Source organism: Pristis pectinata, chromosome 5, assembly GCF_009764475.1.
Source record: "Pristis pectinata isolate sPriPec2 chromosome 5, sPriPec2.1.pri, whole genome shotgun sequence".
NCBI classification, from domain to species: domain Eukaryota; kingdom Metazoa; phylum Chordata; class Chondrichthyes; order Rhinopristiformes; family Pristidae; genus Pristis; species Pristis pectinata.
This window is the reverse complement of record NC_067409.1, coordinates 48,336,756-48,625,113: the sequence shown is the minus strand read 5'-3', so window position 1 is coordinate 48,625,113 and position 288,358 is coordinate 48,336,756. Positions and strand designations below refer to the sequence as shown.

Here is a 288,358-nt window from a genome sequence, read left to right as displayed (position 1 = left end):
CAAAGTGGGTTGATGTAGTACAGGTAAAAACAGTAACAGTACAGAGTAAAGTGTCACAGCTACAGAGAAAGTGCAGTGCAATAAGGTGCAAGGTCACAACAAGTGACATGAGGTCATAGTCCATCTCATCGTATAAGGGAACCGTTCAATAGTCTTATCACAGTGGGGTAGAAGCTGTCCTTAAGTCTGGTGGTATGTGCCCTCAGGCACCTGTATCTTCTACCTGATGGAAGAGGAGAGAAGAGAGAATGTTCCAGGTGGGTGGGGTCTTTGATTATGCTGGCTGCTACACCAAGACAATGAGAGGTAAAGACAGAGTCCAAGGAGGGCAGGCTGGTGTCCGTGATGTGCTGGGCTGTGTCCACAGCTCTCTGCAGCTTCTTGTGGTCCTGGGCAGAGCAGTTGCCATACCAAGCCGTGATACATCCAGATCGGGTGCTTTCTATGGTGCACCAGTAAAAGTTAGTGAGAGTCAAAGGGGACAAACCAAATTTCTTTAGCCTCCTGAGGAAGTAGAGGTGCTGGTGAGCTTTCTTGGCTATGGCATCTATGTGATTTGACCAGGACAAGCTGTTGGTGATGTCCACTCCCAGGAACTTGAAGCTCTCAACCCTCTCGACCTCAGCACCATTGATGTAGACAGGTGCATGTACACTGCCCCCTTTCCTGAAGTCAATGACCAGCTCTTTTGTTTTGTTGACATTGAGGGCAAGGTTGTTGTCATGACACTATTCCACTAAGCTCTCTATCTCCTTCCTGTACTCCGACTCATCGCTGTTTAAGATACGGCCTACAACGGTGGTATCATCTGCAAACTTGTAGATGGAGTTAGGGCAGAATCTGGCCACACAGTCGTGAGTGTATAGGGAGTAGAGTAGAGGGCTGAGGACACAGCCTTGTGGGGCACCAGTGTTGAGAATAATCGTGCCAGAGGTATTGCTGCCTATCCTCACGATTGCGGTCTGTTTGTTAGAAAGTCAAGGATCCAGTTACAGAGTCCTAGGTCTCGGAGTTTGGTGACAAGCTTGCTTGGAATTATTGTATTGAAGGCAGAGCTGTAGTCAATAAACAATAGTCTAACATATGTGTCTTTACTGTCCAGATGCTCCAGAGCTGAGTGTAGGGCCAGGGCGATGGCATCTGCTGTAGACCTGTTTCACTGATAGGCGAATTGCAATGGGTCCAGGTTGTCTGGTAGGCTGGAGTTGATGCGTGCCATGACCAACCTCTCAAAGCATGTACAAGTGCAAGTTACTTTGACTAATTTTTAAGTCATGTGACCTTGCATCAGCCTTTATGCTTTGGCTCTCTGACACACAAGCATTTCTGGAGTTAAGTATCTGGTACAACTCCCAGAGACCTCTTCAATATGTTTTGGCTGCATTTCAGCCTCTATTATGCTCACAGCTTACAGGATATGACAAATTCACTTTGAAGTTAACAGTCTTCACCACCATATAAAGCAATTTACAAGATCATTAACTCAGTTGCCAGACTGCATCTTGCAAAAAACATCTTCCAAACTTTTAAAAGTAGATATTGATATATTAGGAATAGGAAGTGTTAACTGTTTGGGTTGGACTATCATATAGTTCTAGGGGGAAGTTGACACAATTTTTCCCTAGGAATATAGATTTGATTATTCCAGGCTAAAATATAACAGGCATATCGAGAGAACAATCCTTCCAGAAGTAGAAGAAAAACATTAATTATTTTTTTAAAAAGGCCTTGAATGTAATTATCATTTAGACTAGTATCAATACTTCTTACTGACAAAGGGTCTAAATTGGATAATGCTGGAAAATATGCACTGGGATTGTTATGCACAATTAATTCACATCTGCTTGATCCAGTGCAGGACAGACTTGAAATCAGTGCTCATTATCATGATTACACTGTTAATTGCCTTAGTGTATTGCCATAGGGTTCAATTTCACTAGTTTGAGCATTGGCTGTTCTGATTAAAGCTCATCTGCACCTTTCAAGGGGAGCAGAATTATGGTTGAAGTTACTCCAGAGGTCTTTGCAGATTCCTGGAAGTAACTACAGAATGTGAATGAGAGGGGGCACCCTAATTTTGTGACCAAGAGACAAAGGTGAAGGGAAGGTGTGATGTCCTCCTCTATTTGGAGGAGGGCAGGAGGTTATCAAGAATGGCTGTGGGAGGAGAACAGTTGTGGTGTGTAAGGGTGCATCCCCAAGCACCTGGATACAGAGCTGCAAAAGATTCAACTAATTGAAACTCATGGCCAAAATCAGTGAATACAGCTTCAAGTGCCATATCTCAACAACTGCATTACTAGATTCAACAATGCACAAATCCCTTATCCGCCAACAATCCCCATCACTCAAGACTCATATCTTGCATGAAAATCAAAATAACTACAGATACTGGAAGTCTAAAATAACAACAGAAAATGTGGGGAAAAACGCAGCAGGTCAGGCAGTATCTGTGGAAAGAGTAAAGGTAAATGTTTCAGGTCAAAGACCCTACATCAGACCCTCACATCCAACATGCTCCACCACATCCTCACATTCATACTGACAGCTCACATCTTACTCACATACAACCAGGACAATTATAATACCCAAGCTAATGTCCGACCCTGAATGGCACATTACCCCTCTCTTGCAGGGTAATGCGGGGTTCGGCCAAGCTCCAAACCTTTTTGTCCTTCTTTTACATGTTGCAAAGTTCAATATTTCTCTGGATCCTTCTTCACCTTCACTTAGCTTTGACCCCATTGCATTCTCCCATGATCACCTCTGGCCTTCCTCTGCCTGACTCTGAACCATGAGAACTCAGCAAACACTTCAGCTTCACGCTCTTAAAGCCTTCATCTCAATGATATTTTTGCAGCTCTATTCTTCATTGCCTTTATCATCACCTTCAGAAGTGTTCAGAATCTTACCCATGGCCTCTTATCCTCTCCAACTCTTTTCCTTGGGAACTCCCATCATGACATCAACCACACCAGTTTTTCTTAATCTACCTCCATCTATTGGTATTGGTATTGGTTTATTATTGTCATTTGTACCGAGGTACAGTGAACAACTTGTCTTACAAACTGATCTTACAGGTCAATTCATTACACAGTGCAGTTACATCAAGTTAGTACAGAGTGCATTGATGTAGTACAGGTAAAAAAAAAACAATAACAGTACAGAGTAAAGTGTCACAGCTGCAGAGAAAGTGCAGTGTGATAAGGTGCAATGTAACAACAAGGTAGATCGTGAGGTCATGAGGTCATAGGTAATATAAGTTATTAATATTGAGGTCATATAAATCTATAGAATTTCATTCCCATAGACCAACTTGAATTTCGTCATTAGAATTTCTGAACATGCTGGTGTTATTGTTTGACAAATAGTTGGCTGAACACCAATTCCTCCTGCCTCAATCTGGACCATGGCCCCACCATTGTAAATCAAACTGCCTTATGTAGATCAAAATGACCTTATCTCTTCTGGAGGTCTTCCCTCCAAGGCCAATAATATCAAAGATTCTCAACTCTGTAAAGCTTGCCTATCTAATTCCTAAAATCCACACATTGAACTGCCTCAGTAGATCCATTATTTTATTTAGTTCTTAGCGCATGGCACAATTTTTTTCCCTTCTCAATAATTTTTCTTCCTTTCTCTACCTATCTATATTTGCAAAGAGTCGCAACTCTTCTACTGCCAGGTTTAATTTAACAAGCTTTCAACCAGCATCCACTATAATCTCTGCAATTCCCATAGCTAGCTTGATTATACTTTCTCATGCTTTCTGCAGGGATTTCATTCTATTCTCTCAACTTCTCTGTCACATATATTTTGGGGATGCCATATCAACGCTTCTGATAGAACCTAAGAAATAGAGGAATATGCCATCTGACTCCTTGCGTTTGCTCCATCATTCATAAAGTTCAGGACTTCTGCACCATTTTCCAGCACTATTACTGTATCCCTTGGTTCTTTTAATATCCGTAAATCTCTGTTTTGAATTAACTCAGTGACTGAGTCTCTACAACACTCTAGGATAGAAAATTCTAAAGGTTCATCACCTTACGAGTGAAAAAAAATGTTTTCTCATCTTACTCTTAAACAGCCCATCTCTTATTCACAAACTGTTCGACATGGTCCCATATCAGAATAATATTTATTATCACTTACTTAAATGATGTGAAATTTGTTGTTTTACATCAGGGGTACAGTGCAAAGATATAAAATAACTTTAAATTACAAAAATAAATAAGTAGTGGAAAAAATGGGGAATAACAATGTAGTGTTCATGGGGTTCATGGATCGTCCAGATAGCCGATGACAGAAGGGAAAAAGCTACTCCTTCTCCAATACTCCTAAATCAAGGGAAGTATCCTTCCTGCATCTCTGTCAAGCCCTTTAACAACTTTGTAACTTTCAATGCCATCTCCAAACATTCTTCTAAACACAGGAATTCAGTGCCTGTCTGCTTAGTTTCTCCTTACCTGCTATCTCTGGAACCAATCTAGTAAATCTTTGCTGCATTATGCCAAGTACATGATTCCTTAGGTAAGGGGAACAAAACTATGCACAATAGTCTAGGTGTCATTTCACCAACACTACACAATTGCAATAAGACTTCCTTATTTCTGTAATCAAACCTTCTTGTTATAAAGGCTAACAAACAACTTGCCCTCCTGATCACTTGTTGCAACAGCATGTTGGCCTTCAGTGGTTTGTGTACCAGAACACCCAGGTCCCTTTAACATGACGACCCAATCTCTTACCGGTTAACAAATACTCCACATTTCGGTTACGTACACCAACTTGTGTAGGGAGCCTGAGGATATAGATGGGGTCATAAATGAGTACTTCTCATCTGTATTCACAAAGGAAAAGGACATTGCAGCTGGAGAATTCAGAAAGGTGAAATCGAGGAATTCTAGAATGTGGAAATCAAAGAAAAATACTGCAGATGCTAGAAATCTAAACCAAAAATAGAAAATACTGGAAATACTAAGCAAGTCAAGCAGCATCTGTGGTGCGAGAAACAGAGTCAAAGGAGGAGATATGAGATGTCTCAGTGGACTTAAAATTGGATAAATCCCCAGGGATTAATGTTTCCCAGGCTGCATTAGGAGGCAAAGGAGGAGATTGCTGGAACCCTGACAGAGATTTTTCAATCTTTGCTGGCCACAAGTGAGGTGCCAGATGACTGGAGGACAGCAAATGTGGCACATTTATTCAAGAAGGGCAGCAGGATAAGCCAAGTGAGTCTAACGTCAATGATAGGGAAGTTATTGGTACAAATTCTGAAGGACAATAGTAATCAGCACTTGGAAAGGCAGGGATTAATCAAAGATAGTCAGCAAAGCTTTGTTAGGGGGAGATCCTGTCTGACAATTGATTGAATTTTTCAAAGAGGTAGAGTAATATATTGATAAGGGCAATATCATTGACAGACTTTGACAAGATCCCACATGGGAGACTGGTCCAAAAGGTTAGACCTCATAGGATCCAGGGCAAGTTGGCAAATTGGATCCAAAACTGGCTTGTTAGTAGAAGTCAGAGTGGAGGGTTGTTTTTGTGATTGGAAGCCTGTGACCAGCAGTATATCAAAAGGGATGTTGCTGGGACCCCTACTGTTTGTCATATACATTAACAATTTGGATATGAATGTAGGAAGTGTTATGAAGTCAAAGTCATGTTTATTGACATATGCACAAATACATGTATGCACAGGTGCAATGAAAAACTTGCAGCAGCATCACAGGCATATGGCATCAGATAAGCAGCATTCCCAAGAAAAACTATAGAAAAATTATAGACAATTTTTACAAGAAAGAACACAATTAGTGAGTTTGCAATGACATGAAAATTGTTGGGTGTTGATGCTAAGGAGGATTGTCATAGGCTACAGGATGATCCTGATCAGTTGATAAGATGGAAAGAGCAATGGCGAATGGAATTTAATCCTGATAGTTGCAGAGTGATGTACTTTAGGAAGACTACACAGTGAATGATTGGGCCCTAGGGAGTATTAAGGAACAGAGAGACCTTGGTCTACATGTCCAAGGATTCCTGAAGGTGGTTGCACAGATAGATAAGATGGTGAAGCAGGCATATAGGATACTTGCCTTCATTAACCAGGACATAGTATATAAGAGCACAGAAGTTATGATACAACTTTATGAAACACTTTTTAGATCACAGCTGGAGTATTGTCTACAGTTCTGGTTACCACACTATAGCAAAGATGTGAGTGCACTGGAGAGGGTTCAGAGGAGATTTATCAGTATGTCGCCTGGGGTAGAACATTTCAGTTAGATTGGAGAGATTGGGTAGGCTGGTTTGATTTCCTAGGAGTGGAAGATGCTGAGGGGCACCTGACTAGACGAAATAATAGAGAAGTTTTCTCTGTAGCAGAGGTGTGTAAAACTCATAGATATAGGGTAAGAGCTAAGGGGGTTAGAAGGAATCTATGGAACATTTTTTTCATTCAGAGGGTGGTTGAAATATGGAACACGCCCTGAGTAGATAGTGGAGGTAGAAGTGGCAGATGGAGTTCAACTCATAAAATTGTGAAGTGATACCCTTTGGAAGGTCAAATTTGAAGGCAGAGTACAGGGTTAATGGCAGGATTCTTAGCAGTGTGGAGGAACAGAAGGATCTTGGGGTCCAAGTCCATAGATAACTCAAAGTTGCCATGCATGTTGATAGGGTTGTTAAGAAGACGTATGGTGAGTTGGCCTTCATTAGTCAGAGGATTGAGTTCAAGAGCTGCGGGTAATGTTGCAGCTCTATAAAACCCTGGTTAGACCACACTTAGAATATTGTGTTCAGTTCTGGTTGCCTCACTACAGGAAGGATGTGGAAGCTTTAGAGAGGGTGCAGAGGAGATTTACTAGGATGCAATCTGGATTGGAGAGCATGTCCTCTGAGGATAGGTTGAGAGAGCTAAGGCTTTTCTCTTTGGAGTGAAGGAGAATGAGATGTGACCTGATAAAGGTGTACAAGATGATAAGAGGCATAGATTGAGTGGACAGCCAGAGACATTTTCAAAAGGTGGAAGTGACTATCAGAAGGGGGCATAATTTTAAGAGATTGGAGGGAAGTACAGGGGGGATATCAGAGGTAATTTTTTTTTACACAGATAATGGTGGGTGCGTGGAATGGTGGGTGCCGAGGTGCTGGTAGAGGCAGATACATTGGGGACATTTAAGAGACTCTTAGATAGGCACATGGATGATATAAAAAAATGGAGGGCTATGTGGGAGGGAATGGTTAGATTGATTTTAGAGTAGGTTAAAAGGTTGGCACAACATTGTGGGCTTAAGGCCCTGTATTGTGCTGTAATGTTCTATGTTCTATGAAATGTTATCCCACATCTACCCTGTCAAGCCCCATTAGAATTTTCTATATTTCAATGAAATCACATCCCAGATTTCTAAACTCAAGAGACTATAAGAGAGATACTGCTTAATGACCTCTCATAGGACAAGAACCCATCCCAGGAATCAATCAAGTGAACCTTTATTGCAATTCCTTTATCATATCTATTCTTAGGTGGGGAAAACATATCTGTCCACAATATTCTAGATGCAGCCTCACCATGGCAGTACGTAATTGCTGTAAGACATCCTTACTCTTACATGCAAATTCTCTTGCAATAGATACCAACATATCATTTGCTTTCCTAGTTATTGGCAATGCCTGCATGTTAGCTTTCAGTGATATGTGTGCAAGGACACCCCAGATCCTCTGAACACCAAGACCTTTCAATCTCTCACCATTTAATACATGCACCACCTTACTAATTTTTTTCTGCCGAAGTAAATAACTTCTCCTTTTTCCACAATGTATTCTATTTGTCATGTTTATGCCTATTCATGAAATCTGTCTGTATCCCCTGAAACATCTCTGCATTCTCCTCACAACTCTCACTGCTATCTAGCCTTTTATCAGCTGCAAACTTTGATAAGTTATGTTTGATCCCTTCAAACATTCATTGATATGGATTGCGAAAAGCTGGGGCCAAGTACTGATCCCTGCAACACCCCATTAGTGACGCCTCTTGAACAACAAAAACAGCTAGTTTATTCTTGCTTTCTGTTTTCAAAGCATTAACCAATCCTCAGTCTACATCCATACCTTACCTCCAATCCCATGTGCTCTGATTTTGTTTAATAAGTGCCACCTTATCAAAGCCTTCTAAAAGTCTAAATTGGCCATTTATCTTCTCTGTTAGTCGCAGCTTCAAAAAACTCATCATAATTATTAAAATTGATCTCCCTTTTATAAATCAAGTTGACTGTCCAATCTTATTGATATTATATAAGTGCCTTGCTACCACATTCAAAGCTTAATACTAGATTCCAGTATTTATCTCTACTATGGGTGTTAGGCTAACTGGAATGCAGTTTCTCATTTTCTCTCTGCCTTTTCATAAATAACTGGGTTACCTTTGTTACATTTGTGGGAAATGATACAGAATCTATAAAAAATTAAGTTCAAATCATAATCGCTGACGTCTATAATTTCCATGTTGCTTACTCTTCTTGGACTCAGAGATCTATCCAGAATAATTGATTACTTTGCTGCTTTTAGTTTATGAGCTATCATCATTTATCACTCTATTAAACCTGTGCTGGAATTTCCAAACTAGTGTTAGCGCCAGACACACTGCATGCTCTGATTTTAATGTAATTTTCTTGCTGATTAGTGAAACATCTGAACATTTATCCTAATAGGCCAGTCTTTTTTTAGGCAGGAACAATGGGAGCTCAATGTCCTTGAGGTGCTTGTAATATAGCTCAACTTCAACCATGCCTGCTTGCGTCCTTTGGAGCCCATCCTGCTGGAACTCTCATGTTAACTGATTGTGGATTCTCTTTCATGGGGTATATAGATGCAGATGGCATGATGGCTGCAAATGAGTCCACACAATGGGCACTTAACGCCTCTGGGACTCAGTAACACCTAGCTTTATTCTGCTGAGTAAACCAATGATCTACCATATGACTTTTTTTTTTAACTGTCTTTTTTCCAAGTTACGTCTTTGGCTTGGAAATCGCTGGTGGGACCCAGATTTTCTCATGCATAAATATATGCCTCAACTGATGCATTCCGATATACTGGTCTCCAGGATGCATTGCTGAAATAGAGTCAGAGAGATGTAGTGCAATACAGCACAGAATACCTTCGGCCTAACAAGTCCATGCTGACCATGGTGCCCACCCACCTATCCAAGTGCTTCTTAAATTATACTATTGTACCTGCCTCAACCACTTCCTCTGGCAGCTCGTTCCATATACTCACTACCCTCTGCATGAAAAAGTTGACCTTCAAGTCCCTTTTAAATCTTTCCCCTCTCACCGTAAATCTATGCCCCCTAGTTTTGGACTCCCCCACCTTGGGGAAAAGATTGCTACCATTCACCTTATCTATGCCCCTCATGATTTTTGAACCTCTGTAAGATCACCCCTCATTCTCCTACGTTCCGAGGAATAAAGTCCTAGCTTGGCCAACTTCTCCCTATAACTCAGGCCCTCCAGTCCTGGCAACATCCTCATAAATCTTTCCTGCACTCTTTCCAGTTTAACCTCATCTTTCCTATAACAGGGTGACCAAAACTGTACACAGTACTCCAACTGAGGCCTCACCAATGACTTATACAACTGCAATATACTGTCTTAACTCTTATACTTAATACTTGACTGATGAAGGCCAGCATGCTAAATGCCTTTTACACCACCCTGTCTACTTGTGACGCTGCTTCAAAAGAACTATGCACTTGTACTCTTAGGTCCCTCTGTTCCATTACACTCCTCTGTGCCCTACCATTCATAGTATAAGTCCTTCACTGGTTTGACATTCAAAAATGCATCACTTCACACTTAGCTGTATTGAAATCCATTTGCCACTCCTTGGCCCACTTCCCTAACTGATCAAGATTCCCCTGTATTCTACGATAACCTTCTTCACTATCAACAACACCTCCTAATTTCGTATCATCCGCAAACTTACTGATCAAATCTTGTGCATTTGCATCCAAATCATTTATATAAATAACAAATAACAAGGGTCCCGACACCACTCCAGTAGTCACCGGCCTCCATTCTGAGAAACAACCTTCAACCACCACCCTCTGCTTCCTACCTCCGAGCCAATATTGAATCCATCTAACTTGCTCTCCCTGGATTCCATGGGACCTCACCTTCCAGAATAGCCTACAATGTAGGACCTTGTCGAAGGCCTTGCTAAGGTCTAAACAGACAACATTCACTGCCCTACCTTCATCTACCTTTTTGGTTACCTCTTCAAAATACTCTAAAAGGTTCTGCAAGCATGACTTTCCACACACTAAGCCATGCTGACTTCTCCTAATCAGACTCTGTCTATCTAAATGCTGGTAGATCCTGTCCCTCAGAATTCCCTCCGGTAACTTCCCCACTACTGATGTCAGGCTGACCAGCCTGTAGTTCCCTGACTTGTCCTTGCCACCCTTCTTAAACAACTGAACAACATTAGCCACCTTCCAGCCTTTGAGAACTCCATCAGTGGCTAATGACGAAACAAATATCTCCGCAAGGCCCTCTGCAATTTCTTCTCTAGCCTCCCACAAAGTCTAAGGATGCACTTGGTCAGGCCTTGTGGATTTATCCAACTTAATGTGTTGTAAGGCTGCAAATACCTCCTTCCTAGTAATATGAATGTTCTCTAAAACATCTCCACTTGTTTCCCTTAGCTCTTGAGCAACCATGATTTTCTCCAAATATTTGATAAAAATCCTACCTATCTCCTGAGGCTCGAGACATAGGCGGCCCTCTGATCTCTGAGGGGATCTACTCTCTCCCTAGCCACCCTTTTACTGTTAATATAGCTATAGAACCTCCTGGGATTTTCCTTGACCTTATCTGCCAGATCCATCTCATACTCTTTCTTTGCCGTCATGATTTCCCTCTTAAGAGTATTCTTAATCTTTTTATAGTCATTAAGGGATTCACTCGTCCCTGACCTCCTAAACCCAATGTGTGCTTCCTTCTTTTTTCTTGACAAGAGCCTCAATATCTCTCATCAGCCAAGGTCCCCTAAACTTGCCAGGATTAACCTTCACCCTAATAAGAACATGCTGCTCCTGAACCCTTAATATCACACTCTTGATTGTAGAAATTCCCAGCAGAGTCCATGTCTTTGTTACACTCCATTGATGATCATCAGGGATTAGGCCATTAAGTCAAAGTCGAGTTTATTGTCATATGCACAAGTACAGGTATGCACAGGTGCAGTGAAAAACTTACTTGCATCAGCATCACAGGCACATAGCATTATATGAGCAGCATTCACAAGGAAAATATAAATTAAACATAAATTATATACAACTTTTACAAGCAAGAACACAATTAGAACAGAAAAAAAGCAAAGTCCATTTTAGTGCAAAGTGATCAAAGTGGTCATAGTGTTGCTAAACTGTAGTGATTAGGGTTTCGCTGGTTGGTTCAAGAACTGAATGGTTGAAGGGAAGTAGCTGTTCTTGAACCAAGCAGCAAAACCCTAATCACTACAGTTTAGCAACGGAGAGTATGAGATGGCATGGGACTTCAGGCTTCTGTACCTCCTACCTGATGGTAGCTGCGAAAAGATGGCATGGCCCGGATGGTGGGGATCTTTGATGATGGATTACAAAACATCTGCTTCTATTACTGTCCTAAGAAATGAAGTTTTAATGGACCCAAGGATTTTCAAACCTACATGCAATTTTGGACTGAATTGCTCAAAGGTATGTATTGGTGGAGGGAGCAGGAACTGGTGGTTGTGGCATAGTGGGGGTGGGGGTGGGATGGGAGTGGGGATAGTGGGTTGGGATTAATTCATAGAACAGATGATGAATAAATTACAACATTTCTATGTAGAGAAAAGTTCTGGAAACAAAATAATTCAGGCTTGTGTCTGTGGAAGTTCAATGGACACTAGATAGTTGTGCCCTCACTGATATTAATGAAATCAGGAGATATGGGATTATAGTGCAGGAAAGTGACCCTAAAGTAAAAGATCAGCTTGATTTTATTGAATGGCACAGCAGGCACAAGTGCTTCTAGTATTCTTATACTTTTATTAAAACCATGTTTAGCTTTGAGAAAAATATAATGTTTTACTTGAAATTAACTCCAAAGCGATTGTTGTATGAAGTACGCCAGAATTAATTAAATGAAGCTGGAAGAAGAAGGAGGTCATTGTACCCACATGGGAACTGGACACTGGCTTGCAGAACTTATAGTAATTCAATAGCTCGAAACTCACATGGAAGGGTCCTATACCCCCTACTACTTTTCAATGGTTCTCTCAAACTATATCATGTTTAAACTTGGAAAAAATTAGGAGCGGTACTATTGATCCTTTGCTTAAATTTGAAGATATTTGGAGTCCATTTATCCAATATTTTCACATGATATAGATCCCCTTTTAATAACTTTCTAATTTAAAGGAACGGAGTTCATGACATAATATTGCTCTGTTTTTACTGAGAAATTTCAGTGCAGTCTTTTTTTTCTTTTTTTTTCTTTTTTTTGAAATTTTTCTGTTTAGTTTGGTTTGATATATTGTTTACAATTTTTCTTATTGATTTGGGGATTTTATTTTTTCTCTCTTTTATATATATAATAAATCTTTTTCTTTCCTTTCTTTTATATTCATTTACTAAGAGATCGTGGGATCTACAGTTTTCTTTTATATTTTATTGTTCTTTATGATTACCTATGCCATGATTGTTCTCCTGATCTCTTTGTATTACATGTACAAACATTGATTTTATATATTAATCTGTATTAATTTGAAAACTAATAAAAAGATTGAAAAAGAAAGAAGAAACTCACATGAGAGGACACGGTCCCTCAGTGTCCCTTAGTGTTTGCTTATACTAGCTTGCAATCTCTTATTGCTAAACCTATGTCTGATTTTGGCTTTTACATAACTTAAAATACTGGGCAAATTTCCTCCTGGCAGTAACAGAACAGTAAAATAGCTAACAGCCTGAAATCATGGCATATAATTTATCATTTGTTATTATATTTTTTCTCAAATATTTCTTCTGACCTTCTGAGATTCAAGAAATTATTGGCTGGACAAACACATCACCATTGACTTCCTGGAAATTTCCCAATTTCTTCTTCATAGAAGAAACCTCTCAGCTTCATACACACAGGCAAGAAAATGAAGTTTTTGGTTTGGGGAGGCTTGTTCTTTACTAAGTATCCTGCCTTCGGTCCTTTCCACTATCTGGGACAATAAAGAGCTCCCAGGTGCTTTTTCCACACACATATTTAAAGTCTTGCATACAAATGGCACTGTAGCTCTGAGCCAGTAGAACTTTGTTACTTTCAGATCAACCACCTGCTTTGTAACACTGCCCACACTAGGGAATGATAACATTCATGAGACTCCACCTCCTTCCCTTCATAGTATAATGGCACATGTTATAGCCTGTATAATCAGTGACTCCAGAGAGTAGAAATTAAAGGAGAGACAGAGAAACTTATCATATAATTTAGTTATAGCACTGTATAGATCTAGAACAAATTATCAAGACTTAACCTGAATAACAGATGTGTTGTGAAGCAGCTCTTACACTGCTAAACAATATAGATGGTTAAGTCACATTACTTAAGTTCATTCAGGTTATTTTGCTCAAGGATGCCCAACAGCTATTCTTGCATTCCTCTGTTATCTCGGACTCAGACATCATTTTTTTTCAACATCTGTTTACATACATTTCCCTGTGAATGCAAACTTAGTTGCAATTTCCCACAAAGGCCATTTGTTTCACAGACCACCTCTATGCAGTTAAGGCATATTTGATCTCATCAATCAGTTTACATTGAATCAACACAATTAACAATGCTGGTATTGATACACAGAGGTGTATTGTAAGCCAGGTAGTTATCTTACACAAGCATAACCTAAGGTAATTGTAGGAAAGGTTCAGAAGTTCAGTAGTCTCTACATTGGACAGGACATGCAAAACAGCACAACTGCACAATTGCATAATTGCCCAGTTGACAAAATCTCACTCACTTGCACAATTCATTTTCAAGTTATGCAAAAGCAAAAGGGAACATGGGACCAAGACCATGTTTGCCACGTATTTAAGATAGTCATAGAGCTGTACAGCACAGAAACAGGCCCTTCAGCACAACTTGTCCATGGTAACCATGATGCCTATCTATGCTAATCCCATTTGTCTGCACTATACCCACATCCCTCTACTCCCTTCCCATCTAAGTACCTGTCTGAATGTCTTTTAAACATTGTAATTGTATCTGTCTCCATCACCTCCTCTGGCAGCTCGTTCCATATAACCATCACCCTCAGTGTGAAAAACTTGCCCTTCAGATCTCCTTTAAATGTCTTGTCTCTTAAACCTATGCCCTCTAGTTTTAGACTCCCCTGGGAAAAAAACTGTGACTATCTATCCTATCCATGTCCCTCACAATTTCATAAACCTCTATAAAATCAGCACTAAACCTCCTCCATTCCAGTGAGAATAAACCCATTTTATCTAATTTCTCCACATAGCTGAGCTCTCTATTCCAGACAACATCCTCGTGAATCTCTTCTGCACTCTGTCAATTGTTACCATATCCTTCCTGCAGTGTGACAACCAGAACTGCATACAATGCTCCAAGTGCAATCTAACCAATGTTTTGTACACTGCAATATGGCATCCCAACTCTTATACTCAATGCCATACACTATGAAGGAAAGCATGCCATAAGCCTTCTTCAATAGCCTATCAAATTGTGCTGCATTTTCAGGGAGCTATGGAATTGCACCCCAATGTGTCTCTGTACATCAACACTCATAAGGTCCTTGCCATTTACTCCATATGTCCTACCAGAATTCCATCTTTCACATTCCGTCCAACTTTCCAGCTCATCTACATCCCTCTGATTCCTTTAACAACCTTCTTTGCTGTCCATGCTTCCACCAATTTTTGTGTGTCAGCAAATTTACTAATCAGACCATGTACATTCTCATCCAAGTCATTTATATATGTGACAAACAGAAACCTGAGCACTGATTCCTGTGGTGCAGACTGCTTACAGATTTCCAGTCAGAGAAACAGCCCTTCACTACCACCCTCTGCCTCCTATCACCAAGCCAATGTTGGATCCAGTTCGCCAACACACCTTGGATCCTATGTGTTTTAACTTTCTGGACCAGCCTACCATGTGGGACCTTGTCCAAAGCCGTACCTGTCCACCATCCTGTCTTTATCAATTTTCTTAGTTACTTCCTCAAAAAATAGATTTGTGAGACAGGATAATCCATGGCAGAGCATCTGGAAAGGAAAAGAGATGTTCTTCATCCAAAGCAGACCAGGAGGCTCCCCAGATGCAGAAGGCAGTGAGAACAGGAATCCCAGGAGTTCAATCCCAAGAGACCAGCCTAAAGACATGGATGCAGTGCTGCAATATTTTTAATAACCTGAATGTACTCTCCAATGCCTTATCCCATGAACTAGACCACAAGCCTCAGACTGTGCTAAAAATGCCATAATCCTCAATCATCACCCCTGAGCAATTTCTATTAAACAGGAATCATACCATAGTACATGGGTCAAATTGCTTCTTGTACAGCCCAAGCACGTTGCCGCTGTCCAGAGTAATGCTTTGCTTTCTCTATTGCCTCCACTTGTTCCTCCCCCTCATGCTTCTGGCAGGGTCCTTCCGCTCATGATGCTAAAGTTGTTGTGTGCTCCCAGGAATATTAAGACCAATTAAGTTGAGCAGTTCAGAAAGGGCTTCTGAAATGGTTCATGCAGTTGAAGTATTGCTTCTGCATGGCAATGATATATCACATAATTCATTCTTTACATGGCGTCATAGAGTTGTACAGCATAGATGCAGGCCCTTCAGCCCACCATGTCCATTTTGACCATTAAGTACCCATCTGTACTAATCAAATTTACCAACATTTGATCTGCAGCTTTCTATGTCTTGACGATTCAACTTCTTGTCTACATACTTCTGAAATATTCAAAGACCCCACCCCAGCATAATCAAAGACCTCACCCACCCAGGTCAGTCTCTCTTCTCTCCTCTCCCATCAGGCAGAAGATACAGGAACCTGAGTGCACATACCACCAGGCTCAAGGACAGTTTCTATCCCACAGTGATAAGACTATTGAATGGTCTCTAATACGATGAGATGGACTCTTGACCTCACAATCTACCTTGTTTGACCTTGCACCGTATTGTCTACCTGCAATGCACTTCCCTGTAGCTGTGACACTTTACTCTGTATTCTGTTATTGTTTTTACCCTGTACTACCTCAATGCACTCTGTACTACCTCAATGCACTGTGTAATGAATTGATCTGTACAAACGGTATGTAAGACAAGCTTTTCACTGTACCTCGGTACAAGTGACAATAATAAAGCAATACCAATACCAATACCGATACCAATATTGTGAATCTTTACCACCACGCCTTCAGGTATTCCAGATTCCAACCTCTGGTTAATTCTTCTGCGGATCTCCTTTAAACCTTCTAGTCCTTACCTTAAACCTATGCCCTCTGATTTTCGACATCTCTGTTATGAGGTAAAGTTTCTTATTATATGCCCAATCGATGCCCCTCATAATTTTGCATACCTCAGTCAGATTCCCCCTCATCCCCCTTTGTTCTAACAAACACAAATTCAGCTTATCCAGTCTCTCCTCATAACTGAAACAATCCATATCAGCCAACATGCTAGTAAATCTCCTCTATACTCTTTCCAGTGCAATCATGTCCTTCTTATAGCATGGCAATCAGAACTATATAGAGTATTCCAGCTGTGGCCTAACCAATGTTTTATAAAGTTGTACAAGGACCTCCCTGCTCTTATGTTTTATGTCCTGGCAAGTATCCCGTATACCTTTGCCACCACCCTATCTACCTGTGCTGCCACCTTCAGAGATCCTTGGACTTGAATACAAATGTCCCTCTGGAACAAACTACATACTGCTGGAATTCAATGGATCAGGCAGCATCTTTGGAGGCAAAGGTGTTGATGTTTTGAACTTGGAGTGTAGAGGGGAGATAGCCAGTATATAGAAGTGAGAGGGAGGGGTGAGTCACAGGCTGGTAGGTAATAGGTGGAACCAGATGAGGAGGGGACGACGGGAGATGGAGCTAACTGGGGGAGGGGTGGAGGGTAGCGTTGAGACAGAGGCTGGTAGGTGATAGGTAAATGGGAACATCCCCTCCATGTCCAGTCTAGCCAGACCTTTCAGTATTTGGTAAATTTTAATGACTCCCCCCCACTCATCCTTCTGAACTCCATCGAGTACAGGCCCAGAGCCATCAAATGCTCCTCATACATTAAGCCTTTCATTCCCGGGGTCATTCTTGTGAACGTCCTCTGGACCCTCTCTAGAGTCAGCACATTGTTCCTTAGATACGAGGCCCAAAATTGCTCGCAATGTTCTAAATGCAATCTCACCAATGCCTTATAAATCTTCAGCTGTACATCCTTGCTTTTATATTCTAGTCCTCTCACATTGAATGCTAACATTACATTTGCCTTCCTTACTAGCAATTCAACCTGCAAGTTAACCTTAAGGAAATGCTGAACTGGGACTCCCATGTCACTTTTCACCTAAATTCTCTCCCCACTTAGAAGATAGTCTACACCTTAATGCCTTTAACCAAAGTGCATAAGCCAACACTTCCCTATACTGTATTCATTCTACTACTTCTTTCCCCACTCTCCTAACCTGTCCAAGTCCTTCTGCAGACTCCCTGTCTCTGCAACACTACCTGTCACTCCACCTATCTTGGTATCATCTGCAAACTTGGCCACAATGCCATCAGTTCCTGGGAGGGATGATGGGCAGGTGGAACAAGGTGAGGGAGGGTGACAAGGGGTAGGGGGATGGAAAAGGTGAACAAAAGGAGATAGAACCAGGGTGGACAGGTCGGAGTGGGAAAGGAACAGAGGGGGAGTGGGTTACCTGAAATCTGTCCTGAAGCAGATTCACACCCCCTTTGCTTCCACAGATGCTGCTGAGATTTTTCCAGCAGTTTGTTTTTTGCTCCAGATTCCAGCATCTGCAGTCTTTTGTGTCACCAAGGTCCTGCTGTTCCTCTCTACTAATTAGGGCCTTATTTTTTATTGTGTATATCCTACCCTCATCAGTCCTCCCAAAATATATTACCACTCATTTTTTCAGCATGAAATTCCATCTGCTGTGGCTCTGCACATCTTACCAACTCATCAGTTTCATCCTGAACCCTGAACCCTGAGACTACTCTCCTCTGTCTCCTATTACTGAGCCAATTTTGGATTGAATTTATCAGCTTTCCTTGGATCCCTTGGATCCCAATCTTTTGGGCCAGTCTCACATGTGGGACCTTGTCAAAGGACTCATTGAAATCAGTGTAGACTACATCAGTCACACTGTCCTCAATACTTTATTACTTCTTCAAAAAGTTCAACCAAATTGGTCAGACAGGATCTCCTCCAAAAAAAGTTATGCTTTGATTAATCCCTGCCTTTCCAAGTGTAAATTAATCCAATCCCTCAGATTTTTTCCCAATAATTCCCTACCTGTGATGTTAGATTCCCTTGCCTGTATTTACCTGCTGCCTTCTTGAACAAATATACCACATTTACTGTCCTCCTGTCATCTGGCATCTTACCTGCGGCCAAGAAAGATTTAACAATCTTTGTCAGGGCTCCGGCAATCTGCTCTCTTGCCTCCCATTGCAGCCTGGGATATATCTCATCTGGCCCTGGGGACTTATTCAACTTTAATTGTTCTAAGACATTGAATATTTCCTCCTTTTCAAAGTCAATTTGTTCCAGAACCTCCCTTCGTGAATTCTCCAACTACAATGTCCTTCTCTTCAGTAAATACAAATGGAAAGTATTCATTTATCACCTCGCCTACATCTTTAGGCTCAATGTATATATTATCCCTTCTGTTTTCCAATAGGCCCTTCTCTTTCCCTGGTTAATGCTTTGCCATTACATGTATATGTGGATATTGAACCAGGATGATGAGTCATGTAGATCTACATATTCAACCTCAAAGCTAAAGTAATCCTTTAATTTTGAGGTCAAGTAGCCTTCTTTTTAGTTTTCCTTTCTAGCTAACAGGCAGCTGGATCAGTGAACTGCCTATGAATGAGAGATACCGGCCACTGCCTTGTTTGATATATTAACCATGGTCACACACAAGCTGGATGTCAAGAAAATGGAAAACCTTTCAATTTCCTTCATTGCTCATGTTGGCCTACATTGCATTTTTTGTCTGTGGGCAGTGGTACTATGAAAATGCCTGATACCTAAACAATCCTTCAATCCCTCTGGTTGCTTCTCTCTGACTAGGTAGAACACAGTGTTGTTGGGTTTTCTTTGAAGACAAAATCTTAGTGACCTCCTTTATGCAATGGCGAATGGCATTTACAAGATGTTAATGTCTCTAATCCAGCCAGGAAAATAAATATAGACATAGAAAAATGTCATCACTTTGGTCACCTTCACAGGCACTGGTAAAGCAGTCCTGGCTCTTCTCTGTGATTGGAGCAGTTTAGACATTTCAGTGAAGGTCTCCTTAGGGAAATACAGACATTTCAAATACTGTGAAAATCAAAGCAAAACAGTATATACAAGAAATCTGAATTGAAAACAGAAAATGTTGGAAACACTCAACAGGTCAGGCAACATCTATGGAAAGAGAAACAGAGTTAATATTGCATGTTGAAGATGCTTGGCGTTCTGATGTAAGGTCTTCGAACTGATATGTTCACGCTGTTAATTCTGTTTCTCCTTCCACAGATGCTGTCTGATCTGCTGAGTGTTTCCATCTTTTTCTGCTTTTATTCAAACATTGTTCCTCGCTGAACTTCAGGTAGAATTATTCTCTGAATAGACTGGATGGATATGACCCTTGCAGATAACCTTTTGCTCTTTTTCTTCCTTACAGATTTCCATTGCTCTATGTCTTTTGCTCATGGTACGTTCTAAGAAAAATGCCTGCTTTTTCATCCACGTCTGTGAGCAAACAATTTGTGCGCTAACTTTGAGTCAAGATCAATTACATCCATACTTCCTGTCAGATGACTGGAAACAACAATGGGAAACACCAGAGATATCTAGGATTGTCAAAGCAACAACTGACCTGCTAGTATTTGATGATCTGTTTAAATGATAATCTGCTTAAATGCTGGTTGGAGTAGCCTTCATGCTACTTAGCCCATGTTCAGCTGTATGAGATTAAGACAAGGTGTTGGCTAGAAAGCTAAGCAGCCAAGTAAGAGCTGATTGATGTTGTGATTTGCCTCTTCTGCATGAATTCATTGATGGATCCTCATTGTGCTTGTGCTATTGCTGGCACCAAGATGGTGTTTTCTCTATTTTGCACATTTTGCTCATTTGCACTGCTGTACACTTATGATGCAGCTGCCACTTTAGTTTTTTGGAGAGATAAAGTGTATCGGGGGAGATATCCATTGGGAGGGCAGAATGGATGTCACTTTAATGCCTAGATTCTGTGTTCAGATCTCCGGCAGCTGATTCAAAACTGTAACTTACTGACTCAGAATGATTGCACTACTTAGCATCATGAACAACCATATGGATGCATGGAATTAAGTTAACCTTGTGTGCTGGATTAACATCAACATAACTAGATTGGGCCAAATGACTTGTTCCTGTGTTGTACTTTCTATGTCATTTTATGTATGGGTAATTGAGTTAATTGTTGTGTTTTCAATTAACCACCACATGTGCACAGTTCAAACACAGTTGCTGGATACCATTTAAGAAAAGGAACTATGTCCAATTGTTCCCTTTGTAGCGGCCTGGACTCACAGAACTCGAACCGCCATCAGCGGCCGCGGGCACATGCGCTGGAACGCGGTGTAGACTAACCGCGGGGTGGGCCTTCCGGCAGGGACCTTACATCACATCTGCCGGAGAGGCTCTGGGGTACTTTTGCGAGCGCGCGTGTTTTGTTTCTCTCAGTAAAGTGTGCTCTGGTCCAGCCTCCATGTCTCTGCGTTTTCTTTTCTGCCATGCACCGCGTTTCGGCTATATTTGGTGACCCCGACGCTCCCAGATGGCATCTGGAACCTGCGACATGAATCCCAACAACTCGCACAACGCAGTCTCGCTCAAGCTCCTGACTTTCTGGGCCGCTCAGCCCCACGTTTGGTTCGAGAAGGCTGAGGCCCACTTCAGTATCAGAGGCATTACAGCTGACGCCACGCAGTACTACTAACGTGGTCAGCGTGCTCGATCAGGACATGGCAGGCCAGATCATCGACTTCCTGCACCATCCACCTATGGAGGACAGGTACACTAAGATCAAGGCGCTCCTCCTCCGCACTTTTGGAATCTCCTGCCGCGAACGAGCCGCGCAGCTTCTGTGCATGGACGGCCTGGGCAACTGCAAGCCATCCGAGCTGATGGACGACACGCTGGCGCTCATGGGTGACCATTAGCCCTGCATCCTATTCGAGCGGCTGTTCCTCAAGCAACTGCCAGAGGACATACGGCTCCTCCTTGCGGGTGAAGATTTCAGCGACCCGCGCAGCCTCACGGCCAGGGCAGACATTTTGTGGCAGAGTAAGCAGCAGGGAGCGTCTTTCCATCTGCCTAACCACGACCGCGCAGCCTAAGGCCAAGACCCCACAACCAAAACCGCCAAGACCCACAGGGGACAAGGATGAGGGTTCGGATCAATGGTGCTTTTACCATCAAAGATGGGGGTCAAACACGTGCCGCTGCTGTCCACCGTGTGCCTTTCCGGGAAATGCTGGAGCTGGCCGTCGCTAGTAGCTTCGACGGCTGGCCGTCGCGAAAGCCTCCTGTTCCTCTGGCACTGACACTCCGGACGACGTTTCCTGGTGGACACCGGGGCCGAGATCAACGTCCTTCCCCCCTCAAACATGGACACCCGTACCGTGGCCCCAGGCCCCGACCTCACCACCGCAAATGGCACCACCATCCGGACATACGGCTCGTGTACGATCCCGCTGCGTTTCGGCCCCAGCTCTTTTACCTGGACCTTCACGGTAGCAGTGGTGTCGCGGCCATTACTAGGGGTGGATTTCCTATGGGCCAACCGTCTTCTGGTCAACCTGAAGGGCTGGCGTTTTGTCCACGCCGAGACTTTCCAAACCTTCCAGCTCGGGGAAGCCCAGTTCCCAGCCCTCCACCTGGACTCCATCACACTCTTGGGTGACAAGTTCGCCAGGGTGCTGGCGGATTTCTCCTCCATCATCACCCCACAGTTCTCCACTACCGGTCCCAAGCACAGCGTGCAGCACCACATTCCCACGCAAGGACCACCGCTGCACGCCTGGGCCCGTAGGCTTCCACCCGACAAGCTCCGCCTCGCCAAGGAGGAGTTGCAGAAGATGAAGGAGATGGGGATAATCTGCGGCTCGGACAGCCCTTGGGCATCTCCGCTGCACATGGTGCCCAATTCCGCAGGAGGTTGGAGGCCCTGCGGGGACTACAGGAGACTCAATGATGCCACAACTGTTGACCGATACCCGGTGCCCCACATCCAGGATTCACGGCCAACCTCCATGGGGTGACCATCTTTTCAAAAATAGACTTGGTACGGGGGTACCATCAGATCACCGTGCATCCCGACGATGTGCCCAAGACAGCCCTCATCACCCCCTTTGGGTTGTTCAAATTCCTAAGGATGCCCTTTGGCCTCAAGAACGCTGCTCAGACTTTCCAGAGGCTAATGGACTCGGTGGGGCGAGGCCTGGATCTCGTCTTCATCTACCTAGACGATATCCTGGTGGCCAGCAAGTCACGCAAAGAGCATGTGGCACATTTGCGTCAGCTCTGCCAGCACCTGTGCGACAACGGACTGGCAATCAACCTGACGAAGTGCCAGTTAGGGCTGATGGAAATCGACTTCTTGGGCCACAGGGTCAACCAGCATGGAGCCGCCACTCTGCCAGACAAGGTCCAGGCCATCTGCCAGTTTCCCAAACCCAGCACGGTCAAGGGCCTGCAAGAGTTCATGGGGATGGTAAATTTCTACCATCGGTTCGTGCCGGCAGCGGCTCACGTCATGAGACCCTTGTTCGGTCTGATGGCCGACAAGGCCAAGGAGGTGGAATGGGATGCGGAGTCCACGGAAGCCTTCGAGCAGACCAAAGAGGCGTTGGCGAAGGCGGCCCTCCTAGTACACCCGAGATTCAATGTACCCACAGCGCTCACAGTCGATGCTTCCAACACGGCGGTTGGCGGAGTCCTGGAGCAGCTCATTGAGGGCCAGTGGCAACCGCTCGCCTTTTTCGGCCGACACCTGCGACCACCGGAGGTGAAGTACAGTGCTTTCAACAGGGAGCTGCTAGCGCTCTACCTAGCTATCCGGCACTTCTGGTATTTCCTCGAAGGAAGGGATTTCATGACGTTTACGGACCACAAGCCCCTCACCTTCTCCCTTGTAAAGGTATCAGACCCATGGTCGGCTCAGCAGCAGAGGCACCTCTCATGTATTTCAGAGTTCACCACCGACATCCGCCACATCGCAGGGAAGAACAACGTGGTCATCGTCACGCTGTCTCGTCCCCACATCCACTCAGTGACCACCTCAGCCCCAGGGATTGACTACACGGCGCTGGGGCAGGCACAACAAGCGGACACCAAGATCCCAGCCTATTGCACCGCCGTTTCAGGACTCCAGTTGGAGGACGTCCCCGTTGGCCCAACAGCGGTTCAGCTCCTGTGTGACATGTCAACTGGCAGACCTCGGCCCATGGTACCAGCAACATGGAGGCGGCGGGTGTTTGACACGCTACACGGTCTGGCCCACCTGTCCATCTGGGCATCTGTCAAAGTGGTAACAGACAAATTCATTTGGCACAGTTTGCGCAAGCAGGTCGGACATTGGGCCAGGACCTGCATACACTGCCAGACCACCAAGGTCCAGTGGCGTGTGAAGGCCACTGTTCCAACTGATGCTCGGCAGGTTTCAGCACATCCATGTCGACATCGTCAGCCCCCTGCCCGTCTCCCGGGGCACCAGGTATAGCTTCACCATGGTCGACAGGTTCACCAGATGGCCGGAGGCCGTGCTGCTAGCGGACACGTCCACTGAGTTCAGCGCCAGGATGCTCATCGCAAACTGGATCGCCAGGTTCGGACTCCCAGTGGACATCACCTCCGACAGAGGGGCACAATTCACATCAGGGTTGTGGACAGCACTGGCGCAGCTCCTGGGCACCCAGTTACACCACACCACTGCGTACCACCCACAGGCCAACGGCTTGGTCGAGCGGTTCCACAGGCATCTCAAGTCAGCCCTGATGGCACACCTCACAGGGCCCAACTGGGCAGATGAACTTCCCTGGGTTCTACTGGGCATTCGCATGGCCCCCAAGGAGGACCTGGGCACCTCCTCGGTGGAGTTGGTTTACGGCACCCCCCTAACGATCCCAGGCATGTTCGTGCCAGAGGCCCAAAGTCCAGCAGGGATGCCGGCGGAAGTGCTCATGAAGCTGCAGGACAAGGTGGGGAGCCTGGCACCGGTTCCGACCTCCAGACATGGCACTACACCGTCCTTTATCCCTAAGGATCTCCGGGACTGTGAGTACATTTTCATTCGCAGGGGCATGCACAAGTCACCTCTGGAGAGGCCATACGAAGGACCCTACAAGGTGATCCGGCACAATGGATCTACGTGTGTCGTGGAGGTGGGTGGCCGTGAGGAGACCTTCACAGTGGACCGCCTCAAACCGGCGCATTTGGACATCAGGCAGCCCGTGAAGGTGCCCTCACTGCGCCGGCGGGTCAGGCCACCCAAGAGGGACACACAGACTGGGGGTCCTATGCCCCCGATGGATGATTCTGGGGGTGGTGGTGTAGCGGCCCAGACTCGCAGAACTTGAACCGCCATCAGCGGCTGTGGGTGCATGCGCGGGAGTGCGGCGTAGACTAACTGCGGGGCGGGCCTTCCGGCAGGGACCTTATGTCACGTCCGCTGGAGAGGCTCTGGGGCACTTTTGCGAGCGCGCACATTCTGTTTCTCTCAGTAAAGTGTGCTCCGGTCCAGCCTCCACGTCTCTGCATTTTCTTTTCCGCCATGCGCCGCGTTTCGGCTACACCTTCTTAATTTAGGTATTCCAGTGGCAACTGTTGAAGAACAATCTAGAACTTGTTGTTTACTTTTAGTGAAATATGAATGAAAATCAAATGCTTCCAGAGTACAATGTGATTGAGTATATTTCCAAATCAAATCACCCTACTCCATATAGTTTTAAGTTGTACCTGCAACAATTATGCAATATCTATGTCTGGAATGATACGATTCCTCCCTGAATTGCTGCCCAGGAAATTAGGTGCATTGCTGTTTGATGCCCCTGTCAGGGTCCACACATAGAATAACCTTTGTTTTAATAACCCAATCCATGATGTTTATTATATTTATTATTATCCATGATGTAACATATGAGGAACATTTGATGTCTCTGGGCCTGTACTTGATGGAGTTCAGAAGAATGAGGGGGAACCTCATTGAAACCAGATACTGAAAGGCCTGGATAGAGTGGATGTGGAGAGGATGTTTCCATTAGTAGGAGAGTCGAGGATCTGAGGGCACAGCCTCAGAATAAAGGGATGTCCCTTTAGAATTGAGATGAGAAAGTATTTCTTCAGCAAGAGGGTGATGAGTCTGTGGAATTTGTTGCCACAGAGGGCTGTGGAGGCCAAGTCATTGGGTGTATTTAAGGCACAGATTGATTGGTAAGGTGGTTAAGAGTGATGGGGAGAAGGTGGGAGAATGAGGTTGAAAAAAAATCAGCCATGATTGAATGGCAGAACAGACTCAATGGGCCAAATGGCCTAATTCTGCTTCTATATGTTATGGTCTAATGGTCTATTTTAAGGAAGTTACCTTATTTTCTGCCTCTTTTGTGGGCCCTCCAATCACAAACCGATCTTAACCCTCTGACATAAAAATAGAAAACGCTGGAAAAACTGGGCAGGTCAGGCAGCATCTGTGCAGAAAGAAACAGTTCATGTTTCAGAACTGAGGCCCTTATTTACCCTTGCCCACATGTCCCATTTGCTCTCTATGGGCCCTGACTCTTAGTTCCAACTCCTATCTCTAACATAGGTTACAAAGCCAGTCCTAACCTCCATACAATAACCTAATCGATCTCTGGCTGAGGCCCTAATTGATCCACTCGACCCAAGGCCACTGGCCCCCTCTTTCTTATGGCACCATCCCCTCCCAAACTAGGCCCAGGTGCAAGCCTAAATACTAACCAACATGTCTACTTCAGTGCAGTGAAGACCAGTGTCCGACAAGGATGCGTCATTCCCTTAACACCTCTCTCAATCTTTCTCACTGCAATGTTATATCTCACTTCTAACAAAACTCCCCCCAGAGTCGACCTGATCTTCAGATCTCAGGAAATTGTTCAGCCAAACTCCAGAACCAAGGTGACCCAAACCTCAGTAACCGAGCTTCAGTATGCAGATGACACTTGAAGCCAAGCTCCAAGACATCATTGTTCTCTGAAACATATGAGAGGATGGGCCTTACAATATTTGTAGGACCAAGGTCCTCTATCAACTTGCCCCTGCTGTACCACACTCCCCTTCAACCATAAAGGTTTACAGAGGCTCCAGAAACATAGACTACTTCCCATATCTCAGGACCAACCTCCCATGAAGTCAGACATAGATGATGAAATTCATCACCACTTTTAATGCACCAATACAGAATTTGGTTCATTGAGGAAAAGTGTATTTGAAAATCAAGGTCTCAGACCCAATTCATCATCTGCTAGGCAGTGAGTAATCCCTGCCATCTTACGTACTTTTAAGACCTGGACTACCTACAACAGGCAACTCAAGGCACTGGATAAATATCACTAATTCTGTCTTTCCAAAAGATGGTTAACTAGAATTAAGCGGAAGGATGTCCATGTCTGGTCCCAGCCAACACCTCCAGCACCAGGCCTGAGTTACTTTGAGTTCACTACATTGAGCTGGTCATATCATTCACATGCCTGATATCAGACTTCTGATACAGATATTCTATTCCAAGATCTGCAGTAAGAGGGGATTATCAGGTGGACAAGAAAAGAAAAGTTGAGGATGTTCTGAAAACTCCCATGAAGAAGTGAAATATCCCCACTAACTCTTGGGAACTTCTGGCCCTTGACTGCTCAAAGTGGAAAGGGAGAATTCATGATGATATGGAGATCCTCAAGGCCATACATCAGGACTACACTAGAGCCTTGTGTAAGCGGTGGAAAAAATGTAGCACCACAGTCTGTCCAGCCCCTGTCCACCCCTCCTGCCCCACCTGTTCACACAATGTGTGATCCCAGGATCCAAAAACCAGAGTAGAAGCAGGTCCTCCTCGACCCCAGGGTGTTGTCTCAGAAGAAGAAGAAAAAGCCTTTCATCTTGATATTTTGGGCTACAATCAGAATTGTAATTTTTGTCCTGCATGTCAACCGTTCAAATTATCTCTCCAGCACCAGATGATTTACGGGCTTTTCTCTCTTCACTAGCATAGCCATCTTAGCTATAAGCAGTGATGTAGATCTTGCTCAAATTTGTCCTAGTAAAACTTTGATTGTGAACCAAAGTATCACATGTCATGAACAACATGAATGACATGTGTGGTTGATATGGTGAAACTGTACTCATGGTCTCAATAGTGGCTTTTCCTTTGTGTGTGCTGTAACTCAAAAGGTTTGGAGGTCCAGAGATCACTAGATTTCTGAATTAATTCATAGGCTATCAGTAAAGAAATGTTTGGGCTGCTGACCTTCATGCTTAACACTAATTTGGCTGACTTGCTATGGAAAAGTTGATTGTTTGACTCAATGAATTTTAAGCCAATTTTAAGTTCTCCTTTTAATTTTTGAGCCAAAAGTAATTGTGGATCACTGGACACCTCTGCTGAGCCAGGCCACAAGTAATTGATTCTGCTTTGTTATGTGCCAGTATTGTAATACTTTAAGGCAGAAACAGATGAAGAAACAAGAGCTGTTTCTGTTCAAAAGTACTTTCACACAATGCCAATGTTTCAAGTAGCTGAAATAAAAATATTACATCCTTGTTTGTGGATATTTTCTTGTAGTTATTCCCCCAATATCCACCTGTTGATGTCAAATGTTGCATCACAATCTTCTGTGCTGCCCCTACTGAGTGCTGGTCTTGTCAGCCTAAGTATTAATCCTGACTAGAATCTTCTAGATTCAGATTCAGATTAGTTTATTGTCATATACACCAGGGTGCAATGAAATTCCTTGTTCTCATGAAGCTCAAAGAGTAAACAGTAATAATAAGGACAACAATATATCCCGTGACAAGCACAAACAAACAACAAAACAACAGGCCCAATTACTGGTCTTGCTTTCAGCTGTTTCTTTTGAGCCATTTGTTGAAGTGCTCCACTTTACTTCATCACCCTGGCTGATGTAGTAAGAACAAAATAAGCAGTTTTGTTCTTGATTTATATTGAGTGACTTTTATGGGAAAACATGCATGGACGCTTACGAGTATTAGTTTGAGTGAGGATGTTTGTTCTGGAAAAAGAGTTTACTAACATTTGGACATGAACCATGACAATCTGGGTGAGGTTCCAGAGGCCTGCTTTTGCCACATCTCTAATCAGTGCTCTAAAGAGAGAAGGGATAAACTGGGACATAAGAACAATCCACAAGTAAAATGCTGTCAATGCTGCAAATCTGGGAAAGTAAAACATAAAATGCTGGAACTAGTCAGCAGGTCAGGAAACATCTGTGGAGAGAGAAACAGTCAATGATTCAGGTCAATGACCTTTCATGATGTAGGATCATCAACTTGAAATTCTAGCTCAATTTCGCTCTCCACAGAAAACAGTAATTCTTCTTGTTCACCATACAAAAGGGTCCTCTGCAAAAAATATCTTTTGAATCTGGCCATTTATCTGCTTCCGCTAACCGTATGATTGCCTTTGTTACATTAATGGCCAAACGATCCATTTTGCTTAAATGGAAGGATCCAATACCCCCTACTACTTTTCAATGGTTCTCTCAGACTATATCATGTTTAAACTTGGAAAAAATTAGGAGTAGTACTGTTGATCCTTCGCTTAAATTTGAAGATATTTGGAGTCCATTTATCCAATATTTTCACATGATATAGATCTAGATCCCCTTTCAATAACTTTCTAATTTAAAGGAACGGAGTTGACGACATTATATTCCTCTGTTTTTACTGAGAAATTTCAGTCCAGTCTTTTTTTTGTTCTTTTTTGACATTTTTCTGTTTAGTTTGGTTTAATATATTGTTTATAATTTTTCTTATTGATTTGGGGATTTTATTTTTTCTTTCTTTTATATATATATAATAAATCTTTTTCTTTCCTTTCTTTTATATTATATTCATTTACTAAGAGATCGTGGGATCTACAGATTTTTAAAATATTTTATTGTTCTTTATGATTACCTATGCCGTGATTGTTCTCCTGATCTCTTTGTACTACATGTACAAACACTGATGTTATATATTAATCTGTATTAATTTGAAAACTAATAAAAAGATTGAAAAAGAAAGAAAATATCTTTTGATTTTTGATGAATTCTCATTCTGATCAAAATGAAATTGTCTCTGTTACTATCCAAAGGAATGGTTTACTTTAGTTGCTTGGAGACACTAGAGACCGCAGATGCTATCATCTGGAACAAAAAAACAAACTGCTGGAGGAACTCAGTGGTTCGAGCAGCATCTGTGGAGTGAAAGAAATTGTTAAGATATTTAAGATATTTTAAGATATTTTTAATTTATTAGTCACATGTACATCGAAACACACAGTGAAATGCGTCTTTTTGCGTTACTGAGAATATGCTGGGGGCAGCCCACAATAGTTGCCACTCTTCCTACGCCAACATAGCATGCCCACAGCTCCTAACCTGTACCTCTTTGGAATGTGGGAGGAAACCGGAGTGCCCAGAGGAGACCCACGCAGACACGGGGAGAACATACAAACTCCTTACAGACAGCAGTGGCAATTGAACCCGGGTCACTGGTGCTGTAATAGCGTTATGCTAACCACTACACTACCGTCCCGCATTGACATTTTAGGTTAAAAGTCATTGAGCGGAGAGTGCATTAGGTAAAGAAAAAATCACAATGATCTGCTGTAATGCTATTAACATTATTAAAAACAACACTATGAAACAATGTGTCCAACTATACTTATGTTTTGTTTAGTTTTTCTTCACTGGCCACCTTATAGTTTTTCTTAGTAATATTGTTAATTTGGTATCAAATTATGTACAGTTTTAATAGGTGGCTTCATCCTTCCTGTGAACTGCATGGAAAGTTTCCAAATGCTCTTCTGGAAGATTTTTTTTTCCATACTGAACTCTCTTTGGATTCCCCAAGATATTAAACTATGCTCCATTTAAAGGAACTGTATTCTAACTATTGTTTCTACTTTAATAGTCAAGTGATGTCCAGACTATTATCACACTAGTGCAGAATCTCATAAGTACACAGGAACATTGTTGTGACTCATTTTCAGAACTTCCAGCTCTGCAGAATAACTCAGAAAAATGAGAGGGAAATGATTATTGAGTAGAAAGTTATAGGCAATTAATAGTTATGAACTGCATCTTGTAGCAAAAGATTTTAATTTCAATGAAAAATCAAACCTAAAGGAAAATTAGGGACTTACTGTAAGCTGCATGAGGTCTGTGATTTTCCTTCAAGATCCTTTATGTGCTTATGTCTTTTAACACATTGAGGAGTCCGGATATATGCAGTGTCATCCAATAATATGCAATGCACCCCATGGAAAACCATTTCCAGGACTTTTGTTCACATGTGTTGTGAAGATCTTGCACAAGGAAGCTATCACAAAGGTTGTGATGCATCATCCAACATTGCTGAAAGGGGAACTGCATGCCTAAAGTAGTGCACCTACTCTGTTCTCCCTGGACACCCAGACATCCCCATCCTGGTCATGACCCCCAACTACCCCCACTGATCAGCAACTCTCATCCAGTTCACTTCTCTTGATTACCAGCCTCCTGGCCTGATCTCCTTACTGAGCTCCTCATCCAAACTACCCCACCCTACTCCATCCTATATCCTGCTTCTGGCTGATAATTCCATCCCCACTCACTCCCAGCACCTTCTGCCCCTGATCCAATGATTCACCCACTCACCTCCCCACCCTTCTGCTTCTGGCCTGACAGCCCCTTTTTCATTCCTAGCCCAATAACCTCTCTTCCTATTCTGGTTTGACAACTCTGCTTCCAACCTGGCTCAAGTTCAAGTTCAAGTTTATTGTCATAGGCATACATACCTAGTGTATAAATGCCATGAAAATTAGCTTCTGATTCTGGCCAAAAATGCACCCTTTTTGATCCAAAATCCTTCCCCATTTTGCTGGGCTTCCTCCCTTTGAGCTCTTCACTCCAGCACCCACACACCTCATGCTGCACATTACCACACACAAAAAAAATTAAGACTGAGTTTCATCCTTTAGCAAGTTCATTTATTTTCTTCAAACCTGCTGAGTGCATGTCTGTAAAACATAATCCTTACAAAGGTCAACAAAAATATTATCTGTCAAAGATCAAACAGTGACCAAAACCACCATGAACCCTGCCAGGTGGAAGAAAACAACTATAAACTTTATATATACAATTATCTATATTACTACAGAAGTTATATGCATTACTATACACCCACTTACTTACAACTTGGTCCTGAAATGACCTGATTTTCTTTGTGTGCTTTGCAACAGAAGGGCACCTGAAGATTTCAATACTACATGATACCTTGGGCCACGTGTGTAATGAAATTTGACAGCAACAGACCTTAATTCAAAGCATACTTTAGTTTGCCACATAGCCACAATGCACCTAAATGAATACAAATCAACTAATGCCTTCAGTTAGATTCTTGCTTCATCAGTCATTCATTTCCTCTTTGTGATTATTTAGCAACTTACATTGAACTTTCCAAGAAATGTTGCTGTCATTATATGAAAATTTAACAAAGTCTTATCCACCCACAGCAGCTGTTGTTATAGGAGATATAAGGACTGTTTTTTTCATATGCTAACAGAGGCTAGATTAAAACCAATCAATATAACTAGTGATTTGTGCAAGGTATGTACATTTGCTACAATTGTAAATGATAGAAATTTACAGCACAGAAAGGAGGCCATTTAGCCCATCATGATCATACTGGAAAACATTGTTCTTCTCCTTCATTTTACTTTTTTGGGTGCTAATTATTCCATTGTCCATTTGTAAGAGAGAAAATAAATTGTAAGTAAATTCTAAAAATCTGGTAGAAATGCACAACAACTTAAAAGGGAAAGAATATTTAAACTCTGTCCACATGTAACTGTTTCTAAATGTGACATTAATCCTCTACAGGAACAGTACAGAGTTAGACCAAGAAATTAAGGGATAGAATGCAAAAGTACTTTTTACCTAATGAATTACTTAGATATTAGCTAATTGATTACCTCAAATTCTTTTCCTATACTATTTTGCATAATTCATTGACCTGATAAAATTCCACAGAATACAAGCATGAATTTCAATTTATTCACCTCATCTCCTGCTCCGCTGTCTAACAAAGTTGCAGCAGATTAGAACAGGACAAGAGCTCCACCTCCTAATTTGATACCAATTTGTAAAGTATGTGTGCTTGGTGGGTTCATACCTCTAATGATATCTGTTGGAGATTGTAAAGGCTGATACATGAGAGACATATGGTGCTCAGACAAGACGTATGTAGTTTATTTAAAGGTTCTTATAGAGTGCCTTTGGAACTATCCAAACATTGCTGTAGCTCATAGATCAGTAGTCAAAAGACACAATCTTTAAAAAATGAAAGCCTTAAAGCAACAGTTATTAGTATTAACGTGCTTCCACCATATTAAAACAAAATTGACTTAATACATATAGAAATTTACTAAATGCAACCGAGTTTCAGATTTTGGCACTTTCTCTGAATGTCTCAGCAGTGCTATTACTCTTGAAACTCATAGATTCACTAGATGTTTTGGAGTAATATCCGTCTTAAAGATGTCGTATCATCTTGACTCTTATTAGAAATATTATGTGTTGCTTCTTCTTAAATACTTTGTGATTCATTCAGAAAGATTGCCAATCACAGAGGCTTCCTTGCTACTTTTCTTGGCATCATATGTTAAAACCAAATGGTCTATGTGAATTTTTCTGAAATTATCTGCAATTTTTCTGAAGTAATTCTTACAACTCTATCCCTCCATTGTTTCCTCAATATCCCTTGTTCTCATTTCTGACTTTGCTGGAATCTCTTGGAACATGAACTGTGCCATGCAGACTAAACCTAATCTCCTAATGGCTTGTGCCATGATGCCTACTATGTTTGAAATGGCTTTCTTCCAATTTTCTTTTTCAAATTGGACTAACCAAGTCTGAAAATCACATCCAGAGCCCCCAATGCAATAACATTTCCATTGGAGTGCATCCTATTTTGGAGTGTGATGTTGTTCTGAAGATCAGAAGTGTTGAGGTTTCTTGGAACATTCAACTAATCTTTGATGACCTGTTTCTTCAATGAGTCCTTTACCAAGTGACTTGACCTTTCTGCTTCCCTATTTGAGGTTGGGTGGTAAGGAAAGCTGCAATGGCGCTTTATTCCATTGTTCTTTACAAATTGTTCTAACTGTACAATTTAAACTGTAGATCACTATTTGATGACTTCTTCTGGAAGACTATATGGTAAAAATTGATTTTAATTTCTCTATCATATATTCTGTAATTGAGTATCACCTCTCTTGCTTTACTTTAACCACTATGAATAGCTATCAATTAATACTGAAAAGGTGTTCCTCACCTTTTTCACAATAATTTATATGAATCTACTTGAATAGTCCTGCAGGTCCTCACATTCCCTTTTTCCTAATGTTCTCAAGGTTTAAATATGTTCTTAGCTTTAATGTGCTTTTGCTAATTAGATATTCCAAAATGTCAGGTCAAAATATTGATTTCCATGATGGAGCAGTTGGCAGCTGTATTACTGTTGATGTCTTGAACAGTAATCATTAGTTTGAAATTGCATTTTTTTAAATAAACATTCGTGGTGCATATGCCATATAAAATGTGCATATGCAAAAAGTTGGGTTCAGCAAATAATCAAGAAGGTAAATGGCATATTGGTCTTTATTGCTACCAAGATATTTTTTAAAATAGAGAATAATTATTTCCTCTATACAAGGTGTTGGTGAGGCTGTACCCGGAGTATTATGTATAGTTCTGAACCCTTTTTTTATGAAATGATATACCAGCTTTGGAGGAAGTCTGGGCAGAGGTTCACATGAAAAATTCTTGAGATGAGATGGTTGTCCTATCACAAACTTTGGAGTTTAGAAGAATGTGGGGTGATCTTATTAATACACGTAAAGTCGTAAGGGGGCATCACAGGATAAATGTTGAAATGTTTCTACCAATGGGAGAGTGTCTAACAAGAGGTCATAGTTAAAAGATAAAGAGGTGCATTGGATTTTTTCTCACAGTAGTGAATCTCTGGAATTCTCTACCCCAGCAGGAGATAGATGTTACATCAGTGGAGGTATTTAAAGAGGAGGTAGAGAACTGTGGGCTGTGTAAAACTGACACACAAGAAGAGTTGAGGCCTGGGGCAGATCAGCCATGATCATGTTATTGAGTCAGACTTGAAGAACCAAGTAAACCATTCCTGCTTCTATTCTCTTCTGTTTTTTATGCACTTTTCCACTCACCTACACCTACACACTTGCAATACTCATCTGTTTCAATGTTTGTAAACTTCCCCTTTGTGTTTCTTACTGTAATGTTTTCCCTCCTATTCTCTAACTGCCTATTGGCCACTACTTTGGGCTTGCTATAGTCTATTTAGCCCTACACACAGGGTTAATATCCCTTTGCTTTCAACAATCAACACACTTTGTTGCTCTGAACAGATGCAGTTGTGCTGAATGATTCCCATTGCAACATTGGGCACTTACTTTCCTCCAGTTGCAACAGAGGGGAGGAGCTAGCAGCTTTTATTTAAGCGTTGTGTGATTGGCTGAGTGTGTGGCAACTCAGCCAATAAAAGGAAAGTAGGGTAAAATGGAGTGGCTATTATGAGAGTGTGCTAGTGTAGGAGTGGGAGTCTGAGGCTTTGGTGAGGAGGCACAGGTGAGTAGTAGGTAAGGATTTTCTTAAGACTAGTTAAATGAAAATTAAATAAGTTAGGGATGTAGGATCAGGTGATGTGTTGTAGCTGTATGATATGGGAGCTTATGGACCCCATTGTGGTTCCTGCTGACCACATCTGCAGCAAGTGTTGGTTGCTTGAAGAACTTGGGCTCATATTTGATGATCTGGAATCTGAGCTTCAAACGTTGTGATGCATCAGCAAAGGTGAGAGTTACCTGGATGTTGTGTTTCAGGAGGCAGTCGCACCCATCAGATTAACTACTTCAAATTCAGTCTGTGGTCAGGAACAAGAGGGTGTGCCTGCAAGTGAGGCAGATGGGAGGATCCAAGAGGTAGTGCTGGAGGAGCCTCAGCCCTTGAGCTTGCTCCCTGTATAGCTGAGAGTCTGGGCTGTAGAAAAGATGAGTGACAGTACTGTGGTTCAGGGAGCCATTCAAGAGGGGGTAGAGAAGAGAAATGTAGCTGTAATTAGGGTTAGTATATTCAGGGGAATAGACATATTCTCTGCCACAAGGATTGAGAGACCTGATGGCTGTGTGTCTTGCCTGGGTTTAGGACATCTCATTTGACCTGCAGATGTACTTGGAATGGGAGGGGAAAGATCCAGTTGTTGTAGTCCATGTGGGTACCAATGACTTAGATCAAGGAAAGAGGTTCTGTTATGGGAATTTGAGCAGCTAGGGACTAAACTAAAAAGCAGAACCAAAAAGGTAGTAATCTCCAGATTGCTACCTGAGCCATGTGCAAGTTGACACAGGGTCAATAAGATCAGAGTTAAATGTGTGGCTCAAAGATTAGTGTGGGAGAATTGGGTTTGAATTCATGGGATATTCCCACCAGCATTGGGGAAGGAGGGAGCTGTTCTGATGGGATGGGCTTCACCTGAACCATGCTGGAACCAAGGTCCTGGTGAATTGCATAAACTAGGACTGTGGATAGGGCTTTAAACTGAATAGTAGGGGTGTGGGTTCAACAGATTGGAAAAGTATGGATAAAGTAAAAGGGAAGGAGAGTGAAGGAGAGGTTACTGAGGTCTCCAGAACAAAGAACAAGACAAAGTTTGGGAAGGGATAAGGATGTAACTTCAAGCAACATGGAGACAAATTTGAGAAGGGTGGTGAATATGGGACTGAAGCTGTTATACTTGAATGCACGCAGTATACGAAATAAGGTAGATGAGCTCAGGGCAGTTAGAAACTGGCAGGTATGATGTGGGCATCAGTTGTTGTTGAAAGAAGATCACAGCTGGGAGCTAAACATCCAAGGATACATATCCTATTGAAAAGACAGGCAGGTGGGCAGAGGGGGTGGAGTGGTTCTGTTAGTAAAAAATGAAATCAAATACTTAGCAAGAAGTGGTGTAGGATCAGAAGATGTAGAATCCTTGTGGGTAGAGTTTTAGAAACTGCAAGGGTGAAAATTCCCTGATAGGAATTGTATACAGGCCTCTGAATAGTAACCAGGATGTGGGCTACAAATTGCAACAGGAGATAAAAAGACATGTAAAAAGGGCAATGTTACAGTGGTCATGGGGGATTTCAATATGTAGGTAGAATGGGGAAAATTAGGTTGGTACTGGATCCCAAGAGAAGGAATTTGTAGAATGCCTACAAGATGGCTTTTTAGAGCAGCTTATGGTCCAGCCCACTAGGGAAAAGGCAATTCTGGATTTGATGTTCTGGAATGAACCAGACTTGATTAGGGAGCTTAAGGTGAAGGAATCCTTAGGAGACAGTGATCATATTATGATAGAATTCACCCTGCAGTTTGAGAGGGGGAAGCTAAAATTGGATGCATTGATATTACAGCTAAGTAAAGGTAACTAGAGGCACAAAAGGAGCTGGCCAAAGTTGAGTGGAAGGGGACCCCAGCAGGGATGATGGAAGAGTAGCAATGGCAGGAGTTTCTGGGAGTTATTTGAAAGATGCAGGATCAGTTCATCCCAAAGAAGCATTCTAAAAGGAGGATGAAGCAACTGTGGCTGACAAGGCAAGTCAGACAGCATAAAAGCAAGAGGGCATATAATATTGCAAAAATTAATGGGAAGCTAGAGGATTGGGAAGCTTTTTTTAAAAAAAACAACAGAAGTCAACTGAAAAAGCAATAAGGGCAGAAAAGATGAAATGTGAAGATAAGCAAGCCAATAATATGAGGATACCAACAGATTTTTCTGATGTATAGAGTAAAAGAGGCAAGGGTGGACATTGTACCACTGGAAAATGATGCTGGAGAGGTAGTAATGAGGAACAAAGATAGCAGACAAACTAAGTATTTTGCATCAGTCTTTACTATGGAAGACACCAGCAACATCTCAGATTTGAGTTGGGGCAGAAGTGAGTGTAGTTGCTATTACTAAGGAGAAGGTACTTGGGGAAACAAGTCTGAAGGTAGATAAGTCACCTGGACTGAGAGGACTACACACCAGTGTTCTGTTGGAGGTAGCTGAAGAGATTGTGGAGGCATTAGTAGTGATCTTTCAAGAATCACGAGTCATGAATGGTTTTGGAGGACTGGAAAATCACAAGTGTCACTTCACCCTTTAAGAAGGGTGGCAAAAGAAAGGAAATCATAGGCCAGTTAGCCTGACTTCAATTGTTGGTAAGGTGTTAGTCCATTAAGAATGAGGTTTTGGGGTACTTGCAAGCACATGATAAAATGGGCTGAAGTCGGCATGGTTTCCTTAAGGGGAGATCTTGCCTGACAAATCTGCTGGAATCCTTTGTGGAAGTAACAGGCAGGATAGGAAGTCAGTGGATGTTGTTTACTTGGATTTTCAGAAGGTCTTTGACAAGGTGCTGCACATGAGGCTGCTAAACAAGATAGGAGCCCATGGTATTACAGGAAAGTTACTAGCATGGATAGAAAATTGGCTGATTGGCAGAAGGCAGAGTGGGAATAAAGGGTCTTTACTAGTTGATTGCCAATGACTAGTGGTGTTCCCCAGAAGTCAGTGTTGGGTCTGCTATTTTTCTCTTGTTAATGATCTGGATGATGGAATTGATGGCTTTGTGGCCAAGTTTGTGGATGATACACAGATAGGTGGAGGGGCAGGTAGTGTTGAGGAAGCAGGGAGTCTGCAGAAGGACTTTGACAGGTTGGGAGAATGAGCAAAGTGGCAGATGGAATACAGTGTAAGGCAATGTATGGTCATGCACTTTGATAGAAGGAAAAAAGGTACATTATTTTCTGAATGTGGAGAGAATTCAGAAATCCAGTGCAAAGGGACTGGGAGTCCTAGTGCAGGATTCCCGAAAGGATAACTTGCAGGTTGAGTCAGTAGTAAGGAAGACAAATGCAATGTTAGCATTCATTTTGAGAGGATGAGAATTCAAAAGCAAGGATGTAATGCTGAGGCTTTATAAGGCATTGGTAGACCACATTTGGAGTATTGTGAGCAGTTTTGGGCCCTATTATCTAAAGAAGGATTTGCTGGCATTGGAGAGGGTTCAGAGGAGGTTTATGAGAATGATCCTGGAGATGAAAAGATTAACATTTGAGAAATGTTTGGCTCTGAGCCTGTACTTGCTGGAGTTTGGAAGGATGGGGGGGGGGGGGGGGGGGGGGATGGTGGAATCTCATTGAAACCTACCAAATCTTGAAAGGCCTGAATAGAGTGGACATGGAGATGTTTCCAGTAGTGGGAGAGTCCAGGACCAGAGGGCACAGCCTCAGAATAGAAGGATGTCCCTTAAAGCAGAGATGAGGAGGAATTTCTTTAACCAGAGGGTGATGAATCTGTGGAATTCATTGCCACAGATGGCTATAGAGGCTAAGTCATTGGGTATATTTAAAGCAGATATTGATAGGTTTTTGATTAGTAAGGGTGTCAAAGGTTATGGGGAGAAGGCAGGAGTATGGGGTTGAGAGGGAAAAATAAATCAGCCATGGTCAAATGGCAGAACAGATTTGAAGGGCTGAATAGACAAATTCTGCTGCTATGTCTTGTGGTCTAATGGCAACAGTATCATGGATCCCTGCCAACCTGCTCCTATCACTCACTCTCATGTGAAACAAATTATGTCAGATTTTGTCCATAAACCACAGATACACTTGTATTTTGTTCCAGCCTCTACCACAGATCCAGCTAACTTGTATCGAAAAGAAAAAAAAAACCAGACACTGGGAGTCAGAAGTAAAATATTGGAAATATTCAGCAGGTCATGTAGGGTTGCCTCGTGTTCTCATATGGCCTCATTCCAAGCATTTTCATCCTTGTCTTCTATTTTGACAACATTATTAACTCTTTCCACCCATTTGTTTGATGTACTCCTGCACTCTGTAACTACTGAGATCTCCAATGTAACAATCTGACTGGATTGCCATTTTATTCTGTCATTCACTCTGACACTTGTAGTCTCATCTTTGTATTCACAACAAATTTTGCTGGTGCTATACTTTTTCCCTTGTAGTCCTGAGTCCACATTTCAGACTTGCTGTGATTTAACCATAAACTTAGTCACCCTACCAATGTAGCCATGTAGTCACTTGATGTCCTCACTGACGTGGCTGTTCTTCAACATCCCATCCTCATTGCAGTGTGTGCTTGTTGCACCCTTAACCAAAATCCATTGCAGAAATGGACAGGCTTGTGCATGATGATACAGAAAGCTCAAGCAAGGTATGTATAATTTATTCAAGGACTTTTTACTCTCCAGAATGTCCTTTTCACACTGTTGCAGCCCAGAGACCAGTTTATTTTAATTATTTTGTAAGGAATGCAAATGTCAATGGCAATAGCATTTATTGTCCATCCTTAATTGCCTCAAACTGAGGAGGAAGTTAAAAGTCAAACATTTTGATGCACTTGAGGTTCATGTATAGGCCACACTGGATACGGACAGCAGATTTCTGAGCCTAAATAGACCAATGGCTTCCTGGTTACCATTATAGAGATGATTTTATTTTTAAAATTCCAGATTTATTCAATTACTAGGAATTAAGTTGTCTAGCTGCCACTGTGGCATTCAAACTGGTGTCCCAAGACCAGTGGTCCAGAACTCTGGTTGCTGATCATTCATATAACCACCTTAAGGGAATGTTACAACTTTAAAGGGGTGACCACCGCATAGCAACAATTTCTGTTCACTACCAATCTTGCATGTACAACAGAAAACTACTGCATTTTCCCAGTAGGACAAGGTGGGGTTAGTTTTCAAATGATTTCCTTGTCCAAAATGGTGTACTGCTGTTGGGAGAAAGGGAGTTGTAATGTTTTTTCAGATTTTGAAAGATTGCAGTGCTTCAAGGGCAAAGTTCTCAGCTGGTGGAAGGAGAAACAGCTACAAGGATGATTGCTTGGCAAGAACCCATTGATTTCTTCAACTTTTGTTGCTGTGGTTGATGGATATAAGAAAGGGATTGGAAGGGTAAGTGCTGACAGGTGGTTTCCTTGAGTGGACCTAAAATTAAGAGACTTATTTGGAGGATAAGGAATAGGCTATTTATGACTGAGTTGAGGTAAATTTTCTGTACTCAGGAGCACTAAATCTCTGGAATTCTCTGCCCAGAACACTGAGAATACACCTTGTATATTTAAAGCTGAGGTTAATTGATTTTTGGACAGCAAAGGAATTGGAGGAAGCAATGATTCAGTTGGAAGGTGGACAAGATACAAAGTAAACCATGATCTTAATAAATGGAAGAGCAGGTTTGAAGGGTGCAGTGTGCTACTCCTGCCACTCTTTGATATGACCTCCTGAGGTGATGACCATTTGGCTAGTGGCAGGAGTAATCCCCTAATAACAGTGGGGTTGTGCAGCAAGCAACAGACTATGATGAACCTTGGAACCCATCTCGCCAACTAAAGGCTCCCTCCAGAGCTGTCTAAGTTGCTTGAGATCTGTGATGCACACAAGCATAGAATGCATTATGCCACAATGTGGTAGACCAGGAAACTGGCATGCTAACAGTGACAGTCATCAATCATGATATCAGTGGAAAGTCTATTTTGATGCAGCCTCCTTTTTTTTTACCATGGTGGCTCTGTCACTGTAGTGGACTGCTGCAAAATAAAGGCCTATTTTCTGCCATGGACATCAAGGGAACCTAATCTGTTTTGAGTCTCACAAGGCAGAGGTGTTGTGTATGCATGCAGTCAATGGAGCAGAAACATTTTTTTTAGAAATCTACAGCTGCTGGAAACTTAAACTGAAGATGCTGTAAATACTTGAAGGTTAGACCACATCCACGAGAAGAGAAACAGAATTAACATTTCAGGTTGAAGATCCTTTGCCAGAACTGGGAAGGAGGCAAAAGAAGCTTAAACTGCAGCAAGGGTGCAGAAGGTTGTTGGGGTAAAACCAGGGTGACCATGGAGATGAGCTGTAAACATGGTTATCTGGAGAATGGGAGTAGTTAGTGAGAACATAGACACAAGAACCTGGACAAAAGAATGTAAGAGTTGTGAAATGAAGAGCAGGAAGAAAAGGGTGAAAAAGAACAGTGAGCTTGTATCATTGATGGATGAATAACACAAACAGAAGTCAAGTTACCTGAAGTCATAGAATTCAATATTGAGTAGTGAAGACAGAAAATGAGGTACTTGGGATTGCTTTAAACCTCATTGTGACAGTACAGGGGGCCAAAGACTGGTGGGTCAGTGTGGGATGGAAAAGCTCAGGGTTGTCCCTGTGGATTGAAGGCACATGCTCTGCAAAGCAGTCACCCAATCTGCATTTGATTTCTCCAATGTAGAGGAGACCACACTGAACACAGAATGCAGTATATTAGAGTTGGGGGGGGGGGGGAAGTGTAGTGAATTATTGCTTCACTTGGGAAGACTGTTTGGGTCCCTGGGTGCTGGGAAGGGAGGAGGTGAAAGGACAAGTGTTGTATCAACTGCGGTTGCAAGGGGAAGTGCTGTAAGAAGATGGGTGGTTGGTAGGAATGGGAGAGTGGACCTCTGAGATCATCTCTGTCTTCTTTGCTCTTGGGAAAACAGTCCCAGCCTATCTAATCTCTCATAATCATAAAGCACTACAGCACAGAAACAGGCCCTTTGGCCCATCTAGTCCATGCTAGCCTGGTTTACTGCCTAGTCCCATCTACCTGGACCATAGCCCTCCATACCTCTCCATGCACCTGAGCAAACTCCTCTTAAATGTTACATTTGAAACCCCATCCACCACTTCTGCTGGCGGGTCATTCCACACTTGCACTGCCCTGAGTGAAGTAGTTCCCCCTCAGATTACCCATAAATATTTCACCTTTCACCCTAGACCCATGACCTCTAGTTCTAGTCTCACCCAACCTGAGAAGAAAAAGCCTACATGCATTCACCCTATCTATACCCTTAATTTTATATACCTCTATAAGATCTCCCCTCATTAACCAGCACTCCAGGGAATAAAGTCCTAACCTATTCAACCTTTCCCTATATCTCCTGTCCTTGTATCTTCCAGTCCAGACAATTTGTGAATATTCTCTGGATCTTCCTGATCTTAATCACATCTTCCTGTAGCATGGTGACTAGAACTGCACACAATATTCCAAGTGCAGCCTAACCAACCATTTGCACAACAGTATCATGATGTCTCAACTCCTACATTCAATGAAGACTCCTATGTATACTATATGCTGCCTTCATCACTGTCTTCTGTGTCACTACTTTCTGGGAAATATGTACTTGTACCTTAAGGTCTTGTTATTCAACAACACTTCCCAGGGCTCTGCCATTCACTATGTCCTGGCCTGGTTTAGCTTCCCAAAATGGGAAAGATAGGAAGAATAAAATGAGTTAGAGTAAGATTGGTGTAAAAATGGGAATGGTGGTCAGTACAGACGGGGTGGGCCAAAGGACCTGTCTCTGCTGTAACCATCTATGGCTCAAATCTTTTGTGCTACTGCTCAATGAAAACTGACAAAGATGAAAAAATTTACTAACTTTTGTGCATTAGAACAGCCTTTGGGGGAAAAGTGTGATTAAAGATCAAGACCTCAAACCTGGCACAAAGCTTATGGGGTACAGAGAAGCTGTGATCTTTACTGTCCTCTGAAACAAGGACTCTGAAACGGGCACATCAATGCTGTCTGTATAAAGTCCTCCAAATACTCCAACAGAAAATGCTGGGAAAATTCAGCAGGTCAAGCAGCATCTATGGAAAGTGAAGCAATTAATGTTTCAAGTCAAAAACACCATCAGAAATCTTTAATCTCCTTCTCAATTCTGATGAAGGGTGTTTGACCTATTGAATTTTTCCAGCATTTTCTGTTTATATTTCAGATATTCAGCATTTGCAGTTTTTTTCCCATTTATCTCCAAATCCTCTGGAAGGATAAGAAAACCATTGTCAGTGTACTCTCCCAAGACAACATCCCCAGTGGTGAGGAGCTATTTATACTCAGAGAGCTCCATCTGCAGACCATGTTATTTACATGTCTGACACCAGACTCCTGAATTACAGCCTCTTCTCCCAGCTTTTCCATAACAGGTTGTTACCATGTGGACAGAGGAAATGATTCAAGGGTGTTCTCAAAGCCTTTCTGAAAGTTTCTTATCCCCACTGACTCCTGGGAATACTTGGGTGACAGCCACTCAATACAGAGAAGGCATGTTTGGGATGGCATTGAGAACCTTGTGTCCCTGCACACAGAAGCCTTCCAAAAATTAGGGAATGATTGCACCACCTCACAAACTTCCCACCTATGTGTTCCATTAAGCAATTACTTCCCTAACTGTGGGAGAGTCTGTCAGTTCCATATTGGCTTCATCAGTCACCTCAGAACTCACACAGAATGAGTGGAAACAAGTCAATCTCGATTCTGAAGAATGCCAAAGAACACGTTGTTCCTGGCTGAGATTTGGATAGAATTGATCCCTGCATAATCTGGTCAAGTGGTCCTTGCTGTGTGCCAGTTATCTATCAACCCCTGTAACCCCTCCCTCTCTACCCTTACTCTTCCAACTTGCCCTGCTTGTGTGTGCTCATCCACAGTGAATGTTTTCTAATGTCACCAAGTCTGGCAGGAACTGGTTTACGCAGAGTTTTTGGAGTCAACTTAAATCCTTCAGTACTTGCTTTACCACACCCTGCAATCTATTGTAACTTTAAACAAATATATCACTAGTCAAAGGCAAGAGGACTCAGCCAGCAAGTAACCTGCAAGTAGTTGATGATCCCTTTGAAAGGGGGGATTAACTATGCTTCTCATGAACCCTGCTTGGTAATTGGTTTATCATTGTCACATGTAGTGAGTTACCGTGGAAAAACTTTGTTTTGCATGCCATCCACACTGATCATTTCACCACATCAGTGCATCAGGGTAGTACAGGGGAAAAGAATAACAGAATACTGAATATAGTGTTCGTTACAGAGAAAGTGCAGGCAGACAAGGTGCAAGGCCATAACAAGTTAGATTGTGAGGTCAAGAGTCCATTTTATCATATAAGAGGTCCGTTCAATAGTCTTACAACAGTGGGACAGAAGCTGTCTTTAAGCCTGCTGGTACATGCTTTCAGGCTTTTGTATCTTCTGCCCAATGGGAGGGGAGAAAAGGTCTGGGGTGGGTCTTTGATTATGTTGGCCTATAATTAGACATAGTAGTCTTGATGTAGTCACTGTATTGGTGACTGTGCCTAATTTGCTTTCTCCAGACCTGTAAGTTGTGCTTCCTAGTTTCCCTGCCGGTCAGAATGTTACACTATTTCAAGGAAACTTAGATCATGGTGTACAATTTTATTCGTTACCTACTAAAACAACTGGCTAAGAATTAGGATGTGGCACTTTAGCCAAGAGCTGGTCACCCACATGAGGGGATGTCATAATAAAAAAAATTGCATTGGGCCAGCTGTTTCAATGGGAATGTTTGGTCTGTGTTTGGCCACATACCTGCTTGGCTACAGAGGCCTCTGTGACTCTGGATCCTTTCACTGACTGGGAGATCCTGATCTTGAAGTGAGACTTTTGAACATCTACCAAGACTTTTGAACTCAGAATTGGACACTTTCATCACAGGCTTGAGATAACAATTACATTGGACACGTGACTTATTCTAAGAACTTGGTTCTTAGATCGGTACTGATGAAGTGTTTTTGCCAATTATGACAATTTAGCCAGAGCTGCCTACTGTGAATTCACAAGTGTGTGTAGGGTGACGAGTTTGTCATGATTATTACCACGTGTGCCATGGGAATGGCAATTTCAACACATCAAATGATAGGAATAATAGTAAAACCACTAACTTGATGTGGTCATCTGGGCTGCTAGCATTATTGGTTTAAGAGCTGTTACTTGAATGTATTGTATCTACCTGCCATCAGGTACCCACATTACAGCTTGACTCTGGCACAGAGGATGATAGTTTTTGAACATAGATGAGCTATGTAAATAGATTGCACTTTACCTTGCAATACATATTTAATTTAATATATCTTGAGTCATACAAGTATAGAGGGGGCCATGGTCTGGAGCAATGAGCTTTAACACAATGACACGGGCATTAAATTTGCCTGCACCATGGTTAGTCACAATTTATCTGTTCCGCATATATGCGGCAATGTTAGGTATGCATGCATTACTACCTTCTCTGATGTGACACCTCATACAATGGATATCAGAAGGATGTACAGAGACAAAACACACCATTTTGATTTGGAAATTGTTCCCATAGAAACTAAAGCTTGGGTGTTACCAAGCCAGATTTCTCACTGCAAAGATTTTGAATTATAGGTCATCACTTTTAAAACAACTGCTAGATTGATTTAAAGATGTTTGAAGTTTTCTCTCAAAATTCTACAATTGTTTGTTAAACAAATACAGAAACATTTACATAAGAGATTTTTTCCATCTGCAGTGACAACACCAGCATGGGTGATAGCAGTGCAAGACAGATACTCTAGAAGACAACTCTCAAATACTGTACTTCAATTTTTGAAGTAAAAGTGAGTGAAATTCTCTGATATCATTTTACACTGCAAATTTAATACAACACACCATAATACATATTTACAAATGCTCTGAGACGAGGAAGAATTTTTAAAATTTTTTTTTACTTTTTCATAAGACCCAAAAGAAATTATAATAGTGCAAACACGTAGTATAAAAAAGTTATAATTAGAAATTTACATTCACATTTAACATTTCCATGAATATTATCCACTTTTAACATAAAAGGTCGGACAAATATTGGATTCTTTAGGTAATTCTTACAGTTCCAAAAGAGACTGAAAGATATTTTACAATATTCAATGTGCACATAAAAATAGACCCGTATTTAAATGTGGAAAATTAGCAAGCTTGTTGCAGTTTTTAAAAAATGAAACTCATAGCAATGTTTTTAGTTGTGTGGCACAGCATAAAACTAATGGTTTGTAAAATATTTGACTTAAATACAGAGGCCACAATGCTCAAAATGTTATAGTCCTCAACCTGCTTCCCCCACCTGCAAAGTTGCTGTCTTCATTATATGATGTCCACACTGTTTAGATTGTGATAATATCAGAGTCAATAGTGCAGAATGAACTTAATAACATCCCCTTCTCTCTACTGAATGCTCAATACATATTCTTACAGCTGAAGTTTATTGCTACTGAGTAATAGTTATGGGGACAAAATGCTAGAGAAAGGCTTTCATCATTCAATAAGTGCTGTAAACTCCTGTAACCTTCTGGCAAAGATTATCTATAATCAGTGGGAGTTCTGTATCTTTGATATTTAATAGGTTTGAGTACGAATTGTGGAGGCCAACAAAAGAAGAATTACCAGTTTTAAAGCATGTCAACAGTCATGCTTACATAAATAAAACTTTGTTATAAAAATTAATTAAATATTCACCTGACATGTGCTTTTTTAAATATCATACACAATCCATACTGTATAATCAATAAATTATTTACAGAGATTACGTACCATAAATTCTTGCAGAGAATGGTATGAAAAAGGCAGACTTTGAAAATGTGAAACAAAGGAAACAAAATAAATAAGGCAATATTAAATGGATATTTTGATAATGTGTGGAAACATCTATTGGCAGCTGAAGTAAAAAGTAGTTATTTTATAACTCAGTCATGTGGTAATGTTTTTTGCACATTTAGAAAACATGCAGAAATGTTATAATATACAAATTCTAGTTATAATTTATTCAGACTTCTAAGATCCTTCATTTTACTTAAAAAGATAATTTTCTATGCCAGAAATGTAGTTCTTTGCTGCTTCTAACAGATAGTTAGCCCTTAATTTGCCAATCCAAGCAATGTTTTTCACAAGACCCAAAGTTTCAGCCTTTGGTTTCAATCGCAGCAATTTTTGTGGCTGATGACCCATATAATCCTGGTGACTGTTCCAGGCAGTCATTCCTCTTTTCCGTGCCTGACTTCCAAATGTCAGAATCTTCTTGCATGATCAGTGAATCCTGTTATCATTAACTGATCTTCTCCCATTGAACAGCTCAAAATGCAGACTTAATTTTTATGCCAACATTCATTATGCTTGTTCAACAACAGGTATGGGTGGAATACAATGCACAGGTTGATTTGTTTGCATTGTGGCAGCCTGGAGTGCCCCAAGTCCAGCCTTTACTGTGAAACTGGCCACTGATGACACTGATGGACAGCTGGTCCCCAGTTTTGCTCTTCCATATGAAAATGCTTTTCTCCCTAAATTCGTTGAGCTCACTTGTGGATTAGTATTCACTTTTCCTTCAAGGAAGTATGTCAACATTTCTCCTTTTCCTTTTACACTGACTTTGCCGCGACAGACAAACTCGTAGTTACACTTATTGAGTATTCGATGGACGTCTTCTGTTACCTGGAGATTGGTTGTTAAAAGGACTCTTAAGACATATCACTCTCACTTAAAGAACTCAAAACATCTATAAGCAGTCAATTTGTCAGAAACACACATGGTGGATGCTGGTCAGGGGGTTATACCAGACATTCGCTGAGGCTTGAACTGAACCCTGCCATATATATGGTTTCAGGTTGTTTGCCCAGATCCAAAATGGAATCCTATCTTTCAGAGAGGCTCATTTCTGAGACACAGGTGCAGAAATCCTACAGGCATGAAAGGTAATGGCTTTATGGCCTTTAGCTGGTATCCACAATCAGAATGCCTCCAGTGACTGGCCCATTGTTCTTGGGGGGGGGGAGGGGGATAAAAAAATGAACCTTCCTTAGTCCATTGGCCTTAGCTGCCTATGTAAGAGGAGTTAACAGCAGGATGTTAATCACATAACTTTTGAATAGCCTTCAAAATGTGTGCCTTTCCAGTGTTTAGGAAGAAAAAGGTAATTCCTTTCCAATAGAAAGCTATGAAAGTTGAATGCTTGAATAAATTCAAAGCTGAGATAGATTTTTAATCTGTAAGGGGATCAGGTTTATGGGGACAGAATGGGAAAATTGGCGAGGGAAGTTTGATCAGTCATGATCTTACTAAATGACAGAGCAGGCTTGTGGATCCAAGTGGCCTACTCCTCTTTCTGTCTCTTATGGTCTTATGATGACCTCAGCGTTCTTGGATCTCCAACCCCAGTCCTCCATGATCTAAGTTTTTCCTTCATAAATGGGAAAAGAAAACTGCGGAAACAGGTCTAGAAGTTCCAGTACATCATAAGAGTGTGCTAGATGGGCACTTTGGGGGGGTGGCATGCAGGGAGTGCAGGCAGGATTTTTAAGCAACAACTCAGCAGATACACACTGTGGTGGCAGTGTGGAGAGCATTGAGCCTAATGCTCATCTCAGAAAGAAATGGATTTTCAATTACATAAATAGAAATAGCAGGAGTAGACCATTCAGCCTATTTTACCTGTTTCACCATTCAATCAGATCATTGCTGATCTTTTACCTAAGTATGTATTTCCTGTACTTACCTTATTATCCCTTCATTCCTTTAATATCCAAAATATGATCAATTTCTGTCTTAAACTCAGCAAATGGGCATCTGAAAAGATTTCTTTCTCAGGTTAGAAATAAATTAATACAGGGAGATACAATATAATGATGATTTGAATTCAGGGAACCTAGGCTTTTGAGATGACTTGGACAAGATAATGAACATCACCACATTGTGGAGTGAATAATTAATGGGATGAGATAGACTTGCATTGGATATTCATTCCTGGTCAGTGGAGGTTAATTTATAATGTAATTGCAACTGTGCCTTGCGTGCCACTTCCAAGATTCAGTTCTGTTGAAGTCAATGATCTTGCTGTTTGCTTGCAACTACTGATTAGCCTGCAGGTATAAGTTCATGTTCTTGTATATATGATAACAAGTTACAACAACCAGCGTACATAGTGCAGAGACACAGAACATATAGTAAGTATATAGTGTGGATATTTCAATAATTAAAACATGATAATAAGCACACAAAATGAAAGTATTCTAGGATGAGGGGGTGGTCCTATGAGGGAGATTTAGTAACCTTGGCTTGCATTTATTGCTGTTTAGATGAGGTGACCTTATTGAGGCAAACAAAACTCTGTGAAAGAGATCAACAGAATGAATCTGAGAGGCTCTTCCTTCAACTCTGAATTCAAGAAATAAGGAGCATATTCTCAGGATCTGAGGTGAGGGGAACTTTTTTTTAAATGTAGAGGGTTGGAACTTGTTACCCTAGGGGACTGTGGATGCTCTGTCATTGCATATGTTCATGGCCGAGGTTGATAGGTATTTTGCACTAAAGGAATCGAGGGGATTGGGTGGGAAAGTGGATGAAGTATGCACTAGCCATGATCCTATTAAATGGCAAAGCAAACTCAAAGTGTCAGAAGACTTGCTTCTGTTCCCATTTTTTTATGTTCTTATGGAACTGGGTAAAAATGAATAATTATCTATTGAGTAAGGAACTAAAAACAATATGTCAATATACTCCAAGTTGTTGAGATCTCTGTTTCCTGTGGTATTGTGAAAGAGCAATTTACTAACTTGTATTTTGCCTTGAACCCCTGTGCTATCCATTCTGCTGGCAACATTAACAGTGTTTCCCCATATGTCGTACTGTGGTCTTCTTGCTCCAATCACACCCGCCACTACAGGTCCAACATTTATTCCTATATAAAGAAAAAAGATGAGGTGATGATCCTTGACCACAGTCTTACAAACCGTAAGAAGAAAATATTTAAATGAAAGGAAAGGAGCAAGTGAAAATAGATCATCCAAAGTCAGATTATTGAACTAATTTCTTTTAACATAATATTATCCTTGGCCAAAGTAATTCACTGCAATATATAATAAAAAAAAACATAAAACTCTACAATGGTAAAAAGCCAACTAGACTTCAAGCCCATTCTTTCCAATTGGCCAGGCGCAATCCATAACATTATGGGATCCGTCCAGACTCTTATTATCACAAAACAGAAACTGGGCAGAAAAAACAGTTAATCACAATTTATCTAGAATAATTCTAATCACACTCTTCAAGATCAACTGACAAAACTATGGCAAGAAAGGATCTGTCTACATTTGTAACTACATTGGTGACGGGAGCAACGGTTTACATGTAGCATAGAGGAGTTGCTTTCAAGAGGCTGGCATTGAAATACACTGGGCACTGATACTTCTCCTTCCCCTTCTACACCTCTTACTTACAGGTGACAGTGTGGGCCCAATCCTTGTGACCTCTTTGCAACTGTGTGGGTTTCCTCTGGGTGCTCCTGTTTCCTCTCTCATTCCAAAGACTTGCAGGTGTTTAGGTTAATTGGCCACTGTAAATTGATCTTAGTGTGAAGATGAGTGATAGAATTTGGGTGGAATTGCAGGGAACGTAGGGAAAATATAATGGGATTAGTGTAGGAATAGTGTAAATAGGTTATTGATGATTGGTATGGACTCAGTAGTCGTTTCTCCTCTGTATGACTCCGTCATCTGAGGCACTTTGCACCCTGGGGAAGACTGCAATATAGGCAAAGCTTTCAGCTCTCTTCTTTGGCTTTAAGGAAAGAAATGCAGGTGCTCTTTTTGGCTTCATTGGTTTACCCCAATACCCAGATGGTGAATCTCCAGATATCACTTTTGGGAGCTTGAAATCTCTGACTTAGTTTGAAGCTAAGATGCAGTCAGCAGCATTGCTCAATGACAGCCTGCCTTGCTTGGGAGAAGATCAGCTCGGAGAAGAACCCACCGAAGGCCCACTCTAGTTATGGTCTCCTGTGCATATCCAACCCTCCTCCCTCAGCTTCTCCTTTCCTATCTTTAATGCTGTTCCAACGGGAGCAAAATAATGCAGCACCGTGAAGGAAGGAAAAGATAAACCATGCTACCCATCAGTCTAAATGGATTTAACGACAATCAATCTGCAGGGAGTGGGTGGGCGTTTTAAAGGGTGTTGTTCGAGGGGGCTTCCTGCCTGTTGTCACCATATGTTGCCAAGCAATTGGTGTCAGGCACTGGGGCACAGTGGTATCACAAATGAATCCTACAATGAGCATAAGCCTTTTATATAAGTAATTTAATCACCAGTTAACATACCATTGGATCACACCTTGTATGTTTAAGGAATGCACCAATCTAATGAAGCAATGTCACACTTTCAACGCAGGATGATGCACTGATTGGTCAATAAGATGCTTATCTTGCACCCACAAAAAGCATCATACTAAGAAATTCCAAGCCATGCTACTTGATCATGGGCTTTAGTTGAGCCTTAAGAGTCTTTACTCAACATACATACACAGACACGTAGATGCACACACACTTTAAAAAAAAATCACACATTCCTTCTATCATTGCTTAGCAATTAGCAGTAAGAATCCTGTTGAAGCAACAACCCTCCACAACTTAATATATTACCGGGGGGGGGGGGGGGGGGGTGGGTTAGATGGACCACTAAATTTCATACAACTTGTGTGCCATTTTATGCTGGATTAAAGGGATGCATTTTCAAAGTCTTTTTGAATATACTGTGTGATTAATAGCCAACATTTCAGATAAACATATTCGAGTTTATATAAACATGCCTTAGGCACAGTCTGTTTTAGGACTTTAGATATATAAAATCATTTGCTTAATTAGAACGTAACATTACCAAAAGTAATAACAAGACAGCTACTTACCAACTCTCAAGACAAAGTCATTGTATGACTGATAGTTGATTTCATCTAGAACATCAAACATTTCTATTGCAAATTCTGCCAGAGTACTTAGATGGGAATAAATTGATCTTTTTGCCTGTGGTTTGAAAAAGATGAAGAAATGTTATCATAAATGGTTAACATCTACTTGTTGGAGTTGGTGCCACCTTATGCCAGTACATTACATGTGATATGAACTGTTATCCTAATATTGGTATTAATTTCCTTTGTTAGATAACTGGGATTGGTAAAAGGGTCCATGCACATAACACAGTCAGTGTAGTTCATTTCTTTGATCACCATGTTGACTTATGGTCTCAGTGAATTTGATAGAAAGATTTTCCTGGGATCAGTACCCAGTATGTCTCTCATTAAGGATTTTGATCTATCTTTTTAAATAGCTTGCCATAGAAAGTCACAAACATAATGCGGTTTTTATTAGTCCAACACAAATGAAAATCAATTATTTATCAGGTGGAATATGATTATGATGATTTTTGGGTCAAATTGGATCACTCCAGAAATTTAACCTGGTACAATCCAGCCACAAATTTCTCATGTGCAAATGCAATGATTTTCATGTCAAATCTATATAGAATTATGTCTTTTTGCATTAAATGGTCCATATGAGGGTTGCTTAAGAAATTAGGTCATATTATTCTGAGGGTATGCCTGTCATTAGATACTCACAGAACAACCAGGTTCTAATTGTGCTGCTCTCTGGGGGAAGCCCCAGAACAGAGACATGTTCAGACAGGTTCACTCACGGACCTCTTCTTCAGTACACTGCTCCATCACCTCTGCTACCATGCTAATTGCCCATACATAAACTGATCTTATGACCTAGCTCTCTGATTTATCCTTAGATCTCTGATTGCCCCTGTTTCCTCTATCTGATGTCTGACCAAAGCTCCAACCTGACTTCCATCTCTGATCCAATCCATGTTTCCTTCATTAACCCCATCTCCCTCCTTTGACCCCTTCCTAAAACCTTAATTCAAAACTGACCCCATCCTCGGTTCTGTCTTGAACCCAGCCTCCAATCCTCTTTCCTCTCCCACTCCCCAGGCCCAATCCAAGTCCAGAACATTCCTGCAACTTTCCTTTGGGCACTTCACCATGCATCAAAGAGTGAAAGACAATGTGGAAGGTGCATCCAGTAGTATCTGATATCTTGGTTCAAATAAATTTTGATGTGACCCATCACTAAAACCATTATTGGCACTTCATACAACAACTGTTCATTTCCCCAATCCTGGTGTCACAGGATTTCTATCCCTTCGTTTTTATGAAACAAAGGAAATACCTTTTTAGGTACTGCCTTGTGTACTATTTAACTATTCATGCTTTGCTATTACATTGATCATAAAGTTGAAGAGGTAAATGTTGGCGTTCCTTCTCAAGGGCTAGAATTAATTTGTGCTCTGTTCAATTGATATTCTTTTACTTTGCTTTCCCTATAGATAAGATATCTTTACTAGTCACATGCACATTGAAACACAGTGAAATACATCTTTTGCGTAGAGTGTTCTGGGGGCAACCCACCAAGTGTCGCCATGTTTACAGCACCAACACAGCATGCCCACAACTTCCTAACCTGTACAGCTTTGGAATGTACAGTTTCCTCCGGAGCGCCCGGAGGAAACCCACGTGGACACAGGGAGAACGTACAAACTCCTTACAGACAACGGCTGGAATTGAACCTGGGTCGCTGGCGCTGTAATAATGTCACGCTAGCCGCTACACTACCGCGCCTGTCTAATAGGACAAAGAGGGCAGAGATTCATTACATCTACCTGTGTCTCTAAGGAGACCAGAATAGTTTTGCCAGAAATTGATTAGTGTCAACATATCCCCTGAATCAATTTTGAGTGCAAGGGCCTTTCAATGTGTGTTCCTGCATGTGAATAAACATTAGACCTCTGGCAATGGCCTGAACTTTCAAATATAGGTGGATTTAGGGTCTTACAGGTGTCCTATGCTTAGCATAGGCTTTAGCAAATGAGAGGTAAGAGGTGGGGCAGTATTATGGTGATACTACCAGATTAGTAGTCCAAAAGTAGTCTGTTTGTATTCTTCAACAATGTCTCCTAAACTTGCAATCTCTACTGCCTTTAAACACAAGGGCATGGGGACATCACCATCTGCAGGTTTCCCTGAAGTTGCACATCATCTTTCATTATTGTGGCTCTAATAAAATCCTGGAACTTCTTTCCCATCAGCATTGTATGAGCACCTTCACCGAAAGATGGCAGTAGTTAATGGCAATGGGTCATTACTAACTTCTCAAAGGAAATTAGAGAGGAACAATAAATATCACTTCCCATAAATGAATAGAAAATACAGACCTGGACACATGGAGATAAGATTGCTATGGGGAAAATAAAAGCTTTTGGCTCACTAATAGGGAAGAAAACCTCCCATCCTTATCTAGTCTGATTTATACACAGTTTTGGTCTGCACCAATATGTCTTACACATAACTGCCCTCCGAAATGGCTTTGAAACCACTTAGTTCAAGGACAATATGGAATGGTCAATAAACTCTTAATTGCCAGCAATGCCTACATGGTGCATATAAGTAACGTGAATGCGTTAAGATAAGAAAGTCTGAAGATTCTCTGATGCTGAATTATTGGGTGACATCTGTGGATTAGAGACAGGCACAGTTTGAAGGACAACTGTTTCTTCTTCAATCTGCCAATTCTTTTGAACCAAAATCCTAATTGAATGTCCCATTTGAAACATTCTATTTAGGTTTATATTATTAATATTTACTTTTTGTTATATTTGAATATTTATTTGTACAAGTTATTAGCAGATTTGCACTATTAACTTCTAACCCGTGTTGTATTTTCCAGACTCATTGGCCTTGTTTTTGCCTTTGTGTCAAAAGGTCATAAACTGAAGCCCCACAGACTCGGGAATAACTATCGACTTTCACTGCACTACTGAGGGAGTGCCTTGAGAAAATTTTTAAAAAAGTTGAGATACTAAAAGTTCTAGCTGTCTAACTTAGCATTATAATTTCCATTGCATTAACTTATAAGTTAGTTGAAGAGCAAAGGCAACTTTCTGATGTCCTGTTTAATATCACCAACAATCAGCACAAGCAAAATAGATCATCTGGTCAGCTAACTGCGATGTGCCTTTAAAAATGAAAGGTTCTTTCTTTGTCTTTAGACTATTTAGTTCATGGAATAAATTATAATGTGGGCTTATTGTATGACTAAAGAAGGGAAAAATGTCAGAAGTTATATCATCTAGGATATGGAAAGAACTTTTATTTTTAAGAATTCCTTTGGTGTCCTCAGGATGTCAAAGGTAATGAATTGTTTTGAAATGCAATCAACACTGCTGAGTGTGCAAACACAAATTGTATTTGCCCCCAGCAAGTGATAACTAACCAGTTAATTTGATTTGATAATATTGACTGAGGGATAAATATTACAACCACTGTTGTTCTTCAATCTACACCATGTCAGCAATCTAACGTCTCATCTGAAAGGCAGTAACTGGCAGTGCAAATAACTTCTTCGGTATTGTACTCAAGTGTAGGTCTCGATAATTAATTCAGTTTGTTAAGCAACACTTGAATCCATTCAATTACAGGAGTGTTACAGCTGAATCAAGTATTCACTTATTAAAACTACTACTATAACTTTGAGAGATAATGCTAACAATAAGGGAGCAAACAACATACTACAAGATACCAGTCCTGCAGTCCACGGGATTCAAATATATTTCCAGCTTTAGTCCAGCAGAGTGCAGCAGAATGTCAGTAATCATCTGGGAACATGAAATACCAGTAAGCATGGAAAGTTTCTAAGGAAGTGTTAGCTGAACCTCAACCTGCCCCATTTTTTTTTTACTGTGTTGGCTATGTGTGTGCATGCAAATGTGTAAGTACTACCTACAAAACGGGGGATCACCAAAGCTTCTTTGACAAGGCCCCTGAAATGCATACCCTCTACTACCTTGAGCATCAGTAGTATGATGATGCCTCCACTTCCAACTTCACCTTCAAGTCACAGATCATCTTGATTTTGAAATACATCACCTTTCTTTATCACTATGTCAAGTTACTGAAGATAGTATTTTCATTAGTATTGTTATGGTTCATTTAGATCAATGACAGATGGATATTAATTACAAAATTACATCCCATAAATGCATAAAATAACTATTGACCCTATCCTGAGGCTAGGCATAATCACTTTAACAAAATCCTCATTTCCATTATAGGATTGACCGCTTATTAAAGTCTGTTTCAAGTGTGGCTATGGGCTTAGGTTTTCAGGACAGAACGTAAATTAATGTTAAGACATGATGGCAAGGGCCACTCCCAGTTTCAGGAAGTTCAAGGAATCTCCTTGGACCTCAGAAACTTTGGCAGGGTTCTCAATTGAAGAGACACTAGACCAGAATTAAATAACCAATGACTTTGAAACCAAATGTTTCTTATTACACTTGTTTTGCTAGCATGGCTCTTGTTAGCGTATAGTTCTGTATACAAAGGCAAATATTCTTGTAAACATAGAATTTTACAGTTCAGAAGCAGACCACATGGCCTAAAAGGTATGTCAAGGCTTATCATCTATAAAACCTTCCTCTCAACCTACCTCCACGTCAACAGTTTTGTTCCACATCATGCATTTAAATAGAGAAACAAAGGATTGCAGATGCTGGTTTTTCATCATGCATTTAAATAGGTCCACCTTAAATGCATCAGTGATAATTACCTCAATTATTCTGTGTGAATGAATTTCACATTCTCACCATCCCTTTAAACCATTTTTCCTGAATACTCAGTGAATTTACTATTACCTCATTTACTTTTATGACTCTTCCCCCAAAATGGAAACATTTTCACCATCTATCCTTTTGAACCCTTCATAATTTTAGAGACTAGTATCAGATTATCTTTTTATTTCCTAGAAAAAGTGCCACAGCCTGTTTGGGCTTTACCAACAGTTATATCCTCATAGTTCTGATAATATCCTGATAAATCTTTTCAGTATTTCTCCATTGCTTCCATCTCTTTCTTATAATATGCAGATGAGAACAATGCACAATCCTTTAAGAGTGATCTAACCAACCTCAGTATACTATTTTATCTCTGTGGGTATCTCAACCAAAACTGAACCTGCCCTTTCTGAACATCTGCACAATCACTGCTACTAAGTCAGGAGATGGAATCTTGGACAGTTTTCCCCTCCTAAACCAAATGGAGACCTATTGTTCCTAATCCATACAGTTTAGTTCCTCATTACCTTGATGATTTATTTTACCATGTTAAGATAACATTTCTCAAAGATTATGGCTAATTAACCAGTTTTAAGCAAATATAGTGTATCATGCTAACCAAATGGGTTTATACCAGCAACATCCATCAGTTGATTACATTAGAACTAAACCCAACAGTGTGATTCATATGATCATTGTTTATGCCAGTTTAGCAACCAGTATAGTAGGGTATGCAATCTATGCATTTGACAAACCCCAATGGTAACATTTATAGCAGCCTTTTAAAGGCTATGACTCAAATCTTTCATCTGATTTCCTGTAGTTATTCGGATTTCCAGTCATGACTACCTTTTAGTATGCCCATGGTTCTAGATTTTCAAAAAGAAATCCCTTTTATTTTGTTTCATCCCAAACTGCTGACCGTCATTGGTTCCTAATTAAACAACAGGTTGCTTGTTAAATAATCTGGACCATTTTCCAAATCCCTTTCTTGGCTTCACCACTCCATATCTCAGTAACATTCGTCAGCCCTGTAGCCCTCGGAGAAACTATGCTCCTCAAATTCTGACTTCTTGATCAACACTGAATTTAATGATTCCATCATTAGTGGCTATGATGTTAGTTGCTCAGAATCTAAGTACTGGCATTGCAGCCCTGAAGTTTCAGAATCTTTACCTTCTTAATATTGAGTTTGCTTTTAATTAAATTCTTTGATCAAGCTTTTGGCAACTGCCCCAATGTCTCGTTATATGGATTGCCACCTTTTATGGTAAATAATGCCCCTATAAAGTAAACAGGAATAATTTTGTTGCGCAAAAGATACCATGTATATGAGTTGTTATTGCTCACAGCAATACAGAAAATAATAGGTGAAAAAAATAAAGTACAACTGATCAGTCTTCTGCCATCAGATGATACGATTTAATGTGTTGTTGACAAATCATAGTAATCAATCTCGAACAATTAGCCTACATCAGAGACGGAAGAGAAAGATAGGAGGACTTTGCGAACCATGATAAAAGTTAATATTTTCCTCACAATTACATTGCATTTGACTAATGCCATGGCTCAATTTACTCATGTACCGTGTCCCAAGGTATTATTTTCTGAAAGAAATCTACCTAATTTGTATTTGAGCAAATTAACCCACTTTCTCGTGAAGGATTCTGTTTCATAAGCCGACCACATACTCACTAAAATATTGTTTGCACGGATTAATGTTGTGTTACTTTTCTTCCAACACTGCCTGCCAAGTTTGCCTCCACCATTTTGAACAAAGAGAAACAACTTGTCACAATCTACATTATATAGCCCTTTTTGGGATGCATGGTGGAAACTATTTTCTGATTGGTTGTTATATAATATGGGTCACCATTTCACAGCTTTGCTGATGGTTCAATCAATTATCCTTGCCATCATGAATTAGTAGGCTGATTTTCCTTGGATTATCTTAGGTGCAAAAGAATCTCTAAGTTGTGGTTTTAAGATGAAATTCCACTTTGGTTCACGTGTTGCATGTTTTGTTAAAATAGTTTAAGCTTGAACTAGAAAAGATCATCCAGAGGATCTGAATGGCAGTTATATTACCTACCACTACTTACGTGAATGGGCAATTTTTATGCTTGTTAATGCTCCCATAAAGTTACTAGGGATAATTTTATTGTGTGAAAGATGCAATATAAATATAAGTTGTTGTTGGTTACGGCTGAATGCCAGTTAAATTACCTGCTGGCACTCATCATGAAGGCATTGGCAATACTTGAGCCAGCACTTTCTGTTACAAAGAACTTGGATCTAGCATCAAAGGTCCTGGTGGAGGAGGTCCATAAGATAAGATATTTATTTATTAGTCACATGTACATTGAAATGTGTCTTTTTTCATTACTGAGAAAGTGCTGGGGGCAGCCCGCAAGTGTTGCCACTCTTCCGACACCAACATAGCATGCCCACAGCTCCTAACCTGTATGTCTTTGGAATGTGGGAGGAAACCAGAGCACCCAGAGGAAACCCATGCAGACAGCGGCAGAATTGAACCTGGGTCACTGGTGCTGTAATAACGTTATGCTAACCGCTACACTACGTGCTGCCAATAGCAATTAAACAAGTCTCTGAAGAAGATTTTGAATGCTATTTAAATGCATTTCATCTTTTGCTGCTTTCAATATGGAGAAGACATTGGACTCCATGGACTCTATCTACACTTCTCGCTGCCTCGGTAAAGCAGCCAACATAATCAAAGACCCCACCCACCCTGGACATTCTCTCTTCTCCCTCCTCCCATCAGGCAAGAGATACAAAAGCCTGAAAGCACGTACCACCAGGCTCAAGGACAGCTTCTATCCCGCTGGTATAAGACTATTGAATGGTCCCCTAGTACAATAAGATGGCCTCTTGATCTCATAATCAACCTCATTATGGCCTTGCACCTTATTGTCTGCCTGTGCTGTATTTCTCTGTAACTGTAACACTTTATTCTGCATTCTGTTATTGCTTTTCCCCTGTATTACCTCAATACACTGATGTGATGAAATGATCTGTATGGATGGCATGTAAAACAAAGTTTTTCACTTTACCTTAGTGCATGTGACAATAATAAACCAATTTACCATTGAAAAAATCATCGGGATACCTTCAGGGCATGATTTCACCTGCACTATCAACATTTGTTCTTAAAATTCTTAGAGAATTTCACCCAAAAGGATTGAATGTTGTGCTATTCTACTTACCTCTGCAATTGAAGAACACTGTGATGCTGGAGGAACTCTGCAGGCCAGGCAGCATCCATGGAGAAAAGCAGGTGGTCAATGTTTCAGGTCAGGACCCTTCCTCAGGACTGAAGATAGGAAAGGGGGAAGCCCAATATATAGGAGGGAAAAGCAGAGCAGTGATAGGTGGACAAAAGACTGGAGGAGGCGTGGGCACAGGGAGGTGATGGGTAGATACAGGTAAGAAATAGTGATAGGCAGGTGCTTGAAGTTCTCCTGGCAGTGGAGGAGGCTGAGGACTGTCATATCAGTGATAGTGTTGGGTGGGGGAGTTTAAATGACTGGTAATGGGAAGATGCAGGTCGCAGTTACGGACAGAGAGCAGGTGTTCTGCGAAACAGTCACCTAGTCTGCATTTGGTCTCACCAATGTAGAGGAGGCCACACTTGGAGCACTGAATGCAGTAGATGATATTAAGGAAGATGCAGGTGAATCTCTGTCTTACCTGAAAGGACTGTTTGGGTCCCTGGATAGAGGTGGTGTAGGGGCAAGTGTTGCACCTATGACAGGGGCAGTGGAAAGTTCCCAGGGCGGGAGCAGGATGGGAGGAGGGGGAAGGAAGAGTGAACGAGGGAGTTGCAGAGAGAGTGGTCCTTGTGAAAGGCAGAAAGGGATGGGGAGGGGAAGATATACTTGGTGGTGGGGTCCCGCTGGAGATGGCGGAAATGCAGAGAATGATGCATTCTCTAGATTCATCTAGATTCTAGCATCTGCAGTCCTTTATTTCTCTACCTCTGCAAATGGATCCTTGACTTCCTCATTGACAGACCTCAATCAGTGAGGATTGGTAAAAACATCTCCTCCTCGCTGACCATCAACTCTGGTGCAGCTCAAGGCTGGGTGCCTAACCCCCCTGCTCTACTCTCTATACACACATGACTGTGTGGCTAAGCACAGCTCCAATGCCATATACAAATTCGCCGATGACACCACTGTTGTTCGATGAAACACAGGTGGTGATGAGTAAGCGTACAGGAGCGAGATAAGACACCTAGTTGAGTGGTGCTCAATGTTAGGAAAACTAAATAACTGATTGTTGACTTCAGGAAGGGGAAGGAGGGTGAACATGCGCCAATCAACATTGGGGGATCGGTGGTGGAGAAAGTCAGCAGCTTTAAATTCCTGGGCGTTAACATAGCAGATGACCTGTCCTGGGCTCAGCACATAGCCGCAATCATAAGGAAGGTGTGTGTCAGCATCTGCTTTCTTAGAAGGTCAAGGAGGTTCAGCATGTCACCGAACACTCTAACAAACTTCTACAGATGTACTGTTGAAAGTATCCTGACTGGTTGCATCATGGTCTGGTAGAGCAATTTGAATTCACAGGAACGTAAGAAGCTGCAGAAAGTAGTGGACTCAGCCCAATACATCACGAGTACATCCCTCCTCACCATCAGAAGGCAACACCTATCATCAAAGATCCCCACCATCCAGGCCATGCCATCTTCTCGCAGCTACCATCGGGCAGGAGGTACAGAAGCCTAAAGTCCCACACCACCAGGTTCATGAACAGCTACTTCCCTTCAACCATTCTGTTCTTGAACCAACTGGCAAAACCCCAATCACTACCTTGGTATTGCAACACCATGACCACTTTGCACGACAATGAACTTTGTTTTTGTTTTGCTCTAATTGTGTTCTTTCTTGTAAAAATTGTGTACAAATTATTTTTAATTTCTGTTTTCCTTCTGACTGTTGTGTACCTGATGCTATGTGCCTTGCTTAAGTTTTTCATTGCATCTATGCATATGTGTACTTGTGTATAGGACAATAAACTTAACTTTGATTTTGACTTTGACAATGGAATCTTCAAAAGAGCCACCAGAAGAAACAGTCTTGTTGTGGGTTGCCTTGGGTCTCCAGGAGGAATGGGGAAGGAGATGAGATCAAACAGAGCAGCCCCAGTTGCTGCAGGAGGGACAGAGTGAGGTGAAATCCTCACCCTGTGCATTTACAAGGCATCTTTTCTGCTCTGCATCTAATCCAACAAGAGCTCCAGAACGACTCCCAAGCTATCTACCTTGATTCCTGAGACACCCTGCTATATGTCACAGCTAGTGCACTCTATACCAGCTGTTGTAGTGGATCCCACATATACTACTCCGTGAAAGTTGCCCTTTCCTGCAAAATCAGCCAATAGTTCTTTCAGAACCATGATGCAGTCAAATTATGATTATTAGCAATTAAGAGCAAAATTGTTAACTGAACCAAATTTTGAATAGACATATCATATGATCACAACATCTGCTTTTATTCTTCCTGCAAAAGTAACTTCTAATAATTCTTCATTTCATGAAACAAACTGTGAAAGCTTAGATTTTTGGAAATACTTTCAAACAATTTCTAACATTCATTGGCTAACGTAATGACTGACTTATAGTTTCTCCACTTTATACACTTGTTGTGGTGGAAGTTCAAGTTAAACAGGACCTGAACCTACGTGTGATGTTGAGCAGCCTGGCCCCACCCCAGTAAGTGTATCAACAAGGGACTTAACTTTTCCAAACCCAGTGCTGTCAATTTTCTCCCCAAACTTAAGTGGCAAGGCCCTGTCTGGGGCCTTGGCTTTGCACAATGTAAAGTTGTCACTTGTGGGAGCTGGTGGCAGGGGGCAATGAGGAGAAGCATTAAGACAAATTCAAAATATCTCAGTCACTTTATATTTTCCCTTTACATTCTAATGAAGGGGAATAGCAATGGCAGTGATTGTTCCTGGGGCCCATTGTTCCAAGACCAGGTCTAACTGTACAGTTTAAATGGGAAGATTCCCTAGCTTTATTGCTGGGGAATTGTAGTGATTTTCTGCTTTGCCACTGTGTTCCCAAACATTTGAACATTGCAAGTGAATATGTGCTGACAGTTGTGTGCAGAAGTGCTCCAGTACAGAATTATGTCATTAACGTCAACTGATGAGTGCTGATGCTTCTCCACTTTGACCTGTACACTAATCTGGGGCACATGCAGAAATAACATCATTTTCCAGAGGACATGATTTAAATAAATTACTTGGTCTTGCAGCAGTTGGTGATAAGCAAATTGAGCTATTTAAAAAGTTGAATTGGGTAACTGATTCTAGCAATTTCTGGCTGTTTATTAATGGAACTGTTTTGCTCCATTTAACGACGAAGATATCAGAAATGTTCAGTTTGGTTAATTTGGAAGATTTGGTTATTCAATTCAATCAAGATTATTCTGCACTAGGTACTTTTGAGCTGGAACATCAGAGGGAGCTATTAAAAACAAAACTTGGTAGTAGACAGATGTATTGATGGGGATTATCATAGAGTCATAGAGAGATACAGCACGGAACAGGCCTTTGGCCCATTGAATCAGTGCCAACCATCCAGCAACCATTTTTACACTAAACTTACCCTAACCCATTCTATTCTCCCTACATTTTCATCAACTGCCCCCTCTAGATTCTGCCACTCATCTACACACTAGGGGCAATTGACAATTAACCTACCAACCTGCATATTTTTAGGATGTGGGAGGAAACTGGAGCACATGGAGGAAACCCACATGCTTATAGGGAGAACATGCAAACTCCATACAGACAGCAGAAAAGGTCAGGATTGAACCGGGATCACCTGCGCTATGAGGCAACACTTCTACTAGCTGTGCCACTGTATGAACTGGAAACAATTTTTTAGACCAAAGTTACAGTAACATTCATACAAATTCCTGCAACTTCGGGTTGAGCAAAATTTAGAGCAGATGTAATCATGATAAGGGTTGAAATTAAAATCAAAGAAAGCCATTTTAACAGCAAATATTCATCAGATAACAAGATTAGTATCAGTAGAATGTAACTATTCAGTTGAGAATTTCATTGAAAAATTCACTGAAAAATTAATAATAAAAGTTTCTCTTAAATAGACTGAGAGCCCCACGCAATAATTCTGGATTTTGTTTTTGATTATTTGCCCCTGAATATTTTTATATATTAGAGAGTATGCATAATGTTTAATCTTTCAGAAGGAATGTATTTGAAGCTCCAAGCGGCTTTTCTTGGTTCATGTTTTCTCCTATTCTTTTTGTCAAAAACCACATTATGCCTTGTGGCTGAAGATGAGTTTATGAATATTGAAGATCTCAGGGTAATATATAAAGAATCTGTTGCCCTTATTATGCAAGTGTATATTAAACTATTAAACTATTTAAAAATATTGAAAACAAATAACTTCTTCAAAAACATTTTATATTTGGACGCACTTTAGACTACCAATTAACTTACTTTTTATACCCCAGCACAAGAGAGTATGAAGATGATTCTTACCTGATCCTTGTAAATTTGGCAAAACTAAAGATTAATTTTCTGAAGTCTGAATCGAAGCAACTGGAAAACTGGCCTTCGAGATGGTTTGCAGCCAATAAAAACAATACCTTTATCCAGAAATAATTAGAACTCATTTCAAGAATTGGTGATGGAGCTCCAAAGCAAAAGGTGAGGTAAGGATTTAAAATTTAAAGAAAGCTTTGTTAGAATTTGTAGAGTAGTAAAAGGAAAATTTAAAGTAAAGCAAATAGGACAGTGAATGGGTGGAAATAAAATGGATAGTTCAGTCAGCCAGGAGCAGAGTAACGTCAAAGAGAGAAACAACATTTGATGGATTGATTAAACGAAAACATGCATAGTCACTGAACAAACTGTTATCAAAATCAATTAAAAAATGATTAATGTGTTTCCACAAAGTAAACTCTTTTTTCTAGTCAGTTTTACAAACCGTATATCAAGAGAAATGTAGCACATTCTTTGGATGATAGAATATCTGCATCACTCTTTGAATCAGAAACAAGAATGTGAAGATTTTGAGTGGAGTTGGCTGTTTACTGTAACTGAACTTCAACTTGTCAAAGTGATAGCCAATAGTGCTCAGTCAGCTGGGCCCTAATCTAGAGATTAAGTCATGGAAAACAAGATATCACTGCTGAAGTGCTATACTGCTCATCACAAAAAAACAAGTAGAAATGATGTACTGTTGCTTCTTTGTGGATGCAACCTGTTCTTTACATTTGAAATCCACACACGAGCTGCTATAAATTTAGTGTATTTAAATTTATGTGGATTTGGATGTATTTACACAATTTATTTCATAAAAAGCAATGCTAGAATAGTGTACCACCCACAACAATCTACATATTGATTGAGTCAAATGTTGGCAATAGTTTATAACTTATGCTAGTAATATACAAGCAGCCATCTATACATTTATACCATTCTACAATTAGGCCCACCCTTCCCATTATCCTGACTATAATTGACTCCTATCAGGGAATGGTTCTTGATCCAGACAGGGAACCGTTCCAAGGAATAGATATATTAACCTTCAAAGGAACATTGAACTGCTTTTTAGTTTCCACCATAGTCAAATTTCAGAATACATGCACTAGTGATTGCTGCTGTAGTATGATGGTCAAGGCAGACTCAGTGGGCTGAAGGGCCTGTTTCTGCACTGTATGACCCTATACAAGAGCAGAACATTAAAGGTTGTAATCTCTGGACTGCTTCCAGTGGCATGAGTGAATATAGGAATAGAAGATGAGTGTGTCAGTGAAAGGATGGTGCGGGGGATGGCATGTTCCTGGATCATTGGGACCATTTCTGGGGAAGATGGGACCTGTACAAGCAGGATAGGTTGTACATTAACCAGAGTGGAACCAATATACTTGCTGGGAGGTTTGCTCACACTGTCGGGAAAGGCTTAAAAAAGGCCACTCTTTAAACAGCTACCTAGCTCCCTAAACTCAAGTTGCAAGACCTCTTGTGTCATTGGTACCTACATGTACCACAACCTCTGACTGTTCACCCTTCCCTTTCAGATTGCCCTGCAGCCACTCTGAGACATCCTTGACCCTAGCACCAGGGAAGCAAAACTGAGTTGGCAGGGGGAAGAGGTTCAGAAGATTAGGGCGCAATGGATCCAGGGCAAATTGACAAACTGGATCCAAAATTGGTTTGGCAATAGGAGGCAGAGAGTGATGATAGAGGGTTGTTTTTGCGATCCGATGCCTGTGACTAGTGGTGTTCCACAATGATTAGTGCTGGGACACTTGCTGGTTATAAAATATGTGAATCGCTTGGATGTGGATGTGGGATACATGATCAGTAAGTTTGCAGATGACACGAAGATTGGTGAAGTTATTGGAAGTATGCAAGGTGGTCTTAGGCTGCAGAGAGATATCCATGTGTTGGGTGAAATGAGCTGAAAAATGGCAGATGTAGTTTAATCCAGACAAATGTGTGGTGATACACTTTGGGAATGCTAGTGAGGTTATGACATACATCATGCAATGGTAGGGTCTTAGGGAGTATTGAGGAACAGAGCGACCTCGGAGTACAAGTCCACAGATACTTGAAGGTGGCAGCACAGATTGGTAATGTGGTTAGGAAGGCGTATGGGCTACTGGCCTTTATTGGTTGGGGCATCGAATACAGAAGTAGGGAGGTTATGCTTCTACTTTATAAAACCTTCATCAGACCTCAGCTGGATACTGAATCCATTTCTGGTCACTATGCTATAGGAAGGATGTGATGGTGCTGGAGAGGGTGCAGAGGAAATTCATCAGGGAGTTGCCTGGGATGGAGTAGCTGAGTTACGAGGAGAGACTGGAGAAACTATACCTGTTCTCCCTGGACCAGAGGAGCTTAAAAGGGGAAATGACTGAGGTATATAAAATTATGGGGTATAGATAGAGTAGACTGTAGGAAACTTTTCCCCATATCAGTGGTAGATAAAACAAGATGTAGCTTTGAGGTAATGGAGAAGAGATTCAGAGGGGATCTGAGGGGTCCTTCCTCACTCAGAGTGCTAAGTACCTGAAATGCACTACCTGAGAGTGTAGTTGAAGCTGAGTTACTGTTAGCATTTAAAAAGCGTCTTGATGAGCAATTGAATCGCTTGGGCATAGAGAGCTATGGACCAAGTGCTGGGAGATGGGATTAATATGGATGGGTCCCCACTGGCTGGCATGGATAAGTTGGGCTGAGTGGCCTGTGGAGCCAATTATTCCAAGGATAACACTTCATATTCCACTAGGGTGCACATTGAATTTTCCAATTCCAGGCAAACAACACCTCATGTTCCTTTCCCACATCTACCAAGAGTCAAAAGTTCTCTCTCCTTTTGTTCACCTTTTCCATTCCACCCTCGCCCACCCATTAGCTAGATTCATCATTCTCCCCTGCCTGGTTCCATCTGTCCCTCACCCACACACCTCTCCACCTGGGTTTCTTCTCCCTTGGTTCACCTTCCCTATCCCCTCCCCCACCTGGTTCCATCTGCCTATCACCAAACCCTCATCTGGTTCCACTTATCACCTTCCAGCCTCTTGTCTCTACCTTGCTACTCACCTCCCCACCTGGCTCTATCTGCTCAATTATTTTTCCTTATCCCTTTCCACCCACCAGCCTCTGTCTCAAAACTCCCCCTTCGCCCTCCCCCACATGCCTCCATCTGCCCATTATCCCCCACCTCACCAGGTTCCACCTATCACCTACCAGTACTTGTCTCACCCCTCTCCCTCACCCTCCTTATACTGGCTATCTCCCTTTTAAACTCTTAGTTAGTCCTGATGCGGGGGTCAAGACCCAAAACGTTGACCATCCCTTTGCCTCCACAGATGCTGCCTGACCTTTTTGCTCCAGATTCCAGTATCTGCAGTCTCGTGTCTCCAATTACTTCAAGTGGCTGCAGTTTGTGGTTTCAGTGGTGTCTGTCATAACAGTGCATCCTCTAACAAAATGGATAATGATCTTTGTTGACACAGCTGCACCTGAAATTTTAATTACTGTGTATTGCTCAGAGCTTCACAATGAGAGAGGTCAAAGGCTCAAATGTGTCAAGAAAGAATACAATCGAAATACTCTAGGTTTACTGCTGGTGCTTATCTTTTTATTCTTAATGGCTCTTATTACTTAAATCTCTCTCTCTCTCTAAAAGATACAACATGAAAGCCACGTGGAATAACAAATGCTGAAAAGAGGAAATTATGGCCAGACTGTGTAAAAGAATTGCTGACCTCAACAGTCTACAAGAAGACATCGTCAGGTTGGCAAACTGGGTTTGATGATGTGGATCAGGATGACATAAGCAGCACAGAGTCAAATACAGACACAACGCAGAAATAGGTTCTCCAGTCAATGAAGTGTGCGTTGACCATCAAATATCCATTTATGCTAATCCCACATTAATCCCATTTATCATTCTCCGTACATTCTCAACAACTCCTCCCCAGACTCTACCGCTCACCCACACATGAGGGACAATTTACAGTGGCAATTTAACCTACCAACCCACGTCTTTTGGATGTGGGAGGAATTGGGAGCACCTGAAGGAAACCTACACGGTCACATGGAGATGGTGCAAACTCCACAAAGACAGCACATGAGATCAAGATTGCACCCGGGTCTTTGGCACTGTGAAGCAGCAGCTCTGCTAGCTGCACCATTGTGCTGCTGTTATGTGGAAGAGTTACTTGAATTGCATAGTGAAAATCTCACAAATAAGGATCTGTTAGAGTTTAAACAACAGAGATTACACAAGGAGAAAGAAATGTAGCACAGAAGCAATACACAAAAAGTGCTGGAGGAACTCAGCAGGTCAGGCAGCATCCATGGAGGGATATAAACAGTCGATGTTTCGGGTCGAGACCCTTCATCAGGACTGCACAGAAGCAGTTCACCATGAAGTAGTTTATGGAGACCTTCTGCTATTAAGGGAGTGATAGCCATCTTCAAAAATATTGTTCCCAACATGAGCACAGCATTAGATGTGGTTGCATGATGGAAAGTGCATTATCAGGTGAAGAAGAGGAGCCTTGATCATCGGCCAACCAAGAACAGAATGTCACTCATCTTCAATATCACAATCGCAGGTTCATCAGTACTACCATCATCCAAATACCACTGCCTTTCACCTCCCCTACCACTACCTCGACATCTGAAGCTACCTCAAATTAAGGCAGGAGTAGACTGCTCCAGTGACCTAATATGTGAATACATGTTGTGGTGTGCAAATGAACCATCCTCCTGGAGACCACCAAAACTTTTCATATTTATTCTGTGCAGAGTCATCTGATTTGACTCCAATACCATCCTGCCTTTTCTCTTTCAGAATTTTTAAAGTTAGTTATTATTTGCTGCAAGTACGATTGTAAGGGAGAATAAAGGTACAAAGGATAGGAGAGACCAACTGCACCGGAACAAAAAAATAAGATTTTGTATGCAGAATGAGAAAGTTTGAACTGTGCTTTCAAGTACATGCACTACAAACTTACAAAGTGTAGTAAACAAGGTTGGTAAGCTGCTGGCACTATTAACCATGTAGAATACCAAAGTCACAGCAATAACTGACACCCAGCTCAAAAGAAGAACAGGAATGGGTGCTAAATATATTCCTGGATATTAGGGTGTTCAAGACATTTAGGAAAAAGACGAAAGCAGGGAAGTGGCAGTGTTGACTAAGGAGAATATTGCCGGCCTGGAGAGTAACGATATACTGGAATGACCAAAGGCAGGGTTATGTCTGTTTAGAATTAAAGATCGATAAAGATGGAATTACATTACAGGCTGCCAACTGGGGGGTGGGGCGATACCAAGGAGCAAATTTTCAGGAAAACTACAGATATGAGAGCAAAACCCCCAGAGGAGTGATAACTTCAACTACACAAATATATACTGGGATAATAATAATGTAAGGGGCAAAGAGGGGGGAGGACTTTCAATAGTGTGTTCAGAAGAACTTTCATCAGTTTGTTTCTAGCCTGGCAAAGAAGGCAGCATTGTTGGACTTGTTTCTGGAAAGTGCGGCAGAACAAATGGAGCAAACATCAGTTGGAGAACATTTAGGAAATAGCATTACTGATATTGTAATATTTAGAGTAGTGATGGGAAAGGAGATGGACCCCTTCCAAGGCAAAAACAATGAATCGAAGGAGGGCCATTTTCAGGGCAGTGAGAACAGATCTGGCCAAGGTAAATTGCAATTGAAGCTCAGAGGCAGAAGAGCAAGTGGGAGAAAAGTTGGCTCCACTTAAACAAATGCCGGAAGTATTCAGCAGGTCAGCTTGTAAAGCAGGATGGGGGGTAGGGATTGGTGAACAACATCTCTGAAATGGTAAAACCAGGGTGATCATGGAGATAAGCTGTGAACAAAGATACCTGGTCATCGGGTGAATGGGAACAGTTAGACGGTGAGAACATAGGCAAAAGAACTCAGACAAAATAAAGTAGGAGACACAAGAGGCTGCAAATGCTGGAATCTGGAGCAACTGGAGAGTGGGAATAGAGCCAGAAGCTGGGAGGTGGTAGGTGGAAATGACAAAGATGATGGAATCTGAAACATTGACTGTATACAGAGAGATGCTGCCTGACCCATCAAGTTCCTCCAGCTTTTTTTTGTGTATCAGTTTCCATCATCTTCAGCCATTTGTCACTTCCACCTAGCTGGGCTTGTCCTCCTGCTCTGCATTTTGCAACTCTCACATTCTTTTGTCAATGTTCTTCTGCCCATGTTCTCACTCTCTAACTGCTCTCATTCACTAACTGACCAGATAACTTTGTTTACAGCTTATCCACATGGTCACCCTGGTTTTACCCTATCAGGGGCATTACTGTTCCCCACCTTCCCTGCAGCTTTACAAACTTCTTTAGTCTCCTTTTCAGTTCTGATATTGCATCTTTGACCTTAAACACTAACTCTTTTTCTCTTCCCACAGATAAGACCCGACTTGCTGAGTAGTTCCAGCACTTTCTGTTTTAGAAGATAGAACATTACAGCACAGGAACAGGCCCTTTGGTCCATGATGTCGTGCTGAACTAATTAAGCAAATGACACCTAATGAAACTAACCACTTCTGCCTGTGCTTGGTATGGCAACTACTCTGCCTGAGACTGCAAGGAACTGCAGAAAGTTGTGGACACAGCTCAGCACATTGTGGAAACCAGCCTCCCCCCCATGGACCCTATCTACATTTCTTGCTGCCTCAGTAAAGCAGGCAATGTAATCAAAAGACCCCACCTGCCCCAGACATTCTCTCTTCTCCTCCCCCGCCCCATCAGGCAGAAGATACAAAAGCCTGAAAGCACGTACCACCAGGCTCAAGGACAGCTTATATCCCGCTGTTATAAGACTATCGAATGATCCCCTAGTACGATAACATGGACTCTTGACTCCACAATTTACCTCGTTATGGCCTTGCACCTTATGGTCTGCCTGCACTGTACTTTCTCTGTAGCTGTAACACTTTACTCTGCATTCTGTTATTGCTTTTCCCCTGTATTACCTCAATGCACTGATGTGATGAAATGATCTGTATGGATGGCATGCAAAACAAAGTTTTTCACTTCACCTTGGTACATGTGACAATAATAAGCCAATAATAATAATAATAATATCCCTCCATTCTCTACATATTCATGTGCCTACCTAAGAGCCTATTAAAGCCTCTATCATATCTACTTCCATGTTATAAGACTATTGAATGGTTTCCTTATACAATGAGATGGACTCTTGACCTCACAATCTACCTTGTTTGACCTTGCATCTTATTATCTACCTGCAATGCACTTCCCTGTAGCTGTGACACTTTACTCTGTATTCTGTCATTGTTTTTCCCCTGTACTACCTCAACACACTGTGTAATTAAATGATCTGTACAAAGGGTATGCAAGACAAGTTTTTCACTGTACCTCGGTACAAGTGACAATAATAAACCAATACCAATACCACCACCCCTGGCAGCACATTCCAGGAACCCAATACTCTCTGTGCAGAAGACTTTTGTTTTAGATTTCCATCATCTACATTTTTTTTGTAAATGTAAGAGGCACCACCTAAGGTGAATAAATCACTTGGTCCAGAGGAAATGCACCCCAGTTTGCTGGAGGGAAGTAAGGGAGAAAATTGCAGAGTCCCTAGCCATAAACTTCCAAATGTCTAGGTTCAGGAGTGGTGCTTGAGGACTGCAAAACTGTAGATGTTACACCCTTGTTCAAAAAGGGTTGAAGGAGAAGTTCCAGAAACAATGATCAGGGATAGAATTAGTAGTCACTTGGGCAAAAATAAAAAAAACACAGTATGGATTTGTTGAAGGCAAATTATGTTAAAGTAATTCAGTAGTTTTTTTGATGAAGGAACAGAAACACATTTCCAAAAGGCATTTGATAAGATACTGCATAACAGGCTTATGATCAGAATTGAAAACCATTAAATAATAGGGGCTGCAGAAGCATGGACAGAAAATTGGCGAAGTAACCAAAGCTAGAGTGTGGTAGTAAAAGGTTTTTTTTAGATTGGAGAAAAGTCTACAGTGGAGTTCCTCAGAGTTTGGTACTAGGACCACTATTTTACTTAAATTATATTAATGAATTGGAGTTGGGTTGACCCAAAACAGATTTACAGATGACACAAAACCTGGAGGTGTACTGAACTGCGAACTGTGAGGAGGATAGTAGAAGACTTCAAGGAGGTACAGGCTGGCTGGCAGAATGGGTGGATAGGTGGCAGATGAAATTTACTGCTGAGAAATCCAAAGCATTACATTTTCATAGGAATATTAAGAACAGTAATAGCAAATATAGGACACTTTTAAAAGGCGTACAAAAATTGAGAGACCTGGGTGTATGTGTTTGTTGAAAGTGACAAGGCATGTTGAGAAAGTGGTTTAAAAAAAAGCACACCGGATCCCAGGTTTTATAAATAGAGACTGAGAGGACATGAGCAAAGGAACCATGATGAACCCACGTGAGGCATGGGATTGGCCACAATATCGTGTCCAGTGCTGGACACCATCCTTTAGAAAAGATGTGAATGTTCTGGAGAGAATGCAGAAGAGATTTACCAAATTAATTCCAGGGATGAGGGCTTTTAGTTATATCAATAAGCTGGTTGTTCTCCTTGGAAGAGGAAAGATTATGAGGTGATGTGATAGAGATATTTAAAATCAGAAAGGGTATAAACAGAATAGATAGCAAGAAACTGCCTGTATCAGCAGAAGAATGGAGAACTAGGGGACAAAGAATGAAGGCAAGTGGCAAAGTTAATACAAGGAAATATTCTTTATACAGTGAGTGGTTAGGGTTGGGAGTACACTGTCAGGTTGTAGTGGAGGCAAATTCAATGGTGGGGTTCAAAAGGGAGCTTGGCAAGTATCGTAAAGGAAAGAATTTACAATGCTATGGGGAAAGGGCAGGGTTGTGGCACCTGCTGCGTTGTTCTTACATAGAGCTGATATGGACTTGGCTCCTTTCCATCCTGTAATCATTCTGTGATTATGAGGTTTAAAAAAAACATTCATTTCAAGAGGTTTATTTTGGAGTCTTTCTTATGTAATGATGAGCTATTTGCTATGAGTTAACTGAAGACCTGATTCTATAGTAAATGGAGCAGCAAAATTATACATTGAATAAATAGAAGTCATAGAACTCATAGAATTATACAGCAAGGAAACAGGACTTTCAGTCCGACTCATCCAAGCCAACCAGTGGGCACTCTTCTGTATCGATCTCATCTCCCAGAACTTCTATGCCGGGCGATTCAAGTGCTCATCCAGACACTTTTTAAGTGTTGTCAGTGACCTAGCTTCAACCACTCTCTCAGGCAGTGCATTCCAGGTACTTACCACTCTCATATACCCTCTAAATCTCTTCCCCTTGCCCTAAATTTATGGCCTCTAGTTTTATCTACCTCTCATATGGGAAAATGTTTCCCGCAGTCTACCCTATCTATACCCCTCATAATTTTATATACTTTAATCATGTCCCCTCTTAACTTTCTCCACTCCAGGGAGAACAGACCAAGCTTCTCCATTCTCTCCTCAGAAATGAACTGCTCCATCCCAGATTACACCATGGTGAATCTCCTCTGGACCCTCTCCAGCATAATCACACCCTTCCTATAGCATGATGACCTGAACTGGACGTAATATTCCAGCTGAGGTCTGATGAAGGTTTTATGAAGTTGGAGCATAACCTCCTTACTTCTATATTCAATGCCCCGACTAATGAAGGCCAGTATCCCATATGCCTTCCTAACCATGTTATCTGTCTGCATCGACACCTTCAAGGATCTATGGACGTTCTCCAAGCTCCCTCTGCTCCTGAATACTCCCCGAGACCCTATCATTCATGGCATATCTCCTGGCCTCATTAGTACTCACAAAATGATTCACCTCATATTTGTCTGGATTAAACTACATCTGCCATTTTTCAGCCCACTTCACCAATACGTCAATATCTCTCTGCAGCCTATAACTACCTTCCACACTATCAACAACTTTGCCACGCTACGTGTTATCTGTGAACTTGCTGATCATGCCTCCCACATCCATATCTATGTTATAATAGCAAAGGTCCCAGCAGCAATCCTTGTGGGACACCACTAGTCACAGGCATTGAATCACAAAAAAATCCTCAGTCTCCTATGCCAAGCCAATTTTGGATCCAGTTTGCTAACTTACCATTGATTTGTTTTGAGCCCTAATCATATGAAGACCTTTACAAGGGCCTTACTGAAGTCCACGTAAATCACATCTACTGCTCTGTCTCATTGATACACTAAATAACGCGGAGTTTCAAAATTCTGATCCACTCTTATGGAACTTGAAGTGGAATTGGGTGCCATCCCATTTCTTCCACTTCCCAATCTGACATGTGGGATGAAAGAACTAGATGGAACATTTCCCTACCAATGCAGAGTTGCTGGCTTACTCTGGGGGATTGCATCTCACAAAAGCATGAATTAGTTTGAGTACCATTACATATGCAGTGAAGACCACCGACCATTGCCAGAGGTAGGTAATTGACCTGAGGGTGACTGATCACCTTACTCAATGGGTTAGTTTTTTTCCCCCCATTGGGAATAAAGATTTTTGGTGGGATCTTTGCAGGCTTCTACTCAAGAACAAATTTCTTGAGAAGGTTGCTGATCATACTTCAATCCAAATTTAAGATTCAGATGGAGATTTTTAATCAGTTAACAGTAACAAGGAATGTGGATCAAAGGTGAATAGAGCGGAGATAGGGATCAGCAATGATCTCAATGAACGGCTGCATAGGCCTTTAGAAAAGGGTGGCCCACTGAGTTCCTCCGCGGGAATGGAACAGTGACACAGTCATTCCATCAGGCAGTTTCAGGTGTGCATCCCTGAAGTCTCCTCCTGTTCCATCATTCCAACCCTCACCACATCAACATAGTTTTAAATGGGATCCAAACTTGCTCAGCCCAGTATGATTAGGACCCACTTTATTACCGTAGCTTTAAATCAAATCTGTATTTTCCATCATCAGTGACATGTGCGATCCAAGTATAAATTTGACCTGAAATGAATTATTCCATTTCAACATCAGCAGAATTAAGCAATTTGGCCTGGACCTACTTTTTTCCCAACCATAATTTGTGTGAACATGGTCAAATAGTACAATGGATTAAGATTTAAAAAAAAACATATTAGCATTACCACAAATCCATCTTCTGCAATCTTTTGTACTGTGCTGGAAGCTGGCATCACCACAAATATGTCCACAAAAGTTAATCATCACAGCAGCTTGTTTACAGGCTTTTGTGAAGAATTTTAAAATTAATTTTTTTTTAAGTGAAAAGGCAGCTTTAGGCACCTTTTAAAAGCTTCTGAATATAATTTTGTTTAACTTTACCAAAGAATTCACTACTATAAACCAATATTATAAACAAATCATTCTGCACAGTTTCTAAAAATGATTTTTGGTTGTTTGAATTTGCACTAGAAGAATGAGGTACTGATTAAAAGAAGCTTATTTGTGCATTAATATACTTTTCAGCTGAAAAACTAAAGCTGCACAGTTATATTTCTTGAATATATCAAGGAATACTTTTGAAGAAACTAAATTAATAACTGTTACCTAAAATGGTGTTCAATTGTACAGATTCTCGGAGATTTGGCAATGGAATCACAGAGCATTGTAATTTTAATCATACAGAAGGAAGCCATGCAGTTTGCGGTTTTAGTGTCAGCCAATAAAGAGATACCCAGTTTAATTCCACCTCCTGGCACTAGGTCCATGGCCTTTCAGGTTATGGCCATTCAAGTACACAGCCATAAGTACTTCATAAGTACTTTTTAAATATGCCAATAGTATACAACACACAAATTATGTCTTTTTTATTTATTCACACCAGCACCTCTAATACTGTCTCCATAAACCTCCCATGCATTCTTTACAGACCACACCCAACGTTATATGGCCCTTAGTTTCCTGCCAGCCAGTCCAATCTCTTTAACCTACTTCACCTCAACTACTTCTTGCAGGATAAAAACGTCAATAAAACCTCCAATCGTTAATGAGACTTTTGATTCCGTGCACTAAATTTCTTCATTTCTTAAGACTGTTGTGACATGTTTCTCAGAATTAGTCTTTTGCCTCAGAGATATAAATTGCATTCATATTTCCTCCAGAAATACAACAGAAGTGTGGTAAATACTCCATAGAAATTTCTGCATGCTATTTCAGATGAATCCTGTTGTTGCCAAAAGTTCTATTTCCAGAATTGCTCTCTCTGATGTGAGAGGCAAAGTTGTAAACTTGGTATATTCATTATGTATGTTTAGGGCACATGTAAAACATGATTTCTAGATATTTGAGCCAGAATTCCCAAAGAGCTACACACCAAGTCCAGACTCACCACTAAGCGTGGATCTTTCAGTATAGTGCAGCCAGGTTAAGAAAGCCAGGTCTTATCCGATCAGCAAGGCTCTGCAGAGTGCATGACCTTCCAGTCATAAATAAAAAACCCTTTACACAAATGATTTGACAGTAGATTAAGAACCAACCCAGGCCTACTTGCTGTCAAAACTGTCCAAGACTTTGAGTGTTTATGAACGTCCTTTACATTCACAGACTCAAAAACATTCATCAAGAATTGAACACTAACATACAATTAGAAAAGGTTATATAATTATTAAAACATTTTTTTTAAACTTAGAAATCCACACAGATTTGCTGAGCGGCTCTCACTAGAACTGCTGGGAGAGCATGAAAAATTGTGTGTTCCATCATTGGACACCACACAGAGAATGGCAAATTGGAATGAAAGTATCTAGAATCTCTCAGGAATTTTGAGACGTCATAATTATGTGTACTTACATGGAAGTCCAGATTTACTGACAGTATGGAGGGAAATTCCAACTGTTCCATACAGAACTATTGGCAGCTTACTAACCACATCTGAGCTATTCCATCTTGAAGTTTCAGGTGTACATCCCTGAAGTCCCCTCCTGGTACATCATGCCAACACTCTTTAGTCTGAATCACCACATCTACATAATTGGAATTGGGATCTGAATTTGTTCACCTTAGTATGATTAGGCCCCATTTTATCTTTATTTTCAATTGTCAATGATATGTGTGACCAGAGTGTAAATTTGACCTGAAATGAATTATCCCACCTCAACATCAGCAGAACAAAATAATTTGGCTTGGACTTGCTTGTTCCAGTACAATTTGCTTGAACAGGGTCAAACAGCACAACAGATTACAGATTTTTAAAGAGCACATTAGCTTCACCACAAATCATCATCTGTGATCTTTTGTAAGGGCTTTATAAAACAAACCTGCTGGAAGCTGACATCACCACAAGTAAGCCTATGACCAATTAATCACCACAGTGACATGTTAACAGGCTTTCATGGAGGATTTTAAAATGAAGATCTTTTTCTCAGGTGCAAAGACTTCTGAATACAATTTCGTTTAATTTTACAAAGAATTCACTGCCATAAACCACTGTTACCAGTAAATAGTTCTGCATAGTTTCTAAAATAAATGTTGTTGTTTAAAATTGCACTCGATAGACCAGATATAATTAAAAAAAACTTATTTGTGTAATAAATTAACTTATCAGCTGAAAACCAATCCACACTGTTACAGTTCTTGAGTATATCAAGGAATACATTTGAAGGAATTAAATTAAAAGCTGTTATCTAAAATGGTGTCCAATTGAACAAGTTTATAAAGATTTGGCAATGGAATCACAGTAGATTGTTATTTTATGATACAAAGGAAGCCACTTAATTTGCCGTTTTTGTGCCAGACATAGAGAGGTACAGCACAGAAACAGTCCCTATGGCCCATCACGCCCAAGTAATTAAAGCTTAATTTCTTGAGCATTGCTTTGAGCCAACTGGGAAGAAATAATGAGGGCAGTAAAAATAGACCATGCACTTTCTTCATTGTCCTTAAGCAATTTTGTTTATTAAACCATAAAGTATTGGAGATGGGAAGGAAGTTTGATGGTCTGTCACCCTATCAGTGAGTCTGCTCAATTCCAAACTAGTATGTCAATGTGTCATGTCATGAGAGTTGGGATGACCAAGGAGGGAACTTGGTGCTCAGGGGGTGTGAGGGCATGAGAGAATGAGTGGAGGTAGATCATGTGGTTAAAATTCCTGGGGATAAGAGCAACCAGAATTGGCAACTCTACCTTATTGTGCCTATTATTTCTTATCACTTCTGAACTGCAGTGGTTTGCTCATATTAAATTGGTATTATATTTTCTTACATTATAGAAAGGGGCTACTTAGCCCATTAAATGTATGTGATCTGTCAAAGCAATCCCATGAATTCCATTTCCCCCATTCACATCCCTGTGACCGATTCTTTCTCACATGTCCATCATCTGCACCCTGATTTTCCTACTAGCCAACGGCAGTAGGATAACCAATTAACCAACCATCCAGCTTATCTTTGGGATGTGAGAAACTGGAGAACCCAGGAGAAGGATATATGGTCACAGGATGACAGTACAAACAACACGCAGGCAGCACCCGAGGTCAGGAATAGACCTGTGCACCACTGTACTATGGTGAATTGACTTGGTGATAGCTCATAATATCATCACACAAACTAAATGATCTTGACTATCACTTGCCCCTCTGATCCCAGCTCTAGTTTATAACTTGTGTGTTGCCTTCTTCATTCTTTCAACTAGTCAATATTCTCCTGCTAGTCAGTCCTATCCCTTTAACCTACTTCACCTATCTACCTCCCTTGCAGGGTTAAAACTTTGCTAAAACCTCCAATCTTTAATGAGGCTTTTGATTACATACAATGAATGTCTTTTCTTAGGACTGCATGCATTTTGTGGCTTTGTTGTGACATGTTCCTCAGGGTTTGCCCTTTGACTCATCGACATAAACTGCTTTCTTATTTCCTCCAAAGACACAGTGATAGTGTAGTAAATATTCCATGGAAACTTCTGCATAATGTTTCAGATGAATCTTTCTGTTGTTGTTAAAAGTTTTATTTCCAAAGTTGCTCTCTCCATTATGAGAAGTAAGTTGTAAACTTATTATATTCATTAAGTACATTTAGGGGCACATATAACATGTGATTTATAGATATTTGGCCAAGAGTTGGTAACAATAATTTCCACTTTATTTCACTCTGGAAATTCAACAGAGTACAAATGATGCGGTTTCTGTGTCTGACCCGGAAATAGTGATATCATTTACTATTAAGGTAAGTCCCATGCTTACTCCCAATCCTTCCCATGTTTTCCTTCTGTCCTTAAGGCACCTACCCTCCCCTCCCCCAACCCCAGAACACTTTCACCCATGAATCATCTCCTGATCCCTACCTCCCCACAATTACCTCACTCCTGACTTCCCACTGATCTCAATGTCCTCCCATGTCTAAATCAGGTCTCCTACTGTTGGTCTTTTCACTCTCCACCCTAGCCTGCAGACCCAGCTTCAGGGTCAGATATCACATCTTGCTTTGTGCATTCTGCAAACAACTGACAACAATCATACATGGGATCGGAAAGGGTTGTCTGGATGGGGGAACAGAATGTCCTCTAAAGGCAACCATTTAAACTATACTCATGTGTATCTGGTCATAGAGTTGTACAGGTTGGAAACAGGCACTTCTACCCACCACATCCATGCTGACCCTTCTTCCCCCACGTACACCAATCCTATTTGCCCACATTCTGTCTGCACCCTTCTATACTCTGCCTACTCAAGCACCTGTCTAAGTCTCTTGCTAGCATAGTGATTGAATCTGATTCCACCACCTCCACTGGCAACAAGTTCTAAATATAAACCACTATGTGTAAACAAAAACTTTCTCTTTAAATCTCCTTCCACTCACTTTAACCTATGCCCTCTTGTTTTAAATACCCTCACCATGGGAAAAAGGTTCTATCTACTCTATGCTTCTTATAATGTTATATATCTTTTTCAGGTCACCCTTCAGCCTCTTTTGCTTGAGGGAAATGAGCTCAGTCTATCCAATCTCTTCCCATAACAAATCTTGGGGAATCACCTTTGTGCTCTTCAGTGCAATCACATCCTTCTTGCAGTGTGGTGACCAGAACTCATACAATTCTCCAAGCTCAAAATTTGATCTCCATTGCTACCAAGTGATGATAATCTTTGTTCCACTTTTAGTGTTCCTTTGCAAATATATTCCAGTCTTGAACAATAATTCCAAATGCAAAAAGAACAGATGTGTTTTCCTGATGAATGTCATGTGAGTGCTTCCACACATTTATTTGGCTTCCTTTGCGGTACACTTCTAACATACCTGAGCAGTAGCTGGATATGTATGATGTTTTACATTCTGAATAACATGCTTATCTTTGTACATATAAATATTCCTTTTCGATTTTATGCTAATAACAATGCAATCTTAAGTAGGAAACTAATAGTGTGATAATAAAGACCATGCAAATTTCAAGCACATTCTCCATTCTAAAGAACCGGCATTTAAAAGCTGAAACATAGATGAAATTGAAACTCAGTAATAATATTTTATCGTTGCATTGGTGGAACATGACAGATAGCTGCTCAGTTGTTTCTTCCTGTACATGTTCTACTTGGGACCTACATCAATGGTAATATCCTCTAGTATAAAAGGAAAGGGTAGTCCATCTTGCTGCATTATAACACTGAAAAATTAGTTCTCCATTGCTACCATAGCATTTTAGTGTTTCCTTGCATTTATGAGACAGAAGCAACTTTTTGATTGGTTAATTTTCCTGTGCATGACTGGCAATAGTGCCTCACCATTTACTGGATAACTAGTAGGCTAATTGCTCACCTTGGTTCCAGTTGTAGGTACGAGTCCAACTGCTCCCATGTAAGTACTGCCAATTGTTTTGATTTTCTCTATGTCCTTGTAGCAGTCTTTGTCCATTAGCTTTAGTACCAAAAGAAAGATGTAAATTAAGTTTATATGAATTACGAGCAAGTGCAGTGTTCAAATGTTTTATAAAATTAAGATATATTATGACTAATAAAGAATTAAATGTACCTCATCAAAGTCAGCTATTATTTCATTCAAGAGGCGCAAACATTCAACTCCCATGTTATTACCATCTAGTTCAATATAAAAGTCATTAAAATTGGGAATTGAGGCAAACATCACACCCACTTGTGAATATGACTGGTAGTAGAGGTCCTGCAATAAACAACACGCGGAGGTTAAGTGTAAGATCACAGAAAAGTAGTTGAGGAGGGAACAACATATGTATCCCCTACTGATCAGATTAAGGTCACATTAAGATTGTCACAGATCTAATTTTATCTGTAAGTCTTTAATGGTCACTTAAGGACCATGCTGTGTGCAATTCCTGCCTATTACTCTTTACTCCTAAGGCAATTGACAGCTAAATATATTTTGAACTGTTGATTCTTCCTTGATTAACTGAGAAGTGCCCTACATTAGCAGCAGAAGGCAATATTCCTCATCGGCCTGGTCTCATCTGTCATCTGCCTTGTGGTTAGGACTCGAAATTCACCACTCGAGAAATATCTGTAAACCTACCGAAGGTGGACAAAGTGCAGCAGGCCAAACCTATGGCATACACTATGCCACTCACAATCATTGGATTGTGAGGAAGGTCATGTGACTTATCCTCACCTTTGCTAAAGATGTCATTTCCTTTGGTTCACATGTGATTGTCATGGAATCCTCTGGGACTTCTCTCAGCAATGTTCTTTCTTGGGTTGGGGAGTGATCTCATATCCATGTACCCACCCCAAAAAAGGACTCTGCAGAGAAGCATCACCGGAGTTTCCATGTCAATCAACTGGAAGAAAGTGGAGGTTGGAAAATTGATAAGAATTTAAAAAAGAAATATTATTACTGTTATGTCTTATTTTCATTTGACTACTTGCTCAAGATACCATTGCATTTTTGGTCCAACCAACCATACCTGTGCCCAAATGAGCCTCAGCCAGAGACCATGGAGACGGTCTGAGTATCACTCAGAGGCCTCAGCCATTCAGGTGTGTTGAAGGGTCTCAGTGGGGTTGGGCGCCACCTGCCAATGTAATGTCTGGGAAATCCCATCTCCCAGTGGCCCAGAAAGGAAGTGGCTTTGCTGGAGAACAGGTGGCTAGAAGGTGCCCAGATCAACAATCGGCAAGCTACTCCTCCAAGCCATTCACCTTCCAACTGGAAACGAAACCTACTGGGATCCTTCAACACAGGTGAATAGCTGAGGCCTCCAATGGAGTGAGACTCAGACCACCTCCAGGGTCTCTGGCTAAGGCTAGGACTAGGGGTGAGTGGTAAGTCAGGCTCGGGTGTGGTTGACTGGGCCATTAAAAAAAAGCAATGGCATTTTCAGTAAACAGTTAAGTGAAAATAAGACTTGTCCCTAATATTTAAAAACAAAATATTCTTAACAATCCAGTTGATTGACATAGAAATTCCAGTGACATTTATCTGTAGAGTCCTTTACTGGGGTGGGTAGGTGAATACGAAACCAGTATTTATGCCAGTTAACAGTTGGTTGGTGAGTCAGACTATCTGATACCATGCCTTTAGTTCCCTCACCACTTCTCCAAAATAAGGAAGATGATAAGGGAGGTAGTTGGTTGGTGCAGTGTGGTTACAGCATTGATCCACTAGAGGTCCCCAAAGTTACAGCAATGCTTCAGATAACAGCAAGAGACTTCAATTGTCATAGAGTTATACAGCACGGAAACAGGCCCTTTGGCTCAACCGGTCCATGCCGACCAAGATGCCCCATCCAGGCTAGTCCCATTTGCCAGTGTTTGGCCCATAACCTTCTAAACCTTTCCAACCCACGTACCTGTCCCAGCTGTCTTTTATAAGTTGTTATTGTACCTGCCTCAAACACTTCCTCTGGCAGCTCATTTCACACAGATACTACTATAAAAAAGTTGCCCCTCATATTCCTCTTATATCTTTCCCCCCTCACCTTAAACCTCTTCCCTCTAGTTCTTGACTCTGGGAAAAAGACAGAGTGCATTCACCCTATCTATGCCCCTCATGATTTTATACACCTCTATAAGATCACCTCTCGGTCTCCCAAGCTTTAAGGAATAAAGTCCTAGCCTGTCCAATCTCTCCCTATAACTCAGTCCCTCAAGTCCTGCCAGCATTCTCGTAAATCTTTTCTGCATTCTTTCCAATTTAATAACATCTTTCCAATAGCAGGCGCCCAAAACTGAACACAATACTCCAAGTGCGGCTTCACCAGTATCCTGTACAACCGCAGCATGACCTCCCAACTTTTATACTCAATGCCCTCACTTATGAATGCCAGTGTGCCAAAAGTCTTCTTCACCATCCTGTGTACCTGTGACTCCACTTTCAGTGAACTGTGCTGGTAATCTGCTGGTAGTGATGTTGTTCGAGGGTTAAATATTGACAAGGGTACCAGGGACTAACTCCCTCTTTGTCCTTGAAATTGTGTCAGGGAACCTTTCCTCCTGCTTAAGAGAGTTAGAGTTTAAAGAGCTTAACAACTTGTCTGAAAGACGCATATTTGATAATATATCATTTCCGCAGCAGTGTGTAGGATTGTCAGCCTACATTTTCTTTATGCTCATGTCTCTGAAGTGGGACTTGAACCACAGTATTTTTCAGTACTAGCCTGGTGGGCCATCTGGTTCTCTTCTCTCCACCTCCTCATCCAAGGTCTCCAGTGCAACATCATGAAACTTCCAGGTCACTCCTCCCTCCTCTTGCGTCATCTCCTCTGGCAGACTGTTTCCCCATGGGCACGGCTCAGACCCACTCACTCACTCCTGCCCTCATCCCCACAACCCAATTATGACCCCAACGCTCCCACCTAATCAGCTTTAACCTGTTTTATGACAGTTGATCAAGTCTCCTCATCCAATGGATTAACTAAATTACAAAGCGCCCATACTTGCAAATAACACCCTGACTACTCACACCTCCATCCCCCACAGGCATGTCTTTCACATAATTCATAAACACGAACCACACCCAACCTTTTCCCTTCACAGGGAAAGCACATGGTGGAAAGACTGCAAAAACTGTGTAAGCTCAAAATTTTACTACAATGGGCTCTCGGATAATGCATTTGCCAATTTAATTTGCTTTCGAGGGGCAAAGAATTTTAGGCCTTATTATTTAAAAAATATCCAAAATAAAGAACAATTGCAGCATTCTCAAATACAACAGTATTGTGATTCAGTTAAATAAAACATTACATGCTAGTAGTTAATATTCTATCTCAGTTTTGTTCAGTGAAAAGAAAAATTGCCTGTATTTTATGGAACAATCATATTACTGAAGTGCCACGTGATTTGTTTTTGTAATACGATTTTTCTCACCATATTCCGTGGATTGGACAACAGAAAGTGTTGTGCAACGTGAGCTGGCAGTAAATTAAAGAGAATCCGTTTGTTATCAAGCTTTACTCGTTCCATGTCATCTCTCTCTTCTTCAGCCTGAAAGAGAAAATAAGCTGACAGCTCCATTAACTTTTAACAATGTGGTGAACAGTGAGACAAATATTGTGTTAAAGAAACACTTGAGAGGAAGAAATTATGTCTTTATTAACTGACTTGCTTAATGTGCTGCAAAAGATGTAGAATTTTCCTGCATTACTTGGGCTCAGGGCTTCATCTAAGCTCTGCCCATCTAATTTTGACAGAAAATCTATCATTGAACACTCTAACAAACTCCTACAGATGTACTGTTGAAAGTATCCTGACTGATTGCATCATGGTCTGGTACGGCAATTTGAATGTGCAGGGACATAAGAAGCTGCAGAGAGAAGTGGACTCTGCACAATAAATCATGGGCACATCCCTCCCGCCATCAGTAGTAGTTACAGGAGGCACTGCCTCAGGAAGGCAACATCCATCATCAAAGATCCTCACCATCCGGGCCATGCCATTTTTTTGCAGCTACATCAGTCAGGAGGTACAGAAGCCTGAAGTCCCACACCACCAGGTTCAAGAACAGCTTTTTCCCTTCAACCATTCGATTCCTGAAACAACCGGCAAAACCCTAATCACTACAGTTTAGCAATACTACGGCCACTTTGGACTAAAATGGACTTTGTTTTTTTGTTCTAATTGTATTTTCTTGTAAAAATTGTGTACAATTTATGTTTTAATTTATGTTTTCTTGTGAATGCTGCTTATATGATGCCATGTGCCTGTGATGCTGCTGCATGTAAGTTTTTCATTGCACCTGTGCATAAATGCACTTGTGCATATGACGATAAACTCGACTTTGACCTTGAACTTTTATAAACGTAAACTTGGATTACTGTGGTACTGATGCCTGGATTATAGAGGCAGAGTGCGGAAAACCACAAAGAAATTCTGAAGCACGTAACTGAGTGGCTTTTTTAACCTCTTCTTCCATTGGGTTTAATCAAAAACTGGTGTAGCCAATATTTCAATTTTGGTGCTCAACCTCCTCATCGAGCACCTTTGCTCCATCCGCCTCAACAGGCAGGACCTCCTGGTGGCCACCCACTTCAATTCCACATCCCACTCCCATACTGACATGTCCATCCATGGCCTCCTCTACTGTCACCTTGAGACCAGACACAGGTCAGAGAAACACCTTGTATTCCACCTTGAGAGTCTCCAACCTGATGGCCTCAACATTGATTTCTCTAACTTCCAGTAACCCCACCCCTCCTTTTTCTTCCCCCACCCCCACTCCTTTGTCTTCCCTTATTTCTGTGGCTCCCTTACCCCGCCTTGATGACCTGCCCATCTCCTCTCTCCTCCTCCATCCTTTATTTCATGGTCCATTGCCCTCTCCAGTCGGACTCCTTCTTCTTCAGCCCTTTGCCTCTTCTACCCATCACCTCTTAGCTTGTTACATCTTCTTCCCCACCCACCTACCTTCCCCCCTCACCTGGACTTGCCTATCACCTGAACTCACCCATCCCCTGCCTGCGTGTGCTCCTCCCCCTCCCCCCCCCCCACCTTCTTATTCTGGCTTCTGCCCCCTTCCTTTTCAGTCCTGATGAAGGGTCTCGGCCCAAAATGTTGACTGTTTATTTCCCTCCATGAATGCTGCCTGACCTGCTGAGTTCCTTAGCACTTTTTGTGTATTGATCCTGATTCCAGCATCTGCAGAATTTCTCGTGTCTCTCTTACGTACCCAATATTTACTTAAATCTTGTTTTCTACGTACAACTTTCACAAAGAATCTCAAATATCTGTGAACAATAATTTGGCGAAATCACAAATAAACTGAAATTAGAACTTCAAGGTTACTGTTGGGGAAATTACTAACCATAATGTTGGTACACAACACTTAAAAGGGACAGTCACAACCTGGTAATATACTAAGTTTTAATGACTCATACAGCATAGATAAAGACCACTTGGCTTATTATACTAGTGAATGACCTTGAAATGAGATATTCAGTTAGACTAGCCCTCTTCTCCTTTCCATGAACCCAGTCATTCTTTCCCTTGTCATGTACTTATCTAATATGCTTCTGTAAGTTTGTGGGCCAGTTCTACTGAGCTCCAGTTGGTAATTCTGCAGAGAGCTATCAGCTAGCTGTAGTACCTTGTCAGTTGGTTCCCAACATCCAAGCCTCCACATCAGTACACTTGACCTGCTCTTCCACTGGACTCAGCACTATCTTGGGTAAGAGCACAAACATACCGTGTTGAGGGAGTGGATGCATTTTGTGTCCAGCCCCACAGCTTTATACCAGCCATGTAGCACAGCCCTCTTCATTTGTATCGGGTCACTGATCTTAACTGAAAAAAAGGGGTGCAAATAAATGGCTTGCTTTACATTCTTGATGTTTTTATTTAATTTTTATCACTTAAGGGTTTTTTAAGTAAATGTTTTTAAAATAATTATTTTAATGACTAAATCCATTTGAATGGGTTGAGATCATTAGTGACATTTAAAAGCAGTTCAGGGAGACTTTGGCAGCAATAAATTGTCAAAAGGCTATTGGCTCAGTCTGGGGCGGATCCTCAGGATCTGCTGCCTGTGGATTGGCCACTTAGGAACATCTTGTTTGGATACCCTTGTATTGATAACAATTTGTTCAAGGAAACTCAAATATGATAGACTGATAGACAAGCTAGACTGTTCCGCTTTGCAGCAGCCTTTCCTCTTGGACATTTGGTCAGGCGGGGCCAATCATCAACAAATACAGAAGCTAAAGGTAATGCTCGTCTTAGGTTTCCTTTTACCCATGTTCATATAAGGTGTCATCTCAGATACTGAAAGACGGGAGGTTAAAGGATTCTGTGCACCCAATAGGAGCCCCCAAGATGGTCATTGTGGGCAATCTCTCAATGCTCAGGCCCAACGTGATCGGGCAACAGCCTTGGCTGGGGCTGTCTGACCAGGTTGGGGTTTCCGGCACTAACACTGGCGCAGGTTTGAGGGGCTATCAAGAAGGCATGCTGTCTATTTGCTCTGAGGCATCCAGGTATCAGTGCCTCTGAACTCCAACCAATGTGGGCGAAAATAAGTTCTGATGCAGGGTTGCAACCTGAAATGTCGACAATTCATTTCATCCTACAGATGCTACTCAACCCACTGAGTTCTTCCAGCAAGTTGTATTCTTTTTAATCCAGCATCTGCAGTCTCTTATGTCCCCATTGTTTATTTGGATGATAATAAGATTTGGAACTCATGACATCTTGTTTTCCTATACCTGGAATAAACTGGAAGATATATGGAGCCTGTGGCCATTGTAGCAGTAGACTGAGGTTCTACTGAACCAGCTACCAAGGGCCTGAAAGTGACAGAGAAGTTGCAGTGTGTGGTGACTTGACACTATGGAGCCTGCTGTGATTCAATACCAAGTACAAGGTCCCCATTTTTCAACATTATGTCTTGGCTAGTGCAATGTGTCAAGTCTTCTATAGGTTGGGTCACATAGGCCAGGAGGTAAGCTCAGTCTCCGGGCCTGCTGCAGTTCCTGTGCTTGGCGATTCCTCCAGTGCTGAACCTCCCACTGACCTTGAATGCTTCAAAGTGGTTAATGTCAGTGGTCGGCAGCTGGTACATCCTGGTACTTAAGCAAAGCCCTGTAGATATTTGCGTCTCTGGTGACATAGTCATTATGCAGCGAGTTTCATGTGAATCTTCTCCCTTGAAATACAGGATGGTTGGTTTCACATTACAATAGCTTTAAACTGCAGAATGGTATACTGAGAGAGTCAAACATTTCAGTTCACATGTTATTCACAGTGCTTGGTCTTCTCTTTTATCTGCCAGCACCTTACCTAACCAGTCCTATTTCTAGATCTGCCAGCATATGCATTTACTATCTCTTCTGAAAATTGTTCCCTTAAGGTTCTCTTTCATTCTTACTAAAACCACCAATGAGTTTTCCAGATGAGCTCTCTAGCTGGAGGTTACATTTAAGAATACAATCATTTTTTTTAACTACTTCTGCTCCAGTTTGATAATCTTTGGATTTGTAGGTTTATTTGCAGAACTGATACAAATGAGCCAAAGAATTGCATTATTGAGTAACTACCTTTGGTCTTTTTGCAAAATATCAAATTTGTTTGGGTGTCTGTATCATATGGGTTTTCCTCCACTGAACCAAATGACAGCACTAAGTTCACTCAAACAGAAAATGAAATTCTGGTATCCATGTAGTATATTATTGAACAAATCGTCTGTCCATAAGGCCTTGAAAAATTAAAGTCCTGTTTCACTAATGACTCCTGAATTTAAAATTGGTTAACAAAACATTTTACCATATTTACAAATCAAAAATTTCAAAGTATTGATCACTCACGGTTGGGATAGATACACGAGTTTATCTGTATACTAAGTCAAAACTGCTCCTCATATAGTGACAATGCAGCCCGAAAAGCAACACAACAGAATTGTAGGAAAAGACTAATGAAATTGAGTCCTTGTCAAAGAATGCCCCAATTCAGACACACGATTGTTTTAGTGACACTTTGGTGTTGTAACTCACTGATACATAAAAATACAAAGTCAACTCCAACTGGTTCAGCTTCTTTCACAATGTCACAGAGATAATCTTCAACAATCTATATTGGTGGATTGTATTAGAATCCAGGATTGTAGGGGCAGCAATAAAATGCATGTCATATTTGAATTTCCTTGAACAAACTGTTATCAATACAAGGGTATCCAAACAAGATGCTCTTAAATAGCTTGGAGTTTTCTTTATGATCGTTCCAGATTCTGAGCCAAAACAGCCATGAGAGCACATTTTTTTCCAAGGACCCTGTCCGCATCTCCTTTCTCTGCCCCTGAAGCTGTGAATTTTATTATCAAGGCAGAGTTTACTGTGTAAGTGATGAGTCCTTCATATAAAGGTCAAGGCCAGTTTAATTTAACCAAGTTGTTAATTAATTTAACCAAGCATGTGTGTGACCTGTGCCTCAGTTGGTACCACTCTCACCTCCCAGTTGAATGGTTGTGGCCTTGTCCCAATTCTGAAACTTAGAGTCATAGAGCTATACAGCACGGAATCAGATCCTTCGGGCCAGCTCTTCCATGCTGACCTAGTTACCTACCTGAGCTTCTCCCATTTGACTGTGTTTGGTCCATATCCCTCTAAACCTTTCCTATCCATGCACACGTCTAAATGTTTTTTAAACATTGTAATTGTACCTACCTCTACCACTTCCTCTGACAGCTCATTCCATATATCCACCACCCTCTGTGTGGAAAAGTTTGCTCCTCAGGTCCCCTCTAATTTTAGACTCCCCTACCCCAAGAAAAAGACTGTGAACATTCACCTTATCTATGCCCCTCATGATTTTATATATCACCATAAGGTCACACCCTCAGCCTCCGACACTCCAGGGAAAAAAAGTCCCAGTCTATCCAACCTCTCCTTTTAACTCAAGCCTCCAGTCCTGGTAACATTCTTGTGAATCTTTTCTGCACTCTTTCCAGCTTAATGACATCCTTCCTATAGCTAGGCGACCAGAACTGTACACAATACAGTGTGGTCTCACCAATGACTTGTTGCAGCGATGTCCCAGCTCTTGCATTCAGTGCTCTGACTGACGAAGGCAAGCAAGCCAAACACCTTCTTCACCACCCTGGCTAAATGTGTCACCACTTCTAGGGAACTATGTACTTGTACCCCTAGGTCTCTCTGTTCTACAACACTCTCCAGGGCTCTGCCATTTACTGTGCAAGTCCTGCCAAAATGCAGCACTTCACACTTCCCCCTACATTCTCATCAAGTTCATTAATACAGATGACAAACAACAGTAGACGCAGCACCGATCCCTATGGCACAACACTGGTCACAGGCCTCCAAATCTGAAAAACAACCTCCACAATCACCCTCTGACTCTTTCCACCAAGCCAATTTTGTATCCAATAGGCTAGAACACCCTGGATCCCATGTGACTTGTGTGCAAATATCTGGGTAGGCACACCAATGTAGTACTGAGGAAATGCCACAGTACTGAGAGTGTGCTGCAGGTCCGAGAATATTTTGCAGTACTGATATTGTACTGCATTACTGAGGAAGTGTTGCTGGACTGAGAGCATGCTGCAGTAGTGACATTGTGCTGTATTACTGGGAGAATGCTGCCATACCTTTGTCCAGTTGGGTGAATCTGTCCTGACCCACCCTTACCACTGCATCACTGAATCTACTTTTGCTCCCTTTCATCCGCCCATGCTGTCCTCAGTAATACTATCTGAGAACAGAATGCCAGGTCCCACATATATGACAACAACACTCAGTTCTGTCTGACTACCACCACTCTCAGTTTCCTGCTCTGTATCTGATTCATCACAGTGCACATAAAACATTCAGTATTGGATGAGCAGAAATAAATATTGGGAAATTCGAACCGAAGTCATTGGTCGCTGCCAAAAACTCTACTCCTTGAATGTTGTTTGATCTCTCTCACTGGTAGCTCTTTGAAGCTGGGCAAGATCATTCACAAACTTCACATTGAGTTTGAAGCCGAAATGAACCATTCCATCACTAAGATCAACTATTTCACCTTGGTTATATTACCGATTCTCTCCTGCTCAAAGCTTTATTCATGCCCTTGTTCCACCTAAACACAGCCATTCCAATGTTGTTCTGACTGCATGGACCAGTTGGGCCGAAGAGCCCATTTCTGTGCTGTATGACTATATGACTGACCTCCCTTCTGTGAAAATGTGGACTTAGCTGAAGCTCTGCAGCTTATACCTTTGGTTCACATCAGCTTTACCTCCCCCAACCTCCCTTTGGCTTCGACACTGTCTCCTGCCCCGACAACCTCTCCAATTTGAAATCTGCCACTACATGGCTTGCTCTAACTTTGTAACCTCCAGCTCCTCAAACATTCAAGACTTTCTTCCTTTTCCAATTCTAACATCTTGCACACCTTCAGTTTGGAATGGTACAGAGGATGCTTGGCCCTTTGTGCCCGTGTCAGCTTTCAAGTACATTCCTCCTCTTCTTTTAGCAGAAACCTGTCATGTTCTTCCCATCAAATAGTTTGGATTTTGAAAGTTACAGCAGAATCTCCTTCTACCATCTCGAGAGGAAATACATTCTGGACCATAACAATTTATTATCTGAAGAAAATGACACCTCTAGGTCTTTTAGTTACTCAACCTAGAATCCACGTCCTCTGGTTATTGAACTTTATGTCAGTCACTTACTCCATTAAAGCAGCCTTTGCAAACCTCTTTAAAATCTCCCCATAACCTTTCTTGCCCTTAGAACAACCCCAGCTTCTTCAGTCTCTCCACATAGCCAGTCTTTCATTCCTGCTGTTTTTTCTTATGTTTTTATCTCTTTTGACAGGACTATAACTTCATACCTCAAATGTAGGAAATAATGGAGAGAACAGCATCTGTTGCATAGACGACTGTGAAATTGGTAGGGATATGACCAATACATTTAATGCAAAGATTAGTATTAATTTTCTCTGTCCATTCTTACTTAAATAGTGAGGTCACATTTGCAGCCCTATAATCCTCAAAACAACTCCAGAATCTACAGACATTTGGAAGATGATAACCAGAGTATCCACTATCTTTAAAACCACTGCTTTCATAACTCTAGGAGGTAGATCATCAGGTCTTTAGGATTTATCAGCTTACAGTCTCACTAAGTTCCCTGGTAATATTTTCTAATACTTATTACCTTCAGATCTTCATTCTTGCTAGATCCTTGGTTCTCTAATATTCTGGCATGTTTTTATGTGCCTTCTTCCATGAAGACAAACACAAAGTAATTGTTTAATTCCTTTGCTAAGTCCTTAATTTTTTATTAATATTGAGCATGATATTTAGTGTAAAAACATAATCAATGGCTGCTTAGAATGCTGGGCTGTCATATCAATTATAGCTGTCATATGCCATGAATGCGATACCCAAAAACACCAGGAGTCTCAATGATATATAATAAAGACGTGATTAAACAGTATGACTGTCTATTAATAACATTTTAATAAAGAAGCTTTAAATCCCTGGTATTTTTGTATTTTATCATCCTGGTATTTTGGATCATATATATCTGTACCTAAATAATGCAAGGTCACTCTTTTCTGTTAGATTCATCAGTGAGATAACATATGATGCTGGTTTTCCATGGTGAATATCCTCAGCACAAATGTTATAGTAGTTCGGATGGTTTTCAACATACGTATACCATTTTATAGTCAGTAGATCAAAATTATAACATTTTAGAATGACATATAGAGAAGCAAATTCACATGAGTGCAAGGGCATATGCCATTATGAAAATTACTGAATAATAAGAAGTACTTAGGAACATGCAGTAGAATGTTTTTGAAATACAAATCTCCCCTGTACCCAATGTACACAACCTACACCACTTATCTACTTACATATATTTTTAACAATTAATGTTTCCTCTTACTTAAAGGAGTTTACTATTTACAAATAACCCTCCTTTTTGACTTCTACAATTACACCCTCCTTTTCCCACAGTTGTAGCCAACCACCTAGGTGTTACATAAATTTCTATATAGTTTTAAGAAAACAAAGTGAAAACAGCAAAAAAAGAAAGCATGTTGGTACTTGCTTAATGTGATAAATGACATTTCACTAAAAAGCAAGTACATGTCATATTTTTACATTCTATCAAATAGATCGACTTCACATTAAGATGTGCTTGCATTGTCTCCTCATCCATTTTTGGTTGAGTCATTTTATTTCTCTCTCTCAGATTAGGAACTAATTTAAGTAAAGCCATAGCGAGTACATCATCTTTCTAAAAAAGATACAGTTTCATGTTATTCTATCTTAATCTTCATTTTACTCTTCATGGAAAATGAACAATGCTTTTTAATTCTAAAGAACTATTTGCAGCTAATTGGCCAACCTATACATGTGGGCATTGGTGAAGGAAATTCATTCAAATGAAACAATGGGCAGCAATAATAAGCCTCAATGGGTCTAACAAATAAAATTAGATCAACATTATTATCTGATGCTTTCTGTAATTTTATGCAACCGAATATGGAGCTGTGAACTTTTTTTTATATAGCATTGAGAATCACTGGAGTTAAATCTCATACAGCAAGCTTGGTACCTCCCAGTTTGCTTCACTTTAACCATATATATTCTGTATTTATAAAAGATTTTAATAAATGTCAATGCAATTGATTTTTTTCTCATCTTTACACAATCAGTGTAATTTCCACTACTTCTACATGCTACCTCGCTGTTTCTCATTGAAACTTTTAAATAGTAATCAACTGGGGGCAGTTTCTTTAGTGGACCTACGCTTTAGAAACCAATTTCATTTATCACCTTTGCACTGAACAGATATGGAAGATGGTGTCGTCTGTGTAGTCTTAATTTGCAGTCAAATGCCAGCAATGATATTGGACAGATGTGAAGCCATAGCATCATGCAATTCCCTGTTTCTAGACAATATAAATTTGCATACAAGATATATTTCACATGTAAATTACATACTTCGTTAATGTTGATAAGCCATTAATTATTGTAACTTGCGTTACCCATATAGTTCGAGCCTGAAAATCCACAATACTATTTACATTGTAGCTTGACAACTGAGACAGGACTTCCTGCAGTTGTGATATGGGGTCAGCTGCTTTAAATGCCCCCTGGTGTTAGCGTGGGTTTACTTTGTTGAGAGTTGATCGGGGCTGATGGAGAGGTGGTTGCTGAGGTTAGAAATATGTTAGGCAGGTCTGGAAAAGTACAAGCAGCCAGGGGGAGCAGCAAAGAGGTGTTCACATAATAGCTAACTGCAAATACATTGCACAGTTCGCTTTCCAGGCACTTTATGGAGCTTTTGGATCTTGTTTTCCAGAAGAAGAATTGACAAAGGCTCCCAAACAAGAGAACAAGAAATAAGGTAGAAAGAAACAAAATGGGATTGACAGCCAGGGAGGGAAAGGGGGGTAGAGGAGGAGAGAGAGACTGGAGAGAGAAAGTAGAGAGAGAGAGAGTGGAGAGAAAGAGGAAAGAGAGTGGAAAGAGAGAGAGTGTGTGGAAAGAGAGGGAGAGTGGAAAATGAGAGAGGAAAGAGAGAGAGAGTGGAAAGAGAGAGAGGAGAGAGAGTGGAGAGAGAGAGAGAGAGAGTGGAGAGAGAGAGAGAGTGGAGAGAGAGAGAGAGAGTGGAGAGAGAGAGAGAGAGTGGAGAGAGATAGGGGCGAGAGGAAGGGGTACCCAATAATAGTACAACAGTGGAAGTGTCAAAAAACTACACGTGCCATGTGTAGAAAGGTGGTGGTGCCATTAATTATGACATCCAGAGGTATGCAATGGGTTGGGGGTGTTGATAGGGGCAAACCAGAACCGGCAGGGCCCCCCACCCACGCCAGGGTCCTGCCCCATAATCATTAACCACATGGCCATATTAAGGACTTAAATGTAAGGGTGCCTTTGTCTACTGTGCACCATTTAAAGTGGTCAGATTTTGATTCCTGTATACACTCTGGTCATCTCAACAATTGGATGGCAAAGTGGATATATTTCTCTCATCCCCTGAGAAGTGTGCCAGTTACTAGACAAATACATTGCTGGCAATCTCCTTGGGTGCCATTTCAGAATTCCCCAGAAATTGCTTGAAATGAGCAAATGACACAAATGCTGAAGTTGGCATCGCTTTTACAGTCATAAGAGGAGGAACCTGGGTAGATAACCCAGCAGCGACTGCCACAGGTTTCCTAGTTTTTCTCTTGAAAATCTTCAAATCTTTAGTTTATTTGAAAAGCATGGAAGTTTTGAATTTCTGTTTATGTAGGTTATGGGAAATATTACAACATCTGGAAATAAACAAGTTTGGTGCTGTCTGTCAGTTCTTGATGGAAGGCTAGGAGGGAGTGGTGTTATACTCTCTGCCTCTCAAAAACTGTATTACTCTTTACTTCATTCTGGGCAGCTTCTTCTACATAAAATAGTGAGGTTACTGTGATTTCAAAACTGTGTGGTTGAACTAAATGACTTCAAAAAGTACCAGATGCCTTATGTAGTGTATTATTTAATGACTGGAAAAGGATTTTTCTGTATTATCAGCTCTGTGTATTCTATTATAATTGGGGGGTAATAAACAAGTGGCCATTTTCATGCTTGATATTCAGACCCTCTTAATGAGAGTAGAAGCAAAGGTATCCCCGTGATCAAAGAGAACCTCAAACCACCTTACACAAGTGAACAGTGACCAATGAGAGGAAAATAAAATGCTGCTAAAACACTCAGTTATCTCCAATAATCAAGGCCAAATTTTCTTCAGTGTCCAGGCTCCAAAGTAAATGATTCCGTCAGTCTCAGTGATTAGAAATAAAAGATACACCTCATTGAATCATTGTATTTTACAGTTATGCATTATTACTAGTATAGAGAGGAGATAAATAATTTCAATATTGTTTTTAAAAGGAAAAAGTGCCTGAAATGTGCTTCTAATTAAACATCACATATTATAAGATAAGATAAGATAAGATATCTTTATTAGTCACATGTACATCGAAACACACAGTGAAATACATCTTTTGCTTAGAGTATTCTGGGGACAGCCCTCAAGTGTCGCCACACTTCCAGCGCCAACATAGCATGCCCACAACTTCCTAACCCGTACATCATTGGAATGTGGGAGGAAACCGGAGCACCTGGAGGAAACCCACACAGACACACGGCGGGAACGTACAAACTCCTTACAGACAGTGGCCGGAATTGAACCTGGGTCGCTGGCACTGTAATAGCGTTACGCTAACCGCTACACCACCGTATTAATGCAACAAGCAATATTTTTCTATTTCAACTTATCAAATATTCATGAATGTCATTATGTTTATAAGACACTATTCTTTCTGCTGGAAGTTTTGAAACCCGTGGATATTTTTATAAAGCTGTGACACTTTACTCTACTGTTATTGTTTTTACCTGTACTACATCAATGCATCAATGTACTAACTCAATGAATCTGCACTGTGTAATGAATTGACCTGTTCGATGGGTTTGTAAGACAAGCTTTTCACTGTACCTCGGTATAAGTGACAATAATAAACCAATACCAATATTTTGTGGTATTTTCAGAGCCTGTTTTCAAATGAATGACTTAAAAATATTAAAAATTCCAAATGTAAATCCCATTTCTTACTTACAGGTGACCCAATTCATTTCCTAATTACCTCAGTGCAAAACTGGTCATGTATTCATAATTGATCAATTCCATTTATACCCCCAAATCAAAATTATTGGTAGTAAATGTGCATGCATTATTGCATGAATATGTTCTTAATCCTACTTACCTATATCAACAGAACACTTCAACTTTGACTTTGCAACTCCTGTATGTTTATTATCTGAAAATGATAGTGTGTGTGTGTGTGTGTGTGTGTCTTATGAAAGAGAAAGAAAATTATTAATTAAAGTAACTTGAGGATGGCTAAAGAAAACACAAATCAAAATTAAATAACCTACCCTAAAGATGATTGGTTTGAGCTGTTTATTTGAATCTGCTGTAGATCTTGTTTTCTTTCAACTTCAGGTTTACAGCGTTAGTGCTTTTCTCTTTATAACTAAGATAAATGTCTTACTCTCATTCCATACTTTGAGCACACAGCCAGTTTTACTTCTTACCTGCACTGCCCAGAGGTAGTCTAATCGCAGCTTCAGGTCTAACTGTCTGGAGTGAAGTCCAAGAGCACAAGCGAAAAGCAGGATTGCCAAAATAGATTCATATCCTCGTATGTAAAATGAGCCACCTCTACAGAAATCATAGAACAAGGAACAAATTCTTGACAACATTTCAGTATTAGTTATTCAGGTGAGAAATATATTAATATATGTATACAAAGCTTAAATAGAATCAATGAATTTAGAAAAGAATTAAGTTTCTTTGATTAAAATAAATCAGAAGATGCTATCTGTCAAATATATAGCTGGATGGTTGATGAAAAATAAACAAACTCTTACTTTAGCTTTACAGATCTTCTAGACATTACAGTCGATGATGTTATGAGGTCTTTTTAAATATGTGGCTGATTGGCTTACACTGAACAACTGAGAATTTTATTTAGGTGGCAAAAAAAAATGGAAATGTACAGATCCTGTTCACTCAAGGCACTTCTTTGATGGTACTTGAAGGGATCACTACTTAAAAGGTAGAAAGATCATGTCTTTTTGACAACTATCCATAAAGAATTCTAACTACCACTGCTGCAAAGCTAGCCTGGACAGTTTGGGCTAGAAATTCCATGTGTAACATAACAACTCCATGCACGACCTGACTGAATTAATTGAAAACCTAATCATTAAATACAATTGGTTACTTCACCTCCACACAACACACTTCTCGATATTCAATAGCATTACTACATATATTTACACACTGAGATCTTTGGGCGCATTTGAGCAAGAATAATCGGCATGGAGAGAACAACTGACATCACTCCTGCTGTTTTCTACTGCAAAAACACAGTGAATGAATGAACAAGGCTTCAAATCTAGAGGCAGACCATCAGCTGGTCTACTTAAAGGGCCTGCCCTTAATTGAGCCACTGCCAGGCAGTTCAACAGTGAAGGTGCTTTCAGGAGGGGTGGATCTTCACTAATCTTGTGGCTTTTCTTCCTGGCATCTGGGGCCACAGGTGGATAGGGTCAACCATTATGATTCTTATCCCAGTGGGAGATTGGTCATCAGGGCCAAAGATGCACCTCTGCACAAAGGGCAGGCCCGCACCTGCCTATCACCATCTCTTGCCTGCATCTACCTATCACCACCTTGCGCCTGCCCCACCTCCCCTCTTTTGTCCACCTATCACTGGTTTGTTTTTCCCTCCTATATATTGGGCTTCCCCTTTTCCTATCTTCAGTCCTGAAGAAGGGTCCTGACCCAAAACGTTGACTGCCTGCTTTTCTCCACGGATGCTGCCTGGCCTGCTGAATTCCTCCAGCATCATCGTGTTTTTCATCTAGATTCCAACATCTGCAGTCCTTTGTTTTTCTCATGCATGTACCCATACTGTACAAAGGCAAATTTCCCTAACAGTGGTCCCAGTAGGGGACCTTCTCTTTAAGGATGTCCATCAATGAAGAAGATCACATTGCTAAACACATGCTTCATTTGCACAAGCCTTGGACTGCCGACGAGAAGCCTCACAGCAAGCGAGTGCAGGGCCCCAAGCAGCACCACTTCTTATTACATGGTGAGGTATTTCTAGCTGACTTAGTCTTAACTTAAAATATTGAATGTTAAATATAATATGCATCTGAATTAAGATACATAAATACTTACCCCATTGCTCTTCTGTATCCACTAATCTCAAAAACTACTATATACAAAATTGTGACGATGAGCAGGAGGATCATTTTTGGTAATGAAGATACACGGAGGAATATTGCAAGACTTAGTGTTCCGACAACACATGCAAGAAAAGCGTAATGAGCTGCATCACAGGGCAATTCAGTCATTGTTTTATTGAGTCCATCAGGAGCAACAATAACAATAGAGGTGCTGGAGTTTGTCGTCCATACCCAAGGCATGCAGCCAACCTGTGTAAAGCACAATAAATTAACAAGCATTGGTGTTCCTTCCTGAAAGATTCCAGGGACAAATTAAAATTGCAATCCTGTAATATTTACCTTGCTTCCTCTAATTAAGTGCACAATCATTGTAATACTTTAGGCAACCTTTATTTTCTATATGCAAGACTGCACTTCTGTTGTTAATTCTCCATAAGTGATAAATTTAGTGGTTAAAAAAAACTTCCAGATTTTTAATATCACTTTTACATTTTGTATGGTAATCAAAAACAATGTGAAGCTGAATATTCCAGATTAACCCAATAAGGCTATCAAAGCTTGCAGCGTGATTTTGACCAGCTAGGAGAAGGGGCTGAAAAATGACAGATGGAATTGCACTTTGGGAGGACAAACCAGGGTAAGACTTCACGGTGAATGGTAGGGCTCTGAGGTGTGCGATAGAATAAAGGGACCTGAGAATACAGATCCATAGTTCCTTGAAAGTGGCATCACAGGTAGATAGGGTCGTAAAGAGAGCTTTTGGTACATTGACCGTCATAAATCAGGGTATTGAGTACAGGAGTTGGGATGTTATGTTGAAGTTGTACAAAACATTGGTGAGGCCAAATTTAGAGTATTGTGTGCAGTTCTGGTCACCTACCTACAGAAAAGATATCAATAAGCTTGAAAGAGTGCAGAGAAAATTTACAAGGATGTTGCCGGGACTTGAAGACCTGGCTTATAGGGAAAGGTTGAATATGTTAGGACTTTATTCTTTGGAGCGCAGGAGAATGAGGGGAGATCTTATAGAGGTATACAAAATTATGAGGCATATAGATAGGTTGAATGTATGCAGGCTTTTTCCCCTCAGATTGGGTAAGACTAGAACTAGAGGTCACAGGTTTAGAGTGAAAGGTGAAATATTTAAGGGAAATCTGAGGGGAAACTTCTTCACTCAAATGGTGGTGCGAGTGTGGAATGAGCTGCCAATGGAAGTGGTAGATGCAGGTTCAATCGTAATATTTGAGAGAAGTTTGGATAGGTACATGGATGGGAGGGGTTTGGAGGGATATGGTCTGGGTGCAGGTAGATGAGACTAGGCAGAAGATCAGGTCGATATGGACTACATGGGCTGAAGGGCCTGTTTCTGTACTGTTGTACTCTATGACTCTAAGTCATCAAGGTAATTGATAAAGTCAAATTGACTGAAGCATTCCTTTTGCCAAGATTTTCATCAATAGATTAGGCAGTTTCATGATTGGCGTGAGTGTGCCTTAATCCATTGATGAGGACCACAGCAAAACAAATGCTTCATGGTAAGCTTCAACTTGAATTGATGGGATTGAATGGGATGAATCATTGATGAGTTCTATAGCTGATGGGTGATCTCTTCTGCTACATACTGCCCACTGGTAAAGTTGAAACATATGCCCATGATAACGGCATCAAGGGTAACTGACTGCAATGTGAAGTCACATTATCCTTCACAGATGTTTTGAAGACAAGCATCGTTTTTTGTACAAGGAGCTGCAGTAATTTTATTTGCACACAAACACTGTAATGAAACTGTTAGTCCACCCCTTTTTCTAGGTAAGGAAGGAATATTGATCCGTTTGTATCTCTTCAAATTCAGCTCTTCTTCAAATACTGCCAAGGCATTGAGTGATGCCTCAACGGATGGGTATCGCCAGCAATTTAATGTTTTATCTGAAGCACACTACTACATTAGCAATGTAATAACTTTCCCCTCATATGCTACTTCTGCTTTCTCTATATATTCCTCTTCCCATGTAGAATGTGACTCTTTAACATTAAGAAATCCATAAATTAAATTTCACAGGTAAATAAGCCACAAAGGAATACAGGCTCAGGATGTACAAACATGGTGGAAAAGGGCAGTTCTCAAATGTGGAAATTGGTGATATATTAGTGCTGCTTTTTTGAGTAATGATGCAGCATATTAAGTCCTGGTTGCTGAACGTCATTCCATTCTATCTGGTTGCTGAATTATCTCAATCACTTAATGGAAAAATCTCAATTTACAGGTCTTCACAAGTGATATAATCCTGTAGTCTTAAAACAAAAAAAGGCCACTAAAACAGGCAGACAAATCTGCAAGTTAGCACCTGCAGAAGTGTCCTGTGTAATGGAGAGTGGAATGGAGTTGGCAACTGCTGGTTCCACACAAACAGCATCAACCCCAACATTATGTACTGGTTGAAATTCTTAAGCAATTTTGATAGCTATCTCCATCGATATGGCATTTTTTTTTTACAAGCATGTCTCAAACGTTAAATCTTATGCATTTAAAAGTTAGGCTGAACTTAAACCACAAACAAACTTGAAATGTCATTGTCAGTTCCGAAAGACATTAAAGCAGTAGAATTAAGATAGATTCTTCAACACAACTATATCATTTACAGTCGTCTCACCTGACCTTTGGTTTCTGGTCCTGAATTTGTAACTTTCTCTGAACTCCAAAGGTGCTGGTTTAAAATGATCCTGCAATCTCTCTATCGAATGGGAGATCTTTTGCCTCGCCTGGTGCTGGGGGCATGTGAAAGTGACACACATATCCAAACCTGTCTCTATCAGCAAGACTGCTTTCCACTTTAACAGTTACCAGTTTTGATGATCCACATCCACTGCTCATTATTTCTCCTGTGTTTGAGTCTGGATTTGAGTCCCATTGCTTCAAATCTGTATGCTGAAGATACTGAGAGTAATTTTGAGTTTTCAAACTAGCCCTTTAATTATATGTATATGTGGGTTCACTGAATTTGACAGCTTTGTTACTTTTCTGACTTCCATTTTGACCTCATTGCCGGTATAATGTATATGCCTCCAGTGGAGAGATTCTAGTCTGTACTAAAGTAACATGCAGAGAGGGCAGGCAGAGAAAAATGGAGAGCCCTAGAATGTGTGCCTGGTTTATTCAAGATTTTTTTTTCAGCTTGTGCAAACAGACACAATGGTACATACTTGATCATATATGTAATACAGTGACATCATTCTTAGTTAGATGTACCACATAATTCACAGGAATTGGTTTTACTGTAGCCTGGGCTCAAATCCATTAATTTAATTCTGAGTAAAAGTTGAACCATGGACCTTCCTGGTCTCTATAAAACTTTGAGCAAGTAGACTGGTCTGGACTCCTATCTACAGGCACATAATAACAATGTGAGTAATGGCAATTCTACTGAAATCTATGTGAATCTAATCCTGAACTGAGCAAAACAAAATTAAACATTCAAAGTTAAAATTACTCAGATTTCAGGATTTGTATTCATTGCCAAAAGCTATACTACATTGATGTAATTTCTACTGCATTTATGTATTTGATGTAGTTAAAAGGTTAAGTAATATGACATTTGCTTACCACACATCCCTGGGCTACGGCATAAGTTAAGACTACTATGAAGATGCAGATAATTGTTCGAATTTGTATTGTCAGGCATCCTGGAAAACACTGAAGAGGTAATGAATTATATTTCTGTAAAATATACTTCTCATATTTTTCCATTCTAATATCTTTAGTTAACATTGGAAATTTATGCCTTATGCTTTGGTTGATATCAATGCAAATGTTTCAGTAACCAGTTAAGTTGTAATTCTGTGCTTCCTAACTCAAGGCATTCTGCACAATACACTGGTGGGAAGTAGTGCATAACATGATATAATGCTGAATATCTAGTCTATGGTCTCGGAAAATCTATAGCTCCCTGTTCATAGCAGATCAGAGAATCACTCCTAAAGGCAATAAAAGCTATTTATTTCAATCCAGAGACCAGCTTCTACAGATTAAGAAAAACTCATTGTAATTGACCTCACAAATCAATGTTTCCCAAAGAGAAATTAACCACTAATGTATCTTGGAATGTTACAGATGTGAAGGAACAGACCAGCTTTGCTAACTGCTGTCACCACAGCTGAATAATATATTGCACATTACCTGATATAATACTTCTAAGTTGAAAAAAAATAACAAAATATCCCTTAGCTCATTATAACTGATAGACAGTAGATACATTACTATTTATTTGAGGGAAATTCCATACTCAGGGCATTAAATGACTTGCACACTCAGAAAAACCCATGTCAGAGCCAAATGCTAGTTTCTAAGTAATCTACTCAGTCAAATAATTTAGTCATATTTTGGACCATCACCAAGTCTGCCTATTTCGAACCTCATGAGCACCCACTCCTGCCTTGCTCATACCCTTCTATACCTTCCTCTTTATGTGCATAACCAGCTTTCTTCTAATTTACCTGAGCTCTTCAGCTCTCATACACATTCTAAATTCCAACCCCTAGGTTATTGTAACTGTATATTGTGATACAAAATTTATTAGAAATGAAATATTGCCTTACTCTTTTAATATCCAATCAGCACATTTCTTATCAGCCATCCAATTTTGGAGGTAGAATCATCCTTAAACCAAACTGGGCAAAAAGTAGGAAAAACACTTGCACAAGGAGCAAAGTCTAGGAGACAAGAACAATCTTTGCATTCAGGCATCATTTGGGAATAGGTAAGGTTATGCTACCAGATGCCACCACCGTAGCTGGGTTGTGAGAGAACAGTTACTGACCACTTATGATACATTCCACCTCCAATTAGATTGGAAATATGTAATTGAATCACAACCTCAATTAATCTATTTAAATAGTCAACTTAATGCAGGCAAATGAATGATTAATGTGCCAAAGAATGTTCCCTTCTCAACAACAATGATTCTTACTTTGATAAGCACATAAGCTTATCAAAAGTTCTAAACTTGAAAACCAATTCCTGATTCAGCAAAATAAGTGACCTGTAAGTTTACCTGACACTACTAACATAGAGTCCTGGGGATAAAAAAGCCCGTTTAACAGCAAATGTTTAAGTTCTAAGATATTCTCTACCAAGAGCTATGAACTAAAGTTATGCGATAATTGTCTACTGTAACAAAATATTTTACCTGTAATCTGAACAATTTAAATCATAAAATGAAAAACAAAATTTATTTCACCTGCACTCGTGTGACATGGAGATACATGATACAAGCAACCAGGAAACAAATGCAGAACACCAGGAGGACAAGGACCACAGTGCTCCTGAAAGAGTAGCATATAAGGAAATATATAAGAACATGAAAAAACAAACAGAATTAGGTCAATTGATTCCTGAGTCTGCTCCGCAATTCAGTAAGGTTGTTGCGGTTGATCCACTCCTGGCCCTATCACTTTCCTGCTCCCTTCCCTTTGACTCCCTTGTGGGTTTAAATATCTGTCAACCTCTGCCTTGAATATTTTCAATTTCACCACATCCACTGCTCTCTGGGGAGGAGAATAATAAAAATTCATGACCATCTGAGAAAATAAACCCCTATTTTCTGTCTGAAGTGGGTGACCTTTATTCTAAAATATGCCCAGAAATTTTTGATACCCCCACTAGGGGAATACTCCTGCCCACTCACTTAATCCATCTCTATTATTTTGCAGGATCTTTGTGCCCTCCTCACAACTTGTTAACTTACTCACCTTTGTATCATCAACAAGGTTGACTGCAGTATACTTGATACTTTCAACAATGCAGATTATAAATTGTTAAGACCTCAGCACTGATCCATATGTCACCGAGCTACGTCATAGATTACCAATCTGAAAGTGAACTATTCACCCCGATTCTCTGTTTTCTATTAGTTTGCCACTCCCCTATTCAATATATTAGCCTCAACCTGTGTTCTCCTATCCTGTGCAATAACCTTTTATGTGGCACCTCAGCAAATGCCTTCTGGAAATCCAAATATTATATCTACTGGTTCCCCTTTATTCACCCTGTTTGTTACATCTCAAAAGAACTCTAACAAATTTTTTGGACAATTTCCTTTTCATAAAACCATACTGACTCTGCTTGATTGTCTCATGGTTTTCTAAACATCCTGCTATTACCTCCTTATTAATGGATTCCTAAATGACATATTAGGCTAACTGTTCTATGGTTTCCTGCTTTCTGTCTCCTCCTTTCTTGAAAAGAAGTGGTACATTTATGGTTTTCCAATCCTCCAGGACCTCTCCAGAATCCAGGGAAATTTGGTAGATTACAACTAATGCATCCATTCCACAACCACTTCCCTAAAGGGTTCAGGAGACAGGTCATATGTTCCAGGGGATTTTAACTATATTACCAAGTCTAATACTTTTTCTGTGCCTAAATAATTACATGTGCTAACTTGTATACAATTGTGGTCATTTTACATTATAAAGATAAAGAAAATAGGGGGTTATATTAAGTATAAATAATACTTACTGTGGTATTATGAGAAGATACAGAAGGCCAAATAAGGCAGCAAGTATCAATGAGAGGATGACTGCACTTGTAAAGTATTCATCATGAAGCTGATGATACTGTGGGTGGAACAGCAAAAGTAAATCTTTTCTGCGGACAAGAGATAAATCGCTATGCACTGCCATAGGTTATTCTGGGTCTGGATTGATCAAAATTTATTGAACACTGATTTAGAAACTGGCTGAATTTTACCAAAAATTATTTCAACATAAGACACAAGCATAGAACTTCATTTGACAGCGTTAAAATTAATGTGAACATTTTGGCCTTGATGTTGTGTTCAGCTGTGAATAAATGGTTCTTGTCATTTATTGCACTCATATTTGCCCACAGACTTCCTGTAGACTTTTACAGTGTGATTTGCCATAATTAGAGAGCTGAGACAGTACTGTGTCCTCTATAGGGGATCTGAGACCGAAGTGAACACAGCAAACATGAACATGTTGCACATTCATGCGTCGAAACCTCCCTGAGATATGGTGCAGAGTTTAGGCAAGAAAGTGCTTAAGTTAGAATATTAAATTAGGAGCAAAGCTATGGAAATAAAGCAAGAACGGGAGAGAGAGATGAGATTAGAAAGAGCCAAGAAGATTGAAGGAAAGATGTGAAGCAAAATACATATATTTCAAACTTTTAAAAATCTCTAACAATAATCACAATATTACAGTGTAAAAATGGGCAGCAAGTAAGGCTCACACTTTGGAAAACATCAACATTTTCTGCTATGTTTATTGGGCATCTAGTGAGTAAATCTTGCAACTTCATACTGTTGCATGTATGTGAATGCTGTTTACCTCAGTGCAGAACCCACGTGGTGCAGTGGAGCAATTTGGAAACATGGATAGCAGCTGCTGATTTCTGTGTTTAATTGTGTATGTGCAGATGTCAGAACTTGCAGTTTGATTTACTGCTTAATAATGTTGAGTGCTGGTAGCTTCAACATTATTTCCAATTACAACTCCAGGCAATTATATGGAGAACAATGAATTATGTATCTGGAGTCCAAGGAAATGCCATGTCAAGCACCACAATCTGAAATTAACTAGACACTGTTAATGTAATCTTAAATCTATTCAATACCAGATTTCTTCCAGTTATACGTAAAGACAGTACAAAATTCAAATCCATTGTGAAATTCAATGCCTTTAGTGGATGGCTATTGCATTTAAAGTGTAGGAAGATAGACACTAATCTCACATAGTCATCAAGAACTATCAGTAATCAAAGAGCAAACAGCTTCAGCCATACTATGATGATATATGACACGTATCAATAGGCACTTGAACACAAAAGGGATACCATCATTGCACAGCAATAATGGATTTGACTGGTGCAAGGCCATGTAATGTAGAGAGTAAAATCACTGGGATAAATTGCCTGCACTTCATCAAGCTGCCCTATCGATCATAAAGGGAAAAAATTGTTCATCCAACTTCAGGCATTGAGAAGCTAATTAATTCCAGCAATGAGCTAGTTATTGTCTAAACAATGGGAAATCTCTCAGCCCTGAGATGCAATGCAACTTAGGGTTTTTAATGACACATATCCTGTCTCTTTAATGCCTCTATCCTTTGCGGCTGAATTTCTGCCCTGTAACATACTAACATCACTCCATGTCCACAATTGTCTATTACCGGAGTACACCAGTTCATAAATCATAGAAAACTTGTGCCACAGTAGGAAGGTATTAAGCCAAGCCTGTCTATTCCAGTCAAAAAAGGCTACTCAATAGCTTTTGGTCCATTGTCCTGCAGCAAATGGCCCTTCAATTACACATCAAGTTTACATAAAATGTGATAGACTTTCTGCCAATCCCTAATTTTCTCTGTGCGAAAACATTTCACTCCTAAACTTTCTTTTACTACAAACCTAGGTCCTTTAGTTTTTAACCTCACTGCAAGGGGTAATAGGCCATTCTTCTTTACTTTAAGCCCCTCAAGTCTTTATATACCTCTGCCTCCTCCGTTCCAAAGAAAACAACCCTAAATTATCCAATATTTTCATCTGTAAAGCTCTTCTGCACCATGTCCAGTGCAATTGCCAGATCTCCCGTAATATGGCGAATAAGCAGTGTGCACTATTGAAGCTGTGGACTAACTAGCATACTCACTGCCTCGGCTAATAAAGAAAAGCATCCTGAATAACTGCATTGAATGATCCTGGCTACCTTTAAGGATCTGTGGACTTACATTCCAAGGTTACTTTATTGTTCCATATTACTTATTTTTTATGTCTGCATTACAATGTTGCACCTCCCCAGATAGATTACTCCACACTTCTTGTCACTTATTCTGTTCGATGGACCAGACTCATCGAACTCTTCCTGCAGTTCAAAGCTTTCCTCCTCACTGTCAACTACATGACCAATTTTTGTATCAATTACAAATACATTCATAATACTATTACTTTTAAATCTCAATCATCAGTATACTACAGGAAGCATGTGACCAAGTATTGAACCCTGTGGAACTCCACTAGTGACAGCACATGGGCCAATAAAGACTCATCAACCATTACTTTATGCTTCCTACCGCTGTACTAATGTTAGATCAAATTTGCCACTCTTCCTTGGATCTTGTGGGCTTTACTTTTTTTGGCCCATCTATCTGTGCACACTAGTCTCAGCAATATTCTAAAATAATGTCATATATTGTGAAATTTATACATTTTAATAAAATGCTCTCCCTCTCTAAGTTGACAGCATCACATATTCCTTTTACTAGCAAAATCTGAGTATCTACCTTTCCAATGAGAGAAAAGAAATGCATGATAAGACTTGAAGAAAGCAATCAGTATATTTATGCTCTTTTCAGGAGGTCTCTAAGTCCTTTTAACATCCAATGAGGCATTTTTGATGTATAGTCACCACTGTAATGTGAGAAACATGATAGCAAGTTTATGGACTGTAAGCTTCTGCAAACTGCAATCCAACAATAACTAGATAGTTGTTCTTTGGATACCAATTGGCTGAAAAATATTGTCCAAAAAATATTGGCCAGAACATTGGAGATAATTCCTCTGAAAACTATTTCTACACAAGACTCCAGACTGAATATTGGGAGGCAGTTGTACAATAAGATGAGACATTTATACACAAGATAAATCTTGCCTTCACTCAATGAGTGCACATAAACTAAGAGCCCAGTTACTGGACTACTGGATGATTTTTCCTCTCTACTCCCCAAGAGACACAGAGACAAGCTGTGGATAAAAATGAATGTTTATAAAGCAATCTTCCCAACTTTATCAAATGTGCAGCACCCAAGCAACTGAATAAAAGCACAGGAGACTTCTCCCTTTGTGCACTATGCAAACCTTAAAAATAAAACCCAAATAGTTATCTGGCTTTATAAACATAACTTACTTTTTTCTCCCTTTCGGTTTGTTTGTATGTTAAAGTAACAAAATGTAAATCTGCCATTTCAGACTCTGTTTGCCGAGCCTCAATTAAACGGCTGATATAGCGATTCACTCGAGTTCCTGGAGTGTTATGTATAATATTTGTAGAAAACGATGATCGATTCCTGACTTTTTCAGATGCTGTCCTCAGTGCTCTTCTCTTTGTAAATAAAACAAAAACATTTTAATTAGTGGTGGGCTGAGAAAGAATTCTTCTGCCACAATTCGTATTTCATTTACAATCCCTATGCAGAATCTCTGAATACAGAAAACAGAAGAGGAGAAAGGCCTTTTCCTTAATCTATTTTGTGGGCCTTAAGATTTTCATATGGCATTTGATGAATATTAAGATAGCTATACAACATCCATTTGAACTAATCCATTATAGTTCCTTTAAGAGCATTCCATGCATACAAAAGCTGATACTGATGTGTGTACGAACTATACATTTTGTAAAGATATTCCTTGGAATAAACACATTTTTAAAAAGAACAAGCATTACAATGGATATCTTCCTATTATAGATAGCTGGGACAGAAAACATAGCAGGAGAAACAACAGGATTCTTTGATTTTACGTAATGAGAAAGAAATAACAATTTTAAATGAACTGGACGATCTTTACTTTAGATGGAGTAAATAGTGTTCAGTCACTGCTCTGTAGCATACACACATAAGATCAGCAAAATTTTCATTGACATTGCTCTGTCTGTAACCATTATGTTCTTTGCAAACATAGGGAAAAAGGCACATAATCACCTCAATTTATGACACGGTATTTTAATATATTTGGAATTCTTTTACTCTTTGATCCAAACTTCAACTCCTCCCATTTGTTGAATCACAACAGAAGGCTTGGAAAAGAAAACCACTCTGAAGTAATGAGGCACTCAATGTACTCAATTTGATGCACATTATTATCCAATTGAGTCAAAGGTAGAACCGTGAATGTTGAAAATTCCACACCTATCTTTCCAATGGTCTTCTTTCCCCAGCCAAAGTTAATTGAAGAAAAGTGATCAAATTTGGAGCATATAATTCTCACATTGATTCATTAAAAATGCTTGCATATTAATCAAAGTGAGCATAATGACTCAGCAAATTTAACACAGAACAATAAAAAAGCTATGAGGAATGCAAAGGGTTACAAGAAATTGGCTTAGCCTGCAGCTCAATGGGGTATTCGCTAAAACTCCAACCAGTGTAAGAGAAACTTCCGAAGGGAACCTATGACGTCACGTTTTAGTAGGTGTGGTTGTGTTCAGTGATTGAAGTTGAAATTTTGGATAATGACAAATCCAGAGTCTGTTTATCATATTCATGTATAAATGGCAGCACTGTTGCTCTTAAAAGAGCTGCAAGTACAAGAATTGTTCATGATCAGTGCCAATAGTGTTCCAGATTATCACAGCTATAGAAGCAGGCTGTGCAATTCTTCCTTGCTGGTTTTCGTTCTCTCTTACAACAGTTGGGCCTCCTCACTCACTTTCCACCGCCATGCACAAACATCCATCAACTCTGTCTTCTTAGCCAGTGCCTCAGGGTCAAAGAAGACTTACTTTCACTCTGGCTTTGTGTGTTGAGGTGACCGTTGAGACCAATGTGGGAACTGCAGACTCTTCCACTGATGGAGCAGATGGTGGCTGATGAGGTGGGAGATAGCTTGTGAAGAAGTGTACTCTGTCCACCATCAATGAAGGGTCTCTGTATGATCCTGATTCATGACCTTGAGGTTCTGGATATCATTCTAAACGCTCCTGCTTTGAGCAGTCATATGCCAGGAATTTCCATAAATCAGAGGTGATATTGTGCTTTCAAGCAGGCTTTGACAACATCTTCAAAACTCTTCTTCTACCCACCTGGTAATCTTTTCCAGTGACAGAGCTCAGAACAGAGTGTTGACAAGAATCTGGAACAAAACACAAGCTGCTGGAGAAACTCATTGGGTCAGGTGAGATTTGCCCCACTGACCCACGAAATTCCTCCAGCAAATTGTTTTTTGCTTCAGTATAAAGTGTCAGTTTTGGATGTCTGTTGTCAGACACATAAACAACGTGGCCAATCAATAGAGCTGACTGAGCATCGTTAAGCCCACAGTGCTGGGAATGTTGCTCTGGGAGACGATGCTGATGTTGGTTCACAAATTCATCCAGGGAATTTTCTGGAAAACATGCTGGTGGAAATTTTCAACTGTTAAGGTGCCTCCTGTAGATAGTCCAGTTCTCAGAGGCATATAGGAGGACAGGGACCACCACCGCATGGCAGATCATGAGTTTTGTGCAAGGTCCAAAGTTCTGATCTTCAAATATCCTTTTTCCTCAATTGATCAAAGTTCTGCTGGAATATTGATGGTTATATTTCCTAACCCCTCCAATACCTGCCTTCACTGAGAAATAGCACCAATCTGAGGGAAGTGGTCCCCATTTAGTAGTGTCCATATTGCCAGATGGCAGAACTGAGCAGCAGGGCAGATAGATAGTGCAGATAGTTAGTGCAGAAGTTCGGCGCAAAGTCCATCATCTTATATGCTTCAGTGAATTAGTTGACAATAGCCATCAAAGAGTTAAATAGCTCTTTGATCTCTCGGTCATATGCACCACCACCCCCTCCCCACACAAACACAAGTGTTGCATTGAATTTCCATTTAAATTTCCTCCCTGCTCAAAATTCACGTCTCCATGATTCTTAGAACTTTAGAATGCCTATCATTTGCTCTTTTCACTGTATTAATTCGAAAACACATAGTAAATTCTAGACAAACAGGCACCTAATGCTCACAAATTAATCTTCACACATTGCTTTCAATTTAAAACCACAAAGGGTGTTTTCTTCTGAAAGTTTCTTTGCCTGAAGTAGAATCCAACATGAATTTGTCTGTGGCTGCCAAGTGTTGGATATTTAAGGTGACGGTGCTTCCTGTACCAGTTTTCTGTACTAAAAGAACAAAGTAAGAAAGCAGGGGAAAAGGATTGGAAATCATAGATGCCAGAGTCTGCTTTTTCTTGTTTCACTGAATTCCATTGAACATCATGTAGAATTTGACCTGGAAATGTAGAATTTTGTTCATAACAGAGATTTGAGGAGTTGGACAACTGAAAATTGCTTTTGTTCACAGAAAAAGTGAACATATTTCTCATCACATGAATAAGAAAGAGACACCAGATACTCTTATTGTGCACATCAAATATTGAGACATGTTTTTTGTAGTTCACCAGTTACCTGTGTGAATATGGCAATATGATTTCAGTAATATTTTGTGTGGAAACAAATGAGACAAAATCTTACACGGTAGTGTAGCGGTTAACATAACACTATTACAGTGCCAGCGACCCGGGTTCAATTCCTGCCGCTGTCTGTAAGAAGTTTGTACATTCTCTCCGTGTCTGCGTGGGTTTCCTCTGGGTTCTCCGGTTTCCTCCTACGTTCCAAAGACGTATGGGTTAGGAGTTGTGGGCATGCTATGTTGGCGCCGGAAGTATGGCAACACTTGCGGGCTGCCCCCAGAAGACTCTACACAAAAGATTTATTTCACCGTGTGTTTCAATGTACATGTGACTAATAGATATCTTATGATGCAGCTTTTAGAAATAGAGTTCAAAATTCATTTATTTAGAAGTCTTATTACCACGCAAGAGTTGATGAAGATCCTATATCAGGTCCCAAAAGATGCTATTGTTGTTCTTGAGGTAAAGGATAAATAAGGAGAGCAGGGAGGAGGTCAGGAGGAATGGACATTTTCAGGCATCGTGAAAAGTAATGCACTTTTAAAGAGTATTGCCAACAGGAAACATATTCCTGGAGGACGACTTGCACATGCAAGATTCTCCATTGAAGATTATCTTTGAAGGATAATAACAGGAAATATTCTGCATGTTAAATATATTTGATATTTGATAATGAGGATCCCAAACGCATACAAATATATTACAAACAGAAAACACTTGCATTGTGCGTTTTTTTAATTGCATCATTAGTTTGTTGAATTTACACCCATTGTTAGTTTGAAAGCATGGACTGTCTTGATCTTCTTCACCTTGTCTGAATGGCCTTTCACCTCTACTGATTAGCCTGTGCTTTGATTCAGTAATCTCACAAGAGTAGATTAACTCCAACACAGTTATTTTCTTACTTCATTCCATTATATGGTCAGAATGAAAAAAATAATGAACATTTTTACATGTTTTGTCAACATACTATCCGGATTTTAATACCAAAGGCAGGCTATAAAGACTACTGTTCTTGTGCACATGAAGATAGAGCTTACACCAACAGCAGACCTGCATTCATCAATAACACACATAGTAACAGACACTTCTGCACTATGAAAAGATCTATTTTCTTCTGCTTAATAATTTTCAAGAAATGGGAAATTTTGTTACAAGCTAGTTATTTGATAATATCATAGGATGGAGGAGAACACAACCATCACATTAATATAAAAATATCTTGAGAAATAAAAATAAAAAAATTCTCATTTATGGGTTGGTCTTATATTATGCCCTCTACAAAGACCAGCACACAGTTTACTTAATTACAGCATTTCATTAGAACTGATGAAAGCAGATGTGACTGAATATGGTGAGTAAAGTAAAATTACAATTAAAATACTACATCAAATTCTAAGACCTACCCATTTCTAGAGCTTCTTTCACTGAAGTGCTATGGTGGTGTTTTAGCCCTACAATGCAGTCAAAAATGAATCATTACATACCTGCATCATCAATGGGTTCTCTTCATTACTTCCCTCTTTATGCTGTCTCATTTGCTGCATGCCAGCATTACACTTTTTACATCATTGGATTTGGAATTGGTTTATTATTGTCACATGCACCGAGATAAAGTGAAAAACTGGTCTTGTATACCATTCATACCGGTCGATTCATTACACAATATATTGAGGTAGTACAAGGTAAAACAATAACAGAATGCAGAATAAAGTGTAACAGCTACAGAGAAAGTGCAGTGCAGTTAGACAGTAAGGTGCAAGGTCATAACAAGGTAGATTGTGAGGACAAGAGTCCATCTTATCATACTAGGGAACTATTGAATAGTCTTATAACAGCAGGATAGAAGCTGTCCTTGAGCCTAGTGATACGTGCTTTCAGGCTTCTGTATCTTCTGCCCAATGGGAGAGGGAAGAAGAGAGAATGTCCGGGGTGGGTGGGGTCTTTGATTATGCTGGCTGCTTTACTGAGGCAATAGGAAGTAAGCAACATGAAGATGAAGGGAATTAGAAGGCAGAGCTCTCCAAAGCCATGATCTTGCCTTCTCATCCACATGATGAGATGAGTTCCGCCAACTTTGCCTTGCCTTGAAATACAATACTTCACTGCTGTCTAGTTTTCAATTTAAATGTGTAAACTTGACTTACTGAAGGCAAGAAAGATAGAATGCCTATCAGATTGGGCTTAGAACTATCAAATCCTTAATAGAAATGACCATGTCCTTTTTTTCAAATTTACTCAGTTTTGGGGATGTGGACATTTATTGGCCATCCCTAACTGCCCTTCTTGAACTGCTGCAGTCTTTCTGAAGAAGATACTCCCACTCTGCTGTTGAGTTCCAAGATTTAGACTCAGTGACAGTGAACGATGGTATATTTCCACATTAGGACAGTGTGCGCCTTACAAGGGAACCAACAGCTAGTGGTGTTCCCAGGTCCCTGCAGTCCCTGTCCTGCTTAGTAGTAGAGGTTTTGGATTTGGGAGGAGCTGTCAGAGTGCCCAGGTGAGTAACTGTACTGCACTTTGAAGATGGTACACATTGCAGCCACCGGGTACCAGCGATGGAGGGAAATGAATATTTAGGTTAGTTAATGTGGTGCCAATCAAATGGGCAGCTTTGTCCTGGATCATGTCATGCTTCTTGAGAGTTGTTAGTGTTGCATTCATCCAGGCAAGTGAAGTGTATCTCATCACACTCCAAAATTGTATCTCATAGATCACGGAAATACCTTGTGGTGCCTTGAGGTATGTCAACCACCAGAGGATATCCAGCACCTTGACCTACTCTTGTAGCCCCTGGTACTTACGTGACAAAGTGTGATCTTTCCTGGATGTTGATGGTGGGGAACTCAGCGATGGTAATACCACTGAAACTTAAAGGTAGGTGGCTAGACTCTGTCATTGCCCAGTACTTCTTTGGTGCAAATATTACTTGCTGCTTATCAGCCCATTGCTGAATGTTGTCCAGGTCTGGTTGCATGCAGGTGTGGACTGGTTCACCGGTTTAAGTGAATAGAATGGGCTGACACTCTGAGCTTAGAATAATGAGAGATGTTCTCATTAAAGCATGCAAAATTCTGAGGGCGCTTGACAATGTTAAGATGTTTCCCCTAGTGGGGTAGTCCAGAACGAGATGACAATCTCAGGAAGAGATATCAGCCACTCACAACTCAAAGAATTGTGAATTTTTGGAATTTGCTTTAGGGTAGAGTTTGGATGCAGAGTCATATATATTCAAAGCCAAGAACGGCAGATTTTTAGACTCCTAGCAAATCAAGGGTTATGGAGATTTGGCAGAAAGTGAACGAGACCAAAGGTCAAAGCAGCTACAATCTCACTGTATGGTGGAGCACCTCACCATTTGTCATATGCCTACTTCTATTTCTTATGTTTGTTTTTCTTATCACTAATTCTATCATTTACATAACTTATTAAAATTACTTTATTTTTGGTCCCTCACAAACTATTAGATTCTTTTACCCTCTTCTGTTGCTATGATTTAAATACAAGAAAGCCATTCTGATCATGCCAATATATACTTAAATATCCTAATTTGCTGCACGAGCCTATATTTAGGTTTGAATTAGTGTCTTCCTTTTGTTGATGTTCATCCACATCTGTGTAACGGTCATTTAGGAAACAAATAACAAAGATTCATCCACTTCATGCCAGCTGGGTAGGGTGATGAGGGCAAAAATAAATAGCAGCTTTTTAATCAGCACAATGGGCATGCTGAGAGACTGTTTCACAAGAGCCTATAGAAGGCAATGACTTTCAAAAGGAGTAAGTATGAATAGAGGAAAATAACACTTCCTCCTCAACACATCTCCTTGTCAACCCAGGATCTCATTAGCTAAAAGCCATTGGACACACCAACAAAAATCAGAATAAAAGTATTCAGATACATTGCTTACCTTGTCGTCATCTTCACATGTCATCACGTTAGAAAAGGGGATTTCAGCTTTGAACATCTTTCGGCAGTGCATGAGTTGAACCAATAAGTAGCACACCGTTTTAAATTTCATCCTCTTTGCTGGCTTTATGTCTGAAAGGATCAACCCTGGAAAAATCTGCCAAAAAGTTAAACAAAAATCAATACATATTTGTAACAGCAATAATAGTGCTATTTTAAGACAATGTTGCATATTAAAAGATTTCCATTCACCTCACACCTGGGCTCAAACCCAATTCAAGCTTCGGAAGTAAGTCTCCAATCTCTTTGCTGGATAGAAAGTTATTTTTGTTAATTACTTAGGAGGACAGTGTTAAAGGGAGATTGATAAGATGGAGGAGAATGGGGTAAAAAGTGGCAGATGAAACTGGATGTCAGTAAGTGCATAATTGCACTTTGCCAAAAGAAATGCTAGCAATCATCACGGTCTGAACAGAAATAGATTAGGTGGAGTGGATAAGCAGAAGATTCGGGGGCACAGGTTTACAGAGCACTGAGGCAAATTTGACAGCATGGGTTTACAGAGGTTTGAGGCAGCATCACTACAAACAGTGTTGAAAAACCTAACTGAATTCTAGATTATACTTCAAGAGATGTTGATAGAAAAAAAACAAAATGATGAGGTATACAAGTTCTCAATAAGCCCACAACTTCAATAGCAAGTTCAATAACATTGAAATGATATGAGGACTTTACTGAGAGTAAATCAGACTTATTAGGATTGTTCTGGTGTTAGGAGTTAACAAGAAATACTTGAACCATTTTTGTTTTATGTTTTAAACATTTAAAATAATTACAGATGGAAATGTAGGTAAAGATTGTTTCTACTGTCTGAGGGAGCAATAATGAGATAGCAGAGCATATGTGAAATTAAATGTAAATGAGACTCAGATGAGGAGGCATCAGAATTATCTTCACATAGGTGTTCTGTGTCCACATAGTTTGTATTAGAGTCAATGGCTGAGATACAAACTCTCAACAATCAAGGACAGATGGATTAGGTGAATGAAATAAAAGGATTTGAAGTATTATGGGAATAGGATGGGTAATTGTGATTGAAGCTGTTTGCTACATGGAAGTAGTTTGTATCTGCATTGTAACATCTACTTATTTCTATGCGTAACAGGAACAGTCTCAACCCATTTCTTAAGGGGTACAAGCCCAAAGCACAAAATGAATCTTCAAGTCACTACTAATTGGGATCAAATTTACAGAGCTATATAAAAATCCCTTAGGTTAGTTGGTAGGTTGGAATGCAAAATGAGAACAGAAATGTCAAATTGGTGCTGGAGGGATTGCTCTCCAAATGCTTGTATTGTTAAAGTAGATTAAAGTAATCTCTGCTATGTGGTAAAAAAAAATGCTATTTTTGGCTTGCACGTGCTTGATGATGAATCAAAGGATTTGAAAATATAAAGATTCTCCATTCCTTAATGCCTACATTCCTCAAGAAGGAAAATCATTCCCTACCTTGAAAGTAAAATGGTTGCTATCGATGACATCGTATCACAAGGAGTGTTACCACTGAAACTAAAAGGTTCGATATGGTGTGAAGTTGCCCAGAGGGAAGGAAAATTGAAAGGGTGTATCATGTTATCCACAATGGTGGAAGTGAATACATTTCACGTCAGTGCACTGAAAGGAAGTTAGTAACCATCCAGTCAGCAACAGGCAAAGGCCACGTGTGCACTTGACTGAGCTTTAGGTCATCAATCCGAATATCATCTTATTTGATTCAATATCAAATTTTAGTTGTGAAGCAACTTGGGGTATTTAATTGCATTAAAGGCCCTATGTACATACAATTTGTTGTTGTTATACCAAATAACTACTCAGATTTAGATCGTTGTGAATTTATTCATCACAGTGATTCTGGTCCATTGTTTGCTTTTGCATCTTATAGAGTGATCATTATTTCATCCTTCTACTATACTATCTCATATGTAAAATCTAATTTATTTGTAAATGCACACACTTCCCCCTGTCATTTTTAGGTTAATTCCACAGTTCAAATCACAGATTTATGTTCTGAAGATTATCTTGAATTCCAGTACTTCAGCGTAAATGTAAATATTCCATTGGAAGCCTGTCACCTCTGAATCAAAGGTGACTTCTCACATCTTCCACAGTGCTTACGAAAACAATTGCATAAGTGGAACGCCCACTTGCATAAGGATTAACTTGCAAATAATTCAAATCAAACTTAACGCACAACATCATTTCACGAATTCTAAATTTTCATCCGAGTATTTTGAACAGCATTTAAATAGTGCTTTGAATAGCATTTAAATAGCACAAACCCATCAACACACTTATAAGGGAACATTTTCCATTGAAATAATAGAAGGAAAAATCAAGTTAGCTCCTTCACAAGCAAGCCTCCAAATGGGTCCTAAATTAGAATGTTTGCTCTGCCCAGGGTGAAGAGTACCCAAACACAAACCAAAGGTAAGCTCCCTTTTAAGAAATTGATTCATTTAATTGTCAGTAAGCTGACCTAACTTTGATTCAGAATAGAACTAAATTTCTGCCCCTCAATGACAATTGGTGGGTGACCTTCACCACAGTTTTATGAGAGCATAACAGTGAAGCTTTACACTTGAGTGCTTATTTTAAGAAATTTCCTTTAATTTATTTTCTTTTGAACCAATTGGTAGACCAGGGAACCATTAAAAAGGGGAAAATGGGGTGGTGGGGAGGGGAGAGGGGCAGTGATAGAGGGATGTTCACTTTTTAAATTGGATTGTCAAACAAAGATTTTGTGGATTTTTGATTATGCTGTATTTGTGGGGAGAATAGACTAATTAATTTTTTGTGCTATCTACATTTGAGCTGGGAACTATGCACAAAAATGTTATTTTTGAGCTCTGCAATATAGTTTGGCATTGAAATGGGTTATTGGTGAGGATGTGGATAATAGTGCAGAAAATCCTGTTGGTTATCATTATTATTCTACATGGTCATCGGGTAGGTTGCAATGTTGATTTTTAAAGAAATAAACATCCAAAGCTCAAATAAACAAAGAGGTAAGATAAACTTTGCTTGCAGGTAACTTTTCACTAGTCTGTTGGGTGATATTGGTGACAGAATATAAAGTCACATTATTTTTCGGACTGGAGAAGACTATAGGACAACATAGCCACTTTTCCAAACCTTTGATTGATTAATTTGGTCTGTAAAGAATTGCTCTAAAACACTATTCCCAAAAGGAATTCATCCACTGCTTAAAATATATTATGCCCATCAGCATTCTATTCCATGATTCTCCTACTAAATATAAAAGTTACCTGAACATTCTAATTTATTTTAATAGTTTTAACTCTGAATTGTTTTTCTTAATTCTCGAATTCTGTAGCTATCAGACATTTCTGAATTCACGTTTGTCTTCTTTGTGAAAATCCAAACACCTTGATCATATTATCCTTACCCTTCTCTTAAGGGAATAAATTATTTTTCTAAGTAACCAGCCTGTAAATTTAGCAATTGCCTGATGTTTCTCTCCTTGGTATTCCTCCATTAATTCTATATTTTCCCTTAATATCAATGCCAGATACAAGTTCAACATTGTCCCCTCTGGTAGAGCCAATTAGTTTTCAGCTATATTCATGAAACAATTTAAAAAGAATTAATGATCCTCAGATCCTAAGGGATCTATTTTGCATAATTCAATAAAATTCAATAACTGCATGGCTCAAACAAACTAATTCTCTGTATTGCTGTATTCTCTCCTTATATTTAGTATAAGAACTATGAATGTATGTGATACTTAACTCTGTCTGTACACACAGGAGTGGCATTATAGGGACAATCTTATCAAAGAAGTGTCTGAAGTCTATCAGTGATATTCTGTGCAGAGGTATTGGAATATTAAAGAATGCTGCTCTAATTATATCTTTGAACAATTAGAAGTTCATCAATTTCCAAAGACGATTGTCTTATCTGAAACTTAACACCAATTTAAATAATCTTCTAAATGGCATCTGAATATTTAAGTGGTGTCAATTTTTCATTTCATAAAATATTAGTATTAAAAGTAGGTGGTGTTGCTCCAATCAGTGGTTTCTTAATGTTAAGAAAGCTACATGCTTGGAAAAAAAACAGATCAACAACAACAATTTGCATTTGTACGGTGCTTTTAATTTGGTAAATATCCCAAGGCAGGGGAATAGAAGCATTTCCAAACAAAAGTTGTCACTGAGTCCTGTGAGACAGGTCTCTATGACAAATTGGTCAAAGGAGTAAGCTTGAAGGGAAATATCTTTTTGAATGAGGGAGAGAGGTAAAAAGGCAGAGATATTTAGAGAAGGATTTCCAGAGTCTAGAACCTAGTTGAAGGCACCATTCCAATGATTAGTTCTACATGCAACAGCTCAACTTAAAGAAATAAAGGACTGCAGATGCTGGAATCTAGATGAAAAACACGATAATGCTGGAGGAACTCAGCAGGCCAGGCAGCATTCAATGCCGCCTGGCTTGCTGAGTTCTTCCAGCATCATCACGTTTCTCAACTCAACTTAAAAATGCATCAAATGACAGCAGAGAAGGGCATCTTGTAATCTCTGTGGTGTGAAGGCAAGCTGTATACTGGCTTTATGAGCTACATCTCCAAATGTTGTTTGTAAGCAAACTATGGCAGGGAAATTGATTATGGCAATCCACATGGCTTCTTATGAAAATACCATCCAGATTACTGTGGTTCCACATTTTGATTTAGGAGTCCCCACTGATGTTACTTCTAGTGTATGTGAAACTCTTGTGCATTGTTTTCTGAAGTTTAAGTGAATGGCATATCCCACTTACCCAAACCTCACAGGCATGGGGCGGTTAATTCAGCCTATTAAGAGCAGTCTTCATCCAAACTATCCAGCATCAGCAAACCTATGCTGCAGAGATTTCCAAAAAGATTCTTCCTTTATACAACATTACCTAATAATTAATCCTCTGTCAGTAGCATTAAACACTCCATACATAATAGCACATTCAGTGTCAAAAATTCATTCCACTGTAGTCAAGGCATGAATTCTGGATACTGAGTGGAATGTACAGGTGTGCAGTGTACTCTTCCATAATGTGCAATTAATGAACATTTATTGCCTCCTTCCTTTACTTCATTGTCAAATATTAAATTGGAAAACTTAGCAAGATCTTGGAATAAATTAAATCCTGAGTTAATTCACAGTCATATTAATAAATAATTCATGAGTGGCTGGAAAACAAAATATAATTGTCAAAAAGAGCTTACAAGTAAAAATACAGTAAACCCCCAAACGAGGAATAATAACATATGAAATTACTACTGCTTAACATACAGTCACATGGATACTCGGTCTGATGCACGCACCAAATTAATGTCTCTAGTGAAAAACATTCAAAATTAACACTGTTTCTATGAACATTAAGAACTGAATAAAAATCCACGATACAAAATTAACATTAAATCCTCCTGAAAGAAGCATTTTGAATCTTTACCAATAATTAAAACCAGCTTCAATGCAATCTGAATTGTGAAAATGTAATAGCATTGTAATCCTACAACAATGGTCTCTGAGAACCCTACCCTAGAGACAGTTTTTTCTGCACTTTGTGCTATCTCAATTCTCTGTGTTTTATATTAATTTAGTTTTTGGACCTTACTGTCCTCATTTGTTTTTTTTCCCCCTTGAATTAAATCCACTTCTAGCAGGAAGTTTAATTAAGTTGAACAGAATCATGTTCCCTGCTGTTAATAACTCACCCAGCATACCCTTAGGAGGGACATGTGACTGCTCAAAAGCTGCTTCTGGAAACTTTATTTTCTTGATGCACCCTGAATAAGGAGAGCTGCTTCTAGGTCGTCACAAAAAAAAACATTGGATTGCTGCAAGCTCATTCAAAGTTCCCACTATGCATCCCTGAGGATCAGTTCCCACTGTCCTCCACTGCACAGCTGCCCCATCACCCTGAAACTGGGGATCTGCAGTGGACCACCTGTTTGGTGCCTGAAAGTCACTGCTAAGCTCTGGTCTCAGAGATCTTGGCCCTCTCCTGGATACCTATAGTATATAGTGTAGTTTGTGCTCTCCAACTTTGAATCTGTTTTGGGCCAAAAATCACAGAATAGTCCCATAAACGAATCAAGGTTTAAAGCTCAGAAACATAAGTACTAATTCTTAAATTCTTGTAATTCCACATAATTCAGAAACTGGAATCTCAGTTGCATCTTGACATTTCAATGTGTTATTTCTGCAGGTAAATCTTAATGAATCCAGAGATTGTTTTTGACTCACTTTCCTTCGATGAGAGGGCACGATGAAGAAGGTTTCAATGTTATGCTTTTTAAGGAAACTGTTTCTCTCATGCCCATATCCTGCTTCAACTTCATAATCTCCATTCAGGCACTCCAAGGTGGTCTTTGTTATATGAACCTTTCTATAACCAAAGTGAAGACATTAAACAAAAGTAACACTGCAGCCAATTACTGAATTGATTATGAACACAAGTTATGAAGGCCCCTAATTATTGCTCTTAAGTCATCTGAGACTTGCAGAAGGTGTTGATGTTTAACCCAAGCCTGTACAAGTAGCCAAAATGGCATCAAACTCCTTTTGGATTATTCCATTTATGTTTCTCGTTTTTTTTTGCCTGAAAACTGAAAACAGCTTGATGTCAAAATAGCAAAGCATTCTAAAAAAGCTATGGCACTGTAGATTTTTATGTGAAACATTGATAAAAATGGTTTCACTAACAGCTAAAATTTCCTTAGTCAGAATGATCAGTAATAGGGCCAGCATCATTCACTTTTGTGCATTACTCATTCATAACAATTTTAATTTAGGTATATTCTCTGTGTAAAATATTTCACAATTATATATATTTTCAGTAAATATATTCTCAAGAGGAAAATAAAAGGCTATTCACTACTTCCAGCTAAGTATCCACTTCGAAGTTGTTTTAATTCTCCTTTGACAGAGGGCAGATGGGCCATTTTATCTTATTTCCACTAACTAACAGATGACCTTACTCTGGTATAGCATCAAGTTCCTGATAGTCTGTATCTTGCTTCATGGAGCAGTTGATAATTACCTGAGGGAGAACACAAGCAAATGGAACAATCCATCTGCACAATATAAAATAATGTAATTTGTGGGAGTTATCATAAGATGAACTGGTTTAGCAAAGAGATCAAGTAGGGCTGTTACTTCAGCACCACATAATTGAAAATGTACTTACCGCAGAACAAGGCATAATAACCATCATTTCCGGGTCATTTCACTTTTAGAAATTCAGCTGGGCATTTTCCTGTATGAGTCATGCTTACACATCCGACATGATGTTGGTGAAATTAGATTGGGTTATCCCCAGAACAATCATCATTGTGCAGCACCAGACTGGAGAACTACCCCACAAGGTCATCCCCTTACTTACTTCTTATTGTTTGGGCACACCCACCCTGCACCTCCAGTACCCATTTGGCCCAGGGCCTGACTCATCGAAACCACCAATCTCCCCACCTGATCCCCTAATCGGTCCAGGTGTTGAACTCCCTCACTCGCCAAGTTGTTCCCCTACCTCGCTGACTGGAAGAGCATCTGACAAGCCCTCACATCCACTGTTTCTAACCCTAATCCTCTGTTTTCCGAAGGCCTTGATCCAGTGATCCCCAAGGCACACAGTGAAGGCACTAATCTCTGCACTCCACACCACCCCTCCTCCATGTCTGAATATTGCTCCCCCACCCACTGGCCACCCATCCATGATCCTCCTTCCTCCCCCGTTGCACCCATCATATTCACTGACCTACATTCTTATCTTGGTTGTTGAGTTGATAATTGTACACCAAGCATCCCAAACCCCATCCCTATACCATCACCAACATGACTGGAGATAGATGAGGAATGGATACTAGGCAGCAGTTTCAGATGGAGAAAGGCAGAATTGGATGTGGAGGATAAGATGTGGAAGGCAGATGCATGAGTTTGGGGCAGGGGAAGCAAAGACTGCAAAAATAGAAACAAAGAATTCAGGAAGTCCAAGAAGCAAATACAATGACTTGAAGGTACAGATGAACATTGGGGTATGATCATGGGTCCCGGCACTCTGGACCTAGCCAAGCCTTGTTTTTGTTTCCCAGGACTGCACATCTTTAGTGGCTATCTGAGCATTTGTACAGTCCGAAGGCCTTTTCACTTTCTCTAAATGATGCAGAGGTATTCAGAAACAATGGAATATGTTATAAATTATACAGAAAATAAATTGGAAAATCTCAAAAATAATGACTTTAAAACACATTCTACTTATCTAAATTAATAGAAAACATTAATTTTAATTTATGTTTTTAAAAAGCTTCATTTTTAATAATGCTCAGCAACCCCATTCAGATGAATAGTGGGTGTCAACTTCCTATCTAGCCCTTATTTCAGCATGGTTAGGATCTACCCTGAACTCCATGCAAACCTCCAGGGTGCTTTGTGTTTCAGTGCTACAGTATGCACATGCAGAGATCCAGATGTATGGAATGAGATAAGCATGTAGAGGACAAACAATACACGATAAATGGTAGGATGTTAAGAAGTGTAGAGGAAGGACCCTGAAGATACATAACTGGTTAAAGAAGCATATAGGCTAATTGTCTTTAGTGTCCAAGACATAGAACATAAAATGAAAGAGGTCATGCAGAAACCATATAAACGTACTTTAATTCACAGCTAGGTTACCATGAGCACTTCTGATAACCTTCTACAGGAACTAGAGAAGGTGCAGACAAGATTTAAAAGGATGTTGCCTGTGCTGAAATCTTAGAGGAAATTCCATAGGGAACCAATGGTTAAATATCGCCAGCCAATTAATTTGTCCCTGACTTCCACACCTGCACACTGAAACACACAAATCAGAGATTTTGTAGAATTCAGCAAATCCTACCTCCCAATAAGTTGCTGGACTCATCCGAGAGCCCAGTGGTAGAGCTCCAACATACCAAAGGGAGGGGCCAGATGAACCACATCTGACCCTCATCCAGTCCCAAACAACATGGTCCCATGCACTTGAAGGTGGTGGCCAACCTCAAGTAAAGTGCAAATGAAGGTAGGTGGCTTACTTATTCTCTTTATTTTAATGTTTTGAAGTAATTTCTGTGACACTAAAGTTTTTTTTTAATTAAATGTATGATTTGAACTGTTTTAAACATCTCAGATTACTAACAGTGGACTTTGTGGACACCTCTCAGGTGCTGAAGGTAAACTCTGCCAATCCTCTGCACCCGGGTCAAATTAGTGTGTATAGGAGGCTATCAGGGCAATAAGTTCATGCACAGGGCTGGATTCAGAAAAATCCTGCTCATTGCCATGAGGAAAAGCTGACGAGGGTGGTGTACATAATTATAAGAGACCTAATTAGGAGAGTCAGGAGGGACACTTTTCCCTTAGCTGAGCCATTGCTAACTGGGAGATATACAGTTAATTACTAAACAAGTGAAAAGTTAGTTAATTGTGAAAGGATTAGAGGAAGGTTGAGGAAAAGTTATTTCAAGCAAAGAGTGGTAGGCTTCTGGGTGTATGGAGAGACAGTCACCATGTTTAAAATGTGCCTGAATGACCACTTAAAAATTTGTAACTTGTGAGATTCCAGATAAGAGCTGGTGTAAATTAACTACTTCAATTTTGGCTGGTGTATACACAATGGACCACTTTGCCTCTGTCAATCCTGATCATCATCTCCACCAATCCCAGGCACTTCTAATTACCACTCTTACCTGTACCCCTTCCAGACAGTTCAGATCGCCATCCCTACCCTTCACCTTTCCCACCCACTCCTCATCGTCATTGTCACCTCCACCCAGCAGTTTCTGATCACTGCTCCCCACCATATGCTTAGCTTATTGGAGATCCACCAGGGAGTCAATCAAGCCAATGACTACTGACTCTTTCCCCCTACAAAACACCTGGACCCATGCTGCATGTTTTCTTCCTGATAACGTGCAATTTGGATCCATTTGGATGCACTGGAATTTCTAGGCAAATATTCTCTACTCATTTTCTCTATTTTGACCATCAACTGATCCATCAACAAATATTGAAATTGCACTTAAAAACTAGATGGAGATTGATTCAATATTCTACCAGTTTTGTCAGCCATCATCCAGTCAGCTTCTCCTATTCAGGTTGGTGTCAAATCACCTGCAAGTATGTCACTGAGATGACTATCTAGAAAGAGGCACATCTAAAGTGGTAGCTACCCACAGGATTTTATTAGGTATTGTTCTCTGCATTATGTTTTGATATATAGCTAAAAGTAAAACTTTGTACTTAAATTCTTCTCCATGTTTATACCCATCACTTTCCTGCATGCAACACATACACTACAGATGCACGGAACTAAAACACAGTTGAACATGATAGCTTGTTACAAAGTGGTCATCAGCTCCCCCTCTTGTCCAGGAAGTTATTATATGTATGGTGAAAAAGGGAATAAAAAAAAGCTGGGAGACAGTGGTGGATGAACACTCAGAGATAAAGGCATTTTTAGACAAACTGTGCATAATCAAATGCATTTGAAATATAGTAGATTCCATGTTTAGTTTTCTCCCCCTGAAGGATATGTGGGTGGACAGATTGTATGGTTGCATTTTTTTGTGATGAAAAATTGTCAAATATTCCATCAATTAGTGTAATTTATTCAACAATCTGTAGTTAATATTTATTATTTAATGGCATGCTCCATAACCAACCATAACATTCACTCGTAAATTATGCAAAATTTCTTCACTTATGAATTATTAGTTCATCTACAGAAATAATAAACTCTGGATTTCACATATGTACTTTGAAGTAAGAAACAGGCTGATCTTTCTCTATCTGTATGTTTGTATTGTGTTTCTCTTAGGTGGGGCAGGGGTTGTCTTATGGTATGTCTGGTTCTTAACAAAGTGTCGTTATCACATTCAATCTGTAGCAGGTCAAAAATTGCCTTTCAGTTTTTGTTCCATCGATTACCTCTACCAGAGAGGGGAAAAAAATCTCCTCCTGTCTCTTACTCCCTGCTACAAATGACAGAAGGAGACTTTTCCCCCTCTCTTTTATATTAACTACCATTCCATTCCGTTCTCAACCTATTGTACTTAGCTGGTTCTCTCTTGAATAATTCACCTGATATGTAACATACTGCATCTTTTTTGTTTTATTATAGTCTTGATCTCCCTCATCATCCAAGGAGCCCTGGCTCTGGGAGGTACATTTCCTTGCCTACCTCCACCAAAAAAAAATCTCCTTCTTAAAGATTACTCATCACTTCATTAACTTTTACTGTCAATCTTTGGCTCTATTTCACCCAGGTTAGATCCACTTTTAACCCATTGAACTTAATTTCTTCAAGTTCTACTGAACGATAATTTCTTGTCCTTCTCCATTACTAATCTGAGCCTAATGATAGGGCAATCACACTTACCCAAGTTCTCCTAAATACATTTCAGAAATTCATCAGCCCTTTGTTCCAACATTACTCAAATTAATATTTGGGTAATTAAAGTCCCCCAATATCGACACTTTTAGATCTTGTGCATCCCTGCAGATTTTCCCTCTCACTGTTTGCAGAGCCATACAGTACCAAGGAAACATGATTATACCTTTTGGTGATGCAAGAGACTGCAGATGCTGTAATCTGGACCAAAAAAATGTCAGTGGAACTCAATGGGACAGGCAATATCTGTGGAGGCAAAGGCTTAGTCGAAATTTTGCGTCAAGGACCTGCATTAGGACGGACGCCCTTGATAACCAGGATAAAGAGGTGAGAGGGTGGGGCAAGGCTTGAAGCTGGCAGGCAATTGGTGGAACCAGGTTAGGAGGGGAATGATGGACTCAGGTAGGGGAGGGGAAGAGGTGGAGTTGGGAGAGAGCAACTGGTGAGTGATAGGTAGAGACAGATGAGAAGAGAGAAAAAAGGGATGGATGGAGATGGGGAGGGTGGTGGTGGTGGAGGAGACAAGAGGCTGGAAGGTGAGAAGTAGAGACACAAGAGCCTGCAGATGTTGGAGTCTGAAATACAAGGAAGTAGATGAGGGATGGATGATGAGCAGATGGAACTAGGTAGGGAGGCTTCTTAACTCTTCTTAACCAAATGCCTTCTTTTCTTGCCCACTTCAACCCCCTCCTCACACACATACACCAGGAAACCCATTCTTTCCCATATTACAATGCCTTCCCTAATCTACATTGCTAACCTAAATCCCATTGTTTTCCTGTTTTATCTGAATGCTCTGCATTTGTGACTGTTGAGTACACATCCCTCACCACTTTTAAGCCACAGTGCCACTGCATCATATTCCCACATGGCTATTTGTACCTGTAGCTCACCTCACTGTGGGATGACATAAATGTTATCTAAACTTGTCTTTGTATTCTTGGGGGTTTTAATATTCTCATATCTAATGTAGCACTACTTCTTTCTCTAGTGTTATCCAAAACTCTATCTTTTATTGCTCTTTTACATTATAAGGTGGGACCCACCATCTGTCAATTTAAGGTCCCCAACCATACCAGGAAACCTTTCTATAAGGAAAATAAGTTCAGCCAAGTGTGTTGGAATAAATTGCTCCTCCATCTAGTGGTAGATGTTTCATCCCAATTGTTTGGTTTGAACAGTTTTGGTGTGGCATTGAGAATACTGGTACAGGAGAGATTACCTACTGGAGTGATGCATTTAATGGCACAATACAGATTTATTCAGGATACAGCTCAATAAGATTGTCATTTGAGTCGCAAAACAGTGCGTACACTGCTTGTAGACAAGTTGCATGGATTGTAATTGATGCTATGTTAGTGACTGTTTGTAACAAAGGCCTACTGGGTGCAGAGAGATAATGAAATCAATCAGCATGGAGCAATAACTTGGTATCATTTCTTTCATTAAGCTACAGTTAATATCTATCTTTTTATTATTTAAATATGGGCAGCTGAACACACACTTTATGACTTGGAAGGGTACCTCCTGGTGGCAGTGTTCCTCTGCTCCTGCTGGCCTTGTTCTTTTGGATGTTAGAGGTCATGCATTTGTAAGTTGCTGTTGGAGCAATTTGGATGAATGACTCCAGTGCATTTTGTTGATGGTACACACTGCAGCCACAGTGCACTAGTGATGGAGAAAATGACTAATGGATAGGATGCCAATCATTTTGGCTGTTTTGCCCTAGAAGGTGTCGAGCTCCTTGAGTTCTATTGTGACAAGCGCAGCAAATTGACAGCACCTGAAAGTTAGTGTTGCAGTTCATAGCATGTAGGATATGATATTTAACTTTGACCACTCACACAAGGTCATTGAACTTCATTTGGCACTGCATACAGGCCCTCAGGGTTATATTTCTATTACTGACCTCTAGGACTAGCTTTCTTAGTGAGGATGTAACTGGAGGGCCTTCTAACTTTCCGTGGATATAGGAGATCTATCCATTTTATCCACCAACACTCTCAATGTAGTGTCCAAAAACAAGAGAATCCTCCTTCTGATGTTGTGTCACTGTCCATCATAATCCAAGTCACCTTCCGTTATTGAAAGCCAATGAGCACGTGCCCTTTTACATAGAATTGGGCTGTCCAGTTTTAAGCAGCACAGGTTAACTTTAACTGATGCTAGATACTCTTCCAACTGGCACTGAACGATGCCATTCAGTGGCTGAATGTTATATAATTAGTAGGTAGCATGAAATTGAACAATTATCTGAATTACACTAAATAAGCAAAGGTTAATCACATATCACTGTCCTTTCACTTCTTTTGGAAGTTATCCAGTTCATCTCCTCACCCCTTCATTAACTCCTAAACTATTTAAATCAATACTGATAATCCGTTTATTGGCAAGATGAGGAATGGTACAATTTTGTCTCTATGCACGGCAACTATCAGTGTTTAGTCCAATGATCAGCATGCTTTGTTATATTTACAAGATGTGATAAAATGAAAGGTACATGTGGGACATTCACATTATCCCCTTGTTCACACTTGTATTTTGGAATTATGCATTTGGGTGGCAAAATTATCATTCAATGCTTTAAGAAAGAAGGGATACACCAGTTAATCAGACATCAGTCTACCATCTATTTTAGTGACGTTACTTGAATCTATCACCGGGAACAGACTGACTGAGCATTTTGACAAATACAAGCTGATGAGAAAGAGTCAGCATGAATTTGTGGGGGGAAAAAGTGCATATTTCAGGCACTTTGGGATCTTTAGAGGAGATCTTAAGCAGATGGATAAGAAAGTGTCTGTGACTATTGTCTGTATACACTTCCAGAAGCAATTTAATATTGTGGGAATCTGATAGGATAAACATAGAGTAACTATTTCCTCTTCTGTGCCGGAGACATAATTGTAAAATTAGTGCTCCAAAGTAATTTATTCTCCAAAGGGGTAATGGATTAATGACACTGACATACTTACCACCTTTAACCTAATTTCATGATGGAACATGCTTGATTGGCTAAATACTCCTGACAAAAATCAAATATTTTTTTAAAGAAAGTATTCCACCACTAATAAGGAAATGGGGTAAAATCCAAAATGCCCTACAAAAAATTATTTTTAAACTGATTCATATGTTGAATTGTGGTTCAGGAGCATTCAACAGCATGGAAGTCCTACAGTTCAACAATGGAACTTGCATCCAAACTCTGATGGTATTCCCGGGTAGAGGGAAGAATAAAAATGGTTTCTTCCTCACACTTTTTTTTTAAGCAATATCATTGTTTCAGAAGTTCACCTCTGCTCAGAGACACAGTACAATGTGCTGGCAGTACTCTCTAGCAGATGCAGTGTTACTGACTGGGGATGAAATTCTATGCATTTAAATCATTCCTTTAAAAGCATGCTAACAACTTTGCTGCAAGAAGGAAGCCTTCTTTCATAGTGGTCTCTGCATTCCGATTTCAATTTGCTTGTAGCATTATAAAAAAAAAAGTGAACAAAATAGAAGGCTAAAAATGCAGAGAATAAGGAAAAGGAAGCAGAAGACAGCTGGATGGAATGATAGGAAAGAGGCAATCCAAATGACACAACTTTTTCCATTAACACCAGAATGAATAAAAATCCTAACAGCAATCACACAGAACATTTATTAAGCAACATGAAAGTGCAAAAAGAATTTCACTGAATATTTCTTCCAATGACATTGCTTTAAACCTATCAGCTATGACTTACCATAAATGGATTTATACTTCAATCTATTAAGTTTTAAATGAAAATATTCCTTACCCAGGTAGACCACCAGTTTCCATTACATTTGCCAGGGTTACATCATTGGACCACACGTCATATTGCCACTTGCGGAGACCAAGGACCCCACACAACACTCTTCCTGTGTGTAGACCCACACGCATATTGAGATCAACTTCAGTGGCTTCAGCCACAGACCTGCAATAGACCTAAGACCGTTAATCATTTACTGACAATACGTTATTTACCAATCTGCAGATTCAACACGGATGAGAAATAGAAATGAGCACATGCAATCCTGGATTTAGGCAACATGAACAAACCAACTGGGTCTGAAACCCAATGGGAGAGAAATTTGTTTTTGTTTACTAGCATTAAACATGTATGATCATATCAACTACCAGTTATACTCATCCTCGCTTACTGGTCCCAATGGGTTTAATTTCTCAAATATGCAGAGTGTACAGTTGGTGGCAAACAACACTTGCAATCAAAGGTGAATTTCTCCCTTTGCCTTCATTGCTCCCTACTGTATGTTTGAGAATATGAATCCAGGAGCGTGTGTGAGCAGAAGACAAAGTGAATAAGTTGTCAGGAGGGGTAACCAAGAAATAGAATGAATGTGAGTGGATCGATACAAAATCAGGTACAGAATGAGAAACAGAAGAAATAACAATTGGATTAAATTGAGAGAAATTTTCAAAAAAATAAAAAAATACAAATAAATTAAAATTAATACTTGTAAAATCTGTTGAACTAAATGATGATTCAATGAAATTGAATGGTTTAAGTTTTATCTCTTCTGCCCCAGAGAGGTTGATTGATAATTTGTTATAGGTTACTACATCACTAGAAAAGTACATCTTTAATGACTTGTTAAGTATGCTCCAGCTCTAACTTTGTGCATTGTTTAATGAGAAAATCTAGCAATTGACAGGAAGTCTAAGGGGAAGATATTATTTGTAGATAGCAAACAGTGGAGTGGTGTTAATTGACTACTGCATTCTGGAGTTTAGCAGCTCATTAATTAATAATATCTGACATTATCAACACACTTTTGTTTTTTCAACAAGATTAAGTTAATTTTCTAACCGTTTTTTGCATACTTTTTTAAAAAGGAGTTTCATTGCTCTTTTTTCCTGAAGTTTATTTCTGAAGGAAAGCAATATCAGGAATATGAAAGTTGGGTGCACATTTAACTCTGCTTAAAGGGAAAATAAGTTCTTTTAACCAACAATGATTAGTTACTTCTGCAGTTCCACACAAGGATATCCTTTAACTATAAATTCCTCATATGATAATTCTGACAACACAGTGTTTTAAAACCCAAATTGATTTATATATAAAAAAACATATTTTAAATGTCAAAGTTAATTTACATTCAATGCAAGAAACGTTTCCTTCCATTGTAATATTCTAGAATCTCTTATGATGGAAATGACTGAGTGAAATGAAGTTGTGAAATATCACAATCAGTGGCAAAAATAAACCTTGGATGTGAATATATACGGGTTGAGTAAGAGGTTAATATTTTGTGGAAATGCACATTCATTTTGTCATAGAAAGGTATATATAAAATGAAAGGATCAAACCAGGCTTAATTTCATGCAACCCACTGTTCCTGGATCTTCCCCAGCTCATGAACTAAATTAAATAACCTAGCAGATGCACTGGCAATCTCCTTTTGAATTCTCTGCAACCTGGCATACTGCAGACAGATTTTCCTTGCGTATATTGAAATAATAGATTTCTATGTACAAAAAGAGGGAAATTTCATTATAAAGAAAATTACAAATGTGCTTCTTCTACATTTAGATGCTCTTATTTCTAATGTATTATTTCCGTTGAGAGTTCAATTGCCTAGAAATTCATTCCCTGCTGTTAGAGCTAAACACGCTGCATATTAGCATCAACATATTCTACTCTGCCCCCAAAGTTCTTTCCACTGATTTCAGACAAATTAATCTGAGGCAGATTAGTATGTGTGGACACTGGTATATGGTGCACTTAGTGCTAATGATGAAGTATAGGTTCCTTTGGGAACATATTTTAAAGAGAGTCCGTTTTGTTAGCTATGTCAGCATCATAAGTAAGTTAATTATGTTCCCACAAGGTTGCCGTAATGCATGTTGGTACATTTAAACCTCTGCCGCTGTGCAGGCTGTATAATACTCAAATATAATATTTTCAATGTGTCTGTTAAAATAAATGACTTGCAGTGATGATGATAATGCTTCAATTATAGTGGCACTGCTGCAGGTTCAGTATTATGCAATTGAATGTCATTTTAGGGTTAGGGCTTGAGGTTAGGGTTAATATTGATAGGATTAAGGGTTATGGTCAGTAATAAAGAGATCAGGTTCAGGAAAGGTTTGCTTCAGTGTGGTAAGGACGGCATCAAGATCAAGGTGTTTAGGTTAGGCTGTATTGTTTGTAGGATAAACTGCAATTGACTCAAGAACTCAGCTCATTACTAGGGGGAAATGTAATGAATATCCTCTTTTAGTGACATTTCACACAAGTTTAATTGTAGAGTTTAGGTAGATGTCTTTTTCTAGGTTAGGATTAAGTAGTGATGATTCTTAACAGTGCACAGTATGGGGCATATTTCAGACTATAGTTTCAATTTATGGAAAACAACCTAGAAGATAAACAAAAATGATAATGAACTTCATCCATTTTCAAGGATGCAATAAATGTCTATTTTACTGGAATTACAATACTAATGTACATACTAATCAATCGTCTTGTTGCACAATCCTTGTTCTTGTATAGATCTAATCCATCAACAATAAAAACATTATATAAATAATACAGTAATAACCTTGATTTAATCAGGTGCAGGAATGACTTGCACCGTAATCTATTTTCATGCTTAATAGCCAGTAAAGTAAGTCTGAGAAGTCCTCTGAGAGTTGCTGCTTGTTCAATGCAGAGTACGCATTTTTTTTTACTGCATCATGACACACAACCCAAGTCCAAAATCCCTAAACACAGATTGGAAATTGACAAAGTGCAAGTGCTGCTAAAACAGCAACAATTACCAGCACTAGCCTCCCATTGCCTGTCCAGTTTATTAGGGCACAGGTGCATAGAATTATCAGGAGTGAAGGACAAGGAACCAAAGCAGTTTCTTCAACTGTTTTGGTGACATTCTGGGTTCTCTGATGAAAGCAAAAATATTTCTTAGATTTTATTTTGTAATCTTATTCCTTTCAATTTCTATTATTTAGCCCAACTCACTTTCACTTTACACTGCCTGTCATGCATAATTTTTTTGATGTAATATATTTTGTAGGTCATCAAGAAGACTAACACTATAAAACCAAGGCAAGTAAGAGAATGTATTTCTTTTAAGTTGGAACATTGTTTTGCATTAACTGCGACCTCAGACATATCATATCAAGCACTAAAACTAAACATATCATCAGTTAATGATCTTCTACTAGGCAAAAAAAATTTACCCTTCACCTTTAGATCATGGAATTATTTTCTATATTTAAATCTAGGCTTTAAGTAGTGTACTAAACACGTTTCAACATCTGTTAATGAGGCCAAGTCTAAGCTATAGCCAAAAACCTGAAATATATTCAAAATTCATTGCACAATATATTTTCAGGCCACATTTTAGTGAAACTTCTGTTTTTTATAAATCATTCTTTAAAACAAGATAGTCTTGGAATATCTTATCAAATATCATTCCTCACAAACCTTAAATTATAGAAACCATTTGATTCAATTCCTTGGTCCTTTATTTCATTCTTTTTACAGAATTGTACACTATGGCTCTGACAACTCTTTTGTAGAACTATTCAACAAAATTTGGTCTCTTGCTCTTCTCTCTGAAATAGCCCAACATATATTTGCCTTTTCAAATATTAATCAATTTTTTTCTGGAAGGTACAAATGGCATCTGCTTCCATCACTCTTTCAGAAAGTTTATTGTAGGGTAAAACAGCTACATGCAAAAAAATTATCTTTCTGATTCGTTTGCCAATCATCCTACAGTTGTATCTTCTGATTACCAACCTTCCTACCAGTGGAAAGAGTTTCTCAGTATTTACATTTAAAAAAAAAGCCTCATAATTATTGATATTTCCATTAAGTCTCTGCTCCAAAATTATTAATTCAACTCTTCTCATCTCTCCACATAACTGGTGTTTCATCTTTGTACCCACTGATAAACTTACTCTGCATCGTCTTCTTAGTTGGAAAATTTGACCCAAAGGCTCTGATAATTTACACACAAACTCTGAATTCAACTTCCCTCTTAACTTACTCCATTTCCACTAAACTCTTCTTCCCTCACAAGCCAAAAGGTCCCAAGGTGGCTCGTACACTGCCTGCTTCAAAGCTGATTGGAAACAAACAGCATATTAGCCAACAGTAAATAAGGTGGCAAACACATCAAAAGCAAGATAAGTGGAGGTCTTCCAAAGTTTCTTCCAGATATTTGGTAAGTACAAAAAAAAACTGTGTTTAAGTGTTGCTATACTTTCATCATTATATCTAAAATAATATTGTTGGGCTATGTTTAAAAAAATTAAGAATACTTAAGAATATGTAAAATAGAAAAAATGATAACTTCAATAAAGCCAAATGCGTGGAGATGATTGCAATTGGCTTCCTGATTCATACATAACCTCTTGTTTATTTATCATGGGGGAATGCAAAGATAAGTAATTTTCATGGGAAAAGACTCAAGTGTTTAAAAAGAAGTGTTTTGTTTGTTTTTGTTTTGTGTCAGCTCTGCCAGATCCAGGTCATTAGCTGTTTCACAAAATTTATTAAGCTAGAACTTTCCAAACTTGTCTCTGAGTTGTTAATGTTGTCAGATAGATTGAAATTGTTGTTATTAAGTAGAGTTATAGAACCTTACAGCACAAAACAGGCCCTTCGGCCCACCACAGTTATAGGGAGGGGAACAGGACAAAACAGACTTATCCAGCTGTAATTTAAAAGCAGCAGAAGTAAGCGGTACTGTTGTCTCATGATAAATTGCATCATGAATTGTTTTACTTTCAGGAGTTTAACTCTTCCTAAATAGCTGAGATAAATATTAGGGAAAATGGCCAATTAAAATTATTAGGTATAAAAGCCAATAATAAAAAAATGAAGTAGAATAACACTACCATGAAGAACCATTATAAAGCAAGTATTTTATCTTGGATCTGGCAGGTATGAAACTACAAAAAGGGAAAATTCTGAAGTATTATTATTGCCATGGTAAAAGTGACTGGTGGAGAGGAGTACAAAGGCACACACCAAGCATGGATGAGCATGATTGTCACAGCCACAGATTTTAAAATGGAACTTAGGAGAAAGGCCCTGTTAATAAAAATAATTGAACTGGCTCAATAACTCCAGCAGGTATTATGTGAGGCAGGAGGACAATTAAAGCACAAACCTTGCAGAATAAATCAGATTAGTTTCAGTAAGACACTACACCATCTGGTCTAAAAGGATCAGCAGGACCTACAGATTAATCACATTGCAATCTCAACAGGAATGAAGACCACCACTGCCCTCCACTTCTAAGCTGCAATGACCATTCATGTTTTCACGGGGGGCACCTCAAGGGTTAGCTACTTTATCATGTTTTTCTCCTTAAGGAGACAACTAAAATTAAAATGTGTTATTGCACAGATATATTACTTCAATGGGCATCAGTAAGGGTAAAATTATTTCCAAGTTGTTTTCCTGAGATATTAAGACAATAAGATGTAAGAGCAGTAATGCACCATTCGACCTATCAAATCTGCTCCACCATTCAATCATGGCTTTTTTTTTCTCAATCCCATTCTCCCACCTTCTCCCCATAATCCTTAACAGCCTTACCAATCAAGAACCTATCAATCTCTGCCTTAAATGCACCCAATGACTTGGCCTCCACAGCCCTCTGCGACAATGAATTCCACACATTCATCACCCTCTGGCTGAAGAAATTCCTCCTCATCTCAGTTTTAAAAGGATGTCCCTTTATTCTGGGGCTATACCCTCTGATCCTGGGCTCTCCTATTAATGGAAACATCCTCTCCACATCCACTCTATCCAGACCTTTCAATATTCAATCATGTTGACAGAAACATCCACATTTACAAGAAAATAGAAGTAGGCCACCCAGCCCCTCAAGCATTTCCCCACCATAAAATATGATCACAGCTGATTGGCTGCAGGCTTTAACTCATCTATACCAGTTGCATATAGCCCTCAATTCTCTAACTTAACTAAGTAGAAAAGATTATTAATGAATCAATATATGTAAATATGTGTTGTTTAATGAGTTAATTAATAATCTCATGATGATAGTCCTCTGGGGAAGACTGATCATAATATGATGCAAATTTTATATTAATTCTGAGAGTGATGTGGCTAAATCTGAAACCAGGGTCTTTAATTTGAACAATGCCGATTGCCTTGATATGAAGAGTAGCGAGGTGAAATAGATTGAAAATTATATTTAAAGGTGTAACAGTATTTAAGCAATGGCAAAAAAAAATCTCTCAGGACATGGACAAAGTACACACATAGAGTAATGTAGCATAGAAACAGGCCCTTTGGCCCAACTTGTCCAAGCTGACCATGGTGCCCACCAAGCTAGTCCCACTTACCCCCATTTGGCCCATATCTGTCTGAACCCCACCTATCCATGTAATTATCTAAATGTCTTTTAAATGTTGTTATTTTACGTGCCTCAACCACTTCCTCTGGCAGTTCATTCCATACACACACTACCTTTGAATGAAGAAGTTGCCCCTCAGGTCCCTTTTAAATTTTTCACCTCTCACCTTAAACCTATGCCCTCTAGTTTTTAGTTTCCCTTCCCTGGGAAAAAGACTTTCTGCGTTCGCCCTATCTAATACCCTTCATGATCTTGTACACCTCTATTAGGTCACTCCTCAATCTCCTATGTTCCAAGGAATATAATCCTAGCCTGCCCAATCTCTCCCTATAACTCAGGCCCTTGAGTCCTGGCAGTGTCCTTGTATATCTTCTCTTCACTCTTTCCAGTTTAATGATGTCTTTCCCATAGTAGGACAACCAAAACTCTACATGATTAAAGTTACTAAACACAGCTTCAAAATGCATCTCCCACCAATTCACAACTCACCTCACTCATTGCACCTTGTAATATATCCCCAAGAGACAACCATAAAAAGTATATACCACTCAGAGACTGGACCTAATATTCAATTGCTCCACAATCGCCTCACATGCTTAGCACTACTTTAGCCATCATGGGAAAATAATCAAAACACATTGCAAGACACTAACATACTTCCTTCTGCCCTGCAGGACAAGGTGCTACAAAATCACTTCAAATAGCAGAGAGCAAGTCTAGCTCCAATGCTCACGCTCTACAGGAAGAAGCATTGGCAATTTCTGAAGCAGCTACCACAATTTGTGGCATGGTGACATTGGAGATAACTATATGTTCAATTCTTCTTCTCACAATATACTTCCCGTTCATCCTGCAGCTTTTCTAATCTATAAACAACAGATGTGCAAAGTTCTGGGTCTTGGCTCACTTACCCCACATCTCTGCCCTTCTCTCACCTTATCCTTGCCTCCCTGCCTTTCACATAGCTAAGAATTCTCACCCGACTAGGTAGACAGCTCAGCAACAAGAGTGATGATGCATGGAGCCTGGAGTCCATCCTTTCCACTATGGATGCAGTGGCCAACTCCATTTCAACAGCTGTGTCCCCAACTACCGTGCAGCTTCTAATAGTTGGTATATCACATCTGCTGCAACACAGCAGGAGCCAGCCAATGTCTGAGTACTGCAGTGGAACCAAGGCCTGTTATGCACATTCTGCAGAGAGAGAACAATTCCCCTTCTTCCCATCTCATAACCAAGGCCGGCAGTGCATGAAGCTCACTTTCATTCATGTGCCACCTCCTATGGTATGTTGCACTCATGTCCAGAGTGGATTCTTCCACCTATTGCAGCCACTAGGCACCTCCTATTTTAATTGTTGCAGGCTGGCTTTAAGCAGGCAAGCAGAAACAGTTGCTATTCTCTCCCAAAGTTGATTCTGTTGTTTTACACTAAGGCAATCAGTGGCACTGTTAGTACTAGCTGGATGCTGAGGTCACATTAGGTACCCAGAGTTGCTTTTGGACACGGCCTACATGAGGTCAAATGGACACAAGTTAATAGTGTATTGCAATCCTAACAATCATAGCTCAGTGCCCATTTCGATCTTGGCAATGTCCCAGCTGTTTTGTGGAGGACCTTCGCATTAGGATTGGTTGGCTTCCCCGGTCAAGATGCTCCAGTGTAGATATAGCACAGGTTCTGCTGGATAGCAGCTGTGTTTTCTTTTCTCCGTGAAGGGAGCAGATGGGACATCATCATTCATCCATTTCGGTACTGAACTTTCATCACATACGCTATTTTGAGCAATGGGAATTCATAAAAACTGGTTTGAACCAGAATACTTTATTCCTAGAATACATTCTTATTTCGTGAGAATCTAGCTGCAGTTCAAGCTAGTTTTTGTTGCTTACAGCCAGTCTGCACCTCTTAAAGAGAAAGGCATATTGACACTTTAGCAGGCATGGTGTGGTCATTGATTATAGCTTGCTAAAAAGAGATGCCACATCCAACATGGAATGCAAAATTAAATCCATATAATCCTTTCATTTTGACTTCTATTACCTTGTATGTTATTTTCTCTGTCAATGCATTCTTTTTTTCTTAAAATTTACGGACAAATCTCTTCATTATACTGATTTCTTTTTTTATTAAAGAAACATTTCCATCCATTGGTGCTTTCTTATTTTCTACCAGATCCATTTTTGTGGTTGCAAAAATTTTCTTCGATATATTGCCATATTTAGCCCTTCCTTTGTACTTATAACCCAGACCACATGTCATGTACAGGTCTAGCAATAGTTCTACACTGTTGAATGTACCATCTTTCAGATGAAGTGGCTGTTCTCTCAAATAGATGTAAAAGATCTTGTGTCACTATTCTAATGGAAAGATGGAGAATCCCTGGTGCCCTGGCCAACATTTATCCTGCATCTAATATCAGTCACTATACAGTGCAGCTGATAATTATTACATTGCTGTTTGTGGAAACTAGTTACTGCTTTATCTATATTTCAACACTGAATACAAGTCAAAAGGTAGTTAATTGGATATGAAGCACTTTGGAATAAATTGAGGCTGAAAAGATGCTGTATAAAAACAGGTTTCCTTCCTACTTGTGTTGCAACTAGCTGCCCGTCTCATTTATCTCACAGGGTTCACAGTATGTGAACTGGATGAGTTGTGAAGGCTCCTTGAATACAATGGATAGAAAATCGATGAGAGGGAAAAAAGCACACATTTGCCAAATATACTCCTAGTCTATCTGTAGTCTTTGTGATTTTCAATTGCTGTTCAATTCATTGCCATTTCTCTTCTAGGAATACTCACCTTAAAGAAATTCTGCTTCTCTCTCTGATAGGACTTCTGACTTACTCTCCAGTTTTGATGAAGGGTCATTGACCTAAAATGTTAACTCTGTTTCTCTCTCCATAGATACTGCCTGACCTGGTAAATGTTTGCTGCATTTTCTGTTTTATTTTACACTTTGCAAAGAAGAAAATAACTCTTTTAGAAGGCCTCACTCTTTGTATTTCTTTTAAGCATGTTTCTGAGAATTAAAAATGATTTTAAAATCATTTATAGGGTGGCACATTAGCATAGCGGTTAGTGTAACGCTGTTACAGGGCCAGCAATCGGGGTTCAATTCCTGCCGCTGTCTGTAAGGTGTTTGTATGTTCTCCCCGTATCTGCGTGGGTTTCCTCTGGGTGCTCCGGTTTCCTCCCACATTCCAAAGATGTACCGTTTATAAGGTTAACATGGGTGTAATTGAGTGGCGCGGGCTCGTTGGGCTGGAAGGGCCTGTTACCGTGTTGTATAAATAAAGTTTTAAAGTATTTTTAAAGTTTATTTTATGTAATTGATGGGAGTGGGGCAGTTGGTAGTCATGAATTGAGGCAGTTATTATGTCTGTTTTGGAAAGGCTAAATTAAAATATTAGATCCTATATTGCCATCGTCAGTTTTGGGTGCCTCATTGATTATTCATTTTACCCAATTAATGTTATATCCTGAACAACCAAGATATGGTGAAACAATCAAAATTCTTTGGTATTTCTTTCAAAAGTGAAAGTTACAATGGTGAGATGCTCTCACAAAGAAAGCAGAACATGAATTGAAATCTATATTTGTGCACAAAATGGATCAGAGGGTTAGGATTAAGGGTACAGGGATCAGTGAAGAAAATGGAATGGTTAAAATGATGTTAAGCAAAACAGATAAAGGTTGTTTTAACCTTTCCAGGCAAGCAAATTAAAGATTGCCTCAACAGAAACGGGAGATTACTTATAATTATTAAGTGATCAAACCTGCTGAAAATCAGTATCTGTTGAGGCTAGAAAGAAGATTTCTTCTATCAGAATACATTTTTACAAGAACAAAATACTTCTGAAAAATGATGACCAGGAACAGAACAGATGCATGGGAGGATTTATCTCATTTTTAATGAGTGACTACCTCATAAGATTTAACAATTCTCCTGTTTAAGGGGAAATAACTTAGAAAGATTTTATTTTGTAAAGAAGTAGCAGAAGGTAAGGAATGAGGAGAAAAGAAGAAAATACATTTCTTGGTGAATGATAACTTTGGGATGATAAGAGGCTATGGTTCGTGAACATGGAATCTCAGAGAAATCAGTTAAAATCTAGTAAATGACTAAATATTGCTACAAAAATCATTATAAACATCATCACCACGATGGGCTGGACATGATTCTTCTCGCTACAATGCTATCCTTTTACCTAATTCCTATCACAGTGCTGACCTCTTAACTCTGTCCTCATAACCTTATTCTAGCTAGAATACATTGTGTTTCCTTTTTATTGTAACAGTTTAGATACTTGCTACACAATTGAAATCTGCACATTATAAAATGCTGCACTACTGCACACAAGCTGCAAAAAGGATGGTTATTCTAATCTATAATGTTTTTATTCAACACTCTTTGCATTCTGCATTCCATAATTTGCTTCTATGTCTTCATCGGTGTTCAATACTTAGCATATTTTTTTTACAGTTTCATGCATGAACATAGACCCCAAGAATCTGCACTCCTCTGGATCTTCATATTCATACATGACCAAGCAAAATATTTTAAGGATGACAGATATGAATTCTTAAAAACACAATTCCAATTCATACAAGTTTGCCAGGACTAGTTCAAATTTGAAGTGGTTTATTAAGACTTGGGTACATGGTGACAGTACAACACTGATTTTTGAGCTAAGGTTTCAGAATTTACAGTTGGAAGGAGAAAGTATAAGTGCGAGAGAGAAGGAGAGAATGAGAGGGAGAAAACGAGGGCACGAATATGTTGACAGAGTGTGGGTGCATCAAACCAAGAGTGAAGACAATGGCTCTAACAAACCGTCAGTGCCTTCAATATACATTAAAATCGATGCGGAAGGCCTTCTGTAAATTTGCTGCAAACAGAGTTGATCAAACAATGTCATAAGACATAATTGGGCTTGTATAGTGGCTTTCCCATTGAAATACCTTTATCCGTAAAAATAAGGAACATATAATTATTTATGTTATGTTTGCAATGTGCAGCTGAATATATTTCAAGATTTTTGCAGCAGAATTTTTGAGAGAACGTCTTTTGATCAACCTAATTCCTGATAATTCGGTCCAAGGTTGTCTAATACAGTCCAAAAGACTGGAGCAACATGGAATTTATGTTCTGAAGTACCCACCATCTACCTCCAGCAGGAGAAAGTGAAAAAGCAAAAGAAAGCTTGCAGAAGAGAGGAAGATTGAACAATAGATATGACTTTTGAAGAGCTTCCTTTTGCAAACAAAGACAAATCTGTCTTCTAAATACTTTTCCCACCACTGGAAGAAAGGGAACTACTAAGGATACTGTCAATAGGTCACAACACTGGGAGTTGGGCTTGAACAAAATGGTCCACTGGGAATAGGATTGCTGTTTCTAACTGATTGAATGGGACAACAGAAATGTTCTTACCGTTGTTCCATGAGGCAACTGGAAGCAGAGAATCGTTGCTTCTGAGGACTCTTCTTAGGACCCACAAACTGCTTAACGGAATGGTCCCTGGATCTGGAGGAGGAGGAGTAAGGAGCTGCTAGCAAGACCAATGACTGACCTGATTCCAAACTCTTGTGCCCAACTCGTATATACTATTGAAGTCAAATGGTTATTATTCCTAAATAATGACGATAAGGCAATTCATAACTGTGAGCAGTCTCGTGAAAATTGTATCTTTAGGCAGATCCTTTTAAGAGTTAAATAACGTATGTGTTTAATAAAGTATGTGTTTATCTAATTCCACATACCACTCTTCATTAAACTATTCTTACAGTTTCCAAGTGAGAGTGTAGCTCTTCCTGTGACGGGGACAACACTATGTTTGCTCAAATATTATTATGCAATCAGAGTGATCCAAGCTTGTTGGCTACTATTCACTACAATGTAATGACCATTATGCTTTATATCTGCTCATTTTCTGATGAGGAATTGCAATATAAAATTAAAAGTTAAGGAAAACTACTGTTGGGCAAGTTTCACATTGATAGGACATGGGCAGTTGTGTCCTCTATGGAGAATTTGAGCTGAATTTTTTAAGAGTTCCAACCCAGAAATTTGCACATTTAACTGCAGCACATTAACTGCAAACAACTCCCTCTGGAGAGGTAGGTTGTCAGCTTCAATATGCTAATGGCTCAATTACGGCAATATTCACATAGCTGTTGTAAGTTAAGCATGGACCCTAGGGTGTTCCAGGCTTCCTGTAATTTGCCAGTGAAATCAAAACAAGAACACAGCAGCGGTTGAGGGGGATGAAGACACGTCAGGGAAATATGCCAACAAGTACTGACACCTTATGGCTGCTTTCTTGCTCGCTTATGTGAAAAGGTTGGTTTGCAGCACTTGTGCTGAGAGGTTGCTTTAAACAACTTGAGATTATTTTGACAATTGAACAGGAGGACTGTGCATATGGTCTATACATTGGAGCTTCGACCTATCATAACACTAATGTTGTGTTACTGCAGACCTTTGCTGAGGAGATGAAGGTGGTCAGCACCAGTGAAACCAGCAGGACTGGGGGGCACAAAAGCAGGTCCAACAGCACAAATACCAGTAGGAACATCAACACTCTGCCACTCAACTGGTGAGAGGGTATCAGTGGTGGGTTGCAACCTATTGGCAGCCACACCCAGCATGCAGTCAAGCCTCCTCAAATCATCAGACTAATAGTGTCAGAGGAAGCTCTGGGTGCACGATCAGGTGCAGCCTTCTGGATGGCGGCTGGTCCTGGCCACTTACCAAAAGATTTCAGAGTAACCTCCATCCTCATTTTCTCTGACTCTGGTTTGCTCCATGGCTCTGTTGGAGTCATTTGCAGGAAATTAGAGTTTTAAGCACACAAATGTATAAGTTAAAATTGTTTCTATTCCCAGGTCAGTAATGGTGTCCACTTTGCCTATGATAATTCCCATTGCAATGAATTGATGTATGCCTTGTGGTTATGGCTAGCTCCCCAGAGAGACAGAGGGGTCAATAATAGTGTGCATGCAGCAAATAATACCCCATCACCACTCATAACTTCACCCAAAAATATTTATCAACTTCAGGGCCTTGCAACCTACAATCATGCAACTTCTGCATGATGACAGAATGATCTTCCAGCAAGTCTGCACAAGATCCCTGGGCAGATGCCTTGATGCCTACATGTCGCACCATTTCCTCCTCCCAAACCTCTAAGCACTTTAAAGCAGACCCACTAGCTGGCTGCTCAGAATCAAGGGAGGACAGAGACTCCAATGAAACTTAGCTGATGAGACTCATGAGAAGTACAACCACTGAGGCACAAGAGTGGTACAATAAAAGCCCTATGACAAACAGATGTGTCACTGAGCAAGTTGTAGGCATGCTGAAGATGTGTTTCCAGCACACACCAGCCAACGTTTCCTGGAAGATAATAGTGTGTTGTGTTCAATACAATATTGTACAGCAGTAAGGTTTGGGTGTGCAGGGCTGAGAAAGTGCAGAGAGCAGAGCTTCTTCTGACAATTCAAGAAGGAAGAGTAGCAGGTAGAATGTGATGGAACCAATGGAGCTGCTGTGGTACTCTAACGTATGGAGCTGCTGCGATGCTCATTACTCACAAGGATGCCCAGGATATCCTCTTTTTTGGGAAACTCTTAGATTTCATTAGTACACCCATCTAAAAACTACATGCAAAAGCTTCTTATTCCCCCACCTTTGATACTACTAGGACAAAATAACCTAACAAATAACAGATAATTTATTGGTTGGCATCTTTTCATGTTTTCATTAATAATCACAGGAGCACCGGTCAACTACCAATCACAGATGTGCAAAATGGGCAAGTGGTAGAAAGAAATAAAATAGAATCTACTAAGCTAATGTCCAGTGACGTACCCATGTGCATTCTCTTGAGCATTTACAAATAGTTACTCTTCCTCTTTCCGACACTTTTATATGATCCAACCCCTGAGGTAGAGGTAGGTTGCTCAGATCCCTGTTGCTCTTGACCAGTGCTCTCTGGACATTGGAGTCTATGAGGGCTCCAGGAAAGGTCGCTTTGGAGGGTTGGATGATGTGAGGAAGATGAGGGGCAATGGGTGAGAAATTGAAGCACTTTGAGCAGAGTTCCCATTGTTACTCTCACAGTGCATCACACTTTTCTGTTAGCAGATAAGCAGGAGAAAGTTGTGTTGTTCTTGGGCAATGAATGGACAAGCTTAAGGTCATATTCACAATGTACAACAACCTTGTGCAAACATTTACACTTTTAGCAGTGCTACATTTAATGCTTAATAGAGATGTCTGGTCTTTCCATAGAAGAAGATCATTGTCATAAATATCTGAGATATCATACCACTTATGCTGAAGATAGTTTTCCAATCACTCTGGCATGGTGCGCAGAGTGAACTGGGACATCTGCCAATAGACTGCATATTTTTTTGTTGCTGGTTTATAAATGTCCTGTTCATTGGAGGTCCTGGAAGTGATGCATCTGTATCCAGATGAAACATCCTGTGTCCTCTACCAAATTTCCTATCTCCACCAACTACTCTCACTCACTTTGAAGTGTGAGTCACAGGTGAAAACCAACTATATATCTTGCAGATCCCTTCCAAGTGAGTATCCATCATCTATACAACCTCAGAGGGAGTAATGTGGACTACCTCCTGAGGGAGATTAAAGACACTTCTGGAAGATTAAAATCATGAACTAGAGCTACTGTATATGAATGTTTTAAGTAATCATTAAGTGCATGATCATATATCACTAATTGTAACACTGTCAATATGAATGTGTCTTGTATGGAATTTGGCTAATTGATATCGCAGCTGGATGGCCCCTATCTTCCTTCTCCTCCAGTAAGGCTATGCTAATGTTTGTCATCCCTATGTTTTGAAGCTATCAATTTTAAGAGGGCTGGAGGGTGATCTCCGGTGCTCTGCTTCTGTCTTGCGGTTCTATCTTCCAAGGAGCAAAACATAACCTTTAAGTGACAGTGTTGGTATGGGTAGAGCAGATGGCTGGAGAGCATTCAGTGATGATGACTAAAGGAGAGCATAACTTAAAGATGGTGAAGAGTGGTGGATGCACAGATAGGAATACAAGTTCATAGACAGAGAGGAATGGATTAGGTCATTAAATCACATTCAGCAAGGAATCCACAAGCTTGCTGTTGATTTCCTGGGCAAGCTCCAGCCATGTCTTCTTTGTTTCACCAGCTGGCTTCTTCCTCCTACAGTGAGGAACAGTAGAACTTACAGCTCCAGCAGCTGAAGATAGAACAAGCTGCAGCCTTGGACCATCTGTATTCCACTCCACAAACCTCCCTCAATGAAAGGTCATTGACATGAAAGGTAATATATGCTTCTCTTTCCACAGATACTGACTTACCAACTCAATGATTTCAGCATTTTCTGTCACATGTCTAGTTTCAATCATCTGCAGTTATTTGTTTTCGTTAATTGCATTTGTCATGTTCCTAAACTCCAAAATCGGTCAAAATACATGTCCAAGATGACCCTTAAGATACTGGAGTTGAAATCACCTTGGGGGTCAATTGGCTATAAAACCCATAATTAAATAAGACTGATTTGTGCCCAGTATCCACACAGGCTTGAAATAGTTCTTCTGAAAAATTTATATGTTTATATTTCGTTTAACCATATTTTCATGTAAACAAGGCACCTTCACATTCATTCACCCCCATTTGATTGTTCAACACTTTGTTTTCTGTGCCTTCCCTGTCCAATACAAATCATGAAACAGACATGTGATTTAACGAGGATGCTTTCACTGTAGCTTAATCAAAAAATTGAACTTAACTTTCAGGTTTCATATTGTTTCACATTACACTGGATAAAAGATTCTGTATTTATTCTGTTGTCTGCATCATTAGGCAAACAGGGCTCTCAGTTGAAGCCAAACTTTGTCATCGCCTAGACTATTTCATGCTTCATCGGACTGTCTGAATTACTATCTTGAAAACGGTATCATATATATTTTTCAATCTAATGCTACATTTTAGCCACTGAAAATTCACTAAAATCATGTATTTTCTAAAATGTATATTTTCTGAACATTTTACAGAACACTATCTCCTGTTACTGTTCAACTAAACATTTTCCAGCTCAATACATATCACTTAAAGTAATAAAGATGATAAAATGAGGAGTTCCTTAGCTTCTGGTTTAATTTGTTACTTTTATCAAGCCACATTCATAGTATTTTGGCACTGTTTTTGGTTCCATGGTTTATTAAATTGTTTTGATATGCTAATTTCAGCTTTTTTTGTTCTGGAAACACTCTTTTGACATCAAGCATCAACCCTATCCAATGCCTTACCCAAGTTGCTATTCATGTGGAAACTTAGTAAGTTACTGTATGTCAGAAAGCTCTTCCAATCAATGAGTGGTAAAGCCATGGTGTCACCTGGAATAAAAATGTCCATTTCTAATATTTTTTTTTGTTTCGTTGGTTGTTTTCACAAATGTGTGGGGGAAGATCATGAGCAGAGGTGTGTATGATGGGGTGAAGGGTTATGGTTAAATCAGGCATGCAACTATTATCCCATAATAATTAAGTACATATGTGCATAATATATGATTAATATCTTCTATAAAAAGTGGTCAAATTTAAATTCCCACACATAACCTGTTAAGGAGACACACATTGCTCACCTTGTTCACAGCATGAAGTTTCACAGAAATATGACATTATAACCATGATAACTATCAAAAAGAACTGTAGTTATTTGAAATGAACACTAGAAAGAGAGACAACAAAGACAATGGAAATGGAAATTTGACTGGCTGTACAGCAAGCAGCCACCATGTGCTCAGTCTACACGTAATTTAACCTCCAGCATTTATTGGTGCCATTAATATTAAATAATAGAAAGCTCTAATTCATGGTTTTCCAAACTGTGGCCCCCAATCCTAAAGTGGTCAGATCATCAACTGACAGCATTGCAATTCATGGGTTATATTTGGCCAGTCTCATTGCCTTAGATGTTGGACACGATACTCAGAAAACTGTTGTTCTGTCCACCCCCACCACTACTCTTACTGTCAGCATATGTGCCCTGCATTTCTAATGCTTTAGTGGCTCTGCATTGATCTTGAGGGATGGGAGACGCCTACCTACCCATTCTGTCAACATCCAGAAACTGTAGGTTACGATGCTCAATCTGAATTTGCTGCCATTGCCATCTACTGGGCAGGCACAGTGCCCTGTGGTAAGGCAGGTGGTGAGAGTAGGAGAAAGAGAGAGGGTGGGAGATAAAGGAGTGAAGGGTTCCCTACCTGTTCAACTGGGCAACAAGAGCCGCTGAGGAAAAGACAGTCTTTGCACTGCCTTCACCTCCTGCCCACTGGCTGGGAGACCAGATTCTCTGGCAGGCTGGAGTATCCATTACTGGGAAATGTGGGACTCTGGGAGTCTCCATGCATGCAGGTCACGAAGTCAGTAAATCAAGTATTACAATGTAAAGGATTCACATCCAACTCCAGAGATTTCAGCACAAAAGTCTAGATTGAGGAAGTCCTGCACTTTCAGAGATCCAGTCTCCTCCCTCAAACAGATATAAAAGATCCCAAAGCACTGTTTGAAGAAGACCTAAATAAGTTGTCCAATTATCTTCACATTGCTATTGGAGTCATAGAGTTGAAAAGCCCTTTAGCCCATATGTATCTGTGCCAACCAAGATGTATAAATTGAAGCTAATCTAATTTCCCAGCACTTGGCCCATATCCATCTAAACCCTTGTCATCCATATGCGTGTCCACATACTTCTTAAATGTATCTAATGTACCTGCCTCAACCACTTCCTCTGTCAGCTGGATCCATATACCTACCAACCGCTGTGTAAAACCTGCCCCTCAGGTTCTTCTTAAACCTTTCACCTCTAACCTTAAAACTATGTCCTCTAGTTTTCGATTCCCCAATCCCGGAAAAAATACCACTCACCCTATCTATGCCCCTCATGATTTTATATGCCTCTATGAGATCACCCCTCAGTCTCCAATGTTTCAAGAAGTAAAGTCCTAACCCGTCTAACCTCCCCCATAACACAGTCCGTCAAGTCCTGGCAATATTCTTGTAAATCTTTTTTGCACTCTTTCCAGTTTAATCACATCCTTCCTATATCAGGGTGACCAAAACTGAACACAATACTCCAAGTGTCGCCTCACCAATGTCTTGTACAATCGCAACATAACCACCCAACTTCTATATTCAGTGCCCTAACTGATGAAGGCCAGCATGCCAAAAGCTGCCTTCACTGTCCTGTCTACCTGTGACTCCACTTTAAGAGAACTAGGCACCTGTATTCCAAGGTCCCGCTGTTCCACAACAGTACCCAGGACCCTTCCGTTCAATGTAAAAGTCCAACCTTGATCTGTCCTTCCAAAATGTAATACTTTGCACTTATCTGAATTAAATTCCATTTGCTATTCCTCAGCCCACCTACCCAGCTGATCAAGATCTCGCTGCAATTCTTGATACTCCAGTTCACTGTCTACGACACCACTTATTTTCGTGTCATCTGCAAATTTACTAAATATTCTTCATTTATTCACATCCAAATGATTAATCTAGATTACAAATAACAATGGGCCCAGCACCAACCCCTGGGGCACACCATTAATCACAGACCTCCTGTCTGAGAAACATCCTTCCACCATTACCATCTGTTTCCTACCATCCAGTCAGTTTTGTATGCAGTTTGCTAGCTCTCCTTGGATTAGTAGAATCTTGATATGTGCCAATTATTATGTTGCTCAATTGTTTTATTTTGTGTTTGACTTCTGAGGCGTCTGAAATTTCAAGTACTGAAATGTGATCATATTACAAAATATTTTGGGAAGCCCTTCTTAACATGCTTAATGTTCATGTTGGCATAAGGAGAAAGTTAGGCACAAACAAATAAAAAGTCTGTTTGGCTATCCTCCAATTAGAGATATTTTATAAAGGAAATGGTTTTATGATTCATTCCTCTGCTTCACCATCACTGTCACCCCTACACCAACCTCAGGCTATAGGAAGGGAACGACAGTCCCAAGGCATTGTTTACTTCTTTTTTCCTCTACCTCCCATGGAAAAATCACTTAACTTTTCCTTTTCTCTGCAGCATCATGCAAACCCCAAGAGTACAGCTGGACATATGCTCCAAACCATCTGTTGATAATTCCCGCAAGATCACAAGACAAGGGAGCAGAAGTAGGCCATTCAGCCCATCGAGTCTGCTCCAAAGAAAAGGAAAAAAGAAAAAGAAATGAGAAATTGGGGGGGGGGGGAAAGCAAAAAAAAATCTAACCCCAATTTCCGGCCTTATCCCCATATCCCTTGATACCCTGACTATTTAGATATCTATCTATCGCTTCCTTAAACACCTCCAATGACCTGGCCTCCACTGCTGTACGTGGCAAGGAATTCCACAAATTCCCCACTATGAATAGTACAAGCTTAAGCCATGTTAACAGATCATTTGATTTTCAGATGCCCCCCAGAAAATGAATTGTAAGAGAATGGTGGCTATTCATTCAGTGCTTATCAACAACATTTCAGGTAAATCAGAAGAGTTAATGTGTGAAGAACCAATGCCTCTGGACTATGGGCTGTTATCTAGTGGTGATCTGTGATGTGGCTCCCCAGCCCTGTGTTGCTGTATCATCGTGTTCCAATGGCAATTAATAATCCTAGGAGTACAAACCACTAGATATCACTTCTTTCATTATTTGAGGATCTTATCATACTTTTTTTTGCCTGCACAACTACAAACATTTGTATTTTATATTTTAGATGACAATACAAGTAAAAAAATCCTTGTGATCAGTCATCTAATACAATTTCAATTTCAAGAGTGAAGCTCAAGGTCACCAATGAATTGTAAACATATCACTCAACTTTGAATGGAGCAGTTTATAGCACACCAACAACCTATTTTGTAGATAAAATACTTTTTGATGCAGATGATGAAATGATAAGTGACAGAGTTATAACTCACACATTTCAGAAGGAATCTTACTTGTTCAACAGTGCCCGGGTATTAACATTGTGGTGGGAATTGCTGCCTTCTTTATTCACTATAAATGACCTGAAGGGTTACTATTCACATTGTAAGTTCTTTTTGTAAGACGGGTATGTTCTGTTGCTTTATCATGTTTTATGTATTGTTTGACAAAAAGGCCTTTTTGGATTTAAACTTTATTAAAATAAAATCAAATTTGGGAGATGCTACTAATACATCTGTGTCTTTTTTTTCCAGTGTCAATTCTATAACTGCACATGAATCCTCAAAAGGTTTGAATGTCAAATAACAGGGCGAGCTTCCAATTCCTGATACCAGTCACACTCACAATTTCCAACCACTTGTAAATTGGTGCTGATGTGCAGTCCTCGCTACTGACAATAAACACAACAAACACAGATATGACCTCTGTTTACAACGTGGCTCCTGTTACAAAGCTGTTTAGATATGGATTTAAATGCTCACTCTAATTAAAACATGCAGAAATTGCCTTAATTCTGAATGGAAGCTTGACAACTTACTCACATTATGTAGTTCTTCCAAATTCTGGTAAAAATTCTGTCAGCCAACTCCATCAACCTGACGTTGTCCAACATTCTGCTACTTATGTTCCATTTGAAAAATGTCCTGTCTCATTCACCCATCGCCCCTGTGATTGCTGATTGACATTGGATCCTAGGTAAACAGTATCTTGATTCTAAAATCCTCAACCATGTCTTCAAATCCCACCATGTACTCACTCCTCCTTGGCTCTCATCTCTTCCAACCCCATAACTTTATAAGCATCAATTCTTTTTTGCTAGTACTCTTGCAATGGGCATTTTACTCAAAGTCCATATAAATGGAAATTGTTGCAACCATAAAGTGCAGAGCAATGCTTTAGTAGTAGACTGATTACTGAAATGAACAGGAGGTTAGCTGCATTTTCCAAACAACCATGAGAAGGCAAATGGAGGAGAAGAAGGCTGCAGTTAGGAAGCTATAATACTGGTGTCCAACCAGTTTGGGAGGTGGCACATTTTTTATTTTGGGGTTGGGGGTTTCTTTGCTTTGCCCCATAATGTATGATAGGTAAGTAGTTAGTGCAGTTGGAACATCTGGAATGCAAACATCAGCAATGTTAATCCTCTGCAAACCAATGTCCATCTTGCTTGCCTATAAAGATTATATTTATAAAAATGTGAAATATGATATGAAATATGGGTATATAAATGTCAATAATAATCTCATAAACAAAATACATTCTTTTTTATTTAAAAGAGATAAATGCAGAGATGCAAAATCAGAGTGAGTCTTGACTTGGGAAATAGAGTGCAAAGGGTAGTGGGGATGTGGGAACTGGATTTTGTGTTTTCCTCTCTGGATTTGCTTCCCTGCTGCTCAGCCTGCCTGCCCCTATATCATCTTTTAATTTTATCCATAACACCCTCCACCGTTCTCTCCCCAGTCATCTCTCCAATAGACTTGTTAACAGGTTTGACAGGATAGATATGGAGTTCATGGTTCCTCTGAGTGGGATGTCTAGCACCAAGTACCACAATCCCAAAATAAGGGACTGGCCATTCTGAATAGTTGAGAAGAAATGCCTTCTTCATCCAATCCTTTACCCAATAAGGGTGTGGAAGTTCAGTAGATTCAAGATGGAAATTGATGGATGTTCAGACTTGAAAGAAGTTGAGTGTTAAGTGTTGAGTGCAGGAAAGCTTGTACCAAGGCTATTTTTCTGTTCTTATATTCTCATTTGAGTAAACACTGCACAAATCCTGTCAACGTGCACCATTATTGTGATGCCCCACTCTGCCAAACTCCCCAAGACCAGCTGCAGAGTGGGTCAACAGCATGCAGACTCAAAGCAGCTGCCTGCACACTTTCAGCTGCTACTCCTTTGCAAGCCTTCCAATACCTGATACAACCGAGATTATGAAGCATGGCACCTTTTAACTGCTGGGCCCCTAAGGCATTCTTTTCTGAAGGTGAGGGAGAACTTCACTCCATAGCAAGCTGTCTTCTGGGCTGTATCCTATTCTTATCCACTGGATGTATCACAAAATGCTGAAGCCCCTCACTCACTCAACTATCCTGGGGGCTAATCTCTCTATTGGGTATTTGGTTGTGATAGAAAGTGTAACGATGTTTCCTACAAAGGAATATCCTTCTTAAAGATAGTTTCTTTCAATTCAAAAGTTCCTTGAAGGGAAAACAAAAGAAGGCCTTAGGATGACATTGCGAGACTGCATAGCGTAGAAGATATGCAAAATGATATTGTCAAGTCTGTATGTTCTGTGCTTTTTAGTATCTATTGAAGGGGTATTTGTTATTTCCCAATGACCTGTTCAGAGAAGCTCTCAGTATCCATAACAAAATGAGAACACAAGAAGTAGAAGCAAGAGTAGGTCATTTGCCCTCTCATTCTTGCTATGTCATTCAATATGACTGGGGCTGATCTTTTGCCTCAGTGGCATTTTCCTTCCTTAACCCAATAACCTTTAATACTTTCCTGATTGATTTCTGCTTTGAATATACTGAGGGACTGAATGTCCAGGGCCTCCTTGGGTGGAGAATTCCTGAGATTCACTACCCTGGATAAAAAAAAAATCTTCTCATCTCAGCTCTGAATGTCCAATCCCTTAATTTGAGTCTGTGACCCCCTGTTATAGACACCCCAGCCAGGGAAAACATCATTCCTCCACCTACTCTGTCAAGTCCCATACAATGTTTGTACATTTCGATGAGATCACCTCAACTCCGGAAAGTACTAGCCCAGTTTGCTTAATCTCTCCTCAAAGGATAAATCCCACTCTTCCAGGAGTCAATCTGATGGATTTTTGCTTAATTTTCTTTATCACAAGTATGTAATCCCTTAGGTTGGGTGATCAGACTTGAACATAATATTCAAGGCACGGTCTCACCACGGTCATGTATAATTTCAGTAAGAACTGATTCTGATGAAAGGTCACTCATTAACTCCATTTATCTCTCCACAGATGCTGCCTGACTTGCTGAGTATCTCCAGCAATTTTTCCTTTTATTCGATCTCCAGCATCAGCAGTTATTTTTCTTGGCTTTTCTATGGGTTGATAAATGACAAGTTACATTAATGTGACCCAAAGGCCAAATAATTATAATCCCTGACAAGAGAATGCTTAAACACCTACTCTTAGCATTGCATTAACATCGCCAAGTCCTCTACCATCAACATCCCAGATTCATGTCTGACCACAAGCTGAACTCCACAAGTCACAGAAATATTGTGGTCGCAAGACCACAAGAGAAGCTGGGTATCACACAACTCACTTTTACATAGAATAGTACAGCACAGGAACAGGCCCTTCAGCCCACAATGTCTGCACTGAATATGATGCCAAATTAAACTAAATCTCTTCTGCCTGTACATGATCCATGTCCCTCCATTCCCTGCATATTCATGCGTCTAACAGCCTCTTAAATGCCACTATCGTATCTGCTTCCACCACTACCCCTGGCAGCTGGCTCCAGCCACCTATCAACCTCTGTGCAAAAAACCTGCCCTGCATATCTCCTTTAAACTTTCCCCTTCTCACAAATGCATGTCCTGTAGTGCCCTTATGGCTCATATCCTGTAATCCAGGCAACATCCTGGTAAACCTCCTCTGCAGCTTTTTCAAAGCTTCCACATCCTTCCTGTGATGGGGTGACCAGAAAGGCATACTATTGACTCCTAAAAGTCCTTATGCCACCTGCAAAGCACAAAACAGGAGTGTGATTAAATATTCTCTACATGCTTAGATAAATGAGGATTCAACAGCACTCATAAACTTTGCTATCATCCAGTTCAAAAATGATACTGCCTCCACCACTGCACACTGTAGCTGGAGTGTGTACCATCTTCAGAGTTCACTGCAGCAGTTTGCTAAGGCTTCTTTTATATCTCTTGCCAAACCTGAAACCATTATCACCTGGAAAAATAAGAGCTGCAGATATATTGATACAAAAGTGGCTTGATTTTTGGAGGCAGAGGGTGGCAGTGCACAGTTTTCTTTTCCAGATTGAAGGCCTGTGACCAGTGGCGTGCCACAGGGATTGATGCTGGGCCCTCTCTTGTTTGTCATATATATTCATGATTTGGATGAGAATGTAGGTGGCATGATTTGTAAATTTGCAAGTAATACCAAAATTGGGGGTGTGGTGGACTGAAGAAGGTTGTCCAATGTTACAACAGGATATAGATCAACTGAGGAAGTAAGCAAGAGAATGACAGATGGAATTTAACTCAGAAAGGTATGGAGCGATGCATTTTGGTAAGTTAAACCAGGGCAGGACTTAACACAGTGAACAGCAAGGCCCTGGGGATTGTTGTTGAACAGAGAGACCTTTAGGGTACACGTACATAGTTCCCTGAAAATGGGAACACAAATAGACAAGTGAGACAGGCCCACGCCTTCATTGGCCGAGGTGCTGAGTATAGGAGTGGGGACATCATGTAACCATTGTACAGAATGTTGAATAGGCTGCACTTGGAGTATTGTGTGTATTCTGGTCACCAGGAAGGACATGGTTAAGCTAAAGACGGTACAGAAAAGATTCACAAGGATGTTACTTGGATTAGAGGGCCTGAATTATCAGGAGGGTTTGGATAGGGTAGGTCCATTTTCCCTGGAGCAAAGGAGTTTGGGAGGTGACATGATAGAGATATATATAATTATAAGAGGCCTATACAGAATAGATAGTCAGTGTCTGTTTCCAGTGGTAGGGGTGTCTAAAACTAGAGGACATGGGTTTAAGGTGATAGGGAAGAGGCTTAAAGGAGATTTGGGGAGTAAATTTTGCACACAAAGAGTAGTCGGGATCTAGGATGAGCTGCCAGAGGAGGTGGTGGAGGTAGGAACAGCAACAACATTAAAGAGGCAACTTGACAGGTACTCCAATGAGCAAGCCTACATGGAGATGGAATTAATGCAGGGAAATGGGATTAGTATAGATAGGCATGATGGTGGGCATTAATGTGGTGGGCCAAAGGGCCTGTTTCTATGGCTGTACAAATCTATGATTCTATTGGAACACAACCACTTGCAAGTTCTCACTGAAGTCAGGCAACAATGTAACTGAGGAATATATCAGTGATACTTCGTTGCCACTGATTTCAAATATGAGAGCTCACTACCCAACTGCTCTGTGAGACATCTTTCACCACAAGGACTGAATAAGTTAAGATGGGGAAAAATGCTTCCTTTACCAGTAATGTCCACATTCTGTAATTTAATTTGTGGGAATTCTTCCAATTCATGACATAAAAGCAATAAAAGAACATAAGAAATAAGAGAAGGGGTACACCAGATGGACCACTTTGCCTTCTATAGCATTCACAATGGAACTTTTACATCCATTCTCATTTTCCACCTTATCACCATATTTTTTTGATACTTTAAGTACCCAAAAAACCACTGAAATGGGGTGACAGCCCTCTGGGTGGAGACTTCCAAAGATTTACACTACTTGGTTGAAGATTCTTTAATCAGTCTAGAAGTGTCAAACCACAAACCACATTGTCGATGACGCGTTGTATTTCTAAAGGGCATATTCAGTATTTCGGTCATTGCTAGCTCTTAGCTATTGCTAGTATATATGTTTAACTTCTAATAAGATCTGACAAACACAGAAAAAACTGTCCAATTTAATAAAGTTTATGAAGAGATAACAATTCCAAGACTGAAACAAGGAAGGTAACAAAATTAAAAGATGCAGAAACATAAACTGCTGGATTGGAAAATCTAATCTCAATTATTATAATCCATAACTGCCAATGCTGTAATCCATTTAAGCATAACTAAAGCAAGAACAGACTGACAGATCTAAATGAATCATATTTGTGCAATTTTCTATTTAGTGGCACAGCTTGCCTCCTTTGCAAAGCAATTAAAGGCATTTATAAACACTGTATTCAACTGTCAAGAGCAGACAACATCATAAATCCGGCACATTATTACCTGCTAAAATTTGCATTGATCTGGTCATGAAAGGAAGGCAAACAAAGGCTGAGGATTTATTTGTTTTCATACTTGGTGGCAATTCTTCTTTTCTATCATATTGCTGAAAAAAATCTAACATTGCTTACTTGACAAAGATTTGCCATTGAATAATTGCATTGAAACGAATTATAACACTTTACAAATTTGTAACTCCAATTCATAAAATAGCTCCTTGGATCTTTTTGCCCAGATTGGGTCTTGCTAAGACAACTCAACTCTGAACAGGCTTGGATCAAACATTGATCAAAGAGCAGAATTCCAAAGTCAGGTGAGAATGACTGCCCTCAAAGTAGCATTTCACCATGTGGGGCACTAAGGAGCCATGGTAAAACAGAACTCCATGGACATCGAGGAAAACTCTCCTCTGAATCAAATCACACCTTCAAGAAGATGGTTGTGGTTGACGGAAGTCCATCATCTCAGTTCCCGCGTATTGCTGCAGGAATTCCTCAGGTCAATGTCCCAGACCCACCCATCTCCAGCTGCTTCATCTTTCATCATAAGATCAAATGCAGAGATGTTTGCTGATGATTAAATAATGCTTATGTTCATCCAAAACTCTTCAAGGATGAAACAATCCATGCTTGCATGCAAGAAGAGCTGGGCAACTTTCAGACATTGGTTCTTAAGTAAAAGGTAACATTCAAGACTCACAAATGTTGGACAAAGACCATCTCCAACAAGAGAGAATGTAACTACCTAACCTTGATATTCAGAAGTATTATCATCACTGAGTCCCCCTTGGGGTTAATATTGACCAGACATTTACTGGATTGGCTGCATAAATACTTTAGTTAATGATCAGGTATCCTGGATGACATCTTTCTACCTATCTACAAGGTACAAGAGACATGATGGAACACTCTTCACTTTTCCTGGATGAGTGCAGCTCCAATACTGCTCAAAAAGTTCAAAGCAGCCATTTGCTTGGTGCCTCATTCACCACCTCAGATGTCATTCCCTTCACCACTCTATGTACTATCTATACAATGTATACAGCAACAGAGCAAGGCTTCTTCAACAGCGTTTCCTAAATGTGAAAGCACAAGGATAGAAGACCTTGGCAATGTCAGCACCAGCAAGTTCTCCTCCAAGTCATAGACTACGCTGATTTGAAAGTATATGACCTTTCTTTCATCATCATTGGATCTAAATGCTAGAACCTCTCACTCAACTGCACTGTGAAAATATCTTCATGACAAGGAGCAGGGATTTAATGGGGGGGGGCGCGGGTTAATTTAGGCATGAGAAATAACCTTGGCTTTTCTAATGACACCACATCTGGTACGAGAATTAAAATAAAAGTTTTATAATCCTCAACTTGCTGAAGATAAAGATTCTTCCAACTTTCTGTTGTTCCGCTGGAAATGATATAACTGTCTGTCTGTATTATCAAAGTAAATGACTTTGTTGGGTTTTTTTCTCATTTCTTTTCATTTTATTCAATGAAAAGGCTACTACCATTTAATTTCCTCAGTAGAATCAATGACAGTACTATTTAGAAAACACATGCACTGATCCAGATTTCTTTTCCTTCAACCTGGCTTCACTTGACAAAAAAAACCCTCAAAGGAATCCTCAACATGAACATTGCTTTGATCTGTGCATGGATTCATCTCTCAAATGCTCTGATCTTGCTCAACTTTCTTTGTAAACAACACTCTAAACAGGATCTTGAGGTTAGACTCCTTTTTCCACAGTAACCTGCAACGTTAGCAATCACCACTCACATCATAGGTTCCAATCAATCAATTTCTAGATCCTTGATCATTTCAGATCTTTCCAAAGGCTTACTCACACTACCTGATCTACCTTGCAACCTTTTTCTAAATCATTCATTTCATTACTGGGCAACAGTATTTTAAACTAATACTTTTTTTTACCCTTTAGATTACCCTCTCAAATTATTCATGTCACCTTCCCACACCTGTTTGATTTTGAAAGGCCTGATATAAAGAGGGCAACATCTTTCAGCAACAAATTTTGTCTCATATTCCAGCTGCCACCACATCCCATTCCTGAAGGAAATAAGATTCATCATCTCTCCATCTCCGGGAATGTTGGGTCCTGCATAGCTAAATTTCCAAATAGGCTTCAATAAAGGCACAAAAGGCTGTATAAGAGTGTATACAATAGTGTATGCAATAAAAGTATATGCAATAGACTGGCTGGGCAGAGTATGTACATGATGGAGAATGAGATACATTCACACTGGCAAAGCATAGTTATTATTGGAAGCACCTCTGCATGGAGTATAGTCTGAAATCAAGTCTCACAGGATTTTTTACTTATTAATTTTTCAGGATCTGAGCATTTATTGCCCAGTTAATTGTCCTCAACATGGTGATGGTGAGATGCCTCCTTGATCCAATACAGTCCTTCTAGTGAATGTAATCCTGCAATGCTTTTGGATAGGGAGTTCCAGGATTTAGACTTGTGACAATGAAGGACAGTTACAGTATATAATTCCAAATAAGGATATTGTGTGACTTGAAGTGGGTCTGCAGACAGTGACATTTTCATACACCTGAAGCCCTTGTCCTTGTTGGTGGTAAAGGTCATGGATTTGGGAGATGCTGCTGGAGCAGTGTATGCGATTAGCTGCAGTGCATTTTGTAGATTTTACATACTGTGCATTAAAGGTAGAAGGAAGGAATATTTAAAGAGGTGATGGCTTGCCATTCAAGTGGGTTCCTTTGTCCCGGACAGTGTCAAGCTTCTTGAATACTGCTGATGGCATTATCAATGTCACCTTCCATCACTTTGTTGATGAGTGACAGAAGACTTATTAGGTGGTAATTAGCTGGATTGGATTTGTTCCGCCTTTTGTGACTAGACACCCCTAACGAGATGGATGATAGCGTTATAACTGTACTGCAACAGTTTGGCGAGAAGTACATCTAGTTCTGGAGCGGAGGTCATCAGTACTACTGTCAGGATGTCGTCTGGTCCCATAGCCTTTGCTGTATCCAGTGCTCTCAGATGCTTCTTGATGACACGTGGAGTGAATCAAGTCAGCTGATGACTGCTTTCTGTGATGGGGAACGCAGAAGAAAGTCAAGGTGGGTCAGCGAGCTGTCACATCTGCCTGAACATGGTTGTGAACCTTGGATCTTACCTTTAGTACTCACATTCTGGGCCCCACCATTGCTGAAATTGGGGACGTCCTTGGAGCCTCCTCCTCCCACTAGCTGTTTAATTTTCTACCACCATCCACGACTCAATGCAGCAGGACTGCAGAACCTTGATCAGGTCCATTGGTTATAAGATCATTTACCTCTGTCTACTGCATGTTGTTTTTGCCATTTATCATGTAGTGTTATGTTACATCTTCACCAAGCTGGCACTTCATTATTTAGGAATGCCTGCTGCTGTTCTTTGCTTCATCACTCATTAATCCACGCTTGATTGCCTGGGCCTGATTTGCATTGGAGTGAAGGATATGCCGGACGATGGGTTTGCAGGTTGTGTTAGTAAACAGTTCTGCTGATGGTGATGGATGCCCAGTCTTGAGCTGCCAGATCTGTTCTGACAATACCCCATTTAAAACAATTATAATGCCACACAGCACAATGGCAATGTGAAGCAATGTAAAGATGGGAACTGTTCCCCTTCACCATCTGCATCAATTATTTAAATAGAAATATCATGGGAATAATTTTTAAACTGATTAGTAAAAGTAAAAAAAAAACTTGTTCTTCAGACTATAAGTAAGTTGGTAGCGTGATGTGGTTGCATTGTGGAAATAGCTAAATATAATTCAATTCAATATGAATAAATGTTCTGGGAAACCTGGAGCTGTGAAAATTCTGAGCATTATATATGATTTAGTGTTCCCCACTTAATCCCATGGAGCAGAAGAGGGGTAGGTAATTATTGCTCACTTAAAGCCTAGAACCAACATCACAAGGGCATTTGGCTATAGCAATTATATAACAGATGAAAAATATGACTCCTACAGTCATTAATACCACAGAATACCAATATGTTATGACAGGCTTAACCTCAGAACTATCATACCACTCCTTTGTCATGAACAAATCAAGAATACTACATTCAGTTTTGATCCTATCACATAATGATAGAAAATCTTTGAAAAAAAAATTAAGGGTGTGCAACCAGCTTAAAACCAAATTTTAGGGAACTATATCATCATGTTAGGGTGAGCATATTGACTGAATAAGTATGGATTTCAAGGTGAATTTCCAATTTACTGTGTTGAAAAGAGTAGTTGAAACACCACCTAAAAATTCTAGTAAAATTGTAGGCACCAGGGACAGCTTCCTTGAGTAGTAGAATTCTCTTTAAATTCTCTCTCAAGCCATAATTGGAGGCCTATCTGTTATTTTAATGCAAGATCTGTGTCTAGGAGTAGTGGCAGCTTCCCTACAAGGCTAGCTTAGCTTAGATTGTCATTTTGTTTTCATGTGGGGCGCAGAGGAGCAGACACCCACCCATTTCATCAGATTGTTTATCTGACTGCTGGGGACTGTTCTATTGCTCCCTTAATGGGTTCCTGCTGTTCATACATTCAGGCACACATCACCCTGCCTTTAATACAGTGTTTGCAATAGACACTCTGTATACTTACTTCACAACTCCCACAGTGCAGTTGCGAGCCTGATCTGAAACTCATGACTGCCATGTATGGTTGCTTGGAGTTGAAAAATCCTGTAGTAAAAGAGAGGCATATCTTGCCACCCTCACAGGGAAGATGCTTTAGTCAGCACCTCTCATGAGCCAAAAATATCAGGCATTCTCCCTGGCCCAAAACACTCCCAATTACTGGAAAATGTTCCCAAGATTCTCCATCCATTTCTACCACCAGTTGCCCCTTCAGGCCGCTAACCAAGCTGTCAATTTGGCAATTAGACGGATAACAGAAAAACATTAACATAACAAGGTTAGGCATTTATCCAACTGAGAGACTTCTGTTACATGGAAACAAAGAAGAGAAATTTAACAGAAAAGTTTAAAATTATGAAGGATTTTAACAGGGCAAATAGGGTTTCCTCTGTCTGTAGAGTAAGCAAGCAAAGGTTAAAAAATAACTGACGAAAAAGAATCAGAGGGGAGATGAGCATAACATTTTAAAGTGAGTTGTTTAGATCTGGAATGTGCTGCCTGAAAGTGCATTAGAAGTAGATTCAACAATAACCTCTGGAAGGAAATTGTATATTAACTGGTAAAGGAAAAATTGCAGGTCTATAGTTAGTATGGGACTAACAGGAATGCTTTTTCAAAAGGCCAGCACAGGTATGAAGAGTTGAAATACCTCCTTTTGTGCGACATGATTCTGTTCCAGCAGGGAATTATGAACAAACAGAATATGAGCAGAAAGAGATAGATCTAAGAAAGGCCAGAAGAATCCATGAAGAGTGCTTGAACAAGAAGAAAGTACACATGGAAGCTTCAACACAGAACCAACTCATTTGACCCAATCAATCTATGTCGGTGTTTACCGCTCATCAGAGCAAAGCATCTTGTTTAAATTACATGCTTCTCAGATCGTTTCATCCACCCATCCAATCTAATCTAGAATGGTGACATGATTTCCATTTCCTCTCCAAAAAAGATTCAACTGACATCAGTTTTGAATTTTTTATATTTAATCTTTGTATGGCCCCTCATCCTCGATCTATGAATTCATCAAATTCAATCCATCCCCTCAACTTCTGAAATCAATGAAGGTCTACAGACTCAATATGACTGAGATACTGATGATAACTAGGTGATAAAGAGTGCGCCGTAACAAAAAGTCAGTGATTTCTTCATCAAAATTTCACCCACTTCTATTTCAAAATGATGACATAAATTTGGATGGTGCTTCACCTTAACAACAAAATAGTAAAGTGTATTATAATTTGCTTTCCTTTAAAAAAGAATCACTAATCTACAATGATCTGTACCACATGAAGTTCATCCAATTTTCTCACAGTTGCACCTTTAAAACCACAACAAATCCTAATTTGAGATTAATTCCAGTTTTTGTGCATGTTAAGAACCACCTTCTTTACATACAGCGGATACCTGCGGGACTGTCTCCATTGTAAGGTTAGTGAACGTCAAGGTCAAGCTTATCTCCCTATAGGGAGCAGTTACATCAAAGCCAGCATCTGGGAAATGCTAATAACCATGACTAATAGCAATGAGTGTGGGCTGAAGTATTTCTGCATTTTCTTTACTTTGAAAAATTGTGAATAAAACTGAGGTGAGGAAATATTGTCCTTCGGAGTTCAATTACTTACGTGATTGTGTCAATCATATCTAATCCCATTTCAACACAGCAATGAGCATGGTCTGTTTTCGGCTGAGTTAGACCTGATACACAATAATAGCAATCTCCAAGGATCTTAATTCTTCGACAGTGATTCTCCTGCCACAAAAGGAAAGAAAAATAAAATGAATTTCAGGAGTTAAATGGTTACTTTCTGAGATTTTTCTAAGTTCTTCAGAAATATATTTGCAAAATTTACTAATGAAATTACAGTTAGCAAGAATTAGTTTATTTGAATCCAAACATAATTAAACTCACTAACTGCATAAGTCACCTAACATTGAATAGCCTTTTTTAAATGATTAACTGTACCCTTTCCATATCAACTATTTGGTAATCAGAACCAAGGTACCTGCCTTAGTGAAATTTTGGGGGATTTTCAATGATCAGACATTTAGCATTATTTAGTTTGGCACCCAGGTTGAGAAAGGTACTTGGGTGGGACAAAGAACGGTCATTGAAGGCCTTGGACACTGCTGTGGTGCAGAGCTGCCCGAAATTGGCAAAGAAATGTTATTTATTTTTTAAATACCATCTTAGCTTGTGCATGAGAATTACCCTTTTATTATTAAATTCATTGAGCATCCAATGCCTTGGCAACTCCAGATGACATCAGTGCACAAGCATGTTCCAAGCGTATATGGTAGCCCATGTGCAAGTGAAGTAAAATACTTTAGGCAATGTGTGACCGCCAATACAGTACGCACTACTGCATATCCAATTTCACTTTCCACTGAAAAGACTCAAAAGTGCTATTGCAAAAGGGATGACTGATAGCCTGATCTTGAAGAATTTCCTGATCTAATCCTCTGGAGGTGTGGTTGGTGTTACGGACTCAGTGAAAGTCCCTTTAAGATAGAGAGTGTGTGTGTATGTGTGTGTGGGGCGTGCTTACGTCAATAGAAGATAAAGGACGTAATGACGTTGTTGAAGAAGAAGAAGAAGAAGGAGAGAGAGAGAGAGAGAGAGAAGGGAGAGAGACACCAGCCTGCTAGTTTTCTCTATCGATGGATGAGAAACAATAACTGTGTTTGCCACAGAAATCCATGTATGGAAGTTGGAAGTAATCCGGTGGAGTTCACTTTGTTGCTGATCTGTAGAGGGAAACAGGTATTTGTGAGTGGACGACCACGATTCGGATGCTTTTCGGGGTGAGGAAGTCACTATCGAGTAAACCCTGAAGTGTCGTTTGGGTTCCATCGTGGAACATTTGGATTTCGTATTTACTCTCCCTATGTTCTCTACATCTACGTCTTATCTTCTGACAACGGTGGTTGTTGAAGAAGCCCTTGCTCATGTTTCACCTTATGGCTTGCGGAACTGAACTTTAAGAACCATTCCTGAACTGGGAGTTTTGGACTTTGTCACACACACACACGAAGAGTTTAGTTTTGGGGTTAACGTTCGAGGTTTAACATTTTTGAATTCTAACATACTAACATTTTTACTTTTATTTTTCATATTATCATAAGTAGTGATTAATAAAATAGTTTTTAACACTAAATCATGCTCAGTGTGTTTCTTTTGTTGCTGGTTCGTGACATTGGGAGCATCGTAAGAGATAAAAATCTACTATTGCAAATAGCTAAGGACATCCTGGTGTATGACCCATGCGATGCCAGACTTGTGTTTTCAGTACCTTTATTAAAACCTTGGTTTGGAGCATCATCTTTAGTAACAACCCAAAACTAGACTCAAAAATTGAACCTATATTTGCATCCATTTTGCTAATGTCTAATTAAGTCCAATTTAATTCCAATATATGTAAAATATGTGGGAATAGCCTAAGAACTGAGGGACAAGAAAAGTGCAAAGCCTACACCATTTCTTATAAAAATTTAAGGCGCAACTAATTTAACTTTATTCATTTTCATGTAGCACAGTGTACTTAAGAACTTACAATTGGGGAAATTCCTCAGTCATGACATGCATAAGCTATAAAAAATACATTAAAAGGAGAAATAAAATTGAGAGCATCTCATAGTGACATTTAGAGAAGGCTAACAAGTTGCAAAGAAATTCAAGGAAAATGGCTGGACATTTTTTCAAAAAGGCATAATTTGAGAATACTCTCATTTCAGAGTTGAGGATGTGCCCTGTTTTGTGACTGAAGATTTGTTCAGAAGGATCAGAAAGTAGTTATAAAACACTGAGGAAATTTGAGTGTACAGTAATTCTGCAACTAATGTACACTTGGACAAAATTCTACAGTTTTTTTTCTGCTGTATAATTGATTTGTAACATGGTAACATATGTTTCTACACTCAACTCTGGAAGAATACGCCTTCTATACAATTTCCCATTGTGATTACTTTTTATCCTGATTTGAGCACTTAAGCATTAAAACCTTTTATGTAATCTATTGAGAAAGAAGTTCTGAAGATAAAGATTAATCTTTAATGATATAATTGTAATAGATACCAAAGGCTAGTTTGATTCTTAAGTCCCCCTTTCAATTCTGTCCTTCACCATATTTTTCTGCAAGAACTTCATGTTCTAAATGTTTTAATTTTGTACAAAAAAGCATATATTGTTTCTGTAGATTTTATGCCCTGAGTTCCTTGTTTCTCCCTCTCTCGTCCTCTTGTTTTTACTTCACCTTCCTAATCCCAATTGATTGAAACGTTTAAGATCCTGAGGGTCTTCACAAGGTGAACATTGAGACGACGTTTCCTCATGGGAGAATTAACAACCAGGGGTCACTGTTTAAAATAAAAGATCTTCCTCATTTAATGCGGGCTTTTTTTTCTGTCTCAGTTGTTTCAAGTCTTTAGAATTCTCTTCCCTCGAGGCAGGTGGAATCAAGTTCTTTGAATATTTTTAAAATAGAGGTAGAAGGATATTTGATGAGCATGAGGGCGAAAGCCTACTTCAGGAAGATAGCCATACAGAGTTCCAGTTACAATCAGATCAGCCATTCTTAGTAAATGATGGTGTGGTCTTGATAGCCCAGTGGCCCTTTCCTGCTCATATGTTCCTATGCTTGTACATTCACATGCTCAGACCCTGACTACAGTCTACCTTCTCTTCTGACAGAGTTGCTGTGCATTTCTTTTTATTGGAATAAGTAATTCTTTCTACATTAAAGGTAGACTTAAGCTTTTGGCTTTAATTAAATATACACATAGAAGATTTAATCTACTCTTGTGTAATTGAACAATAATTCAATTTACTCATAGGATATAAAAGTCCACTGAGGCAGTCTGTAGTTTCTTAAATTCCACTTTATGATTTTTCAATACAAGGAATCAGGGAAAAAAAAACAACTCATTGATTTCTCTTTATATTAACACCTTGCCTCGCAAAGCACACAGGAACTCTTTCCCCATGACGATTATTTTAGATTGATTTACAATGAGCACCATAGCAACAATTACAGTCACTGAAATATTAATATTTAAAAATCATTAGTCTCTAGTGGGCTTTATTTCATCATGTGGCTAAAGCCATCAATGAATGGTTCAGATTAGTCTCTTTGAATGTCTGGTCTGAGTCACTGCTTATATTCCATTCTAATTGTATTAGCAGAGCATTAAATCAGTTTTGTAGCATAGAATGAGGATACCAGCCAGGAAATGAGCATCCTCAATAGTACACATCAGAAGTGCCCTCCTTTGGACATACAATGTATACAAGCAGCAAATAATTTAGTCCTGTGATGTGGGGTCACATATTTGCTTATTGAGGTTAAAAAAGTCCTTAAGCTTTACTACTTGCTTGATTTAGCATTCAGTCCCTAATACATATCATCCAGAAGATGCCAAATCCCAAATATGCAACCTTCACCACTGGAAAGGCAAAGGCAATAGGAGAATGAGAACACTATCAACTCCTAGTTCAAACCACATGGCTGACCGAATTGAAAATATCTTTCTTTTGTCAGCAGCATTTCAAAATTTTCATCACTTGGGCTGAAGAGGTTCAAGAAGGAGGATCTCCACCATCTTCTCAAAGCTGGTGTCATAAAATCATGAGGGGAATAGATAGGGTGAACGCACTGAGTCTTTTTCCCAGGGAAAGGGAATCAAGAACTAGAGGACATAGATTTAAGGTGAGAGGGGAAAGATTTAATAGGAACTTGAGGGGCAACCTTTTTATAGAAAGGGTATATGGTATGTATGTGGAATGAGCTGCCAGAGGAAGCAGTTGAGGCAGGTACAATAACAGCTTTTAAAAGAGAGTTGGACAGGTACATGGATTGGAAAGATTTAGAAGGTTATGGGCCAAATGCTGGCAAATGGGATGAGCTTGGATGGGGCATCTTGGTCGGCATGGACTAGTTGGGCCAAAGGGCTTGTTTCCATGCTGTATGACTCTATAAACTCTATGAGCAAACAAAATAGCTTCTAACCTTTAGCACAGCAAATGTGCCAAAGTTCTTCTCAGGAACCTTTGTCAAACAAAGTTTGATATTCAGCCACAAAAGAATTTATTGGAACAGACAACAAAAGCTTGATCAACAATGTCAGTTTGAAGGAGTGCCTTCAAAATGGAGAGTGAAGCAGAGATGTAGAAAGGTATAGGGGTAGAACGCCAAAGCTTAGGACCTATGCAGCACAAATGGCACCATCATCAATAACTCAGTGGTTAAATTCTGGGGTGAGGAAGAGACCAAAATTGGAGGATTATGGATATCTCAGAGGATTATGGGGCTGGAGGAAATTAAAGAAAGGGAGAGAAAAAGTAATAGAGGGCCTTGAAAACATTTCAAAATTGAGGCATTGATTAACTGAGACCCAATGTAGTTCTGGGATGTGTACAGGGATTACGCAAATTTTGGGATACTTATGCATTGTAGAAACAAGAAAGCCAACCAGCAGCGTGCTGGAATAATGAAAGCCAGAAGTAACTAAGCAATAGATGATGATTTCACATGAGCTGAGGCTGAAGCAGAGTTAGTAGATGTTATGAAGGTGGAAATAGGCAGTTTTAGTGATGCATGGGTTAGCAGTCTAAAGCTCATCTAGGGGCAATAAGGTTGCCAACAGCCTGTGTGAACTTCAGACTGACAGTTAGCATGGGGAGGAATGAAGCCAATGGCTCCAGCCTTCTGAATACTTTGTTGGAAGGAATTCCTCAAAGGCAATCTGGGATGGACAATTAATGCTGGTCCTGTCCTTTAATCCCATAAACAAACAAAAGAACATCATCTTTATGGCTCTGGTTAATAATAAGTTGTTATAATAATAATAATAATAATATTATTATTATTATTATAAGGCTGCAAGCCTCACAAGGAAAGTTTTCTCCAGATTTACTGAGGATTTTCTCCCTCCATCAGCTCCCAGTGACAGGCTCCTGCTATCCAACATTTCACTGTCACTTCCTGCCAGATCTGGCCCAAAAAAGGATTCAGTCTATACAAATGAGGGCTGGGTGTTGAGTCATCCCAGGATGCATTCTGACTCGTCAGGAAACTTTGTTGCCTACCTTGGCTAACCAACTCCAAAACTATCTTGAGTCCCTGAGTTAAAAGTGTAGCTAATTTTTCATCCATAATTCTAGAATAATTCCTGGGTGTAAATCAAATGCAGTGAGCTGGTTAATTTTGTTTCCTGTCTGTTAAAGATGGATTAACATGAAATGTGCCACTTACTTAGGATTTACATAGATCACACATTAATATCACACAACGGAGGCATGCACAGGCACAACAGAGGGGGCAGGGATGAACAGGCCAACAGACTGATCGCTGTTGGACATTTGGAAGAAACACTTTAATCCCTTGTGTTAAGTAAAGAAGATCCTTGGTATGATGCAATTCCATTAGTTGGCTGACGAGTTGTTTGTTAGAAGTGGTCAATGTAAAAGTCAACATGTAGAAATGCATAAGTAGATATGTTACAAAATGAAGAATAGTCACATACTATGTCACAAAATGAAGAACTGCCTAGGTATTATGGGACTTGACCACATTCCATTTCTAGTAGACACAACTGATTAGTTGGGTCTCTGCCTATCAGTACTGAGGCAGATCGAGTTGGATCCACGAGATCACTGAATATTAAGGCCATTGCCCTGGCTCAGAGGCAGTGAACAGGGAGTTTGGCAAGCATCAGGGGATGACCCAGAGCTCTATATCTTCTGCCCATAAGACGGTTAAACCATTCTCATATATCTTATTAGACATGTGGTGTGGTTTGCATGTGGTGTATGTAGTCAGTTGTCAATGTTATTGGTTTGTGACCAACCAGGGATGAACAGGAAAATGTTATAATAATAGTTTTCCTTGTTCTGTGGAGAGGTTACCTGACATTTTTGATGACTCTCTCCCCTCTGGTGATATACATAATATAAAATATATATAATAAACCTTTGGTGCTTGAAATGCACCTAAATCCTGAGTGAGTCTTCATTTGCCCATTTCTACCAACATAGTTCATCCATCTCATCATAGTGTCAATGTCTCTTTTTACAGAAACTTGCAAAGACTCTAAAGGCCTAATTCCATGCCATTTCCATGCTATGAATAAGATTCAGCAGACAGCTGAACATGCAACTGAAGATGTTATGTCAGTCCTATGGCCATGCCCCAGTCAATCCTTCTACTGAAATTACCCTTTGTTCTTTTGGGCAGTGTTTCTTCAGTGACAAGAGAAGCTAAAACATTCTTAATGTTCATATTGTGTGGGATCACAAGCCGTGAAGCACTTGCACAAAACTGGCCTTAACCCAGTTTTATCCAACAATCCTAATCTGAAAGACTACAGGCTGGCAACCTAGAATAGGAACAACAGAATGGCATTCTAGAACATGGGAGGTATATTTCAGAGAAACAGAATAGGTGGAACTGTACACTGTATCACACTCTGCTGAACCTGACCCAGAGTACTTGAGAGTGCCAGCACTCCCTGAAGGAAATTTCCTTGGAGGGAGTACAGTGCAGATTTTCCAGTCTAATACAAGATTTTACAAAGTGATATTGTAAGAACAAATCGAACACACTTGAATTGACTTCTCTTCTGTTAGAAAACTTAAGGTAATCAGGTGAAAGTATTTAAAGTCCAAAAAAAATTCAGTTGCATAAAAATAAAGAACTTATTTTTTCTGCTGGAGGAATCAAGAAAGACATCTTCAAATTAGGGGTGAAATCCATTTAGCAGGAAGCATCCTTTTACACAAAAGGCAGCAGGAATTTGAAATACTTTCTCCCTGAAAGTATTTGGACGCTTGGACAGTTAGAACCTGCAATAAGTATTAGATTTTTGTTTGGTAAGGATATCAAGGGATATAAATTTAAGATGACAAAGCCAAATTGAAATCTAAATGTGCTACAGTCTAATTAAAAAGCAGAAAAGAGTTGAGGGACTGAATAATGTTCTCCTGTTCATAGCTCTGGGGACTTCAACGGTGTCAACCCAACTCTATAATGTTTTATTTGTTGAAAACAATAAAAGAAAATGATGCCAGCTAATACTCATTTATCAGGACATGCTCACTAGACACAATTCTTGAAGGAATAAACTCCCCAAACTGCTCAAGGATAAAAATAGAATGAAAGGTTTGGTTCCAGGGAGATGTAAGAGAAAATACTATGGGAGGTGCAGTAATTCAGGTGCGACTTTATACAGAAGACCCATCTGCTCTCTCAGATGGATGTACAAGATCCCACGGCACTACTCAAAAAAAAACAGATAAATTCCTCCAGTATAATGTTCAACATTACAATTCAATCAACTTCACCAGGACAGATAATTTGGTCATTTATCTGACTGTTATTCATGGGACCTTGCTTTTGACACTTTCATACAAAGTTCCCAGCACTGGGGGACTACCTGCACCTACTGCTCTCTTACCTGCCGAGTCTACATTTTCACAGAGTGGATCTCCAAAGGGCAACTAGGTACTCTGTTACGGTCAGCTAGGGCAGCATGTGATGGTCTATATAAGCCTTTCTGACAGAAGTGCTTTGACAACTAGTTAAACCACACCTTCATCTTAACTGTTGACATGAAACATTTACTATTTCTCTTCCTGCAAATTCTGCTTGACCTGCTGAGTTTTTCCAGAATTTTATGTTTTTACTCCTTACTTCTTACATTTCATTCCATTTGCAATGAAGTCCAATGTTTTACTTACCTTCCTATTTCCTTGCTGTACCGGCATGCTAACTTCCTGTGCTTCATATACAAGGCCATCCAGGTGTCTCTGCACCACAATATTCTGATGTCTCTCTTCATTTAAAAGCCATTTGGCTTTTTTATTCTTCCTCCCAAAGTGAATGACCTGAATCAATGATTCATCACTACTATTACAGACACATTTCAGGTTGACAATTTAATTATGGTATTGCATGTAAATATAAAATCATAAAAATAAGAGTAGGAGTATGTCATCCTGTCCTTCAGTCCTGCTCCACCCTTCACTACAATCATTTCTACTTTCTCCCCATATCTCTCAATCTCTTAGTCTTAATCTCTTTAACTACGAAGAGAGCACAGTCACTGTCATGGAGGATCCACACATACAGCCAAGCTGCTATTGTCCCCAAAATTTTTGAAAGAGCTTTGTACTGAAATCAGCCTGGAGTTGGTAGAATCAGAATCAGATTTATTATCATTGATTTATATGATGTGAAATTTGTTGTTTTGCAGCAGCAGTACAGTGCAAAGACATCAAATTACTATGAATTACAAAAATAAATAAATAGTGCAAAAAAAGGAATAACGAGGTAGTGTTCATGGGTTCATGGACTGTTCAGAAATCTGATGGCGGAGGGGGAGAAGCTGTTCCTGAATCATTGAGTGTGGGTCCTCAGGCTCCTGTGCTTCCTCCCCCATGATAGTAATGAGAAGAGGCCATGTCCTGGATGGTGAGGGTCCATAGCGATGGATGCCGCCTCCTTGAAACACCACCTCTTGAAGATGTCCTTGATGGTGGGGAGGGTTGTGCCCATGACGGAGCTGGCTGAGTCTACAACCCTCTGCAGCATCTTGCGGTCCTATGCATTGGAGCCTCCATACCAGGCTGTGATGCAACCAGTCAGTATTCTCTCGACTGTACATCTACAGAAGTCTGTAAGAGTCTTTAGTGACATACTGAATCTTCTCAAACTCTAACAAAGTAGAGCCACTGGTGTGCCTAATTCATGATAGCATCAATGAGTTGGGCCCAGGATAGATCCTCTGAGATGTTGACATCCAGGACCTTGAAGCTGCTCACCCTTTCCACCACTGGCCTGTCAAAGAGCACTGGTGTGTGCTCTCCTGACTCCCTGAATTCCACAATCAGCTCCTTGGTCTTGCTGACAATGAACGTGAGGTTGTTGTTGCGAGACCACTCAACCAGCCGACCTTTCTCACTCCTGTAAGCCTCCTCATGGCTATCGGAAATTCTACCAATAATAGTGATGTCATTGGCAAATTCATAGATGGTGTTTGAATTGTGTGTAGCCACACAGTCATGAGTGTAGAGTAGAGCAGTGGGCTAAGCACGTATCCTTGAGGTGAACCTGTGTTGATTGTCAGCGAGGAGGAGGTGTTATTACCGATCCGCACTGACTGTGGTAATTCAAAACCCGTAATGTGAAAGCAGGATATGCTCCCAACTCTGGAATTTTAATCAATGCAAGATGTTTATGATAACAGATCTCCCAAACAGATACCAACATAGCACACCATCTAAATAAATATCACAGATGGACAACTGATATAAAAAGAGAAATCAAGTTACCAGAATCAAGTTACTGTCTGTATCAATCATCCAGCTGTGATATTGACACAGCTTGTTAGTTTCTTTAAACCTTTTTTTCCTTCTCTAGATGTAGTGGATATGCCCAGGCATGACTTCCTGCTCTGCATTCTGCAACTCCTATATTTTATCTTTTTTCTTTTGTCTGTGCTCTCTCTCACCAATCACCCATAGCCTCTCCCGGTGGAACATTATAGATGCCACAGCCAAGAAAGATCACCAGCGCCTCTACTTCCTCAGGAGGCTAAAGAAACTTGGCATGTCCCCGTCGACCCTCACCAACTTTTATCGATGCACCATAGAAAGCATCCTATCTGGATGCATCACAGCTCGGTGTGGCAACTGCTCTGCCCATGACCACAAGAAACTACAGAGAGTTGTGGACACAGCTCAGCACATCACGGAAACCAGCCTCGCCTCCATGGACTCTGTCTACACTTCTCACTGCCTCGGTAAAGCAGCCAACATAATCAAAGACCCCACCCACTCCAGACGTTCTCTCTTCTCCCCTCTCCCATCAGGCAAAAGGTACAAAAGCCTGAAAACGTACCACCAGGTTCATGGACAGCTTCTATCCCACTGTTATAAGACTATTGAACAGTTCCTTAGTACAACAAGATGGATTCTTGACCTCACAATATACCTCGTTATGACCTTGCACCTTATTGTCTACCTGCACTGCACTTTCACTGTAACTGTAACACTTTATTCTGTACTCTGTTATTGTTTTACCTTGTACTATCTCAATGCACTGTTGAAATGAATTGATCTGCATGAACAGTATGCAAGACAAGTTTTTCACTGTACCTCAGTACATGTGACAATAATAATAAACCAGTTACAATTCCAACCAATTCTCTCTAACTATTCCCATTCACTCATTGACCTTATTTATAGCTTATCCTCGTGGTCACCCTGGTTTTACCCTATCAGAGACATCCACTTCCCCCACCTCCCTGTAGCTTTACAAGCTTCTTTTGTCTCCTTCCCAGTTATGATAAAAGGTCTTCAACCTGAACCGTTGGCTCTGTATCACTTCCCACAGTTGTAGCCTGGCCTGCTGAGTATTTCCAGCATTTTCTGTTTTTATTTTCGATTTTCAGCATCTACAGTCTTTTTGATTTTCACTTACAGGAGGTCAGCAGCATCGGCTCATGTGGAGGACATTGCTGGCAGTTCTCTATGAAACGGCTAGCCACAGGTGAGTACATTTTAGCCCAATACAGCATCAGTGAACTGAAGGCACATTGTATCTCCAGTATACTTTAAACAGAATGCAAATAGGTATAATCTGTTCATTTAAGCATTTAGCATAAAGCCTGTGTACACAAAAGAAACATTTTATAACTGGCTCACCACTTCCAAGAAGTAATGCAAAATAAGATGCCCTGTTTTATTGTCCGAACATATATTTAAAATCCTTCCAACTTACCTTCTCATTAACCAGGAATTACAGAATAGGAAATTTATTACTGTTTATATTATAAATATAATGCAATATATGTTTGCTCTGGCTTATAAATTTGTTAAATGAGTATTTATCTACAAATGTTTTTCTGACTTCATCTGCCAAGCATGAAAAGCAAACTTCTACCAACAGTAATTATCATGTTATATCCAAAATGGATGAGGACAGAAAACTGAAAAAAGTAACTGCACAAATTGTACACTTGCATTGACTATCAAAGCACTGGTAGAAAGCACTGCAGAGAGATGGGATGTGACTCTCCCTTCCACATGGTGAACCCCACTGTTCACACTCTCCTAGTTACCAGACTCTTTCTGTTGGAGACAGAGAAACAGAGAAGATCGGCTGTAACAGTTACTAGGGGTAAACAAAAATATGGCAGAGGAAGGGGCCAACCAGCAAGGTGTCATTAAATACTCAAATCAAGAAACATTTGAACCTAAAGTAAGATATGAAATGATAAACAAAATAAAGAGAATATAGTGCTTTTCACAACATCAGTGTGCCCTAAAATATTAATGGCCTATTGAATACTTTAGTCACTGCCATACAGAATCACATTCACCACCTAATTTGAACAAGCAGCATTGTGGTTATGGTCAGACAGATAATCTTGAGTGACATTCACTTAGGATAAATATATACCAGCTCTCTGAGGAGGAAATTCCCAAGTCTCCTTATTCAGTTCCACCCTGATCTTTTACATCAACCTGAGCGAGCAGACAAAAGTTATTTTAACATTTTACCATATAAGGAATAGCGTAAAAAATGTGGGGTTTCAGTGCATTGAAGATACAAAACGTTTAAGAGGTTCTTAGATAGGCACATGAATATGGACCATGTGTAGGCAGAAGGGTTTAGTTTAATTAGGTGTCATTAGCTTAATTAATTCAGCACAACATCGAGGGCCAAAGGGCCTGTTCCTGCGCTGTACTATTCTATGTTCTATGTCCTATGTTCCATGTTCTAAAGCAACATGCACAAGTCAATGAAATAAATAGGAACAACAGGAATCAGAGCAGGAGTTGTCTATACTGTCACCTTAGCCAGCTCCAGCATTCAGTAAGATTTTGGCTTCAACATCATTCCCTTCCCTCTTCCCCTTATTCTCTGATTCTTCGATAGAGCAAATGTCTCTCTATCTGGGCCTTGAATATGATCAATGACTCAACCCCATAGCTCCCTCAGGTAGAGAATTCCAAAGGTTCACAATGCTGAGAGAAGCAATTCTTCCTCATCTTCACTTTACATGCACCCAACCTGTTAAAACTATTCTCATTAAACTACCTCTTCATCCTAGGAATCAGCCTACTGAAGCTTCTCTGAACTACTTGCAATGCAAATGTATCCCTCTGTAAATGAGCAGACCAGAAGTTTACACAATACTCCAGGTATGAACTTATAATACCCTGTACAGTGTAGTAAGAACTCTCTCCTTTTCTGCTCCATCCCCATTGCAATAAAATTATATTCTGGAAAAAACACTGCAGTGATTGTTGGAATGGGTATCAAAACTCATGGTCATCTGCTGTATGTGGCTTGACATTGCTACTGTGAGGATTCAGCCTTTCCTAACATCCACAAAGCCAAAGGAAAAGAAGAGGAAAAGAGGAACAATACCAGACAAGTTCATAAATACTCATTTGACAGTCATACCAGTAAATATAACTTCAATTCCCCATTCACCAGACCTTTGGTACTTTAACTTCTCCCAAACGTTGACTTTCAGGGTACTGTCTTTGCAAAAATAGAAGCCAACAAAAAAAAATTCCAAAACAAATTTATAACAGGTCTGAGTTTTCACCTGAATATTGAGCAGCCATTGCTTGTAGTCCAACAGACACCAAGATATTGGCTATCAAATACTGCATCATGGTAACATCCAATTGGCCCTTGCTACATTTAGAAATAAGGTAACTGAGTAGATAGCACAAAGTTGACATGGTGCATGTACGGAAAGACTTGGGTTAATTTCACATCCCCATTTTTGGGGAAAAACAACTTAACACACTTTGGCTGAACATATATCCTCAGCCTCAACTTCCTTGGACATTAACATTGGCAATATGTTATTTTCCATGGCCTGGAATCATTTTACCTGCAGACTATGTAGGAAGTTTGCAGTGAGCTCAGGGATTAAACAGAAACTCTGTTTATGTATTTCTATTTACTGGTTACATCACCTGCTCTCATGTAATCTTCTTTGGCAAGCAGCAGAATAAATCCTTCACTAGACTGATGCTTAAGCCACAAGCTGCCAAACAGATAAGTTAAACAGAAAATAGCCAAGTGCAGATAGCAAGGCTATAGTGCAGAATTGAGGTAGTTACAGCTATAATAACCTTCCTCAAGAGATAATGCATGAAGCGTAACTGTTCACCCCTCTTATGAACTTCACTGTTAACAGGGTCTGGCTTGCAGACCTGTGCTTCTTTTAATAGATACATGGGTGATTTGTCATGAAGACATTCTGGCCTAATTAACTGTAGCTCACGTTGTGCCTTTATTTAAGAAGGGCAGTGAGGATAAACGAGGGAACTACAGGCTGGTAAGCTTTACATCAGTGGTGGGAAAGTTATTGGAAAGGATTCTGAGAGACAGAATTTATTTATATTTGGAAAGCCAGGGACAGATTAGGAAACGTCAGCGTGACTTTGTGTGTGGGAAATCATGTTACACGAATTTGATTGTGTTTCTTGAAGAAGTGACTGAGAGGATTGATGAGGGTAGAGTGGTAGACGTCATCTACATGCACTTTAACGAGGCCTTTGACAAGGCCCTACATGGGCTGGTCTGGAAGGTTAGAACAGATGGGATCCAGGATGAGCTAGCCAATCGGATACAAAATTGGCTTGATGGTGGTATGCCGAGGATGATAGCGGAGGGTTTTGTTTTAGATCGGAGGCCTGTGACCAGTGGTATGCCACAGAGATTGGGGCTGGGTTCTCTACTGTTTAATATATATGTTAATGATTTAAATGAATATGTCGGTGGCACGATTATTAAGTTTGCAGATGACACCAAAATTGGTGATAGAGTGAACAGTGAAGAATGTTTTCTAAAGTTACAACAGGATCTTGATTAACTGGGAAAGCAGGCAAAGGAATAACAGCTGGCATTTAATCTGGACAAGTGCAAGGTGATGAATTTTGAGAACAATGATTATGCTGCACTTGGAGTACTGTGTGCAGTTCTGGTCACCACATCAAAGGAAAGATGTGACTAAGCTATAGATGGTGCAGAGAAAATTCATAAGGATGTTGCTGGCACTGGAGGGCTTGAGTTATGAGCAGAGACTGGATAGAGTGAGACTGTTTACACTGCAACTGAGAGGAGACATGGAAGAGGTATATAAAATTAAGAGGGGCGTAGATAATGTAGATAGCCAGAGTCTGTCTTCCATGGTAATAGAAGGCATAAGTTTAAGGTTTAAGGTAAGAGGGAGGAGGCTTAAAATGGATCTGAGGGGTAAATTTTTCACACAAAGAGTAGTTGGTATCTGGACTGAGCTGCCAGAGGAGGTTATTGAGGCAGGAACAGTAGCAACATTTAAGAGGCAGCTGGACAGTTACTTGAATGAGCAAGGCATAGATGAATATGGAATCAATGCAAGCAAGTGGGATTGGTATAGATAGGCAAGATGGCAGGCATAGACATGGTGGGCCAGAGGGCTTGTTTCTCTGCTTACAACTCTATGGCTCTATAACTACATGCCCCTGATACTTTCAGACACTTACTCAATTGAAAGAAGATAGGCTGAGACATGTAAACAAATATCACCTCTGCCTGGGTGAGATGGAGCATCCCTGAAGACAATCTCCAAGGCAGCCCTATTGACTGGAAATGTGACACTTGTTCCAGGACTTGTTTCAGTGATAGGTAGGGCATCTCTAGCCTACATCCAGAAATAGCAGCCAAAAAGCTGCAAAAGTACAGTTTGTTTAAAAAAAAATTGCTACTGAAGTTTGCAACACTGGGCCCATGGTCAAAATGGTTGTTGGCACACATGCAACAACCATATAGCACATCCAATAGGATGTAATACTCTTTCTTGGCACTTTTGTATTTCTTTTCTTTATTCCATCCATTCTTGTTATTGGTCAGTTCACAATTAGTAACTTTGAAAAAGAATTATATGGTTTGATTGATTACTTTTATGAGGTTCTTTCTGATTTTTAATGGTCTCGTCAATTAATCTGTTTGCATTAGTCAGTTGGATATTAGACTGGAAATTTAACAAATACTTGCCCTATGAATAAACATCAAGTCTTCACAGTTTAGAAGAGCAATGACCTGATGTGTATTTCTTTTCAGGTGTCTTATCATTGAACAGTCTGACCAAAGCAAAACCTTAATTATTGCAGATTGTAGCTTTAAAATCTGGCACTAAGGTAACAGTAATGCTTCGCTTACATACTACTAAATGATTTGAGGTGAAAAGAAAATTGGGACATGGTTTTCTCACCCTTTTCCCATTTGCATAGGCCTGTCAGAACAGCTGCTGAAATGCACATAATTCATCAGACTGTTCTAAAAATCCATGGTTTTAATGATATTCAAGCTCTTTCACAGTTAATCTTGGCATAAAAACTCTGGCAATCTTCTGCATGCCGGCTGAGATTTTGGGTTAGTACCATACGTACATCCTGTGGTGCAGAAGGATGCGAAATAAACGGGCCAAATGTTAAAGATACCTTACATTTTCATGCTCTGCTCCCAGGACTGTAGCCCTCGAGCTAAATAGAGATCAATTCACCTGGGTTTGATTGACCTTACATTCCTCCCTATGAGGCCCACGTAAAAGCATGCACAGGATGTGCACCTACTCCCTGAGGGCATACACATTGCCAGACATAAAAGGAACACATCTGGTGAAAGATCCAAATCTATCCAGGGACTCCATCCCAAAAATGTTGTGGGACAGATAAAGAGTTGAGTGGAAGACGCTCGCACCCTTTCAATAAGAGCATTAGAAACAGGAGCAGAAGCAGGCCACATGGACCTTTGGGCCTGTTTTGCCATTAAATAAGAGGATAAGGAGAGGCCTGATAGAAGTTTATAAAATTTTTTTTATATCAAAATAAACTTTATTCATAATAAAGGAAACTATATACAATAATAAAAACTGTTCAAACCTTTACATTCGTGTACAGTTCAATTCCTAGTGTTACCTTTTTATATATAAAAAACACAGCACTGATGCCACACGGGTGGCTCCCTGGGGTGATACCCCAATCCCATATTTACAACTTTTGAGCGGCTTCCTCGCCTGACCCCGCTCCCCCTTCTCCTGTGGCAGAAGAACCCTAAACTGTCGTCCTTCCCCATCGAGGCCTTGCGCTGGCTGCACCCAGCTTCAGTGCGTCCCTCAGCACGTACTCCTGCAGCCTGGAATGTGCCAGTCGGCAGCATTCCCCTACGGACATCTCGCAGTGCTGGGAGACCACCAATTTTCCGGCAGACCAAAGGGCGTCTTTCACCGAGTTGATGACCTTCCAGCAGCAGTTGATGTCCATCTCTGTGTGTGTCCCCGGGAACAGCCCGTAGATCAGAGAATCCTCCATTACGCTGCTGCTGGGGATGAAACGTGACATGGACCCTTGCATCTTTCGCCACACCCTCCTCGCAAACCCACAGCCCGCAAAGAGGTGGGCGACCGTCTTGTCCCCGGTGCAGTCCTCCCGGGGGCAGCGCGCGCTGGGGGTGATGCCCTAACCGTGCAGGACAGATCTTACTGGGAGGGCCCCTCTCACCGCCAGCCAAGCGAGGTCTTGGTGCTTGTTGGTGAGTTCTGGCAACGAGGCATCCTGCCAGATGGTCTGGACAGTCTGCTCAGGGAACCACCCCACGGTGTCCATCGAGTCCTTCCCCTGCAGTGTCTGCAGGATGTTCCGTGCTGACCACTTCCTGATGGACTTATGGTCCAAGGGGTTGGTCCAAAAGAACTTTTCCACGAAGGACAGGTAGTGCGGCAATGTCCAGCTGACCAGGACGCTGTGTGGCCACGGGGCCAGGCCCATCCTTCGCAACAGCCGGGACAGGTAGAACCTCGGTACGTAGTGACACTTGGTGCCCACATACTTGGGTTCCACGCAGAGCCTGATGCGGCCACAGATGAAGGTGGTCATCAGCATGAGGGTGACATTGGGGACACCTTTACCCCCATTGTCCAGGGACTTGTGCATGGTGACCCATCGGACCTGCTCCATCTTGGATCCCCAGACGAACCGGAAAACGGCCCGGGTGATTTCCAAGCCGAAGGAGTGAGAAACAGGCCACACCTGCGCCAAGTACAGCAGCCCTGAGAGCACCTCACACCTGATGACCAGGTTCTTCCCAGTTATCGATAGGGAGCGCCGTTCCCACAGTCCCAGTTTCTGCTTCACCTTCCCAATCCGCTCCCGCCAATTTTTGTTGCACGCCCCGGCCCCTCCGAACCAAATCCCCAGCACCTTCAGATAGTCAGGCCTGACGGTGAAGGGGACGTTGGCTCGGTCGGGCCACTTGCAGAAGAGCATGGCCTCGCTCTTCGCGAGGTTGACTCTGGCCCCTGATGCCGACTCAAACCGGTCGCAGATGCTGATCAATCTGCCAACTGACCTCGGGTCCGAGCAGAAGACGGCGACGTCGTCCATGTACAGGGAGGTTTTCACCTGGGTGCCCCCGCTGCCTGGCAATGTCACCCCTCTGATGCTCTCGTCCTTCCTGATGGATTCAGCAAAGGGTTCTATACAGCATACGAACAAGACAGGGGAGAGAGGGCAGCCCTGCATGACTCCAGACTTGATGGGGAAGCTGTCTGTTTCCCACCCATTGATTTGGACTGCGCTACAGATGTCTGTGTAGAGCAGTTGGATCCAATTCCTGATTCCCTCCCCAAAGCCCATTTTGGAGAACACGTCCAACATATACGTGTGTGATATCCTGTCGAAGGCCTTCTCCTGGTCCAAGCTGACCAGGCAGGTGTCCACCCCTCTGTCCTGCACGTAGGCGATCATATCTCTGAGCAGCACCAGGCTGTCAAAGATCTTCCTGCCAGGCACAGCACAGGTTTGGTCCGGGTGGATCACCTGTCCCAGAGCAGACTTGACCCTGTTGGTGATGGCCTTGGACAGGATCTTATAATCCACATTCAACAGTGAGATGGGTCTCCAATTCCTGATGTCCTCCCTCTCCCCCTTCTGCTTGTAGATGAGGGTAATGGTACCCTTCCTCATGGACTATGAGATATATGCATAACTTACCCCTTATCAGCTGGTATCTTTTTCCCAGGTTCAAAATGTCTAATACTAGAAGGCATCCATTTAAGGTGAGAGGGGGAAAATTCAAAGGAGATGTGCGGGGCAAATTTTTTACACAGAGAGTGATGGGTGCCTGTAATGTACTGTCAGAGGTGGTGGTGGAGGTAGATATGACAGAGGCATTTAAGAGTGTCTTAAACAGGCACATGAATATGCAGAGAATGGAGGGATATGGACCATGTGCAGCAGAAGGGATTAGGTGTTATACCTTAATTAATTCAGTACAACAACATGGGCCGAATGGCCTGTTCCTGTGCTGTACTGTTCTATGTTCTAAAAAGCCTATGATTAATCTGATCTTGGCCTGGCTCCACTTTCTGCCTGTTCCTTATAACCCTTAATTCCCTTGTAGATCAAAAATCTGTTTATTTTACCCACTACAGCTCTCTGGGGTACAGAATTCCAAAAATTCATGACCCTCTGAAAGAAGTTATTCTTCCTCATTTCCATCTTAAATGGACAATCCCTTATTCTGAAACTATGCTTCTTGGTTTGAAACTCCCCCATTTGCACACTGCCTTTTTATTTTTTTATACTTTATATTTGTGTAAGTATGTTTGTTTTATTTTATAGTTATAATTGCTCTTATCAATTTACTGTTTTGGTTTTTATTAGGCAAGGGAGTGCCATCGTAATCTCATTGTGTTGTTGTTGCAACAGTGCAATGACAAATAAAGAAAGAAAGAAATGAAGGGAACGATGATCTCAGTATCGACCCTGTCAAGCCCCTCAAAATCATACATATTTCCATGAGATAACCTTGCTTTCTTCTAAACCTCATACACCCAACCTCGTCCACCTCCCTTCATATGTCAGTTCTTTCATACTAGTATTCAACCAAGTGAACCTGCTCTAATACAGGTATATCCTTCTTTACATAGGGAGACTACAACTGTATGGGGCACTCCAGATTACATCTTAAAAATGCCTTGAATAGTTGTGCATGTCCCTTCTTTTATATTCAATCCCCTCTGCAAGAAATGCCAGTATCCCATTTCCCTTTCTAATTTATTCCTGCACACACATGCTAACGTGCTGTCTTATATGTAAGAGGAAACCAGATCCCTCTGAAAAGCAACATTCTGTAGTCTCTCTCCATTTAAAAATATTCTGCTTTTCTATTCTTCCTCACTAAGTGGAAAGCTCTCATTTCCATTATCTGCCAAATACTTGCCCAATTACTTCACCTCTGTTCAAGATCCTCACAACTTGCTTTCCTACCCACCTCTGTATTTTCAGAAAATTTGCCAACAGTACAATAAGTCCTCCATCCAATTCATTAATTAGATTATAAATAGTGGAGGACCCAGCATGTCATATCAGTAGTTATTGGTTGCCGACCTGAAAGCGATTCATTTATCTCACCCTCCATTTTCTATTCGTTAACCAATCCTCTATCTGTGTTAGTATATTCCTCCCAATGCCAAGGTCTTACTTCTGCAGTATGTGACATGTTATTGAATGCCTCTTGAAATTCACTGCCTCCCCTTTATCCAGCCTGGTTATTACATTTGGAAGGAATCCTAATAAAATTATGGAACCCCAATTTTCCTTTCAAAGTACCACATTGACGCTGATTGTATTGTTGTTTTCCACATTTCTTGCTCTACTTTGCTAAATAATGGACCCTGGGAATTTCCCAATGACAAATGTTAGGTCAACCATTGTCAATTGAATGAAGGAATGAACTTATTGCGGGTTCTTATCCTAACTGTGCCCCACCCCATGCATACACCACCACCAAACCTCCACAAGCACAAACTTCTATTCCACAAATACCTCACTCTTACATTAAAGTGGGAAATCTGTCAGATGTCTTTATTTTGAAACTGTAATTTTCCAATCATGTTTATCACCTGCACGTTTTCTTTTTCCTGCCACTTCCATTGTTTTGCTGCTTTTGCATGGGAATGTGGTTGGCAGGATGCCTTTTCTTATAATATAATAACAGCATACTTCTTTGTTTGTAATTTTGTTACACCTAGGACACAAATCATTCTCCCACCCTTCCCCGGGATTGTTTCCATGCACTTTTTATAATCTAATTCCTTGGCCATGTGGTTATAAAAAACATCATAAAAATTGGAAACGTATAAAAAATATTGTAAAAAATGACCATGTGGTTGACAGTGAAGATGATGGCTTTAGGGCAAGTAGTTTGTGCTAGAATTATATACAATGCTCGTTCAGCCACAACTTGAGTACTGCGCACAGATCTGGTCAATATTGCAGGAAAGAAATGATTGCACTAGACAGAATGCATTGGAGAGATATAAAAATGTTACCATAACTGGAAAAATAGTGGTCATGAGGACAATAGGATAAGATAGGGTTGTTTTCTTTGGAACAGAAGATGTGAAGAGAAGATTTAAGAGGAAATCTGAAATAAAAGTAGAAAATGCCAGAAACAGCAGGCAGTTTCTGTGGTATTAAAATTAAAATAAAATTATGGGTGGTGAAGACAGAGTGGGTAGGAATAACTACTTTTGGGCAGCACAGTAGCACAGCTAGTAGAGCTGCTGACTCATAGCTCCAGTGACTTGGGTTCAATCCTGACCCCTGGTGCTGTATGTGTGGAGTTTACTATGACCACATGGGTTTCCTCTGAGTGCTTTGGTTTCCTCCCACATCCCAAGGACATGGGTTGATAGTTTACTTGGCCACTCGACATTGCACATAGTGTGTAACTGAATGATGGAATTTGGACAGAGTTGATGGAAATGTGAGGAGAATTAAAAAACTGGATTAATATAGGATTAATGTAATGGCCACTTAATAGTTGGCATGGATTTGATGGGCCGACGGGCTTTTTGTGCAGTTTTATGAACCAATGTCTCTTTTAAAACCAGGTGGCATAGATTTAAAATAATTAGCAGAAAAATTAGAGGGGAGATGAGGAAAACCTCTGAGGCTGATAAGGGTCTGGAACTCACTGTCTGAAAGTTGGATTGGGAGTCAGAAACCCTCACGGACACATACTTGAAGAGCCATGATCTGTACAGCTATGGACCTAATACTGGAAAGTGGGAGTAGGCTTGGTGTCTTTTTATCAGCTGGTATATATACAATGAATTGAATGGATCATCCACCATAGTAAAGATACTGGTTTAACAATCTAAATACATTAAGCCATGTATTTTATCCTTGTTATTAAATTAAGCTCTTTCTGACCTCAATACACCTCATCAATTCGTAGGGTACAAGCTTTGTGATGAAACTATCAAAGGTACGCATTATGAATCTGTGTGTCGTTTAGTGACATTTTATCCCAAGGCCTAACAGAATGCCCCAGAACAAATAACACATTTTCCCACAGTTATACAGCACCATGATTTTTTTTGGAATGGACAGACAAACTTTCATTTATTTTCAAATAATTTGTGAAAAGACAGAACAAACATTCATCTGTATAGCGACTTTCAAAATTCAGAGCTCCTAGAAACATTTCAACAATAACAGTATGGAATGCAGTCATTTTTAATGTAAAGAGACTTGACAGACAGTGTGCATATAGTAAAGATCTGTGCACAGTGATATAATATCAACTGGATAATCTATTCAGGAGAAACCACTTTAAAGCAGGTTAACCTCACTTCAACTCCTGCCATTCTATGTTGGGCTTAAATCTTTAAAGGAAGGAAGCTTGTTGCTTCTATTTCACAAAAGATGATTTCAGTACTGCGCAGGTTGATTACTGCTTTTCTAGGTGCCTGTGCCACTGCCATTAAAGTTGTCGGCAAATAATTCATAATTATGTGAAAGAGAAATCTGGTTTTAGATTTATAGTTTTAAATATTTCACCCATCTTCCTAGCTTATCAGTATTTTCACACATTATAGCAGTTCTCCTAAACAGTTCTTATCAATTTACACTTAGGTGAAGAGCTTGATGACCACTTAATTCAGTTGCATGGAACAACCTTGGTACAACATACTTTGTTATCATTGGTATCAAAGGCATTGGAGCAGAAGTTGGACCCAGCCAGTCAACTCACTTTTGGATGCGAGAATGATCTTTATGTTGGGACAATGAGTCAAAAGCCAGAGGCCTAATGTGAGATTAAAAATGGACCTTGGGGCTTATTGATGTACAAAGCTACTAGGCATCGAGAACAGTAGAGGGAGAAGGAGGATATAGATGGGTGAGTGGACTGGCAATAATGCTGCTTCTTCCTTGGTTGCTCTTGAACATATGAGTTAAAGAAATAAAACCCAGAGCATGATCTATTTAGCCTAACAAAATTACACCTACCACCATCTGTGTGAAAAACTTGCCCGTCAGGTACTCTTTAAATCTTTCCCTCTCATCTTAAACCTATGCCCTCTAGTTTTTGACTCCCCTACACTGGGAAAAAGACTATGACAATTCACCTTCTTTATGTCCCTCATGATGTTATAAACAAGGTCACCCGTCAGCCTCCCACACTCTAGGGAAAACAATCCCAGCCTATCCAGTACCTTCTTATAACCCAAGCCCTTCAGTCCCAGCAGCACTCCACACTCTCTGTAGCTTAGTCACATCCGTCTTATAGCCTGGCGAACAGAACTGCACACAATACACCATGCAGAATCACCAATGTCTTATACAGCTGTAACTTGACGTCCCAACTCTTGTACTCAATAACCTAACCGATGAAGGCAAGCATGCTGTACTCCTTCTTCGTCACCCTGTCTAACTGTGTCGCCATGTTTAGGGAACTATGTACTTGTACCACTAGGTCACTCCATTGAACAACACTCCCATTCACTGTGTATGTCCTGCACTGGCTTAACTTCACAAAATGCATCACTTCACACTTGTCTGGGTTAAAGTTCATCAGCCAATCCCTTGCCCACTTTCCCAGTTGATCTAAATCCTATCGTAACCTTAGACAACCTTCTTCACTGTCCTCTATACCACCAATTTTGCTGTCATCCGCAAGCTACCGACATTTTCATCCAAATTGTTAATATAGATGACAAACAACAGGGGACCCAGCACTGATCTACCTGGCATACTGCTAGTCACAGGCCTCCAACCTGAAAAAAGACCCTCTACTACCACCCTCTGACTTACCACCAAGTCAATTTTGTATCCAATTGGCCAGCTTAAGATGGATCCCATGTGATCTAACTTCCAGACCAACTACATTGCAGAACCTTGTCAAAGGCCTTGCTGTAGTCCGTGTAGACAATGTCTATCAATCCTCTTGGTCACCCCTTCAAAGACCCAGATTTGTGAGACATGATTTCCCACATGCAAAGCCACTGTGACTATCTCCAATCAGTCCCTGCCTTTCCTTTCTTTTTCTTTTTCTTTTTCAATCTTTTTATTAGTTTTCAAATATCCTTTCCAAATGCAGATAGATCCAGTGTCTCAGAATCCCTTCCTGTACCTGTCCCACCAGTAAGTTAGGCTCACCATTCTGTAGTTTCCTGGCTTGTCCTTGCAGCCCTCCTTAAATAAAGGCACAACATTAGCCACCCTCCAGTCTTCCAGTTCCTGACCCATGGCTAACAAAAGTCTCTGCCAGAGCCCCAGCAATTTCTTCCCTTGCTTCCCACATCACCCAAGGATACACTTGGTCAAGCCCTAGGGATTTATCCACCTTTATATGCTTCAAGACCACCAACACCTTCTCTTTCATAATGTTGATATGTTTCAGGACATCACTGTTCTCTTCCCTGAACTCACTAACTTCTGTAACATTCTCTACGGTAAATATGGATGAGAAAAATTCATTTAGCATCTCACCCATCTCCCGTGACTCCACACATGGATTACTACACCAATCCTTAAGGGGACCTACTCTCTCCCTAGTTACCTTTTTGCTCTTAATTTCCTTATAGAATCTATTAGGATTCTCCTTCACCTTATCTGCCAAGGATTAGACCCCTTGCATATGATAACAATAGATATTAGACATTATATCTATTGTTATCATATGCAAGAACCCTAATGCTGTTTTCAGTGAATGATCATCCAATATAGTATTGGACATACTTCAGGCACCAACGAACAACAGGAGGCAATAGTGAGAAATTAATGTTTTTATTGCTGCTATTCTGTGCCCATCCAAGATCCAAGTTTGCCCTTCCATTTCTTTCATGTTCACTGCATTACCTGAGGGGATTTATTTTGAAAGTCTCTCACATGTAAGTGGAAGAAAGTGACTCTTAAAATAAGCTCTCTTATCATCTCTGCAGAACATCCACCTTTGTACTGGAAGCTGCAAATGATTGGAATTGACTTATCAAAAGAAAATACAGATTGAAACTCTCTCGCCTGGCACCCTTGGAACCTGATTGATGCCGGACTACAGAAAATCTGGACCGCAGAGATTGCCCCTGATCATCTTCCTCTGAGCAGGAGAATTGTTCTTTTTAACTATAACACTCCCAGGTCACAAAAGGATTCAGAGAACCATCTGTAAGCCAAAGTTTTGGTAAGTTGGAAACACTGTCGGCAGAGATCACTGTCGGCTGAGATAGCAAAAGTTGCACCATTAGGTTAACTAGCTGCAGATTAGTTAATTTTAGTTAGAATTAATTAATTTCTACAGATCTGTACTACAGATTCAAAACATGTTGGACCAGAGTCATTGCTGGACCACAGAATGCCGGATTAGAGAGTTTCAACCTGTAGTATGTGAACATGTATTATGTAGTATTGCCACTCTTCCAGCTAATTCCACATCTGTTCTAAATAGAAAGCAATCTCTAACCCTCTGCAATACATTTTTATTCTCGTTGGATCCTGTCCATTTTTCTGAGAGCAATTAAAGCAAATCACCACTTACTGCAGCTCTTACAACTTAATGAAAACTCATGGGACTGCTCTTCTCTCATTTACCCTAATCCATCAACATTTATAAATAATGAAATACAATTCAAATCACTAAATGGGTTGACAGAAGCACATTCAAAAATTATTAAAATTAGAAAGGACTAAAAATACATGTAAGTAATCAAAAACTTTAAGCAAAGTACAAAAAATTTGAAATTAAAATGAACTTATCTTTCCTATTTCCCTCACAAACCACATTGTACTCATAAATGCTGGGGAAATTCAGCAAGATTGAGGTTCTAAGGACTCCACAGAGAATCCTTGGGGACTCTATGGGGAATCCGGCAGCAAAAGGAACAGTATGGAACCAGCAAACAGAGTACTAGTTTGGAACTTCTGCATTTGTCTAGATTAGGAAGCCTGATTACTTATTTGAGTTCTTTTGAAATATAACTTGCGTAGGTTGTAAACAATACAGAATTTTTCCTCTTGTTAATAATATTCATAGTATTTTTCTAAATTTTTTTGCACATTTAAATAGAAGAAATCACACCCCATTCTGAAGGAGTCTGCCAGGCACAGCACAATTTTACTGCTGAATAAAATCTCCTCTATTCTGTTCCAACACCTACAACTCAATTCAAACGCTCCTGTTCTTTGAAGTTGTGTCTCTAGGTGGCTTTTTTTACTGCATGCAGTTCAAAATCTGATTGATTAGGGTTCTGAATGTTTAAAAATAGAATGTGCAGTTCTATTTGAACCCATTGTTCAAGACATTTTCATGCTGAAAATTAACGAGAAATTTGCAGCTCTGAGTGGAAAAAAAATCTCCCATGGCTCTGAAGCTTGCATTGTCGGCAGTTAAAAGTGTTTTCTTTCACACCTGGTGGGTTAATTATTCTTCTCAATGCAAACATAAGCTGTGCTTCTTCTGCTTGTAGTCAGAGAGACCAAAGCATATAATATCATTATATACCCATTATATTGTGTTCATAAAAATATGCAATTCTATTTTAGAAACGGGAAGCACCATTAGATCCAACCAAACTACGCCTCTGGACTGATCTCATTCACACAGAAGGTGATTAAAGTAGCTGATCTTTGAAAAATGCAGGGCAGTCTATTGGGATAAATGGCATTTTTCTTTCAGCTAAGCCAAATATTCATAGCCCTGTCTCTTTTTATTCTAGCCCAATATCTTCCATTTACAATAGTACCTTCAAATGTTTCTATAAACTATTTGCATGAACATCGTTCCCTCATAACTGGTCTATAAACCATGTGAAAGCATGCTGTGTGATTTTTTGCCTGTAACTTTGTTTCCCCTGCAATTCAGAGCATTCACCACCGTGAACAACTATCTTGAATCAGCCATGTCAATCATTTTAATCACATTGAAATTTCATTTAGATCAACTCTATCTCTCCTTTCCAAACAATGAAATTGGTTTGGCCCTTTCAATATACGTGAGGAAAATTCATGTTGAATTTTTGTCTTTGCAGCCATGTTTTCCGCCCAAGCAGCAAGGGCACAATGGTCATTGTCATAGATTTGTACAGCCTTTCAGCCCACCATATCCATGCCGACTTCTTTGCCCATCTACACTAAACCCATTTTCCTGCTTTATACCTGTATCCTTCTATGACTTGCCTGTTTAAATGTCTTTTAAATGTAATGACTCCACCACCTCTGCTGGCAGTGCGTTCCAGATATCAATCACTCTTTGTGCAAAAATACTTTCCCTTCAAATTCCCTTTAAAGCTCCTTCCTCTCACCTTAAACCTCTGCTCTCGTATTCTTGATATTCTTACCATGGGGAAAATATTCTGACTATCTACACTACCTATGCCTCGTATAACTGTATAAACATCCATCAGGTCACCCCTCAGCCTCTTTCACTACAGTGAGAACAAGCCCAGCCTTTCTAATCTCTCCCCTATAACTTAACTCCTCCAATCCAGGCAACATCCTGATGCAGGGTTTCAACCCGAAACGTTTACAATTTGTTTCCCCCCACAGATGCTGCTCGACATGCTGAGTTTCTCTAGCAGATTGTTGTTGCTTAACATCCTGGTTAAGCTTTTCTGCACTCCCTTCAACACAACCACATACTTCATATAGTATGGCGATCAGAACTGCACACAATACTCTAAATGTGGTTTAACAAGTGTGTTGTAAAGTTGCAACATAAGTTCCAACTTTTGTATTCTGTGCTCTGACCTATGGAGGCAAGCATGCCATAAGCATTCTTCACCACTCCATCTGCCTGTGTTGCCCATCTTGAACCACATGGTCCCTCTGTTTACCTCAGTACCCTATCATTTACTATATATATCCTAACCCTATCTGGCTTTCCAAAGTGCATCAGCTCACACTTGTCAGGATTAAATTCCATCTGGTGACACTACGTCCAACTTTCCATCTGATCTATGTCCTATTGTAACCTTAGACAACCTTTCTCCCTATCCACAATACCAACAACTTTCATGTCATCCAAGGCACTACCTGATCTAAGTGTTGAAAGACTGCTTGGTTATTATTATCTCTCTCATCACCCTGTGTTAGATATGACGGAAGCTGCTGTCCCCCTAACTCTTTGATTGGCTACACAACTCAGCTCAACCAATTAGTGAGCTCAAGGGCCAGTTTGTTACCATGGAAAAACCTCTAATCTGGGGAGAGCTGGGCAGCTTTCAGTACAGCAGAATGGCACCTGGGCAGATGTGATCTTTAAAGTTCAGGGGTTGATGTACTTCTGAGTGTTTAGACTCCTGGAACAAGAATATTGTAATGAATCAGGGCAATATGGAGTAGTGTTAAGTGAGGTGCCAGTGTATTTGGCATCCTGTACTATAATATAGAAGCATAAAAAAACAGAGAAAATTAGAAAAGAAATAGACCACAACCTTCTACACTTGTTCTTTCATTCAGTGAGACCATGACCGGTCTACGTCCCAACTCCAAGTCCCAGATATTTCCCCAAATAGTTCAATATTTTTGGTTCACAAAAAAAACAGATTTAAAATTAACAACTAGTGTGGTATCAAGAATTCACCACCTGTTATGTGCAGAAGTGTTTGCTCATAAGACCACTGAAAGCCCTGGCTCTTATTTTCAGCCCTATTCTGAGACTCCTCAATTAGCAGAAACAATTTGTGTATGTTTATATTATCAATTCCCTTTTGAAAATGTAGATCAAATCAATCCGTAATCATCTAATTTCCAGGGAATACATATAGTTTCTGTGATTTGTCTAAAAGAGAGGTCTTGGTACAACTTTATAAAACATTGGTTAGGCCACAGCTGGAATATTGTGTGCAGTTCTGGTCACCACATTATAGGAAAAGTGTGATTGCACTGGAGAGGGTGCAGACAAGATTCAGCAAGCTGTTGCCTGGGATGGAATGTTTTAGTTATGAGGAGAGACTGGATAGGCTGGGTTTACCTTCCTTACAGCAGAGGAGGTTGAGGAGGAGGGAACCTGACAGAGGTGTACAAAATTTCTAGTTGCTAATTTACTGGCATTGATAAGGTAGATAGTTAGAAACTTGTTTCCATGGGGCATGAGATTAAGATGAGGAGTAGGAGGTTTAGAAAGGATCTGAAGAAAATTTTTTTAGGGTGGTTGCAATCAGGAATGCAGTGCCTGAGAAGATGGTGGAGGCAGGTACTCTCACAACATTTGAAAAGCACCTGGACAAGCACTTGAATCGCAAAGGCAGAGTAGGCTACAGATCAAGTGTTGGTAAATGAGATTAGTATTGACAAGTATTTGATGGTCAACATGGACATGGACAAAGCTCCTCTTTCTGTGCTGTATGACTCAAATGATGTGGCAGTATCTGGTACACACAGTTCTTAAGATACACTCACACTAATATATACCACATCTTTCACAATCAACACTTTTTCAATATGATCAGCTGAATATTATCAAGATGTTCAGTCACTCAGTCCTTAATTATGCACTCTCATAATCCTCCAACAACAGATTAGGCTCTTTTCCCTCAGCTTTCTTAACTAATGGAATAACATTCATAGTTATCCACTCTAAAGGAATAATTCCCAAACCTAGAACACCGGAAAATTACAGTTTGATCATCTGCAATGCTCATGCCTACTTCCTTTAACATTCACTGCTATTTTGCATATTTAATTTCAGAAGATAAACCAAGCATTGGAGCTCATGTGCAGAATGACGGCATTGCAAAGTGGAAATCTATGTTAAACTTCTGTTAAACTATGTTGGACCATACTTTCACAACTAAATACAGATCTAGTCTCTACTTTGCAAAATAGATATAGAAACACTGAAGAACATGCCAAAAAGATTCATGAGGATACTTTCAGAGTTGACAATATTGTTAAGAAAGGAAAGATTGAACAAGTTGGATATTTTTGTCAAGGAAAAAGATTCACCCCAAAAATTATTTTTCTAGGATAACTAAGGATCTGGCAGATGGAGATAGAGAAAGTTCTTCCATCTCAACATGAAGTCATAAGCATAAATTAGCCACTAATAAATCCAGTAGGGAATCCTGGAAAAACTTTGTCGCCATAGGTAGGGAAGAATATCATAAGAAATAACTGAGACAAACAACAGAGATTCATATGATGCAAAGGACATGTTTCAAACAAGGTAACATAACATAAGAAATAGGCCAAATCCCCTCACGCCTGCTCTCCCATCGTGACTGATCTTTTGCAGCAAACAATCTGCTGGAGGAACTCAGCCGGTCTAGCAGCTTCTACGGGGGAAAGGAGTTGTTTACGTTTCACATCAAAAACCTGCATCAGGACAGAGAGTGGAGAGGGGACTGATCTTTTACCTCATTTTTCCTGTTCTAATCCCACTTCCTCCAACTCTCTTAATATTTAAACATTCGTCAATCTTTCTTGAATACAGTCAGTGACCTAGACTATACAACTCTTAGGTAGAGAATTCTAAAGATTCACTACCCTCAAGGTGAAGAATTTTCTCCTCTGTTGTGAATTACCATCTCCTTATTTTGAGACAACAATGCCTGGTTCTAGGCATCCTAACCAGGAGAGACATGATCACTGTTTTTCAACAGAGAGTAGTGTTTATATGGAATGAGCTGCCCAGAGGAGGTGGTAGAGGCAGAAGCACTGACCATGTTTAAAAGGCATTTGGACAAGTACTTGGCTAGAAAAGAAGAAGAGAGATACAGGCCTCATGCTGGCAAATGGGATTGGCATAGATAGCCATCACAGTCAGCCTGGATGAGGTGGGCTGAAAGGCCCGTCTTTGTGCTGTGCGTCTCTCCTGAGAACTCCCTTAATAATTTTATTTTGTTCAATGAGATCACCTCTCATTCTAATAAACTCAAGAGAGCATAGACCTGTGAGCTGAAAGTTATATTACAAACCTGCCATCCAAGGAATCAAGTTCATATTTTCTTATCTCATAACAACATGGGATACAATTAAGCCGACTGAATTTATACCAACTTTCAGAGCAATCCCATTTCCCCATTTATTTCTGTGTAACCTATTTTCCACACATGCCTGTTAACATCCCTCCCCAGCCATCCACACTACCTCCTATCAAGACCAAGTAACTGCTCAACCTACTCTCTCTTCATTTGAATGGAAAATGCTCAATGCACAGTTAGCAATATGGTCATAAATACACAGATATGGAACATAGAACAATACAGCACAGGAACAGGCCCTTTGGTCCACAGTGTTATGCCAAACTAATTAAGATAATGATGCCTAATTAAACTAATCCCTCCTGCCCGCACATGGTCCATATCCTTCCATTCTCTGCATATTCATGTACCTATCTAAAAGTCTCTTAAACACCTCTATTGTATCTGCCTCTACTACCACCCCTGGCAGTGCAATCCAGGCACCCCCCACTCTCTGTGTTAAAAACTTGCCCCGCACATCTCCTTTGAACTTACCCCCTCTCACTTTAAATGCATGCCCTCTAGTATTAAACACTTCAAATCTGGGAAAAAGATACCAAATGACCACTCTTGCTATGCCGCTCATAATTTTACAAATTTCTATCAGGTCTCCCCTTGGCCTCTGCCACTCCAGAGAGAAAAAAAACAAATCTATCCAACCTCTCCTTATAGCACATGCCCTCTAATCCCAGCAGCATCCTGGTAAACTACTTCTGCGCCCTCTCCAAAGCCTCTACATCCTTCCTATAATGGGGTGACCAGAATTGAATGCAATACTCCAGATGCAACCAAACCAGAGTTTTATAAAACTGCAACATAACTTCCTGGCATTGAACTCAATGCCTCGACTAATAAATGCAAGCATGCCATATGCCTTCTTTACCACCCTATTAACTTGTGTGGCTACTTTCAGGGAGCTATGGACTTGGACCCCAAAATCCCCCTGTACATCAATGCTGTGGAGCATGTTGTCTGCCAAAACCCGACATTAAATATATATTCACTATATGTAGATACTGTATATATGGGATTATTATACATTTTAATTCAAATGGAAGATTAGAAAAAAATGAATCAAATTCAATAAGTGAAAATTTTGTGATGATCCAGATTCAGATTAGCAATAGAATCATCCACCTTGTGTTTCCTCATCTTTTGCAATGAAGCCAACTCTCAGTACTCGTGTTAAAGCTAATGCTACACGTGTAATTTTTGGCAAGCTCTCTGTTATAGATCTGCCAAGGATCTCAATGGATAATGACTTACTGTCATACCTCTGGGCTAGCTTGTTGATAATTTCAAAGGGAACAGGATATTTCATCTTTAGTAAAAGCTATATATTATTTTTCAATCACTGGTTTTGGTATAATTATCAAACAACCAATATTCAATATAATTAATCTAAAATGAAGTTACAGATTCTTTTTTGTAATTATTTTAACTATTCACTTGAACAGCGTATTACAAAGGTACTTTTATATAACAATTTTTAATTTGTTTACTAGATTTGGAGTTTCTGCTTGGTTGCACTGATTTTTCTTTAGCTCAATTCATCAAACATCACAGGAATTGACGCATATGTAAGCTATAACAGCCAAATGCATGCTGTGTTTGCCAGCATTATTTGATTGAAAATTGACTTTACCCAGAGTAGGACATGAACAATTCCATGTCATTTCTTGTCACTTCAGAAATTTGATGAGGAACTCTCTGGAGTGATTCAACCTGGTGTAATTTCTAAGCCAGTCATACACAAAAAGACATCATTCCTCATGCAACACTCCTTCTGAAGAATTGCACAGCCAGTTAGATAAAGTGATCCTAAGAGCAACTATTGTTAGTCACGGGGCACATGAAGGGTCTTGACCTGAAATGTCAACTGCCCATTTCCCTACATAGATCCTGCCTGACCTGCTGAGTTCCTCAAGTGCCTTTTGTGTGTTGTTAGTCACTCCTGCAGCAGCCATGTCTTAATAATGAAGATCGGATTGGGAACCCTGTATGGTGAGTCCCATACTTGGATTATGCTGGTCCCTTTCTCACATGACGCTGACCATGCTGTTACTCCCATAGCTGATGGCACCCCCACCCTGCGATTCTGGCCACAACCACCAGCCAAGACCCTGATCTTCCACTATCCTTTCATGCTGTTCACCTCCCCAATCTCCTGATATACCAAGGATCAAACCACAACAGCCCAATCCCAGATATCCCAACCCCCTGATCAATAGTTCCAAATCCTGAGGTCCAGATCCTGATACTGGATCAAATCCTTGACCACCTACCCGACTGTCACCCCCAGTTCAAGTGCCATGTCTCTCTCCCCACTGGACTTCCAGATCCAGTGCCAAACTTCTCTTGCCACTGAATCCCTGGATCCCGTATTGAACCTCTCTCCCGCTGTACCCCAGATCCAGTGTTGAACCTCTCTCCCCATCAGAACCCCAGATGCAGTGCCTCACTCCTGATTGCACACCCAAGATCTAGTATTAAACCTCTCCCTCCACTGAAGCCCCACATTAAGCATTGAACCTCTCTCCCCACTAGACCCCCACATCCAGTGTTGAACCTCTGTCCCTAATGGACTCTCAGGTCTAGTGTTGAACCTCTTTCACCATAGGAACCCCAGATCCAGTGCCAAACATTTCTCTCTACTAGACCCCAGATCCGATGAACCTCTCACCTCACTGCCACCCCCCCTCCCCCCCAGATCCAGTGTTGAAACTTTCTCCTTTCCAGAACCCCAGATCGAGAATCACTAAAAGAATTCACTGGCACATTAAAAAGTATTTACTTTGTTAATCCAGAAAGTTGCAAGGGCAAGGAATGCCCTCTTAGGAACAATAGTAAAAGGAGAATTTGTAAGAGTAATATATCAAATGCAGTTAAAAATTCAAACTAATTTTAAGCATTATAAGGCAGAAATATTGAAATGTGAAGAAGTCTTATCGAAGCCAAATGACACATTAAAGCCAAATTGCTTCCTTCCTGTCTGTAAAATTTGATAATACAATAATTCTATATAACTCAGGCTAAATTTGAAGGCCCTAACTAAACATTAAGAAACACTTAAATAAAGTCATTACAATAGCAAGGTCTTTAAGTGTCTGGACAATGATGATCTCCAGGTCATTGGTTGCAGGGGATTTGAGGATGGAAATTTCATTGAATAAAGAGGATCAGATTAAACGCTCTGTTTTCGGAGATTGTCATTGCCAGGCACACGTGTGAATAACTGATATTTCCTCCTATCAGTCCATGCCTGCATGTTGTCCTGTCTTCTCCTTTCTTGAGAAAACTGCCTCAGATTCTTCTTTCTTCCCTTTCTATTCTGGTGTTATTCCAGTAATATTTTGTACTATATCCAGTACTTCTTAATCTTTTTCAAAATATAGATAACCTTGAAATGCTATTTTGTTATTTACATCAGTTCTTTGTTTCTGTTTAAGAAGGATTATTAACCTGCAATGTTTTTTTTAGAATGGGTATCTGTACCCCTAGATCACACTGCTCCCCCACCCTATTTTCACAATCTCCATGCTTCCCATTCCTGAGTCAAATTTATTTTTGTAAATGGTGAGCAAAGTGTTTCTGGCACTAGTCCCTGTGGAACACCACTTACCATCTTTTGTCAGTTTGATTAACTATCTTGAACCCTACTCTCTGTTCTCTATTTTGCTGATAACTTCAAAATAACTCTACAGAGTATCTCTTGATTACTTCAATTGACTTTAGTCATGAGTCCACTGCCTGATACTTTACCAAATTTCTTCTGGAAATACATGCATGTTATCCTTATTACCCTCATCATCCTATTTTTCAAATAGCCATTAAGGTAGGTCAGGCATGACATTCTCTTTTGAAATCCGTGCTGATTATTCTTTATTATATTTTTATTCAGTCTTTGAAGAAGGAAACCATGATCATTTCTATGCCTGGCATTAAGCTTATTGTTCTATAGTTTGCTGGATTTGTCTTCTTTTTAAACAAAGAAGTGATATTAGCCACCCACCAACCTCTTACACACTTATTACAACAGAGAAGGAGCCCATCTAGTCCATTACAGCTCCCAGCAATCCCATTCCCCATCTCCTTATTTCCCTGTAGCTCTGCAATATTCCCTCTCACGCATCCATCAATTACGTTTTGGAAGGAAACCGGAGTATCTGGCAGAAACCCACACGATCACAGGGACAACATGCAAAGTCCACACAGACAGCCCCCGATGTTAGGATCAAGCCTGGGTCTCTGTCACTGGGAGGCAGCAGCACTAATTGCTGTGCCATCATTCCCACCTTTCTGTTTACATTATATATTATACATACATAAATAAGACTTCTGCTATTATCTTCTCTAATTTCTTTTGATTTACTTTGTCAACAAGGTGCTCAGCTTAAAGTAGCTTCACAAGATAGGATAGTAGCTGCGTTAAATGCTGGAAGCAAGAGAAAAGCAAGGCTAGTTAAACCAATGCAGGCTCCTAAGTTAATTATGCCATAAAGCTTCTAAGCCAAAAACCATAAAAAATATTTCTCATTACAGTTAGAAAGCAATCTAAAAGACACAGATCAAAGCATAAAAACATAAAGGCATCACCTCACATTTTTGAGAGACAGTTTAATGGATTTAGTCAAATAAGTTGTATAATTAAATGACACTAAGAGCCTAAATCTAAATTCTTGCACCTGCTTTACAGGTATAAAGTGGGCACAACAGTGAACAATTTAGTAAATGTCAGCACTGACTGAGGTGTTTGAGCCACTGCTAAATTGGCCAGTTCATTCTTTAATTGGTTATTAGCTGAAATGAGTGTGGGCCACATCTAATTTCACAATGAAACTCTAGTGCTCCCGTGGAGCAGACTTCCAAATCTGTGTGCCCTAACTGAAGCTTCCAACATCCTTAAAGCGGATACAAGTTTGAAAAGGTTCAAAGAAGGCTCAAAATATTACTATATGTTATTTTGCACGGAGTCACAAAAATGAGGCCTGTGAGAATTGTCCACTGTAAGGCTTGTAACCTATAGTTTCACCAGTCATGAAATTAGACAAAAAATTACATTTTTCTAAAGCATTCTCTCTTAGTATAGGAAAGAAGCAATAAAATCAAAGGGTAGTTGATGGGTGTGTGAGAGGGAATATTTCAGGGCTGCAAGAAAGCATTCTAGCATGCTTTGTGGAGGCAACAAGATTTTATATTGATTAATTACAAATTTGCTGAAAGAGGTTTCTAGTGCAATTATATAGTTAAGAAAAAAGACTTTTATAATTAAGAAAAAAGACACAGTTACCTATTTTTGAGGGATCTCATGTAAACAAAGGATAGAGCAACTTTAAACAACTGCCTGCACATTCCAAAGACAGTACAAGCAATCCACGGACAGCAATGAACTATCAACAAGGACAAATAAGATGACCAATTGGTGCTCAACGGTTGTGAACGTCACTACATGGTTGAAAGATTCCTGAGAATCCTAAAATCAGGAACCTTCACAGCCATATATGCATATAAGTAGAGAAAAAAACTATACATGGGTATGGAGTATGTGACTAGATAAAAATTGGATCAATATTTGGGGTATAAAAGGGGCCTATAATCCATGTGCCTTTAGCTGCATCTATTGCAATTGTACCATGGGTGGGTTGGTCACTTGGATACTTTCTGTGGCTACAACACTCACAATCACTTGCCCTTTAGTTGTGAGTTTCCAGCATATATTTTGTATTTTCAATAATATTTCCTGCCAATAAATGAGATGTAGAAATTGAATTAAGCAATCTGTGCTCAATCAAGCCCGAGACAGGGGTTTTAGTGTAGACAGAGAGATATGGACAACTTAAGCAAAGATCCACTTAGTTCCACAAATAGACTGTGGCCACAGGTACTCTGTCCTCTTATTTCACCATAATCACAGCCAATGATCTTGGGTTCATTGTTGAACCAGATTATTGTCCAAAAACTGTGGTATCCACAGTTTGCCTCAGCTACGCTGAATAAATTTGAAGAAATTAGTTCAGATCCGTGACTGCTGTGCACTGCTGAAATCACGTCCAGTTTGAGGTTGAACAGTATTAGACCCCACTAATCTCTCAAAGCTTAAACTTGTGGTTCAAAGACACCGGGATTTTTTTTACTTCTGTTAGACGTGCTTGGCATTAGCCACAACATATTTGAGAAATAAATGAAAGAGATATTTGCTTGAATATTAAAGTATACTTGGTACATCTCCAGAGTAGTTAATAGTAGCACAGTAGTACACCACCCTCCCTTTATGTTTTTAACATTTTTTTACTAGCCTAGGGATTCCCATCCATTGTTCCTCAGGCACATTCTACCCAATGACTGCATTAATGAATGCTGAATCTTTGGCACTATTTGCTTCAATGTGACACAGTCTTAAAGACAAAATGCTTGAAGCAAGCCTTGCCCACAAAACCAGCCATACTCACAGGGGAAATTAATCACCATTTTGGATTTCTGCCAATTGCATTCATTTGTGAGCCTTCAGGAAGCTTAAACTTTTAGGTACAAGGATATAATCAAGTATGTTTCGAAAGGGATCACCAATTATACTCAAAATGGAAACCTCACTTTCTGTTTATAGTTAGTAGTTCTCTACTATTCATCTCAAATAACTATTGCCTAACAGGTGTTACAAAGGTATCTTTAAGTGTATTAGGTATATGTTGGACAAACACATCAGAAAGAGAAGTTAAATTGTGGCTACACCATCCAGTTAATAACAGACCTATGTGTTGTATTTCACACCACCAATATCAGAAATCGGCAAAAGACTATACCACCACTGTTATATACTCATGAGTAAGGTGACTTCAGCAAAAGACACAGATATAAGCAGTACTGCAGTCATGACACTTGTAATAGACTCAGAACAGGTCCTGAAGCAATGAGGTATTCTGAAGCATTTGCAGCCACCCAAACGTTTATCACCACTATCTCTAACTTCATGACATATATCCCTTATTCATCCATTGCCATCAAGCTATGAAATTAATCCTAATTCATTGATGAGTACAAAAAAGAATGTAGGAGCAGCACCAGGTATACCTAAACATGATGTATCAACCTGGTGAAGCAATATATGCATGCCAACCAACAAGAACAGTGTGCAACAGATAGAGCTAAACAATCTCACTACCAATGGGTCACATTAAAGCTCTGCATCCCTGCCATACCTATTTGTGAATAGTGGTGGATAATAACACAACTAATCGGAGAAGGAGGCACCAAAAACAAATATCCCCCTCCTCAACAATGCAGGGTCCACCATGCGAGTGCTAAAGATAAGGCTGAAGCATTTGCAGCCACATTCATCCAAAAGTGTTGAGTAGATGATCCTTCTTAACTTCCTCCTAAAATGCCCACCAGACCACTAAAGCCAGACCTCATGAAATCAAGAAGTGGCTGAGAGCAACTGATACCCAAAGGCTATGAAACTAGAAAATATCCAAGCTGTAGGACTGAAGATCAGCACTGCATAACTAGTTGCACCTCTAGCCAAGCTGTTTGATTACAGTTACAATACTAGCATCGACATGGCAATGAGGAAAACTGCCCTGGATAGTTCCTATTCACAAAAAAACAGGACAAATCCAATCCGACTAATCACCATCCAATCAATCTACCCTAAGTGATAGAAGCTGTCGCTGACAATGCTACCAAGTGGCACTTTTTCTTCAATAGCCTGTTGATCGATGCCAAGTTTAGGTTTTCTCACGACCAAAGAGCTTAAGTGAGGTGAGAGAAATGGTCCTTGATATTAACACAGCATTTCACCAAGTGTAGTATCAAGGTGCCCTGGTAAAAATATGAAGTCAACGCATATCAAGCAGATACACACCAATCATTGTGGTCATATCTCACATCAAGGAAGATGATTTTGGTTATCTAAGAACGATCATCAAGTCCCAGGACGTCACTGCTGACATTCGAAGGGCAGTGTCCTTGGCTGGACAATCTTCAGCTGCTTCATCAATGACCCTCCTTTCATCATAAGGTCAGAAGTGGGGAAATTCACTGATGATTGCATAATAGAAACATAGAAACATAGAAAACCTACAGCACAATTCAGGCCCTTCTGCCCACAAAGCTGTGCCGAACAATGTTCAATGCACAATGTTCAATTCCATTCGCAACTCTTCAGCAAATGAAGCATGCCTATATGCAGTAAGACATAGCAAACACTCAAGTAGGGCTGATATGCATGCCTCAAAAGTGCCAGTTGATGGCCCTCTGCAATACAAGAGCCTAATCACCCATTCCACCATCATCTCCCTAGTGGCAGGAAGCCACCATTGACCAGGAAGTGGATCGCTGTCCTGCAGCAAGTGTCTCATCTCTTGACCTCCCAAAGCCTTCCTACCAACATTCAAGTTGCTTGATACCACTAGGGACAAAGCAACTCACGTGATTGATACCCTATCCATCACACTAAATATTTATTCTCCTTACCATCAATTTCCAGAAGTTGCAGTGTGTACCATTGACAAAATACACTGCAGCTGCTTACCCAGGCTGCCCCAATAGCACCTCCAATACCTGTGGCCCCTACCATCAAGGAGGGCAAATGCTTCAGGCACATAGGAACACCTCCACCTGTAGGTTCCCATCTAAGTTGCACACCATCCTGACTAGGAAATGATCACCAGTCCTTCATCATTAGTTGGTCTAAATCCTGGATCTTTCTACTCAACTTCATTGTGGGAGTACCTTCACCAAAATGCCTTCAGTAGTCCAAGAAGGCAGCTCAATATCATGTAGTCAAGGACAGTGAGGGATGGGCAATGTATTCTGGTCTCACCAGTGATCCCAAACCCAGAGAAATGAATAAAAAAAATGCCACTTCTGCACTTATTTACATGCACTTCATAGGGGTTCAGGGATCCAATGCTTCTGAAACTGTGCAATATTGCAGAAATGGAAGGAAATCAACTCATGCATATTGTTATTAAGCTCAGGAAATATTGATAAGCAACTGCATCTAGCCTTAATCAATCGACCTGAATTGCCATTTTATGCTGTTGACTTGTCACCTAGCTAAGGAATTACTCAATGTTACTAATTTAGTAGTCTTGGATTTAGATCTCAGCTGTACTTTAATACACACTATCTAATTAATATGTTTTACAGCGATGTACTGAATTTCCTTTACAACTGTTGTTGCTAATTTTGTGAAGTAAATCTGTCCATTATTTCTTGTTGATCAGCTGCTAGATGTTGCTAACTGCATCAGTTTCTATCTATTCACTGTCTGTGATTTAATATTTTAAGTTGTGATGTTGTGATCAATAAATCTAGTTAGTGTGTGAGATGTCTCATTTCTCCCTTGAAGATTTGGTGACAGTTAGTACATTCAATCAGCAAAGTATGGGTACAGCAAATGATGATTGCAGAAATAAATTGAAATTTCATCCGAACACAGTGTGTAAGTCTGATGAACTGGCCCCCTTCTAGACCTAAAATTGGACTGTAAAATCACTTTGGTTCAAATGTGAGGAGGAAAAACATGGTGTCAAGGATTCATCTGATTCCTTGTCATAAGCTTGATTGGATACTCAAAATCCAGTGCTATTGCACCTGGAAGACAGAAGTAGTGTTATGCATACACTTTCCAAATTTTGCACCAGTTTAAAATCTCAAGAAAATATTTAATCGTCCAATACACCAGGGATGCATCCCATAAAGTTTTCATTTCTTACTGTGGCCCACAGGCAGTTTAAATTGAAGCTTTACATAAACTATTAATGTAGTTTTAAATTTATCTATTCAACCTTGGAGTGTATTTTAGTCCGTTGCTAGATTTCACAATGGATTGTATGCAGTTTGACATGTACCAAGCAGCAATCATGATTTGAAGATTTTTGTTAATGATTAGGGCCATGCCTCAAAAAAGAAAACATGGAATAAAGTCGGGGAGGGAGGTGAACTACAGATCAAGCATGATGTAACTGAATAGTGGAACAACCTCAGAGTCTCAATGCTTCACTTCTGCTTCCATGTTAAAAGAAAGACTTGCATTTACTTAGCAGCTTTCATTGCCTGACAATAACAGCCAATAGAGTGTTGTCTTTTGTCGCAACATAGGACACACAAAAAATTTGTGCACAGGAAGTTCTTCTATGCATGCATCTTATAAGAATCAGAACAGCTGATTGTGGGTTAAGTAATGGAATAACTCCCTTGATCTTCTTGAAAGCACTGCCATGAGATCTTTTATGCCCATCTGAGAGAGGTAATACAGTCTTGGTTTAGAATCACCTTCCACGGTATCAACACAGATATACATGCTCAAGTCTTTCACATGGGACTTGATCCCACAATCTTTGGACTCAAAGGTAAGTATGTTACCTACTATACTATGGTGGTTGCTAAAATATCTTTGAGCCTTTCATTGTTCAAAATACTTACACTATTCAGCTGAGATTGCAATGTCACATTAGCTGCTTCTGAATAATTGGACAAGAAGAAGGCTAAACACACCTGCCACCTAAACATCTTAAATTACATGGTGGGCAAATACACTAAGGAAGCCACAACAATCTATTACTTCTTCAGTCACTGATCTCCCTCAGCCATTTCCAAGTTTATTTAATAGCATAATGAAACTTTCATTGTTCAATTTTTGCTGATGAGCCATTGAAATATGTTGATAAATAGACAGTTGCCTGCATGAAGTGCAGGTGATAGAAATTGCATTTCACGGCACATTTATCTTTAAAGCATTACTGATTAAGGTATAGTTAAAATGCATTAACCTTCATTGATCTATTCTAACTTGGGAATCCACCTATATCTATTTTCAAGATGTATTTTTAAATCAGATCAGTGATCTCTTAATGTCAGTTGAAGTCTAAGTTATTGACAACCATTGGAAATTTTTATTGAAAGGTCACCACAACAAATGCCCTGACATTTTCATTCTGCTAGCCATTAATAACATGCATCCTTGCAAAGAAGAAGTGAAATACAAAAGTTTCAAGTTTTACTCTTCATGAATGACCAGTCAAGAGAAAAAGTAAACAGATGCCAAAGTTTGGCAAAGATGCCAAAAATATTAATAAAAATACTTACCGTGGCCAGCTCATCAAACTTGCCAAAAAGTTCATTTAAAAGTTTAACTAGTTCCTGTGCGGTGCACTGTGATGCCAAACTGGTGAAACCCACTATATCTGCAAACAGGATGCTGGGGAGAGGAAACAGAAATTACATGTAAGTCCCACTTTATCAATTAAATAGCAGATAAATCCAAGGTATAAAAGTGAAGATGTTATGCAGTGTGCCGACTGGATTGTAATCAAATAAATCCTCCATACCATGATGGTCATACCAGGGCATTAAATAGTATCCTGTGTACCAGAATGTTATAACATTAAAAACAGAAGTTGGTACCCATAAAATCTGGTCTCCAAAGATTTGTTGTTTTCTCTAGTGGACTACTTGGAGGAGATTTCCTCCATCTGTAAATTACTCATTGGTGGAAGTAAATGGCAAAAAAGCAAATGGGAGTTGATGGGCTTGCAAGAATTTATAAGTTGCAGAGCTATAGGGAAATAAGGAGGGATGGGACTAATGGAATTGCTCTGCTAGGAGCTGGCAACAACTTGAGCCGAATGAGCCCCTTCTGTGTCATATTATATAAGTAAAAAATAAGTAGGTGTTGAAAAGCACATTAAATTGGCACTGCATTGGGGTCCTTGCAATGTCATACGAGGCTCAAAGGGTCAATATTCCAATTTATACGAACGCAATTCATTGTGTGCAATATAATTGTGAATTCTGACTTTCTGCATGCAATCATGCATAAACCCTATGTTAGCAACAATGCTGTGAATTTTACGATGTAATTTCCACCGGAGTGGCAGCTCTTAGGGTGAAGTTCCAAAAGGTATGGAACAAGTACAATTTTGCATGATGGGGATGGGCACAGTGCATCTGAGCCTTCAGCTTAGGTCATTACAGAATGTTTTTAAGTTCAATGGTGAGACCAAGGATAGAGCAGGAGGTTAGCTGTCCACCTCTGGCCTCCCATGAGCTCCATACTATACTGCAGTATGAGGTGGTGAAATCTAAAACACATCAGCATTGACATAGTGGTTCTCTATAAATCCACCAGCAACCTGTCAGTGTGATCCAGCTCATTGCATATTCTGTTCAATGTTCATTTCAACTCAAGACAGTTACAGGAATACTGGTAGGTTAGCCTCTAGCCATTAAAATTTAACTGCTGGAGCTATGTATATATTAGCTGAGAGATGATGACTGTAAGGCTACACTATCCAACAATTTTATTGTCCATTCTAGGTCAAGGATATTTTGCGACACAGTAACTACCAATTATAGAATAAGCCATTTTCCCCTTCAGAGTCACGTGACAAAAAAACCTGATGTACTTGATATATTCCATTGAGTCATTGTAAAGATACTTGTAAACTGAAACAAAATTTTGTTCAGTTCAATTAATTAATTTTAATATTAAATCAAGACAGAACTCAATCTAATTTAGTTTATCATCAGTAACTTGAAAGAATCATTGAGTGCTAATCACTTATTTAGAAAATGATGCGAAGGACAATGATTGATCCTGGGACAAGGTACACATGCAAGAACATGTTATAATGGGATATACAGTAAATTCTTTACAAATGGAAACCTTGTACAATGTTGGTGATACTCACCAATTATGTACCAGAACTAAGTGGCCAGAAGCCCATCTTATAGTTATCCTTGGACCATCACTCCAATACTAGCAAACTCTAGATGCCAACCAATCACACAGCTCATCTAAGGAGTCTAATCAATTCTGTTCAATGCCACAACTATCGGTGAGAGGGGAATAGGGAGTCAGTCAGGCAGAAGTGTGTGGTATCCACAGCAGCCCACAGTTGTTTCCTATAGCTGATTGCAGTACTCCTGCATCTCCAAACTCCACAAAATGTGAATTTCAGGACTTTTATGTGACTGATCTGTTCAAACATCTAGATGAAAATTGGAATGAGGCCTGTGCCTATTTCATGATGACACAGAAAAGAGACTTTATAACAATTTATCAGTTGTCTAAATGCCATGGGGAAAATGTCTAGAGAACATTAAACTTGCACTCAAATGTGGCCATTCACATCATTGACCTGACCTATACATTAAACTGTTAATCTTTCATTGTGTGCACCTGAAATATTTTGCTGCTGAGACAACAACCTATACAATGATGTGAGCGTTTCCAAGGTTAACAAAACTTCTAAGTAATTAATTTGTAATATTATTCTGAACGACACTCAGTGAATTTAGTATTAAGCCAAACAGAATAAGATGAATCCACTACACACTTCTGTGCATTAGAAACCATAGGTTTACCAACAATTGATTACAAAATTTCATTAATTCAATGAAATCACAGTTGCTTCCGTTTGTTTAATTGGAACCAACTTCAAAAGCAAATTGAAATTACAGCTATATAACAAGGATATTAGCTGCAGGATACGTTGTGTGACACTTCAAGGAGAGTTTTAATATTCCCTTGAACACATTCATGCTGCTTGCACATCTGGATAAATCTGTGAAGAATAGAACTGAGCTGTCCAGTCCTCCAGATACATTCCTAGCTGATTTACCACCACGTTACACTGTGACAGAAACATCTGAACACCTAGATGAGATGGTTAGCATTTGAAATTAATTCAGATTTGTTTCATTTGAAGTTCATAGATTAAATTATTTTTTTGTATGTAGATAATATATTCCAAATAAGTGTATTTCCAATGAGAACAGAAAATGCTGGAAACCACTCAGCAGGTCAAGCAACATCTGTGTAAAGAGAGATAGATCTAACATTTCGAGTCAAAGACCCTTTATCAGAACTGGGAAAAGGGAAAACATAAACTAGATTTAAGCTGCAGAGAGGGTGTGGGGGTGGATAGGACAAAGAGAATATCTCTGACAGGGTGAGACCAGGGATGCCATTGGGATAAGTTGTTGATGAGGGTAGTTAGAGAGAGAAATCACAAACAAAAGAAAATAAAAGATGTGAAATCCGGAACATTTAGAGAGAGAGAGCGAGAGAGAGAACAAACAAAAACAAAGGAACATGAAAACTGTAAAGTATGGAACAGAAGGTAAGGCCCAGCAGGTCAGGCCATGTTAGTGAAGAGAAAAACTGACCTTAAAATCATACGATATAGGAGCAGATTTAGGCCATTCGGCTCATCGAGTCTGCTCCACCATTCAATTCATGGCTGATTTTATTTTTAATCCCATTCTCTCACCTCCTTCCTGTAATCCTTAACCCCGTTACCAATCAATCTCTACCTTAAATACACCTAATGACTTGATCCGCACTGCCCTCTGTGGAAATAAATTCCACAGATTCACCACCTTCTGGCTGAAAAAATTCCTCCTCATCTCAGTTCTAAAGGGACGTCCCTTTATTCTGAGGTTGTGACCTCAGATCCTAGACTCTCCTACTATTGGAAACATTCTCTCCACATCCACTCTGTCCAGGACTTTCAGTTTCTGGTAAGTTTCAATGAGATCCCCCCTCATCCTTCTGAACTCCATCATGTACAGGCCCAGAGATATCAAGTGCTCCTCATATGTTAAACCTTTCATTCCTAGGATCATTCTTATGAACCTCCTCCGGACTCTCTGCAGGGCCAGCAGAACCTTCCTCGGATACAAGTCCCAAAACTGCTCACAATATTCCAAATGCAGTCGAACCAATACCTTATAAAGCCTCAGCAGTACATCCTTGCTCTTTTGTTCTGGTTCTCTCAAAATGAATGCTAACATTGCATTTGCCTTCTTTACTACTGACTCAACCTGCAAATTAACCTTAAGGGAATCCTGAACTAGGATTCCCAAGTTCCTGGGTGTCAACATCTCGGAGGTTCTACCTTGGGCCCAACACATTGATGCAGTCATGAAGGAGGCACACCAGTGGCTCTACTTCATTAGGAGTTTGAGGAGATTTGGTTGGTCATCAAAGACTCTTGCAAATTTCTGCAGATATACAGTGGAGAGCATTCTGACTGGTTGCATCATTGACTGGTATAGAAGTTCCAATGTGCAGGATCGAAAGAGCTGCAGAAGGTTGTAGACTCATCACAGACACAACCCTCCTCACCATTGAGGACATCTTCAAGGGGCGACACCTCAAGGCGGCAGCATCCATCCCTAAGGACCCTCACCACCCGGGACATGCCATCTTCACGTTACTACCATAAGGGAGGAGGTGCAGGAGCCTGAAGACCCACATTCAATGATTCAGGAACAGCTTCTTCCCCTCTGCCATCAGATTTCCGAATGGTCCATGAACCCATGAACACTACCTCGTTATCCCTCTTTTGCACTATTAATTTATTTTTGTAACTTATAGTAATTTTTATGTCTTTATGTCCTGCACTGTACTGCTGCCACAAAACAACAAATCTCACGACATATGTCAGTGATAATAAATCTGATTCTGATTCCTTTTGCACCATTGATTCCTGAATTCGCTCCCCATTTAGAAAATAGTCTACACCTTTATTCTTCCTAGCAAAGTACAGAACCCCATACTTCCCTACGCTGTATTCCATCTGTCCCTCCTTTGCCCACTCTCACAACCCGTCCAAGTCCTTCTGCAGACTCCCTGCCTCCGTGACACTATCTGTTTCCCCACCTATCTTGTTATTGTCTGCAAACTTGGCCACAATATCATTCAGATCATAATTTCCAACTTATATTATCATGGATGGATGATCTACAGCAGAAATGAGCAGTTCTGATGGAAACAGAGAAAGTGAGTTACCTTACATTATCTGAATTTAGTAATGAATCCAGAAGGCAGCAACATACCAAGAAGGAAATTAAAGTGCTATTCCTCAAGCTTATGTTGGATCTCATTGTGAAAAGGAAGGCATGTTTTAGAAAATATATATATATTTTTGATTTCAAGGTATTCTTGGTATGTTTAAGAGTAACAACCTTGTAGTTTTATTACACAGATGTAAAAGGATTTATCTATTGTCAACCAAGTGTGAGTAACAAGATACATGGCTTTAATGTAATAGTTGGATGGATTGGTTTCAAGTGATTTGTTTCTTAGTGTCTTTTGACCCAGAAGAGGCAGTTTAATTTTCAGAGCTTCTGCAAAGGACTACAATCTGTTGCAACAAAGAGAAAGGCATCATGATGGTATGTTTAGTCTTTGGTGTGGGAAGGTTTAAAGGGCAGGAGGCACTGAGCATAATTCATTGAGCACAAGGTATTTTATTAAGCCAACTCAGAAGAATTGGGATTCTAGTCCTGCGAGGACATTTGCACTCTTTGAACAATCTTGGGGGAATTGTGGTGATAAAAGAAACATGTAACCTTGTGAAAACTCTACATTTGTATGTTTAATTGGAATTTTGATCCAATATGCAAATGATCAGGGACTCGTGTTGAATGATTCTCTTGGTGTCAAAAACACATTTTATTTTGTATACATTAAAATTAAAGTGCTTAATGTAGGCTTACTGAACACCTGACCAGCAGTTATCACACTCCCACTCTCCGATTAAATGTTTGTAAACTTGTCATTAATTCTAACCTGTGAAGAAATTGCATGTATCACTGTGTTAATCACTTCATTATCTACCTAATTTATAATAGATATGTTGTTGCCTCCTCCACACCAAAGCACTTATAAAGATGTATAATATTGATGAAATTTCTAACACGAATTTCAAAATTATATTTCAAATGATTAAAGGTATCTTGTGAATAATTCGAGGCTGTAATATTTCTAAAAGGAAAATATCTCAACGTTGTATAAGTGTTTGCAATATTTCCCCTAGGAGGTTATAGTAACATTGTTTTCAAAAGTTATGTCAAATAATTAATGATGCCTATGCCCCCGCATTCCTTTCTCACTCCCACTAGTCCACCCAGTCTCTCTCCCATTGTTCATTTTTTCTACCCCTCCCTCCCTTTGTTACCAAGACTCATTACCCACTTCTGTCTGCCCATCACCTACATACCTATCCACGTGGGTTTCTTTTCCTCCCCCACCTTGTTCCACCTGCCCATCATCACCACCCCTCAGTCTGGTTCTACCTTTGACCAAAAAGCCTCTGTCTCACCCCTCCCTCTCACCTCTTTTATACCGGCTATCTTCCTTCAACAGTCTCAGGCCTGATGTAGGGTCTCGACCCAAAATGTCCACCATCTATTTGCTTCCACAGGTATTGCTTAACCTGCTGAGTTCTTCCACTAGTTTATTTTTTGCTCCAGATTCCAGTATCTGCACTCTTTTGTGTCAACAAATTATATTCATTTACACTAATTTTCCTTCCTTGAGTTTAACATACAAAACTAGTTTAGCTACATTAGCGATATAATTTTTATAATATTTTGTAACTTGACAGCCACCTTGAACCTGAGTTTTTAAAATGTCAGATTATATAAGTTAGCTTCATAATTTACATAATTAATAGAAGCAGGAGCATATTCTGCCATTTAATTAGATCATGGCTGATCTAATTGAGGCTTCAACACCACTTTCCCACTTTTCTCCATATCCCTTAGCTTATCTGTCAATCTATGCCTTGAATATGTTCAATGAGTCGGCTCCACTGTTCTCCAGGGGATGATCCTCTGAGAGAAGAAATTCCTCCTCATCTGTGTCTGAACTGAGCCCCCTGGTTCTAGATACCCCAGCTAGGGGAAGCATTCTCTCAGCAGTCCCTCTGCCTATCCTTCTCAGAATCTTAAATGTTCCAAGATGATCACCACACATTTTTCTAAAGTACTGCTCAGTCTCTCATCATATATCAACCACTTCATCCCAGGAATCAACCCATTGAACTTTTTCTGCATTGCCTCAGTAATTATTATTGAACCTCATCCATAATTATGGAAACCAAAGGTGACACCACATTCCAGTCATGGTTTCACCAGCAACTTGTAAATTTACAGCAAAACTTTCCATACTTTTATATTGCAACCCGTTGCAATAAAAGGCAACATTTCATTGGTCTTTCTAATTACTTGTTGTGCCTGCATGCTAGCTTTTTGTATTTCATGTATTAGGCCCCTCATATGCCATCATACTTCAACATTTTGTAGATTACTCCAATTAAATGATAAATTGTTTTTCATTCCAAAGTGGATAACCTTGAATTTTCCCACATCTTTCAACTTCTTGCCTGCTCATATAACAAATTTATGTCCCTTTGGGGGCTGTTTTCCATCTTCCTCTCAACTTGATAAGCTACTTATCTTTGTAGAATCAGCAAATTTAACTACTATAATCTCAGTCCTTTCATCCAAGCCAACAACATAAATTGTAAATTGTTGATGTCTTAGCACTGATCCCTATGACACCCCACTAGTTACTGATTGAAAATTAACCATTTATCCTGACTTTCAGTTTGTTGTTAGTTGCCCATTCCCTTATTCTTGCCAATATATTACCCCTAACTCTATACTCTTATTGAATGCCTTCTGGAAGCCCAAATACACCACATCTACTGGTTCCCCTTTATTCACCCTGTTTATCACATTCCTAGAGAGTTCTAGAAAATTTGTTGTCTTTGCCATCAGAGTCATACCAACATCTGTAACATCATCCATCTTTATCCCAGCCACAGCCAATCTGCTCCTGATCATCCACACCTTTGTCATTTCCAGACTCAACAATCCAAATGTTCCTCTTCTACCTTCCATAACTATCTGCTCATTCAAAGGCCTGCTTCCAATTTTCACTCTGCCACACTCAATCATTTATCACCTTGCTCCACAAATTCTTCAACTTAAAATATTCCACCCTGTCTCAAATCCTCACTTGACTTACTTTCCCCATCCATCAAACTCATTCCAACTGCACAACTCTGCAAAACTTGGTGCTCCTCCACATCCAGTTTCCTGTGAATAATTTATTCTCTTCAACCCACCATTGACAAACACGTCTTTGACCATCCAAGCCCTAGAATTCCCTCCTAGTGACTCACTGCCTTTTCAAGTCTCTCCTCCTTTAGGATTCAAAATCTATCTCATTGAAAGAGGTCTAAGTCATGCCATAAAGATTAAAGGCATTAAATAAATGCAAATATTAATTGTTATGTTAAACCAAATTAGAACCTTCCCCTCAATACAAATGTCAAATAAACAGTAAAATTACACAATTTTAATGAAGGGTTGTAGATCCAAAACATTAATGTTTCTCTTTCCACAGATGCTGCCTGACCTGTTGAGTTTTTCCAACATTTTCTGTTTTGGTTTCAGGTTTCCAGCATTTGTGTTTTTTTTTTGACTTTCAAAATTATACAATGATCATTTAAATATTCTCTCTGTACACTGATTTTATCCATAATGTATGCAATCAAAATGTGCAGCCTTAACTATCTCAAAGGACATAAATCATAAATATTTCCAAATGTAGCTATGATATTGGAACCAACATCACCAATTTGATATGGTTTACTAGAAAGGTTTATGGCTTACATTTTGCAAGATAGTTTCATAGTCAGAGAGACCTAGCAGCCTTCTCACAGTCAGAACAGTTTTCAAAAAATATTCAGGTCCAAACTTTCAATTTCTGAAACTTCATTCAAGGATAATGCAATGATAGATCGTCATCACAACCAAGTGTGTGACAATGTGAAGTGTCCCAGATAATTAATTACACTGTAGTTGTTGACAAGGGAGGGGGAGAAGATTATAAACTAGTTCCAATGGAACAGGATGCAAAATGAAATTTGCTCTAATAGGCAAAATAAAATATCCATAAACACACTGAAATTAGTAGATAAGGCAAAACAATGTTTGCCTTAGGCACATTTAATCCTGGTATTTATTCTTATATCCATTAATATATTTTTATAGCTGGAAATTTGCTTTGGAAAAATGATCAATCTCTCCTAAAATATGAGAGGTCACTGATATAAGGAAGCATCCCATGTTGTACCCAAATGCTTGAGGTGCCTTGTTTGTTGATATATACCATACCATGTAGCATAGACAATGGCTAGAAGTTTATTGCAATAACGTTACTGATGATTATTGCCATAAATAAATTTATTGTTTGTATAGCACAGCAATGAAGGAGACAATCCAATAACCTTGGAACAAATACTATTATTCAGAAGTTGGTTAGCTCAGATTCATTTGGAGAGACCATTTCTGTCCTTCAATGAATGTTAGATTGCTCTTTATAAAATGGATACCTTCGAATTTAACATCGATCAAATTGCCTTGTTGAGAGTTATCTGTATATTTCCCTTATTGCTTCAGTGCAATATTGGTACATCAGAGATTAATTTCAAAAATGGATGTGATTATTAATGAAGCATATTTTAATTGCAGACTATTTGCTAAATAAAGACATTTATCTCTGTTATAAATAGTCATTTAGAAATGCATAATAAATGCACAAAGAGCATTATTTGATACAAGACACAATCAGCTATTTAGCCACAATTGTTCTAATAGCAATAGATATATTAAACCCATTTTTCCTAATTTTAGTACTATATAAAAAAACTGCATAAAATATGGTTTAAGATGCTTCAAGAAGGGGATATTAAAATTAACTTTATTACAAAAACTTCTACTTCCACCTATGCACTTAACTCAATGCCATCCATAATCCAGCTCAAGTGCAGCAGAAGACATCTCCATGCCCTTGCTGTGTCCAGATTTGACAATCCAAATGTCTTCCTCAGCAGCCTCTTTCATTCTATCTTTCATAAACTTGAAGTCACACAAATCACTGCTGCCTGTGTCCTAATGGATACCAAATCCCTTTCACTGATCATCACTCAGCTTGCTGATCTTTGTTGGTTCCTGATTAAGGAATACCTCAATTTAAAACTTCTTTCAAATGCTCTAATACCTCACACATCTTTACCTCTCCAATCTTCTTCAGTCTTCCAAGTCTCAGAAATACCTGTACACCTCCATTTCTTATAGAGCTGCATACTGGTTACACATAGTGGAGCTACTGCTTTACAGCACCAGCAATCTGGGTTCAAGCCTACCCACCAGTGGTGTATGTGTGGAGTCTGTTTTCCCTGTGACTGCATACGTTTTCTCCGAGTGCTCCAGTCTTCTCCCGCATCCCAAAAACAAGCAATTAAATTAAATTGGCCCTAGTGTGTAGGTGAACAGGAGAATGAGAGGGGGTGGGGGAATGGGTAATTAATTAATGTGAATATGAGTAGAATAGGTTACAAGAAAAATGAGTGGTGGAATGGGATTGCTCTACAAGCCAGCATACACTTAATGGGCCAAATGTCTCCCTTCCATGTTGAGGGGAGAGAGGGTAGATATGGAAAAAATGTATCCATAATTTACATTACTTTATCATTAACAGCCACATCTTTATGTTCCCAGTCTCTAAGCTCTTGAATCTCCTCCGTATACTACTTTGCTTCTCTAACTCTCATCTTCACCTTAGAAACCCCTTAAAACCTAAATCTTTAGCTAAGACATTGGTCGTCTGTCCCAATAATTCCTTACGTGAATTCGTGTCATATTTTGTTTGATAGCACTCCGATGAAAACTTAGGACGTCTTGCTATGTTATTCTATGTTGAACCAAATGATCATGGCTGTCAAAATGACTGCACAGACAAGAGATCTCGAAACTAAACTGTTCCGTTACATGTTCGCCTGAAGACTCATCAGTTAGAGACCTATATAATTCTAATTCTACCTCAGACTATATTTTCCTCAATTTGCACTGATGCTATTATATTTATTTTTATCTACTTTGGTCAGCTAAGCTATATATAATTTATGTTAATTTAAGTTTATATTAGATATCTTTATATTTTTATTAGTCACATGTACATCGAAACACACAGTGAAATGTATTTTTGCGTAGAATGTTCTGGGGGTAGCCCACAAGTGTTGCCATGCTTCCGGCGCCAACATAGCATGCCCACAACTTCCTAACCCGTATATCTTTGGAATGTGGGAGGGAACCGGAGCACCCGGAGGAAACCCAAGCAGTCACGGGGAGAACGTACAAACTCCTTAGAGACAGCGGCGGGAATTGAACCCGGGTCGCTGGCGCTGTAATAGCATTGCGCTAACCCGCTGCACTACCGTGCCTGCCAATTTATGTTTGTCATGTTTGTAATGAACTGTGCTGCTGCTGCAAAAAGCTAATTTCCATGGTATTTATACCCTGGGTATGTATGCCCATGACAATAAACTTGAACTTGAAACCTGAACTTGAACTTGATTGGGGTAGCCTTGAGTAACTTTGACAGGTTCTGTTCACTAAAGAAATAATCTTCAGTAATCTGTACTTCTTAAATGAATTCTTAACACTGGACCATTTAACTGATCTTTAGTAGCTCGTGGATTCCACATATACATAGCCCAGGCTGGAATTTCAAGTGGAATGAATCTTATGCCACAATATGCCATTTGAAATATATAAAATTTTCATTGCTATTCGGCATGGTAGCTCTCACTTGCATTCCAATGTTCTCTGCATTATAAATTTACAGTATGTTGTTATATGGTTATGATGATATGAATTGCTTTGGACTTTCTTCTGCAAGATATTTAGGGCATTAAATTTATCACTCACAAGTAATTAGTCATAAACATAACTGTACACAAATAATAATTAATTGGAGCATTTGAGTGAAAGAGACTAACCTACCTGACATTGTCATGTCTCTGGATGTATATTTTATGAAATATCCTTTCCGGAGGTTTTAGGAAGTCTTCCTTCATTTCCATGGCTACATTTCTGGGTAACAGGCTCATTAGAAGCCTTTCCTGTGAAAAGTTTCAGATGAAATATAAATATTAAAAAAAAATCTGTTTATTTGAGTACTTTGTGTGTCATTAATAAATGATTAAGAAATTATTGAAACTATTTATATATCTATTTTGTAAATATACAAAGTACAGTAAAAATCATTACAATATAAAATTGATTAGAGATGACTTATTACATTGGGTTACTTATCTATGCAACAAAATAACTAACCTATTACGACAAAGATGAATGTGCATCTTAATATCTTTAATATAATAATTCCATGGAGGAAGTAAGAAATTGAATGGGTAGCTGGGCTGGACATATCATGAGTAGAAATTTCAGGTGAAATGCTTACAATGCAGACAACTATACTCCTTTATACGCCGAACAATACCAGTATGAAGTATAGGCCCACTTTTGTGCTTAATTATTCTGTGAAGCACGGCTCTACAAAAGCTACTTAACTGCCATTTCATTGAAAGCAATACACTTCCACAGGCAGCAAGCAGACTAACTCTCATAGAACATGTGTTACACAGAGCCAAGTTAACTGTTCTTAGAAATCTGCTTCTGAGCAGGCCATAACTATATTGATGTTGAGAAATCGAGGGACTAAACATATAGGCTCCACAAGGTTTCCTTGCTGACTGAAATTAGCAGCAAACCTCTACCCTTATCAGGCATCAGTCAATTGGATTGCACAAAAATACTTGTCATATTGAGAAAGCATTAATGGACCTTCCAGCTAATGCAAAGTAGATCACAAGTGCAAACAACTTTGTTTTCAATTTTTTGTGACTCCTAAAGAAGATTCCCAAATTTGGAGAGAGAGAGCCACATCACTCCTGGGTTTGGAGTTCAACACTTTCCTGAGGTTAGACATCCTTGTGCCAGAATGTTGTAATTAGTAATGTCCAAATATTCAAGTTGATGACATGGGGCTGTGTTGTCCCACCCCAGAGAAAAGAACTATCATGATTCAGTGTATTTTTTTCAGGAGCATTCACAGTGAAGACAAACAGGAGCAGTAGAACTCCAAAAATCATAAGCATATGAAGGGCGTGTATTTGAATATATGTATTCACATGCCCTTCAAAAAGAATCAAACTTCAAGTTCTTGTACATGCTCCCTTTCCCTTATCATGCTACTTATTGAGAATTGGAATATTTTAAAAAATATTTTATCCATATTAATACTTGCATTACATAGTTTAAGATCATTTTATGCGCTCACTATAGCAATTATCCAAACTGCCAAACCCCGGATAATATTGCATTGCATCTTACCAAATATCTTTTTATTAGTCACAGTGTTCTAATCAGTAAATATTGTACTTAAAAGGCATAAGATTAACTATAGACTTGATTATGGTGCCCAAGTGACTACCTGCTTGGCTCACTTTCATTTGTCATGTTATACACTGACACCTTAACAGTCATACTTTTCATCAACTAATTCTGCTTACACTGCTGCTTTGAAAGGGAAAGCCTTGGAAAAATTAGATTACTTGTTTTATTTTATTGGATTAGTCTTATTTCCGGGCTTAGGACTGTAACTTTATTTTATCAATCTGTTGCTGTAAAGACTTTACTTAATTTGCAAATAAGTTATGTTGTAGAAGTGCAACATTATCATTTAAAGGCATGTGCAATAATTTTATAACGCTTGTTTTAAAGACATATAGTCATAAAAACTGATAACTGAGAAGACAGCTATTTGGTTCACTGTGTCTGTGTTGACACCCATCTAAAGCAATTAGAATTGTTCCATAGGCCTATTTTCTCATGTGTTTCAGATTAATCAAATTGTATTTAACGGACCAATGGTCCATTGAATGTGTTGGAAATGACAGCTCTTTGTATAAAGAATTTTCTTTTAACTACTCCTCCTCCCTTAGTAAATATTCTACATTGACAAACCTGTAGCATTGTCTCACGAAGTGAATAATATTCCCATATTTACATTAACATTTCACTATGTTGAACAGTTAATAAATCTCATTTACACCTTCCATGACATTAAAAAGTCCCAATATTGCATCTCTTCTTACCTCAGAATAAAACAGTCAATTGTTTAGTGAAAAACATGATGAGACCCTGCCATATAACATCAGATACATAACAAAACAGAATTGGCAACACTTAGATATCTGTGAAGAAATCAGATATTTGGTTTGTAGCCCTTATTGAATATGTTCACATCTATAAAAAGTGGGGATTTCTTCCTTATAAAGAGTGGCATATAGGCCACAAAATTCAAAGCTTTAACTAGCATGTTCTCCACATTGGTGCTTAGTGTGTGGTTCACTGTGTGCTCCCCAGCTTTTGTTTTCATTTTTATTGCATATTTACAGCATCTATAGATGCTTATGTTTGTTTTTCTAAAGTGAACATTACAAACCGTACAGATATTTTGCAACGCTGTTTTTATTTGTCAAGAAGTAAATGTCTTGATATCCAAAAAAAGACCCGTGGGAAGGGGGAAAAATGAGACATCATAATGTGTCTATGCATTTGAACAATGGGACGTTGTATGCAGTAGATTTACGTAGGTTTAGATTAAATTTAACCACGACAATTAAAAAGATTAATTTAATCAGTGGTAATAACTTTTGTGAGGGTGCCTGCCATTTCCGAAGTCCGCCTTTATAGTTTCAATCTGACGGAATATTAGAGACATTACCTATTCTCTCTCAATGTCTCGCTATTTAACGACTTTCATTTTTTATTTATTTGTATGTTTGATCATTTCAATTAATCTTATGGTTCCACTGTACCTAGGCATTCAATAGTATATTTCCGTTAAACATATTGAGAACTTGGTTGCAATTTACTTAGTGGGGTCATTCCCTTTATCACAAACATCTAATTCTTTTTTTTAGCTTCTCTTTCGATTGTATCCGGAGCCAAATTTACTGACCTGTTTTTCGTTTTCGTCCTCCAGGCGGAGGCGCTCCTCGATGCAGTTCCTCGCCTGGAGAAAGGCTTTCCTCTGGGCTCTCTCCGTCAGGATCCTCACAAACACGCCGGACATATTCACGCTGGCAAATAGAACAGCATTGGCCACAAGCTACCGAGGGGACACAAAACACTTAATACAATCAATCCCTTCGCCTGAATCTCGTTATCACTAGACGAGAAACAGAAGCCAAGAAGCATATTTAGCTTTTTTTTACACAATGAGTACAACAGGTGCTTTTACACACGCTCGCCCAATATTGTTGCTGATGAGTAGGTGCGAGGGGTTAACATGGGCTAATAGTAATTTTATGCACCCTACTTCGCCCTTCCGTTTACGTGAACACACACGTTCTGTTCAAACCAGGCTCTTTATTTTCTGTGGAGCCCGATTCAGTGACATCGCTGGACTCACGTTGTTCTGAACGGCTCATCCACCACTGGAATCCAAGTATCCCTGACCTTTTGACCAAACTAGAGCCCACCGCCTTCCTAGTCTGGAATGCCTCTTCGCAAACCGCCCTGAGATATTTTCAGTCCGGCGGGGGGACCTCAGAATTTGCGAGAACTGGTCCCGCAATTTCGCAGGATTCATCCTGAAATGAGATGTGGCAAATCATTTGAAAGTTGATTTGAGGGCACGGAGGAGAGAGTTAAATCAGCAATTAGTAACTGGTCATGGCCAAAAGCTGCCCCGATCGTGTGCAGAGGGCAAGCACAGATAGATGAGATGATTGGGATAAATCAGTGCAGTGCCCCAGGTTAACAAAAACCCCAAACAGTCTGGCCTCTGAATAGACCACCGGACTTTTGGTGACAGCAGCTAACACTTAGCCTTTACTTAAACTGCTTTTTACGGCTTAATCTGCTGACTGCGGGAATGGCTCTAATCATTTGGTTTAAAGAGGGCTGTAGGTTTAACAGATGGCTGAACTCTTTTGGCCTGCTGGTGTGAAGGGTTAGTGCCAGTCCACACGGGCCTGAGCACCAACCAATTATTTCGAGACGGTGGACAAAGCCTTTGTCATGTGGTGGAGTGAGTGTGCGAGGGAAGACGGGGTGACATAAAATTGGTGCCTGTGCTCAGAAATAGGGACTTCCATCAGAAAAAGGAAATAATGTAAATGAAAGTGTAAGTTGATCCATCTCTCCATGCAGTTTGCGGTCTTAAAACATTACCTTGAACTAAGCAACAGCTCCAGAACGTCTCTCTCTCTCATTGAAACGACAGGGTTGGAGAGGCTGGCTTGTACCCTTACAGTATCCTTTAGAACTGGGGATATCTTTCAACATCTCCCCACCCCCAAACAAAACTTGGCGAAGTCTTTCGGAGTTGATCGAAGGACGCCAAGGACTTTGTTCTGAAGTCCCGCCACAAAGGAAGAGGTTTCTTCTGGAAAAGGGGACTTACCGTGCGCCAGAGCCTCTGCCTCCTGGAGGTGACCGAGGTGGCGGTGACGATGATGTGGGAGACGGCCACCATCAGCCCGAAGATGATGGCCAGCAAGGTCCGCACCGGCACCAGCGAGTAGGCGACGAAAGTGACCAGCATCAGCTGCCACATGCCGTGCTCGGGGGAGGTCGGCGGCTCCAAGCCGTAGGCTCCCAGCGAGAAGGGGCAGCACAGGAAGGAGAAAGTGAAGGCGAAGAGCAGCGTGAGTTTGACGATCTGCTGCAGCTGGGTGACCTGCAGGTACTTCACGTTGGTCACGATGAAAAGCGACACGAAGATGATGCAGTGCACCGGGTGCGAGCCCTTGGAGATGGTCAGGCTGGGGCCGGACATTAACTCCACGATGGCCAGCGTGGCCGTCATGATGATGAGCACGGCCAGCGCTTTGAGGGTGGCGGTCTGCTCCAGCTTCAGGTTGTAATTCTGGAAGAGAGACTCCAGCTCCTTGCAGTCGAACTCGTCCTCGCAGCCTCCCGTGTCCAGAGGCAGCCCCGAGACGCACGGGCACTTCTTCCTTCTTGTCTTGACTTTGCGGAGCGGTGCATCCTCCATGGCATTGCCATCCACATTAAAGAATGGAACCAAAAGAGAAAAAAAACGAAAACACAAACCCCTGCTTCCCCTGCCGCCTGGCACCGGTCCTGCGGATCTGCCCGGCTCCTCAGGCCGTTCAGAATGGCTTCGGCGCTTGCACCCCCCTCCCTCCCACCCACCCACCCCCTCCTGGTAACAGCAGAGGAGGCGAAGGCTCAGAGAGAGAGAGAGAGAGAGAGGGAGATAAAGAGAGAGGGGAGGGGGACAGAGAGCAGGGTGGGGAGGGGAAGGAGAGCAGATGAGACACCCCCAAAGAAACAAACAAGTTGGCAATTTCAGCAGCGAAGCGGCAGAGGCGGCAGTGGAAACTGGTGAGTGGTTCGCCTCTTCCCCCTGCTAACACAGACACAGAAAAAGAGAGGTGAGAGCAGAGAATGATCCCATCCTAACCAGAGCCTTGTCACCCAGGACAGATTAATGACGCCTGCGCACTGTCCCCCTACACCCCCCTCCCTCCGCGACAACTCACGTCTTGGCACCAGGGGCAGCTCAGAAAAGGCGAACCCCGAGCCTTTCTCCCGCAACAGCAGCAATCCGGTGTGCAACAGATCCGAACGCCCTGAAACATCAGCCGGCGCCCAGCATGGACTTCTGACACCGCCACAAATGGAAGAGCCGGGAAAAGTCAAAGCAACACCCGGAATAACACCAGACCCCGGTTTGCAAGGGAACTAAAAATATGCCGCCCAGATCGTGCACGCACGGAGACATCTCTTCAAATTCAAATATATCATCTCTCGTCTCCCTGCGCCGTGAAGCCTTAGCAGTAAATGCTACCTAAATATTGCAAACCTTCGCCCGCTGCTCTTTTAACTACGTAACGTGTGTTCCAAACAAATCCTAAGTATAACTAATCTGCGCCGAACCCTTTGTAGGTCATATCCATAGATGCAGCCGTGTTGAATTCTATCTTTAACTCAAAGCCGCAGGATGGAGCTGTCTTCTCAACACTGTTGCTTCACCGCCACAAGCCAGCCAAGTGTTTGGGATGTTGTCTGTGTCTATTTCTTACCCTGTGTGTGCATGTGTGTAAATATTTGCTTTCCATCTGAAATCCTAGTTCTGGGGCAACGGATTTTGTTTTCGACCTGATTTGCTACTGGTCGTGTGACCAAAGGCAACTAAAAATAAACATCCCGTCCGTTTTGTTTTCTTAGTAATGCAGACCCGGTTCTCCTCTGAATTAAAAGCAAAGCACTACTGCTTCCTGTTAGTAATTGCTCAGAGAGCATTCGAAAGAAAACTACTTAATTACATTGTACTTCGTGAATAAAATGACAACAGTGAAGGCGCAACCTGATTCAGATAGCTAGCCGTGGCAGGGTACAGCATTTGTAATGTGCTTGTACTACAGGGAAAAGATAATTAAGTAAACGGATTAAACACAATGGGCAGTGGGATCTAGATTCGGGAAGTCTGGTATCCTCCCAGAAGGAGGTTACGGTTTATAGGTAAAAGTGGAAAGAAGGCACCACTGTGATTAGCAGAAGGCAGAGCAAACCTGCGCTGTGCTCCTAATCTCTTTCCATGTGAAGCCTAATCTGGGTCTGAGAGACAAATCCGGTCATGTGAAGAGAGTGGCCGTCAATTGCTTGGTAAACGCCACCAGCAGATGGTTTCTGTCAAATTAGTTTGGACGTTTTGTTGATTTACTAAAGGACATGTTTCAATGACAGCGGCGCATCTCTGCATAATATTAACTTCTGAGTCTAATTGATTTCCAAGGTGTGAAGTCGTTATTTTAAACAGTTAACGGCAGGTGGTCAAGACAAGAACAAAGTATGGAACCACCTTGCAAATCAGCCTGGTTCAATTTAATATTTAGCAGCTTAACATATGGAACCTCGCCACTATTACTATAATGAACAACATGATTAAAAGCATCGCAGCCAGATAACTCCCCACCAATAATGCATTTCCGCTGAGAAAGGCATGCACCAATTGTGCATGTTCTGATCCCCCCAAAATCGCAAAATGCTTTACGGCCAATGAAGCACGTTTGAGGCGTGGACACTGTTGCAGGAAAAGTGACGGGCAATTTATGCCCAGCACTTTGTCGCAAACAGTAAGGTGACAATGACTATTTTATTTGTTTTACAAATGTTGTTTGCGGGAGAAATATCGGATTGGATTCATGTCTTCAGAATGGGATTTGAATTGTCTTGAAGCAGAGCTCCACGTAATGAATCACAACTATCTGACAGCATGACATTTCCCATAAAGCAGAGCATTTTAGAATGTGAAGCCTTGATGCAGAAAACTGGAGTTATGCGGAGACTAGTGAGTCAAGAACAAGAACTAATTTAAACTGCTGCATCTAAAATATACAACTGTCTTATGTGCAGCACAGTGCTTCTTGAATACTGGCACTGAATTATTGAACATCTCATTTTCTCCTATATTCTATGCTACCTCTGTCATGTAGATTAAGTATGATTATTATGTTAGGGTTATGTGATGAAGGTTTCTGCATCTACCATTCTTTCAAGGCAGCAAGGTCCACACCCACATAAACCTCATCTCCTCACTAATCCTTCCATCAATTACGTTACATCTTTGCACCCTGTTTTTTCATCACTTTGCTAAAGGAAATGTGTCCCAAATAATTACTCTGCCTAGGCCTCCTCATAATTTCAGACACCTCAATTAAAGCACCTGTCATCCGCTCAACATGCGCTTGTTCAATCTTTCCTCATTGTTAAAATTTCTCAGTCTTGGCAATGTTTTCATTGATGCAGGTTACTTTAATGTGCATGTGATAATGGAGCTGCACTGTGAATGCAGGCTACAATATTTGAGGCTTGTGTTTGAGTAAGCATGGAATAAACTCAGGGATTATCATAGAGAGGGGCTGGTAGATTAGCACAGAGTGGGACCATGGCCCTCCCTGCCTCAGTAATACAGTTTTCAGGCCAGTCCTGAGCCAGAGGCTAAAGTGGTCTGCACATGTGGTAGCTGAGGAGTAGCCTTGAAGTTTGTGAATGATGGTGTTTTCACTCAAGAAGGGTGAAGGGGAAGTGAAAAGATATCACATTACTGTGGAGTAAGAGGTGTTGTTCCAAGTATGTGATGGAGTAGAGAAAGCATGACTGTACACCTGGCCAAGGAAAGTTTGATGCTGAAGCAAGGGGAAAAGTGACTGAGAGATGGGGAAAGGGTTGGAGGGGAGATGGGAGAGCGTTATGTGTAGCAATGGGGGCTGAGGAGCAAGAGGGAGGACCATCAACAGCGCTGAGGGAAGGAAGGACTTAGGGGAGTGCAGTGAGGGAGAGAGAGAGTGGGATAGGATGTAGTTAAGTGCATGTGTATTTATGACTGCTCACGTGTGTGGATCGTGTGTATCTGCATGTAGGTAGAGTATGTGTAGCGGTGTCCTCATGTGTTTATTAAGATCTTGCTCTATCAAGACCAAATATCACCTGCAATGGCCACCTATATTAAAAGGAATTACGTGTAGGCATCCCCCACTTATTGAAGCAAGCCATCCTGGAACATAAGGCACTGCCTAAGGGAAGAGAAGATTAAGTATTACAGAAGTCAGTGGATCCTTATAATAGAAGCAAAGATGACCGAAATGGTCAGTAGGTATGACTCCCTAAAACTGAGTTCCATAAACCAGGAGAAAATTGTTTCAAAGTTGATAAAGTAGAGATACAGTAAGCTGATTGGTTGGCATATTATGTCATGAGATCTTAATTTGAATCCAGCCCAGGTTGATGAAAGAAGAATATCTGATTATTTGAAGAGAGTAGGACAATCTTAACAAAGTTTATCTGCAGTATTAAAGAATCACAAATTGGTGCCAGTAAGCACTGAATTGGCAATGTTAGAAAAGCCATGAAGGTGGCTGTGTGGGAAGTGAAAAGATATCACATTACTGTGGAGTAGGAGGTGTTTCTCCAAGTATGTGATGGAGTAGAGAAAGCATGACTGTACACCTGGCCAAGGAAAGTTTGATGTTGAAGCTAGAAGACAACATACATGCTTTTACTTATTTCACATTTTCAATAATAAACCAATACCAATATCAATACACTTCGTGAATTGATGTGGGGTAATGCTGTAGAAAGTTAATGAAATATTTGTCTATGTTCTGTGTTGCTTTACTCACCTTCGTGGATTCAAAAAGAGTAACTGTGAGAATAGAAATCAGAATATTTCTTCAGATAAAGTTACCGGAGATGCTCGAAGTTCTCAGTTGGTCAGGCAGCATCTGTGAAGAGTGAAGCAGGGTTAGTGTTTCAGGTTGATGACTTTTCATCACATCTGGTGTAAGCAGTAGCAATGACCACACCTGAAAGTAAGATTCTAACCTGGTGAAACTTCACCGATGGATTACATAGATGCTAACTAGCAAAAAACATGCATGGTCAGAACTAAGTGATACCTCAACCAACTGATCAGAGCCAAGATTTTGCAGAACTGTCACACTTTCTTGTGAACGGTGCTGGGCAATTAAATAGTTAACATGAGGCAGAGCTCCAAGAATATCCCCATTCTCAGTGATGGTAGAGCCCAGGATTCGAATACAAAGACAAAGCTGAATCATTTGCAATCAGGTGCAGCTGGAACTTTTTTAAAATTTTATTTACAACATGGTAACAGGCCCTTCCGGCCCAACGAGTCCACGCCGCCCATTTTAAACCCCAAATTAACCTACCCGTACGTCTTTGGAATGTGGGAGGAAACCGGAGCACCCGGCGGAAACCCACGCAGACACGGGAGAACGTACAAACTCCTTACAGACAGCGACGGGAATCGAACCCCGATCGCTGGCGCTGTAATAGTGTCACACTAACCGCTATGCTACCGTGCCGTACTTCTGAGTAGATGAAACATCTTGACCTCCTCCTGAGATCATCGCTATCACAGAAACCAGTCTTCTGCCAACTTGATTCACTTCACATGCTATCAATAAAGGACCAGGAATTTTGGGTGCAGCAAAGACAATGGGACTAGATAACATCCTAGCTGTAGTACTAAAGTTTTATGCTCTAGGGCTAAGATCATCTCCAGACAAGTTATTGCAGTACAATTACACTGGCATCTCCCAACAATGCAGAAAATTGCCCAGGTCTGCCATGTCCACAGTAAAAGGGACAAATCTTTTGCACAATTAATGTACTCTCAAACATTAGTTTATGTTGTCAACAGTGTTAGAGTGGTATCTAATAAGCTGTTCTCTAATACTCATTTTTACCAGAACAACTCAGTTTCAGACCTCATCACAGCCTTGGTCCATGCAAGTACTAAAGAGCTAAATTCTAGGAGTGAACTGGAAGTGACTGCCCTTAACATCAAAGCAACAAGTGTAGGATCAAGAAGCCCCAGTAGCCCCATGTCTTTTGCCTCTGTTTTTACTATGGAGAAAGACATGAAGACTTGGGAACTAGGGAAAGTTAATGAGAATGTCTTGGGGATAATCTGCATTACAATAGAGGAGGTGCTGGACGTCTTAAAAGGTATGACAGTGGATAAATCTCTATGGACTGACCAGGTGCATCCAAGAATACTGTGGGAGGTGAGAGAAGAAATTGCGGGAGCCCTAGCTGAGATATTTGCATCATCGTTAGACATGGGTGAAGTGTGGGAAGACTGGAGGGCAGTGAATGTTGTGCCTTTATTTAAGAAAGGTGGCAAAGAAAAACCTGAGAACTATAGACCAGTAAGCCTAATATCTGTGGTAAGTAAGTTACTGGAGTGGATTCTGGGGGATAAAATATACATGCATCTGGAAAGGCAGGGGTTGATTATGGGTAGTCAGCATGGCTTTGTGTGTGGGAGATCATGTCTTACGAATTTGATTGAGTTTTTTGATGAAGTGACCAGGAAGATTGATGAGGGCAGGGCAGTGGATGTGGTCTATATGTACTTCAGTGAGGCCTTTGGTAAGGTTCCACTGTCATCTTGGAATTAAGTTCTCACTTCTGTCCACTGTAAAGTAACACAGTGCCACGAGGTCGATTCAATAAAACGCGTTTATTAGCAGTGCACTGCTAAGGAGAGGTCTCTTCAGCACTCGTTAAGAGTCGTTTTCCGAGGTCTTTCTGTACAAAGGAGCAGACAGAAATTTATATAGATATTGTCAAGCACACTTAATACATGCGGTGCCGCGAGTTTCGGTCAAGCCACAGAGATCCCGAGACAGACATTGCACCTATTGTCCAGCATAATTGAGTTATAATCAAGAAATTCAAAGACAGGTATCACCCCTCATTGTTTAGGACAAGCTTCCCAATCGTTGTTTATTGCACCCAGTATTCCTATTGTCTAGCATAACGGGACTGAAACCAAGGTTTCGGACAAAGTAATTAACACCTTATCCATTGAGTCAGCAGCTTGCGTGCTCTTGCTTGCGAGGTATTTTTTCTATCAGCTATAGGTATAGTGACAGTTTTTAACCCTATACTTCCTCATTCCCTCCTTTTTATCATTACATGATAACCTACAGTGGCGCTGAGAACGGGGCCGAGAGTTTATTAATAAGGACCTTGCAACAGGTACTTAGACAGCCCAGCACCACACAGCATACTATTATAATAACGATTAGCCTCACTGCTCCATGCAGCAGGTATGATGCCCACAATCCTCCTAGTAGCCACCCCAACCAACCCGTCCCTCCTGTAGGTCCCTGCCTAAAGCTATCTACTTGCTTCTGAATGTCCTGAACGGCATGGGAAATGTTGTAGGACTCATCTCTCACATTGGTGACACATTTGTCCCCTACTATGGCACGTACTCCTCCCTGCTGAGCCAACTGGTAGTCCGCAGCATACCGGGTCTACTGGGCATAAAGTTGAAGCTCCGCCAGTTCCCGGTTCACTGCCTCCAGGCCCTTCATAGTACTGTTTCCCAGCGCAGACAGTCCACAAATAAGGTAGTTCCGGTTTTTTGCGGCTATAGTTCCTGCCGAACCCCCCAGAGAGAGAATACTCAGAAACCCATAGCCTAACGAAGATAAGGGAGATCCCAACGTAATAGGATCTCTCCAGTCCTCACAGAACTCCTCACGAACTGACTGCACCACAAGTCTTCGTCAGACATGAGCCTTCTGGGGGCAGGGGACTGTGACCGGCCCGATCATTCCCATTGCAAACCAGGCTGGCAGAGAAGGGGTGGCAGTAGTGTAAGTACCATTAAAGAGGAATACATACCCTTCCTTAGCCTGGTAACAGGTTACATTACCCGATTGCTGTGGTCTGGGCATCTGAGAACACCAAGAGATTCCAACAACATTTCTCCCATGATCTCTTCGGTAATTCTCCCTGGTTAGCCATTCTAAAGAGACATTAGACAATTTCATGTGGGTCCTGTTCCCTTCCCCACAAACCTATCGCTCCCCTGCAAGTGATGTAACACACCTAGTGGCAGCGCACTCACACCTAAACCATCCCCCCTTAAGTCCACATTTTCTCCCTGTACAAGTAGTGGTGGCACATGACAATGTATGCTGTACGATCGCTATCCCACAACCCCATCCTTTACCGGTGAAGCAGCGGGAGAAGGACTGGTGGTTGGTTGTGCTACTAGGACCAGTTACTGTTCTTTGCAAGCATTTTCCCGGCAACACCCTCCCATAAGTTCCCGTCTGCCCAATACACTTTGTTTTTGAGTGTTCGTACTTTAAGAGGGCCCTGGGGCTCCAGCTTGGTGTGGCTACAAAAAGGCCTTCCACTAGTTCTGCCAAGGGGTAGCAAACGGTGCGATTCCCATGTAGCTGCATATGTACTTTGTAAAACAAATTATCCTCTAATGCCCACGCAAGAGTACTAGTAATGGTAAGAAGTCTGAATCTAAGAAATATCATCTTTCTTCCAGCGGCCATCATTTACAGTCACTCAGATGAATCCAGTGTTCCTGGCCCTGTACTTTCATGGCTGTAGGAGTTTGGAGTAGTATCTGGAAGGGGCCCTTCCACTGAGGTCCTAGTTTAGGGGGCTCCCAATCTCGTATCAGTACCGAATCTCCGATTTCCAGGTCAGGCAGTTCCGCATTCTGTCCTTCTAGTGGTTTAAAGGCACTCTCCACCTGTGAATGAAGAAACTTTAGAGAGGATGTAAGTTGTCTGAAATACCTTTGTAGTTCATCCCCCATGATATTAAGGTCAACCTGGGTGGGGAGCTGGGTGTCAGCGTCCCATGGGGTTCTTCCTGGATGTCCATAGATGATTTTGGCAGCTGACACCCCGGTGGCCGAGTGGGGGGTAATTCTCATGTGGTATAATGCTAAGGGGGGAACCTTCAGCCAATTTAGACCCGTTTCTGATACTAAATTAGTTAGTTTATTCTTCAGGGTGCCGTTAGCTCGTTCTACTATACCTGCTGCCTGAGGGTGGTAGGTGCAGTGGAACTGCTGTTCGATATGCAGTGCCTCGCACAATTCCTTATTTATTTTCCCTATGAAGTGGGGACCATCGTCTGAACTTATCTGTCGGGGTACCCCAAACCTTGGTATAACCTCTGTAAGCAATAACTTCACCACCATTGAGGCCTTATTGTTGGTGGTTGGAAAAGCTTCAATCCATCTACTAAATACATCAACGATAACAAGACAGTACTTATAACAATGTACACGTGGTAATTCAATAAAGTCGAGTTGTATACATTCAAAAGGACCACCTGGCAAGGGGGTTTTGCCTGGGCTACACCTCCCCCCTTTCCCAGCATTGGTTTGTTGGCATATCAAACACGATCGTATTTTGCCTTGTGCTGCTTCCTCCAATCTGGGGTGCCACCAGGTACATAGTAAAATGTTACTGATTCCCTCCTTGCCAAGGTGGGTGTCAGAATGTAGGCAATCAATAAGCATTGGTAACAAAGAATCAGCTATACATACTTGACCGACTGGAGTAATCCAGAGGCCGTGTGGTGCAGAGTGCGTACATCCGTGCGGCTTCCACACTTATTTTTCTGAGTCAGGGGCGTCCCCCTGTAAGTGCTGCACAGTGACCATGTCTGGGGTGCCCTGTGTTGTTATCTTTGGCTTACAAGCAACCGCCTGTTTTTCCGCAGTCGAAATGATTTTAGACCCCTGGTGTGCTGCCAATTTAGCCTCTGCATCTGCCCTGTTATTGCCCTGTGTTACTAGGGAGGCGTCTGAAAGGTGAGCCGAGCATTTAATGATGGCTAATTTGTTAGGGAGGAGGATGGCCTGGAGGAGGTTCTTCACATAAGTCGCATTCTGTATGGGGCTACCTGTAGAGGTCAAAAATCCCCTGTGCGCCCAGAGTTGGCCAAAATCATGGGCACATGGGCAACTCCAAAAGCATAGCGGGAATCAGTGAAGATGTTAGCTACTTTGTCCTTGGCTAAAATACAAGCTCTGGTCAGGGCAAAGAGTTCTGCTTTTTGGGCAGATACTGGGGGCTGCAAAGATGCAGACTCCACAACATGCGAGTCGTTTACTATGGCATAGCTGCAAAGGCGGGTTCCCTGTTCGGAAACAGAGGAACTACCGTTGACATACAGGTTTAAGTCTGCTGACTGGAAGGCCTCATCCGTAAGGTCCGGACAGGGTGTAGTCAAAAAGTGGTTACGCATTAAACAGTCATGTGGTGGATCTGCAAGATCCTCCAGTGGGGCCTCTAGGATGGTGGCAGGGTTAATGGTGGTGCAGTAGGCAAAAGTGAGGAGTGGGTTATTCTGGAGCGCAACCTCATATCTGTTTAAGCAGGCCTGGGTAAGGTGTTGCGTCTGATGAGAGGTTAGGAGTGCTGTTACGCTATGGGAGGAATAAACAACTACTGACTGTTGCAGGGTTATATTGGAAGCTGCTGTTACTAGGGAGTAGATGGCTGGAAGCATCTGTGAACATGGCGGGATCCCCCTGGCAACTGGGTCCAGCCAAGTGGAGTAATATGCCACCGGTCTTTTTCTATCCCCATGGGTTTGAGTAAGGACGGCTGTAGCGCAGTCCTCCAGAACATTCACAAAAAGCTGAAATGGGCAGTCATATAGAGGGCGTCCCAGGGCCGGGGCACTGGCAAGGGCATGTTTGAGCTTATCAAAGGCCTCTTTTTGTTCCTCTGTAAGTTCAAAAGGTCCCACGGACTGGCTTGAAGCCAGGGGTGTGAGGTGCTTAGTAAGGAGGGCCACGTTAGGTAGCCACTGCCTGCAGAAATTTACTAAACCTAAGAAGGCACGCATACCCTTCAGGGTAGCGGGCAGTGGGGTAGCAATGATGGGTGCAATACGTTCAGGAGTAAGCCGCCGCTCAGTAGCACTTAAGAGGGTGCCCAGAAATTTCACCTGACGCAGGGTTCGTTTTACTTTCTGTGGAGGTATTACATATCCCCAAGAGTGGAGTGCGTTAAGTAATCTATTGGTGTCCGCAATGTTGGCAGGCTCCGAGGGGCTTGCCAATAAAAGGTCATCGACATACTGGACAATGTTGGATTTGTCAGAAAGTTGCAACCCTTGGAGTTGTTTATGCAAAACTTGGGAGAAAATAGTCGGAGAGTGTATAAAACCTTGCAGGAGACGCGTCCAGGTGTATTGCTGACCTTGGAAGGGGAAAGCAAACAGGTACTGCGAGTCGGGAGATAGGGAGAGGTCCACAATAGTAGAAATACAGGAGTCAGCAGGGATGCTGCTGAGAATGGTGGCTGGGTTCGGGACCACGGGATGTAGTGGCTCCACTATCTCATTGACCTTATGCAGGTCTTGTACAAGGTGCCATTCCGTCCGTCCGGGTTTGGGGACAGGTAAAATGGGGGTGTTGCAAGGTGATTGACAAGGAATCAGAATGCCCCATTTGCAGAATGAATCTATTAAATGGGTTATTCCGTCAACTGCCTCTCTCCAAAGGGGGTACTGTAGGACGGATTTGGACTGGGGTCACTGGGGTGAATCCTAGCTCAGCTTTCGACACGGCCCATAAATCAGGGGTTGGCTCGTCCGAAGGCAGTCAATGGGGCTAAAGGTGGTGTAAACAGCCTGTCATCGAGAAAGGGGTGAGGTAATAAGTCAGGATCCCTTCTGGCAGTATCTGGGGAATCCCGTAAAGACCTGTGTCTGCCTGTGCCTCAAGCCGGTGGGCTAGGAATCCCAGGTCCTTCGGTTTATGACCCTCATTAACTGACAGGGTAATGTGAGGGGACATCAAGCCTGACTGATTCCATAACTCATTAGGCACTTGAACTAAAAGTGCTGCCCCCTCCTTACCCACAACTTCCCCTAATATAGTGACAGTCACCATGCTACCCAGGAGGGATCATACAACCCTTCTAGCTCTCTTGAGACCACTGTGGGGTCATAAGCTAACGTCACATGCGGGTCAGGGGTTTTCAAGGGTGGGTCAAAATCTCCGTTCATGAAGTCCACCATCCACCACTGAGAAGGCTGGTGAATCCAGAGGATCCTATGGAGTTTAAGGCCAGTAATGGTAATTCCTTCATCCAGGCATTGTATTTTGAATCGGAGGGAGCAGAGCAGGTCCCTCCTGGCCAAGTTAACCCCTAGGTCTGGGGTTACTGTGAATTGGATCAGACATTCCCGATCTCCAAATTTCACTTGTAAAGGTTCAGTTAAGGGGTAGGATCTTTCCTGTCCTTCCAGCCCGCTCAATGGAACTGGGGCAGTGGACAGTTTAAAATCATGCTGGGTGATACAAGGAGCTTCAAGGGTTGAGGTATTTGCCCCCGTGTCTATCATAAAGGGGATCGGCTTTCCCTCAACTAAGAAGTTGACGACGGGTTCATCGTACGGGTTATCGGTGAGGGTCGGGCACATGGAATGGCTACTCCCCATAGCTAGTCAGGCAGAGAATGGGTTGTTAGTTGAAAAAGGTTGTCGTCTACTGGGGGGGTCTAGTCTGCCGATGGCAGCAGTGGGGGCAGTCCCACCGCCAATGGTCAGGTGCTCCACAAAGGTAGCATCCTGTCGACCTGACGCTCGCCGGGTTGTTGGGGTCCCCTGGGTCCTGGGTAATTACGAGAGGGTGGTGGTGGCTCACAAGGGGGCCCGTACGCTGGGTGTCTTGCGTCATTGGGGTACAGTGGATATCCTTTACCAGGCCGGTCAACCCCTCCTGGAACGCAAAACTGCCGTTCCATTTGATGTCCCGTATTATCAGAGTAGGGAGGTCGGGGCCGAGGGGTCTCTGGACCATTTCCTGTTTTACCCTTGTGGCTTTTGAATCGCGCCCGTTACTCCAAAAGTGGACTAGGGCCCTCCTCATGGCTTGTCGTGTATGGTCAGGCCAATTCATGTTATTAGTGTGGATAGCTGACACCACTCCCTCAGGAATACATTGTAATAGGAGGGTGTTAAACTGGGGGGAGGCATTGCCTCCGTTATAGGCATTGTCCCCCACACAGGTACCGTAAAGTGAACAGAAATGGTCCCAAAAATCTGGGCCGTCCTCACCCTGTTTCGGTTGGCATTCTAAAACCTTAGTTATGTCAATAGGCTGTTGGAGGGTTTTGCGAAGGTCAGTTCTAATGGTGGTTACCTGGTCCTGAGGCCGGACGGCCGCCTGAAAGGCTGTCCAGTCCGCATAGTTTTCCAGGTGTTCTTTCCACCTTTCCATCTCATTAGTTGTAAAGGCCATGCAACAAAGACTGACAAGGTCTTGGAGGGTGGCCTGGTACATCTGAATTGTTCCAATCACATAATCTATGAAATCCTCCAGGTTGGTTTTATGGTTGGGCACCTGACTCATGATTAGGCACATCTCCTGAGGCTTCCGAGGGGTGTAGATTTGGATCATAGGATTAGCGCTCACTTGGGTTGGATCGGGATTGGGAACACTCCTGTTGGGGAATTGTTTTTTAACATTGGCTCCCTTTACCTTATTCAACATAGGTGGTGGGCCGAGATCTTTTAAGGTCGTCATAATCAGAGGTAGAATCGGAGTCATAATCGGTGTCTGTCTGAGAATCTACTAAAGGTCTGTCCCCTACCAAGAAGTTCCATCACTTGTCTGTGGCCTTACAGCCGTTCGTATGCGGGCTTTCTCTCCGTCTAAGCTGATTCCTGGTTTGGGATGCAATAGGGCCATGGAATTTTCCTTGGGGCGGGACTTGGCTAGCAGTCATTGGTGATGAGAGCGGAACAGTTTGCGGACTAGTCGCATTATATGGGTGCGACAGTGAAACGGGGGGGTAGGTAGGGGCTGTGGGTCGGACCATCCAATCTTCCTCATTTTCATCCGTATCATTACTCTGGAACAACAGGGGCACGCCAGACATGTTGGGAGGTACCTCCACTTTATCCTTATTTCTTTTATTTTTATTCCTATGTTTTTCCTTATTCTCCTGATCTACCCCTTCTCCCTCCCTTCTGTTCCTCTCAACATCGTGGTCTCCGCACTGAGACTTCAAGACTTCCCAACTCTTCGGATTTCCCTTTTCATCCCACACACTGCTTCCCCTTCTGCGCGCATTATGTTCCTAACTATTCTGTTTAGATCGTGGTCAGCACAGACATGTTGGGCCGAAGGGCCAATGGAGGACATCTATCAGGCTCGATGTCGGTGCAGGGCTTTAAATATCGTTCGAGAACCAGCTCACCCTGCTCACTACCTTTTTAAATTACTCCCCTCTGGTAGGCGATACAGGACAATACATGCACACACTACAAGACCGAAACACAGCTTTTTTCCCAAAGCTGTTAAATTGTTGAACATGGACTGACAACTCCTATACATACATACATACATACACATATTATGTCTTCCCCCCTTTACCGGCTGGACTCATCATGGCGTTATTTAATATATTGATATTGATATGTTGCTGATTATCATTATTATCATGGTTCATTTGCACACTGCCTTTTTATATCTGTTTATACTTTATATTTGTGTAAGTATGTTTGATTTATTTTATAGTTATAATTGCTCTTATTAAGTTACTGTTTTGTTTTTTATTAGGCAAGGGAGTGCCATCGTAATCTTGTTGTGTTGTTGTTGCAACAGTACGATGACAAATAAAGAATTCTTGAATCTTCTTCCTGAGCTGGACTGTTCTACATTTACGTATGGGTGCACAAAATAGTAGGGCAGGTTGAGAAAGTAGTTAATAAGGCGTTCACAGTTATGGGCTTTTTCCATAGAGGCAAAGAGCATAAAAGCCTGGAAGTCACACTGAACCTTCTTAAAACACTAGTCCAGCTTCATCTGGAGTATTGTGTTCAATTCTAATTGCCCCATTATAGGAAGAATGTGGAGGCACTGGAGAGGCTCCAGAGGAGATTCACAGGAATGGCTCCTGGGATGAGGGACTGCAGTACAAGGATAGATTGGAGACGGTGGAACTGTTTTCTTTCGAGAAGAGAAGGATGAGAGAAGATTTGATAGAAGTATATAAAATGACGAGGGGTCTAACAGAGTGGTAGTGAGTGGCTGTTCCCACTGGAGGGGTCAAGAACTCAAGGTCACAGGTAAAAATTAAAATGGAAGAGAACTAAGAGTGACAGGAGGAAGATCTTTATGCTGCGAGTGGTTGGAATCTGGAACACAATCTCCTTAGATGTGATGGAGGCAGGATCCATTTTGGCCTTCAGGAGGGAACGTAATAAAAAAATGGTAAAGAAAATATTTTAAGGATATGGAGAAGGGGCCAGAGGGTGGAATGAGTGAGTTGCTCTGCTGGAGATTCAGCATGGGCAATATGGGATGAATGGCCTTTTTCTGTGCTGTAACCACCTTATGATTCTGTGAAAGTACAGTGAATGTAGGCAGACGTTCCTGGAGGATTGGTGCAGTAAATGAGAGGTAGTTAGCAATCTACAGCATTCCTGATGGAATTTGATGATGATTCAGCAGGAGGAATGTGAAGCCTGGGCTTAACAGGGAGCTAAGCAGCTCAATGTGACAGTAGTGCAGCGGTTAGCGTAAGGCTATTACAGCGCCAGTGACCCAGGTTCAATCCCAGCTGCAGTCTGTAAGGAATTTGTGCATTCTCCCCGTGTCTGCATGGGTTTCCTCCTGGTGCTCCGGTTTCCTCCCATGTTCCAAAGACGTACGGGTTAGGAACTGTGGGCACGCTATGTTGGCGCCGGAAGCGTGGCGACACTTGCGGGCTGCCCCCAGAACATTCTATGCGAAAATATGCATTCCACTGTGTGTTTCAATGTCATTGTGACTAATAAAGACATCTTATCTTGTTTTATCCCTGGAAGGAGGTAAACCAGATATTTGCCTGATCAACTACTATGGAAATCAAGAAATGATTAGGTGATATTACAACCAAGGGCTGTGGTGACAGCACCTGACCTAGAATGGGAAGGTGATATCCCCAAAGTGGGAGTAGGCAATATTAACAAAAACATACCTTCTGTGACATAAGATGAACAGCAAAAACATTCCACTAGAGTAATGGATTTGCAGTGCTCACTGTTCAGGTGTCTGTTAGCAAGAGCCTGGCACATGTTTATTTCACTGCAGGTTAGCAAGTGAACAAATATCGCATTATGAAAGCAGTGAGAAAGTGTCAATTACAGAAGCACCCATGGAGGCCACCATGTGTTTGAGAAATAAACCTGCAAAGCAAAGTAATACGTTGGCCAAAAAATTAAACCAGCACTATTTGTTTCAGAGGGATGGACAGTCCGGTATTTTTTAGTTGAGTTCAAACTATCATTTAGCAGATTGAGAGCAAAAGGACTTTGCACAAACGTTAACAGCAAGCAGTTATAGAGGTTCTTCTTAATCTATTTGGACCTTTGCAGAGAGCTGGTTTATCAGAGGATCAGGACAACAGCTGTGCCATTATAAAAATTCACAGATAAGGTGAAAGGCAAAAGGCTTTGCATCAGATGTTTAAGGAAGTAATTTCAATTTAGCCTAGCACACTAAAAGACAAGATTGCGAAGTTCTGTGCATCACTGGTGAGGTCAACATGTAGTGCCCATCCCTAAACGCCCATGAGAAGTTGGTGGTGAACTGCTTTCCTGAAGCGCTGCAGTCCTTGTGCTGCTGGATAGGGAGTTCCGTGATTCAAACTCAGCAATGGTGAAGGATATTCCTAAACTGGGATTCTCAGTGACATTTCCAAGTTTGGATGGTGTGCAACTGGGAGAGGAAACTAAGGTACTGGTATTTCCATGTGCCTGAAACCCTTGGCCTTATTGGTGGTAGAGCTTGTGTATTTGGGAAGTGCTGACGAAGCAGCCCAGACAAGTTATTGAAGGTTATTTTGTAAATTGTCCAGGCCTCATAATTACAGATGATCCCCACATTATGGCCATTCAGGTTATAGAAATTTGTCCTTACAGAGTTCACAAATCACTACCCAAAAATATGACATATGGAATAAAATTCACTGTCATGTGAAAAAAAATCAACACAAATGTATTTTTTTCAACTCGCATCTGTTGACACATGTACAGATGATGTAGCTATGCCTTACTGAAAATCACAATACAGACTGTTTTCTAGGAAAGCAAGCTCCCATCCCCTCCCGAAATGCAGGGGCTGTCTGTACTAGTCTGGTAATTAAATAGCTACACCAATCCATGCAGATAGTTGATGATTTGTGTGGGTTTATTACTATTTTAAAGGAGAAACAGTTTAATATACGTATTATTAGTGTAAGGGTACCTTTAAGAAACAAGTGCACCATATCGTATGATTTTTGAAACTTTGTTGTACCAGACACTGCTGTTATTTGAAAGTTATTTGGCTTCAATAAAGGATGTGTCACTGGAAGCTCTGTCTCTGTTATTTGCCGTAGTAAGCAGCAAGGCTAAAGACCTTACAGGGACGCTAAGTGTGAGAATGGGGAAAGAGTACATTTGGAAGCAATCAGAATATGGAAACATTCTCGAACATTAGGATAGAAATTGTTATTATATGGTAATGCACAGAGGCAATATAAACTTGATAATTCCACCAAATTATCATTAAATTCAAGTAAATATTAACTTGTTTATTTAAAATAACAGAAGAAACAAATGTATTAATAGTTTTTTTGTCATTTTTGGATGCAGCTTCAACTGTAATGTCCGTTGAGGGCTGCGTCAGTTACAGGTATTTTTCCCATACTTTCCTGAGTCTATGTACTTGCTGAGCTTTAGTCACTTTAATTAATCGTCATTATATACCACATGCTTGTTAAGAGCACTAAGCCGAGCAGAGCAGTCTTCCTTTTCATATTAACAGCTTCCAGCTAGGGCTAAATTTATGCTCCACAGTAATAATGACAGGGATTTCCATAGATCAGGAGATTTCAACTACATTTTACTTGTATCTTGCTTAATACTTTCAAAGGGCATGAAATTTAAACTAATTTGTTTTTCTCAAAAATAGCCACCTTCAAATGTAAGCCAGACACTGAGATTTTACACATCAAACCACATAAAATTTCTTACATTATCTAATATCTTACACTCATAATGACAGAGAAGGAGGCCATTTGGGCCATTGGTTCCATGCTGGCTCCCAGCAAAGAAATCATAATTTATTGTTTTTTTTAATTCACTTTTTGGGATCTTGATGTTCAATTGCCTATCTTTAAATCCCTTAAGAAGGTGGTGAAGTTCCTGCCACAGTGCTGTTGGATAGAGAACTCAACACCTTAGATTCAGAGACAATGAATGAACACCAAAATATTGTGCAGTCATCTGAAAACATCTCCATTTCTAAACATGATGTCATTGATGAAATTGCTAAAGGTGATTGGATTTAGGACTGCTGATGCTAATTTTTGTCTTAATTAATTTAATTCTAGAAATGGATTGTCTGTTACTAAATATTGAATTCAAATGTGTTTTACAAAGAATATCGAAGAGTGTGCAGTACAGTTGCACAGGTATTTGTACATTGTTTAAGTTCTTCAGAAGTGCTGGGGAACTGGACATTTATAGAACAATTTATAATTAGTCCTAGTGTGAAGTGTCGATGCACCATAATGTTTTACAGGGCCAGCGACCCGTGTTCAAATCCGGCCGCTGTCTGTAAGGAGTTTGTACATTCTCCCCGTGTCTGCGTGGGTTTCCTCCAGGTGCTCCGGTTTCCTCCCACATTCCAAAGACATACAGGTTAGGAAGTTGTGGGCATGCTATGTTAGCGCAGGAATAGTGGCAATACTTGCGGGCTGCCCCCAGAACACTACGCAAAAAGACGTATTTCACTGTGTGTTTCAATGTACATGTGACTAATAAAGATATCTTATCTCATAAATAAGGAGATATTCCAGGAAAGTGGAAATTGAGTACAATCTGTTACTGCTTGGTCAAGAGCTTCATAATGTCAGTTTGGAAATAACTAGTTTTAGACATACAGCTGTGTAGAAAGGCATTCCACAGTAAAGTGGCAATACTCAAAATAGTCTTGGGGAAATTTAGTAGAGGACCTTCAAAATGGCTCACAATAATTGTGAGAAATCTATGACAGTGTTGATAAAATGAAGAAATAGACATGATTGGCCATTCACTGAGAGGAAAATACATCTATTGTAATTGTTTACTGTTGAAATACCCAGGAAACATGAGCATATAGCAAGAGAAATATCAAAAGAATTTGTTTACAGGCTGAACAAGTTCGTTGTATTCTTATGGTTACAAGCTTTTAATATGACATGATAGTTTCAAATTATCTATTTATTATTTATACTGAGTTTTAATACCTGACCAACTATAAATGACACATTAATACATTGAAGGTTATGCTTCTTCCCCATATAAAGAATTAAAAATTCTATTTGTTATTTTTCAATCCGCTGTTGCCATTTCCTTTAACTACAATAGTTGAAACGTGGCAACCCTTATTTTATGATTTATTTATTTTAGTATATTTGGGTAGGTTTCCTCATAGCCCAGTGTTTCATGGGTCATGAATATCTTGAGTCTTTATGCTTTTGCTTATAGGTTCTTTCAGAACTTGAGATGCTCTCTCCATCACTTATGTTACTAGGACTCTATGGTACCCCTTCTTTCAGTAATACAGGTGTGGACTTCCTTCCATTTTTTGTGAAGGTCATAGCCACTGACAATTCTTTATTGTGCTTGGTTAACAACTGGGTAGGGGACTGAAAATCTTAGTAATCTTAGTGACCTGTTAGATGGTGGATGGAGTAATGTGAGGCCCTTGAAACCCCTTTCAGCACTAATGCCCTGAGTCATGACAGCCTTGAGTGTGAGCTTCCAGTGTACCACTCCAACACTGGAAAGCTATTGTTTCTGCTATAGTGGAAACAAAGAGATCTGATGCTCCATGATTGTTGGACAGCAAAAGTTGAAATGGAGCTAACACCTATATTGGAAATAAGTGACTTCAAACTCCATGCAAAGCCACAAGAAGGGTTGTGGCTGGAGTCTCCAATTCACATAGGCTTTCAGGCAGGATTCCCAATGACCAGGCATCTCAATGTGAATGCCCATCAATCATCTTCAGTATGGTGTCCCATCAAAGTCCTTTGAAATAGAATTCATGTGCAACCTTAGGGAACCTTAGTTGACCCTTTTACCCTATGCTGACTGCAGATTAGTCACTGATTCATCTCCTCTGAGCTGTTCTCTAAACAAAGAGCAAGTGGCTGAGTTGTTGACTGCAGGTACTGATGGAGAGAGGCATGATCAACAGCCCAGGTACTCAGGGTCTTGTTGCTCAGATCCATGTCTGGATAACTGTGAGTTCTTGACTATCTGAAAGAAATGAGACAGAAGTATGGTTAAGTATGGAAGGAGTCCAAATTAGAGGTGCATGATAGCATCATCTAGAGCTCATAAATCAGAACAGATTTTGGGTAAGGAAGTGAGATGTGACAAGGAGGTTTAAGTATGATTATTGTTTCAACCACTGCTCATGGAGTCTATGTCTGACTTTGCTGCAAAAATATCATACTTTAGAGGAAAATATAGTGAGTCATTGGAGATGAGCTTTTTCCCTGCTGATCTCTTCCACAAAGGGAATGGTATTGGTTAATGTTGTGCAATGGGTGTTGGCATGCTTTGGCTGAGCAACTAGTTATGTGTATAAGCTGCAAATTGTGTGTCTGAGTGCTACTGGTATGTGTGTGGAGGGGTGGGGGGGAGGAGTGGAGAGGCATAAGAATGCTAGGTAGTTGTCTTGATTGATGGGGATCTTTAGTGGGTGAATGATGGACATGTGCTGCACAAAGCTGTGTGGGACTAGTAGTGAGTTGTTGGAAAATGAGATTGATGACATTTTCACTGACTTTGACCAAACTTGTGAAGTCGTTAAATTTCTTATGCATAATATTAACCTCCTTGGAGTTAGATTCCTGATGTTGACTGTGTTTGCCATCTGCTTCTATTGTTGCTAGACAATCCACCTGGAGGAATTTCCATAACTCAGAGGAAGAATACTCTCCTTTCCAATTCCACTGTGTGGTATGGAGTGGAGCATTCTTATCACTCTCTATGTAAGATGCCAGGCAATGGCCGTCTTCAACAAGAGGGAGTTGAACCACCTACATGAACACCATGGCCAAAAGAGCAGGTAAGAGTTTCGATATCCTCCAGCAAGTGACTCAACTCCTGGCACCCCAAGGCCATCTATAATGATGGATACCCTTCACTTGTCCAGCTGAATTCAGTGCCAATGACTCTCAAGAAGCTCAACATCATCCAGGCATAGCCAGCCTGATTGATTGGTACCCTATCAACCACCATAAACATTTTTCTCTTCATCACTAGCACACAGTGACTGCAGTGTGTATCTTCACAAAATACACTGCAGTTACTTGCCTTGATTACTCTAACAGCACCTCTCAAACTCATTACTTCTACCAACAAGAAGGGCAGGAGGAGCAGGCATACATCAATATCACCACCTGTGGGTTCCCTTCCAAGTCACATGCCATCATACTGGGAAATACATTGCTGGTCTTTCATTATCAGTGGGTCTAAGTCCTGGAAGTCAACACACAAAAGTACCGTGGGAGTGCCTTCATCAGTAGTATTGGTGTGGTTCAAGAACTTGGTCACTCTCAGCTTCTCAAGGTCAATTACAGAAAAGTAATAATTGTATTCCCAATGATGCCCAGATCACAAAAATAAATGAAAAAATAAACAATCCCGAGAATTCCCATTAGATTTAGTGGTGACTTGCTCATAGTCTATTGTAAATGTCTTCAGGTTTGTTTAAGACATCTATGAAGTGGAAATTTTTTCAGAAAGATTCAACATTGCGTTACCTAGTGTGGATGTAGGGAATTTATTTGAAGGAAGTTACAGAATTATTAGAGACAACATGTGTCAGATATGAGTAGTAGTGTCAGTAACAGTACATCTATGAAAATGAAGAATAGTAGATATTGTTAAAGATATTGCTATAATTGTTATTGTGACACACAGTAAAAATATTATAGCAATGTGTAAATATAAGCATATACTCATTTCCTATAAACATAAACAAAATAAAACTGCAATTGTTATCTCTCAATCTTCTGGGATCACTTTATTTTCTGATAAGCTACAGTAGCACTTCAAGTATGTTAAACTATTTCATTTTGTTTTTATTTCACTACACTCAAATAGATTTCCTCACATTCCGGCACCTTAAGGATCATGAATATTTTGGTTCTTTATTGAAGTTTTGCTTGTAGGTTCTTTCAGACTTTTGGAGACTGTCCTCATTACTTTAGTAATTTGGGATAATTCTTACCTCTGTTCAAAAAAGCCTAGAGAAATTATTTAATTGTACATTGAAAACTCATAAATACACAAAAGAATTTTTGTTTTAGTAATATTCATTTCTTGAGAATAGATATTTATTAATAGAATTGAGACTAGAAATAGCTCCAAGGTGGCATTAACAGAATACTTAAAAGCAGTCTTGGCCCAACCAATGAATAATTTCTGATTCTGAAAGAAGGTTATCATAAAAACATAACTCTGTTTTTTCTCTCCGTGGATGCTGCCTGACCTGCTGAGTATTTTAAGCATTTGCTGTTTTATTAACTAACATTTCACTGAAGTAAATATCTGGACGTTTTTCTTATGCATTTATAAAGTGTACAGTTTCTGTGCACAATAGTTCAGAAGTATTTTATCAATCAGATTTTGGAGGCACTGAGCAAAGCATTGAAATGGAGAAATACAAGTAGGTGTGGTGGCAAGGAAGACCCTCAGTGATGTACAGCAGGTAATATGCTCTCCAGTGTATTACAGAAAAATTCAGCATGATGTCAAGTACTGAAGATCTATGCATTTCATCTGCAAGAATTTACAGAATTTGTGAAAGACTGCAAATATAAGGGATGAATAAATTAAAGGATATTTCTTCTGTGAATGTGACTGGAAGTGGTCATTGATAGATTAGGTTAGACTAGATTAGATTAGATTAGTTTATTGTCATAAACACCAGGCTGCAATAAAATTCTTTGCTCGTGTGAAAAATATGTAAAAGTTATATAAAAATCCTTGAGAATGATATAGTAGGGTTATGCAAATTATCCAAATTTCACGATGGGAAAGGGAAAATACTGGAAAGAAATTCCAAATCCAGTAACTCAATTTTATCGTTAGTGGTAATGGCATCAAGTCACCATATAGGACAATAATCTGGGTCATGATAATTATCACATTCCAGATGTTTTGTCACACTATCTGGGCAAGTAATTTATTGTTAGTGTCTGATTTCAGGGTACTTTAATCTTTATATATGAAACAATACATAGGTTATATATATTGAAGTACACATTTGGTATTGAAAGGAATATGGTAGCATGGTTACTAAGCTAATTAATCAACAGAAATCAATAATATTGTCGTTAATAAAAGCTGTTAATACTGACATAAAATATTGATATCTCTGGCCCATTTTCTTTATAAAAATTGTATGTTCACTTATTTATTTTTCCTCAGAGCTAATCTTGCTCTTCTGTCAAATCTTTGACTGAAGAAATATTCTAAACTAAAAATTTCCATTTCTATGTTACTTCTCATCAATGAACAACCCCATTTATTTTTTTCATAGCCTAAATAGCTCATCTTTTGCCATAATTGTCCATTTTGATTTGATTTTCAAATGTATCTCCCTCTTCTCTGATTTTCATTTGACATCTATATATTTATGATATAATTATTGACTTTACTTTCTTTTTAAAACATACAGATTTAAATTTCATTTATATTTAACTCTATTTAAAGGTCTAAGTTGTGTCATTAACACCTTATGTCTTTATGCTTTGCATTCAATGAGGCTTATTTCTTGTATAAAAAGCAGCCTAATAGTGCAGAATGGCATTCTCACTCAGTATCGTCTAACTTATGGCAATTGGGTTATTAGATTTGCTTTATAATCGACTCCCCTGAAGTCTCCTATAATATCTGTATACTTCTCCCCCCCATCTCTATGTAAAAAAGAAATCAAAACTAATCTCATGGTGTTTTTAACAGGCTCCCTAATCATTTATCATTGGCTCGGTCTCACTGCTAAATACTAAATAAAGATTGGTCATTTCCCTGCTCCTTTAAACGATGTAATAAGAATTCATCAATTTACTTTCCCACCGAAGTTCCTTACTTCATTTCATTTAATGCAGGGCAATTAACATTTCCCATTATTTTTTACTCCTTTCTGCTCTCTGGTAGCTCAGATAATTATGTATCTCTTGAAGTCATTCTCAGATTGCTAATTTTTTCTGCCCAAGAGTGAAATTACTTTTACATGAAAAAAAACTTGTTTTTGTTTGGCAACATAAAGTACTTGCTACAAAAAGTACCATTTGGAATAATATGATCAGTGTTAAAGAACATTTGTTCTACTGATGACCGAGTAAGAAATAACTTGTGATAATATTGCCGAACCACTGTTAAGCCCGGTATAACTATGGATACTATAACATCATACATTTAAAGAGCAGAGAAGGCATTCAAGGATGCAGTAGAGGAAGTAATATATTAAGTGAAATGCCCTCCTCAGGACAGAATAGTACCCTCCGGAGGATAGACTAGATGTAAAGGCAAAATAGGAAGAAACTGTGCTGTGCATTGTTAACCAGAAATAATAAAACGTTATAGATCATAAATTCCATCATAAATTAATAAAGAATGCATAAATACCACCTGGCCATCGTGTTTATGCAAAGTAAACAATTATTAAGCTTAGAGCATGGTGAGAAATTGTAGGTGGCAAATATATCTCAAGTTGTCTACATGTTAAAATTTGACAGTATACATATGAGGAATGTCACCTTGAAATGCCACTAGTTTGCAATGAAAATTTGCCTTTTGCCATCAATGATATCAGAACAGTTTGCTTATATTGTTAATGCACAGTCACTTCTCAATGATGGATAGGGAACTCTTTGCAGGAGAAAATTAATTGCAGAAATATCTGACAAGACAGAGACATTTGAGGAAGTAGTTATGGAATTCATTAGCAAGGAAACCTTGAGATCATAAGGGAAGGAATACTGGAGATCATGTGTGTATCACTTATGTTCAACTAGCTTCATACTTCAATAATGTATGAAGCATTCTGATGAGTAATTTCAATAAATGGCCTGATGCAACTCTCCAGCAAAAAACCCTCTGCCTATTTCTTAATAGTGCTGAATAGCTATTTTCCTTGGCATCAAATAGAAGGAGAAATTACAAGATAAATACAATATACAGTACAAATGTGGAAGAATTCATGGGGACCATGTTTCAAATATATATGCCTGTAGCCCATAGATAACATTCCTTAAATTATGGACCACAAAAGCTGCTCTGAGATCAGTAAATATATCACCCAAAGGAATTCACGGAGGGATTCATTAACTTCCACTGGTGATTATTACCTGAAAAAGTACAGACCAATAATGCAGAGGATCACTGTGAAAATAAATTTTGTGTAGTACAACATAGACTAAAGGTCATGTTTTCCATTAAATAAGATGAAACATTCTGATTGCATGAAATATATTTATTTCCAGAATCATCAACATCTCTCCTGGCTCCTTCCACTCCACACTCCACTCACTTGTTTTCCATTCGGCACTTCCGATCTTGCCTGCATCTTGCCTCTCCTCGTGATCCGTATCTGCACAGTAGGCCAAAAGATCCCCCTGTCCTGCTCCACCTTTCTATAAAATAGCGGCTAATCTGATCCTGGCTTTTTATCCAATTTTCTTTATCTTTTCCTGTTATCTTTCAATGCGATAACCTTCCATTCTTCTAAACTCCAATAAGTATAGGGCCAACTTGTTCAACCTGTTCCCATCTGCTCTCTAAACTGAATATATCCCCACGTAAAACTGTACGCAGTGTTCCACTGGAACTTTATAATTCATTCATACTTTTGACTGTGATGTTCTTTGGCATTTATTAACGGTCCTTAATTCCCCTTGAGAAGATGGTAGCAAGCTATCTTCTTGTTGTGGTGCAATCCCTAATGTGAATGATTTAGGCCCAACTATGACGAAGATCAACAATATATTTCTAATGGCAAAAGATAAGCTGATGGAGCTGCTCAGTGCATCAAGCAGCATCTGTGGAGGCAAAGGGATGGTTGGTGTTTCGGGTCGAGACGGATGCAGGGTCTCCAAACCTTTGACTCCGACACACAAAGTGCTGGAAAACCCAGCGGGTAAGGCAGCACCTATGGAGGGAAATGGATAGTTGACATTTCGGGTTGAGGCCCTTCATTTGACTGGACACCTTGTCTTTTGCTCCAGTTTCCAGATCTGTAGTATCTTGCGTCTCCAATATATTTCCATGTCAGGATGGTTTGAAACTTGAAGGGGAACCTGCAGATGGTGGTGTTCCCATGTGCCCAATGCCCTCGTCCTTCTTGATGGTATATGTTGCAGGTTTGAGAGCTGAAGTCAGAGTACACTGTTGGGGCATGGAAGAGTAACTGCAACCATCGTGTGCAAGTGCTGGAGGGGATGAATGTTTTGAGTGAAGGATGAGATGCCAATAAAGCAGGCTGCTTTGTTTGGGATGATGTTGAATTTACTAAGGTTTGTTGGAGCTGCATTCATGCAAGTGAAGAGCATTCCAAAGTGCTCCTGATTTGTACTTTATAGGTGGTGGAAACACTTTGGGATGAAAGGAGGTGAGTCACTTTCCACAGGATACTCAGCCTTAGACATGGTTTTGTATCCACAATATTTATGGTAGATTAGATTAGATTAAATTATTGTCACATACTCCAGGGTGCAATGAAATTCCTTGTTCGCATGAAGCTCACAGAGTAAACAGTATACATAGTAATGATAAAAAACAATAATAAATACAACAGTGAGCACAAAACAGCAGAATGGTGCAAAGATTGTAGTGCAATCTGAAGTAGTGCAATAAGAAAACTAGAGTGACAAGAGCGGAATAACCAAGAGAGGTACAGTTAAGGGTACGAGAATGTGGCAGCACCATTGGGAAGAGGGTGTGAAAGAGGTGATTGGTTCAGAAGTTTGATAGCAGCGGGAAAGAGACTGTTCTTAAGTCTGGACATCCATGCTTTCAGGCTCCTTTATCTTCTCCCACAATTGGATTTGGAATTGGTTTATTATTGTCACTTGTACCAAGGTACAGTGCAAAACTTGTATTGAATACCAGTCATACAGATCAATTCATTACACAATGCATTGAGGTAGTACAAGGTAAAACAATACAGAATGCAGAGTAAAGAGTTACAACGATAGAGGAAGTGCAGTGCAGGTAGACAAATAAGGTGTAAAGCCATAACGAGGTAGATTGTGAGGGCAAGAGTCCATCTTGTCATTACTAGGGATCCGTTAAATAGTCGATAACAGTGGCACAGTGAGATAGAAGAGAAAAGTGGGAATGACCAGGGAATGGGTGGGTGCTCCAGTTGCGTTGTTGGTCTCTTGTAATTCCCCAAGAAGTTGATACTAGTTTCTCAATGATGACGGTACCGTTGAATGTCAAAGGTAGGTGGTTAGAGTCCCTGTTGTTGGAAATGGTCATTGCCTGTCACTTCCATGTTTTGAATGTTTATGCCATTTATCGGCCTTTGCCTGAATTTTGCCTAGGTGCTGATGCATTCAGGCACGAGCTGCTTCTTTTGCTGAGAAGTTCCAAATGTAATTGAACACAATGCAATTATTAGCCAACATTCCTACTTCTGATCTTATGGTGGAAGAAAGGTCATTGATGAAGCAGCCGAAAATGGTTGTGTTTGGGACAAAGCTCTGAGGGACTCCAGGTTTGAATTCTACTGATGTGCTGGGGCAGGGTTGATGAACCTCTTGCAACCATAACCATCTTCCTTTGTTTGAGAACAGGATGGTGTAAAATACCAAACTGTGGAAAAAGACCAGGAGAATGATAGCCCTCTGGACTAGGCTGCCCAATGTTCAGAGAATGGTAATTTCACAGATCCTGCAAAAGAGAGCCCGCTTCTCTCCAGCTGGAATAGAGATCATGTTGTGCAAACAATGAGCACTAGATTGCATCATCAGGGCTGAAGTGAATTCCTGTTTTTTGTCAGCTCGGGGAAACAGGGACTAGTTTCACTAATTACTTTTCCCCAGATTGGCCTGTGAGTTTAACTATTTTTCCATCACTCCAACAAATGTCATGATTTTGGGTGGGATGCAGAATGAATAGACTGTATTGCACAGTATGGTCTAGGCTGGATGAGCAAGAAGGTCTCTTTCTGTCCATCATTAATTGTGTGTCTGTACAGTTTCTTTATTAGATCCAGATGGGAAGAATTTGATAGGCTTTAATAACAGCAACATAGTGGGAATTTGTAACATCGCTCAGGCATTCACCCAAATCTACTCCATCCTGGAAAGTAAGGAGGATGCAAGATAGACATAACACTTGTGTGATCACTTCTATGAAATATCAGGTCAATTAGATATCAGTCTCAAGGTGCCAAAATCCCTCCTATTCACAAGCGGGAGAAATCTCCTACTTTGGAGGATCAGCATAATTTGAGATCATTCTTTAACTGTATAAGATCATTGAACTCATATTGAATGACTATCTGATGCACTGCTGTAGCTGGGCTGGAATTTAGCTCAGTCTCCAAGCATTCTGAGTGAAATGGGCTTTGGCGGTATCATTTCACAGTCTTGTGGGCGTTAATACACAGCAGAAAATTATCCTTAATTTAGCACTAATTACATATCCACATAAAGGCCAGAAGGATCTTGGTGCAGGAAATGGAAACATCCCAGAAATGCAGTTAAAGATTATTTTCATCATGTATATAGCCAAAGCATTTGACTTAGTCATTGCAGAGGAAGTTTTATCCTATGTGTACATTCACTAAAAGCTGAAACTATTCAACATGAATACAGTAAAACTCCATTAATCTGGCACACTCAGGGCTTTGGTGATGCTGGACTGAACTGGCAGATTTTCTAGATCATTGGATGTTTTTCATAATAGTTCAACACACTTTTAATTCACTTTTTTTTAGATGTTGCATGGTGGTATAATACATTTTCCAGTGATCCCCATAAATTTAAAGACAGCCTGGGAACTGGGGGATCTTGGCAGGGTGGATGTGAAGAATTTGTCTCCTCTTGTGTGAGAAACTGGAATAAGGGGGTCACTGTATAAATATAAAAGGTCACTTAAGGTGGAAAAATTTAAAAAAATCTTCTTTCAGATGGCTATGAGCATTTGGAAACCTCCTGCTCAGAGGATGGTGGAAGCTGAGTCTTTAATATTTTTAATGCAGAAGTAAATAGATTCCTGATAAGCAAGGGGGTTAAAGGTTATAGCAGGGTAGACAGGAATGTGGGGCTGAGGCTACAGTCAGATTAGCAATGATTTTATTAAATGACAGAGTGGGTTTGAAGGGTCAAGTATCCAACGATCACACCTAATTTGTATAAGTTTGAAGTAAAACCAGTGGAGAGCTGAGGATATTATGCGATAGACCGGTCTTTCTATTCCAGGAGCTTAGTTGTGGTCCAACATTTCTGTGGCAGCCAGTATGCTGACTGAATAAAGGTGCAAGAAATATTAGAATAAAAGAAATAGAAGCAGATGTAAACCATTGGTATTGAAAAAACCAATGGGGCTAAAGGCAGATAAATTACCATGTCCCAAAGGCCTATAGCTTGCACCTGGAGATTGTAAGTTGCAGAGATAGTGCAGCCATCGCTCAAAGTTTTTCAGACCTCAGAGTTCCAGGAATTTTTTCCAATAGTTTTCCTGAAATGTTGGAAGAAATGGGTCTTTTTCAGACTGGAAGGATGTAATTAGTGGAGCGCCCCAAGGATCAATTCTCAGCCCTTATTATTTATAACATATGCTAATGATCTGGAAGACGGGGCAGAGTGTAAGTTAGCCAACAACACAAAAGTAGGTGGGAAAGCAAGTTGCAAAGGGGACATTTAGATTCTGCCATCAAGTATAGTGAGTAGGCAAAAACTTGACCAATAGGGTATAATGTTAGAAAGTGTGAGGTCATGCACCTTGGCAAAAGGAATCAGAGTGCATATTAGTGGAGAATGATTGCAGATAAGTGAAGTACAGAGGGATCTAGGTGATTGTGTGCAAATCACAAAAAGTTAGCAGGTAGGTGCAGCGAGTGGCTAGGAAGGCCAATGGCATATTGGCTTTGATTGCAAGAGGGTTGGAATTTAGAAATAAGTTACTGTTGTTACAATTACCAGTGAGGGCACATTTAGAGAATTGGGCACAGTTGTGGTCCGCTTACTTAAGAAAAGAGGTTCACTTGGCTAATTCCTGGGATAGAACATAGAACGTAGAACATAGACCATTGAACAGTACAGCACAGGAACAGGCCCTTCGGTCCACAATCTTGTGCAAAACTAATTAAACCAGTAATTAAATGCCTAACTAAACTAATTCCTTCTGCCTACACAATGTTCATGTCCCTCCATTTTCTGCACATTCATGTGACTATCTAAGAGACTCTTAAATGCCTCTATTGTATTTGCCTCCACTACCACTCCTGGCAGCACATTCCACACACCCACCAATCCCTGTATAAAAAACTTGCCCCACGCATCTCCTTTGAGCTTATCCCCTCTCACCTTTAATGCATGCCCTATAAGGTGACATTTCAACCCTAGGAAAAAGATACCAGCTGTCTACTCTGTCTATGCCTCTCATGATTTTATAAATTTCTATCAGGTCTCCCCTCAGCTTTGGCGGCTCTAGAGAAAATAACCCAAGTTTTTCCAACTTCACCTGATATCACGTGCCCTGTAGTCCAGGCAACATCCCGGTAAACCTCTTCTGCACCCTCTCCAAAGCCTTCACGTCTTTCCTCTAACGGGGCAACTAGAATTGAATCCAGGTGTGGCCTAATCAGAGTTTTATAAAGCTGCAACATAACTTCCTGACTCTTGAACTCAGTGCCTCAACTAATAAAGACAAGCATGCCATATGCCTGCTTTATTACCTCATCAACCTGTGCTGCCATTTTCAGGGAGCTATGAACTTGGACTCCAAGATCACTCTACATCAACACTGTTATAGTTCCTGCCACTAACAGCGTACTGTTCCATTACATTTGATCTCCCAAAGTGCAACACATCACACTTGTCTGGATTAAACTCCATCTTCCACTTCTCTGCTCGTATCTGTAACTGATCTATATCCCGCTGTAACTTTGGCAATCTTCTACACTGTCAACAATGCCACCAATCTTAGTATTGCCTGCGAACTTACTAACCCACCCATCCAAGTCATTTATATATATCACAAACAGCAGAGGTCCCGATACGGATTCCTGTGGAACACCACATGTCACAGACCTCGAGACAGAATAAGTTCCATCGACCACTATCCTCTGCTTTCTATTGGCAAGCCAATTCTGAATCCAATTGGCCAAGTAACTATGGATCTCATGCATCTTAATCTTCTGGATGAGCCTACCATGAGGAACCTTGTCAAACACCTCACTAAAATCCACATAGACAACATCCACAGCTCTACCTTCATCAATCACCTTCATCACCTCCTTGAAAGACTCAATCAAGTTCATAAAACATGACCTACCTAAAAAGGCCACGTTGACTGTCCCTAATTAGGCCATGGTTTTCCAAATACTCATAAATTCTATACCTTAGGATCCTTCTAATAGCTTCCCTACCACTGACGTGAGACTCACCGGTCTATAGTTTCCAGGATTATCCCTATTTCCCTTCTTGAACAATGGAACAACATTAGCTATTTGCCAGTCCTCTGGGACCTTGCCTGTGGCTAGAGAGGACACAAAGATCTTGGTCAAGGCCCCAGTAATCTCATTTCTTACCTCTCTCAATAACTTGGGGTATGTCCCATCAGGCCCTGGGGATATCCACCTTAATGGTCTTCAAGAGACCAAACACTACCTCCTTCTTTATCTCAAAACACCCTACCATAATAGCATGCTCCACACTGATCTCACTGTACTCGATGTCCTTCCCCTTGGTAAATATCGACATAAAGTACTCATTTATGAACTTGCCCATGTCCTCTGCCTCCAAGCGCATATTCCCTCCTTTTTCCTTGAGTGTCCTACCTGCTCCCTAGTTATCCTCGTGCTCTTGATTTATGTATAGAATGCCTTGGGATTCTCTTTAATTCTACTTGCCAAAGGCTTTTCACACCCCGCCCTCCCCTGCCCCAGCCTCCTAATTCCCTGCTTGCATTCTTTTCTAGCTTCTTTATAATCCTGAAGGGTTTTGTTTGATTTTAACTTCCTAAACCTTACATCCTTTTCCTTCTAGACAGAATTCACCACCTTTCTCATAACCTAAGATTCCTTGACTTTGCCATTCTTGTCCTTCCTTCTCATTGGAAGAAATGGATGAGAGGGTAGAAATAGGTAAAGAAGTTGGATCTATATGTTTTGAAATTTGGAAGAAAGAGGGATAACCTTACTGAAGTATATAAGGTCCTGAGGAGACATGACAGGGTGAATGTTGAGATATTTCTGCATCTTGACGTAGGATTGGGAGAATCTCCAACGAGGGGGCAGGGTTACAAGATTTGGGGACAATAATTTAAAACTGAAGTGAGTAGGAACTTCCTAACATCATAGAATCATACGGCACATAAATGGGACATGTTGGCCCACCTCATCCCTGCCTTTTAAGCAATGTAATTGTATCTGACTCTACCTTATAATTACAGCTCACCATTCCAGGCAATATTCTCTCTTTATAACTACCACGTCTTCCTGTAGTGTGGCAACCAGAATGCTTCTCGCAGAGGATGGTGAATCTCTGGAATTCCTTACCCCAGAGGGTTGTGGAGGCTGGATTATTGGGGTTATTTCAAGAGGAATATATTTTTGAAAGGTCGAGGTCCATGGGGAACTGGCACAGAAGAAGAAATGAGGCCTAGGGCAGAGCAACCATGATCACATTGAATAGCAGGGCAGGCTTAATGGATTGATAGCTCCTGCTCCTATTTTTATATGATTTTATGTTCTTATGTTTATTCTGCCATTCAAATCAACCATGGCCAAACTTTCACCTTTATACCACTTTGTACTATTGGGCAAAAGATACAAAAGCCTGAAAGCATGCACCACCAAGCTCAAGGACAGCTTCTATCCCGCTGTTATAAAACTATTGAATGGTCCCCTCGTACGAGAAGGTGGAGTCTTGACTTCGCAATATACTTTGTTATGACCTTGCACCTTATTGTCTGCCTACACTGCACTTTCTCTGTAACTGTAACACTTCATTCTGCATTCTGTTATTGTTTTCCCTTGTACTACCTCAATGCACTTATGTAATGAAATGATCTGTATGGATTGCATACAAAACAAAGCTTTTCACTATACCTTGGTACATGTGACAATAATAAACCAATTTACCAATTTACCACTTTCCTACACCAACCTCCCACATCCACAGGCATGGTAGTGTAGAGGCAGGCACAGTAGTGTAGCAGTTAGTGTAACACTTTAAAGTGCTTGTGACCGGGGTTCAATTCCAGCCACTGTCTGTTAGGAGTTTGTACATTCTCCCCGTATCTGCGTGGGTTTCCTCCGGGTGCTCCGGTTTCCTCCCACATTCCAAAGACAGTTTCAGAAGTTTTGAACATGTTATGTTGGCGCCGGAAGCATGGTGACAATATTACTCCTGCCTTTGGTCTGTCAAGCACCACAAGAATTTTGTTTATTTCACTAAAATCATCTTCATTCTTCTGTATTTCAGATTATATAGGCCCAGTCTGCTTAACGTTATTAAAGCTTCCGATGCAGGAATCAATCTGGAGAAGATTTGTTGCACTCCTTCAATTGTAAGTATATCCTTCCAAAAGGAGGGAGACCAGGTCTGTACACAATTTTCAAAGTGTGGTCTCAAGTATGATTGTAGTAATATCTTTATTCTTGTACTCATATGCTTTTTCAATAAAGGCTGCTATACCATTTGCCTCTCTAATTTCTTGCATTAACTGCAGATTAACATGAAGTGATTTGTGGACAAGAATACCCAAGTTCCTCTAAACTCTGCACCTTTCAATATCTCACCATTTAAAAAGTACTCAGTCAAGGTGAATGACTTCACATCTTTCCACATTATTGAGCAACAGCCGCGTCACTGCCCATTTGATTAGCCTGGTTATGTTCCCTTGAAGCCTTTTTTCATCTTTCTCCCAACCCACCCTGACCTTATATGATTGCAGTAACATATCTTCAGCTTGTATCATCAGCAAATTTGAATTGATCTCTTGATCTCTTCATCTAAATCACTGATATGGATTGTGAACAACTGGGGCCCAACACCTATAACTGTGACATCCACAAGTCACAGCCTCCCAAATGTTTTCCCAACTAACTGTTTTCTGTCCATTATTTAATCATCAATTCTATGCCAGTATATTAGTTCGTCCCAATTTCCATGTTCTCTGATTTGGTTTAAAAATCTCTTGACTAACACCTTATTGAAAATCTCCAGGTCTTCTTCTTCTTCTTCATCATTCTTCTTTTTCCTCCTCTTCTTCTCTTTTTCCTCCTCCTTCTCCTCCTCCTTCTTTTTTCTTTCTCCTCCTCTTCCTCCCCCTCCTCCTGCAATATTGTGCTGTGAAGTCAGATTACCTGACGACCTTGCTTTTGTGGACATTATATGTAAGTCCATCCTCTGCATATGCATCAATCAGCAAGTCTACCATAATTTGCACTTCTAAAGGGACCACTGGCTTCTCTACCATCTGCCATTCCTCTGCCTACTTTCCAGGCTGATCTAAATCCTGTTGTAGCTTACCATGTGGGAGGCCTTGTTAAAGTTCATGTAGACAACGCCCACTGCCCTGCCTCATCAATCCTCTTTGTAACATCTTAAAAAAACTCGATCAAATCTGTGAGATATGATTTCTTATGCACAAAGTCATGCTGACTATCAGAATCAGTCCTTGCCTTTTCAAATGCAGGTAGATCCTATATCTCAGAATACCCTCTAAAAACTCTCCCACCATTGACATTAGGCTCAACAGCCTATAGTTCCCAGGCTTGTTTTTGCAGCTCTTCTGAAATAAAGGCATAACATTAGCCTCTCTCCAGTCTTCCAGTACCTCACACCTGACTAACAATGGTACAAATATCTCTGCCAGGGCCCCAACAATTTCTTCCCCTGCTTCCTAGAATGTCCTAGGATACGCTTGGTCAGGTCCTGGGGATTTATCCACTTTTATGCGCCAACACCTCCTCTTTTGTAACATTGATATATTTCAGAACGTCACTGTTCTCTTCCTTGAACTCTGCAGTTTTCATGAGCTTCTCCACAGTAAATACAGATGAGAAGTATTCATTTAAGATCTCGCCCATCTCCCATGGCTCCACACACAGACAACCACACTGATCCTTAAGGAAACCTATTCTTTCCCAACTTACCCCTTTGCTCTCAATAAACTTACAGAATCTCTTGGGATTCTCCTTTCCCTTATCTCATGTCCCCTTTTTGCCCTCCTGATGTGTACTGCTACATTCCATATCCTCCTCAAGGGACTCACTTGATCCCAACTTGTAAGGTCACAACTCCAAATAATGACATTGTGGCGACTCACCGTCTAGTCGGGCGAACCGGCTCGGCAGTTGGGTCGCGCTGCGTCGGAGCGACGAGGCCCAAGATGGCGGCGGGCCTCGTCTTTCCAAGCGACGGGAAGAACCCGCGTGCGGGAAAGTCCTGATGACGTAGGACTTACGTCATTACTGGTTGTTTTGGGCGGGAACTTTCTCCCTTAAAGGGCCCGCGCAAGGCGGGAAAATAAACCAGTTCTGTTTGGCAATCCTCCGAGTAGAGTCTTGTTTTATTCCGCGGTAGCAACTGCTACAACATTAATTTGGTGCCTTCAAGTCTTTGGGGAGTATTTAAGGATCACAGCTATGGTTTGGACCATCAAACTGTGTGGACACTGAAGCATTCAATCTTTAGCAAGGCACTTCACCGGATGAGCATCTCTTCCTGCATTTCGGTGCCAAATTGAAGGTCTCCCACTCATTCATTTAAGACCAGTTGGGACACTGGTCTTTAATAATCAGGATAGTTTGTGATCTGACTACTGCTGAGGCAATCTCTTGAGAATTTATGGGGCTGCTTTGTCACCGACTGAGCTTTGTTAACAGCCTTCCTTCACTCCTGTTCTTTTTCTGTCCCATTTGAAGCAATGGGAGTTGAAGTTTCTGATTGAATGGGCTGATTAAAATTACTATAATTAGACTCTATCCCTGACTTGCATTATCTGACTTCCCTCTATAGAAGACAATCATGTTTGGAGGCGTGAATTTGTTGTTTGCTGCAACATGATTTGCAGATCACCTCTTCAGAAAGTTATTCCATAAGATAAGTGTACATACACTTGGGGGTAATATATTGATATGGGTAGGAGAGTAAATAACAGAAACAGGGTTGGGATGAACTGGTCTTTTTTAGATTGGCAATCAGTAGCAAGTCCTGGCAACAAATGTTACCAAGACTCCAAGGCCTGAGTTACAAGGAGAATGTTGCCAGGACTCAAGGGCATGAGGTACACGGAGAGGTTAGACAGGCAAGGACTTTATTTCTTGGAGCATAGGAGACTAAAGGGTGACCTTATAGAGGTGTATATAATCATGAGGGGCATATATACAGTGAATGTACACAGTCTTTTCCCCAGGGAAAGGGAATCCAATACTAGGATACATAGGTTTGAGGTGAAAATGGAAAGATTTAAAAGGCACCTGAGGGGCAAATTCTTCAAGCAAAGAGTGGTACGTGTATCAAATGAGCTGCAACAGAAAGTAGTTGAGGCAGGTACAATAACATTTAAATAACACTTGGACAGGTACATGGATAGGAAAGGTTTAGAGGGATATGGGACTATTACTCTGTGACTCTAGCAAGTGGGGTGCCACAGGAATCAGTGTTTAGACCTCAATTATTATCTGAATGTACAATAGGCACATTTTATGAAGATACAAAGCTAGATGGGATAGCAAGTTGTGAGGAGGACACAAGGACCCTGTAAAGGGATAGTTACTTGAGTTAACTGACTGTTCATGAAGATGGCAGGTGGAGTATTATGTCAGAAAATGTGAGGTTATTTACTTTGGAAGAACTCATCTCCAAACTCCAAGACTGGCACTCAACACTTCCCTTTGCAATTGGATCCTTGACTTCCTGACCAACAGACCGCAATCAGTAAGATAGGCAGCAAAACCTCCGCCACAATTATCCTCAACACTAGCGCGCCACGAGGCTGCGTCCACTGCCCCCTACTTTAGTCTCCATACGCTCATGACTGCGTGGCCAGACTCTGCTCTCACTCCATCTACAAATTTGCAGATGACACCACCATAGTGGGCCAAATCTCAAATAACGATGTCGGAGGAGATAGAGAGCCTAGTGACATGGTGTCATGACAACAACCTTTCCTTCAATGTCAGCAAAACAAAAGAGCTGGTCATTGACTACAGAAAGTGGGGCAGTGCAGACGACAACAGCACTGAGGTCGATGGGGTTGAGTGCTTCAAGTTGCTTGGAGTGAATGTCACCAATAGCCTGTCCTGGTCCAATCACACAGATGCCATGGCCAAGAAAGCTCACCGGCACCTCTACTTCCTCAGGAGGCTAAAGAAATTTGGCATGTCCCCTTTGACCCTCACCAATTTTTACCAATGCACCATAGAAAGCATCTTATCCAGATGCATCATGGCTTGGTATGGCAACTACTCTGCCTGTGACTGCAAGAAACTGCAGAGAGTTGTGAAGGCAGCTCAGCACATCACAGAAACCAGCCTCCCCTCCACGGACTCTGTTTACACTTCTCGCTGCTTCAGTAGAGCAGCCAGCATAATCAAAGTTCCCACCCACCCTAGACATTCTCACTTCTCTCCCCTCCTATAAGGCAGAAGATACAAAAGCCTGGAAGTACATAACCACCAAGCTCAAGGACAGATTCTATCCTAATGTTATAAGTCTATTGAACAGACCTTTTGTACCATAAGATGGACCCTTGACCTCAGAATCTACCTCATTATGACCTTGCACCTTATTGTCTGCCTGCACTGCACTTTCTCTGTAACCGTAACACTTTATTCTGCATTCTGTTATTGTCTTCCCTTGAACTACTTTAATGCACCAATGTAATGAAATGATCTGTGTGGATGGCATGCAAAACAAAGTTTTTCACTGAACCTCGGTAAATGTGACAATAATAAATCGATTACCCAATTTACCCATTTAATTAGCCACTCCTGCTCCCATTTCTTATGTTCTAATGTGCTTTTGTGCTTAAATCCCAATACTGGTAACTGTTCACATAGGGCCTCGCCATTCAATTGTTTGAAAATAAGGTCAGTCCTGATCATAATCTCCTCCACCCACCTGACTTTGTTACTTGTCCCTGAGTTGTTGCTCAGCAGAGATGGAGGGTAATGAAATGTGTCGTGCACTCCTTGTACTGTGGCATCTTCAGTCTCTTCCTTTACAATTACATCTGTGGGTCATGACAGAAAAAGGTTAGAATGGTTTGCAGGAATTATACACTTCAAAATGAAGAAGTAACAGAGTCATCAAAATATGTGCAGCATACAAGTGATGATTAGTGATGTAGAATGATTAGAGTGTGCAGCTGACACATCACTATCAGTACAACTCAGGTACTTAATATATTTGGAAGTTTCAGCTTCCTAGGCAGTGGAAAGGTGTTGCAAGAAGAGCAGCACCTATGGATAAATTCCCACTAGCACTGCCTGCTGACAGTTACCTTAAGAACATTGTTCATAATATAATCGACTGGAGAATAATGTAATATTCTGTTCAACCCAGATATTAATAGGATGAGCTCAGGTATGTCAGCTGACTCATTGCATCTCATGCGAGCCTTTTAGGAAGGTGGGAAGGGTCAGGTAGGAAATTAAGGAACAATTAAGGACCATTTAGGTAAGAGTGCTTTTACTGGAAAAAGCAGAAATGATGTTTGTGCTTTGTAACTTGAATCTCTTGAAGACCTTCATCATGGTGAGGTGAAGTGCATGCTTGTTCCGCAATGAGGTGATGTGCCTTGTCTGCTTGTTACCATTGCATTCTTGGAAGGTGCTATCAATTCCATTTACTTTTGTGAGCAAGTCCAGTCAGCAATGTTCTTATGGCATTATGTAGCTGTGCGTGAGATTGCAGAGGTAGATTTAATGACTAAGATCATATTAACAACATTTAAGAGGTACTTGGACAGGTACATGGATGGGAAAGATTTAGGGGTATATGGGTCAAATGCAGGCAAATTGGACTAGCTTAGATGGGAATCTTGGTTGGCATGGACCAGTTGGGCTGAAGGGCCTGTTTCCGTGTTGTATGACTCTATGATCACAATGACTCAATGATTTTAAGTTTCTTTAATTAGTCACTTTCCTTATCAGTAAGAAAGAACATCTTTTCTGAGTTGAAATCCCAGCAGCAGTACCTCCATAGCTACATCACAGAGGATATTGTCTGATCGGATTTTGTATTCCAAATCTATATGCAAATTTGGAACTTCTGCATTTGACAACATATATTTGCCAGTATATTTGCCCCCATGATCCAGATCAAGATAAATTCTCATTTTGTGTTTGAAAACTGTTTAGAGGTTTTGGATAGAAGCAAAGATGAGGAAAAATCAATGAATACACTGACCTACTCTTGGCAATATATAGTTGTGGCTTTCCATATTCATTAGATGCATCAAACATGGATCACTAGACTTTAGCCTGCCAATTTTATATCAAGCCCACAACTCTGAAACATCTGCAGAACTAACAGCAGAATTATTGTGTAAAACAAAGCTCCCTCTTCTGATTGTTCCAGGTCAAGGATTGAATTTGAAAGGCTGGAACTGGCTATCAAAGATAAAGGAAGATTGGGGAGACATCATGAGTGTGAGAAACTGTTTTTATCTACTGTACTTGACAAATATCCCACTGTGTTTCATACATGACGTGGAAGCATTCAAAATATGAAAGCCAAGGTTCACCTGAAGAAAATCACAGCAATTCATTTCTACAAAGCACAACCTGTACCTTACAGTATGAAGGAAAAGTTTGACAAAAAGGTATCATTTTTACAGCCATTTTTATTTCTTTTCCTTTTTCGTGTAGTCTAGCCTGCTCACACAGCCTACACAACACCAGTAACATATTACACACAACAGATCTCAACCTGATTTCTATGCTGCTTCCTGTGATGCAGAGCCTTACAAAGTTTAGTGTAGTTTTGACACATGGTCTGAAGAATGATAAGATACCTTCATCAGTCACATGTACATTGAAACACACAGTGAAATGCATCTTTTGCGTGGAGTGTTTTGGGGGGCAACCCGCAAGTGTCGTCATGCTTCTGGCGCCAACATAGCATGCCCACAACTTCCTAACCCATACGTCTTTGGAATGTGGGAGGAAACCGGAGCACCCAGAGGAAACCCACACAGAAACGGGGAGAACATACAAACTCCTGACAGGCAGTGGCCGGAATTGAACCTGGGTCGCTGGCGCCGTAAAGTGTTACGCTAGAAGAGCAATTCTTTTTTGCACCAAAATTATTTTTCTCCAGTGCAAAAGAACAAAACTCATAACTAAAGACAGTTTGGATATCATTTATGGAATGAAGAAATCTCATAGGTATCATGTACCATAAGCCCTTGCAGTGTATTTCTGGGCAACTAAGGGGTACCTTGAGTGATCTCGGCTTGAGTGTAGAGCTGCCTACATACAACTACATTCTGAAGTAAAAAATGGATACTATCAACAGAAAGTAGATGCTATGAGTCAATTGTCAATTGGTCCACCAGTGGCAGATGGGATGGTGTCATGGCTGGAATACATGGACTATTCTCCAGCCACACCCTTATAGCCTGTTACCTTGTGGAGACATGATACTACCTTCTTGTGGGTGTACAAAGACATTCACATAACAGAAAAAGAGGTATGATATAAATACACAGAATGCTGTGTCTCTTTGGGTATTCTGAGTTATTGTTCCACCACTAGAAAGACTAGTTATTCTGAAGCAGTTGCATGAAGGACACCCAGGAGTATCTTGCGTTAAGGCATCAAGTCAGTTGTCAGATGTTTTGTCTCATGTCTGGGAATAGACAAATGGTTGGAGGGTACTGTGAAGGAATATGAGTAAAAGCAACACAAAATCCTTACAACTCCTGGGCCTGGCTAATCACATTTTGATTGAAGATAGCTGTAGATTTTGCAGGACTTTTCATGGGAAAAAGTGGTCATTATTGTCATAGATATGCATTCTAAGCAGATAGAAACTGTTCCTGAGAATGCCTCAACATTTCAAGCAATAAGTTGAAAGCTGAGAATGATCCTCACTAAACATGGGTTTTCCAGAGTTACTTTTGACAGACAATAGAGCAAATTCAGTGGTGCTAAATTTGTTGAATTAGAAGGAATAGCGTCAAGCATGGGATCCACACCACCCAGCCTCAAACAGGTTGGTAGGCAGGCCAGTTCAGCCTGTGGAAGATGGATTGAACAAGACGAAAGGAGGTGAAATCAAGGTCCAAGTTGCACATTTTTTATTTGACTGTAGGAATACTCCATATACAGCTACAGGACAGGCATATACAGTACTGCCGCTGTGTGAAATGCATTTGGATTTGGTGAAACCATAGCTTATATGTTTCAAACAAACAAAGCAGAAAGAACAATGTGTAGCCAGAGCTTGTGAACACCACTTTGAAGCAGCAAATCCTGTTTTTGTATGAGAGATCACATGGGAAAACTGATTATTGGGATACATCACTGATTGCAGTGCACAAGCTTCATTTGTCATTTGTTTAGATGAGAGTCCATATGATGAAGCGTTACCAACACCAAAAAGACAGAATTACATTTCAGTCATCAAGTGAAAGGGATGAGGATTTGCTGGATTAAGAAGTTTCATCACCTGCAACTGAAACTGATGGAGTTTAAGAGGACACACCTAGAAAAGAGATGTTGCCATCTGCTGGTAATATTCCAGTGCAAATTGTGTTATTTGTAATAAGTGATTGAACTTTTAATCATGGGTTAATTTATGGCTTTATTGCAATATTGTACTATTTCATGCATTTGTGTTTTCATTCACATTAAAGCGGAAAAATGTGCTTTAAAATAAAAGACTGCTTTAAGAGATGTGATTACATTGTTATCAACTCTTTCTACTGGTTAGCTGATGACGAAAAAGTGAAAAGGTTTCACCCACAAGGGGACATGATGTTTTAACTGCTCAACTGCAAGTGTTTTTGCTTGGTGTTTGCACAGATTGATGATGTGATTATATATTGATGCAGTGTTTACATTGAATTTGAGGAAATCTATCTGTAATCAACTCAGCAGTAAACTGACAACCTCCTGCCAGATGTTATTCCCTTTACACTGGAGGGAGAAAAATGGTGGAATAGCTTACATAACAAAAGAATTCTGCACTGACTGAAAGTTGAACATATTTAATGATTGTAGAACAAAATTAACAACGCAAAAATGATGGTAAACCATATTGCCATTAGTGGAGTATAAACCTGAGAAGCCTGCCACATTAAAGTTCCAGTTTTAACCAGAGAATCAAAAGGAAAAAAGATGAGTATACTGTAAGTCTGATCCTTTATGTTAGAGGACAGTGACAAAGATAGGTCGGATTGATGTGGAATATTTAGTTATTTAAGAAAGAGGGAGGGATTTAGGTATTTGTAGGGCACTGTGTTGAATAAATAAGCTTAATTTCAAGCCTTATTTCAAGTTAAATGTGATTCCAGTTCATAGAATCATAGAATCATACAGCACAGAAACAGCCCTTTCAGCCCACCTTGTCCATACCGACCATGATCCCTATCTATGCTAATTCCATTTGCCTGCATTAGGCCCATATGCCTAGGTGCCTTTTATACCTAAACTTACATGGAAATTCATCTGAATCAGGACCTAAAATTCCTGTGGTTGGAGAACAATGAGTATTATTTCCTTTAGAAAGGGAGAGGGTGGAGTACCTGCTTGGACAGAAGTTATCTCCAAGGATTTTGCCCTATTTAGACCAAACAAACTAATAAAAAGAGCCAATATTTATTCAGTGATATTAAAGTGATTGACAGTTATATGGAAGCAACACTGAAATAATTTGTAAGTTCTGAAAATTCCGTGCAGTTTTATTTCCCTGAGAACAGATTCAGAAATTCTTATGCTAGACTTCAGAAAAGTTCTGAAAAAAATACAGAAGTAAATCAGGTCAGTGATGTAAAATATCACCCTTGTTACAATGAGACAATGATAAAAAAGATTTCTACATTCAAATTACTCAGAAGGACAACTGGTCAGAGCTCAATGTCAGTAATACAGCACATGTTGCAAATCTGCTGGATATTACAAATGTATGTCAAAGGGCAGAAAAAAAGGTTTAAGCACTATATGGAAGTCATAGCACAGAAGCTATTTTTTTCATACAAAACAGAAAATAAAACAATGTACTAATTAAAATACTAGTGTAGCTATCCTAGGATAAATTAATCTAGAAGGACAGAGATGGTTAAATATGCAATGCTAAGATTATGATTGTCACTTTCTAATGATCTGATTAATAGTGACAACACAAAGCAAAAGAGAACTTACTTTACTGCCAAAATATTATGTCATTTTTATAATATGATAAAGCTTTTTCACATCTGAGGGTGAAAAGTGGAGGTTGCCATTGTAAAGGAAGCTAATGTTCCAACACCATTTGTTGATGTCACCGTAAGGTATTATCAGATTAGGATAGCAAAGTCATATGCAGAACAAAGCATCCCATACCATATCTCAAAAAGGTGTACTGATCTCCATAAATTACTCTGGTAATTTAGAAGCCTAGGATAAGAAAAAAAAAATTTCTCAAAGTATTGAACAGCATAGAACACAAAATGTCATTAAGGTGTCAAAAATTTGTAGTTGGCAATCTCACAAAAACCTCACCTCCCAACCAGCATTTTTCCATCCAATACTTGGCACTACATCACACCAATGTATCTTCTCCTCATTCCAGTATGAAACAAAATCTATCTGGCCAATTTAGAGTCAATTTATAATGTAGGTCTACAACCAGTTACAATTGGGTTGGAATTGCTTAAATTCAATTCTCTCAGTTCCTTATAGCCAGCAGAGAGAAAGCTATGTCCCATATAACCAGATTAGGTTAAATCTTGGCATGTAAGAAATGGCAGTGTGGTAATTGACTATCCCTTGGGCTATATGCTGTTCCTATAAAAAGAACAAGGGACTAATTCACTTGAGTATTCTATTGGATGTAGTACTACACCGAATTTCTGCTCAATGGTGATATATCCATTCAACAACAAAGCCCTGCATAATGGCAGAAGTCCTGCTCATAAATCCCAAGACTTACAGGGCTCAGAACAAGCAACATCCAGAAAATTGGTGTTAAAACTCTTTCAGAGCTGCCTGACTGTGTCTCCTGGCATATTCAGCTCTGTAATGCTGCCAAAAAGGATGAATCTTTCTGACATTTAGAACCATTCAAAAATCCATAAATTAAAAAAAATCAAGCTATTAATCAATTTGAAACATTATTAAAATATGAAAAGCATTTAAAATATTAAATAAATCTAGACCATTCGTATAATCTAAAAATATTGACACCTCAGACATTTGCCAAACCAGAGGACCCACTGCACTCGATCACTGTTACACCACCATCAAGAACGCCTACCATGCCACCCATGCCAGCACTTTGGAAAATCTGATCACCTGGCTGTACTTCTACTCCCAGGACATAGGCAGAGACTGAAGACTGCAGCACCAGTGGTGAGGACCACGAAGTTATGGTCAATTGAGCCGGAGAACCATTTACAGGACTTCTTTGAATCAGTGGACTGAACCATATTCAGGGATTCCTCTTTGCATCTGAATGAATATGCTACAGCCGTCACTGACTTCATCAAGACCTGTGTGGATGAGTGTGTGCCTTCCAGAACATACCGAGTTTTCCCAAACCAGGAGCCCTGGATGAACCAGTAGATTCACAGTCTGGTGAGGGCTGAATCTGTGGCGTTCAAGATCAGTGATCCAGAATCCTACCAGAAGTCCCAGTATGACCTACAGAAGCCATTGTGAGAGCAAGAAGGCAATTCCGTGTGAAATTAGAGACACAATTGGATGCACGACAGCTGTGGCAAGGTTTGCATGCCATTACTGCCTATAAGGTGAAACCTAACAGCATAAATGGCAGTGATGCTTCACTCCCTGATGAGCTCAATGCTTTTTATGCACACTTTGAAAGGGAGTATAACACTACACCTGTGTGAGTCCCCACAACATCTAGTGACCCTGTGATCTCTGTCTCGGAAGCCGATGTCAGAACACCTTTCAAGACGGTGAACCCTGGTAAGCCGTCAGGCTCCCGAAAATGTACCTGGCCAGGTACTGAAAGTCTGTGCCAACCAACTGGCTGGAGTATTCAAGGATATATTCAACCTCTCAGTGGTGTGGTCTGAGGTTCCCATCTGCTTCAAAAGTGCATCAGTCATACCGGTGCCCAAGAAGAGCAGGGTGAGCTGCCTCAATGACTACCGCCTGGTAGTACTCACATCTACTGTGATGAAGTGCTTTGAGAGGCTGGTCATGGCAAGAATTAACTTCTGCCTGAGCAGAAGCATGGTAGGGTAGGAGGCACGATAGTATAGTGGTTAGCATAACGCTTTACAGCACCAGCGACCCGGGTTCAATTCCAGCCACTGTCTGCAAGGAGTTTGTACGTTCTCCTCGTGTCTGTGTGGGTTTCCTCCAGGTGCTCCAGTTTCCTCCCACATTTCAAAGATGTACAGGTTAGGAAGTTGTGGGCATGCTATGTTGTCACTGGAAGCAGAGCGACACTTGTGGGCTGCCCCCAGAACACTAAGCAAAAAGATGTATTTCACTGTGTGTGTCTCTTTGGGTAGTCTTTCTAGTGGTGGAACAATAACTCAGAATACCCAAAGAGACTAATAAAGAAATCTTTAAAAAAATCTTATCTAAGGACCTGGACCCACTGCAATTTGCCTACCGGCACAACAGCTCTACAGCGGACGCAATCTCACTGGCTCTTCACTCGGCTTTGGAATACCCAGACAACAGAAAAACATATCACGCTGCTGTTTATCGATTACAGCTCAGCATTCAACACCATCATCCTCTCAGTACTAATCAACGAGATTCAAAACCTGAGCCTCTGTACCTCCCTCTGCAACTGGATCCTCAACTTACTTATCAGGAGACCACAGTCAGTATAGGTCAGTAATAATATCTCCTCCTCGCTGACAATCAACACAGGCGCACCTCAAGGATGCGTGCTTAGCCCGCTGCTCTACTCTCTCTATGCTCATGACTGTGTGGCTAAGCACAGCTCAAGTACCATCTATAAATTTGCAGATGACACCACTGTTGTTGGTAAAATCTCAGATGGTGATGAGGAGGCTTACAGGAGTGTGATAGTTTGGCTGGTTGAGTAGTGTCATAACAACCTTGCACTCAGTGTCAGCAAGACCAAGGAATTGATTGTGGACTTCAGGAAGGGGGAGTCAGGAGAACACACACCAGTCCTCATTGAGGGGTCACCGATGGAAAGCATGGACAGTTTCAAGTTCCTTGGTGTCAACATCTCGGGGGATCTATCCTGGGCCCAAGACATTGATGCAATCAAGAAGGAGGCACGCCAGCGGCTCTACTTTGTAAGGAGTTTTAGGAGATTTGATATGTCACCAAAGACTATTGCAAATTTCCATAGATGTACAGTAGAGTGCATCCTGACTGGTTGCACCTGGCATGGAGGCTCCAATGCACAGGATCGCAAGAAGCTGCAGAGTGTTGTGGACTCAACCCTCCCCACCATCGAGGACATCTTCAAGAGGCGGTGCCTCAAGAAGGCAGCATCCATCGCAAAAGACCCTCATCATCTGGAACATTCCCTCTTCTCATTACTACCATCAGGGAGGAGGTGCAGGAGCCTGAAAACCCACACTCAATGATTTAGGAACAGCTACTTCCCCTCTGCCATCAAATTTCTGAACAGTCCATGAACCCATGTACACTACCTCATTATTCCTTTTTGCACTATTTATTTATTTTGTAATTTATAGTAATTTTATGTCTTTGGACTGTGCTGCCACTGCAAAACAACAAATTTCACATCGTATAAGACTGAAAATAAACCTTATTCTGATTCTGCTTCTGATTCTGCCACTGTTCTCCTTGGAAATTAAAGGACGATGTTAACCTGTCCAGGTCTAAGCTGGCACAAGTTATTCAAGTGGCTTCCCCAGGTAAATACCGGACAAATACCAGCACTTCACAATGTTAGAGTACAGAGGGGATAACACCAGCAAAAAGCTGCCAAGAGGTTTGGGACATTCCTTGCAAAACCCAGCTCAATTTCAAGAATAAGCCATGATAAATATGAAAAGTGCATTTATTTTAGAGAAAATTTGCATAAAACCATATCACCAGTCACCTAGGGATGGAATGACAGGTGAAAATAATTCAATGTTTAAAAGCACATTAGTTTAGAATAATCTTAACAATACCAGGTGCTAAATTTGATGCATTTTTCCAACATATGTAATTTTTAGATAAGATGAAAATGATTATGTGACATTGATAGTTAAAACTTGATGAGGTGTTGGAATATTTCTCATGGAGTCCTTAACAAGTCCTATAGCTTTTCTAGGAAGTGCATTATACAACAGGAATTTCCTGAGGGCCACAAAATAAAAGTTGTATTCAGAACTTTATTACATATGGACTAGAGATAAAATAATTTGCTATTTTGTTTATATAGCTCTGCCGTGCAAAATATCAAAAGCTTGAGTAGCTATGTTTTTGTGGGTGAGTGATACGTGGTACTTTCAATAAAAATATGACCCTGAATATGGCCCTGATGTAGTGCAGAATGTGCCTGTTTACACTTAGGATAAAATGGTGCTTCACAGAAGATGTCAACAAACTTTCCAGATAAGGGGGTGCTTTTTCCACTTGTTCTTTCAGGTCAACTGAAAAAACTTACAGCTCTGGACTTTTCTAACTACAAGGGTTAAATACAAAGGGATGGTTTTCAGTAAGCTGCTCAATCTCCTTAAAAATGATCTCATTTAAAGTGCAGAGTGAGCATTAAATGAGAATGTCATTCTTCTCAACCTTAGGTGCTGGGAAGGGGAAATCTTGGACCAGGCTGTAACTGAAATGTCCACAAGCATGTCATATGATTAAAGATGTGTGCCTGCATGCATTGCTGCATGTGTATACATGTTAGAGAGAACTGAAATTGCTTTTGTACATTGAAAGGCAATAGCAAAAGTCGGAGCTCTTCCTGTGAATGCAGCAATGAGGAAGGATTCAAAGCTCTCAGTTGCTGCAGTGACAAACATACTGATAGCAAATATAGTGACAGAAGTTAAGGCCAGAAGAACAAGGAAGTTAAGCCCCAGGTGAAGGATACACACCCTGTCTGGAGAAAAAAACATTTCTGTGATCAGTGCCAATTCCGTAGTATCCCAAATATTGTTTTAGTCTCATACAGGTTTGAATGGTCTCACTAGTCTGAGGTAAATGAAGGACTAAATGCCTATGCAATTCTTGACATCTGTCCATACCTCTCGCTGCCTTGGTGAAGTAGCCAGCATAATCAAAGGCCACACCCACCCGGGTCATTCTCTCTTCTCTCCTCTCCCATCAGGCAGAATATACAGGAACCTGAGGACACATACCACCAGGCTCAAGGACAGCTTCTGTCCCATAGTGATAAGGCTATTGAACAGTTCCCTTATACGATGAGATGGACTTGTTTGACCTTGCACCTTATTGTCTACCTCCAATGCACTTCCCTGTAGCTGTGACACCTTACTCTGTATTCTGTTATTGTTTTTACCCTGTACTGTTTCAATGCTCTCTGTACTACCTCAATGCATTGTGTAATGAATTGATCTGTGCGAACGGTATACAAGACAAGTTTTTCACTGTACCTCAGTACAAATGAAAATAATAAACCGATACCAATACTAATACTAACACCAATACCAATATTGCTAGAAACATAAGCGTATTTCATTGTCATCCACAACCATATGGTCTTGAAGCTGAAAATACTGGAAACACTCAGCAGGTCAGGAAGAAGGAACAGAGATAATATTTCAGGATGGAGACTCTTCATCAGAACTGAAATGTTAACACTGTTTTTCTTTTCACAGATACTGCCTGATCTGTTGGGTGCTTCCAGCATTTTCTGTTTTTATTTCAGACATCCAAGATTTTCTTTCAATTTTCATGGTCACAAAGCTGATGTGAATGAGAACCTTGGTATTTTCAGCAGGTACCCATCATACCTCCTATGAGTTCACTTCCTTGTCTATATTACATTTGCCGTAAAGTTTAAATGGAAATGAAGCAATATTCCATTCTCTGCTGATGGTATCTCCACATGGGAATGGCATAGGCAGGCAGTGCAGTGAATGGAAGAATTGCAAGGAGGAACTGCAGCTTTTGAGCTGCAGGGAAACCTAAAGGCAGTAATATTTCTGTGGTTTGCTACCCTGTCCTTCCTGATGGTAGAGATTGTGGGCTTGGGTGGTATTGTCAGAGTAGAAGGTAAACACTGCAGCCACTATGTGCTAGTTGACGATAAATGTCTCTATTTTCAAGGCACATTTCAGAAGCATGATGGAATATCCTCCATTTGTCCTGGATGGTGTCAAACTGCTTCAGGGTTTGTACTCATCCAGACAAATGAGGAATATTTCATCACACTCCTGAAATGTGCCTTGAAAATGGAGATAAATCACTCACCAAAGATTATTCAGCCTCAGACTTGCTCTTGCAGCTACAGCACGTATGTGGCTGGTTTATTTCAACTTCAGTCAATAGTGACTCCACAGGATGTTGATGGAAGGGTGGGGGGGGGGGGGGTTGCAGGTTGCCCTGGTAATGGTAATCCCATTCAATGTCAAGGATAAGTGGTTATACTGTCTCTTGTTGATGATAATTATTTTCTCGCAGTTTTGTGGCGCAAGTGTAATTTGCCACTTATTTTCCCATGCTTGAATTTTGCCCAGATCTTCCTGCGTGCAGACATGAACAGCTCCATTGCTGAGAAGTCATGAATGGAATTAAACATTGTTCAATCATCCACAGATAACTCCATTTCTGGCTTATAATTGATAGGCCTCCATTGCCTTCTTTTAGAACTGCATGTTCCAGAGCAGTTGACTCCTCTGTATAGTGAGAATACAGTGTGTGGTTCTTTGTGATTCTAAAAGAAAATTGGTGAGGTTCAGCAGTGAACACCTCCTGTCCACAGTTCCTGGAAGTCCAAGTACTATCCTCAGCAGGACCTTCAGCCAGCTTCAGGTTTCCTTAGCCTGATCTTGCTCCTCCATTTGCCTGGTGCTCACTGTTCCAACTCTACCTTGAGGAGGGGTCTGACCCAAACGATAAGTGGAGTGATTGATGTAATACAGTGGAAAACAGACGAATTTGCCTCTTGACCTAATTTGTCTAGCCCTTATGGTGCCTTATGGAAAAACTGAAGGAAAAGCTTGTTTTGGAATATACAACTGAAATGGAGTCAGTTAAGTCAAAAATTGTCAATATTCATTGATAGAAGCCACAAGTAGAAAATACATTCTCTTTCCAAATAATCCAATTGAATGTCTTCTTGCTATGTCTAAGGCCTTTCTGTGCTATATGGACATTTGATAATTTCCCTTGTGTTTATCCTCATCCTTCAATTTCTAGGTTTCCTTTCCTGCAATGAAAAACTGCTTATTCCTGCCCCTGGCCCCTGTCCATAGTAGGTCATTTTCTTCCATAAAGGTACAACAAAGAAAGGGCATTGTGGGAGTCTTTGATAAATGTGACACCAATATCTGTTATTTGGCATTGGAACACTTCAAGATCTACATCTCAAGGCAAAGGTCTGAAGTTACCCCTGTGGGAAATTGTTCTTTTCATTGATATTGCAATGACCTACTTTGCCAATTCTACCTGTGCAGGCTTTCTTCATATTGTTGAAGAAGCTGCATCTCAGACCCAAAATAAGGAAAAAGTATTCTTCACTGCTTTAGGGAATTGAAAACTAGAGGACATAAATTTAAGGTAATCATGAAGGATCCAAGATTAGAAGAACAAATGGTAAGGTTAGGAGAATCATTTTAAGAGTATGTTTTTTTTAGGTCATGGAATGACCTAGCAGAGGTGAAGAAGAAGAATAGTTTATAAAATGGGATTGAAAGAATATTTGAACAAAAAATGAAAATGATCCAAAAGGGCAGAAGAATGAGAATGTGGGTTGCTCTTTTAATGGCACAATATGAGAAATAGTCTCCTTCACTGCTGTAACATTTTAAGTGCTGACAGTGATTTCATTAGGATACTTAAATAAAGAATTCCACTCAACACATTGATGGAATGTGAAAAGTAAAGAAATCAAAAGAGACGAATAAAGAACAATTGAAAACAAAATATCACAGCTTACTAAAAAGAATAAGCACGACTGAGAAAAAACAGCAAACCTCTCACTTTCAAAGCAAATTAATACACCTCAGAGAAAATTCATTTTCAAGAGGCTAGGAAGTGAATCTGAAATGTTTCTTTGGAGAAACGTTGTCTTTCCCTGGGGAAAACCCCACTCAGTGAAGGACGGGGCAGCCTCATCCTTCCTGAGCCTTCAAATGCACTTATTTTATATCACATTTTCCAAGCTCTATTGATACTAACTATGTTGATTTTCTATCAATTACACTGAACATGAGGATGAGTAACACTGATTAATTTTATTATGGAATTGAATGGAACATAACGAGATTGTTCTCAATTTCAGTGTCATGTTAAGACTCCAAGATGACCTTCGTAGCAAAAATCGTTGTTAGCACTAAGGCAGCCTATTTCCACCTGTAATATTGCAATACTCCATTCCTTCCCCAGTTCACCTTTCTACTGAAAACATCCAGGATATGCCTCCATTTCCATTCTTGTGATTGGGTCAGTAAAATTGTATGAAAAGTAGTGTGTACCATTATTGTGATGCCTGATTGGCCTCCCTTACTCTCAATTCTGTTGGGCTGACAACTATGTACTTCTAAAGGGAGAGGTTGTGGCTGGGGCTAATTGTGGGCAAGGCTTGTAGTGGGTGGAGTGGTTGTTGATGAGACTTGTTTGGCCTTGTCAGGAGAGAGTTCCTCAAGCGTCTTATGGAAATTCCCATTAGGCAGGTTGCTCCAAGATAAGTTTCACTTTAATTTGCAGGTCAGTAACTATTTGGAAGCTCTTGCCACTAACTGAAAATGGCAAACCATTGTGTCTGTCAGATGACTGAGCAATAAATACCGCTCCACAAGCATTCAGCTTGAATTGGGCCAGGGATGCAATCCTTGTGGTTGAGTGTCAGGGATGGGAAAGTCATTCCATATTGACATTATTTGGGGAACCAATTTCCCATTTGAAGATGGGGCTCTCCATCCAATGTGAATGTGTTGGCAACCCTACTCATCCCCTTCCCCTTCTCATCCTCCTCATTCCCTCCCTGATCTCCACCAAGCTATTCCATTTAGTTCCCTCCCAGCTTACTCCTCTCACACTCTTTCTTTCTTCCTCCATCCCTTCTCCTTTAATAGCCAGATAGTATGAAGGTGAAATTTAGTTTCATGTCAAAGATGTAGTGGGAGTGGTTTGTTCTGGATACAACCTGCTTTGCTTCTCTGCAAATGATTCTTCCCAGCTGTTCCCTGAAGTTCCCACTGGGATGGTTGCTGCAAAACAACTTTAAATGTACTTCTGATTCTGGGCCTGGCCATTGTGTCTCTTCCATGACTACAATAAATGGCATAATTTAAAGTCATTTAACTGGGAGCAGCCTGGGGCTTGAGCTTTGGAGGTTGAGTGCCTGGATCAGTAAAATTATAAAAGGAAGTAGGGCATCCCAAACAGGAGTGTCTCATTTATTACTTTACTACTGGCTCCTAACCTTCCTTGAGATCGTCCAGACACTGCTACCAATGTTCTAACTTGCCAACATGCAAATTCATCATTTACCTAATACCCTATGCTTGCTAACCCACATTAGAACTGGGCACGTTATATTCTCAATTTTAAAATGCTTATCGGTGATTTCAAATCCCTACATGGCTTTGTCACTCCCTGTCTCTGCAAACTCCTCCAATGCTCCAAGTATCCAATTCTGATATTTTGATCATCCCCAGGTCTAACTGTTCACCAATGTCAGCTATACTTTCATTTGCTACAGCTTGGGACACTGCAATTCTTTTGTTGAATCTCTCTTTATTTACCCCTCATTCCTCTTTAACTCCCTTCCCTCTTAACAGAACTTCTGATCATCTGCCCTGATCTGGGAATGACAAGGCTCCAATGGAGCACCTTGGGATATTTTGCCACATTAAAGGCACTATCTAAACTGAATTTTTTGCTGTTATTGTTTCCCCTTTGCAAGCTTCTGCTGTACAGTGTTATTGAGAATTCATGTGGGGAAGCTTTGATCAGGTCTGGGGCCAGCACAGATTCCATTACAACCAATTGTTTCAACAATCAGATTTAAGTGGCATATTTTCTTTTCCATATTCTACATCATTTCGAACTACCTTCTCAAAAGACTAGAATATCGGCAAATTTGAGAAACGTAGAGCTGTTCATGAAAAAAACATTTTGCTAAATTATGCCTTGAAATTGTGCCCTTTGAACATTAGCATTTGAATGCTTTACACATTGATGTGTACATTCACTGCTTGCCACTGCAATGGAGTCATTCATTAGAAGACACTTTCTGAAAGGGCACCAGAAGCATATTAAACCACAACTTTCAAAAGAGAATTGGATATATACTTGAAAAGATTTCAGGTCCATGGGGAAAGGGCAGGGGGTAGGACTAATAGATAGCTCTTTCGAAGAGGCAGCTGAAACATTGGCTTCCATGTTCTAATATTCTGTGATTCCATGAATTCATTATTACATCCAATTTAAAACCAATGTAAAGGCTTGGTTATAATATCAAGGGAATTTTATACAAATATACAAATGTGAAAGAGATTGTATGATAATATTTGTTAAGTTGAATATTACCATTCTTAACTGTTCAACAAAACGTAATGTCATGGGAAATTTGAACTAAGAGATTTGAATATTTTTTTTCCATTTAATGAAAATTATTTTAAGCTTTCTGTCAGGATTGGGTTTGATAAATAGTGGATATTTTCTGTAAAAGTTGGATTTAAGTATACATAAAATTTGATCTTGAGTAGAGCAATTGAGAAGGGAAAATACAAACAATAATGAAAACAGATAAAAGCTGCAGATGATGAAAATAGGAACTCAAAATAAAATGCTGAAAAAGTAGAGTATCAATCACCAGATTTGATGGAGACTGCACAATCAAAATGTCATACCCTGTCAGAATCAGTGTAAACTACTGCGTATTTTCAGAATGACTGTTTTTATATCAGGAAACAAAATTGGATACATTTTAAGAAGTTAAATCATAGATTTTAATTCCCACATTCTCCTTTATTCTTGGTAAGCTATTGTACTAAAGTAAACCAAATTGAACCCTCGATTGTTTCTTAATGTTTTGACAGAAAAACTGTCAGGCATATATCTCAATTAGCCAACTCTAACAAAACTAACAAAAAAAAAGTTCTGGAAGGGTTACAGCTCTCTGGTTATACATTGTTGAAATCTGCGAAAATTTGACCTCAGACAGTATATAACCAGTGAGCTGTAAGCATCTGCCAAGCCCCCAGTGCACTGGCCCCCTCTCTAGGCTGGCTTTAAAAAAAAATGAAAGAAATCCCTGGAGCCACAATTGCTGCCGAAGAATTCCCACACCTTCTCTCCTTATCAGGAAGATATTTTACTGAGGAGTTTGATGGGTGTTATACTCTCATTAATATATTTAAGATCTAGTAATCTGTCCTCCATTGTCCTCTTGAACATCTCTGAAGTTTTTAACATAGTTGATCACAGAATTCTCTACTAAAGGCCTAATAATCTGGTTAGGTAGGACTGATTCACACGGTTCAGTTATTGTCCATCTAATACTAGACAGAGAACTTTTACTCTTCCTCTTTTGTAGTGCTACTTTGATCTGTTTTGGGGACTTGTTCATTGTCCCGTCTGTTTTTTTTATCTACATACTGCCTTTCAAAATATCATCCAAAATCTATCATCAGTTTTCCATTTAAATGGAGAGGACAACCAACTCTACTCACTACTACCTCTCTTTATCTAGCCACTAACTCTAAATTGTTAGGCTGCAGATTTGACATCCATAACTGGGTAAGGAAAAATGTTTGTCCTCAGGTTAAATATTGGGAAGGTTGAAGTTACTGTTTTTGGCCCCTCATCTAGCTACTAACTACATGTATCTCCCTGGCAATTGCCTAAAGCTAAATCAGACTGGAACAATCCTACCTTCATATTCAAGCCTGTGATGTGATTTCCACACCACCATTAACACTATGTATTTCCACTTCCATTGCAGCCCTGTATTTCAACTCTCCCTTAGCTCTTCAACTGCTGAAACCCTTCTCCATGCCTTTGTTAGCTCAAGGCATGATTATTCCAATGCTAACTTCCATCTTTTCTCTCTGTAAATCTGAGGTCATCCAAAGCTTTGCTGTCTATGTCCAACATGCATCAATTGCTATAGACTGACATTAGCACCTGGTTAAGAAATGGCCCAATTTTAAGCTGCTAGCAACAATGCATTAGTCGCCAAGACAGAAAGCTCTGGAATTCCCTCCTTATACTCTTCTACCTCTCCACCTCTCCTAGTCTGTAGCCTTCTATGTCTTGATAAGTCAAATGCTTGTCTCAATACTACTTAAGTGATTTGAGATTACCTGCCTCTACCACCAACACAGGCATATCTTTCCAAAATACCTTGCAACAATGTACACACAAGTTGTTGTTTATATTTTAGGTATTCCTGCAGGTTACATGAAATATTTAAGAGTAAGATCAGGGCCTGTTCTAATTGGGCTCATCCATTCCACTGTTAAATTAGCTTGAATTGCACCTGGTTAATGCATAAATATAGGACCAAGGTCATCATCAGTCACATGCTCTGAATTTGCATTATATGGTTACATTTCCAAAGTTCTCTAATGGGTTTATAGAACTGAATTTTGGAACTGGAAAGCAAGGTATAGCCACAAATTATGTCTAAATTAAGCTTAAGTGACTGATGACAAATTTCTATCCTGTTCTAGAATGAAATTTCCAACCTCTTAAACCTTTTGCCTTTAGTAAAGCTATCTAATTTTCTCCAGTGTTTGATGCTATGGATGTCCCCCAAATAATACAAAACAGTGATCAGTAAAGCCTACCAAAAATAGAACTAAGTCACTGAAACATCAGAATAAGTCAGCCAAACCTCATGGAATCCCTCTTCCTCACTCTCCCAACAGCCATATTACTATCCCTCTATGCCTGTGGCCATCTATCTCTCCATTCTCTTCCCTCTTCCCAAACTTCCAATCTGGCCCATGAGGGTAGAAAGGATTTTCTGGCCCCTGGACCCATGCTTCCTGGATTCCTGGTGGGATGGGTGGCTGGTGTCCCAATAATAAAAGATCCTGAGCGTTTTGGTGATGGTAAGTGCTGATGGTGATGAGGCTGCTTATAGTGGAGCCACCTGAAGTTTGGCAGAATGCTTGAGCTGAGGTGAACGCTTTGGTTTCATTGAGCCCAGGAAAACTTTAACGATAGGCAGCTTCTGAAATTTATAGGAAATCAGCTAAATTGTGATCCAACTTTCAAATTATTATTGTGCTCTACTTACTTTTAGCAGCGGTGCCATCCAAGGCCAGAATTAATACAGTGGATAGGAATATGGCCATTTGGTGCACCGTCCAAATATCTAAGTTTTTATCCCTGTGTCCAAGCTTGGTGATGGTGGGAAGTGAGGTGAGGTTGGTTGTAATCAGTGTCAATAGTTCTTGTGAATTAAGATAACAGTTCATCTTGCTCATGAAGGTGAAGATTGCATTGATTGAATAGTGCATAAATAATAATGGCTGAATATTCTGGAGACTTTGACTTCATAGAGTATATTGGCCAGAGTTTGCATTAACCCACTTAATTTAAATGGGTTATCTTTGGTGTTATTGTAGGAAAATCTAGGGCATGGTGCACAGTCTGCAGAAGAAGTGAGTCTGATGAGCTGAAGGCTTTTTTATATCGTAGGCTCTCTTATTCTTTTAAATAGAAAATTGAGTACTTGGTTGCTTCACTTAAACTGAAATTCAGACATCCCAAAGGGATCATGGCAGTCACAATTCAGGTCAGAACAATAGTTCAGAGAACAACAATGGAATCTGCAATAAAGTAAGTGAGAGGAAAGAAAGAAGTTAAATTTACATTGTGCAATCATGAAAGAATGAAAGGCATTATATACCAAACTGTTTTGCAATCAATTAAATACTCCTGTAATGTAGGAAATTGGTCAGTCAATGTGCACACAGCAAGGATCCAGAAACAGCATAGCAATAATGGTCAGAAAACTGTTATTAAGTGAAATTAATAGAGAAATAAATATTGGCTGGAACACTGATATTACTACACTATCCTTATTTGAAATAGTAGCAGGAAATCTTTCGTGTCTTTGTGACAAAGCACCTCTAACGTCGCAGCACTTCTCAGGTCTGCACAGCAGTGCCAGCTTATATTTATGTGCTAAATTCTCCAAAGTGAAAGAAAGAACAAAAAAAGATGACTTGCAATTATATAGGTGCCTTCACAGCCTCAATATTTAAGATTAGGTTCTTCAAATCATTTAAGAACAGGGATAGAGGGGGACTGGAATTGGGATGGGATTATTATTGTCACATGTACCGAGGTACAGTGAAAAACTCGTCTTGCATACCATTCATACAGATCAATTCATTACACAGTACATCAAGGTAGTACAAGGTAAAACAATAAAAAAATGCAGATTAAAGTGTAGCAGCTACGGAAGAAGTGCAGTGCAGATAGACAATAAGGTGCAAGGTCATAACGAGGTAGATTGTGAGGTAAAGAATCCATTTTATTGTACTAGGGAGCTGTTCAATAGTCTTATAACAGCAGGATACAAGCTGTCCTTGACCCTGGTGGTACGTACTTTCAGGTTTTTGTATCTTCTGCCCAATGAGGGAGGGGAGAAGAGAGAATATCCAGGTTATGTGGGGTCTTTGATTATGCTGGCTGCTTTAGCGAGGCAGCGAGAAGTGTAGACAGAGTCCATGGTGGGGAGGCTGTTTTCCATGATGTGCTGAGCTGTGTCTACAACTCTCTGCAGTTCCTTGTCGTCATGGGCAGAGCATTTGCCATACCAAGCTCTGATGCATTCAAATAGGATGCTTTCTATGGTGCACCGATAAAAGTTGGTGAGGGTCGACAGGGACATGCCAAATTACTCAGCCTCCTGAGGAAGTAGAGGCACTGGTGAGCTTTCTTGGCTGTGGCATCTATATGGTTGGACCAGGACAGGCTATTGGTGATGTTCACTCCAAGGAACTTGAAGATCTCAACCCTCTCAACCTCAGCACCTTTGATGTGGACAGGATCATGTGCACCACCCACCTTCCTGAAGTCAAAGACCAGCTCTTTTGTTTTGCTGACATTGAGGGAAAGGTTGTTGCATGACACCATGTCACTAAGCTCTTTATCTCCTCCTGTACGCCAACTCGTGGTTATTTGCGATGCGGCCCACTTTGCTGGTATCATCTTCAAACTTGTAGATGGAGCTAGAGCAGAATCTGGCCACACAGTCATGAGTGTATAGTGAATAGAATAGGGGGCTGAGGATGCAGCCTTGTGGGGCACCATGTTGAGAATAATCGTGGCGGAGATATTGCTCCCTATCCTTATTGATTGTAGTCTATTGGTCAGGAAGTCAAGGATCCAGTTGCAAAGGGAGGTGTTGAGTCCCTGGTCTCAGAGTTTGGTAATGAGTTTGCTTGGAATTATCATATGGAATGCAGAGCTGTAGTCAATAAACAATAGATTAACGTAGGTGTCTTTACTGTCCAGATGCTCCAGAGCTGAGTGTAGGGCCAGGGAGATGGTGTCCGCCGTGATATGAAAATAGAATGAGACATGAAGTTGGCCTTGTGTTGTGGAGGAGAAACATCAACACAGATTGGTTTAAATGTGTGTTGCAATTTTGCTCTGATTTTCTATACATACCCCAGCAATTGAAAACTCTCTAAAGGCATTTCATTCATTGATGGGATTTTCCTAATGTTGAGGTATGAGAAAGTAATGAAGTGAAGGATAGAAATGCATTGTTAAAATTGATATCAATGGCTCTTGTGGACTGAAATATCTCAAGTCTTAATTGAGATCGAGGTCTTCCATAGATAATTATTTAGAATTGAGGAGGAGGGCTCATTATAAGGTTCTCTTTCTCCTTGAGAAGCTTCAGGATAGATTATGATGAAGAGAATGGAGGGGTTGAATGTCAAGTCTTTGAGTTATCAGCAGTTTTGAAGAATGCACACATTATGTTAGACAATATCAGCAGATTACTGTTTCTGCTAGGTTTTGGACAGAGAATGACTGTAAAATAATTGAAGGATTTGGTTATGGATAGTCATTATGGTACTTTGAATTGAGGTGTTTAAACTGCATGAACAAATTGTAATTAATAAGATGAGAGGTCATGGAATTACAGGTAGGATAACAGAATGGGTGGAGCATTGGCTGATTGGCAGGAAGCAAAGGGTGGGAATAAAAGGATCTTGTTCTGGTTGGCTACCAGTTACCAGTGGTGTTCCGCAGGGGTCGGTGTTGGGGCCGCTTCTTTTTACCTTGTACATTAACAATTTGGATGATGGAGTAAATGATTCTGTGGCTAAATTTGCGGATGACACCAAGGTAGGTGAAGGAGTAGAGAGTATTGAGGAGAGAGGAAGGTTGCAGAGAGACCTAGATAGTTTAGGAGAATGGGCAAGGAAATGGTAAATGAGATTCAATGTTAAGAAATGTGCAGTTGTACACTTTGGAAACAGAAATAGACGGGCAGATTATTATCTAGAAGGAGAGAAAATTCAAAGTACAGAAGTACAAAGAGACTTGGGGGTACTCGTGCAGGATACCTTAAAGGTTAACCGCCAGGTCGGATCGGTGGTAAAGAAAGCGAATGCTATGTTGGCATTCATTTCGAGAGGTATAGTGTATAAAAGTAAGGAAGTGATGATGAGGCTCTACGGTGCACTGGTGAGGCCTCATTTGGAATACTGTGCACAGTTTTGGGCCCCATATCTTGGGAAAGATGTGCTGATGTTGGAGGGGGTTCAGAGGAGACTTACGAGGATGATTCCCAGAATGAAAGAGCGTACATATGATGAGCATTTGTCGGCTCTTGGACTGTAGTCACTGGAGTACAGAAGAATGAGAGGGGACCTTATAGAGACATTTAAAATGTTGAAAGGACTGGACAGAGTAGATGTGGTCAAGCTGTTTCCCTTGGCGGGTGATTCCAGGACAAGAGGGCACAATCTTAGAATTAGAGGGTACAGGTTTAAAACAGAGATGAGGAGAAATTTCTTTAGCCAGAGGGTGGTGAATTTGTGGAATTCCTTGTCACATACAGCAGTGGAGGCCAGATCATTGGAGGCGTTTAAGGAAGAGATAGATAGATATCTAAATAGTCGGGGTATCAAGGGATATGAGGATAAGGCCGGAAATTGGGGTTACAATTTTTTTGTTCCCCCCCCCCCAAATTTCTCATTCCTTTTTCTTTTTTCCCTTTTCTTTGGAGTAGACTTGATGGGCCGAATGGCCTACTTCTGCTCCCTTGTCTTGTGATCTTGTGAATATGGTCTAAAGAAATGTTTTAAACTCCTTTTGCCACAGTATACAGTCTTTAAAAAAAGCAAACATCAGAAACCTTTTAGAGAATAATTGTGGAATCAAGTAACTAAGGTTCTTGTAGGATTTAAACTAGTCATTTCTAATGACAAACCGAAATGAATTTTTTATATATTTTGGTTATAACTATGTGATAATTATTATTTATAATTCTATTATTCACATTTTATCGCGTCAAATTTTTATTGCCTGTGGCAGAAGACATTAGCCAAGGGCAGGATATATTCAATTAATTTATTTTCAGGATGGGAAAGTAAGTTGGATTTAAAATGTAATTAAATTGATATTTGACTTTCAGAAGTGCTTAATTCACAAATGAATGGTTTTAAAAATAAATGTGATTAATTAGCAGGTTTTGAACTTTTTTTTGCATTAAGTGTCTCTATAATAAAAATATTCATTACGTGAATGATACGTGAATGTGGGTGATTATTTTCCTTCCAAAGGAATGTATTTTGTTTAGCCTGGAATATTCTGACCAAGATTTACAGATTCATCTACTCAAAAATAATTGTTTGACTAAAGATGATAGAGAATGCCACTAATCCTAATGTCTCCATGGACAATTCCCTATGTAGTGGAACATAAAATAGATGTCATAGCCATGTTTGATTTCCATCTAATTTGTATGTGATACATGCCTCCAGCAGAGGTGGAATCAATGATGAAAAGCTAAAATTTTATTCTAATATTTTTGCGATCAGGAAGTCATTTTGAACACACTCCATTTTATGGCCTTTCCAGCAGAAGTGCATGTGTAAAAACATGTCTGCTGAGTTTTGCTCAACTGTGCCTTCAGTAGAAATGTACTTAACAGACAACCAGCCACTTCCAGGTGCAAAAAAAATTGTTTCTTTTTATTATCCTGGGCAGTCATTCAACGGGTTCCTGCAGGAAACAATGTTCAAAGGAGCAATGTTTATAGTGTACTCATCTTGCAAAGAGCACTGCTCCTTTGAACGCTGGTTGTTCCTGCAGGAACCTTTTTTTACTGTTGCATCTATGGTGATGAAGGAAAAGAGAGAACAAATAAGGGAACCTGCCTGTAAAAGATCGAGGTGATAGAGTTCTTATCCATCAACAACATGTGCAAGTTTTTTTTTCAGAAAATTCAGTGAGCTGTGCTATACACTATGTGCTGATCAGAATTGGACTAGAGGGTTGGAGGATGAAAAATGTTGTTCCCTTGATCAAGAAAGGTAATAGGGATAATCCTGGGAATTATAGACCAGTGAGTCTTACGTCAGTGGTGGTGAGCATTCTTAGGGACAGGATTTATGAGCATTTGGAGAAGCATAATCTTATTAGGGACAGTCAGCATACCTTTGTGAGGGGCAGGTCGTGCCTCATGAGATTAATTGAGTTTTTCGAGGAGGTGACAAAACAAATTGATGGTAGAGTACTGGACATGGTACATATAGAATTTAGTCAAGTGCTTGACAAGGTTTCCCATGGCAGGCTCATCCATAAAGTCATGAGGCATGGGATCCATGGAGACTTGGCTGTGTGGATTTGGAATTGGTTTGCCCACAGAAGGCAGAGGGTGGTAGTAGATGGAGAGTATTCTGCCTGGAGGTCAGTGACTAGTGATGTTCCATGGGGGTCTGTTCTGGGACCCTTGTTCTTTGCAAATTTTATAAATGACTTGGATGAGGAAGTGGAGGGGTGGGTTAGTAAGTTTGCAGGTGACAGGAAGGTTGGAGGTGTTGTGGATAGTGTAGAACATTGTCACTGGTTACAATGGGATATAGACAGGATGCAGAGTTGGGTGGAGAAGTGGCAGATGGAGTTCAATCTGGAAAAGTGTGAAGTGACCCACTTTGGAAGATCAAACTTGAAGGTGGAGTACAAGATTAATGGGAGGATTCTTAGCAGTGTGCAGGAACAGAGGGATCTTGGGGTCCAAGTCCATAGATCCCTCAAAGTTGCCACGCAATTTGATAGGGTGGTTAAGAAGGTGTATGATGTGCTGGCCTTCATTAGTTGGGGGACTGAATTCAAGAGCCACAAAAGGTAATGTTGCAGCTCTGCAAAACTCTGGTTAGACCAGACTCAGAGTATGCTGTTCAGTTCTGGTCGCCTCATTATAGGAAGGATGTGGAAGCTTTAGAGAGGGTGCAGAGGAGATTTGCCAGGACACTGCCTGGATTAGAGAACATGACCTATGAGGAAAGGTTGAGCAAGCTAGGGCTTTTCTCTTTGGAGTGACGGAGGATGAGAGCGACTTGATGAAGGTGTGTAAGATTATGAGAGGGATAGATAGAGTGCACAGCCAGCACCTTTTCCCAGGGTGGCAATGGACATCCATTTAAGGTGAGTGGAGGTAAGTTTAGGTGAGATATTAGAGGAGGGTTTTTTTACTGAGTGTGGTAGGTGCCTGGAACGCACTGCTGGGGGTGGTTGTAGAGACTGATACAATAGGGAAATTTAAAAGACTCTTAGATAGGCACATGGATGTAAAGAAAAATGGAGGGTTATGGGCTGTGTAGGAGGGAAGGGTTAGATTGATCATGGGATAGGTTTACATAGGTCGGCACAACATCATGGGCTGAAGGGGCTGTACTCTGCTGTACTGTTCATGTTCTAGAATCAAAGCTCCAGGAGTTGTATGTTCCAGTCAAATTTCCTTCAGATATGATTTCCTTTTCACCTCAGTCATATTCAGCATATATCAGTTAATCTACTGTCCCTTTATGTTTTCAGCAGGTGATTTATGTAATGTCAGCTGGAGTAAGCAGCTCTTTCACAGTGGTCCACAGGTAACACAGTGGACAATTGATAACACAGGAAAGAACTTCTGGCTTTTATCAAACATCACTCTGAGTCCAGAGCATCAAGTGGAACTTACACATGCCATTGACAATAACTGCCTGTCAATATTCAGCTTATTTGTCATAGCATGCAAGGGATCATGCCAGTGAGCTCCTGCCTTTCCAAAGACTAGTCATAATTCTGTTACTTTAAACCAAGGCTTCTTCAACTATTTTCTAATATGACCTTATTTTAGTACTTAAATTTTTGCACAATCCCAGAAGCCAAACAAAGGAAAACAGTGTCATAATTGGTGTAGAACAAGGCTCCATAAATAACAATGTGATGACAACAAATAATTTATTGTAGTGATGCAAAGTAACTTTTTAAATATTAGAGTCACAGAGTCTTCTTTGAATTGCAAACTGGGATCATTCACATCTGTCTGAGAGTGGACACTTGTCTTCAATTTAAAGACAGCACCTGAAAGTAATGCAGCACTTCCTCAGTACTGTGCTGGAGTATCAATCATAATATTATTAGAGCGTCAGCGAGCCAGGTTTAATTCCGGCCGCTGTCTGTAAGGAGCTTGTACGTTCTCCTGGTGTCTGTGTGGGATTCCTCTCGGTGTTCCAATTTCCTCCCACAGTCCAAAGACGTACGGGTTAGAAAGTTCTGGGCATGCCATGTTGGCGCCAGAAATGTGGTGACACTTGTGGGCTGCCCCTTCACTCTTCACTGTGTGTTTCGATGTACATGTGACTAATAAAGAAATCTTATCTTATCTAAATTTTTGTGGTCAAGTCGCTGGAGTGGGACATGAGCCCTCTACTTCTTTGCTCAGAAGTGATGTTGCTAGCACTGAACACATACTTGATAACATTTGGATTTAGGTGACTTCATGACCTACATGCATGAAGACTGTCAAAGGCCCATGCACTGCATTACCCAGCAATGTTCTGTCAGTAGACCTGGGCTGCAAGCTTATATGCTGCACAGGCATACTCTTTATTGCTCTTTGTCTCCTTTTCTCTCTCTCACTCAGTAGTTTTCTTGCTACCCAGCAGAACAGATGAATAGGCTGTCTCTCAACCTCTCTCTCTTACTCACTCACTTACCAACCAGTGCAGCTTAGGAATGTGGGAGACCAGAGCACCTGGTGGAAACCCAACAGGAAGAATGTAAAACTCCACACAACGGCACTCGAGGTCAAGATCAAATCAAATTGAAGGTTTCGGTCCTGTTGGCCAATGAAGCAGCAGGAGTGGAGGGAAACAGTCTGACAGTGGAATGGGATGAGTGGGGTTCTGACAGTTTTCCCACAGTGGAGAGGGCAGGACAGCAACTTGGTGAGCCAAGTATGGCTCACAGATCGTGATCTCATCAGCTAACATGACAACCTCATTTGTGGTCATGACTCACTGTTTGGGAAGCTCTGGTCTGAACAATCTATTATATCACCAATATCAGAACTGGAAAGGAAAAGGGCAGGACTACCCGCTACAGTGACAACTCTGACTTGTTACAGCTCTTGGTGAGCAAGACAAATCTGTGAAACACGTGCACATGGAATTGCATGCAAATCATAAGAGCTCCCATTGTATGCATCACTGAATATGATGGATGAAGGTCTAGTACCTTAAAGGCACTGAGACCACTCTATACTACATTTACTGCATGTTCCATAACTTTGCTCTACCATATAAAGTGCTATAGAATTAGAATGCTATAGCACAGAGAAATAGAGAATCCAGAGCATACAAAAAAAGACTATTCATCCCAGACTCTATTGGTTAAGCTTCTACTGGAGTTGTTACTGGTGCCTGAATTTCACCCAGCATTTGGTGCTCAAGTTGGACCCTTAAAATGCAAGCATTTAACTGAACAATATTTGTTCATTTACTAATATTACAGCTGAATACCCTTGAATGGGAAACCAATGACAAAAGCAATACCATTTTCTCTGTTTGGTGCATTATGGTCTCCTGGAGCAGCTAAGAAATGACCCTGACAGTTTTCTGATTCATTATTTTATCAAGTGTTTGTGAGTACCAAGCTGTTGGTGAATCTTTGACCACATCAGCCTATTAACTTAATTGTGGCTTTTGTTTTGCTCTATTTTTCACATGCGTATCATTTACTCCGATTGCTATTCCCATTTTATACAAAGTGATTCATTCTCACTTCAGTTGTCGGCAACCTTTTTATGCATTCATTCCTTTGAAGGTTTCCCCTAAAAAGGCAAACATATGTCAAAAGCATTCCTTTTCTCTTTGCCATACCCTTTCCTAGTTTTGAACAGATTGCAGGATATATTTCCAAGTGATGCATTTCAACACTTGGGAAGCAATGTGCATTTTAAGGAGCCCAAATCTTGTCACAGCATTAGAATCACAGAATAGAAACAGCATAAAAAGAAGTCCTTCATTTAAGTCTGTGGTGGCTCCTAGCAATAGCAGTGAAGGTAGTCCCACTCCCTTTCCCTTACACTATTTTTCCTTTCAAATACTAATTCAAATTGCATTTGAAAGCCACAGTTGAATCAGCCTCCAACAAGCCATCAGACCATGTGTTCTAGATGCAAACCATTCACTACATAACAACACTCACAAAATGCTGGA

The 288,358-nt window shown here is 40.3% G+C and overlaps 1 protein-coding gene across 3 annotated transcripts; it reads right to left on the bottom strand.

Annotated features, from left to right (window-relative positions):
- Positions 1 to 46,153: 46,153 nt before the first annotated feature.
- On the bottom strand, positions 46,154 to 223,137 carry LOC127570410 (adenylate cyclase type 1-like). Of its 3 annotated transcripts, none has more exons than XM_052015965.1 (20): positions 222,180 to 223,137; positions 220,731 to 220,880; positions 217,706 to 217,824; positions 206,144 to 206,255; positions 164,365 to 164,492; positions 131,514 to 131,672; positions 122,565 to 122,706; positions 116,261 to 116,416; positions 109,089 to 109,283; positions 105,686 to 105,783; positions 104,406 to 104,490; positions 102,773 to 102,862; positions 99,164 to 99,420; positions 97,507 to 97,633; positions 84,795 to 84,911; positions 81,490 to 81,636; positions 81,277 to 81,375; positions 52,172 to 52,286; positions 50,046 to 50,170; positions 46,154 to 47,928 (listed from the first exon to the last, which is right to left on the bottom strand). In XM_052015965.1, exons 1-20 carry the CDS (start codon positions 222,771 to 222,773, stop codon positions 47,605 to 47,607), a joined length of 3,339 nt encoding a protein of 1,112 aa, XP_051871925.1. In that variant the 5' UTR covers positions 222,774 to 223,137; the 3' UTR covers positions 46,154 to 47,604. The 3 variants fall into 3 exon arrangements, with proteins under 3 accessions (XP_051871925.1, XP_051871926.1, XP_051871927.1); XM_052015966.1 differs by having other exon boundaries at positions 220,731 to 220,851; positions 222,180 to 222,287; XM_052015967.1 differs by lacking the exons at positions 46,154 to 47,928; positions 50,046 to 50,170; positions 52,172 to 52,286; ... (7 more) ...; positions 105,686 to 105,783; positions 109,089 to 109,283 and adding an exon at positions 112,690 to 112,802 and having other exon boundaries at positions 222,180 to 222,901.
- Positions 223,138 to 288,358: the final 65,221 nt, after the last annotated feature.

What these genes read in the sequence shown, in the direction of transcription:
- LOC127570410 (XM_052015965.1), bottom strand. Translation starts at nt 222,773, where the DNA reads ATGGAGGATGCACCGCTCCGCAAAGTCAAGACAAGAAGGAAGAAGTGC. An exon ending in AGGACGAAAACGAAAAACAG is followed by an intron (nt 217,825 to 220,730) that starts GTCAGTAAATTT and finishes AACTTTTCACAG; the next exon opens with GAAAGGCTTCTAATGAGCCT. An exon ending in TAATAGCTGACTTTGATGAG is followed by an intron (nt 81,376 to 81,489) that starts GTACATTTAATT and finishes TTGGTACTAAAG; the next exon opens with CTAATGGACAAAGACTGCTA.